The sequence below is a fragment of the Arvicola amphibius genome, chromosome 2 (assembly GCF_903992535.2).
Source record: "Arvicola amphibius chromosome 2, mArvAmp1.2, whole genome shotgun sequence".
In the NCBI taxonomy this organism is placed as follows: domain Eukaryota; kingdom Metazoa; phylum Chordata; class Mammalia; order Rodentia; family Cricetidae; genus Arvicola; species Arvicola amphibius.
The window spans coordinates 148147222-148388020 of NC_052048.2; the positions used below are offsets into that span (position 1 = coordinate 148147222).

A 240799-nucleotide genomic window follows, 5' to 3' on the forward strand; every position below is an offset into this window, starting at 1 on the left:
GTGAATAAGGATATGTAGGACCGAAGGAGCAAATGAACAGGGCCACCCTGGCATCAGTTAGCACCTCGGTCGTTTGTCCACAGGGTTTCCCACATATTGCTAACCCTGGGAGAAATGCGGGAGTCCACCAGCGTCCCCCCCTCCAGCATGCACACGCCAATATGGTCAGGCCTGAAGGTGCCATTTGGCTCCCTGCTAACCCAACACACAGAGCCACAAGCTTGGTTAAATACTCTGTGTCGGACAGGGTGTGGGGTGTTCATCACAGAATAGAGGGCCCATGATGGGTCTTCCAAAGGCCCTAGAGAGCGAATGGCCAGGGAACGGCAGCGCTGTCAGGACTTCTGCTGTGGCCGTGGCCAAGCTCTCCCGGAGCTGGTTACGAGCTAAGCCAGCCACAGAAGGTACTGGGCCTGCTCCAGTAAGGCTTCGGTAAGGAGAACTACAAAGGTTGTGCCATCCCCAGTGTTCTCTGCCTGTATTTGGGCTACTTCTCGGACAAACTGGGCAGCTGGGTGCTCCAGCTCCAGCGCTCTAAGAATGGCGGCGGCATGACCCGTACAAACTGTTTCTCCCTTAGCAGTCACCAGAAACTTCTGCCGACCATAGGGGCCATAACAAGGCCGGACGATACTGGCTAGGGTCTGAGCTGCAGCCGTGGGCCCTCAGTAGGCATGACTGGTCCTCTCCTAGAGACCCGGTTTTTTTCTCCAGGCTTGGCGCCAGCCTCTGAGGCAGTTGGAGGGTTGATGAGACTTGGCTTGGCTTGGCCTGCGATGGTGGGGGAGACCGCCATGGGTTAGATGCTAAGCATTACAGGCACTCTAGGTACCCCCTTGGCCTCTATCTTTGAAGTTGCTCCAGAAGCCAACGCACATCACCTGTTGCAGGCAGACGCCAACTGGAAAGGAAACCTCCCCTTTGCGTCCGAGGGACACGGTGCAGAGAGCTCAGTTCTAGACCGGTCTCCAAGCTGAGTCTGCGCAAAGCAGACTCCTGGGCCCTCTGACCAGCATGAGCTAAACTGAGCCTTTGATGAATCACAAAGTAGCAAATGGGAGCAGAGACAGGGAATGAAGTCATAAAGGGACAGTTACCACGAGGAGACCCTGACAGCAGGGAACAAAAGCAAAACAATCCAAATCCCTCTGCTGTTGAAATTCCTAATGAGGTCTCGCTGGCTGTCTTTGCTAATTTGAGAGGGGGACTGAGGCTGGGGTGTCTCCGTAGCACCCAAAACAAACAATAGAAGTAATAATAAAACATGACACACAGCCTGTGGTTTATTTCTGTAACCCTAGCACTTGGAGGCTGAGGCAGGACAGTCCACAAGTTCCATGCCACCTAGGCTATAAGATGACAATGTCTCAAAAAGCCAACAGAATAAAAACAAAATCAACAACAGGACAGGACCCTATAAACAAATACAACCCTAACCTGACAGAGGCCTCATTCTCGTAACCCAGAAGGCAGTGGACAAGAGTGAATCGCCACCAGTTTGAGGGATAGCCTGGTAACTACCACAGGGAGGTCTAGGCTAGCACAAGGCTAGGTTGTGAGACTCTGTTCTCAACAGAACAAAACCCCAGGCAGAAGGAGTGTGGTGGACACCCACCTATACACCATGCCACTTGGTGAGGGGAATGTTGCGACAATTACTTTGAGTTGGAGGCTTGACTGGGCTACAGACCCAAGACCCTGTTTTTACAAACAAACAAATTATTACAGCATGCCACTGCTTTTTACAGAGGACCCTGAATTAACCCCCAGGGCTTAACACTGGTGCAGCTCCACTACCTGCATACTCCAGTTCCAGGAAACCCAACAACCTCTGGCCTCTGCCAGCACCTGTGTTCCTTCGCATATACCACACCCAATACTCATATATATATATATTTAATTTTAATTTAAAAGCTGGGGATGATAGTCCACACCTTTAATTCCAGCATTTGAGAGGCAAAGACAAGCAGATCTCAGCATTTTTGAAGCCAGTCTGGTCTAACATAGCGAGTTCCAGGCCAGCTAAGGCTATATAGTGAGTCTGACTCAAAAAAGCAAAGCAAAACAAAACAAATTTACAAAGCCAAACTGTGGTACTGCACTCCTGTAATCCCAGTCCTTGGGAGACAGAGGCAGGAAGATCTCTAGGAATTCATAGTAAGTTCTCCATAGTAAGTTCCAGGCTAGCTAGACACCCTGTCTCAAACAGCAATGACAACAAAAAGCTGCTGGACTCAAAGAATTGAAGTTTCCCTCTGTCTCCCCTGTCCTTTATTCTTGCTGGATGTTTATAATGTAGACCGACAACCACATCTTGAGTGCCCCACTGTGACCAGTGCCAGCTGAAACACACAGGCGGGACTTGGAGACTTGGAGAGGAAGCAGGGTTGGGGGAATGAACCCATCCTCGGCAGGCTGTCCGGGGGAGTGCCCGGTTGTGAAGATGAATGTGTGAGTTGAGGCTGGAGGAAATTCACAACAATGCCAGCATTTCTCACATTCACTGCCAGTTGTCCCCGAGAGAAGAAACAGGACTTGGAAACTGCAGCAGCATGATAGAATGGTGATTAGAATGGTGACTTATACGCCCTGGTAGGACAGTGGGCACAGTTTTAATATTGTCACAAAGACCTGCTGCAAGGAAGAGGAAAACATCAGCAGGGATGTAAATTCAGTGAGGGGGCATCTTAGGGAGAGAAAAGCAAACAAGCATTTTTTTTTAAGACCATGATTGTTTTGCAAAACTAAAATCATTCTAAAAATTAAAAAGAGGCCAGGGGCCTCTTTTACTTGTAGAGGACCTGACTTTGGTTCTCGGGAACCCACAGCTGGCATCGGGTGGCTAACAGCTGCCTGTAACTGCAGCTCCAAAGGATCCACTAATACTATGGTCTTAGGGCACCTGTGGTGACACGTGCACATAACTACACATACACACAAATGCACAGAGCTACAAAATAATAAAATAAAATGAAAAGAAAACACTCAGCAATTCAGAAGGGTGAGTAGGAGGACTGCAAGTTAGGCCAGCCTGGACTATCTTTTTATTTATTATTTAACTATTCATATATTTAGAGAGAGGGTCTCATTACTTATACTGGCTAGACTGAAACTGGATTAGCCGTGAATTCACAGAGATGTGCCTGCCTCTCGGGAGTGCTGAGTTATATTTCAATACCTGTCTTAAGAACAAAGAAATGTCACAAACAAAAAGAAAGAAAAGTGCTCAGTGCATAGGAAGCAAGTCATTGAGAATCCCCACTCAGTTCTATCATTTTTTTTCTCTTTGTGGCAAGGTCTTCTGTAGGTCAGGTTGGCCTTATGCTAACTAGGTTCTTTATGTGTTTGTTTGTTTGTTTGTTTGTTTTGTTTTTTTGAGACAAACTCTTCTTACACAGTCCTAGCTGCCCAGGAACTCACTGTAGACCAGGCTTGCCTTGATCTCACAGAGATCAACTCCATCTGCCTCCTAGTGCTGGGATTCAAGGCGCGGGCTTCTGTGCCTGGCTTGTGTTATTTCTTTTTTATTGTCCACTTGAGACAACTGCAGTCATCCAGGGAGAGTGATTCTCAAATGAAGAATGCCTAAGTCAGATTTTTTCTGTGGCAATGTCTGTGAGGTATTATCTTTAACTGATGACTGCTTGGGGTAGGGAGCGCATAGCCCCAGGGAGGCAACGCCATCCTATACAGGTGTAGAGAGAAAGCAGTGAGCGAGCCAGTCAGCAACCTTCCTCTATGGTGTGTGCTTCAGTTCCTGCTTGCGTTCCTTCTCTGACTTCCCTCAAGGATGGATTGGGACCAGGAAGTCTAAGCCAAATTAACCCTTTCCTTCCCGAGTGCTATCTGGTCAGTGTTGCTATCAGCAGCAGAAAGCCGACTAGAAGAGCTTCGAACTCTTGGCTCTCCAACATCAACTGGCAAGTGCTGGGCTTATATGTAAGTATCACCAACCCCACCACACTTAGCTTGTTGGTTTTTGCTTTTTCTGTACATTTATTTATTTATTCAATTATTTATGTTTTGTTTTTTTCAAGGTAGGGTTTCTGTGTATAGCCTTAGCCCTTCTGGAACTCACTCTGTAGACCAGTCTGGACTTGAACTCATGGAGATCTGCCTGCTTCTGCCTCCTGAGCCACTACTGCCTATCTTACATTTATATTATTATTTTTTGTCTATGTATGTGCGAGATCAGAGTATAACTTGTGGGAGTCGGTTTTCTCCTTTACCCACGTGGGTCCTGGGGATCGAACTCAGGTCATCAGGCCTTAGCAGCAAGCCTTTTTACCCACGAGCCATCTTTCAGGCTCTGATGTTTTAAGATAAGGGCCTCAAACTGTTGGCAGGCTGGCCTGGAACTCTCAGCGTTCTTCCTTTTGAGTTGCTAGGCCCAGCTCATTGTTATAGTCCCCTCCCACCTTCTTTTCTTTTTTGAGACAGGGTTTCACTTTGTAGCCTAAGATGATTTTGAACTTCTGCTCATCTTCTTCCACCTCCCAAGTGCTGAGATCACAGGTGAATGCTATCACGTCTGTCTTATGGCCTGCTGGTGTAGAACCCAGGGCTTCATGAATGCCAACCAAGCGCTGTTGTACCACCTGGGCTTGACCCCATCCTCATTGTTTCTTCTTTATGAACATTGTTACTGTATAAATATCTATATGCATGATAATGATAGTCATACAATTTTACAAAATGGTTTATATAACATTTTATATAGTTTTTTTTTTTTTTTTCTCGAGACAGGGTTCTCTCTGTAGCTTTAGAGCCCTGCCTGGAACTAGCTATGCAGATCAGGCTGGCCTCAAACTCTCAGAGATCTGCCTGCCTCTGCCTTCTGAGTGCTGGGATTAAAGGTGTGTGTGCACCACTGCGGGCATATATGCCCTTTTTTTGGTAATCCTTTTCCTTTCAACATTTTCTTGGCTTAGAAAGTGTTTCTAAGGAGATATTTCTAAGGAGATATCTGAGACTGTGAACAAATTTTTTTTATTTCTGTGTGAACAGGGGAAAGCTTAAACACAGTCCCCATTATCATAAATAATGCAGTGAGTTTCCTGAATTGGGGAAATCCAGGATTTCAGCAGATCTCTAGTGAATGGATGAGCTCCCTCAGGGAAACCACTTGTGATCATATACCTCCCCTGTCAAATAGGTTATGACAGCTTTTTAAACATTATTCATTTATTTATTTATTTATTATTTATTTTTTGGTTTTTTCAAGACAGGGTTTCTCTGTAGCTCTTTGCGAGCATGTCCTGGAAACTAGCTCTTGTAGACCAGGCTGGATTGAAGTCACAGAGATCCACCTGCCTCTGCCTTCTGAGTGCTGGGATTAAAGGTGTGGGTTGCCACCCCCCGGCTGTATGACAGCTTTTTAAACAGGTCATCAGGCTTGAAGGCAAGCATCCTTATTCACTGAACCATCTTATTGGCCCATGAAACAACTATTTTGATTACTCCCTCTCTAAAAATTATTTATTGTTTTTAATTTATACGTGTGTGGTCTGTGTGTGTGTGTGTGGTGTACAGGTGATTGTGTAGGCCAACAGTGACCAATCCCCTTGGAGCTCTCTCCGCCCTATTTCTCTTTCTTTAAAGAAAATAAACAAACCTACCTGGGGCTGCGACAGATGGTTCAGCAGTTAATGACACTTGTGCTCTTGCAGAGGACTGGTTGAGTTCCCAGCAACCACAATGAATGCTCACAACTGTCTCTAACTCCAGTTCCAGGGGATCCCCATTCCCAGACATATGTGTAGGTAAAAACCTATAACATAAGATAAAACTTTTTTTTTCTCCTTCTTTCTTCTCTCTTTGTCTAATTTTGACAGAGTCTAATACAGCACATGCCTCCCAATTTGTTAGGCAGTTGAGGATAGCCTTGAACTTCTAAGTCTTGCCACCAGCTCCAAAGTGCTAGATTATAGGTGTGTGCAAGTGTGCCCAGCTTTTGATCCTCAAATTCACCTAGATCCCCTGACTTCTGCCCTCCTTACTGTGGGGATTAGAGGTGTGCGCCATCCAGGCAGGCCTGGTTTGTCTTTACTTTTTTAATAAATGCTCTGTAATTCCTAGTCTGTCCTATACTTCCTGTGTAACCCAGGCTGGCCCTTATGCTCACGGGTAGCCCAGGCTGGACTAGAAATCAAAACACCTCATGAGCGCTGAAATTGCAGGTATGTGGCATCATGGTTTGGGAGTAGTCTGCTAGTAACAGGCTTCTGAAAGTTTGTGGACACCAGGTTCCAGCTCTCAGAACGTGGCTCACTAAGACAATGATGACTTGTTTACATGTCACCAAGTTTGGTTGCAAGTCCCTTTACCCACTGGGCCATTCCCACTTCCTCAGACTTCCATCTCACAGAGAACTGCCTGCCTCTACCTCTCAAGTACTGGGGTTAATGTGTGCACCACCACCGCCTAGCCAAACCCCAGCTTCTTAAACTGTGGATTATGACCCCCCCTCCCCCATAGGGGATCATGCCAACCAAAATCAACCAAAAATAAAAGGACAGGAGGCTGTATATTTGGTTTAGTGGTTAAGAGCACTGACTCTATTCCAGAGGACCTGGGTTCATTTCCGGACACCTACATGGCAGCTCACTCCACAACCATTCAAGGGATTTTATGCCCTCTTTGATCTCCTCAGGCACCACAGGGTGCACACGCATATATGCAGGCCAAAACACTCATATATATCAAAATAATAAATTCAATCTTAAATAAGAACCAAGATCAGTTCACTCTGTTCTTATTTAAAACAAAACAAAAAACAAAACAAAACAGAACAGAACAAACAAACAAACATGGCCCGGAGTAGAGATGCACACTCTTTAATATAGCACTCTCTGAGTTCAAGGCCATCCTGATCTATTGAGTTCCAGGACAATCTCAAAAAATAAACAAATCATCAAAGGGTAATGGGTAGAGAGATGGCAAAGCAGTTAAGAGCACTGACTGCTCTCCAGAGAACCTAGGTTCAATTTCCAGCACCCACATGGCAGCTCACAACCATCTGTACTCCAGTTTCAGAAGATCTGATGCCCTCTTTTGGCTTATGCAGGCAAAACCTAATTCTCACAAAAAATTTAAATTAAGAAAGAATACCTAAAAGATATCAAGGTCAGTGAATCCAAGGTATTTCTTTTAAAAATATTTTATTTGTATATATGTATTGTATATGTATGTACATACACAAGAGTGCCAGTATCCTCAGAGGTCCAAAGAAGGTGTTGGATCCTTTGATGAGCAGTTATGGACCCTCCTAATGTGGGTATTGGGAACTGAACTCTGGTCCTCTGGAAGGACAGCAAGTGTTTTTTAACTGTTGAGCCCATCCCTCTACCCCCTAGTAATTTCTGACCACTCCATATCTGCCAGTTTCTTGAAGCCTGGCTTTTGAACACAGGACATGCATACTTGGGACTACAATGCCACACCATCAGAAACTGACTGAAATAACTCAGATTGGAGTCTATAGTATGTATAAATGGCAGCAGTTTTACGGAAGAACATTTTCTGACCTTGTAAAAAATGGTTTTACTTACAGAAGAAAAGATGTTTTAACTTACGTCTTCCTACCTTTATTCCTCAGCATGTATCAGCTGTATATCACTGGATTGCACTGTTAGAATATTTGACTTTAAAGATTACAGTCTGAGATAGTAGTCTGCAGAGTGGCACAGGCCTGCCATCCCAGCCCTGGGAAGGTAGAAGCAAGAGGGCCAGGAGTTCAAGGCCAGCCTTGCCTACATAGTAAGGTTGAAGCTTGGGACAATGAAACACCTGCTTCAAAATCCAACCAGAGGAGGATAAAAGTCAGAGGCAGGTGGGTCTCTATGAGTTCCTAGTCCAGTCTGGTCTGTATAGGAATTTCAGGCTAACCCAGAGATACACATTTTCTTGGGAAAAAAGGTTTTTTTAGAGTGGACAAAGTCCAGGAAGCCTTGCTCTACACCCATCAAGAGAAGAATGGGATCTGCCTCACAGAGAAAACAGGTAAAGGATGGACATTTTCTTTTTTCTTTCTTTCTTCTTTCTTTCTTCTTTCTTTTTTTAGATTTATTTATTTATTATGTATACAGTGTTCTGTCTGTCTGTATGTTTGCAGGCCTGAAGAGGGTTACAGATCTCAGATGGTTGTGATGCTACCATGTGGTTGCTGGAAATGAACTCTAGGACCTCAGGAAGAGCAGGCAGTGTTCTGAACCTCTGAGCCATCTCTCCAGCCCAAGGATGAACATTTTCTTAAGTAGCAGCAGAAGTAAAACAAATTGGCCAGGGAAAGGGGCTACAGGATGACAAGGAGAAGCCTGTTGGCTCCCGAAATGATTTGGCAGACTGGAGCTAAAAGCCATAGACCAAGGAAGAGGAGCTCAAAGCTGGCTTGAACAGCTGGAAGGACTGCCTGGGACTTTAAATGCACAGCTTAGGAACCCCGTCACTAATCTAGGAGGCTGGAGGTCTGCTTTTGTCTGCAGAAAATTTAGTGTTGTTTTCTTAAGATTAATTTTGTTACTTTAAATTATGTGTTAGCTGGGCAGTGATGGCGCCACGCCTTTAATCCCCAGCATTTGGGAGGCAGAGGCAGGCGGATCTCTGAGTTTAAGGTTAGCTGGTCTACAGAGCAAGTTCCAGGACAGCAAGGTTGTACACAGAGAAACCTACTCAAAAACAAACACAAAACAAAAAACAAAGAAGAAAACAACAAATTGTGTGAAGGCGTGCGTGTTTGTGTAAAGATTATGGCGATGTGTGCCGGGAGGCTGGAGGAGTCCGTGTCCTGGAGCCGTGGTCACAGAAGGTGTGAGAATCAAACTCAGGTCCTCTGCTAGAGCAGCAAGCACCTTTTCAACATCTAGCCATCTCTCCAGCCCCCTATTTATATCATTTGTAACTATATAACTATATATAACTCTATATGATATAGAGGACTTTGTAACAAAACTAACTCTTGTGAGAAAGCACAAGCACAGAAGAAGAAAGTGATAAGACTAAGCTTTGTCTTTGACTCCTAAAGCAGGACAGTCCCAGAAACAGGCTCCAGCAGAGTTTTTTAAAAACTTATTTATTTGGCTGCAGGAAATCAAAGCCAGGATCTCCTCTAGTTGAAGTGAGCACTCTATCAACTACCCTACATGCCCAGTTTTTTTATTTTGTTTTGTTTTAGTTAAATCTGTCTCTACACAGATCAGACTAACCATAGAACTGCCAAATATCATTTTTTCTTTTATTATTATTTTTTCCTTTTTTGTGTTGTTGTTGTTTCTAGACAGTGTCTCACTATGTAGCTATGGCTCTCCTGTAACTCGCTGTATAGACTAGGCTGACCTCGAACTCACAGAGATCCTCCTGCTTCTGCTTTATTCTTGGATTAAAAGGCATGGACTATAACACCTGGTCTAAATTTTAATTTGAAAGGGCTGTTTCTTGCTGGGGCAGTGGTGGCACACGTCTTTAATCCCAGCACTCGGGGAAACAGAGGCAGGTGGATCTCTGTGAGTACGTAGGCCAGCCTGGTCTACAAGAGCTAGTTTCTAGGACAAGTACTAAAGCTACACAGAGAAACCCTGTCTCGAAAAACAAAACAACAAGCCGGGCGGTGGTGGCGCACGCCTTTAATCCCAGCACTCGGGGAGGCAGAGGCAGGCGGATCTCTGTGAGTTCGAAACCAGCATGGTCTACAAGAGCTAGCTCAGGACAGGCCTCTAAAGCTGCAGAGAAACCCTGTCTCAAGAAACCAAAAAAAAAAAAAAAAAAAAAAAAAGAAAAAAAAAGAAAAAACAAACAAAAAAGAAAGGGCTGTTCTTTTTTCTGAAAATAGATTGGATATAAAATAATATTTTTCATATCAAAAGATATGGCCCAGGGTGGTGGAAACCTGTGGCCTAAGAATTTAGGAGGTGGGGAGTAGAAAGATCAAGAGTTTAAGGCTAGTTGGACTACATGGTGAGTTCAGGAAAGGCCTGGGATATGTGAGACCCTATTTAAAAAAAAAAAACACAACGAAGATACAGCTGCCTGAAGTTGTGTATTATTAGTCTGTCAGCTTGATACATTTCTAACTATATACATTGTATGCAAAGACATGTAAAGGGTCAGTGCAGGGTCTGAACTCAGGACTTTGATACCCTTAGCCCTCCTAACAATACGGTTTTTGATCTGGTACAAACGGCACTGCTTCGTGGTTACAATAGGGTGACTAGTATGGCTCCAAATGTCATGTCCTATGAATGTGACCCCCTCTTTCTTTTGGAAATAACCTGATTTGCTATTCACTAGGATGAAGACATACTAGATCGCTGAGGGTCTTCAGTCCAACAGGCCTGGTTTCCTATGAGAAAAGAAAACACAGATACAGGGCAAAGAGAAGATGAAGACAGAGAGATGCCCAGGAAAGGCCAAGTTGATGATGGAGGCAGAGATTGGAGCTTTTCTTCATGACCTCCTAGAAGGAAGCAATCTATTTCAACATTTACTTCCGGCCTCTGGCCTCCAGGATGATGGGGATGACGTATTAGGACTAGTAGTGCCGTAAACTGCTCAGACTGTGCTACTTTGTTGTGGCACCTGATACATCTAACACAGCAGCTTTCTGAATTTGAAAGGAGACAGACCTAGGAAAGCATATGTGAGAGGGAGAGGGAAGAGGAAAAAAATGAGACCTTTTCTAGAATAGTCTCAGTCTTCCTTTGTTCTCAGAGAACTTCTACTGAAGGGCACTTGCAGGCAGTGTTTCCAGGTTACCTTTCCGATCATAGTTCTCTGCTGGGATGTCTTCTACCTCACCACCCAAATCCATAGACACATTAAAAGTATTGTTTTATATATAATGGGTGTATTTTTTCCTCAAGACAGGTTTTCTCTGTGTAATAGCTCTGGTTGTTCTGTCACTCTGTATACCAGGATGACCTTGAACTCATAGATAGCCACCTGCCTCTGCTTCTCCAGTGGTGGATTAACCACTGTGTGCCACCACTGCCAGGCTTAAAGCAAGCTTTTTTATTCATGTACACAGGCTGGCCTTCCCTAAGGTGGAGTTTAAGAGGTCAGCATTGGACATGAGGAAGACAGGGTTTTTTTTATAGCTCAGGGTTAGAGCATTTCTAAATGAGGGACTTGGCTGTCAAAACAGGCTGGGTTATCAGAACAGAACATAAGCATCACAAGTTAGGCATAATGACCTCCTAAAACAAAGGCACTATTGCAAGGTGGTCCTAACAATGGTAGTCATAACAACAGGTAGTCATAATAACTTTTCGAAACAAAGGTAGGGTTGCAAGATGGGTATAATAACTTTTTGAAACAAAGACATGGTGGTTGTTTCCTGGAACAGGCCAGTACAGAACCATTTGTAGTCAAGGTATAGGTTGGGCATAGTCCAATCTTTGAGAAACAGAGATTTAATCATACACAATAATGAACACAATTGTCTTTGCTGTAAGATGGCTTTTTAAACCCTAAAATGGAGGCAGGGTAGTTCATCACGGCGGTGGTATACACCTTGAATTCCAGCTATGGGAGGCAAAAGCAGGCAGATTTTTGAGTTCTAGGCCAGCCTGGTCTACATAGCAAGTTCTAGAACAAACACAGCTGTATGATGAGACAGTCTTTCTCACACACACACACAAAGGGTTATTAATTTTTAAATTTTTATGCGATAAGTATTTGACTATCTGCTGGTCTGAGCACTAACATATGTGCTTAGTTGCCCTCAGAGGCTCAAAAGAGGGTTGTCAGGTCTCATAGATCTAGGAATTAAACACATTGAGAGTCGTCATATGGATGCTGGATCAAATCCCATTGCTCTGCAAGAACAGCCCATGCTTTTAACCACTGAATCATATCTCTACTCCATCCCTTTTGATGATGATTGTTCTATTTATTTTCTTCTGCTTCTTCCTTTCAGTTTCCCAACACAAACTGGGCAGTGGTGGTTGCTTGCCTTTAATCCCAGCACTTGGGAGGCAGAGGCAGGCAGAGTTCTCTGTGAGTCTGAGGTCACCCTGGTCTACAAGAGTTAGTTCCAGGACAGCTAGGGCTGTTACACAGAGAAAACCCTGTCTTGAAAAAAAATTCCAACACATAGACATATGGTGTGCATTACTGACATATCTTATACAAATTAATACACATAATGTACTTTTTTTCCCAGTGATAGGAATGAACTGTCAGCTTGGAACATGTTATATAGGGGTTTACATTGAGCTACATGCCCAACAAAGTACAACTTTAACAGTAAAAATACCAACACAAAAAGACAGGACTATTTATTTATATATTATTTATTTTTTGGTTTTTTGAGACAGGGTTTCTCAGTAGCTATGGAGCCAGTCCTGGAACTCGTTCTGTAGACCAGGCTGACCTCTATCTCACAGATCCGCCCTGCCTCTACCTCCGAGTGCTGGGATTAAGGGAGTATGCCACCACTGCCTGGCAAGATACACTGTTTACATTTTCAAACCAAGCTGGGGATGTGGCAGCTTAGTGGTAGACATGCCTAACATGCATAAGCTCTTCGCTTGATCCTCAGCATTGACTACAAAGCAAACAAAGCCCAGGATATAAACAACCCCCAAAGAACTCAAGACCTCAATTCACAGGAGGATAACAGTCATAGTGGATCCATAGAGAGCTGTCACCAATAGCAAAGGAAAGAATGCACTCTAACCAAAGACACTCGGTGGCATCTACTAGGTCGTTCACTGGAAAGAATGGATCTGGACATACATTTGTAAGGAGCCACCGTTCTGCTAGACTCTTGGAGGATCACTCTTGCTTATCATTTCTTGTCAGTAATGTACTTCCCCAGTACTCCAACACATAAAATATATGTATGTACTTATTTATGTATGATCAAGAGCGAGTACTTAGCTGTTCCTGAAAGAGTGCAATATTTCAGAAAAACATGGTATAGAGATGAAAGGACCTTTGTAATGGCAGTTCTTTAGAGGTGGTTACTATAGTTATTTCATACCTGTTATATTTAAAAAATGGTTTGCTTATTCTACATTCTTTCTTAAGGCAGTTTTATTATGTAACCCCAACTGGCCTCAACTTCACAGAGATCTGCCTGTGTCTGCCTCGTGAGTGCTGCGGACTGGAGGCATTGCATTGCCATATCTGGCCTAATTATTCAGAAAAGTTGTATGGGGTGCTACTACATCCAGCTTCTTTCTTGTCTTTCTGGTTGTTCACTTGAAGAAAACAGCTACAGTCTGGATTTTTGCCATTCCGGTCACAGGAAAGGTATAATTTGCATGACTGGTATGGAAAACCTTTATTGTACTGAGTAAATTTCTCAAATATTTCTGAGTCAGTCACTTTTTGTCACATTAAAAAATATTTGGAAACAATTTAAGGGAGGTGGATTTATTTTATGCTCTCATTTTGGAAGTGTCAGTTCATGGCTGGCTGGCTTCCTTGCTGTGAGCCTGTGATGAGGACGAAGATTTACAGGACAGGTGGGACAAAGAGAGGAAGTAGAGGTTCAAAATATCATTTCAGGGGCACCCCCAGTGACTCACTCCAGCCAACACCCCATACTAGTTTCATCACCTCCAATAATGCCATCCAAGTACAAGTCCACCCAAAGCACTGGTTCAGTCACTTTCCCAAAGCCTTTACTGTAGGCAGAGACTGATTGTTTGCTTCCAGCCCACACAGGCCCAAAATAATCACACAGAACACTATATCAATTACAACACTGCTTGACCACATCACTTAAGTGTATTGCTAGCTAGCTCTTATATCTTAAATTAACGCATTTCATTATTTTATATTTTACCCACAAGGCTCATGGTTTACATGTAAGGTTCCAAGGCATCGTCTCCTTAGATAGCTACATGGGCATTTCCTTGACTCCACCTACTTTCTTCCAGTATTCAGTAGTCCCCCCCATTGCCTAGCTCTATTCTGCCCTGTCATAGGCCCAAGAAACTTCTTTATTCATTAACCAATAAAAGTAATACATATACAGAAGGACTTCCCATATCACTTAACCTCTGAACATTGTATTGAAGAGCAATACGATGAGTACATGAGTTTTGGGAAGACATCTCATTTCCAAACATAGTACCCTTTATCAGCATCCTGGGTTGTATTTAATCTGTTTGCCCATGGCAACTTTATGCTAATGAATCTGCTATTGGTCCTCTTAAGACAGACCCTGATGATGTGCAAGGTAGGATCTCTGCGAGTTGAGCTAGGCCTAGTCTACATAGGAGATATAGGCCATCTAGGGTATGTATTGAGATTACTGTCTTAAAAACAAATAAACAACCCCCCAACAGAAAAAAAAAGATCCTGATTTCCTGTATACTTACACTAGCTACAGGAACTGAAGATTTAAAGTCGCACCTCATCTCATCATCTTTTACTCTTATCCTTTTGAAGTATTCCTGCCCAGATCTCTAGTCTGTATACATACCCTATGCTTTCTGCTCCAGGTCTGTTCTGTTTTCCTTGTAATTCTCTGGAAGTGACTTATATCCTGCCAGAGAATCAGGAACTCAAGACCACCCTAAGAAACATGGAGTTCTTGAACTCTACATGGGCTATATATGGCAAGACTGTGTCTCAAAGCAAAATAAAACAGAAACCATTGTTGATCTATAGTTTTTGTGCATGTAATATTCACAGAAGAGAAGAAATTCTAGTCTCAATTATGGGGACTAATATTTGAAATAAAAAACACAACTTCCTCGTTTCCCCCAAGTAATATTTGTTGCAATGCATGTAAAAATAGAAACTTTCATACAAGAAAACAACATAGAAAATTTCATGTGTTTTAACAATAAGAACTATTTTCAGTTGTGCAAAGCATCCATGTTATTATTCTGAGGATGATGCTGTTACTATTTTAATGACACCATTGAGACATGGTGTATTCTCAAGGACAGCAAATATAAACAAGTTAAATTCTGTATCCTGTATTTAAAATCTATTTCATAAAATTTATATGTATGCTTTTGCTGAATATATGTTCTGTGCATCATGTGTGTGCCTCACTGTCCATGGAGTCCAGAAGAGGGTGACAGATCTCCTGGAACCGAAGTTATAGACAATTTGAGCCTCTTATGGGGTGCTGGATTAAACCTGGGTCCTCTGGGAGAGCAGCAAATGCTCCTTAACCATTAAACCAACTATCCACCCTCTTACTTTTTAGAGTTTTTTTTTTTAGAGTTGTATGTGTTACATGTGTCTGTGTGCACATGAATGCAGGTGCCACCAGAAGCCAAAGGTGTTGGGTTCCTTCAGAACTGGAGTTATGGGCAATTTGTGAGCTGCCTTATCTGGGTGCTGGGAATGGGACTGCAAACTCTGCAAGAGCAATACAGGATCCACTCTGAGCCCTCTCTTCAGCCTCTGTATTATTTTGAAATAGGGTCTTACATAGCCTAGGCCGGCTTTTCTATCCATTACATAACCCAGATGTCCTTGATTACTGATCTTCTTGCTTCCTCCTACCAAGTACTGGTTATAGGTTTATACCATCAAGCCTATTTATTTTGAGCTGTACTTTACAATTTTTTTTTTTTTTTGGTTTTTCGAGACAGGGTTTCTCTGCAGCTTTTTTTTTAAAGCCTGTCCTGGAGCTAGCTCTTGTAGACCAGGCTGGCCTCGAACTCACAGAGATCCGCCTGCCTCTGCCTCCCGAGTGCTGGATTAAAGGCGTGCGCCACCACCGCCCGGCTTGTACTTTACAATTTTTTAAATTAATTTTAAGTTATATTATCAACTTGCTCTTTTGCTTTTAATTTGTGAATTGCCTTACTCCTACTTCGAATTTCTATTATTATTACTTTTTTTTGGGATTTTCGAGGACAGGGTTCCCTGTAGTTTTTGGTACCTATCCTGGAAAGAGCTCATGTAGACCAGGCTGGCCTCGAACTCACAGAGATCTGCCTGCCTCTGCCTTCCAGTGCTGAAACTAAAAGCATGCGCCAATACTGCCCGGCTTTTTTTTCTTTTAATTTTAAAGAGAGGGTCTCACACGCTGATCTTGAATCCACAGGGATCCACCTGACTCTGCCTTCAAAGTGCTGGAATTAAAGGTGTGGAACACACACTTGACTCCTTGCCTGTTCTATTTTAACAATAACAAAACAATGTAACATTTTAATTGTCTTTTAAATGAATACTACTCTTTCTTTCTTTTTGTTTTTTTGGACAGGATTTCTCTGTTTAACACTGGCTGTCCTGGAACTAGCTCTGTAGACCAGACTGGCCTCGTACTCACAGAGATCCCCCTGCCTCTGTTTCCCACGTGCTGGGATTAAAGGCCTGTGCCACGTTGCTCGACCCAGTGAATACTATTCTTATTTCTAATATCAAAAGTAAACAGCTTTATTTGAAAGTTTATATTTAAAAGCTAGGTCCAGAAACTGGAGATGTGCCTCAGCAGTTAAGAGCTCTTGTTCTTGCAGAGGATTGGAGCTGGTTTCTGCTATTCCACATGGCAACTCACAAGTGCCGGTTAACTCCAGTTCTAGGCATTGGATTACCCTCTGGCCTCTGCAGTTATCTGGACATACATGGTTGCACACAAACTTACACATACATACATACATACATACATATCAATAAATCTTTAAAAAGATTGGGTTTAGGGATATCACGATGGAGTGCTTGCTCAGCATGTAGAAAGGCCTGGGTTATATTATATATATATATATATATATTATATATATATAATATATATGTGTATATGTATATATTCAATATATATTGCCACAACAATAAATTTTGTCTAGAAACCCCTGTTTTCCAAAAGCATTTATTTAAAGCGAAATGTGTAGAAGGAAATGAAAAGAGGTGTCTTTTATATTTTATTTAATAATTAAATGTCACAGTATATTGTATTCCTCTTCTATTTTAATTTGTGGGCTTACCTTTATCATGACAGCCTTCTTCCCTTCTCCAGGCTTCCCTTTGGCCTGTACATATAAACAAGCTTGAAAGGCCCGCAGAGATTAAACCCTGAAGGAATTCAAGCGAGTCAATTTCTTACTTCAGGCCATTGCAAACAACAACAAAAACCAAAACCAAAAACCTTTGCTTTCAGCTGGGAATATCCTTTGGACCACCAAAGTTTGATTCAGATGGGAAGCCCAGTTCAGTGTTAATAGCCTGGCTAGTGGGTAGGCTGGAAAGGTGACCCGCATCTCTGGAAACAAGTGTATTCTTTTCGCCTGCCATCGAAACTGTTGTCGGGGATGGAAAGAAGTGATCGCTCAGAGCGCTGGGATTCCGGGCTCCGAGTAGGGAGGTCTCAGCCTTCCACAACGCTCCACAGATCTGTTTCCCCATCTACACTATTCCCACTCCCACACGCCAACCAACAGTAGGAAGGAAGCGCGGAGTAGCCTGTCCTAGAGGTTTCCACACCCGGCACGGTTTAGGCGAATTCTGATCCATTTTTTTAAAGGACTCATTTGTGTGTGAGTATATGTGTGTGTGTGTGTGTTATGAGAGTCAGCAGTAGTTCTTCCTTTTCTCTCTTTAGCACACGCAACGGACACGCCGATGAATTTCTGTCCATGTAGACAGCTTTTATTCCTTCTCAACCTGCCCCGCTTGGCTTTTTGTCAAGCAGCCTCCCGGGCTCACAGTTGTTTAACACGTGACGTCGAACTACAGCTGGAGTGAGAGTCGACGCCGCGCTGCTATGGCCGCGCCGCCACCGGGAAAGCCCTACGTGGGACTCCGCGAGGCCCCGGGGCGGCCCACGCCCGCGGGAAGGGGGGTTGTCGCGGACGCACGTGCGCGCCCCGCACGCGGGTGCACGCTCCAGAGTGTTTTTACACGCTCGCTCCCCACCCCGGCCAGGCCCGACCCCGATCCCGATCCCGGATACCCGGTCCGCAGCCTTAGCGCCCGCCACAGCCCGAGGTGCAGCCGCGGCCGCGTCAGAGCGGGCGGGGGAGGGGCGGTGAGGTCAGCGGCGGCCCCGCCTGGCAGCGCATGCGTGGAGCAAGGCCCTGTGAGTGGCAGCGGCGCGCGGGGGGCGGGGGCGGGAGGGCGCCTGTGTGTGGGCGAGCCGGCGGCGAGTTTGAGAGGTCTGTGGTGCGGGTCGCCCCGAGGACCCGGGCGCGGGCCCTCGCGCGACCGCCACGGCGTGTGCGTGCGTTGTTTGTGTGGTGAACGCACAGCCGCCAAACTTCCTCCTCCAACTGCCCCGGGGAGGGAAAGCGTTCACGAGTGAGAGGGTACCCTGCGTGAGGGAGCCAGGCTTGATGGAAGCGAAAGCTAGCGCGAGGGGGAGATCCCGAGCGTGAGGGAGCGATAGCCAGCGAGCGCGGGCAACTGCGAGAGCTGGCCGTGCTTGGCAGCGCTCGCCCGCGCGCGAGGACCCGAGTCGTGAGGGAACTAGGCCGTAGGCAGCGCGCCGAGCGAGCGAGCGGTGTGTGTGAGGGAGCGATCGCCAGCGCGCGGACTGAGGGGCCGGTGCTGGCGCCACCCCCGGAACCCACCAAAACTGGAGAGCAGCTGTCAAAACTTCGCCGCGGCGTGGGCCTGACGGGCTGACGGCGCGGGGGAGGGGTGGCTGTCGCCGCCCCCGCCGCCCCCCTCCGCGGGCCTTTCTCCTCCCGCCGCGGGCGGCCTGGGGGAGGGGCCGGGCGGAGACCCCTGCGGCCGCCTCGGGCCCCGCGCCCTCGCGCCGCGCCCCGCCCCGCCCCGCTCGGCACCGCCCCTCCGGCCCGGCCCCGATGTCCCCCAGCCCTAGACGCGGCGCCCGCCCCCGCGCGGCCGGCCCCGCCCGCCCCCGCCCGCCTGCCCGCCGCCCCCCCGCCGGCCCCTGCGCGCGGCGGAGTGCGCGCGCCCGCGCCGATGTGTTGTGAGTGCGTGTCCTGCTAGCTCCATGTTGCCGCCTCTCCCGGTACCTGCTGCTGCTGCTGCTCCCGGGGCTGCGGGAAATGCGAGAGGCTGAGTCGGGGAGGAGCAACTCGAGCAGCAGCAGCGGGCGGCGGCTGCGGCCGCTGCGGCGGGAGGAGCCCCCCAGGAGGAGGACCGGGATCCATGTGTCTTTCCTGGTGACTAGGATGTCGTCGGAGGAGGACCGGAGCGCGGAGCAGCAGCAGCCGCCGCCAGCACCCCCCGAGGAGCCCGGAGCCCCGGCCCCGAGCCCCGCAGCCGCAGACAAAAGACCTCGGGGCCGGCCTCGCAAAGATGGCGCTTCCCCTTTCCAGAGAGCCAGAAAGAAGTAAGTTGAGCGCGAGGGAGCCAGGCGGGCGGCCAGCGGCAGCGCGGCCCGGAGCTGTCAGGCCCCCGGCCCGGTGGGGGCGGGGCGGCCCAGGCGCGGCCCGGTTCGGCGGCGCCCGCGCAGGTCCCGCCGGCCGCGCCGCGCACTTTACTTTGGAGTTCGGCCTCGCTTCTGGGAGAACCCGCCCGGCGGCTTCCCCAGGGCCTAGCCCGGCGTCCGCACACGCCCCGCCGTGCAACGCCCAGCTCGCTGCCCGGCCCGGCCGCTCGGAGCCACAAAGCTGTGGGCGCCAGGGACCGAGCTGTCAAACGCCGCGGCCGGGTGGTCCCGGTGCGGCGGCCGGCGCTCTTTGTCAGCTCGCGGCTCCTTTAACTTTTCTTGCTCCCAGACCGGTGCTTTTGCCCCTTAATGATACATTAGGAAGCCATTCGAGCCTGTCCTCCCCATCCCCCACCGCCCCGAACCGCACCGCCCGGCTCCGCAGCCGGCGCTCGGGATCGCACGGGCCCAGGTGTGAGCAAGCCGGAGTTTCGGGAACGCGGCCGGCGTCCGCGGCGCTGACGGCCCAGAGCACTTTGTTTCTGGGAGCGGACAGCTTTAAACGTCGCTCGCCTAGTAACTTTAACTCCAGCTGGGCAGGGAATGGCTTTCGATTGTTTTGAGCGTACGTGAGGACTGTGCCCGGTGGATGAACTGGCCAAGAAGTGTTGTCTTTACCAAGTGGTTATTCGGCAACTTTGCTTGAAAAATTAAGGGAGCCGGCTCAGTGCTAGTGAGTGAGTTGCTCAGCTATTGTGGCTCTTCTGGGTGCTGCGGAAGATTGGTGACCATCTTTCAAAGTTGCAGAATGGCGTGTGTTGCTTACTCATTTCATTGTATGATATTCTCATTGAACTGTTGGTGGTGGAAGGGTGCGCTGGGACTTGCAGGAAGAAGCCAGCACGTTTATGGATAGGCTATTTCTTTGGTTTTCGTGCCTTCATTTGTTGTGCAGTAAATAGTGTTAACTGATGCGTAGCAGCCTGGGCTTCAGGAACCCATTAAGCACTTGACCCAGTGTACCTTTTTTTGAGGTTTGCTATCCTTGTACTAGGAAATGTACCAGGGCCTTCAGTCGCCTCCATATTTATTGCCTTCCAGTTCTTACCTAGCTGTGAGAAATCTTGAGAGAAACACTGTATAGACGATATATACATTATTGCATTAGGTTTTTTGTGATACAAAGTTAAGAGTTTATTTTGTCTGTTACATTGTAAGGTGATGTCCTGCATAAAATACCATTATGTCTGCCTTGATTGAAATTTGGAGAAGGTATGTGGAGTCTTAAGTAACTTTGGACTTGGTCAGTTTGAAACAAATACCGTTTTAAAAAGCAATATAGGTTCAATCCATGTTAGAGTTTTACTTCGATTCCTTCTCATTTTCTGTTTGAAAACCATTTGTGTCGCACAAGAAGGTTCATGATGTCACATGCCTTTAATCCCAGCACTCAGGAGGCAGAGACAGGCGAATCTGAGTTCAAAGCCAGCCTGGTCTACAGAGCAGTTCCAGGATATCCAGGGCTACACAGACAAACCATGTTTTGAGAAAAAAAAAAAAAGAAAAAAGAAAAACGTTAAATCTTACTATTGGTTAATTTGAGATTACTGTATGTTTTATATTTGTACTTTATATTTGTGCTCATTTTCGCAGTGCTTGGACCATTCATTGTGCCTCCCTGTTGCTGTGAGCTCAGTTGTATTAGCGCAACTCAGTTGTGCTAGTCAAACTCCTCTGAACTGGAAGACTGGTTATTGCCACTTTATTATTTTAATTCTTATCACTATTATTAATGAAGAAAAATATGACTTCTTTTTGAGAAGCTAAACATTTTTTTTTTATTAAGAATGACAGTATAAAGGCCAGATGATGGTGGTGTACCCCTTTAATCCCAGCATTTGTGAGGCAGAGGCAGGTGGATCTCTGTGAGTTTTGAGGCCAGCCTGGTCTACAAAGCAAGTTCCAGGATAGCCAGAGCTATGCAGTAAAACCATGTCTCAAAAAACAAAACAAAACAACAATAACAAAAAGAATAACAGCATAGTCTAACAAAACTTTGGGAAATGTTTAGGTCAGTTCTGTTATGTATTTTTTCTTCTTTTGCTGAAAAGCAAAGATAATTCTTTACAGTAGAAGTCAAATGTAGTGGCTTCCAACTTTTAAATTTTTAAAAGTTAGGTATCTTTTGAAGGGAGTGGAATTTCTAATTGCTTTTGAAACATGTAAATGGAAACTAATGTGTGAAATGGAAAGTAAAGAGGTTTTTGATTGTGTGTCTCTATACCATATTAGAATCCATGTGGAAAAGACCTTGTAGCTAGTGAAGACCCTGAAAGTGAAACTGATGTGTACCAGATGTGATTTAAGGTTTTCAGTAAGTGAATAATGTGGAATTGCAAACAGTGCACTGAATAAATGAAAGTTAATATCCTTTGTTTGTTTGTTTGCTTGTTTGAGACAGGGCCTCTTTCTGTAGCTCTGACCGACCTGGCACTTGCTAGACGACTGGCTTTGAACTCAGATATCTGCCTTCCTCTGATTCCTGGGATAAAGCACATGCCCCACCACATCCCTTGAAAGTAAAATATTCTTTATGATATCTATGTTGATCACTAACTTAGGGCCAAAACAAAAACAAGGTCTTATGACAGTAGTTTGATTATAACACAGAATGGAGTTTTTAATTTGTTTTTGAATGAAAAAAGGTAACCACTGTCTCAAAAAAAAAAAAAAAAAAAAAAAAAAAAAAAAAAGCTGGGCGGTGGTGGTGCACGCCTTTAATCCCAGCACTCGGGAGGCAGAGGCAGGCGGATCTCTGTGAGTTCGAGGCCAGCCTGGTCTACAAGAGCTAGTTCCAGGACAGGCTCCAAAACTACAGCAAAAACCCTGTCTTGAAAAAAAAAAAAAGCGAAAAAAGGTAACCATGCACTGCTAATTATTGTGCTTGAAGTTTTAATAATTAAGTAAACAAATCAAGCGTTTTATACTTTTAGCTATCTGAATTTTTGTTTTATCATATTTAAAAGGCATAAGATAAAATAGTTAGTTGGTTCTACATTAGCTAAAATTATACTAAAATTATCTTAACTATTTAAAAGCAAATATTTTGAACTGAAAGACTGCCTGAAATTTCTCCTTAACTATAGAGACTCTAGTTATTTTGAGTGCTTATCATCTTTACCTGAGGCATCAGTGTTGCATACTGGTAAAACAGCCCCTGCTAGAGGATTGTATATGTCAGAGGTCTATCATTCTGTCAGTCTTAAACGAAGCTTGTTTTTTTAAAGACGGATTTTTACTGTGGGCCTGCAACCAACTGTGTAGACCAGGGTTGCTAGGATTAAATAGAGTAAGGTATGCTTGTTGGAGTTCTGGGATTAAATGTTAAATACTACAGCTGGCTTTAGTGGGAAGCCCAGGAAGTGTTCTACCATATTTGTTATGTCATCAAAGTTGAAGTCAGGGATGGCACGTGGGGAACAGGCAATGCCGAAGCAGCAGGTGGCAGGTACAGGATTTCTGGGATACTGTGTTCAACTCTTATTGAGTCAGCTCTGTGCTCTGAATCACTTTTCAGAAGGCAATTACTGTTACTGGAGACACAACTTGAGTGTTATTGTTACAGAAAAGTCAGGGACAATGGATGATGTCTTACAAGGGATCAGCAAAAATTGCAGTGCAGCTGTTAACTGTTGTTACTTTGTTGTAAGACTCTTCTCTAATAAAATTTCTCAAACCTGCAAACTTGAAATAAGTGATAGACAACTGCTCTTCACTACTGTATGTACAGTTTAATAGAAAGTCTCCCCCATCACTATTCATGCATTTTGAGATAATACAAGTATATAGCATTTCTTTTTCTTTTTCTTGCTTTCCTTCCCTTCCTCCACCCTCCCCCGTTCCTCCCTCTCTGCCTTTCCTTCTTTAGTTTTTTTTTTTTTTTTTTTTTTTTGAGATAAGGCCTATTATGTATTCCAGGCTGACCTTGAACTCCGTATGTAGCCTGGGCTGGCCTAGAATTTGAGTATTTCCTTAGCATCCCACAGCAGGGTTTGTAGGTATGCATGATCGTGCTGAGCAAAATGATTCTTAAGTTTTAATATTTTTTTAAAGATAGCAGATAAATGGGATACACACACACACACACACACACACACACACAGAGAGAGAGAGAGAGAGAGAGAGAGAGAGAGCGCTTATAGTATCTACCTATGTATCTATATATCTGTCTTACTATCTGTCTGTCTATCTGTATCTACTGATCTCTTGTCCATAAGTAGGCACTAAAATGTCTTAATTTAATTGAAAGCTGGATCTGGAACTGTTAGTTTCTCTTCCCTGTACAGAGAGGTTGTTTTAACTTGGCTATGTTGTAGTTTATTATTGTCCTGTTGGTTTATTCCTAGGAATTATTAATATATGATGTTTTTAGTCTCATAATTTTACATTGCTTGTTAAGTTGATAACATGGATTTCCATGTAAATTTAAAAGTATTGTATAGTTTAATTTCTCATTCTTAAAATAATTGTTATATTTCCTATACCCACTTAATTCTATGATGCAAGATTTATAGTCAGTTTGCAAAGTTACAAACTGATTACAAGACTTTGTATAAGACTTGGTGCCTTACCTGCTTTCTGTTCTGCAAAATTACAGGTTATTCTTTGGGCCACAGGTTTTTCTGATCAGATAGTGTCTGTCCAGCCCTAATTTCCATTAAGTCAATGTAAGCTTGTAACTAAGGAGCTTTCATGGAACTTATTGAACTTCTAAAATAAATATGATCAGTTTTTAGGTATAAAGAACACTAGTTTTGGTCTGGAGAGAATGCTCTGTGCTTAAGAGCACTTGCTGATCTTTCAGAGAACCCGGATTTGGTTCTCACAGCCATGTTGGGGAGTTTACAAAGTCTCTCTCTCTCTCTCTCTCTCTATATATATATATATATATATATATATGAAATACTTATACACTTAGTGAGTGATCCTAGCACTTGGGAGTCAGGCTGGTAGCTCTCTGAATTCTAGACCTGTGTGATCTACATAACAAAGTTCTAGGCCAGAGTTACACAGTGAAACCTGTTTTAAAACAAGCAAGCAAGCAAAGAAACAAACAAATAAATATTCTTTTAAAAAATAGAGCCCTAGAAATTCTCTTCATGCATTTCTGGTGGAGAAATGTGAGGTAGGATATAATTTTTGCTTTTTCATCTGTGATACTCTTAGGCTACAGAGTAAATTTTCTAATAGATATGTTCCCCTATTAAACTTTTTCTTTTTTACTTTTACATTTATTTATATGTGTGCGCACACACGTGTGTGTACGTGGGACTCATGCATGCCTCAGTATGTGCATGAAGGTCAGAGGATATCTTGTGGGAGTTGGCGCTCTTCTACCATCTGGCTAGATGGTAAGTGCATTTAGCCACCAAGTTATCTTGTTGGCTCTAAATATTTTTATCTGTTGGTTTTTTAGCAAACTGATTAATCCCTTCCCTTCTCCTATAAACTTTCTTTATCATGTTTATACCTAGTAACTATTTTCAGAACTTATTAGCAAGTCAAGTTGTAAAAAGTTATCCAGTAAAAAGGGGCATGATTTCTGTTTTATAATGGCCTTGCATACCAATGTGTGCCTGTGGTTGTTATGAAATATTTAGTAGAAAAAACAGTCTTGCATTTAGAATTTGAAGTTCTTTTTTAAAGAATTGTTTTTACTTTAATTAATTTTTTGAGCCAGGGTTCACTGTGTAGCTCTGTCTGGCCTGAGACTCACTGGGCTTGAACTGAGATATGACTGCCTCTATCTTCTGAGGTCTTGGATTAAAGGCACGAACCACCATTTCTGGCTTATTTTTATTTTGTATTTGTGTGAGTGCCTACATGTATGTATATGTACAGTGTGAGTGCCTGGTGAATGCAGAGGCCAGAAGGCTACACCAGATTCCCTAGATCTAGAGTTACAGGCAGTTGTGAGCTGACATGGGTGTGGGAATCGAACTCTGCAAGTCCTCTGCAAGAGAAGCATATTCTGTCAGTATGAGCCATCTCTCTAGCCTAGAATTGGAAGTTTTGATCTATTGCAGAATATGAGAGACCTTAGAGCACAACTTTAGAGAAATAGGAACGAACACAACTCATTTATGCTTTAATATGTTAGAAAAGGCCTCATATGAAAGATGTTTTCACTTTGCTGCTGCTGCTGTGTGATAGCAGGAGCTATATAAAACAGTTTGAGATGACTTAGACTTTCTGTGCACTTTTTTACTAAAGCATTTTTTGCATTTATTTATTTTTTATGTTATTTTATGTAGATGAGTGTTCTGATTGCATGAATGTCTGCACCTGAGTAGGCATCAGATCCTCTGGAACTGGAGTTAATAGATTATTGTGAGCCACCATGTGAATGCTAGCAGCCAAACTCTGGTCCTCCACAAGGAAAGACTGTCTTAATTATTTGTTCTCAACTGCTGAGGCCTATTCTCCAGCTGCTCTGTTCACTTTTTAAAATAATTAAGACAGTCTTTCCTTGTGGGTTAACATTAATTAAATAACTCATTTATATGTATATATACATACATAGGGACACACACACACACACACACCACACACACACACACACACACATACACACATACACACCAGGGCACAACTGTAGGGAATTGGTTTCTCTCCTTCTATCATGTGGGACTTGGGATCCAATTCGGGTCACCAGACTTTGCAGCAGGCACCTTTACTGGTTGAGACATCTTGCTGATCCTCTGCTCAGTTTTTGTTGTTTTCAGACAGGATCTCACTATGTATAGATTATTGGCTTGGGATTTGATATGTAGACCAGGTTGGCCTACATACTGAAATTATCATGTGCCTTGAAGTTGTCATGTGCCTCTTGCTTCTGCCTCCCAACTTCTAGGATTACAGGCATGTTCTACCACATCTGGCTCTATTGAGGTTTTTTCCCCCCTCCTTGGCACATCTCACAGAACACGCTGAAATATCATGAACAGTCAACCCTGCAAGAGGAGTCACCCAGCCAAGTGGAGTCTTGGGAAGGTTTACTGAAAGTAGTATTTGAATTAAACCCTGAAGGGTTGGTGAGGTTTAGCTAAGTAGAGTGATAGAGTGTGTTTGGGAGAGCAGAGAGAATACAGTTTATTTCAGAGGGAAGTTAGAGTGTTTTCCTGGTGGAGAATGAAGACAGAGGCTTAATACATGGAGTGGGACTCAAGCTGTAGTAGTTGTTGTACTAGTGAATCTGGGCTCTCTCCTGGTGTCAGGGGTTATCAACTTTTAGGCATTTTAAATGGGGTTACAGACTCATAGTCAGATCCTGAATGATAGCTGACTCTTAAGGCCTTGGGTGTAAAAAGTGGGTGATTAAAAAACTGCCAAACAGTTTGTTAGTTGTTTTTGGTCGTTGATCTAGAGTAGAGGCCTGGGTCCCCAAATTCCCCAATCCTCCTACCTCCTCAGTGTTATTTGACAGCCCTGGATAGCCCAGAACTCTTGTAGACCAGGCAGGCGAGGCTTGGAACTCACAGAGACCCACCTGTGATTTAAGGGGGGTGTATTTTAGAAAAACCACCATGGGTAAAAAGTATGAAGAGACAAGCTATCTACAGCAGAGATAATGTGCTGCTGGTGCAGTGTCATAGGCAAGTCAAAGGCAAAGGGAAGATTACTGGAGATGTGGCAGGGGAAGGGAGAAGTCTTTTTTTTTTTTTTTTTTTTTTTTTTTGGTTTTCGAGACAGGGGTTTCTCTGCAGCTTTAGAGCCTGTCCTGGACCTAGCTCTTGTAGACCAGGCTGGTCTCGAACTCACAGAGATCCACCTGCCTCTGCCTCCCGAGTGCTGGGATTAAAGGCGTGCGCCACCACCGCCCGGCGAGAAGTCTTTGATCATTGCAGAGGAGGAGGGGGAAAGTCTCTGGCATGTATACCTTGAGGAAGGAAATGTTCAAGACTATCTGGGGATTGTAGGAATGAGATTTTTCGGATAGCTTCAGGATAGGTGGTAATTAAAGATGTGATTTACTTGAACCTGCTTACAAGTCGTCTGCCAAGTCTACTTTGCAGTTTCCCCTCTCCTGCTGGGATATACCCAGGGGCCTCACACATTCTAGGCAAGTTTCTTAACCACTTGAACTACACCCCTGACCCTTAATGTGCAATTTTTATCTAGACAAAGAGAGATCGGTGGGAACCAATGTGGAGGCTTGCTTGCTACATTGTTGGCTTAAGAAAAAAACCTTTTCAGGAGTTGGTAAAGTTGTACAGTTTAATCTTGACTTTATCCTATAAAAAATACATATACTAAAATGTGTTTTTGTAATATAGAAAATACTTTGGAAGACTATATAATACTTTGTAGTGTACTTCCTGATTTAAAAAAAAGTTTGTTGTTTTTGCTTTTGAGATAGGATCTCACTATATAGCCCTAGAAGGCCTTGAATTTACTACCTCTGCCTGCCCAGGATTAAAGTTATGAGCCACCATGCCTGGCAAAGGTTAATAATTTAAAATACATGTAAGAGATAGAAATTCCGGGGAAAGATCAGTAACTATTATTTTAAAATTTTGTTCATTCCTTGTGTGTATGTGTGTGTGTGTGTGTGTGTGCGTGTGTATGTGTGTTTGTATGATTAAGGCAGGGTCTATTTCTATCCCCCAAGGGACTTACCATTTCTGGCTGGCTTAGAACTTTCAGTGAAGACAGAATGGCCTAGAATTTATAGAAATCCATCTACCTGCATCTGCCTTTCCAGTGCTGGAAATTAAAGGCATGTGCCACCAGGTCAGGCCCCCAAAGCAGGGTTTTTACTGAATGTTTTTCATTATAAAGAATAGTAACTCCCTAGGAAAGCTCTGTATGCAGTTTAATGTCATGACAAAAATGATTTAAAAATTTTTTTATTAGCCAAACCTATATAAATGTCATTATTGTGGAATTTTTTATGTAATTCTGATCAGGATTTTATATAAGCTTTTCTAAATGAGACTTACTAGGTTGGTATTGAATGATTTCTTGTACTAAGGATGTAGGCCAGTAATAAGAACGATTTATATCTATTGTGTTTAGGTCCTCCAAAAGATAAGTATTTTTTAAATTTATTTTTCAGGTTTGTTTAATCATACATAGTGTTGTATTTTTAGTCATAGCCACTCCTGTTTATTTCCTACTTTTTTTTTTTCTTGAGAGAGGATTTCATGTGTAGCTCTGAAACTCAATATGTAGGACTAGGCTGGCTTTGAGCCTCTCTGCCTCAGAGTGCTAGGATTGAAAGCCAGTACCACCATTGCCCAGAAACATCCTTTTTATTTTTTAACTTTTAAATATAGGTAATATATTGTGTGTGTGTATGTGTACACATGCATGTGTGATGTCTGTGCAGACATGCTATGCCTATAGCCATCCTTATGCCATAGAACACACGTGGAGAGCAAAGGACAACTTTGTTGAGTTGCTTTTTCTCTGTTTTTACATGTGTTCTAGGAACTGAACTCAAGTCTGAGCTGTAAGCCATCTTGCTGGCCCCATTTCTTATATATTTTATATTTGGTAATGTTTGCTTTCTAAGTTTAACTGTAACCTATTTTATTATAAGCAAAGTAGTTGATTGCCATTGTAGTCCATGTGGTTTTGTTTTTAATCCCATCCCTTTAGTTTCAGCCTAACAAAAATAAGGCAAAATAAAGCTTCCTCTGTTTCTTGATAGGGGATTTTTATTTCCAGTTCTAGAGATTGAAACCAGAAGCATTATTTTATGTTAGACAAGCACTGTGGGAATTGAAGCTACATCGAGCACATAGCCTTGAGATTTCTAATGTATTTCATGTTTGATATAAGCATCAAAGTATGTACAGAAATGACCACATAAAATCTTAAGGCTTCATAATTAAGACAATGCCTACCAAAGTTGAAGTATTTGGTTAGGGTGGCCATGGTTTTCTCCTATGGGACTCACATACTTATCCATTATTACATATTGAAATTAGGTGTGTGCTATTTATTTTTTAAATGATTTTTTAAAATTTATGTACATTGGTGTTTTGCCTGTAAGTATCTTTGTGAAGGTGTGGGATCCCATGGGGGTAGTAACAGGCAGTTGCAGACTTCCATGTGGGTGTTGGGAATTGAACCCAGGTCCTCTGATAAGAACAGCTAGTGCTCTTAATCACTGAACCATTTCTCCGGTGCCCCTCCCCTCATCGTTTTTTAAAGACAGGGTATGTGTAGCCTTGGCTATCCTGGGACTCAATATATAGACCAGGCTGGTCTCAACTCATAGAGATTTGTCTGCCTCTGCTTCCTTAGTGGCTGAGATTAAAGGTGTGCAACACCACCAAGCTAGGCTAGGTGAAACTTTCAAGAAGATTTAACCTGAAGTGATTGTAGTGGCTTCCACGCCTTTAGTCCCTAGCACTTGGGGGAACAGAAGGGCAGGTGGATTCTCTGTGAGCTAGGCCGGCCTGGCCCTGGTCTATACAAAAGCAGTTCCAGGACAGCCAGGGCCTTAATTACAGGTAGAGGAATCCCTGGTTTTTAGGAGAAACAAAATCAAGAATATTTAATTTTGTCTAGAGACAGAGAGGCCTTCCTTAAAGTATGTGGTGGTTATATGATACACATCAAGATGTTTATCTGTATAGGAAACTGAAGGAAGAGAATGCTGTCTGCTGTTTTATAAGTACCACCCCCAAGTTTGGGCCTACCATTACTTTAGAGTCAATTGTTTGTGTAGTGTATGTCCTTGTCCTAGTCCTGTTTTGGCAGTTAGTGATGACACTCGATAAGGTTTGGGTACAACCTTTTCTTTGTACTTTTACTTTGGGAGTCTTTTTGTTGTTGTTGTTGTTTTTTTTTTCTTTTGAGACAGGGGTTTTCTCTGTAGCTGTGGTTGTCCTGCAACAAGGTCTGTAGACCAGGCTGGCATTCTTCTATCCGAGTGCTGAGATTAACCGTGTGGGGCAACCACCACCTGGCTTAGTAGTTTTTTTGGGGAGTCTTAAGTGATTGCAGTGCTAGGAGGTGGAAGGTTCTGTGGAGAGGGACGGGTTCCCAGACTAGCTTTTCCAGAGTCTCAGTGGGGTTCAAGTCCTAGTTTGACATTTTGGTGAGTGCAGTCACAAAAGCAATCACTGGTAAGAGTAGCAGAGGCACCACCCAGCTGAATCCAGCCAAGATTGGTGAAATCACGAATAAATACGGTGGTTTGTTCGGCAGCAACAAATAATAGTAATAATGGACACTAGGCTGGCAAGATGGCTCAGTGGGTAAAAGTGCTTAGCACCAAGTCTGGGTCTGATCCAGGAGAAGCACATGATTGGAAGGAGAGAAACTCTACACATGCACCTTGGGATGTGCATACACATACATACAAATAAACAAGTATACAAATGTAATTAAAATAATGAAAGGAGATGATTTTATGAATTAAAGGACTCTTAAGAACAGGTAGGTGATATAAATGATTATAACTACTGTTTTTAGGTTCTTTACTGAGTTAAATTGAGGCTTGCCTTACATTTGGCCCTTCTTTTTTTTTTTTTTTTTAATATTTATTTATTATTATGGATACAATATTCTGGTCTGTGTGTATGCCCTGCTGGCCAGAAGAGGGCACCAGACCTCATTACAGATGGTTGTGAGCCACCATGTGGTTGCTGGAATTGAACTCAGGACCTTTGGAAGAGCAGGCAATGCTCTTCTTAAAACCCTCTGAGCCATTTCTCCAGCCCCATTGTGGCCCTTCTTTAAGATATTTTAAGGTAGAAATGAATATTATTGAGGAGTTTAATTTTTAAATAATGCTGTTATTAGGACTGTGATGTAAGGTTGGCTAATTGAGTGCTGTCTAACATGCATGAAACCCTGTGTTTGATCTTGCAGTGCCTGTAATCTTAACCTTGGGGGTGGTGGAGGCATGAGAATCATAAGTTTCAAGGTTATCCTCAACTATTAGATTGAGTATGAGAGAGGCTAGCCTTGGATATAGGAAAGTCTGTCTCAAGCTCCTCTCCCTTCAAATGTAGTTATGACTATAGATGGTCTATAATTAGATAATACCTAATAGATAAAAAAATTATGCATGACCCCCCAAGTTAGAATGTATGTTTTTGACATATGCACACCTGATACATAGTGAAATATTTGTATTTTTTGGGGGAGACCTAGCTTCTATTGCCAACAACAGGATGTGTCAGTAAGAACTAGGTTCCCCCTTCAATCACTGCCTTTGTTTTAACAGGACATTATGTAGGCAAGAGTGGCCTTGATCTCACAGAATCTACCTGTCCCTGCCTCCAGAGTGCAAAGATTAAAGATGTGTGCCATCACTCCCATCTGTCTCTCTACCTCACCCCTCTTTTAAAATAGAAACTTTAGAATAATATGGACTTGAACTGGATGTGTATTTCTCTTTCCCATCAAATTCTTCAGGATAGGAGATAAGTTTACCAAGTTTATTATGGTGCCTTTGCACTGCAGAGTCACTCAGTGGAGACCTGTCTCCTTCGTGTTTCTAAGGTATGGCATCCGCTTTAAGATTCTGTGATGGCTACTCGAGCTCCAGTCATTACATCTGTGTTCCATGAAGCAGAATGGAGGAGACCACAGACCAATATTTCCCTTTAAAATGCTATTTAAAAAATACTGGACTGGATGTGGTGGTCTGGCACTCAGGAGGTAGAGGCAGGAGGATCTCTGAGTTTGAGGCCAGCCTGTTCTTCAGTGAAACATTGTTACAAAAAATGTGTGTGCGCGTGTTTGTGCTTATTTATGTATAAATGTAGGTAGACATGGCTCAGTATTTAAGAGCACTAGTTATTGCAGAGAACCCAAGTTTGATTCCTGGCTTACAACCATCCATAACTCCAACTCCATGGTATCTAGGGTCCTTCTCTGACCTTTATGAGTACCAGACATGCATGTGCCATACATACACACATGACAATAAAATACTGATACATAGAAAATAAATTAGAAAAAAAATTGGCTATTTTAAAAGTACCCCATGTTTCAACTTGTATATCCATGTGATTTGAACTTAGTTATAATGGTGATATGGCCAGGATAGCTTAAGAGAGGCCAGGAGTGTAGTAAAAGAACATTTATACTTATTTAATGTATTAAATATATAATTAAATATATTTATTATATTATACATAATATTATTATTTACAATAAATCATAAATTATATAAAAATTATTTTTTTCCTGTGCAGCCCTGGCTGTCCTGGAACTCATTCTATAGATCAGTCTGGCCTAGAACTCAGAGATTCACTTGCTTCTGTCTTTTGAGTGCTGGAATTAAAGGCGTTCAACATCACTGCATGATAATTTTATTTATTGTGCATGTGTCTGGATGTATGTGTGCTACAGCATTTGTGTGGTAGGTCAGAGGACAAATTGTGGGCATTGGTTTTTTCTTCCACCATGTGGGTCCCAAGTTTGAAACTCAGGTCATCAGGCTTTGCAGCAAGTGCCTTTTTCTGCTGAACCATCTTGTAAACCTGTGTTTTAATTCTTTATTATTGAGATTCATGTCTCTCCTTCAAACCAATGTGGAAGGAAAGTGTTAAATATTATAATTGCTGAGTATTTCAGTGAAATTATAGGTAACTTAAATTTTTTTTCCAAGTGTGATGTCACTGGTCTGTAATCCCAGCATCTGGAGGAAAAGGTGGGAGGAGGATTGAGGATAGTGAGATTGAGGATAGCCTGGTGATCCCAGGCCAGGCAGGGATTCATAATGAGACCCTGCCTAAAATAAGTAAATCTGTGTTTCTTTTCTTATTTTTCCAAGTATGTTCCTGAAGCATTTGTGTTACTCTCAGCTGAGTTTACTTGCTTCTTTTTTTGTTAATGACCCTGGAAGATATTGGGGAAAAGTCCGCTAAGAAGCACTGTGTATACTAGAGAGGTCAGTAGATGACAGAATTCTTCTCTTTCCTCATACTGTGGAAGCTCAATGCCAGCTAATGCAGAATGATTCACATGACTCTTTATTTTGTGGAGTTTTAATTTTTTTCTTTACATTTTTTCTCTGCTCCCCTTTCTTCCCTCTCCCCCTCTCTCCTCTTCTGTGACCCCATGCTTCCAGTTTGCTCAGGAGATCTATTTTTCCTCCTTCATATTTAGATCCCTGTATGTCTCTCTTAGGGTTCTCTTTGTTGTCTAGGTTCTCTGGGGTTGTGGATTGTAGGTTGGTTTTTCTTTGCTTTATGTCTAAAAGTCACTTATGAGTGAGTACATATTATATTTGTCATTTTGGGTCTGGGTTACTTAACTCAATGTTTTTTTCTAGATCCATTCATTTGCCTACAAATTTCAATATGTCATTTTTTACTGTGTAGTATTTTCTTGTGTAAATGTACCACATTTTCTTTATCCATTCTTCAGTTGAGAGGCATCTAGGTTGTTCCCAGGTAACTCACAGGACTCTTAGAGAAAGCAGCTATTGTTTTTAAGTACTGAGCCATTATGACTCTAGCCCTCTTCCTTCCTTCCTTTTCTTTTTCATATTTTGAGAGAGGGTCTTTCTGTGTAGCCTTGGCTGTCCTGGAACTCACTTTGTAGACCAGGCTGACCTCAAACTCATAGAGATCTACCTACTTCTGCCTCCCAAGTGATTAAACGCGTGCACCACCACCACCTGGCTCAGCCTTGGCTTTTAAGTAAATGCCTGCTTTACATAGAAGGAGAAAGAGAGCAAATTGGGTGTGTGTGTGTGTGTGTGTGTGTGTGTGTATGTGTTTGTTTGTGTGTTTTACTATGGACAATAGGGAGCCTTTGAGGATGTTAAACAGGAGAAATACGTCTGTTAGGAAAATAACCTTGGCAGGGGTAGTAAAGCCATAACTAATGATTCTTTTGCTCAGTGATTAAAATCAAATGAGGGATCTTTGCTTAGCAGGTATGAGGGGTTTGGTTTGATTCTAGCACAGAAAAAGAAGCCTGTCATGCAAAGTAACTTTTGTACTTTCTTTTTTCCTGTTAACAGCTTCATACATGTATATGAAATGAGTTGTAGTTAGTTTCACCCTCATTCCCTTTTTCTGTTCACCTTCTTAACAAATCCTCTTCCTACTTCATGTCTGTCACAAAAAGTAATCAGAATTGCTGGCTTAAGTGTGAGTAGGACGTTTATTTTCGATTATGGGCAGTTTATCAGCTGCTATACCATTGGAAGAAAATAATACCCTTTCTCCCCCAATTCTGATCTCTGTTAGAAATAGTTTACATGTTAGGCAATGGTAACACACGCCTAGAGTTCGAGGCCAGCCTGGTTCACACAGCATGAGTTCCAGGGTATGGTGAACTAAACAGAGAAACCCTGTCTTGAAAAACAAAATAAACAAAAAAAGAGTTTTCATTTGTTTTTTGTTTTTGGTCAATGTGTAACCCTGACTGGACTTGAAAGGTTCTGCCTGCCTTCCTCTGCTGGGATTAAAGGGGTGCACCACTGGGTTGATCCTCATTGTATGTGGCTCTTTTCTTCCATTTTTTTTTAAAGAGATGGTGCTGGGGACTTAAACTAGGGCCTCAGGATTGCTAGGCTTTATATCCCCAGCACAGTGTAAATAATTTTAAATTCCTTATAAGTTTTATTGGTGCAAGTCTGTATTTTTAAATGATTTTATTTCATATGCACAAGTATTTTTTTCCTGCCTGCATGTCTAGGCACTATGTATCTGCCTGATACTAGTGGAGGTCAGAAGAGAGGGTGTGTCTTAGAACTGTAGTTATAGACAATTCGCAGCTGCCATGTAAATGCTGGAGATCATACCCTGGTCCTCTGGAATATCAGCCAGTGCTCTTAACCACTGAGCCATTTCTCCATTTCTCTGAATGCTCTCTCTCTCTCTGTCTCTGTCTCTCTGTCTCTCTGTCTCTCTGTCTCTCTCTCTCTCATTCATTGAGACAAGCTTTCTACATAGCTCTGGCTGTCTTGGAAGTTACTATCGTAATTAGTAACCTTTTCTCAGGCTGGTCTCCAACTCAGAGATTCACTATCCTCTACCTCTGGAACACTGGGGTTAAAAGTGTTTGCGCGACCCCCCCACCCCCCCGTCTAGTTTCTTATTCTTTTTAAAATTTGTAACTTGCAAGTATATAAAAATTATGGTTGTTTTATGAATCTTATTTCTTTTATTTACTAAACCCACTTACTCCTGTTTTGTAGATTCTTCAGAATTTTCTTCATGCAGGATCATGACATTAACGTACATATTAGATGTTATTCATCTAATTAGATGTTAACTTATTCATTTTTGTTTTTTTCCAGACATGTTTTGTCTGTGTAGCCCTGGCTGTCCTGGAACTTTATTTGTAGACCAGGCTGGCCTTGAATTTACAGAGACTGCTTCTGCCTCCCGAGTGATAGGGTTAAAGGTGTGTGCTACCACCACCTATCTAGATGTTTAATTTAAAAATCCCAAACCAATCTAAGATATTCTTTTCTGTTTGTTTTGAGACAGGGTTTCTCTTTGTAGCACCCTGGCTGTCCTGGAACTCCTTCTCAGTAACTAGAGTGGCCTTAAATTCAAATCTGCCTCTGGCTCTGGGATTAAAGGCGTGTACCGTCACCACCAGGCTTACTTGAGGGCATTTTTAAATGGTTATCGTCCTCTTTCTGAAGATTGATGTAGGTCTCAACTCTCAGGAACTTGAGAGGTGGAAGCAAGAGGACCACGAGTTCTCGAAGAGCCTGCATTACAAATAGCTCAAGGCCAGCTTGGGAAACTTAGTAAGAACCTGCCTCAAAATAGAAAGATAGAAAGTTTTTTTTTTTTTTTTTTAATTTTCTTTAAAGAGGGCAGAGGAGATAGCTTACTGATAGAGTACTTGCTTGACATTCTTGGTGGGTTTAGTCTTAGTATTGGGCAGTAGGGCTGGAGGCCTGAGAAATCCGAAGATGCAATTCTGTTTTTTAAAATGTAATGGGCTGGATTTAGCTCAGTGCTAGAGTTTTGCATAACATGTGCAAGGCCCTGTGTTTAATCCCCAGCACTTTAAAAATGACAACAGGAACAACAACATAATTATTTTAGATTTATGTATTAGTAGTTGCCAGACTAGCAGAGATGAACTTTTTAAAAATTTAATTTAAAAACTTTTTAGGGATCTTGCTATACTCAGATTGGTATGAAATTTAGTTTGTGCTAGGATTACAGATTTGAGCCTCTGTGCCTGTGAAGATAAGTCCTTGACTATAAAGTCACTTGATTTTTCTCTCTAATTTAGGTGAGCATTAAGTAGGAAGAACATTAGTTAATAAAGGCAGCAAGTGTGTATACAAGCAGATGGCCACATTTTGCTTTGAGAAGTTTTACGCTATTCAGACAGATATTCTGTGTTGATTTTGACCAAATGACTTTTTTGTGCTTCAGTTGTTTTATCTGCTAAATAGAGTAATAGTAGCACCTGTCATAGGGTTGGAATTGTTGTAAGTACTACAACAATGTCTGATGTATATTAAGCAATTCATCCATTTATTAGTATTTAATAGGTCAGAGTAAAGCAGCATGCTTAGAGAAGAAAATTGCTTGATTTGAGTCTTATCACCATAGTTCGTGTTCAGTTAAATGTGGCTCCTAATGCTTTTGGGGTTACAGGGTCTCTTTGATATATCATCTCTTCCCAAGGAAGAATATATAAGTAAATCTAGGCATATATGTTTTCTACAGTTTAAGGGAAAGGGATCAGTGACTCCTCCTCCAAGCATTTCCAAAAACATTGAAGGGCCTCAGCCCTTGGAGTAAGTCAGTTTCCTCTAAAATCAGTGTTCTGAATGAGACCCATCTTGGATATACAGGTGGTGGAGGTTGTTTTTTCTCAGAACTGAGTTCTAGAGAATACTGGGAAACAGAACAGTGTTAGTACTTCTTTTCCCCCTAGGAAAACACTCAACTTCAAAGGAAGGCATTCTTTTATGGGTGTTGTCCTATTTCAAAAGACTGTGGGTGATGGCTATCCATAGTGTGTTTTACTGTTGTGCTAACTCACAAGAAAAACAAAACAGCCAGGCTGTGGTGGCACAAGCCTTTAATCCCAGTACTTGGTAGGCAGAGGCATGCGAATCTCTGAGTTCAAGGCCAGCCTCACCTACAAGAGCTAGTTCTAGGACAGGCTCCAAAGCTACAGAGAAACCCGGTCTCGAAAAACCAAAAAAAAAAAAAAAAAAAAAAAAAGGAAAATACATTGAAAGTGAATAGAGATAAGGCGCATATAATTTTTTCTTGAATTTATTAAGTAAAATTTCACAAACATCAGTATCTTAAATGTAATTAAGAATATACTTAGCCAGGCATAATGGCACACACCTTTAATCCCAACATTCAGGAGGTGGATCTCTGAGTTTGAGGTCAGTTTGGTCTACACAGAAAGTTCAGGACAGCCAGGGATACATAGTGAGACCCTGACCACACATGCTTATGGCATGTGAATTCACACATCATACGCACACCACCCCCCCTTCCCCCTACAAATCATAAATAGTAATGATACTTAAAAATAACAAAGGGATTGAGATGACTCGTGTAAAGTCACTTGGGCTAGTGATGTAAGCCTGGCAACTTAAGTTCGATATCTGGAATCCACATAAAGGTGGAAGGAGAGAACCAACTACACAAAGTTGTCCTTTGACTTTTACACATGAGTTGTGGCACACAGGCACACATCACACACATACACAATGATAATAAATAAAATCCTAAAAAATGTAACTTAAAGGAATGTGCTTTCAAAAGCTGTGTGCTCCAGTATATTGAGACCTGGAACAGACACTCTCAAGTAGACCAGGACCCAGCTGAAGAAGATTATACTGTTCATTTCTACATGGTGACCGCATTTTCAACACCATTGTGAGGAGTTAGAAAGATTTTGGGTATGCTTTGGTTTATGTTTTTTTTAAACATTTATTTATTTATACATTCATTCTATTTATTTATTTATTTATTTATTCGTTCATTCATTCATTCATTGTGTATGCGATATTCTGTCTGTGTCTATGCCTGCAGGCCAGAAGAGGGCACCAGACCCCATTACAGATGGTTGTGAGCCACCATGTGATGGCTGGGAATTGAACTCAGGACCTTTGGAAGAGCAGGCAATGCTCTTAACCTCTGAGCCATCTCTCCAGCCCTTGGCTTATGTTTTGTGGGTGCCTTTTAAAAAGGTTGGTGAAGTGTAGATTCCACAAGGTAGTTTATATTAGGAATTATTTTCTCTTTTTTATCTTTTGACTACATTACTCTTATTTTGCTTATATCTTTTCTATGTTGTCCATTTAGTAGCCTCTAATAGCCCTTTTTACTCCTACAGTTAGTTCCCCTCTCTCCTCCCCCCCCCCCCCAACTGAGTCTCTACCTAGCCCTGGCTGTGCTTGAATTTACAGAGATCTGACTACCTCCAGTGTGCTTGGTTGGGATTAAAGGCTTGAACAACATGGTTGGCTTTTTTTTTTTAATGATTTTTTCCCCCGGGTATGGTGGCATACACCTTTAATAACAGCACTCAGGGAAGCAGAGGCAGGCAAATCTCTGAGTTCAAGGCCAATCTGGTCTACAAAGGATTTCCAGGACAGCAAGGTCTGTTGTACAGAGAAATCCTGTTTCGAAAAAACAATTTTTTTTGTGGGCATTTATTACTTGTGTGTATGCATGCCTGTTTGCCCCTGTATGCACAGCATCTGTGTGGTCAGAGGACATCTGTAGGAGTTGGTTCTTTTCCATCATGTGGGTCCTGGAGAGTGAAAGGATTGAACATAGGTCATAAGGCTTGATGGCAGGCCTTTCTCTACCTGCTGTGCCATCTTACCTGCCCATCCTTTCTGTTGAGCTACTTATCTCATTTTCTTTCTTTCTGGATAAGCAGGAGCTGTTGAGACTGCTGACATTGTCAGTGGCCTGTGTTGCTACCCAAGGGTCTTATGATTTTACTGCTGACCCTTTACTGCTGTTGGGAAATAATCAAAGCAAAGAATTTATTGACAGTTTTAAGAGAATTGTTTAGGCTTTCCTTATTACCAGAGTTTCTTATCAAATGCCTATGTGATCTCATTGTATTTCCCAATCCTAATATTTACTGATCCTAATCCAGATCAGGATAGTTCTTTTTCCCTAACCTTGATATTTAGAAGATGCTGTCAAATATAGGCTACCTTCTTCAAGGTCTCTGAGGAAAACTGGTGAAAGATTAGGAGGGTAAGCCTAATTTAGGATTATATTGTGATATAATTTTCTCATTTATTATTTTTTTATTTGTTTTTTTATTTACTTGTTTTTTTGCTTTGGTTTTTCTAGACATGGCTTGTCTTGACTGTTCTGGAACTCACGCTGTAGACCAGGCTGGTCTCGAACTCACAGAGATCTGCCTGCCTTTGCCTCCCAAAAGCTGGGATTAAAGGCCTGCGCCACAAGCACCTGTTTGGTTTTTTTTTTTGTTTGTTTGTTTTGTTTTGTTTTAGATAGAGTCTCAGCCAGGCAGTGGTGGTACATGCCTTTAATTCCAGCACTTGGAAAGCAGAGGCAGGAGGATCTCTAAGAGTTCGAGGCCAGCCTAGCCTACAAAGTTCCTGGACAGGCTCCAAAGCTACAGTGGAACCCTGTCTCCAAAAACAAACAAATAAATTAAAAAAAAAATAAAAAACATAGAGTCTCACTGTGTAGCCCTGGCTGGCCTGGAATTCACTTTATAGACCCTGCTGACCTTGAACTCACAGAGATCTGCCTGCCTCTTGCCTTCAGAGTGCTAGGATTAAAGTGTGTGCTGGGATTAAAGTGTGTGCTGCCATACTTATCACTTCCAGCATTTTTATTTTTATGTGTATAGGTGATTTGCTTTCTTACCTGAATATATGTTTGTGTGCCACGTGCTTTCTGCTTTCCTGGTGTCACCGGAGGCCAGAAGAGGCTGTTGGATTCCCTGGGACTGGAGTTAAAGATAGTTGTGAGCTGTCTTAAGGGTGCTGGGGTGCTGGAAATTGAATCCAGGTTGTCTGGAAGAGAATAGGTGGAAGCAGGAGGGCCATAAGTTTGTGACTAGCCTGCACTACACAAGTTCAAGTTCTAGTTTGAGAAATGAAAACCTGCCTCAAGATAGAAAGTTTTTTTTTGTCGGGGGTGGGGGTGGTAGTGGGGGGGGGGCAGAGGAGATAGCTTAGTGATAGTGAATTTTCCTGACATTCATGGTGGGCTTAGTCTTATTATTTATTGGCCAGCAAGGTTTCTCTGAGTTTCTGACTGACCTGGAACTCACTTTGTAGACCAGGCTGGATTCAAACTCACAGATCAACTTGCCTCTGCCCCCAGTGCTGGAGTTAAAGCTATGTACCACCATGTCCAATTTCATCATGACATATTCATATATCTATATAACATTTTGAGCATATATACCCACTATCCCTTTTTTCTCATCCTACTGTTCACCATCCTCTTCCTAAGTAGTCCCTCTTCATTTTCATGTCTTTTTTTTAATGGCTCAATGAGCTTCATTAGAGTTGCTTGTATGAGTGTGAATATAGAGCTATGCCACCGAAGGAAGTCTTTTTACACCCCCCCCCCCAGCAACTATTAACTGTCTATTGATCATTGGACAAGAGTGTGCCTCATGTGCTTCTCCTACCTCCGTGGCAGGATGTTGACTGGGCTCAGTCTTCTGCAGGTCTTGCTCAGTTAACCCTGCTGCTGTGAGTTCAACTGCTGTCTGTGTCAGGCTCGAAAGACAATGCTCCACAGCATTCTTCCGCTCTACTGGCTGTTTCTGCTCCCCTCTTCCTGATATTCCTTGAGTTTGTTTGGGAGTTGGGGAATGATACTATTCAGTAGTCATTTATCCTCTGCACCTTGATCAGTTATGAGTCTCTGCAGTTAACCACTGTAACTGCAAACAGAGGTTTTCTCTGACAAAGCTGACAGCAGCATTAATTTGTGGGTGTAAACATAAATGTTTAACCTGGCGATGGTGGCACACACCTCTAATCCCAGCATTTAAGAGGCAGAGGCAGGAGGATCTCTGTGAGTTCGAGGCCAGCCTGGTATACAGAGCTAGTTCCAGGACAGCCAAAGTTGTTACACGGAGAAACTTTGCCTCACAAACAAACAAACAAATCCATAAACATTTAGAGAGCATTTTGATGGACACAATATGTCCATTTAGCAAAACGAATTAGTGACTTCTCCAATTAGGGCCTATAATATCCTCCATCATGGGCTTTAGTTTACACCATTAGATGTAGAACAGGCCTCAAATCCAATGATAAAACATTTGGTTACCCATGTCAGTGGGTACATGTTAATTGTCTGCATAGTAGTATAGCATGCAGGTGCCACAGCTGAGTTAAGACTTGGTGACAGTGTGGTGTAGGTGTGTCTTCTATCTATCTGATGATTTCATTGGTTAATTAATAAAGAAACTGCCTTGGCCAGCCCTTGGGTGGAGTAGACAGAACAGGAAGAAGGAAGTGAGGTAGATGGCTCAGTCAGATGCCATGCCTCTCCTAAGTTAGTCAGACTGCCATGCCTCTCCTCAGGGAGAGAGATGCGCTGGAGCCAGCCACCAGGTCAGACATGCTGAATATTTCCCGGTAAGACACCACTTTGTGGTGTTACACAGATTATTAGATATGTGTTAAAGCAAGAGATGTGAGAATTAGACAATAAGCACTACAACAGTGCTTCCTTAGTAGCTTGTATCCAGCAGAATAGAAGCTTTCATCTTAGTTCAAGCTTATTATTTTTAAATGTCCTCCAACTAGAAGAGCATGTGGTATCTTTAGCAGTAGTGTCTTACTATCTAGTTCTGGTGGACAACCAACAATAGTGGCAATTTGCCTATATTGTTTTATGAATGCATATTTGTACTTTATTGAGAAATAATTTTTCTTGTAGTTATTTTAAACTTTTTAAAGACAGGCCCTCACAATATAACACTGGCAGCCCTGAAACTCAGGTCTGCCTGCCTTATAGTCATAAGCTGCCTTGCTTGGCAATTTTAGGCTTTCACTCCCTGCCTCCCTCTCTCCCTCCCTCCCTCCCTCCTTTCCTCTTTTTTTTCTCTCTCTCTCTTTCTGTATGTGTGTATACATACATATGTATATATCTTTAATTTTTAAAGATTTTTTGTGTGTGTATTAGGGAGACTTGCAGAGGTCAGAGGACAGTTTGATGGAATTGGTTCTTTCCTACATCCACTTGGGTTTCAGGGATCAAATTTAAGTCCTCAAGCTTGGCAACAGGTATCTTTACTTGCTGAACTTCCTCACTGGCCAAATTTTAATTTTATGTTTTTAATGAAAAATGGCTAAATGATTAGAAAGTTACACATAAACATGTTGTTTATTTATTGCTTTTGTCACTCATGTCCTGTTTTTCTGTAACTCTCATCTTTTCTTTCATTTCTATTTCCAGCTGCTAACCAAATACAGCCTCAAACTATTTGTTCTTTATTTATCTTCATAAAGATGTCTGTAATTTTTCTGTAGGTGAAGTTTAGACTTTTAGGGGTGTTTGTTAGAGGAAGAAGAGAAGGGAACCATGGGATGAGTTGAGAAATGGGAAGTTAGTGAAAGTCAAGATTCTATTATATAAAGTATGCCCTCCTGCAGCATCTTAGTTTATTCCATAGAGAAGGGCATGAAACCAAAGTGATTGTGTGAGGAAGTCCATTAATAGAAGTGGATTTTTGCCAATATATTATGCTTAGATTTTATTTATGGTACATGCGTATTTGTATGGAGGTCAAGACAACTTAAAAGAGTTGGTTTCCTCACTTTCTTTCCATGTGAAACCCAGGAACAGGCTTGGTTTATCAGGCTTTGACAGCAGGCCCCTTTATCAGATGTGTCATTTCTTGGGCTCCCATGTGTTACTCTTATTAAAACCTGTTTTTTTTTAAAGGCCTAAGACTTAAATTAAGTATATGGTGGGGTATGTGTGTGTGTTTGAGGGAGAGAGACAAGAGAGGGAGGAAGAGAGAGACAGAAGGAGGGAGGGAGGGAGAGAGGGAGAGAGAGAGAATGAGAATGAATGAAGTGAATAATGAATATGCTATACAACACATGTTGGGATGCTATGGACGCCACAAGAGGGTATTAGATGCCCTGGAACTGGAGTTACAGGTGGTTGAGCCTCTCAGCGTGGGTTTCTGGGAACTGAACTCTGGTCCTCTGGAAGAGCAGGATCACTCTTAAACCACAGATGCCATCTCTCCAGAGTAAGTGGTTTATTGTATTTTATTATTTTTAAGGGGGATGGGATCTTACTATGTGACTGTATCATAACGCCCTTTGTAGAACTAGTCTGGTCTTGAACCCAGAGATGGACTTTTCCTCCTCTCCTTTTAAGCTCTAGGATTAAATGTGTGTGTAGACCACACTTGACCACCAGTTCCTATTTTATTAAAGCCTTTTTGGTAAATCATTTTCTAAATGACTAGTGTAAATTTAATTTAACTAGGACAAAAATCTTCTGATTACAAACGTGTAGAATTTTATTTATATTTGAGAATGATATTACATGCAAACAAGGAATATCAAATTTTGCATTGTCTTCTGAACACATTTAAGATTATTTCACACGCTTCAAATTATAGATGTTTTTTGGAATGGTAAATTTTTTTACAATAAAATTGATTTGTTTTTTGCAGTGGTTTTCATATGGTTCAAAAGAAAGTCTGGGTTTTTCCTAGGGGCATCTTCAGTGCAGTTGTAATTGCATAGCAGGTCTGTCTTGGTTTTGTCTTAAATAATCGTAACCCTGTGAGTTTTATGAGATCTTAGAAGAGTTTTGTGAGATCTTAGAAGAGACTATTTTGTGAAGAGTGATAGTCTGTAGGAATCTGGGGTTCTGAGAGGTGGATGGTTTACTGTCATGGAATAACAAACAACACAAAAGCAATTATTTAACTGGTCTGTATGGGAAGTTACAGTCTGACCTCTATTAGATCATCTGCTCCTTCACGTACCCCCATGTTGAAATCTTTAAAAAATTTCTTTATTTTAAAAATAAGAATTCTTTGGTACCTTGAGACCATGATTAAGCCATCATTTAAGCCTTTTATTAGTTAGTAGAGCAACAAAAGCAAACATCAGGTTTCTTTCTTTTCCTTCCCCTCTCCCTTTTTTTTTTCCGTGGTGGCAGTGCTGTTTCTTTCAGCGCCAGGAGAAAAAAAAAAAATCTGATCAGCTTCATTAAGGATAAGAAAGTTGGAAAAACTGCTTGTTTATTAACAGAAGGGTAATTGTTGTAATTGTAGATGCTTGTTTGAAGCTTGGAAAAAGTGTGTTTTTTCCTAAACCCTTTATAAAATATGAGGAGAAGAGTGGGGTTGTAGCATCTTAGACTTTTTTTTTAAAGTGAAAACCTTTCATTGTTAAATGGAAGAGTTGCTTTAGCAGAGTAAAGTCCTAGTGGGGCATTAATGGTACAAATCAGAGATCATTTTGACTTTCTCACTTCATAATAGTATATTAGAAAGGATTTGCTGAAAGGGTTAACCTAAGTAAGTTTTAACTTGGTGAAGTGAAATGATTTTAAAAATGTGTTAATTTCCCTTTGTTTTTATGTCCCGGGCTTTCAAAAGACTTCTTTAGGGTAAGTATTACAAAACAATAAGCTGCACTTGTTGGGGTTGTTTAGAATTAAACAGAGGGAGAGGTGCCTGTACATGGTTACTAAAGAGTTACCAAGCAGCAGTCTCTGCTGGCTTTGTAGTAGTAGCAATCCAGATCGGTCTTCAGAGAAATCCAGTCCACTTTTTTTAGGTGCCTGCTATATGTCGGATCTACTTTCTTTAATGGAGCTTCCATCGACCTATCTCCTCCTCTTTCTTCTCATTTCTTCCCTCCCTCCCCACCCCGATTTTACACACACACACACACACACACACACACACACACACACACGTGTACGTGTACACAGATTCTCATAGCCATAGGAGAACTTGCAGGAAAGATCTTTGCAGGGAGTCTTATTTTAAATTTATTTATTTAGTCATTTTCTTCTTCTCCTCCTTCCCACCCTGATCGTGTACATACACACACACACACACACACACACCACACACACACACTTGTACGTATACACAGATTCTCATAGCCATAGGAGAACTTGTAGAAAGAGCTTTGCAGGGAGTTTATTTTAAATTTTAATTTTATTTTATATTTATTTATTTAATTTATTATTACTACTTACTAATTTTGTTTGTTTTGTTTTCTGAGACAGGGTCTCTCTTTGTAGAGAAACCTGGGACTTGCTGGCCTTGAATCAGAGATTTGCCTGTTTCTGTGTCATAATGCTGGGATTAAAAAGAGTCTTAGTGTCTATTCATTTTATTAAACATTTTGGTCATTTATTTAAAAAAGTTATTTTTGAGCCGGGAGATGATGGCGCACGCCTTTAATCCCAGCACTCGGGAGGCAGAGGCAGGCGGATCTCTGTGAGTTCGAGACCAGCCTGGTCTACAAGAGCTAGTTCCAGGACAGGCTCCAAAAACTACTTGTAAAACCAAAAAAAAAAAAGAGTTAATTTTGTGTATATTGGTGTTTTGCCTGCATGAATGTCAGTGTGAGGGTGCCACTTGGAACTGGAGTTAGAGACACTTGGTGGAGCTGGGAATTTAAAATTAAGACTGGTTGATCTTCCAGAGGACCCGGATTCCATTTCCAGCACCCACATGGCAGCTCACAACTGTCTATAACTCCAAGATCTGATACCCCCACACAAGCTACATGTAGGCATAACACTAATGCAAGTGAAATAAAATAAAAATAAACAAAATAATTAAGATAGATCAATCATGTACCCTGTTAAACTAATACCACTTGAGAAGAATACTTTCAGAACACTTTCCAGGGGATAACATGGCAAGGGTCTTGGTTAAATCCTATCATCCTTATCCCACCGCAGCATTAGCAACAGTAGTAGAATACAAGAAAAAAATAATAGACGCAGCTGGGGAGATGACAGTGGTTAAGAGCACGGCTGCTCTTCCAGAGGACACGTGTATGGTATCTCCTATGCTGGCCTTGAACTCCTGTTTAGGCCGGGGCTGGCCCCAAGATTCCTTTAGCTTAATTGCACCAACTTTTTGAGTGCTGATGGTATTACAAGGCATTCATCACTAAGTTCAGCCTCAATTTAATATCTTATATACTTTTGGTACCGGAGAGATGCCTCAGCAGCCAAGAACACTTGCTGTTCTTTCCAGAGGACAAGGGTTTGATTCCTAACACTCACATGGAGGTTCACAAAGGTCTCTTAATTCCTGTCCTAGAGCATCTGATTTCTTCTTGTGGCTACACAGGCAATGTATATACATGGTGTGCCGAACATACGTAAAGTCAAAACACCCAAACACATAAAATAAAATGAAAAAAAAAACTATACTCTTATTTAGAATATAATTAGTGATGATAAATGTAGCAGTCTGTAATATTTATAAAAACTACTTTGAATCATACCATCAAATACATGAGGGATTGTGCATGCCCCATCATACTCACTATTTCTTTTTGGCGGGGGGGGGGGGGGGTTGTCACCATGAAGCCAGACCAGCTTATGGCAACCCGTTTTTATCTGCCTCCCAAATGCTGAGACTAGAGGTTCCCCATTATGCCGATTGTGGTATGTGTTTCTGAAGATCAAACTTAGACTTACCTCATGCTAGGTAAGCAGCCCACCAAGTGAATTATCCCTAGGCCCAAGATTTGCTTGCTTGCTTTTTTTTTTCTTATTCTATTTTTGTTAAAGCCAACACAATGGCTGCTAAATCTCTCTCTCTCTCTCTCTCTCTCTCTCTCCTCTCTCTCTCTCAGTCTGAATATTTGGCTCATTCCTTGAACTTGCTATGTAGATCATACTGGTTTCCAAACTCCTGTAGGAAGTGCTCTTAACCTCTGAGCTACCTCTCATGTCCTATGTATATTCTCTCTCTCTCTCTCTCTCTCTCTCTCTCTCTCTCTCTCCCTCTCTCTCCTCTATCTCTCTCTCTTTTTTTTTGGTTTTTCGAGACAGGTTTTTTCTCTAGTTTCTAGAGCCTGTCCCTGGAACTAGCTCTTGTAGACCAGGCTGGCCTCGAACTCACAGAGATCCGCCTGCCTCTGCCTCCCGAGTGCTGGGATTTAAAGGCGTGTGCCACCAGAGAAATATGGCTCAGGGGGCAGTGCTTGCCTAGCAGGTGTGAGGGTCTTAGATTCCATCTCCTAAAGAGAGTTTTTAGGGTTAATTTCATTGTGTACATAATGAGATTCATATTTAGGCTGTTAACTTGTTCTAAGATATTTAATAGTTATCTCAGTTGTGTGGTCCATGTATATGTATGTGCATGTGCAGACATGGGCAGACCCACATATGAAGGTTAGAAGACAACCTTCTACCTTGTTTGAGACAGTCTCTTTTGTTGTTCACTGATGAATAAACCCAGCTATCTGACCCATGAACTTCTGGGAATTCTCCTGTCTCCCTTCTGCTAGGTGCACTATAGTGCTTGCCTTTGTCAGGGATTCTAGGGTTTTGAACTCAGATCCTCATACTTGCATGGCAAGTGCTTTACTCACTGATCTTCTCCCAGCCCTTATTTTTTGAGACAAAAAAAATAAGCCTCTCCACCTTATTTTTTGAGACAAGGACCTCTTACCTGGACCTGAAGCTCAATGATTTCAGCTAGACTGGCTGGTTAGCAAGCTTCTAGCACCAGTCTTGATTGAAAAAATTTCACTGATGAGAGACACAAATTTAATTTCAGATACTAGTAAGTGCTATAAGCATAAATACACATGGTGTAATGTATTGACAGCATTTGTCATGTGTCAGGTTTTCGAAAAACTCTGCTGTATGGTGACATTGAGATAGCCTTTCCTGATGAGGCAGTTGTAAGAAGTTTTAATTTTTTTTTTTTTTTTTTTTTGAGACAGGGTTTCTCTGTGTGATAGCCCTAGCTGTTCTGGAACTAATTCTTTTTTTTTTTTTTTTTTTTTTTTTTTTTTTTTTTTTTTTTTGGTTTTTCGAGACAGGGTTTCTCTGTGGCTTTAGAGCCTGTCCTGGAACTAGCTCTTGTAGACCAGGCTGGTCTCGAACTCACAGAGATCCGCCTGCCTCTGCCTCCCGAGTGCTGGGATTAAAGGCGTGCGCCACCATCGCCCGGCTGGAACTAATTCTTGTAGACCAGGCTGGCCTCGAATGCACAGAGATCCGCCTGCCTCTGCCTCTTGAGTGCTGGGATTAAAGATTAGTTTATGTGCATGAATGTTTTTCCTTAAATTTAATTAATAATTAAATTAATTAATTTTATTAATTATCTTACATTTAGAACCAGTTTCCCCTCCATCCTCTCCTCCCATTCTCCTTCCTCTTTGCCCCCACCCGCACTCCTCTGTTTCTGTTCAGAAAGGGGCAGGCATATCAAGTTGTTGTAGGACTAAGCGCCTCCCATTGTATAAAGGTTGGCCAAGGCAACCCAGTATGAGGAATAGGTTCACAAAAGCCATTCAAAATGTTAGGGGACAGCCCCCTGCTCCCACTGTTTAGGAGTCCCACAAGAAGACCAAGTTACACAACTATCACATATACATAGAGGGCCTAGGTCAGTCCCATGCAGGCTTTCTGACTGTTGGTCCAGGCTCTGTGAACTCCTATGTCCCCCTGTGATGTCCTTGACTTCCCTGGCTCGAAGAACTGGATTCCCTGAGCTTGGCCCAATGCTTGGCTGTGGGTTCTTATATCTGTTTCCATCAGTTACTGGATGGAGACTCGGATGGCAGTTGGTGTAATTTAGCAGATTATCGTTAGGCATCATTATGTTGGCTTTTTCTTTTTTTTCCCTCCAGTCATGTTTGTTTTTTTCTAGATCTCTAGGCCTTCGGGTCCTGGCACTCCAGGCAGTGTCAGGGGCCGACTCACTCTCGGGGTTTGGGTCTGAGGCTGGACCAAGTGTATGAATGTTTTGCTTACATGGTATGCAAGTGTACCACCTGTAGTACGATTAATGGTTTAAACCCAGAGACAGATATTAGGGTTCGGGCTGAAAGATCAGAGAAGTAAAGCAGCCAGTCACTGGGTTCTTACCTCTATTTCAGACCGAAATGGGTGATCCTGCTTCCATGAATCCTCAGACTGAGATTGGAGCGTGAGACCTGTCTCTTCCCATTTTAAATTCCTCTCTAGTGATGGGATTAAGGCGTGTCCCACCACTGTCTGGTCTCTGTGGCTAACTAATGTGGCTGGGATTAAAGTTGTTTGCTACCACTGCCTGGCCTGTATGGCTGACTAGTATGGCTGTTTTGCACTCTGATCTTCAGGCAAACATTGTTTATTAAAACACAAATAATATACCACTATAATCACCTGCTGCCTGGTACCCCTCTGAGATTAGAACAGGATATTGGGTCCCCTGGAAATGGAGTTACAGATAGTTGTGAACTTCCATGTGGGTGCTGGAAATTGAACCTGGTTCTTCTGCAAGAGCAGTAAAGTGCTCCTAATCTCTGAGCCATCTCCCCAGCACAGTTGGGAGAAATTTAGTAAGAACATAGTTCATTGTGAGGGTTATAAAACAGAATGGCCACGTTATATTTAGGGAACACTCACTTCTTAAAATAAAAAACACCTTTAAGAGGGTCATGTTTGAGAGGTCACAGGGTCCTGATCATACAGAGACTGCATGTATAATGAGAAGCTGTTCATGGAGTGATTGCATGCATGGTGAGGAGCTGATCATGTAGTGTTGCATGAATGATGAAGAGGTGTTCATTACAGTGACTACATGCATGAATTGATTGATCATGTGACTGCATAAATGAGAAGTTGGGATTTTTTTCTAAAAGATTTATTTGTATTATTATTTATATGTCTCTGAGTGTCTAGCACATTTGTGCGGGGTGCTTGCAGAGGCCAGAAGAGGGTGTCAGATCTCTTGGAGCTGAAGTTATAGGTGTTGTTAGCTGTCTGATATGTGTGTTGGGAACAGAACTTGCATCCTCTAGAAGAGCAGCAAATACTTTTAAGCTTCTCAGCCATATCTCTAGACTTAGGGGTTGGGATTTTTGGTCATCAATTCGTGAAAAACTCTTGGAGGATTTTAACCTTGCTAATAGGTAGGGCTTTTGAAATAATCTTAGTTGATTAAGTGTGGATTTAGGGTCATGGTCAAGAAAGAAGTGATCCTATGTACTTGGAAGGCTCCTGCTAATGGATTTGGAGGGCTGGATGGGGAAAAGAAAGTTGCCTTCTTGATTTGTAGTTTCCACATCTGTGGACAATAGTGCTTATGAGATCCCAGTAGAGAAACAAGTTTACACTTGATTAGAGGCATCTTAATTAATCATTCTTCTACTGATAATCATTAATTGATTATTAAGTTTATTATTGCCTTGTAGTGAATAGCCTTGAATATTTTTGTACACGTGGGATATTTTAGAAGATAAACTTCTTATGTAAAGTTTTCTTATCAATAAATGGGTACTTTGCAAGGTTGCTTTTTCTTTATGTGTGTGTGTTAGTATTACATGCACATGAGCATGCTGGGTATGCATACCTGTCTTCTGTCACACTCTGCCTTATTCCCTTTAGACCTTTAGATAGGCTCTCTCACTGAGGCTTGCCACTTCAGCTAGACTGGATGGTCAGGGAGCTCCCAGGATCCACCCTATGTTTTCTTTCCCCTTTCTTAGGGTTAAAGTTGTGTTGGAACATACCCACTTTTTTTTTCAAGGTTCCACATTTCATTACTGAAAAAACCATGTGGAACAGACAATAGCAAATCAGACCCTCCAATTTAAAGAGCTTAACGTTCAGCTCCATCTGGTAGGATAGATGATCATGATTCAGTATAAACCTGCCATTATGTGTGAATTCTTAATAGGCACAACTTTGTTCTCCTCCAGTATCTTTTCTTGGAGTTATACCTGATATTACCAGTTTTACTTCAAATCCACTGGGGAATAGGATGATTTTGCTTTTGTGTCTTGGCCAGGAATCACTTGATTCTGAAAGTCTTAGGAGAAGACATGAAGAGAAGCTGAGTCAGGCTTATGGCACACAATGGCTGAGGAAAGAAGAGATGCCTACCTTTTTGCATGGGTTTCTGGGGATTTGAATTCACACCCCCATATTTGCACAGTAAGCGCACATACCTACTGAGCCATCTAACCAGGCCCTAACATTTATGCCATTTTGGGTTAGGGCTTTGAGCTGTGACACAGAACAAGAGACATTCAAACAGCAGTTTTTGGGGAAAAAAAAACCTTGACAGAAAAAAATGAAATGACAGTCAAAACTTGTTAAATGGATGTAGATCAGCGGTAGAGTGCTTGCCTTATGTGTACAGGACCTGCTTTAACCTCTGGTACTTACCCGTCTACCTCAATACTGGCAGATGAGCCAGATGTAGAAATGCACACCTGCAGTTCAAAGACTCACGAAGCTGAGGTGGGTTCTCCCTGTCAGTCCTGACAAGCTAGGTTGACCTCTGCCACCCAGATGGTAGGAGAGAACTGGCTTTGTACATTTTCTTCTGACCACCACCTTTGTGCTGTGACATGTACATGTACACTTATCCCAAATAAACAAATGTATTTTTAAGAAAAGTCATAAGTGGAATAAGCACTGTGTTGGATAACACTTCAGTTTTGACAGAATGATATGTTTGTGGGCTGCATGTGGTATGTTGCATTGGTAGTCAGATTCACACCCTAGTCTTGCTGCTTAGTAGCCATTTGATAAGGAGCTGATCATATAACTTAGTTTTTTCTCAGCCTTAAATGGGATCACAGTAGCACTTCCTGGGTTGTTGTGGGCAAATAAATGAATGTAAAGATGATGTCCAGAGGTTAGGTGGAGTGATCACTTGTCAGAGTAAACTGTTGTTTCTTTGCTGTTGACAATTAATATGGGTAATAGAATATAATACACTCTGTAAGTTATGTATTTCATGTGTAAAATTAAAAACTTAACCATGTATAGTGGTTAGTGCACACTTGTTATCTCAGCACTGAAAGATTGCAGAGATAGTAGGATTATGGGTTCCAGACCACTGATGCAACAGAGAAAGGCCCTGTTACATACAAAAATAACAGTAACATAAGTGGGCCGAAGAGATAGCTCAATTGGTGAGTGCCTGAGGATTTGCGTTCAGATCTCTGACTTTCATATAGAAACCATGCATGCACATGTCTGAACCCCTGGGTAGGGCAGAGATGGGATCCTCTCCTCTCTCTTCCCTGCCCTTTCCAGTTCTGGTATTATAACAAGCACCATACTGTGTGTTTGCATTTGCATGATTATTCTCGCGCCCATGGAGGCCAGAAGAACTTCATATCTGCTGGAACTGGAATTACTGACAGTTGTGAACTAACTAATGTGGGTGCTGAGAACTGAACTCAGGACCTTACACCCATTCAACTTATTTCTCTAGCCCCATGTCCTCTTTTTAAATGTGAGTTCTGAGAATTCAGCTCAGGTCCTCAGGTCCTACCCACTGAGCCATCTCCTTAGTCAACGTGTCTTTGCCTCCACTTTCCGAGTGCTGTGATTATAAGCAGGTACCATCATGCCCAGTTTTTTCAGTGGGTAGGAACAGAACCCTGGGCTTCATGCATGCCAGACAGCATGCTACCAACTGGGCTACGTTCCCCAGCATAGCTTTTTTCTGGGTGGTGGGGTAAAAATTAAACTCAGGACTTTGTGTAGGTAGACAAGTACTCTATACTGAGTATATTCAGCCCCATTAGTTAATTCTTTTTAACTTGTGTTTATTTTTATTTTATTTTTATGTAAATTCCTACCTAGGTCCTGTGTGCTCAAATGTCTGAAACTTTAGTTAAAAAATGGCTTCAACAAGCAGAAATTTACCTCACAGGTCTACTTTCGGTAGCATGTTAAATTGTCAAGAACTTAGATATATTCCCCTTTCTCATTCCTTTTATTTTCACCTTATTGATGGTTACTAGATTAATTTATTTGGCACCTGTAGTATATAAAAATATGTTAAGTATGGGAAATAGAGGAGAAAAAAGCTCATGGAACTTACATTCTAATGAGGATGAGGGAGAAGACAGATTAACGCAGGTAAACATTTTATTATGTCTGAAATATTAAGTATTATGGGAAAATAAAGTAGTAGACAGGATGAGAAGGGCTGTATTGGGTTAGTAACAAGCTGATTAGGAAGGTCTCAGTAAGATGACTTTGAGTCTTAAAGACAGGGTGAGAGTTCGAAGTGAAAAGGTAGGTAAGTGAGGATTAGCATTTCAGGCACAGGTGAGAAAATGCTCTTGTGCTTGAGTTGTTCATAGAAGTGAACTGAAAAGAGGCACCCATGGCTGAGCAGAGAATAAAGGGCAAGTAAGCAAAGTGGTGGGAGTCAAGTCATGCAGGGCCTTGTATTGTGAGATCTTCTGTTGTTTTACACTTAAGTGAGAAGAGATGCTTGTGGAAGCTTTTTGAGCAGAGAAGTGACCTAAAAGGCTTATTTGCAGGACCGGGACACCTACAATAATGTAGAGTGCTTACCTAGTATAGGTGGGGACATGGGTTCAATGCCCAGTACCCCAAAAAGAAGGAAATAAGTCTCATACTAGAATGCTTTGTTGAGAAGAGAATGAGAGGATAAAGGGAGAAGCAGGCCTTACTATTAAGAGAACGTAGCAGCCAGGAGAGAGGGTTTAGAGCAAGAGAGGATCAGGGAGTGAATGTTGAAGTGATTCTTCATGTTTTCAGGTGCAGCTGAAAGGATTTATGGAGAGATTGATAGAGGGTGTGACGAAGAGGATTTGTATTAACAACCATAGTCAGTAAAGATGATTGCCCACACACCTCTTTCATTTGGAATATAAACCATTTCTGAAAGCCTTCATAAATTTTCTTTCTGCTTATTTTGTCTATGACTAGGCCATTTTTCCATGTGGTAGATAAGCAATAATGTGTACATCAGCTTCATAATGGGGGGGTGGGCTCTATAACAAAGGAGCAAAGTATGAGGGAGGAGTATCTATGATTGGGTAACAGTAGTACATATGTTTTTTTGGTTGGGTTGGCCATCCTAGAGTGACTTGTAAATAATCTTTGGTTGTTGTGTGTGTGTGTGATCAGTCTTAAGCCAGCCTAGGCTGAACAGAGTCCCTGTCTCAAAAAATATTTAATATTATATATAACATATACACACAAACATATATACACATAAATATATATTTATAATGTGGAAAATATTTGAGATAGGGACACTCTGTTCAGCCTAGCTGGCCTAGGATTGTTGATCTTCCTGCCTCAACTGTTTGACTGTGGGTGTTACAGACGCACACTAATTTTGGTTCCTTACCCCCCTACCCCCCCTCCCCCCCCCACCCCGGTCCTCCTTCTTTTTTGAGACAGGGTCTTTCTTTGTATCCCTGGCTGTTCTGGAAATACTCTGTAGATGAGGCTGGCCTCAACTCAGATATTTGCTTATCCTACCTTCAGAGTATGGGATAAGGCTTGCACAGCCACACCCTGCTTCTAGTCACTATGAAATGCTCACTATGCATCTTATAGGGGCTACAGAACAATGTATCTCTGTACCCCCTTCTACCTGCCTCATTTATTGTCCTTCTGGCGCTAAAGATAATCCAGTTTTCTTTTAATTTCTTTTGGTTCATCTCACCGTAGTTATTTACTATTAACCCTTCTTCCCTCCTCCCTTTCGCCCCCTGTATTCACAGGCTGATAGCTAAGTATTTGGTACCAAAGGATTTTGTTTTATTGCTTCTATGTTATACTCACTGCTCTTTCTTCGATATAGAGGGTGGTGCAGTTTTAAGGTTTGATGTGGGCTTTCTTACCAGGCTTTTTTTTTTTTGAACCTTAGGTCCGCTGCTACGGACCCAGCTCACTTCATTGTAGAACTCTAATGATTTGTTCAGGGGATGGTATTCACATAAAAGTCAGCAGAATGGAGCATTTTGGGCAAGTTTATTAAGCCAGAGCATCTTAATAGTCATGTATGCGTGAACACTGAGTACAATGCCTTTACACATTTAAGGGGAAAATAATGAAATGGTCCCTAGCTCATCATTTTCACCTTTGACCAGGTGTGGATACTAATAATTACTAACTAGGTGGAATATTAAATGGAGAAGTAGGGGCCAAGAGGAAGATAACTGAAATTATTGTGAAAGGAATGTTTATAAAGAAGTTGTCTTTGTTTCTTAGTCAAAAGATTTAGATTATTAATAATAAGTTGTGTGATAGGTCATGCCTTCAGTTGAAGGAAATACTCTGATGCTTCCCTATTCTGGGCTCTGTTCTACATAGATAGTATTTACTTTGTTATATTTGGTAGACGACTTCTAAATTCTTATTTGTGCACTTAAAACATCTCTCCCTCCCTCCCTCCCTCCTTCCCTCCCTGTAGTTTCCCTCCCTCCCTCCCTCCCTCTCTCCTCCGGGTTCGTTGTGTAGCCCTGGCTGTCCTGGAACTTATTCTGTAACCAGGCTGGCTTGAACTCAGATTCCACCTGCCTCTGTCTCCTAAGTGCTGGAATTAAAGGCTTTCCCCACCACTGCCCAGGTAAAACCACATTTTTCTAAGACGGAAATTAATTTAGGCTTTATACCATAAAATTCCTAGAGCTACAATATCTCAAGACCTAAAATATATTTATTTATTTATTTATGCCATTTTTGTATGGAATAACTCCCACCCCTAGATCTATTTATTTGTTGTATGTATGGTGTTCTTAATGTCACATTATGCTGGTGCCAGTGGAAGCCCAGAAGGTGTTGGTAATCCCTTAGCTGGAGATATATACAAGTAATTGAACTGCCCTGCTCTTCTACTGCTGGGAAATTGAACTTAGGTCCTCTAGAAGGTTAACAGCTGCTCTTAACTAATTGAGCCATTTCTCCAGTTCTATGAAATGATTTTTATTGGAAAGGTTGGTTGTATGTAGATTTGAAAGGAAAATCTGTTTAATGTGCATTATATGTTGTGTATTCTTTCTTATCAATTTGCCCAGAAGGATATTTTTCCAGGTGAGGAGAGAATATAAAGAATAATGCCTCTGAATGTGTGGGACTTGAACTCAGGAAGTTTTTTTTTTTAATTTTCAATGAAGTTTTTGCCATTGGACTAGATGAAAGGCACTTGAAAATTTTATTTTCTTTAACCTTATATGTAATTTGTCTTATAAACTTACGTTTCGGTTTGCAGAGATGCCTCAGTAGTTAAGATGCTTGATGGGCAAGTGTGACAACTAGAGTTCGATATCTCCAGGACCCATGTGAAAGCCAGGCAGTGTGGGCTGGGAGAGAGGACGTTAGCATGTGTTTTGTTTGTTTGCTTTTCCCTCCTTCTCTCTCTGTGTGTACTAGAGACATGAAGCAGAATTGAATAACCGTTATTACTCGGTGTGTATGGACTAGTCCACTGAGGAAGTGGTTAAATAAGAAGTTGAGAGGTTCTGGACAATTCACTGTTAGTAAAATGTATCTAGTATTCTCTGTGTGCCATAGGCACTCTTTCAGACATTTCATTTAAGTTTTCTCTTTCCACCCTTTAGTGTTGTTGTGAGACAAGGCTTCACTAGTCTAGCCTGAAACTCCCTATGGAGCTCAGACTGGCTTTGAAGTCAGAGTAATTTTTCTGTCTGATCTTTCTAATACTGACTGATATTACAGGAGTGAGCCGTAATGCTTCACTTAAAATCCCCTTACTGTTCAGGAATCCAGTACATTAATTTATGGTAAGTGATGATAAATCCAGAACTTTTCCCATATCTCAGAATCAAAGTGATTTGTTTTTTCCTTTTCCTTTTGTGGCTTCCCTTCTTTCTGAGAAATCTCTAAATTCTAGTGGAGCCCAGTGGGTTTGGAGGTGGAAGGATCTTGAGAGGAGTTGCGGGAGGGGAAACTTTGATCAGTGTTTCTATTTCCAAACTGTTTGACCATAACCACTTAATTTCTCTAAGCCTGATTTCTTTATTGAAAATGGGGGAGGAATTATTTATGTGTCTGATGCGCTGACTTATCAAGAGAATTCAGTGTTCCCTCTCTCTCTCCCTTCTTCCCCCACCCCCTCTCTCTTTCTCACACACCACACCCCCCACCCCCCCACACCCCCCCCACCCCCCCCCCACCCCCCCACCACCCCTTATGTGGTCTGATTGGTGGTTTGTAGTTTCTATAGTGACCATTTTCCCTTCAGTATGAAGAGTTAACTCATTTTGGTGTGTATGCTTCTCAACTTAGTTCTCAAATCCCCAGGGAAGTATCTAACAAAGTGCTTTGTAGTTTTTGCCTCCACCAGTTCCTTAGTGATAGTAACAAATATCACAGAGTAACTACTTAAAATAATAGCGGCCCCAACCCCCCCCCCCATGCTTTTTTTTTTTCTTCTTCAAGGTTTTTGGTAGGCTGGAACCAGAAGGATTGGTTCTTTTGGCCTTCCTTTCCAGTTTGGTTGCAGATAGCTGTATTCTCCCTGTGTTGCTGACACAGTCTTGCTTTCATGTTTAGTTGTGATGTCTTTTTGTTGAAAAATACTTGTGTGTGTGTACACCTATGTGGAAGTTCAGAGGACAATTATGAGAGTTGGTTTCTCTCCTTCCACAGCGATGGGTCTTGGATATCACATTTCAGTTGTCAGGCTTGACAACAAGTGCCCTTACCTACTGGGTCACTCACCAGCTCCCAGACTACACCCTTTTTTTGTTGTCAATTTTCAAAGGTTAGGTCTATTCATTTTATCTATGTTACATCTTGCCTGAATGTATGCATGTGTGCCATCTTTGTGCTAGGTGCCTGTACAGGTCAGAAGGGGTTGAATTGGGCTAAGGATGGTGTAAACCACTATATAGGTTCTGGAAATTGAACCCGGAAATTGTTCCTCTGCAAGAGCAATATATGGTTTTAACTTCTGAGCCATCTTTCTTGCCCTACAGCCCCACCCCATCAGATTCCTCTTAACTATCTTAACTTCATTTCATTTTTTAAAAAGGTGGCCCTATTTCCAAACAGTTACATTTTGGGATGCTGATCATTAGGAATTTGACATGCAAATTGAGGATTAACCAAAATTAGTTCAAGCATGTCTCTACCATCATAATCACTTTTTTCCAGAAAAATTCCTATCCATATTCTGATACCCAATTTTCTGTGTTAAATTGCTTTGACAATGCTTCAGAAAAGCATCTTAAAAGAGACAGGTTTATTAGGTCATAGCTTCAGATAATTCAGTTGTTTGTCCCAGTGTGCTTGAACAAAACCTGGTGATGGGAGCATGTGGATAGAGGAAATTCTTCACATCAGGGTTTACAGGAAACAGATTAAAGGATGCTTGGGCTCTGACTTTAGAGCTTTCTTTCTTTTCTTTTCTTTTCTTTTTTTTTTTTTTTTTTTTACTTTTATTCCATTGGGATCCCCAGAATGTGGGACGGAGCTGCCCATATTCAGCTGATCCTGTCTGACAGTGCCTTTAAAAATAAAACCATGCGAGGGCATGGTGGTGCATATCTGAGCCACTAGGAAACAACAGGACTCCCCCCTCCCCAAAGCCCTTAAGAATATGCTTTAGAAATCTCTTAGGCAGCTTTCAGTCATCATCCAGGGTGACAATCAACCACCCACAGTTACTAAAAACTTTTATTCACAGAGACATAAATCCTAAAAATTCTTCCTTCCTTCTTTTCTTTTCTTTCTTTCTTTCTTTCTTTTCTTTCTTTCTTTCTTTCTTTTCTTTCTTTCTTTCTTTCCTTTCTTTCTTTCTTTCTTCCTTTTTTTTCCCTTTTGGTTTTTGAGACAGGCTTTCTCTGTTTACCATCCCTGACTGCCCTGGCACTTGCTTCATAGACCAGGCAGGCCTGGAGCTCACAGAGATCTGCCTGCCTCTGTCTCCCAAGTGCTAGGACTAAAGGTGAGTTAAAATAATTCTAACATGTCTGCTTTAACAATTCTACAAGTAAATCTCATATGCTTTTATTCACATTCTTAAAATTACTGTACTGGGTTGAATAAGTTGGAGAAGAAACAAAACCACCCTCATGCCAGGCAGTTTAATTCCAGCACTCAGGCAGGTAGATCTGTTTGAGGCCAGCTTGGTCTACAAAGCAAGTTCCAGGACAGCCAGGGCTGCACAGAGGATCCCCTCCCTACCTTGAAAAACAAACAACCTACAGCTACCCTCATCATTCATATATTCACATATATATGCAATCTGAAAAAAAATGTGACCTTGTTGGGGGAAATATGGAAGGAGATTCTTCATAGCAACCAGGTTGAGTGAGATAACCTTAGAATAGGACAATCCCTAAATTCAGTTATGGTTGACCATCACATAAAGAAAGTAAAAAAACTGCTGGGCGGCGGTTGGCGCACGCCTTTAATCCCAGCACTCGGGAGGCAGAGGCAGGCGGATCTCTGTGAGTTCGAGACCAGCCTGGTCTACAAGAGCCTAGTTCCAGGACAGGCTCCAAAGCTACAGAGAAACCCTGTCTCGAAAAACCCAAAAAAAAAAAAAAAAAAAAAAAAAAAAAAAAAAAAGTAAAAAAACTGAAATTAGAAAGTCATAAGACAGGCCCTCAGCAAGGATTGCTGGCTCCACAGAAACTAGGAGATAAGACACAGAGCAGATTTTCCTTCAGAATCTACAGATGGCCATATCTTTGTCAGTGACTTGTTTTGGACTTCCAGCTTCCAGAAGTGTGTTCTTTGAAGCCATGCTGTTTGTGACATTTGTTATGGTAGCCTTAAGAAGCTTGGACAGCTACCTACTTCTTTAGTTTAACAGGAATATTCATCCTGAAAATAATTCAGGGTTAAGTAGCACATTCACCCATTCAGCCTTTCCTATAAAGTATAGTTGAAAATACGACAAAAATTATGTAGTCTTTATTCCAGAATTTATTTTTCCCACTGGAAGTATTTTCCAACTCCCACTGAAAAGATTGTTCAAAAAATTAATAACGAGAAAAAACCCTAATAAAATACAGCTTATCATTTTGTTCAGTAGCATATGAATGAATGTGATGTATCCCGTCTTTACTAGAGTTTTCTTCTTTGACAGCAGTATCCACCTGTGCTCTGGATACTATCTCAACCTCTTATTCAAAAATACTTTTTTGGGGGGCAGTGGTGGTGCACGCCTTTAATCCCTGCACTTGGGAGCAGAGGCAGGCACATCTCTGTGAGTTGGAGGCCAGACTGGTTTGCAGAGCTAGTTCTAGGACAGCTAAGGCTATTATACAGAGAAACCCTGTCTTGGGGGAGTGGGAAATCCTTATTTTTTTCCTTCTTTCTTTTGAGACAGTCTCACTTTGTATCCCTGACTATCCTAAACTTGCTATTGTAGACCAGGATGGCCTTAAAACAGATCCACCTACCTCTGCCTCCCAAAAGCTGGATTTCAGGTGTGAACTACTATGCCTGGCACAGTTTTATTCTCTCAAAGACCTGTAATTCTTGAACCCTTCTTCATCTCTGACATTACACATCTCCAGAACCAAACTTAGACAGTTCCAATCCATCATTCATGCCTTGCCTCGCCCCATCCTTCCTCTCCCTTCCCCCTCCCTCTCCCTCTCCCTTCCCTGTCCCTCCCTCTCTCCCTTTCCCCCTCCCCTTCCCCTCCCTCTCTCTTTCTTATTTTCTTTTTTTGTTTTTCAAGATGGGTTCTTTGTGTGACAGCCCTGGCTGTCTTGGAGCCTGCTTGGACCAGGCTGACCTCAAGCTCAGACATCCACTGGGATTAAAGGCTTTCACCACCATATCCAGTTCTACTTTTTCTCATTTCTAATTCACCACTGCCACCTTCTGTAATCTGTTTGATATTAGATTGTCACATCCAGACATTGCAAATTGTGGGGACTTTCCTCACAGGTATCTTTTACAAGTGACTATGGACATTACACAAGTTCTTACAGGAAATTTTTATCTGTTTGCTTCTGTGGCTGGTCTTCTCAGTTCCCTTTAGTATTTCCTTATGACCACCACTAAAAATACCAACCCCACTACCTACACTCCAGATAGCCAGTGACTGTCTTCATGTCAGCAAACATAGCACTTTCATACACAGAGACCCAAAAGTTGATCTTTTGATCATCTGGTTTTTCCTTCAGATTCCTCTAATCATACAGAAACTGAACACATTTTTGTTTTCTCCCTATTAACTCATTAATCCTATTTCTGATGGCATTTTTCTCTTGATCATCCTCAAACCTGTTGAACTTAAGCATTTATTCCTCTTTTGCCTGTCAACACCCAAATCTTTGCAATATTCTTCTGTTTATATCTTTTATACTAATGCCAGCTAGATATTTTTTGAAATTTGCTTTTATGTCATCTCCATCATTCCATTCATTCAATAGTTATGTGGTTTAAGGCCTTAAAATTGTTATACCTAATAATTTTTTCCAGTTTTACTTTATTTTCATTTTCAGTTTTTCAAACCATCAGAAAAATACTTCAAGGAGTATAAACAGTAGACATTTAAAAACAATTCGTTATATTGAGCGCTTGCCCATGATCTTAATACTTACATTAGAATACCGTTGTTAGGGATGGTAGAAATCTTGCTCTGTGTTCGATCCCTGCGTAAAATTGGGCATCTGTAGCTGGTGAGGCTCACTGTGGAGAGGTGCATGATGGAGGGAGAAGACTAACTCAGAGTTTGTTCTTAGATCTCTGCGTGCCAGCACACAAAATAAATGACTAAGAATGTAAAATCAGGGGCTCAAGAGACTCTTCACCAGTTAAGAACACTTGTATTCTTACGAGTACTTCGTTCAGTTACTGGCACCCCACGTGGTGGCTCACAACCATCCATAGGCACATGCGGGTGCACATGTTTATGCCTCTAATGTATATGCCTCTAATACCAACACTTAAGAACCAGAGGCAGAAGGAGAAGAGCTTGTGTTATGTGATTACATCATAATGAAACAGCAATTTTTAAAAAATGCCATGTTAATAGATCTTGAGGAAGTTATGGTAAACATAATACAAAATTGCTAACATTTAAAGTAAATTAGGCACCTTGTATTCATAGATTCTGTGCTAGGGATTCACAGCCATAGATCAGAAACAGGCAATTAAAACTTGCATTTTTAACAAACGAGAAAATTTTTTCCCCTGTAATTTCCCCCCCCTAGACAATATACTATAACGTCTCTTTGCAGTGCATTTGTATCCGATTAGGTGTTTAAGGACTCTAATGATGATGCAGGTAGCAGTGGCATATGCTTGTAGTCCCAATACTTTGCAGGCTAAGGTGCTGAAACACTTTAAGCTAGAGTTAAAGATCAGTTTGAGCAACATATCCAGATCCCATGCCAAGAACATGACACATGAACTACAAGAGCAAAGATTACATGCAAATATCAGATCCCATGTCAAGAAAATGACACTAACTGTAAGGGCAAAGGTTATATGCAAATATCAGATCATATTTATGAGGGACTATTTGAGGCTTTTGGTATAGGAAAATATTCTAGAACTAGAACTAGTATTTGAAGATGTAATCTTTAAAGGTAAGGATTTTTAAAAACCAGACAGTGGTGGCCCACACCTTTGATCCAGCACTAAGGAGACAAAGCTCCAAGACACAATCAAGCTACAGAGAAACCCTGTCTTGAAGAAAAAAATTAAGGATTTTTAAAAGTCGTAGTTTCAACTTCATACCTAAAACATTAAGTTAAAATAAAAAAAAATGTGTGGGCTAAAGAGATGGCTCAATGGTCAAGAACATTTGGTGCTTTTGCAGAGGACTCAGGTTCAGTTCCCAGCACTTACATGGCAGCTGACAACCCCCTGTAACTAGTTCCAGGGGATCCAACATCCTTTTTTGGCCTTGATAGGTATAACACACATGTGGTTCACATACATACACTCAAGAAAATGCTCATATACATAAAATAAAAATAAATCTTTATGCTGGAAAGATGGCTCAGAGATTAAGAACTCTGGCGGCTGTTCCAGAGGTCACGAGTTCAATTCCCAGCAACCACATGGTGACACACCATAATGAGAACTGGTGCCCTTTTCTGGCCTGCAGGCATCTATACAGGCAGAACACCGCATACATAATAACTAAATTTTTAACAAAACAAAATAAAATTAATGTGTATGTATATGTGCCTGCTTGTCTCTATGTATACCACATGTGTTGTTCCCACAGAGACCAGAGAGGAACTAGAGCTACAGGTGGTTCTGAGTTGTCCAATGTGATTCTGGGAATCAAACACAGTACTCTTAACTATGAGCCATTTCTCTAGCCCTAAATTTAATAGAATTATCTCCCTACACCCCCAGGTTTTCTCTGTGTGACAGCTTTGGCTGTCCTGGAACTCAAATCTGTAGACCAGGTAGTCCTCAAACTCACAGAGATCCACCCGCCTTTGCCTTTCTATCCCATGGGATTAAAGTCACGCACTAACACACCTGGCTGATAGAATACTTTTTATAAATAGCCCTTCTGTCTCCCTTTTACTTGGCTTGTTTTGAAATGGGGTCTTACTATGTTGCTCAGGCTTGCTCTGTATCCTGGGTTCAAGTGATCCTCCTACCTCAGTTTCTGGGTGTACCAGGCCTGACTGCCTAGTATCTCTTGTTGATTGTCTACTCTAACTTTTCTTAAAGGAATGGCAGGATAAGGGTTTAGTTCTTTTTCTTTCTTTGATTTCACTTAATTTTAATATAACAGTGTGTTCATTAGCATTTCCCAGCAGTGATAGTTTTTTTCTTCTTATTTTTTGTCTCTGTGCAGGAAAATATTGGAAGCACAAAAAATTACTATGATTCCTTTTAAGGTATCACTGGCTAGTGAAAGTTCAGTGCAGTGTGAAAGTGCCTGTACATGTAGGGAGTTTGTAGCAGAACCACTATGCTAAGACAGGTCAGAAAAACATTATGGGTTTGATCTGTACCTGTTTGATTGTTGAGGGGTTACTGGAGGAGGTAGAGGTTACTTTGCAGGCAGAGGGAGGAGCTTGTGTAAAAGCTGCACCAAGTGAGTGAGTTTGTAATAGAAGGAATACAATTTGCCAAGAGTTCAGCAAGCCTGGTAACAGTCAAGAGATGAGACCGCAGAGGTCTCTGGTTTCTGATGCACCATAAATACTGGATCATTGCTGGGACTCCTCTCAGATATCCTGCTGTTTCCCAAAGTCAGGGTGATCCTGAGGCCAGGCATGGCATCTTGGGGCAGGTTTCTTTAGAGCTCTATGCTGCAGCACACCTTCCTGTCTTTGATGTTGGTCTCCCCGAGGCACTCCAGGTTCTCCAGGCTCTACCTTTGTGCTTATAGCCTGCAGGCACTACCTACCTTCCAGCAGGACAAGCAGTGCAGGCTGCAGCCACTGCAGCTCCAAGCAGGAGGTGGGGGATCTGGGTTGTCAAGCCTGAACTGGCCCCATTCAGTGGTGACATCTGGGTCTGCATGCTCCAGCAGCTCAGAGATGGAGTAGATTGGGGGGGGGAGGGGGAACCAACTCAAAGTGCTGAATCTGGGCCTAGATGGCAGCAGAGTTTGTCAGCAAGGGATTTCTGCAGCCAGCTCTGGGCTCAACTTTTTTGTTTATTCATGATAAAGTCTCATCTTCCTATCCTGGGCCAAAGGTTACATGCATTCTAATGACCTTTTTAATTATTTATTTATTTTATGTGCATTGCCTGCATATGTTTCTGTGTGAGGGTGTAACTAGAGTTACAGATAGTTGTGAACTGCCATGTGGATATTAAGAATTGAATCTGGGTCCTCTGGAAGAGCAGCCAGTGCTCTTAAACATTAAGCTATCTCTCCAGCTCCTCTTATGACTTTTAATAATGACAAATATCATTAAAAATACTCATAACAATTTCCATTCTTAATTTCTAATATATTTCTAGTGTGCTGACACAAGCCTTCAATGCTAGAGACATTAAGCCTGGGTATGTTAGTTTACTTTTGCTGTGAAGAGACACCATGACCAAGACAACTCTTATAAAAGAAAGCATCTATTTGGGAACTTGCTTACAGTTTCAGAGGCTTAGTCCATTATCATGGCAGGGAGCATGGTGGCATACATGGCGCTGGAGAAGTAGCTGCGAGCTACATCCTGATCTGCAGGCATAGAGACTGAAACAGATTGGGCCTGGCATGGGCTTTTGAAACCTCAAAACCCATTCCCCGTGACACACCTCTTCCAACAAGACCATACCTCCTAGTCCTTTCAAAGAGTTTCACTCTCTGGTGACTAATCATTCAAATTATGAACCAATGGGGGTCATTCATTTTTCTCTTCTCTTCTCTTCTCCCCTCCCCTCCCCTCCCCTCCCCTCCCCTCCCCTCCCCTCCCCTCCCCTCCCCTCTTTTCTTTTTTGTAGCCCAGGCTGGTCTCAAACTTGTGCTTCTCCTGCCGGTGCCTCCTTCAGCAAATCCTACCGGTACCACAACTGTCATTTTTATTTAAACCACCACATTTGCCATTACAGATTCCATTTCAGAGGGAAAATTACCTCTTTACTTATTTTGAAAATCGTAGAAGCTATATAATTTTAAAAACATATTTTCATGTGTTCCATCTAAAATGGGTGTTTGTATGTTTCGTAAGTCATTTTGGAGGGAAAGGATCTTCCAGAGATGAATGGGGTGAAAGATGGAGCGCTAGACAACATTTGTTTAAAAGGCCTTAAATGTTAAACTTCAGAATTGAGTATTTCTTTGCTGTGCTGTAGATAATTTTAGGGATTTTTTTCTCATTTACTCATTTAGAGTATTTGTGTTGGCACATGGGTACCATTGTACATGTGTGGAGGTCAGGTGGTTCTTTCCTTCTACGATGTGGGCTACTGAACTTAGGTCATCTTGTTTGGCAGTGATGACCCTTAGCCTCTGAGCCATTTGCCTGACTTTTTGTGGATTTTTTTTTAGCTATCGAAAAATGCAGAATTGGTAAGATAACTTGGAAGAGAGGCAGATATAGGTACTCCGTGAAAGAGAAGCCACGCAGTGAAATGTTTCAGGTGATTGTACTAGGAATAGAATGGAAACATTTCTGTGTGAGATAACTCCATGCAAAGAACTGGCAAAATGTATTTTACTACTATAATAAGTTCAATAGGACCAATCAAATGTCATTTAAAGTTTTTAGCTCCAAATGCCAGGAGATCATTTCTTTAACCAAATCTTGAAGATTTATGGAGCTGGCGGTGATGCCTTTAGTCCCAGCACTTGGGAGGCAGGGGCAGGGGCGCGGGGGGCGCGGGGGGCGGGGGGGCAGGGGCATCTCTGTGAGTTTGAGGCCAGACTGGTCTACAGAGCTAGTTCCAGGACAGCTAGAGAAACCCCGTCTTGAAAAACCACCAAAATCAATCAATCAGTCATGGAATGTCTAGTCCCACTTAGCATTTTTAAAAAAGCAATAGGATTTTATATTTCTTGAAATTAAGAAAGTGTGTGTGTGTGTGTGTGTGTGTGTATGGGTCTGTGTGTATGGGTCTGTGTGTATGGGTCTGTGTGTATATACCATGGGTAGCCAGCCACAAAGACCAGAAGAGTGCATCAGGTTGTATGGAGCTAGAATTAACAGGCAGTTTTGAGATGCCTGATATGTGTGCTGGGAACTGAACTCAGGTCCTAGAAGAACATGAAACACTCTTATCTGCTGAGCCATCTCGCCAGTCCACATTTCTAAATAGTTTATGGTCTCTATCATAAAAATAGAGGGGGAAAGTAGAACTCATTTATTAGTATTTGCTGTAGATAGAGAAAGGAATAGAACCCTGTTCTCTAAACTGGTAACATTTTGAGCCAGCTAATTTCTTGGCAGGGGTCCTTTTGTGCATTATAGGGTGTTTTGTAGTACCACCCAGACTCTACTGGCTAGGAGGGGGAAGTTTTTCCACACCATATTGAAGCAATAAATGATACTTCAGATATTTCCTGGGGGGACAGCCACTTCCACTATTAAGAATCACCATTGAATAAGGGCCACTAAATATACGTCGAGAGAGTGCTCTGCATGTAATCAAATATATATATACATATATATATATACATTATATATAATGCATATAAATTATATATATAACACATATATATTACATAAATGAACTGTCAGCTTTTGGTCGCGAATTATAAAAATAAAACTGTGTTGTCTGTTGCAGTTAATGAATAAGATGTCCATTGAGCAGCTCTTTCAGATTTCAATTTAATTATTTTTCTGTTGGTTATTGAACCCAGGCTGGGCCTTGTACATGTTAGATAAGTTCTCTACCACTAAATTGTATGGCCTGTTCTAATCTTCTGTCCTAGATCATTATACTGATAATTGAGATTGGGCAATATTCCTAACCCTGGCTGACTTGTAGCTTGTATAGTTAGACCAGGCTGACCTCAAACTCTTAGAGATCCAACTGAGGGCTGGGGTTAAAGGTATGAACTAGCAGGCTTGGCCACTTACATAAACTGTTTGTTGTTTGTTTGTTTTGTTTTTCCTTTTAAATTTACTTAACCTTTTATTATAGTTGATTTAGTTCTGTGTTTCTATGTGTGCACGTACACATGTATGAGTCATGGCGCACTTAATGGAGGTCAGAACAGTTTGCAGTAGTTGTTTACTCCTTTCACTATGTAGGTCCCAAGTCAGGGTTGGAGGCAAACACCTTTACTCACCGAATCATCTTCTGGCCCAATTACTTGATCTTTTAGTAAAATTTAAATTTCACTAAGTATAGAATATAACTTTTTTTTGAAAGCCTGAACTTTGTAAAGAGCTTGTTAGGAATTTAAAAGCCACCAATGGATACAGAAAAAGTCTTGGAAAGGTATTTCAAGGAGAGCAAAATCCTGAATCAGTACTTTCAAACTTAAGATATTTATTAGCTTGGTTCTGTCCTCACATTTAGGCTTTAAGGAAAAGATATTTTATATTTATTACTTGATGTACTATTATGCTGGAGAAAGCTTAAATTTTATTTGTTATAATTTTCAAGTGTGCTTTACATGTAAGTGTTTAAATGTGAGCTTTAAAAGGCAGAAGCAAGTGGATCTTTGTGAGTTCGCGCCCAGCCTGATCTACAAGAGCTAGTTCCAGGACAGGCACCAAAGCTACACAGAAAAGCCCTGTCTAAAAAATCAAAGAAAACAAAACAAACAAACAAAAAATCAACATTTATCGGTTGTGGTGGTGCCTACTACACATTTTAGTAATTAGGAAGACGAGACAGGACAATCAGGTGTCGAAAGACAACTAAACAAAAATTTTAGTATTTAATTTTATGCATTATTATTATTATTGTTATTATTATTATTATTTTCTTTTTTTTGATGTAGGCCTCGAAGTAGAGGAAAATCTACAGTGGAAGATGAGGACAGCATGGATGGACTGGAGACAACAGAAGCAGAAAATATTGTGGAAACAGGTACTGGATCTTAATGAGAGTTTTGACAAAAGTACACAATAATTTGTACTTCCCATACCATTTGTATAGAAATGTTGTGTGTTAACAATTGTCTTCCATCTGTTTTGATGTCTACTGATAGAGTGAAAAAACAGGTCTCTTAGTTTTCCCCTTGAATCCTTATTTAGTTTGAATCATTTTGTGTATATGAATGTCTTTTATGAAAGCAAAACTCCAACTTTCTGAAAGAAACTCCTTGTTCTGTAGACCAGGCTGGCCTTGAGACCCACCTGCCTCTGCCTCTGGAGTGCTGGGTTTAAAGATGTGTGTCATTATGTCCAGCTCATCAAAAAAATTTTTTAAATGACATTTTCAACATGATTATTTTATAAACAGTGTCATCCATTAATCTTAATGTACCCATCAGTATTCTTTTTGGGTATTATCTTACTGAGTGAAGATTTAGCACCATTTCTATGTTATTCTGTTTTTTTTTTTTTTTCCTTGTAAGTTTTGATGCTCTGTTTAATACCTTGACTTTTTGACTTCCTGATTTTTTTTTCTAAAATTTTCCTCTTAGTTACACATTCTTAGAGTGCACACATTACCCTTGTCATTGTGCCAGTTACTGGGACAATTGTGATTCATTTTCAACGTCCCAGGTCAGGCTTTAGGTGCTACCTCTTTTTTTTTTTTTTTTTACCCCAACCACACTTTTTTTTTGTATTAAAATATATACCACACAGTATTTCATGTATTCAAACCTATAGCCCAGTGATCTTATTAACGAGCTTGTTACCTTTCTAGCTCCAAGTCTTGCCTTGCCTTTTCTTTTCTTTTCTTTTCTCTTCTTTTCTTTTCTTTCATTATGTAACTCTGGGTAGCCTGGAGTTCACTTTTTATACTGCTCTGGCCTCCAACTCTTTTTAAAGAGATCCACCTGCCTCTGCCTCCTGAGGGTTAGGATCAAAGGCATGTACCACCACTAGTGGCTATTGTCATTTTCTTGATGCACTTTAAACTCTTCCACCAAACCCATGTTTTGCATTTTTTAACTGATCATGGGTGTAGGAAACAGATAATTTGCTGATTGGCTTTAAAGTTGTAACCTCAGATCTCAAGCGAGTCAAGATTATTCCTTTTACTCAAGATTGCTCCATTTACTAAACCTAGAAATTTTTTTCCCAGTAATTGAGGATGATTATTTCACTCAATACCACCTCCTTCCAAGCTTCTAGTGCTTCATTTTAGTTCTCATTTTTTATTATTCTAGTGGGGTGGGGGGAGGAGTTTCACACCCTTCATCAGGTGTGTTCCCCATGTTTGCTTTTCTGCCCACATACTTTGTTTCTAATCCTGTGTTAAGTACTTTCTCAGAGTGCTGCAGAACTCATTGCTTTTTGGAAAGAATAGTTTTGAGGTCCATCTTTAATATTTCCTGCCCCTAGATAGAAATTCAGCAACTTTTTGGGTACTTCCAGCCTTTTTCAGCTAAGGAAAATAGTATTAGAGGGAGAGGAACCCATAGGTTGTAAGCATGAATATCACAGTTGTTTCAGTTGAGACATAATTATGTTGATCTTTGTCTTGTTTAGTAAGACATTAACTGTCAGAAGAGATAGTATATACATGTGAGTTGATATTCATTGAAGCTCACCTCTAAATAGTTAGCAAGCTAGCTTGCTTATTTACTTTTTTATCTGAGACAGGTGTGTCTCGCTAGTTGTCCTGAAACTCTGTGTAGCCTCAAACTCAGGGATCCACCTGCCCCTGTCTTTTGAGTGCTGGGATTAAAGTTATGTGTTACCATGCCTGGAAGAAATTAGTTTTTCTTCGCATCTGTATCTACTCATATACATATTATCCCTCCCTCCTTCCTATATGTCCTTCCCAAGCCCCAGTAACCATGATTCTATTGTTTGTTTGTTGTTTGGTTTTTGAGACTTTTAGCTTCTGTGAGACTCTTAGCTTCTGTATTAAAATGAGATGTAATGTTTGTCTTTCTGTTTTTGACTTATAGAGTATATAAGTTCATATAGTATTGTCCATTTCCACATTTCTGTAGATGGAATAATTTTTTTTCCCTGAGGCATGGTCTAGCTCTGTAGTATAGGTTAGCTTAAAATCACTATAAAGCCAAGGGTGGCCTCAGACTTGTGATCCTTTTGGTTTCCCATCTTGAGATCTGGGTACAGCTATGCATAGTATCATGCCTGGCTAATTTAATTTTATTGAAAAAAGGTTTTATTTTATGTGTACAGGTGTTTTGCCTGTCTGCATGTTTTGAGTACCAGTGCAGCACCCGTGGAGTCCAAAGAGGGTATTGGATTTCCTGGAACTGGAGTTAGAGATGCTTGTGACCTGTTGTATAGGTGTTAGGAACTGAACCTAAGTCTTCTGCAAGAGCAGCCTGTTCTTTTAACCACTGAATCTTCTCTCCAGCTCCTTATTTTTATTCTTAATTGTATAATATTCCTTTAATATGTCCACTTTTTTCATCTGTTCATTCATTGACTCTGGCTGATTTGTGTTTGGCTGTTTGTGGATATCATTAACATACCAATACAGATACCTTTTCTATGTACTGATTTCATTTGGATATATACCCAGTAGTGGAATTGCTGGGTTATATGGTTGGTCTATTTATAATTAGGTTGGTTCATGTATTTATTTACTGTTTGGGATGCAGGATTTTGCTAGGCAACTCTTAAAGGGGTCAAGTGACTTTTGGTGTCTCCTCCCAAGTGTTGGAACTATAGGCATATGGCACCTTCTCATGCCCCCCTCCATTTTGTTTTTTTGATACAGGGTTTCTCTGTGTAGTTTTGGTTTACCTGGAATTCAATGAGATCAGAGATTTGCCCGACTCTGCCTCCTGAATGCTGGGATTAAAGGCATGCATCACCACCACCTGGCCATTGGTTTCCCTTCCCCTCCGCTCTCCTTCACCCCCTTCCCAGAACATTCCATAACTGAACTAGTTTTTAGAAAGATTTATTTATTTTTATTTTATATGTGTGAGTATTTTGCCTGCATGTATGTAAGTGCACCTTGTACATGCCTGGTGCCCCCTGGAGTCAAAAGGTGTTAGATTCCCTAGAATTGGAGTAAAAGTTTGTTGTGAGCCTCCCTGTGGGTTCTGGGTATTGATTCCTAGTCCCCTGAAGAGCACCAATCTTCTTAATGGCTGAGCCATTTTTCCATTTCATAACTGAGCTAATTTTCATTTTCACCATTAGTGTATGAGATGAGGCCAGTCCTTTATCTTATCAGTCTTTATTATTATTTTTTAAAATAATTACTTGAAGGAGGATGAGATGCCATCTTGTGGTTTTGGTTTTCATTTCTGTAATATTTTCTTAGATGCTCTTTGTACCTCATACCTCACCCTCTTCTTTCTCTGCTTTTGAGTTGAGTTCCTTACATATGCTGGAAGTTTATCACTTGTTAGTGATTAATTTGTATGTTACTTCCCATTCTTCAGGTTGTTTGTTCTGTTGATTATTTCCTTTGCTGGACAGATGTTTGAAGTGTTCGTCTAATTATTCTTTATCAATAAAAACTCAGGCATCAGATATCGTGGTAAGAACTTGAAGAATCAGAGAAGTAGAGAAGCCATCAGTCCCCTCCAACCTTTCTCCAAAAGGGGCCGACTTTCCATCTCCACTCTGTCTTACTACTTCCTCTTCTGTCTACAGCCCTCCAAACCTCTGTGGTTAATTGTGGTTGGCTAGTGGCTAGCTTAGCCCTCTGACTCCAAGCAAGTTTTATTTGTCAGAACACGATTAAAATATCACACAACAGTGTTTCTTTGTTTGAAATCTTACTTTTCAATTTTTGTTTTAGTTGCCTGTGGTTTTTTTTTTTTGGGGGGGGGGGTCATGTCTAAGAATGTCTTTATGCTGATGGATAGTTATTGAAATTCTTCCACACTTATAATAACTTAACAATTTTGGATTTTATTTGAAGGCTTTGATCCAACTGTACATGTCTAGATTCAGGGAACTATTTACATTTGTTTCTTCTTCATTGCAGAACCACTTTGTTTAACACTACCACTCCCTCCCCGCCCCGTGTGTGTGTGTGTGTGTGTGTGTGTGTGTGTGTGTGTGTGTGTGTGTGTAACTTGTGTTTGTAGCTCATTCTGTCCTGGAATTTAAGGTATTAGTTGTGTCCATCTCAAGCTTTAAATTATAGTCATGTGTCATAACATTGTATTTTAAAGTCAGGTATTATAATGCTTCTAGCTATTCCCCCCCTCCATGTTTCAGTATTATTTTGTTTCTGAAGATGTTCATCCATCCATCCATCCATCCATCCATCCATCCATCCATCCATCCATCCATCCATCCATCCAGGGTCTCATAATATAGCCATGTCTGGCCTGGAGCTCACTGTGTAGACCAGGCTTGGTCAAATTCATAGAGGTACACCTGATTCTGGCTTTAGATTAATGGGATGCACCACCATGCCTGACCTTTCCTTATTATTTTGTGATTAACTTCTAATTTTTTGAAGAATATCATTGGTATTTTGATTGGAAATTACAGTGAATGTGTAAATCATTTGAGCTATGTAGACTTTTTTTTTTTTTAAATTGGGACTACATTTTTCATACAATAAATTCTAAATTTGTTTTTTCCCCCCATTTCTCCTAGCTCCTCCCTGTCTCTCCTCCCTGTCTTTGTCTCCCTAGGAAACAAATAGGCTTCTAAGGAATAATAACAAAATAAAACAAAATACAGTTAGATAAAACAAAAACAACAAATCAGAATAAGACAAAACCACTGAAGAAGAAAAAGCACAAGAAATAAATATAGACACAGAAGACAAGCACATTTGCACACATAGGAATTCCAAAAATACAAAACTGGAAACCATAGTATACATAAAAAGGACCTGTAATGTTGTTTTGAGGTGGTTTTTTTTTTTTTTTTTTTTTTTTTTTTTTTTGTCAGGGGCTCATTATGTAGCTCTGGTTGTTCTGGAATTCGCTATATAGACCAGGCTGGCCTCAAAGTCACAGAGATTCTTCTTCTGCCTCCCAAGTGCTGGGATAAAAGATGTGCTTCACTTTACCCAGCTAAGTACCTATAATGAATGTTTTAAAAAAACAACAAAAGCCCTGATATGTATAATATTAATTTATTAATAGTATATATTCATTAATTAATATTTATTTATTAGGAAAGTTCTATTAGGTTTTCATAAAACTCCTCAAAGGCCTTTAGTTTTAGCTATCCTCCCTGTATTCCTTTCCTCCCTGCTCTTTCTCCTGTGTCTCCCATCCCAATCTCCCCCATCCATTCATAACTATGTAGTCTATTTCCTCATCCTTTGGAGACCCAGCACACCCTACCTCCCCACCCTCATTAGTCCCTTAGACTCTATCTAGCCTCTCTGGATATACAGATTGCAGTTTGCTTATCAATGATTTAACAGCTAGCATCCACATATAAGTGAATGCATTGTCCTTCTGGGGCTGAGTTATCCCACTCAGAATGATTCCTACCTTACATCAAGTTACCTGCAAATTTCACTTTTTTTTTTGTGCAAAAACAACTGAGTAATACTCCATTGTGTAAATGTACCATATTTTCTTTATCCGTTCTTCTGTTGATGGACATCTGGCTTGTTTGCAATTTCTGTCTATTACTAATAGAACAGTAGTGAACATGGTTGAGCACGTGTCTCTGTAGTAGGATATAGCTGCATCTTGAGGTAGATTGATTCCCATCTTCCCCAGGAACCGCCATATTGATTTCCGTAGTTTCTGTATAAGATTGCATTTCCATCAGCGATGGAAGAGTGTTGCCCTTTTATTTATTTTAGCTCTTCTGACTGGTTTAAGATAAAATCTCAAAGTAGTTTTGATATGTGTTTCCTTGATGGCTAAGAATATTGATCATTTCTTTGTTTCTCAGCCTTTTGAGTTTTCTCTTTTGAAAATCCTGTCTAGATCTGTACTCTGTTTTTAAAATTGGGTTACTTATTTTCATTTATTCTGTTCTTCTGTGTTCTTTATGTATTTTGAATATTAGCCCTCTGTCAGATATGTAGTTGATAAAAAATCTTTCCCCATTCTGTAACCTGTCACTTTGTCTGAATGATAGTGACCTTTGCCATTGAGAAGTTTTTCAGTTTGATGAGGTCCTGTTGTTCTTAGTGCCTGTGCTATTAGTGTTGTAGTAAGAAAATCTTTAACGGCTGAGCCATTTCTCCAGCCCTCGTTCACCTACTGAGACGGTGGGACAGATCTAACGGGAGATCACCAAGACCAGTTGGAATGGGACTGATGGAACATGTGATCAAACCGGACTCTTTGAATGTGGCTTGACTGAGAAGCCAAGGACAATGGCGATGGGCTTTGATTCTGCGGCATGGACAGGCTCTGTGTGAGCCTTGTCAGTTTGGATGCTCACCTTCCTGGACCTGGGGGGAGTTGGGAGGACCTTGGACTTACCATAGTGTAGGGAACCCTGCTGGCTCTTTGGCTTGGAGAGGGAGGGAGTGGGGGTATGGGTGGAGGGGAGGGGAGGGAAGTGGGAGGAGGGGAAGAGATGGAAATTTTTAATAAAAAAAGAAAAAATCTAAAAAATAAAAAAAGACAAAAAAAAGTAAGAAAGTCTTTTCCTGTGCCAATGAGTTCAAGGCTATTCCCCTTTCTTTTCTGTCAGATTCAACGTATGTGTTCTTAAGTTGAGATCTTTGATCCATCTGGAGTTGAGTTTTGTGCAGGGTGACAAGTATGCATCTATTTGCATTCTTCTGCATGCAGTCATCTAGTTTGACCAGTACCACTTGTTAAAAATGCTTTTTTCCAGTACGTATTTCTGGCTTCTTTATCAAAAATCAGGTGTCTATAGGTGTACACTTACTTCACTCAATTCCATTGATCAACATGTCTATTTTTGTGCTGTTTTTATTACTCTCAGCTCTGTAGTATAAAATGAGACCAGACATGGAGATATTTTCTGCAGTTCTTTTATTACTCAGGAGTGTTTTTAGCTATTCTGTTTCCTTCCTTCCTTCCTTCCTTCCTTCCTTCCTTCCTCCGTCCCCCCCCCCCCCTCTTTCATTCTTTCTCTGTGTGTTCCCATATGAAATTGAAAATTGTGGTTTCAAGTTCTGTGATGGATTGGATGTGTTGGATTTTGATAAGGATTTCAGTGAATCTGTAGACTACTTTTGGTAGGATGGCCATTTTTTCCTACATTAATCTTACATATCCATGAGCCTTGGCAGATCTTTCCATCCTGATGTTGTCTTCAATTTCTTTCTTCAGTGTCTTAAGGTTTTTTTTTTTTTTTTTTTTTTTTTTATCATAGATGCCTTTTATTTGTTTGATTAGAGTTACCCCAAGATATTTCATATTATTTGTGGCTGTTGTGAAGGGTGATGTTTCCTTGGTTTCTATTTTGGTCTGATTGTCATTTGAATATAGGAAGGCAACTGATTTTTTTTTTTTGTGTGTTAATTTTATATCCAGTTACTTTGCTGAAAGTGTTTATCAGGTGTAGGGAACTTGGTTGAACTTTTAGGGACGGACACACACACACACACACACACAAACACACACACACAACACCACCCCACTCACTCACACTCTTCATCTGCAAATACAAATATTTTGACTTCTCTTCATATTTGTATCCTTTTGATCTCCCTCAGTTTTCTTACTAATCTAGCTAAGACTTCAAGTACTGTGTTCAGTAGGTATGGAGAGAGTGGATAACCTTGTCTTGTGAACATGCTTTGAATTTCTCTTCATTTAGGTTGATGTTGATGAGGTATTTCCCTTGTATCCCTAATTTCTTCAGAGTTTTTGTCATGAAGGGCTGTTGATTTTTATCAAAGGCCCTTTCTGCATCTAATGAGGTTTTTGTCTTTCTGCCTTTTAGTTAGCTTGGCTAAGGGTTTGTTAATTTTACTGGATTTTTCAAAGAACCAACTCTGTTTTCTTGATTCCTTATATTGGTTTTTTTTTTTGTTTGTTTATTTTTAGTTTATTGATTCAGTCTTGAGCTTGATTATTTCTTACCATCTACTCCTTTTTGGTGTCATTTCTTTTTTGTTCTCGATCTTTCAAGTATGCTATTTACTAATATGAGATGTCTGTCTATCCTCTTTTTTAATGTAGGCACGTAATTGTGTTCCATAAGTTGGGGCATGTTGTATTTTGTTTTCATTTAATTCTAGAAAGCTTTTACTTTTTAATCTGTCCTGTCCCATTTTTCATTAAGTAATGAGTTGTTCAGTTTCCATGAGTTTGTCAGCTTTCTCTCCTTTGATACCCAGCTTTAATATGTAGTAGTCAGACGGGATGCTGCATGTGATTTCAGGTTTGTTTGTTACTTAATTTTTAAAAATCTGTTGAGAAGCCAGCCGGCGGTGGTCCACGCCTTTAATCCCAGCACTTGGGAGGCAGAGGCAGGTGTATCTCTCTGAGTTTGAGACCAGCCTGGTCTTACAAGAGCTAGTTCCAGGACAGGCTCCAAAGCTACAGAGAAACCCTGTCTCGAAAACTACCCACTTCCAAAAAAAAAAAATCTGTTGAGACTTGCTCTTGCTTTGTGTCCAAGTATGTGGTCAGTTTTGAAGAAAGTTCTATGAGGTACTGAGAAGGTATATATTCTTTTGTGTTTGGATGAAAAGTTCTGCAAATACTTGTTAGGTCCATTCCATTTCTAATGTTTATTAGCTTCAGCATTTCTTTGTTTAGTTTTTGTGATCTGTCTATTGGTGAGAGTGGGGTATTGAAGTCACCCACTATTACTCTGTGAGGCTCAATATGTGATTTAAGCTGTAGTGCTTTAGTGTTTGGTATATAGATACTAAGAATCGCGACATCAGCCTGGCAGTCATGGCACACGCCTTTAATACCAGCACTTGGGAGGCAGAGGCAGGCGGATCCCTGTGTGTTTGAGGCCAGTATTAGGAGAGCCAGGGCTGTTACACAGAGAAATCCTGCTGTGTAGGGATTGGGTGGGGATGGGGAAGAATTGCAATATTCTTTAGGTGGGTTAAAAGAGTGTGCCACCTTGCCCAGCTTTGAGCTCTATATTGATGTGCTTTTTTTTTTTGGGGGGGGGGATATTGACCTGTTGTGCTTTGTATGCTAATGCTCCCCTGTATGTCTTTTTTAAAAATCAGGGTAATTGAGATCTGACAGAAAGAAATTAGAATTCTTCCTCTTTAGGATTTATAAATAATTTAAAAAGAATTTATATTAGTTTTATTTTAAAAGTTTGTCTCTAGGCTTTTTTTTTTTGACAGAAAAGTCCTTATGATAAACATTTATCTCTTACTATTGGTCTGCAGAGACATTGTTAGGTTCAATTTTAGTAGACTGTATGTTCAGTTTTTCATGAAATTGTTCATAGTCCCTAGTGATCCTTATTGTTTCTGGTGTCAGTTATATAATGTATCTCCTTATGTCATTTATTCCTTTCACATATCTTTTTTTGGGATAGATTTTAGATTCTAACTATGTATATCAATCTAGCCTTATACTTAACCTTTGCCCCAGCTGTATATTTGCCCCAGCAGTGACAACATTCCTACCCCTCCCTCCCTCCTTCCGTTTCTCCTTCCTCCCTGTCTCTGATGTATTATTTTATGCTCTGATGGCTTGGTTTCTTTCCTTCTACCTTGGGGTTGATTTGGCTTGCTCCCTTCTAGTAATAGGAGTTGCAACGTTAGTTTATTTTCTTTCTTTGGTTGTCGGTGAGGCACTGACTGCTATAGACTTCTGTAGAAGGGACGGCGGGCTGTGTCCCGCCACCCGGCTAGCTTTACCCAAAATAATTACACGGAAACTGTATTCTTTTAAACACTGCCTGGCCCATTATCTGTAGCCTCTTATTGGTTAATTCTCACATCTTCCTTTAACCCATATTTAGTAATCCGTGTAGCACCACAAGGTGTGGCTTACCAGGAGAGATCTTAATCTGCATACATCTCGGAGAGGAGAACCATGGCGACTACTTGAAGTGTCTGCCCACTCCTTCTTCCCACAATTCTGTTCTGTCTACTCCGCCTACCTAATTTTCTATCCTATTAAAGGATTGAGGCAGTTTCTTTATTAGCCAATGAAATTAACACATAGACACTCCTCCATCAGACTTCTAGTTCTTTTGCTGAACCCACTTGGTTTTTCCTTATTGTTTTTAACTTTTCAATGAAAATTTAAATTCCTCTCGATTTCTTCAAGAGCACGTTATAAATTTGTATATAATTTTTTACAATTTCTGGTTTCTTTCTTGTTCATTTTAAGCTTTACTCCACTGTAGTCAAAGACGATGCATGATATATCTTTAATTTTTTTTCCTGTCTTCTGAGGCTTGTTTTCAGATATGGTCTGTCTTAGAGACTGTTTTATGCACAGCTGAGATGAATGTGTATTTTAGAGGTATTGGATGATAATGTGTAGATGTCTTTTAGGTTCATTTTGTTCATAATATAATTTGACTTTGATGTTTCTTTTTTAAAAAGTGGTGATTGTGTGTGTGTTGGTGTCTGTCTGTGTATATGTGCACATGTGCCACAAGTATAAGGATGCCTGCAGAGTCTTTTGGGCTAGATCTCCTGGAGCTTGAGCCAGCTTACTGGTGACTGTGAGCCACCTGTTGTGGTTGCTGGAAACTGAGGTATCTTTCCAGGTCCCACCTTCCTTTTAAAAAGTTTACATGTCTTAATTTTTTTGAAATTTATTTTTATTTTATGTGTAGGGGTGTTTTACTTGCATGTATGTGTGTATCTGGTGTCTAGGGATGCCAGAAAGAGTGCTTTGGAATCTCCAGAGCTGGCGTTATTAACAGTTGTGAGCTCCCATGTACTTTCTGGGAACTGAACCTGGATCCTCTAGAAAAGCAGTCAGTGCTGCTAACTGCCGAGTAATCTCTTCATCCCATCCAGCCCCCTTTAATATTTCTTTGTTAATTTTTGTTGTTATTGTTATTGTTGCGGATTCTGTTTAGTCTTATGCTTGGAATGGTCTCTTCTTTTACCTCTAATTATTGCTTTATATAATTGGTTCAGAGTTGTGTATATATTAATAATTGTTTCCTTTGTTGAATTGATCCACTTTTCATTATGTAGTGACTTTTTTCTTTTCTTTTTGACAATATCTGAGTATTATTATTATTACTGCTTTTTGTTTTCTAATTATTTGGTATGTCTTATTTGATCCCTTCACTTTCAGTATACCTGGTTCTTAATTTATGAAGTATTTTTTTGTGTATTTGGTTTTCACTTTTTTGGGAGAGTGGAGAGGGGTCTACTTAGGTAGTCTATACCTTTTCATCAGAGGAATTTGTTTTTGTATTCATGGTCATTATTGACAAGAAAAAGCATATTACTGTAACTCTTAGTTTTTTTACTTTGTAAAAACACTTTGTCACTGTCTTAGTCTTTCATTAATATTTGTGGCTTTTAGAAGATTATTTTGTGTATATATTATGTTTGTGAATATTGGTTTATATCTGTCTATATCGTTGCTGCTGCTTTTGTGTGTGTTTTAAGTCCATTTGTTTACTTCTTACTTTTTACTTTTTCCCCCTGGTTTTTCAAGACAAGGTTTCTCTGTGTAGCAACCCTGGTCGTCCTTTGGACCATCGTCAGATCCTTTATTTGTTTATTTATTTATTGGTGTTTTTGAGACAGGGTCTTTCTCTGTGTAGCTCCAGCTGTCCTGGAACTTGCTCTGTAGACCAGGCTGGCCTTGAACTCACAGAGATTCACCTACTAACTGCTGGGATTAAGGGCATGTGCCACCACCTCTCGGCCTTTTTTAGTTTTTGTGTCCATTTCCCTTTTTTCACATTGTGGTTCCCAGGACTAACCCTTGGTGGCAAGTGCCTTTATTCACAAACCATCTTTCTGGCCCTGAAATGGTGTGTGTGTGTGTGTGTGTGTGTGTGTGTGTGTGTGTGTGTGTGTGTGTGTTTTGTGAGAAGGTCTTATTCCATTGCCCAGGCTGGCCTGGAACTGCGCTTGTCTCAAACTCAAGGTGGTCCTTCTGCCTTAGCCTTCTTTGGCTTGTCATTATAGTTGTTATCTACAATGCACAACTCAGTGGCTCATTCTGTCAATAAATTTTCTACTGTCTGGTTCTACTATAGTTTATTATTCACCCACTGGAGGACTTAATTGATAATTTCAAAGGTTTAGCATATATAGCTACAATCATTTAGGTTTGTGTGTGTGTGTGTGCAGTCATATCTTAAACTCATTTGGGTAAATGTTAAGCAGCATAATTGTTGGATTATATGGTCAGAATTAGTTTTGTAAATGCCTGTACACTGTCATGTTTCTGTACGATTTTGCATACTTATTAACAATGTAATTATGCTGTGAAGAGACTCTATGACCATGGCAACTCTTATAAACGAAACATTTGTGATTGTAGTTTATAGTTTAGAGGTTCAGTCCATCATTGTGGGAGGCATGGTAGCATGCAAGCAGGCATTCTGGTGTTGAAGAAATAGTGAGTGTCCTATACTTGAAGGCAACAGGAAGTCGACTGAGTCTCACACTAAGTAAAGCTTGAGAAAAAGAACTCAAAGCCTGCCCGCACACTGACACACTGCCAACAGAAGGTCAGATTGAAGGCATGCCCTCCAATTTCAAGGTCTGGATTAAGGGCCTGAGTCATCCAGCCTCCTCCTTCAGCAAGGCCATACATCCTAATAGTGCCACCCCCTGTGAGTTAATGGGGAACAAATACATTCAAATTACCACAATAATGTCAGCATAAGATATCATTCTTTGTTTATATTTACATGTGTTCTTATGTTCAAAGTATTTTTATTCTTAGCATTATATAAGTGGCTCATGTTTTTATTATTTTTTATTTTATTTTGTTTTTTTTTAATTTTTATTAAGATTTATTATTTTATGTATATTAGTGCTCTAGCTGCATGTATTTTAATGCCAGATCGCACTCTATATGGTTGTGAGCTACCATGTAGATGCTGAGACCTGAACTCAGGACCTCTGGAAGAGTAGTAGTAGTAGTCAGTAGAAGAGTAGTATGTGCTCTTAACCACTGAGCTATCTCTCCAGCCTCCATGTTTTTACTTTTTTAAAAGATTTTTTTTATTATGTATATTGTTCCTACCTGCATGCCAGAAGAGGGCACCAGATCTAATTATAGTTGGTTGTGTGGTTGTGAGCCACCATGTGGTTGCTAGGAATTGAACTCAACACCTCTGAGTTATCTCTCTAGCCCCCATGGTTTTTAATCTATTAGATAACCTGTCTTCTTCTTTTTCTTCTTTTTGAGACAGGGTTTTTGGGTATAACAGTCTTGGCTGTTCTGTAACTCACTATGTAGATCAGACTGGCCTCAAACTCACTGACATTCACCTATCTCTGCTTCCTGCCTGTCTCTGCTTCCCATGTGCTGGGATTAAAGGTATAAGCCACTACCACCTGGCTGACAACCTCTCTTCTAATTTGTACATTTACACCATTCATGATCAAAATGATTCTTCTTACTAGGTAGCGGTGGTACATTCATTTAATCCCAGCACTCAAGAGGCAAAGGCAGGTAGAGCTCTGAGTTTGAGGCTAGCCTGGTCAATAGAAATAGAGTATATTCCAGGAAAGCTAGGGCTGTTACACACAGAGAAACCTTGTCTCAAAAACCAAACCCAAACAAAATGATTCTATTTTGATTTTATTTTATTTTTAATCATATGCTTGTGTCTCTGTGTGGGTATGTACTTGTCACAACAGAGGCATCAGGTCCCTCCTTGGAGCTGTAGTTAGGTTGTTGGTTGTGCAAGAATTTGGATTCTCTTATTTTTTATTTTATTTTAATCCTCATATTTGTAACAGTGATTCCTTAGTAAGGTGTCCCAATAATGTTAATAAAATTCATGTGCTATGGTTGGAGTATGCCTGCAGTGAAGAAGTGTACAAACACAACCCAGCCTGTGAAGCTTAATTTTGTGACTTGATTCTTTTATGTGTATTTGGGAGGCATATTTATAACGATGTTTGTGTGTGTGTATGCACATGTGTGAGCACACAACAGTGCTTGTGGAGACCCAAGGTCAACACCAAACGTCTTCTTCAATTGCCCACCATCTTACTTTCAAAGGAATCTCTCAAAAAGCATTTATTTGTTTGTTTGTTTGTTTGTTTGTTTATTTATCTATCTATCTATTTATTTACAGCAAAGCTGAAGGCAATCGTTTGGCAGTGTTGATAGTATTTCTAGGGATCCACATGTAACTGAGTGTACAGATGGTGTGCTTCTGTACCCGGCTTTTTCTGTTGTTGCCGGGCATCTGAACTCTTGCTAACTGAGCCATATCCTATGCAGCTCTTTTTTAAAAAGGGGGAAGAATTTCAGAGAACTGTTAGTGAATTTTTTTGTTTATCCTTACAGCTTTAGCTGGGATTCTAATTATTAGCTGCACTAGTACTTTCTCATTTAACCCTCATCATACTATGTGCACACCTGCCTTTGCCTCCAGAGTACTGACATTAAAGGCATACCCCACTATGCCTGCCTGCCTGCCTGCCTGCCTGCCTGCCTGCCTGCCTGCCTTCCTTCCTTCCTTCCTTCCTTCCTTCCTTCCTTCCTTCCTTCTTTCCTTCCTTCCTTCCTTCCTTCCCATTCATTTATTTATTTATTTATTTATTTATTTATTTATTTATTTATTTATTTTTATTTATTTATTTATTAGGTATATAGTGTTCTGTCTGCATGTATGCCTACATACTAGAAAAAGGCATTAGATCTCATTATTGATGGTTGAGAGCTGCCATGTGGTTGCTGGGAATTGAACTTAGGACCTCTGAAGAGCACCCAGTGCTGTTAACTTCTGAGCCAGTTTATTTTATTTTTAATAATGTTTTTATGCCATCTGTGTTTGAGTATGTGGACATGAGTGCATTTGCCAGCAGATGTCAGAGGCTTTGGATCCCCAGATTTTACAGGTGATTCTAAGTCACCTGACGAGGTTCTTTAGAACAGAATTCAGGTCTTCTGCAAGAGTGGTATACACTTTGAACCTCTGAGCAGTCTCTCCAGTCATGCTCCCTCTCCCCTTCTTTTTTAAAGATAGGGTCTCATGTAGTAGTTCAGGATAGGTTTAAACTCATGTTTCCTCCCAAGTGGTGGGATTATAGGCTTGACTGGTAAGGATTAAATACAAAGCTTTATGTATGCTAGGCAAATGCTGTACTAACTAACCAAGCTACATTCCCAGCTCAAGTGTGCATACTTCTATTGTGTCAGTTCCTGTTCTTGCTACCATTTGCTGTTTCTGAGGGAAATCTTTGAAGATTAGGTATCCTGAGTCTATTTTTGTATTAACTCTATTTAAATACAGTGCATTGTATGTACTAGTTGCCTAGAATTTTGTTATAAATTGTTGATCCAAAGAAATGCAATATTAACTTCCTAGCATAAAGGCAGGGAATAATGAATGTATGTTTTTTTTTTTCTATTTTGTCTTTACATCCTAAACTATTTTAAAAAATAATTTGTGGTCGTATATCAAGAGCCATGGGTGCAATTTAATGGTTGAGTGTTAATGTACATGAGGAAGATAGCCTGTCGGTGAGATGGGCAAAACAACACATAGATCCTTTTGTGTGAATGCGTGTAACTAGAATAACAACTGTATACTCATACTTAATTACAGCTTCGTGCTTACATTTGGACTAAGTGCTCTCTGAATGATCATTTTATACTAGGAGGAATTATCTACTTTAATTTGGAATTTGGGAACAAACCAAAGTTCAGTAACTTGGCTTGGTCATATTGGGAGCCCATGTCTGAGTTAAAGATGTTTATTGTGAATGATTAGATTTAAAGCCACTATTGATTTAACTTCCTCTTGTCTTAAACTCTTCAAGGTTAAATAAGAGCTGTAAATGTGTTAAAGGATTAAAAGAAGGAATGTATAATTACATAAAGTTAGAGATCAGATATAATTTTTCTTCATATCCCCCAAATGTAGGTCATACAACCAGTGATATTTAAGGAAGTGCAGATACTTAAGTTCTTACTTAAACTTCCTCACTAGGGATTAGGTTCTTCCATAGTCTAGTTACATGGCACATGTGCCACCTAGTGGCTAGAGAGTTAACCACTTGGTGATGGATAAAGCATTGCCCCGCTCTCTCCCCCTTCCTTCTCTTCACCTTTCCGGTATAGATCACTTTGTGACCAAGTGAAACTGACTGTGTTTATTTAGGTCAGGTTTAAAGTTGGGAGGTGTCCAGTTTTATTCCTGTTGATGTGATAAAATACCCTGACAAAGAGCAATGTAGGGAAGAAGAGATCTTATTTGACTTGCCAAGTTATAGTCTGTTGTTTTGCTAGAATTCAAGCAGCTGGTCACTTCAGATCCATAGCCAAGAGCAAAGAGAGAATGAATGTGTACATGATTGTTTGTTTTCAGCTTTCTTATTCGTTTGGAAAAACATTTTTTATTAATAATTTTGAATATTTATATGTTCATAAATAATACATTTATTCATTTATTTTTTATATGTGTATGGGTGTTTTGTCTACATGTTATGTCTGTGTACCACATACATGCCCGGTGCCCACAGAAGTCAGAAGAGAATGTTGATCCCTGGAATTGGAGTTCCAGGTGGTTGTGAGTTGTCATGTTTTGCTACAGTAAACCCTCTTAACCACTGAACCATCTCTCTAGAACCCCAGTTATTTTTCTTTTCTCTCTGGGGAATGTTACTACTTACAATGGACAAGTCTTCCTGTGTCAATTAACAATTAAGACAACCCCCACCTACATGGCCACAGGCTAATTTGGTGTAGATAATTCCTCATTAAGACTGTTTCCAGATGATGGCTATATCAGATTGATAAATAAAACTAACTATCAGAGGAATGACTGTACCCATGGCAACAACTGTGTCTAGGAGGTTGTATACACAGGAGGTTGGTGGCTAGTGTCTTACTCTTTTGATCCCTACGTTGGTGTGTTTGCTTTTACTGAATATCTCTGGCTGTGTTGGAACATCTGATGCAGACCAAGCTAGCCTTGAACTCAAAGAGATCCATCTGCCTTTGCCTCCTGAGTGCTTCAAGTAGAGGTGTGTACTACCACTTATTCCCTCTTTTTTATTTTTGAGACAGGTTCTCACTGTAGTTCTGGCTGTCCTGGAACCACACTGGCTTAAAGATATGCATCACTACATCTGGTGCCCCCACCTATTGACTTTCGAGGCAGGGTCAGTTTGAAACAGGAGAACACCAGTTGGCTATGAGCTCCAGGGATCTGCCTCTTTCTGTTTCCCAAATGATGGGGTATAAAAAATTAGCCTTTTATGTAGATTCTGATTTCAAGAGTTATTTCTTACATAGCAGGACTTTACTGGCTGAGCCATTTCCATCTCTCCCTTCCTGTTTCCCCAGTTTCAGATATGAAAATTGTCAGTTCTGTCTTACAAATTGGGCTGCATGTAACTTGAACAAATAAAACTTTATAAAAAGCAAAAAGTAGGCAGTTAAATGAGCCTGTACATTTTATTGGGTGAGTGGCTAATTTGTCCTTAATATACCACTCCAGCTGGTGCTAAGTACGCATATGTTTGGGTATTCTACAGATAAACAAATGCTGGCTAGAGTATGTCATCAGTTATCACTAGGCTTCACAGTCTTCCATCCAGACCCTACTCTGCATGAGATCACAGAATGGATCTTTAGTTGATACCATCTATAGCAGCATGTTTTATTTTCCCTGCAAAATTCTGACAAGTTTTAAAGATTAGGGTTAGGAAAATAGAGAGTACCATAGGGTATAATTTTCCTGCTTTGAGTGGGACAGATAGTAAAATGTAACTTAGTCTGCCACATCAAGAGTATAAGATGAATTAGTAAATTTAGGGGTACCCATTATTGTGTTTTGTGGTCAGAACTTTTGCTTTCTAGGAAGCAGTTTCAATATTCCTTTTTGCTGATTAAGACTATAAAGTTAAACCAAAAAAGTCTAGACCAGAAATAAAACAACACTTTTACCAGTCCTTCTGTTCCTGTAGGAAGTCCAGTTTAGGATCCTGGATAGAGCCATTGGACTGAGAAAGAGAACACTCAGAGCTAGTCTTGATATTGCAGTCCCTTTTGATTAGAATTGGTCCTGATTCCATTTCTTAAAGCTAAGTAAATCCACCCACTGGGGTACGTGGCACATCATGTTTATAGCTTCTGAAGCACAGTTCCAGTGTTTCCTTTATGTGCACACCCTTCCTCTCAGCTGTACCCCTTGTCACTTACTATGAAAACAATAAACTGAGTGCACCCCCAGATTTTTGGTGCCTGACTAAGTAGAAATGAAGTCTTCCCATAAAGTCATTTTATAGATGTCATTGTCTATTACTTTACATATTATACACTGACAGAGAGTTGCTAGCAGAATGAGATTCCTTTCTCTCTTTTATTGGGAAAGCTGAAGCGAGCAGGCATCATAAAGAAGTAACATCTGACTTCTTGATATCTCCCTAAAGCTGTAGGCCCTGTAGTTACTGTTTGCTTTCTAAGTTACTACTTCAGGTTCTAGTCATGGCAGAGATTGATCTAACATAAAAAGGATCAGCTGCTTTCATTTTAAAATCCCTTTGTTAGTGTCTCATGGTCAGCTAAACAAGCCACTTAGTTTTATTTTTTTCTTATGCTAGCTAGTTTCCTGCTCCCGAAATTAATGTCTGTTAACTTGAGTGTGAATCAGACTGCTGTGGTAGAAACTTCAAATACACAGCAGTTGGTTATATAAAACTCATTCGTCCTGTGTAGTATGGAAAGTTTCTTTCTCCCGCCCCCTTTCTATCTCCCCACTCTCTCTCTCGCCCCTCTTTTCTATCCCTCCCACTCTCCCTCTCCAGTGCCACAGTATTCAGAGGACAACTTTTGGGGTTTCACCTTTATGTGGGTTCTGGGATTGAATGCAGGTTAGTAGGCTTGTATACCAAGGCCTTTATCCCCCAAGATATCTCACCTGACTGCATTTAGTATTTTGATCATGAAAGGTTGTGTTTAATGAGACTTTGTTACTCTCTCTGTGGTTGCTTATGAACTTAGATTTCTTCCATTCTTTTTTCTGTGCCATCTCTTGGAGTGTTGCTCCCATCGGCAGCTTTGTCCTGGGTTAGCTGTTAGATCTGTTTTAGTCCATAGGAAAGAGAAACAAACTTTTTCTATTAGCTTTATACAATGGAGAAATGGCACAGTTGTTTCCAGTCTTGCGACTTGCTAAGTAACTACCATGCTAGGTTGTGGGGGTCTCTGGTTGATCCAGTACCCACTTTGCACATTGATTTATTTATTTTTTGACAGAACTTTGTGCGTTATCATGTACATCTTTCATGTTCTTTACATACGTTGAGGCTATATACATGTGTGCATGTATTTTCTCTCACTTGTGATGTAGTCATCTAATCATGGGTTCATTTATTGCATAGAAATTTATAATTGTAATTGCATTTTTAATCTTTTTATATATTAGGTATAAATATATATACTTTGTTGATTTGATGCTGGGTATTTACATGAAAATTGTAGGATAAACCTGATACCTTGATTAATAAGCCTCATCAAAACAATGACCATTTTTTCTAATATCCATTATTAAAAAGGCACAGTGCTGCTTTCATGATGAAAACCCAAACTTGTTGCTTCATGACACCAATTTTATTAGATAGAACTTAAATGTACTTTTTATAACTAATAGTTTTCAGAATTACTCATTTTTTTCTCTTGCAAATGCTTTCCTAAAGTTCATGTTGAGTTTAGGTGATACTCATCATAAAAAATAGGAAAATTAAATTGAAATACTGGTATGAGAGGTAAGAGTTGAAGTATCAAGTAAAATTTATTGTTCAAACTGCTAAGACAGTCATATCTAGTGTGCCATAAAGTATGGTCTGGGATATTGGTGAGGAGCTATTGCTGTATATGTAGGCTTAAAGGTTATTAAGCCCAGAGGAGATTGTTGAAACCTGGATAATAATTAAGTTCTTCAGGCAGAGGGCTGTATTTGCGTTTGGGAGTGGAAGAAATCATCTGAGAAGAAAGTAGACTATTAAATATTTTATTCAGTTTTCTTCCCTCCATCCCTTCCTCCCTCTTTCCCTCCCTCCCACCTTCCTTCCTCTCTTCCTTTTTTCTCTTTTTCTCCCTGTCTTTTAGATATTTTATTAATTTATGGTTCCCTCCTGTATCTCTCAGCCCCTCCCTTTCTTTTTGTATTAAGCTTATAGTCCAGGCTATCTTGAAACTGACTATAAATCATAGGGTATCTTAGAACCCACCATTCTCTTGTCTTAGCCTCTCAAGAGTTGTGCTTTACCAGCACGTGACACCTTATGTGACTCAACTATTTGATCTTCGTGAACAGTTTTATGAAGCATATGGAGAAGCATAGTTTGACAGGTGATTAAAAGAGAAATGCCCTTCGTACAATATTTAAATAGCCAGGAGCTGGTCAAATTGGTGCTTGAGATATAGTCTACGTGTTTGTTTGTTCAGAGACTGTGTAGAAAGGCCTAAACAAATTTCCAATTAGAAAACAGGGATTTATTGAAGAATGTAGAATTGTGTCAGGAACGTTGGTAGAGGAGGAATGTCTCTTTATTCTGGTAATGAAAGACAGTGGATATATTTTTATTTAAAGAGAAGAGTATTATTGGGGTAGAGGTGTTTTAAAAGCCTTAAAGGAGCTGGAAAGATAGCTCAGTGGTTAAGAGTACTTGTTGCTCTTGCAGAACCTGAGTTTCATTTCCAGCACCTATATAATGGGTTATAACCATCTATAACTCCAGTCTTGGGGATCCAGTTCCCTTTTCCAGCCTCCAAGGGTACTGAATGTGTGTGGTACACGTACATTCATGCAGACAAAACACCCGTACACATTTAAAAGTCTTACAGTAATTAGGCTGCCTACTGAAAAGTATGTGTAAGGTTTCTGAAGTTACAAGCCCTGAGGAGAATTTTAAAGAGCAGCAGAATCAAGGAGCAGTCTTTTTAAGAATTTAGCTTTTAGAATGGCAAGTGGCTAGGATGCACAGTGATTGTTTCAGATTAGTAGTCTCAATTTATAAAATGTGAATAAACTTAAGAAATGAACTACACTGAAATATATTTAATTTATAGATCAAGTGTTAAAATCTTGAAAATATTCCAAACAGTTGTTTTTAGTGTAAAACTTAAGTTGTACTGTGGACTTAAGGCGAAGTGAACCATGGTTTAAATTATGTTGCTGATTATTTTTCAGTAGTAAACTCACAATAACTGTATATAGACTTTCCTATTTGTGAAGTGTTATTGTTTATTTTATTCTTTTCCCATTTCTGTTTATGATTTGTAGTTAAGTTCTTCAGTGATTAAACACAAAATGACTCTATATTTTCTTGTTTACTGTAAAGCAGAAATCAAAGAACAATCTGTGGAAGAGGATGCTGAAGCAGAAGTGGATAGCAGCAAACAGCCAGTCTCAGCTGTTCAGCGGTCTGTGTCTGAGGAATCTGCAAACTCCCTGGTCTCTGTTGGTGTAGAAGCCAAAATCAGGTTAGACAACGATGAGAACTGGATTAGAGATGGCTGACGGGGGAAAAAGTGGCAGATTGACTAGAGATAATGGAGAGAGATGGGACTTAGTATCTGGATGGATTTTTATCATTTTAGTAGTTTTAAGTTTGACACCCCTGTGGTGTAGTTGGCATAGAAGTTGGCTCTGCTATGGACTTTTGTGATTGGAAAGCAAGGAGTATATTAGATGGCGCTCTAGCCATTCTAGATTTTTTTTTTTTTTTTTTTAAAGTTTTTTTGAGACAGGGTTTCTGTATATAGACTTCGCTGTCTTGGAACTGACTTCTGAGACCAGGTTGGCCTCGAACTCACAGAGATCCACCTACCTCTCACAATATACTAGATAGATAGATAGATAGATAGATAGATAGATAGATTGTGTGTGTGTGTGTGTGTGTGTGTGTGTGTGTGTGTGTGTGTGATTTTACTCTTTTGGGGGGGGCTTTTTTGAGGGGCTCACCACCACCTAGCTCCCAAATAAAGCATACAGAGAGGCTTATTCTTAGTTATGAATGCCCTGCCTTAGCTTGGCTTGTTTCTAGTCAACTTGTCTTATCTTATGTTATTCTGACCTCCTTTGCCTCTGGTCTTTATATTCTGTATAGTTTACTTTCCTTCTTATTCCATGGCTGGCTGGGTGACTGGCCCCTGATAACCTCTTCTCGCTCCTCATTTTTCCTTCTATTCATACTCTGCCTGCTAGCCTTGCCTATTCTTGCTCCTACCTAGCTATTGGCCGTTCATCTCTTTATTAGGACCATCAGGTGTTTTAGACACCCACAGTAACACAGTTTCACAAATGCAGCATAAACAAAAGTCATACACCTGAAAATAATATTTCCCAACACACACACACACACACACACACACACACACTTACACTTGTTCTTACCACACATAATAAATTGTAACAACAATTAAAAGAAAAAAAATGGTACTGAAGAAGATTTGTACACGTGTCCTTATGCACACGAAACAAGCAAGCAAATAAGTAAATAAATGAAGTAATGCTAAAAGTGGGGCTTTGTTTTTGTTTTTAAAGACAGGGTCTTATTATGTAGCTTTGGTGGCCTGGAATTCACCATGTACAAAAGGCTAGCTTCAAATTTGCAGAAATTTGCTGTCTCTGTCTCTTGAAGGTATGAAACGCCACACTTGGCACAATAAAAGTTTTTTATTTATGATAAAAATACTTTTTAAAGAATTAAAATGGGGTATTATACCTTATTAGTATGTAATTCAGCTTTCATTTTTGAATGTCCTGAATAAGACTATGAAAGTAATAGTTAATTTTCAGTATTTTCAGCTTCTTAAAATGTTATCATTGTTTTGCTTTTAGCAGTCGTTCCTCCTCATTCTTTCCTCTTTGAATCTTGTGAATATGGTTCACCTTTGTATTTTGAGGATTGTTGAGTCTCGTATCTGCTTTCTGTGTTTCTTCGTTCTCAGGAAAGTGCATCCAACCTAATAGCCACTTGTGCTCTTATGAACCACAAATTTACATTTCCAATGAAACTGTATTACTGTAATCCAAGCTCTTCCGTCTGTCTAGTGTACATGTCCATATAGAGGTATATTAGATACTTCATCCATAGTGTGCCCTAAACTACTCTCCATTCCTCTGTTCTTGATCTGCTTCTCCCTCTGGCTTCCACATTGCAACAAATAGTGCCAGTATTTACCATGTTGCTTAGGTGTTGGTCCCTGATTTGTCTCTTCTTTGTAGTTCTTAATCGGTTAGCCCACTTAACTTCCTATCATTTTGATTTGAGCTGCTGTTTTGGTTGAATCTATTGTTTTTAAGAGACTGTAATTATTTTTTTACTTGCTTTTTTTCTTCTCATTACCTTTTCATAATGTAGTTTAGTTTTAAAAATTATTGTCAAATGTAAGTTAGAGCTGTTCTTCACTATGTTTAATGGCTACTATATTTAAATATGACATTTTAGTTGTATTAGCATTTCAGGTCCTATCTGTTTCTGTAAGGCATGGTCTAACCCTGGTGGTCTGTCTTCAGATTCATCTCCCACTGTTTCTGGATGCACTCTATGCAGTTTTTGTCTTAGTTCTTTTGAATTTTTGTGTTGTCTGTCATATTAGTTGCCCTTTGAAAGTCTCCTCTCTAACTACCTGCTAACTGTACTAATTTCTGAATTCTTTAACTCCAGTGTGAATCTAGGTGTAGGTAGAAAATACAGGTTATTTGCTATACTTGGTTTACTTCCCCCAATATTTTGAGCACTTTAAATATTTTCAAATAGAAGATTAGTACTTTTACAAATTTCAGATCTCATAATGCAGTCCTTAATCAATTTTGAATTGAATTTTTATGTGGTATGAGATAGGCTTTATTTTTCTGTATATGGCTCTTCAGTTTTCCCAACACTGATCATTGAAGACTGCCCATTTCCTCCTTGTGTCCTCTTACCATTTCCCGCAAAGATAGATTGTGAGGGTTTATTTCTCAGATTCCGATTTGCTCCATTGATGATACATAGTTTTCTCATCACTTTATAATGTGCTTTGAAGTTAGAGGATGTGATACCTTTTAAAGAATGTTTATTCTCCTCTCCCCTCCTTTGTCATCTTGCTTTGGGGTCTCTGTATGTATCCCGTGCCAGTAAACAATTTGTAATCCTCCAGCTTCAGCTTTCTGAGTGTTAGGATTACAGATAATTGTACTGTGTTTGCCGCTTGGGTTTGTTTTCTATGATTAGTATTTTTTTTTTCCTTACATTTTTGTAGTTCCAAGTATATAAATCTTCTATTACTTGCATAAATTTACATGCAGCTATTTGTTGGCTATTGTGGTTGGGAGTATTTTCTAGTTTTCAAATAGCTCTTCATTAGCTTACAGAAACACTACTCTTATATGTTTTTTTATGTTTTGTAACTTGACAGAATATTTTTCAGTTCTAAAAATTTTAATGAAGCCTTCAGAGTTTTGAATATAGACATTAGTTTTGTCATCAGCAAATAAAAGTAATTTTGCTTCTCTTAAAATGTTTCTATTTATTTCTGTGTCAGGCTTGGTTAGCTTAGAATTTCCGCCATTATGTTAAAAAGAAATCGTGATAGTAAACATTCATTACTTTATTACTTATTTCTCTTCATTCTAGAAAACTTGTTTGTACTTTGTCAACGTTGTTCTCTCAGAGATTTATATAGTGGTATATTTTATTTGTGTTTTAATAAATAAAGCTTGCAAAGCAGCCATACTAGTCAGCCATACAGGCCAGGGAGTGGTGGCGCACACCTTTAATCCCAGGTTTTGGGAGACTGAGGTGGATTTCTGTGAGTTCAAGGCCATTCTGGGCTACACAAGATTGAATCTGTCTAAAAGAGAAACTTAGCCCACTTGGAGGTGATCCCAGCATTTAGGATCACATACCTTTAATCCCAGCTCTAGGGAGGTGGAGACAGGAGTGGTGTGGCTGGGCAGAGAGAGGAATGTAAAGGGGAAGGGACAGGAACTCAGTGGAATGGGAGTCAGTTGGTGGAGAGCATTGCAGTTATCACCAATTGTTTGTCTGAGCCTTGGCAGGGGTAGGATCTCTCTAGTGGTTGGCTTTGGATAGCCTAGAACTTTCTCTGTAAACCAGGCTGGCTTTAAACTCACAGAGATCCACCTGCCTCTGCCTCTGCCTCTGCCTCTGCCTCTGCCTCTGCCTCTGCCTCTGCCTCTGCCTCTGCCTCCTGAATGCTGAGATAAAAGGCATGCACCTTCACCACCCGGAGACCAGAGATATTTTTAAGGAATTTGAGTTCTGATTTTTTGGTGGTTGTGGTGATGTCTTTATCCATTAATCTCTGTTTTATTATCTCTAATCTGTTTTCTTTTAAACATTTAAAAAAATTATGCATGTGAGTATTTTGTTTGTGTGTGTATGTATGTATGTATGTATGTATGTATGTATGTATGTATGTATGTATGTATGCTGTTTGTGAACCATGGATGATTGTCAGCTTCTGTATGGTGCTGGCAACTAAACTTAAGTTCCCTGAAAAGAACAATCAGTGCTCTTAACCACTGAACCCTTTCTCTAGCTCCTACTCTTTTAATGTTCTGTCAGTGTACTCATTTAAATTCAAACGACCTCTTTTGTAGAAAACTTAAATTACCAACACTTATTGATTTCTCTAAGGTTGTAACTGCTTTTTTGTTAGAATTTTAGCTTCATCTTACAAAATGTTCATTGTGCTTTATTGTCAGTGTACTTTACAAACTTTATTTGCATTTTGACTAAAGGAGACTATCTGTATGCTATTGATCATCTCTAATACATTAGGATTTGCAGTGTAATATATTATCTCCTTTTGGGGATATTTTCTTTCATTATTAAAAAGTATGTGTGTAGCCAGACATGGTGCAATGTACCTTTAATCCTCAGACCAGGAAGCAGAGTCTGCATAGTGAGTTCAGGTCAGCCATGGCTACGTAATGAGACCCTTTGCCTTACACACAATAGTGCGTGTGTGTGGTGGTTACATACATCCATGCATGCATATTTATTTTAAGATATATGTTGTGGAGAAGCAGTCCTTTTTATCTCGTGTAAGGGTCTCTTTTATTAAGTGTTAGTGGTTTCTCTTTAAATTTAATAGACTAACTTTGAGAACAGTGCTTTTATTAGAAATTTGAGCAGATAGTTCAGAATGTTCCTGTTTCTACATTCTTGCTTGTCTGCAGTAGATTAGTATTGTGCAGTAGTATGGTCTATTTGTTGCAGTTAATATTTCAGTAATTTTACATTTTTTAAACTGAAGCTTTTAGTTCACATTATGATATTGATGAGATAGTGTATTCGTCTTCACAGATGTTTAATGTCATGTGTCTGCTATAACATTCTCACAGAAATTAACCACTCAGTCTTAAAGTCTTTATTTCTTCCTGTTTATCTAGCTAATCTCCCAAATACATTAACAACACAAAAATTTACTAATTTTTTCTCTGATTTTTTCTTCATATATATTATGGTGTGGTACACATAACATGAATAAAGGATGTTTTTAACAACTAAATAAATGTTGTTAGCATAGTCTTTATAGAGCCCAAATATGTGGTTGTCATATTTAATACTTAGGTTTTCTTTTGAGATGAATATTTAGATTTAACACTTAGGTTTTATTTTGAGATGGCCAAGTGAATAAAGTGCTTGCCACGCAAGCATGATGACCTGAGTTTGAATCAGGAACCCACATAATCCTGGATGTTGTAGCACAACATTCTATAATCCCAGTGCTTCTATGGGAGATAGAGATAGGAATATCTCTGGCAGCTGGCTGATAGTTAACTGGTGTACACATTAAGATCCTATCTCAAGGTTGAAGGCAAAGAACAGTATCTTAGATTGTCCTCTGGCTTCCACATGCATCATATGTCATGCTCATGCTACTGTTCTCATGAGAATGCATGTGTATGCATACATCTAAATCCACAAAAATTTTTGTAAAAAGTGATGCTGGGTTTGGGCGTAGTTCAGTGCTAGAACACTTGTATATCTTGTGTGTAAAACTCTGGGTTTGATCCTCAGTACTGCAATAATAAATAGATGATTAAAACCACCCAAAAGAGTCTAGAAAAGGTGGCTTGGTGGTTAAAATTCCTGCTGCTCTTTCAGAGGATTCAACTTCAGTTCCTAATACCAGTGTTGGGTAGTTTTATAACTGCTTGTAACTCCAGCTCCAGGAAATTCAGTTCCCTTTTCTGACATCCATAGGAACCTGGATACACATTACAGATATGAACCAAAAATTAATCTTGAGAAAAATCATACTATAGAAAAGTAGAATTACAAATATATAATTGCTATTTATTTCAGTTGTTTTCATGGCATAATCACAATGTAGATTATGAATATATAGTTAAAATTTAGTTTGAAATATAATTAAGGTTATTGCATAAATCTACTTTTCATTTTTTGCCAGTGAACAACTCTGTGCTTTTTGTTATTGTGGGGAGAAAAGTTCCTTAGGACAAGGAGACTTAAAACAATTCAGAGTAACACCTGGACTTATCTTACCCTGGAAAGATCAATCTTGTAACAAGAGCATCGATGACAACAGCAGCGGGACCTGTGAGAAAATACAGAACTCAGCTCCACAAAAGCAAAGAGGAAAGAGAAAGTAAGAAATTTTGAATTTAAATTGTTGAAAGAGAAATGACCTCTAGCTTATTTACTTTTGATCTTTTCAGTTTACAGTTGAGATTGTTGCTGTTGAACAGTTTTGTATTTTACACATTGTATTTACACTGTCTCATTTACCACTAACACAGCAAACAGTGGCTTTCTAAATTTCTGTATTTTACATATTATGAAAATTGATGTGGTTACACAAGTTAACCTGGAAGAAAAATGTAAAAAGGTCATATAAGCCAGAAGGGTGCTCACAGGATTTACATATGGGAGGAAGATAGAACATACTAAAGTAATTCTTCCCTTCTTTCTACCAGCTTTTGTTTATAAGAGTGCAGTGTTGTACCCCAACCAGAATTTTCGGCACTTCATGTCTGTCATTCTTTCATTAATTTTTCTTTCATCCTCAATTTCGGAGTGTATATGCTTTGGTGACTGTTTAGCTTATAACCTCTCATTATATTTATGTCACCTTCCTCTTTGCCTTTCCTTCTTTTCCACCCCGTCATAGAAGATACTATTTAAAAAAAAGTATGCATAGCCATTTTTTTATCTTTTTCATAGACACATAAACACATTATAGTTACCTAAAACTCTTGTGGAATGTGCTTTTAATTTTTTTTCAGTTGTGTATTAAGGTCATTTTAATGTGTGGACTTGATAGTCAAGGGAATAGAAAGTTTCTGTAATTGACGGAAAAATATGTTAAAATTAATTTGACTGCAGCCGGGCGGTGGTGGCGCACGCCTTTAATCCCAGTACTCAGGAGGTAGAGGCAGGCAGATCTCTGTGAGTTAGAGGCCAGCCTGATTTACAAGAGCTAGTTCCAGGACAGCTAGGGCTATCACACAGAACACAGGACAGGCACTAAAACTACAGCGAAACACTGTGTCAAAAAATAAAAAAATAAATAAAAAATTAATTTGACTTGAGAGTCTGGAGAGATGTCTCAGTAGTTAAAAGCCTTTGTTGCTCTTGTCGAAGACCAGATTTTGGTTCTCTATTTTAGGTTAAATGGCTCACTGCCACAAATAAGGAACTCCAGGGTATACTACTTCCTCTTTTAGCTTCCGGGGCACCCTCACACATGCACTGGTACACACACACACACACACACACACGGACACACACACGGACACACACACGGACACCTTTAAAAATTAATTTTGGGGCTGGAAAAATAGTTCACTTGTTAAGAACACTTACTGCTGACTTAAATAGCACCAAGATTCTATTTCCAGCACCCATGTGGCAGCTTGCAACTTCAGTTTAAGGAGATTAGTTCCCTCTTGATTTGCACAGGTTCTCATGCACTTGTGTGCATACATATACCCAGGCATACACACACTAAAAAAAAAAAAAAAAAAAAAAAAAAAAAAAAAAAAAAAAAACTTTTAAAATTAATTTAGCTTGGAATGCTAACCAACTCTGTACTTTGAGGGTGACAATAAAATTTTCTAAGAGTCTCTTTGGCCTTTATGGAAACTTAAGTGTTAAAGAATTGTTTATGCTATACTCATCATTTAGAATTGGTGTCAGTACTTGAAAACTCAAAGTGGAAAGAGAAACAGTAATAAAGATTTATGTCTTTCAAGAATTTGAAGGCGGAACAATTTAGGAAAGTTAAAAGTATTTTATTTGTGGTTAACAATTTTTCTACTTTCAAGCTAGATCATGTAGAAGAGCCTTATTTTTACTATTAACTGAATTCTCACGTGTTACTAAAATATATCAAAAGTCCAGCAAGCTTATAACATTAGTAGATAGCAAATACAATGGAATAAGTCAGGCTGTTTCTTGTTTTTCTGTGTTCTGTCTTGAATAATGGCAATTATAGCATATTAATTTGTGAGAAATGGAATTGAGCATAATTTAAATAATTTATAAGTGATTTTCATTAATTTTTAATGGAAAAAATTTGAGATTAGATAATTTTATAAAAATAGTTATAGCTTAATGAAATTTGTATGTAATTAGCACTTACTAAGTTTATTAAGTAATGATAAGAAGTTCATTATTGTATACTGAGAATTTTGGCAATCTTGTAAGGAAAAAATGGTTTAATTTGGGTTAGTAATGATTTAAAATATTTACAAAATGTATGTCACTAATGAAATATAAATAGCTAATTAATTTTTATTTTTCAATCTAATCTTTTTTTGTGACAAAGTCTCACTATGTAGCAAGCCTTGTCTGGAAACTTGTGTAGACCAGGGTAGCCTCAAATTCACAGAGACCTGTCTTCCTTTGTTTTAAAAGTTCTGGGCTTAGATATGTGGGTTCCTGTTCCTGGCCTTAAGCATATTTGGTAAAAGTAGTTTTTAGCATGGTCCTTCTCAATTTAATTAAGGGTACTTTTAATCTTTTCTTTCCTAGCTTGAAATTTTGTGGCTATTTCAATTGACTTCTCTTTAAATTTTTTAAAATTATTTTTAATTATGTATCTGTATGCGTGTTATAGTTGTCAGCTACCTGATGTGGGCCCTGGGACCTGAATCCAGGCCCTCTGCAAGAATAGCATGTGCTCTTGTAGCTTATTTCTCCAGCTTCTCTTGATCTCTTTTCTAAACTGAACTGCTGTCATCTTTAGAGTTGACGTTGACATCTGACATGTTTATGTGTACATAAGACTGCTTTCATACTTGAATGCTGAATTTGACCAAGCTTTGGGGTAGGAAATGATTAATCATAGATTGCTCAGACATCCCATTGGTTTGTTTGTTTATTTATTTATTTGGTTGAGAGCACTGGCTACTCTTTCAGAGGTTCTGAGTACAATTCCCAACAGCCACATGGTGGCTCACAACTATCTACAATAGGCTCTGATGCCCTCTTCTGGCATGTAGGTATATATACAGAACATTTGTACATAAAATATAAATAAATTTTAAAAATTAAATTGTACATTTTTCTTGCCATTACTGCATGCTAAACACAATGTAGTGTTTAGTTAGCCTTTCTTTCTCCCAATAAAACAACAATGATAGTGATGAGAAATATATTTGTAGAAACACTTAGTTCAGCATTCTTCTTTACTTTTATCTCTTATGCTCTCTTTCTTATTCTCTATGCCTTTAATGCCTATTTTGCTTTTAGCTTGTAAGGTACAGTCCTGAGATTACTTCAACATCACTTACAGACCAGCTGCTGGCCATCAGAAAGCTACAGCTCACATGCTCACGTCCTTTCCTTCTCTTTCACACTCAAATGGGCTTTCATTTTCCCTGGAAAATAGTCCATTTGCAAATAAAGTTGTCTGCCAGCTTTGTGTTAAGATGCTAAAAGTTTCTCATGTTTTATAAGTAAGACTTAAAAAAATACCTTTCATTGTATTTTTAAAAACATGGTTCCTGGATAGAATGAGTTACTTTTAAAACTTATATTAAGGAATGGAAAAAATGAATTTATAACTGTAATTGTCATTTCTTATGATTGGAAGAGTATTTTTTAAAGATTTATTTATTATGTATACAACATGTGCTTCCATGTATGCCCGCACACCAGAAGAGGGCGCCAGATCTCATTACAGATGGTTGTGGGCCACCATGTGGTTGCTGGGAATCAAACTCAGGATCTCTGGAAGAGCAGCCAGTGCTTTTAACCACTGAGCCATCTCTTCAGCCCTGGGAGAGATTTTCTTAACTGTTGTGTACATGAAATAGTGTAATACCACCTTTTATATTGTGAACAGACCAATTCTTGAAAGTTTGTCATTGTAAACTGATAATTAAAGCTATTTGATATACTTTGTACTCACTGTTATAAAATGAAATGATTTTTCCAGTAATTTTTCACAGCTTTTATCTTACTTGATTTTCTTTTCAGAGAACGATCTCCCCAGCAGAATGTAGTTTCTTGTGTAAGTGTAAGCACCCAGACATCTTCTGAGGACCAGGCTGGCAAGTTATGGGATGAACTCAGTCTGGTTGGCCTTCCAGATGCCCTTGATGTCCAAGCTTTATTTGATTCTACAGGTAGGGAGCGTCTCGCTGTTGCAGCTTCCACTTGTTTCTAGAAGCATTTATATTTTGATGCTTACTCAATAGTAAATTTTAGAAATAAATAAGATCGTATTACAAAAAATGTCACAATTAAGTTTGCTTGATTATGCATTTGATTTTCATAGGTATTTGACAGTTGCAAGAGAAAACTTCAAAGAGCTATGTGAAACTTAGGGAACTTTTTAGGCTAGCCTTTTGCCAGTGAAAGTGAAGTACCAGTCTTTGCCTCCAGTGGCTTACTTACTGTAGTAGTATGATGATCCACAGGATATGGTGCTGTTGGAAATTTTAGCCAATCTCTTTCTTGTTGCAGTTCACCTGATAGTTGATGGCAGGCCAAATGCTGTAGATGAGTGTTTTTCCATGTAATTGAGAGGAGTAAAACTATAGATGCTGTTAATTTTTCATGCACCCTTATCATCAACTTCATATTATTTTATATAAAGATACTAAATAAAACAGTGTTTAAATAAAATAACTATGTGAATTTTGCTTGTGGAAAATATACTTACTAATTCAATAATTCCAAAATTTTTATATACATCAGAATCACCTGGAAGGCTTGTTAAACTGTAGTACAAAACATATTTATTTCGTGGATCTCAATTATGTGCTGGAATTCTCCATTCCTGAAAGGTTCTCAAATAAGTACTCCAAGTTCCAAGTCACAGTCTGGGCCAGTTTGAGAAAGGCTACTTCGATAGAATTACATAAAGATACACTTTATATTTACACATTTTGATTTGTTTATTTGGTTTTTTGAGATAACTCTTATTCTATAGTCCTCATTATCCTGGAACTCACATAATGCTAAGCCCTTGCTGGCCTAGAGTAGATCCTCCTACCTCAGCCTCCTTAGTACTGAGATTACTGCCATGTGCCACCATACCCAAATTGCAGTAATACCTTCAGTATTTATTAATTTGTTCCTTTTTCTATTTTAGGCACTTGCTGGGCTCATCATCGATGTGTGGAGTGGTCACTGGGAATATGCCAAATGGAAGAACCATTATTAGTGAACGTGGACAAAGCTGTTGTCTCAGGGAGCACAGAAGTGAGTAGAAAAACAAATCTTTAAGCCACATTTTTTGTTTGTTCTGGTTTTGTTTTGTTTTTTGATAGCTTAATATGTAATGGAAGATAATCTTGAACATCTGATCCTGTGGCTTTTCCTCTTTGGTATTTATATGGTACTATGGATAGAATCCAGGGCTTCATACATCTTAGGCCTGTCCTACAATCATCTAACATTTATCCAAAGATAAAATTTCATTGAGAAGAATTATTTACTAAGTGTGTAGTATAACTCGAAGCTCAGAATTGGTAATTAAACCAAGGGTAGTTTGTATAAGATTTTTCAGTTAACTTAAAACTTCACATTTAAATAAAAAATGATCCATTTTAGAAATAGGAATTACTAACTACAGTTATGTGTCCATATAGCTATTTGTTTATTACTTAATTAGAGACTGTCCCTTTTTAGGTAGTCCTGGGTAGAACTCATTATGTAGACCAAGATGGTCTTGAACTCATCGAGTTCCCCTTCCTCTGCCTTGTATTGGGATTAAAGGTGTGTGCCTCTATGCCTTGCTTCATGCAGTGGTGTGTCTTTCTGTCTTGATGTCTGTCTATCTGTCTGTCTGTCTGTCTGTCCACAGTTATTCTGTGTAGCCCTGGTTGACCTGAAACTTATTCTGCAGACCAGGATGTCTAAAACTTAGAGATACACCTGCTTATGCATCCTAAATGCTGGCATTAAAGGTGTGTTTACACTGCCAGGCACATGTAGTGACTTTTTAAAGGCCCTGACTTTAGCCCACAATATGGAAAAACTATGTTCAGCACTTTAAATGCTGATGAAAACATTCTTTTTCATTCCATTTGTCAGTTCATTTAATCTTTTTTGGCAATATTTAAAGTAATATGCACACACCCTGTTTTTCAGAGTTTTACCTATTGTTGAATGATCTCAAGAATAGATGCAACAGTTACCTTCCATTTGTGAAGGCTGCAAATCCCGAAGCTATCCTTCTTGTCAACTCTAAATTCCTTTTGCTTTTGGTTGAATAAATGTAGGAGAAGTGACAAAGCTTTTTGAAAACAACATGAAAGCTAGAAATTTTGACTATAGAACTGTATGTGCTTTAATAAGTAAGGTGTTCAGAAGTATAGCTGAGGAAAAAACTTCTTGTCCCAGTTGCTTTACTCATATTATCAAGACCTAATTCATATAAATGATTGTCAATTTAAGAATAGTCTGGAGACACAGACTTGTAGTTCCATTTACTCAGGAGGCTTAGGTAGGAAGACTGCAAATTCAGGCCCAATTTCACTTCATAGTGAATTCAAGGCCAGTTTGGTAATCAACTTAGTGTGGTCTTATCTCAGAATTTAAAGTGAAAGGAGACTGGGGTTTATAGTTCAGTTGCAAAGTGCTTCCCTACTATATGAATGGTCCTGCCTTCTACCCCCAGTATCTGTTGACACTCTTCACCCACCAAGCCAGAATGCTGGTTTTACAAAGTTTATGTTACGTTAGTTACTGCATAATAGTACATTGCTTAGTGTGAACATACTTGGATAGCTAGATTATGATTGTGATGGATGAGTCAGCACCATTTCTTTTAAGACTTTAATTTTGGTTTATTTCATAACCAAATTATAAGGAACAAATTATAAGGAGGCAATGACAAAAGGCTGAGATGACCTGCTATTGTGTTAGCGCCAGTGGCATCAATAAAATTCATAGGGATATTTAAGTTTTATTACATTTACTCAGTTACATAATTTGTCCATGAATTGGTCGTTAGAGGACAACTTGGAGTTATTTCTCTCCTTCCACTGTGTGTCCCAAGGATGGAACTCAGGCCATAAGGCTTGACAGACAACAAGCACCTAAACCCACTGAACCAACTCACGGACCCTCATAATGTTTATAATGACAATGTATAATGATAATGTATAGACATGCATAAGTTTGTATGCAATAAAAAAGATTCCGTTTTTCTTAGACGGTAGTTAAAACTCGCTTTACCCTATTTGGATGGAAAGTATACCATGTAGTTCTTTAAATGATTCTTGATTAATATTTTGAGTGACATTTTGAGATCAGTGTTATGCCCTGTTTTCACCGAAGGGGTGGGGTAAGAGGATCCATATTTTTTTTTTGAGACCTGCATTCTTTCTGTTGTTATCTAGGTGTTAATCCTGAGTAGCTCTGGCCAAACATGATAAAAAAACTTACAAAATACTTAGGTGGTGAGGTGGTCATAGGGGAGCCATTGCTAGTGATGTCAAACCTTTACTATTAGTCATTCAAAACTTAAGAAGTGTCAGAGTGTCATGGCTGTTTGTATTGTTCCCTGAAGTGTTCCATAGAACACGGTGTTCAATTATTCTAAGTTATAGTGGTATATAAGTACTCTAAGGTTTATACAAAGGATCTTTTTAACTTTGCATAGTAAAGATAATGCCCAGGATATTTTACTTTGTCTGTAATTATCAGAAACAAGTTCTTTAATTCTGAATCAAGCTTTATTTAAATCTATTATCTATGACCAATTTCTTTTTTTAAAAATTGTATTTTTACTTTGTGTGCCTCTGTGTGTGTGCTTGTATGAAAGTGTATGTGCGAAGGTGTGCAGTTACCTTGTATAGTTGGCAGTCTGAGGACAAGCTGCTGAGGGAGTTGCTTTCTTCTTCCACCATGTGTGTAACAGCAGTTGACACCAGACACCCTCACCTCCTGAGCTATCTTAGCAACTTCTCTACTACCAATTTTTATTGACTACCCTTGATTTAAGCCTTATAAAAAAGTAAGGATTTTAAAAAAAATACATTTATTTTGACTGTGGGTGTGCCCGAGACACACAGCATGCCTGAGAAACAGGACAATTTGTGTGAGAAGGTTCCCTTTCTCCACCTCTTTGGCCTGTACAGACCAGGCTACAAAGGCACTGGGAGTATGGATAGTGTATAATTATCTAAATAATTTACATTGGATCCAAGTAAATCTTAAAAACAATTACAGGAAAAAAATAAGCACCCAACAAAATAAAATTTACAAGAATAGATACACGAATAAAGATTATTTGTCTAAAAAGAAGCAGAAAATAACTAAACTATTGAGAAAATCCAATAAAAAAATCCAGAGTTGACACAGATGTTTAAATTAGGAAGGATATTGAAATTGTAATTATAAATGTATTCCATGTGTTCAAAGGGTTAACAAATTTCCAGAAATAAAAACATACTACAAAAAGTGTATTGGAGCCGGGCGGTGGTGGCGCACGCCTTTAATCCCAGCACTCGGGAGGCAGAGGCAAGCGGATCTCTGTGAGTTCGAGACCAGCCTGGTCTACAAGAGCTAGCTCCAGGACAGGCTCTAAAGCTGCAGAGAAACCCTGTCTCGAAAAACCAAAAAAAAATAAAAAAAAAAAAAATAAAAAAAAGTGTATTGGAGATGATCAAAAGATTAGAAATTATGGGCAAGGTTAGTAAAGTTCAAGACAGAAACACAAGAAACTTTAAACAAGAATCAAAGAGGAAAATAGAATCTTTAAAATGTTGTTGAGAGACATATATAGTCAATGGGGTTTGACTCAATGACTCAAGTCATCAAGCTTGGTGATAGCCTTTCCTTGCTGAGCTATTTAATAGATGACTGGCCCAATTAAAAATTATTTTAGCTTATTAACATTTTAAAGAAATGTGTTGTAGGGCGGTGGTGGCGCACACCTTTAATCCCTGCACTCAGGAGGCAGAGGCAGGCGGATCTTTGTGAGTTTGAAGCCAGCCTGCTTACAAGAGCTAGTTCCAGGACAGGCTCCAAAGCTACAGAGAAACCCTGTCTTGAAAAACAAATAAAACCCAAAAATACAAAAACAAAAAACAAAATTAAGAGATTGAAATTCTGAATGCTGAAAAGGGATTTGGGATTTAGGCCATTCAAGGAGTTGGAAAGAGAATTTCAGGCCTCTTATATACTATAAAACTTAAATTTTTAAAATTACATTCATCTATTTGTGCATGTATGCATGTATATATTATTTGCACTCGTGTGTGTGAGTGTGTGTGTGTGTTTGTTGGTTTACTAAAATGTATGTGGTGAGCCAGAGGATTAAACTCAAGGCTTTGCTTAGCCCTCATCCTGTCACCATGACCAAGACTTTTATTTGGGGACTCTGAGGTCAACAACTTATAGCTTCTTGCTAAATTCTGTACTTTTGTTAATTAGCCACTAGTATTTACATTTTAAATATTTAAGGAAAATGAGAAATATTTCATAATAGGAGAATACTATGATATTCAAATATTAGAGTCTAAAAATTTTGAGTGGAGGGAAGTAACAATCATACCAACTTATTATGCTGTATTTGTAGTGGAGTTATTGCTGCAGAGATCATAGGCATTTTGAATTCCTGTTCAGCAGATTGTTAATTATAGTTACAATTTGTGAGTTTTTGATTGTCTTGACCTTAAAAAAATAACTAATGTATGGCAGTCAAGTTAAAAAAGCAAAAAGAGGAAAAACAAACATTTTGTGGTGTTTGTGTAGCACTATGGAACATTTTATTTATTTATTTTTTATCATCACTTTTTAAGTCACAAATCACATTATACTTACTATGCTGTGACATTTATTATTATTTTTAAAGGATATTATTATACATCCCAGACTGACTTAAACTGGGTATGTACAAACAGGAATATCTTGAACTTCTGATCCTCCTGCTGTCCCCTAGAGTGCTGGTACTAAAAGTGTGGCTTAGCACATGCCTGGCTTATGCCGTGCTAACCATCTAACTCAGGACCTTGTACATGTGGGTCAGCACTATAATAACTCTTGAGCTACGACCAGCACTGTACGCTTCTTTTGTATACGAAAACCCCTGAATGTAGTTATCAGTTTTAACAAATTTTTGATTGGTGCTTTTAGGTTTTCTTACTTAAAATCATCTCATCTATATGCATAGATAATTTGAGTTCTTCCTTTTTAGTTTCTTTCTCTTTTAGGATTGCTTTTGCTAAAATTTTGGCCATATTAAATAGGCATCCTCTTTTTTTTTTTTTTTCGAGACAGGGTTTCTCTGTAGTTTTGAAGCCTATCCTGGAACTAGCTCTTGTAGACCAGGCTGGTCTCGAACTCACAGAGATCCACCTGCCTCTGCCTCCCGAGTGCTGGGATTAAAGGCGTGCGCCACCACCGCCCGGCTAGGCATCCTCTTTTTTTTTATTTTGGTTTTTTTGAGACAGGGTTTCTGTGTGTAGCCCTGGCTGTACTGGAACTCACTTTGTAGACCAGGGTGACCTCGAACTCACAGTCACCTGCCTCTGTCTTCTGAGTGCTGGGATTAAAGGTATGCGCCACCACTGCCCGGCAGACATCCTTTTCTTGTTTCAAAGTGTAGAGGAAATGGTTTTCTGCTCTTCTCCATACAGTATATCATTGACTGATTTTCAAGTGTAGCTTTTGGTGTTTTGTTTTTTTGAGACATGCTTTCTAGCTGTATTCCTTGGAATCTGAGACCAGGTTGGCCTTGAACTCAGATTTCCACCACACCCTCCCCACAGTGCTAGAATTAAAGGTAAAGGTGTACACCACCATAACCACCAAAGTGAGGCATGTTCTCTCTCTCTCTCTCTCTCTCTCTCTCTCTCTCTCTCTCTCTCTCTCTCTCTCTCTCTCTCTCTCTCTCTCTCTCTCTCTCTCTCTCTCTGTGAGAGAGAGAGAGAGAGCATGAGCATGCGTGTGTGTGTGTGTGTGTGCGCGTGTGCGTGCGCTCGCGCTCGCACGTGCGTGCCATAGGTGTGCAGGTACCAGATCCCCCGCAGCTGGAGTTATATAGCTGTTTGTGAGTCACCTAAAGTGTTTGCTGGGAATTGGGTCCTTCGTGTGACCAAGTACAATTTCTCTAGCTCTATGAAGTACTTATGTCTGTTTTGGTGTGTATATGTTACTGCAAACCTCCCTTTTAGTACTGCCTTTTCTGTCTTTTCCAAATTTTGTTTTAATTTTTGTTTTAGTAATTCAATTTTTATTTTAATGTCTTCCATTATTCATTGGTCTTTTATAACCATTATTTAATTCCATATACTTGTATGTTTTCCATGAGTCTTCCTGTTGATTTCTTAGTTATTATATTCTGTTGTTGCTTAAGAAAGATACTTGTTTATGTATGTTGGTTTATGTGTGTGTACATTTATCTGTCTGTCATTGTATTGTATTGTATTGTATTGTATTGTATTCTACTCTACTCTATTCTATTCTATATTATTTCTATTCGTATAGTCCAGAGGTTGATATCAGGTGTTTACCTCTCACTGAACCAAGTGAATACCGATTCTGCTAATCTAGCTAGTTAGGTTGCTCTTAGGGAATTTTTTTTTCATCTCTTGGGCACTGGAATTATAGGATGGTCCCTAAGCCTGCTCACCTTTCATGTGGGTCCTGAGGATCCAAACTGTGGTCATCATGCGCATAGCCAACACTTTATCCACAGAGACTTCCCTGTTGGCGGAGTTTTCCTGTCCTGACCACCTGCTCCCAAATGACCATCACGAGAGTTAAGACTTATAAATGTTTGGCCAATAACTCAAACTTGTTACTACCTAGTTCTTACAATTTAACTCATTCATTTCTGTTAATATATGTATTGCCCCAAGACTTGTGACTTTTGCCTCTATCCCATTTTTGTGTCCAACTGGCGACTCCAGATTCCATTTTTCTCCCTCCCAGCATTCTCCTAGTCTGGCCTTTCTGCTTTAAACTTGTTCTGTTCAGCTATTGGCCAGTGAGCTTCTTTATTAAGCCAATCACAATTACATATATTCACACAATGGAAAGAAATTTTCCATAGCACTTTCCTAACCCTTTTTTCCTTTATAGTTTTTAATGTAAAATATTTATTATATGAAGTGAGTATATTTTACCAGATAACTTTTCTCTTTGCTCACGCTCTCTGTCTAACACTTCTTTTCATTTTATGTGATTCTTTATCAGTAAAATAAGTTTTTTTATAGTACATATTCATTGGAGTTCGTTTGTTCTGTCTGTCTGTCTGTCTGTCTGTCTGTCTGTCTGTCTGTCTGTCTGTCTAATCTATCTATGCCAGTTTAAGGCTTCTGATTGGTGAACTTAATATATTTCCATCCAAGGTTATTATTGGTTAAGGTAGAATTCCTTCTGTGCTTTTGGTTTTTGTGCTTCGTGTTGTTTATTCTTTTCTACCTTTTTAGTAGTTTTCTTTCATGGAAGTAGTTGATTTTCTTTTCTTTGATGTGTATCATTTCTAGTGAGTTTTACATATTGTATTATGTATTGAGCGTTATATATTGTGTGCTTTCATGGTGGCACCTACTGTCTTGTTTATTTCTTCTCTTTTTAAAAACTTCCGATTTTTGAAAAAAAAATTTCCTTTTCTTTTTTGAAACAGTGTTTCTCTACGTAGCCATATCTGACCTAGAACTAGCTCTCTAAGCCAGGGTGACCTGCCTCTGCCTAATGAGATTATTTTATTGTTTCCAATTAGGACTTGCTTAGACATTTTTTTCCACAGGTCTAGTCAGTAATATGGCGACTTTCATTAGTTTCTATCTGATTATGAGACATTATTTGTCTCTTGAAGAATGTCACTGAATTTTGATGCATTAAGTTTATAGGCCACTTTTGATGATATAGCTAATGTCACAGTAGAATTCTCCAATTCCATGAACATGGATGCTTTTTCTGTTTTCTGGCACCATTTCAGTTTCTTCTTACAGTGTTTCAAGTTGTCATTGAAGAAGTTGTTCATCATCTTTTGTTTATTCCAAATTATTTAAAAGCTATTGTATATGAATCTTAGTTAAATTAACCACCTCCCAACCCCATGGTTTCACTTTTAGGTAGCCCCTCCTGGCTTGGAACTTGAAAGGTAGACCAACTTTAGTTTTTGTCCTGTCTTTCCCTCTGCCCCTTCATCATTGACATATGAAAAGACAGTTTTGATTTGTTGTTGTTGTTTTATGTGCTGCATTTTTTTTGTTTCCTTGATGAAATGCTGAAAGTGTTTTTATCAGATTTACAAAAGTTTCTGGTTGAGTCCTATTCTTTTAAGTGTAACATATCGAGAAATAAAGATCATTTTACTTCTTTCCTATTTGTATTTCTTTTTCTTTTCTCTTTCCTTATTGCATAGCCAAGACTTTAAGCTCTATACTGGATAAGAGTGGAAGGAGTATTGTCTCATTCCTGATTTTGAGGAAAATTTCAATTTCCCTCTATTCAGTAGTGTTGTTTTGTTTGTATGCCTGGTCTATTCCCAGACTCTTCAGTTATTTTTTGTCATGAATGGATGTTAAACATTGTCAAAGGCCTTTTGTACTTCATGTAATCAGTTTTTTCTCCTTCCTTCCTTCCTTCCTTCCTTCACTAAATTTTACTGATTTGTTTATATTGAACCATCCTTGTATCCTTGGAATGAAACCAACCTGATATTGGTATATGATCTTTTTAATAATGGAGTTAAAGTAGCCTGGCTCTCCCCTTTACACAGCTGCCCCTGCAGCTCTCACCGTGGGACTGCAGTGAGTTGACTGACTTCAGGTTCTGTGATTTGTTCTTTGTTATCAGGCCTCCTGATTAGCTCAACCTTACACAATAGCATACTGATACTTGGAGAACAAGAAAGCTGACCTTCTTTTGATTGTGTTCCACAGTGCTGGAGTAGTCACAATCTCACAAACATCTCCAGCTGGCACTTTTTTTTTCTGATGTATCTTTCTGAAGATTGTGGGTTTTCAACTCTTACTTCACTAAACAGGTTTAGGAGCCTTGTTCATTTTCTCCTGTTGGAATATTCTATATGAATATTGGTTCAATCAGTGTGAGTCCTATGACTCATAGTCTTTGTTCATTCCCTGCCTGCCTCTTTTTTTCTTTCCATCCTTTCCCTTTTCTACTTTCCTCAACACACTTGTGCAGAATTTCAGGCATTCTTCCTTTTTAGTGTTTTTTCTTTTGTGGTTGCTCTGGCTTGTACTTTTTGTTTGAGTGGTCAAAGTTCTCAATTTCAGCATTTCTTTTGTTCCTTCTTACTTAATTCTCCACTAGTGTTGTGAATTTCTTTTCTCACTTTGCTATATCATGTATCTATTTTTTCTTGCATCTTACAAATTTCTCTCATGTTTGTTTTGAGTTCTTCAGGCATTTAATAGATTTCTTCCTCATGGAGATCTAGTAGAGTAGGTTCTTTGGTTATAGATGAGTTCAAAAGTGTAACCTCCTTTCTCTTTGTAATCAGTGTTAGCATCTCAGTAATCTAGTAGCCATGAAAGTAATTGTAAGAATTTTCGAGAGATAATGGGTTTGCAAAAGAGTGTGTTCTCAGGTCCTTTTGAATCTAGTTTCATTGACATTGGCCTATTTATGCATAAGCTGCCCTTGTGTCGCAGGATATGGAGAGAAGTGTCTCTGGGGTCCTTCAGCCCAAGCTTAAGAGATACTTGGATCTGTCGTGGCAGAATTGTCATGGTTCTGAACTAATAACATATAGAGGATTTTTTACAATAATTGTCGCTCTAATACTGTGGGTTGCTGCATTGTCCTTCCCTGGATACAAGTCACACTTGGATATCAGTGCTTGTAACTGTGATTCTGGGGCTAGAATATGTTGGCGGGACTGTCCTCAGGTGCAGTGTGGGATGGATCATAGGATCAGTTGTTGCTTGTGATTGCTGGTAGTTCTTGGTTTGAATCAGGAGGTCAATTAATCAAGTAGTTCCTTATTCTTATAGGATGAATGTATGTGATACCAGGACATGACAACCATTTTTCTCATGCTTCCAAAGCCAAATGAGTTCTTTTCTAAGTCCCAAGGGACAGTGGTAGGTAATGGAGTATTTTCAACTGAAGTCCCAAGGCAATGGCCTGGGGAGGAAACCTTTGTCTAACTCTCAATGAAAGTATAGGTGGCACTATGGTACTGACTGGTCCTGAAAGTGACCTCTGCTGCATGGGAGTCACATAAACCCTTAGTAGACACTTGGTGCTATAGGGACTACCTTCTGGTTGCTTCTAGTGCCTGACAGATAGTAGTAGCTTTTGATGCAGCTTGAGTACTAAGTCAGAAGGTCCAATGTGCATTCTCTCTTTTGAAATCGTGAGGTACCTCAGCAAGTAAAGGAACATGCTACTCAAGCCTGGCAACTCAAGTTTGACCCTCAGAACCCACATATGTGGAAGGAGAGAACTGTTTCTACACAGTTGTCTTCTGACTTCTGCATGTGCTTCTTGCTTATACATTCTCACGCTAATACACATGCAAGCACAATAAATTGTGTATAGTGTTTTGCACAACTACTTGCAATAATAATCTTGATTAAACATTGCATTTTTACCATATATTTGCCTCCCTTAAATTATGAACTTTGATAGTGTCATTATTTAAATTTAAATTGTGTTTATGTTTATAACCTATAAATTGTTATTATTTAACATTTGTAATTCAAGTATGGTTATTTGTTGACATTTGATTTTCTCTGAAATGGCGATTTTATCATACAAAGGGATGATAAAATTTTTTTTACATAATCAGATTTTCTACATAATCAGATTTGTTAATGTTTTTTATGGATATTAGTTATTGTTCTTTGGCTGTACAGAGACACCATGACCAAAGCAACTTAAAAAAGAAAGCATTTATTTGGGGATTTGCTTACAATTTCAGAGGGTGAATCCATGACCATCATGGTGGGGAACAAGGCAGCTGGCATGAAGGCCTGGTGCTAGAGCAATATCTGAGAACTTACATCCTGATACAAAGGTAGAATGCAGAGAGAGTGAAACTGGCCCTCTGAAACCCTAAGTAGGAACCACATTCAAAAGTATGAGCCTATGGGGACTATTCTTATTCAAGTTAATACTTACTCAAGTGTTAAATGGGTGTTATTAGGGGCCATGTGGATGTTGGGAATTGAATTTGGATCCTTTGTAAGAGCAGCCATACCAGAGCTCTTAGACACAGAACTACCTCTCCAGCCCGTCTAATACCCCCCCGCAAGAGTAGATACTTCAATTAGAGATATATATTTAGCAGTGTACAAATTAATTACCATCATCGCCATAATCCTTACTTCAGGCCAGCTTACAAAGAAAATTATTAGATAGGTTGTCTTTCATTTGAAGCATTTCAGTTGCAGTTTATAAAGGAAGGCCCAACTCTTAGTGTTTTTTTTTTTTTTTTAAACAAAGTGTCATTGAGTGTTTTCTTTCTTAGAGAACAAATCTCAGGCATAAAGTTTTTTTTGTGTTTGCCTGTCTGTTGAGGCAGGATTTCTCTGTGTAGCCCTGGCTCTCCTGGAACTCACTCTGTTGGACCTCCAGAGATTGGCTTGCCTCTACCTGAGTGTTGGGATTAAAGGCGTGTGCCATCATTGCCTGGCCTATCTTCTTTAATTTTAAGATTTAGTTTCATTTTTTTTTCTGCAGGGTTAAGGTTTTGTAGTGCCATGCTTGCTACATGTCAAAGAACTTTTTTCCATTTTTTATTGTTTTGGCTTTTGTTTTTAAGTTGAGAGAGAGAGAGAGAGAGAGAAAGAGAGAGAGAGAGAGAGAGAGAGAGAGAGAGAATATGAATGAATACATATATACATATGTGTGAGGGCACAGGACAACTTGCAGGTGTTGATTTGCTCCTTCTACTTTGTGGGTTCCAGAGATTGAACTCAGGACATCAGACTTGATAGCCTGAAGAGTCATCTTACCAGTCCTTTGATTTGAGGAGGGAAAACCCCAAAAAGCTCCACTGTTATGTAAAAGAAGATTTTAAAGCTTCCAATAGTGGATTTTGGGGTTTATCTTTACATTGTAAGCGTCTAGTTTTTGTTGCAGGTCACAGGACATAACTTATATAGACTGAAGTTTCTGGCCTGCCCAGTCACAGCCATTCAGTCCCAAATAAACGCCCAGAGGCTTATATTAATTATAAACTGTTTGACCTATTGCACAGGCTTAATACTACTACCTCTTAGAACTCAAATTAACCCATAATTTTTTTTATCTATGTTTAGCCACATGGCTTGGTACTTTTCTCAGTAAGGCATTTTTATCTTACTTCCTCTATGGCTGGCTGGCTACTGCATCTCTGCCTTTCCTCTTCCCAGAATTATTTGTCTGTTTTCTCTGCCTATACTTCTTGCTTGGCTACTGGCCAATCAGTGTTTTATTAAACTAATATGAGTGACAAATCTTTAGAGCGTTCAAGAGCATTATCTGACAGCATACTTATTTTTATTAAATATGGCCTAGAAAATGTATGCTCTTTTGTATATAGGCATTTATTTGTGTTCATATATGTAATGAATACTTTGAGAATTTTATGTATGTACATCTGGAGTAGATTTTGTGTCTGTGTGTCTGAGTATTGAATCAAACTTGATTGTTATGAAGTTATTTCATGTCTACTTAATCTCTTGGTTTGACGGTTATATTAAAGTCGCATTTTATGCACTTATTTCCAGTCAGGTTTCTGTTTTGTATGCTGAAGATACTTTTTACATTCATAAGGTTTAATAACATTTTATTTTACATTTATACTAAATAAAGTTATGCTGATATCCACTGTTACCTTTTACCTATACTTATACTTTTAGTTTGAATTCTTCTGTTTGTTTCTTGAATTGTAACTGCCAGTGTGTCTAATATGTGTGCCCGTTGGTGCTTGTGTTGGTGCACACCACTTACTTACTTACACACATATATACACACACACACCACTTATATTACAGACATATAAAATGTTACGCTTGTACATAAAGTATATATGAGTATATGAATTATATAGCTTTGGAAAAGTTCCTGCCTTTTAGTAGCAAAGTTTATTGGTTATATCATATGTGAACTTGAATGTTATCTCAATAGACATTACAAATTTTTACTTCCAAATAATTCTTTAAAATGTCATACTGGGGATTAGGCTATGGCTTTAACATGCTAGGCAGTAGGTGTACCACTGAGCTGTATCCTAAGCCTGCAGGTAATCTTTTTGTAGATAACTTGTTTTTCTCCTTTTTATCCAGTATTGCTATTGCTGATATTATTACCTGGAAATGATCTTTTCTTCTGTCTTGTGTTTGTATGTGTGTGTTTTCTAAAATTCCCACTTGTCCTCCATCTAAAAATTATGCTGTTCCTCGACATGGTCTGTTTTAGTCTGAAGCTGATCTTTAGGAAAGTTCAGAGAACAACTGTGACAGAGATTAAACCAGGGAGCTTTGAGAGGAATGCAAAGATCTGTGAAAATGACAAAGACTGTGTTTTAGTTCTCTTGTCTGTTTAGTTGGAATTATGCTTAAATGTTAATGCTTATATAGGTATCATAAAATTTCAACTAGAATAATTTATTTGATTACGACCCACATTTTTCTTTCTGGTGTTCTTTTCGACCTTTGATTGACCTTCTGGATCAGATTTCCACATAATTGTCTTTAGGTTTTCTCTCCCCTACCCTGTCTACCTCACGCTCTCCCAGCTTGGGCTCGAACCGCAAAACAGTGATTGAAATATTATTGTTGGTTCTGTTTTGGTTTGTGCTATAGATTTCTTTTTGGATGTCATTTCAGTTGAGTTTAAGTTTTGAAAGAATTTTATATAATTGAAGACTTATAAAACACTATTACTAATAGAGACTTTCACTGACCCTTAAACGCTTTTTTATATTAATACTACATTATTACACATTATTTTTGCTTATCTATCTCTTCTTTCCTTTCTTTAGTGATTATGCAAAATAGAAAAGGAGAAATTTAAAATTTATATTTTTCTAACCCATGTTGGCCTTGGAACTCACTGTGTATTGTAACCCATGCTAGTCTTAAATTCATGGCTTCATCCTCCTGAGTGCTGGGGTTGTGGATATGTGCTGTCATGCATGGGTATGGTTTATAAGTGCTGGCAATAGAGAAATTACATGTGAAAAAGTCATTCTTTGACATTTTTTGTAGTTTTACAGCCAAGTTTTATGGTTTAGAAAGATATCTACCATTTGTCATATTTTCGTTCAGTGTCAGATGTTCTTTAACTGTGATTTTAGCAGAAGGGCTTGAAAGGTTCACTTAATAATATAAATTATTTTACTGGATAAGTTCTAGTACTTTTCATATCAGAGTATCTAATGTCAGGTAAGCTTTTTTTAATCAAAGATACAATTAAAATAATATATTGGCATTTCTAAAATGACATACTTTGGGGAAAGGATCAATTTAAAATACATTTTGTCTTATGATGCACTTACACTATAACTCATATTTATTTGCCAATATTATTTTTATGCAAAAGGTTTCTGCACAGCTTGCCATATTGTATCAAAATAAGGGATCCTAGATTTTACCAATCTGCCAGAAAATATTTTTATTATTTCAGTGAGTTATTATAATTTTTTCCCTGCACATTAATTGTATTTTCTTAGCTTAACATTTCTTGGTCTTTCTGAATGACATTTAGACTGAGTAGCTTCTCATGGATAATCTTGGGTCTCTTAATATTCCAAAGAAAGCTAGGTTCCTTGGAAAGTTTTATTATAAAAATACAATTCATTTAGGAACAACTGGTTACTCTAATCTATATCAATAAAGAGAAATGCGACTTTATTTTTTGTTTTCTGTCTTTCACAAAGTAATACTTCCAAGTAAAAAATATAATGGCAATTTATAGTTAGTACGCTTATGGACATTGCATGAAATTAAAGTGTGACAGGTTAATTAGTAATGTTCAGTGGTTTCTGGAGTTGAATTAAAATTGCATAGAAGACAGTGCAAGAAGCCTGTTTTATAGTATTTACTGTAGTGGATTGGTGATAGTAAGAAAATGTTCAATAGTATATGATAATACTAGATAATAGGAAATTATTGAAATTAATTATAATTAAAATCTGTTATTCTGATTAGCAGAATATAGATTGAATGCATTAGTATGTGGGGCATGCAATAATATTTGAAGAGTCCACTTTCCTCTGTTAGTTAAATGAAGGTTTAGTTGTTTTAGCTAGGCTTTTTATGAGCCGCATTTAGGAACACATTTACCAGAATGAAGTATGTTTGGTATATAAGTATGAACATGTATTCATTAGGCCTTTCTGTGTCAAAGCAGTGTGTTTGTGTGTGTGTGTGGGGGTGGGTGGGTGGAGAGAGAGAGACAGAGACAAAGACAGACAGACAGACAAGGTCTGTCTTTGTTTGCTGTTCTGGATTTCTGTAGACCAGGCTGGCCTTGAACTCATAGAGACCCACCTGCCTCTGCCTTTCAAGTGCTTGGATTAAAGCCATGTGAGCCACCATGCCAGGCAGAATTCCTGGTTTCATATATAAAGAAAATGCTGTTTGGTCCCTACACTCCAAGATCTTGGGGATGACTTCTTCTGTATTCAGTTGTTGCTTTTTTGTTTGTTTGTTTGCTTGCTTTTTTTCCCTACTGTAAGAGATTGAAATGGAAAGGAAAATAAATATAGCTAGGGAATTCCATTTTTTTGTATAGAACTAGAACTATACTAAGTGCTGTAGTTAAGTTTGTAGGTTCTTTTTTAAATTGTCATCATTATCACTACTGTCTTCCCACCCCCACCAGGTTGCTGAGATAGTCTCATTATATAGTCCGAGCTGTGTTTTAGTTCTTCATATTCTTGCCTCAGCTCTCTGGATGTTATTTTATAGGTATGCACCACCATGCCTGGCTATGAATTTTTTGTGTGTTTATTTAAATAATATAGGGGCCCTTCATTATTTTATAGTTTACTAGTTTCTTTCATTCATGGACACACAGACACCAGACACACTGGCTATCCCGCAACTTGCTATGTAAACTCATCTGGTCGGGTACTCACAGAGATTCATGTGCCTTTGTTTGCCCTCCTGATTGTAAAAGTTCACCACCATGCTTAGCTTTTGATTTTTAAGAATTCTAAAAATTTATAGTCTCTTCGGTGGGATTTAAAAACTAATATTGTAGTAACCCATACTGTAAACTGGGGTTTTTCTTTTTAAAAAGATTCATTTATTTTACTTTTATGCTTGTGACTGTTATTCCTGAATGCATTTATGTGCACTACATATGTGCCTATTAGGTCCCTTGTAACTGAGGCTATCACGTGGTGCTGAGAGTTGCACCTTGATTCATTTCAAGAGCAACAAGTACCTTTAACCACTGAGCCATTTTCCCCACTTCTACCCCATACAGACATACATACAAGATCTCTTGTAGCCTTACTGGTTTCTACCTCAGAGCTTTGTGCATCCAGACAAAAACTATACTGGCGATGTACATCCATCTTTCCTAAACCTGCTTTCTTCTTCCAGTGTGACAACAACAACAAAATCCATTCTAGCTTAATGTTTTTGAGAAGGTAAATTGAAATACTAATTGTCTAATGAGTTGGTTGAATATGAATGAACTGGGTTTCTGAGATGATTAGCATTTTAAATTGGCTGTTTGTTTTTGTTTTTAATAGATTCCAGTTGTTTTAATAGTAAGATACAGCTATTTCTTTATTCCTTCTTACCCTTCTTCACAGTTTTTTTAAGGTGATTTCTCTCCTTTTTCTCTTTCCAGCGATGTGCATTTTGCAAACATCTTGGAGCCACCATAAAATGCTGTGAAGAGAAATGTACCCAGATGTACCATTACCCATGTGCTGCAGGGGCGGGCACCTTTCAGGACTTTAGCCACTTCTTTCTTCTCTGTCCAGAACACATTGACCAAGCTCCTGAAAGATGTAAGTGTACTACCCATGCAGTTGTAATTTCATAGGTATTTACTTAAAATATCACGTGTGTATTTGGAGAGTTTCTTTACTTGTATTAAAGGTAATGTAAAATTTTCAAGAAGGAAGATATTAATATTTGAAAGATGATATATAATCCTGATGGTCTGAGAAATCTTTACTGTTGGATGTTATGTTCTGTGCCCCCTCCCCATCCCGTGTCCCGCCCCTGGTCTCACTATGTAGCTCTGGCTAGCCTGGAAATCATAGATCTGCTGCTTCTGCCTCCCGAATGCTGGGATTATAGCCATGTGCACTATACTTGGCTCACTGTAGGTTTTTGAAGGAAATTTGTAACCAGTAATTTTATTAGTATTAATTCCAAAAAATTAATTTTTTCTGAAATTCCAACTTTTCATATTTTAAATTCTTATATAAAAAGTTTTAAACTACTATAGAAGACATGCTGAATGCACAGCATCTTTAACATGTCCTAAGAGAATAGATTATTAAAGCAAAGAGTGGTCTGTCTGGCACTTACATCTACCTTACTTAGTATTTATATCTTTACATAACTTTTTTTTTCATGCTAGTCCTAGGTCTTGGAGTATAGGGACCAAACAGCATTCTCTCTATATATGAAAAGTTTAGTAAGAAAATTTGGCACAGGATATATAGCTTGGAGCAGTATGAAAGAAATGATGAGGGTGACAACCCCCTCCATACGCACTTTCTGTATGTAAGTCAAAAATTTGATCATTCCAAAAATTAATACAAGGAAGAAAATGTGAGCTCTTAATCAGATTTATAGCATTATTTTAGGATTTTATTCCATACTAAGAGGAAAAGGTAAGGGGACACTGCATGCTATAGTGGAGATAGTGAAAAATTGCTTCACAGTACCAGCCCGGCAGTATAAACATACCCCGCAGATATTTTGTCTTCAGATCACTTGTCACATGTGCATGCATGTATGTGGAGGTGGAGGTGCATTTGCATAGTAGATTTCTGAGGTTAATGTGGTTGCCTTCTACTATTGATCTTCATCTTTTGAGAGAGTCTCTCACTGAATCAAGAACTAACAGCTTGTCTAGGCAGGCTTATCAGTGGGGAGCTGCCTGCACTTCTGTTGTATCCATTGCCCTAACTTCACCTTCATCACAAGCTGCAGCTGTGCACAGTAGCCATTCGCGAGTTTCACATGCGTACAGTGGATACAACCCTAAATTCTGTGAGTTCTCTGACCTTTTCAGTTTATTGGAAGGAATCCATAATTTAACTTTTCTTCATGGGATTGTTTGATAAGCAGACCTCAAAGCAGTGTCCTGCCAGTCAAGAAAGTGGCAAATAGTATTTGTCTCAGTGTTAGAATTAGTAAGCTTTGCTGACATTATCCTGAAGTTTTTTTCCCCCGTGGAGCAGCTTGACTTGTTGCTTTTGTTGTGTTGCTGGACATCAGCAGTTCGTCAGATCTGGCAATCAGTGTCCTTATCCACTGAGCCATCTCTAAGCAGCTCTTAATGACCTTTCTTAAGGTCCCTTTACCTTCCAGTTGGAGCAGTTTATTTCAGAGCAAACTCAGCATGTTTGTCCTACCTCTTGCTCTGCTTGTTTCATAACTATAGGTAAGGGACTACACCTAATTTTAGCCAAAAGCAAAAGTAAGCTGGAGCTCAGAAATTGGACACCAGAGATGGCTTTTCTGTCTGTTATTGTCCTGCTGTGAGAATTTTGTTACCCCTATTTCATTCAGCATCTATGTCTAATGCTTCTTCTCTTTTCCTACTTTTGTGCTTATCTTCAGGTATTCTTTACTTTCATAAATGATTATTAAAATTTGCCTAGGTAGAAGTACCAATTACCAAATAGTAAAAAGTGTCATCTTCAAAGCCAAATTTACCTGGATTTGGTTCTTTGTTCCCATGCCCCCCGACTGGGTTTCTTTGTAGCTTTTGGAGCCTGTCCTGGAACTAGCTCTTGTTCTAGCTGACCTTGAACTCACAGGGATCCAGCTGCCTCTGCCTCCCAAGTGCTGGGATTAAAGGCGTGCGCCACCACTGCCTCGCCTTAATGATTCCTTTAAGGTTTGTTTGGTTGGTTGGGTTTTTTGCCCTCTCTTAAGAATTATCTTTTGTTTTTGCCTTTCAGTCAATCTCTTTTGGTTTTCCAACTTCTTAAAGAAATGTTTCATTTAGTGGTTTGATTATTGCTTCGTTTTTTAATGGCTCTGTAGCTTGCTGACATACCCATATTGTGTGCATATATGTACTTTTTTTCTTTAAAAAATTTTTTAGGAACTGGAGAGATGGCTCAGAGGTTAAGAGCACCGGATGCTTTTTCAGAGGTTCTGAGTTCAAGAAACAGCAACCATCCTCAATGAGATCTGGTGCCCTCTTCTGACCTGCAGAGATACATGCAGGCAGAACACTATATACATAATAGATCAATAAACTTTAAAAAAAGAAAAAATCTAACATTAAAAAATTTTTAGAAAGATTTTATTTTTATTTTATGTGTGGTGTTTTGCCTGCATGTATGTATGTATGTGCAGCATGAGGTGCATGCAGTTTCTGTTAAGGCCAGAAGATGGTGGTGGATTATTTGGAACTGGAGTTACAGATGGTTGTGAGCCATATGGGTGTTGGAACTGAACCTGGGTCTTCTGAAAGAGCAGCCGAGGCTCTTAACCACTGAACCATCTCTCTAACCCCATGTACCTATTTCTGATGCATCACCAGCAACACAAATCTTACACCTGCCCTCAGAAAGATTGCTTGGTGTTTCTACATGGGCTTGCCCTTTGACTGCTTTCATTCCTTTTCATAATATTTTTTTATCACTCCTATCTTTTACTTCACATTGATGTGTTTCTTTGACAAGATTGTCATGAAAGTGTTACTGAGAAAATAGCACAAAATAAATCACTTTATTTAGTTATCTAGTTTGAGACAAGGTTTCTCTCTGTAACAGTCTGGCTGTCCTGGAACTCAGAGACCTGTCTGTTTCTGCCTCCCTCAGTGCTGGGATTAAAGGCATGCGTCACCATGCAGGGTTTAATCATTTATTTTAAGTTCCCAGCAATTAAAGAGCCTTTTAAAAGTGTTCTGAAAAGTAAGTGTTCAAGAGCTGGAGACATGGCTCTGCAGTTAAGAACACTACCTGCTCTTTCAGAGGTCCTGAGTTCAATTCCTAGCAACCACATGGTGGCTCACAACCATCTATAATGAGATCTGGTGCCCTCTTCTGGTGTGCAGGTGTTCATGCAGGAGGAGCACTGTATACATAATAAATAATTCTTAAAAAAAAGCCTTCAACTTAAAATACATTTAAATAAGACCTTGATTTGTTCTGGGTTATTGGAGATACAAAGTAGAAAAGTTTATGCTTCATCCTTCAAGGCTTTATTCTGTTGTGTTATAGTTAATGTTTTAACATTTCTTTCAAGCATACAGGGAAAAGGAACATTCACTTAAATTCCAATTTTCCTTTTAGGTGAAAAAAGACATATTGAGATTTTTGTGTGCTTATATGTAAATTGCAATACTCATATTATTTATAGAATATGGTTTGAGCCAGCTGTGCTCTCACTATGCATCTGAGGCCAACCTTGAAATCCTGATCCTTCTGCTTCTGCCTCTCAGGTGCTGAGATTACAAGCATATGCCATTATTTCCACCTCCTCTGATTGGATCTTTAAAACAATTAAATTCTTTGTTTTGCATGCATGTATATGTGTGGCAGGCGTGTACTAAGGTGTTTGTGTGTGGAAGCCAAAAGACAACTTGTATTGTGGTTGACGCTTTCTTCCACCATGTGGGTTTTAGGGATTTTGTTCAGGTCAGCCGATATGAGCAGCAAGCACCTTTTCCAGTTAAGCCATTCTGCTGGCCAAGCCATCTTAATGCGCCCCCCCCCCCCCCCCCCCCCCCAGTTTCCTCTGTGTAGTTCTGGCTGTCCTGGAACTAGCTCTGTGGGCCAGGCCTCGAACTCACATAGATATGTTTGTGTCTAAGCCTCCCTGCACAACAAGTGCTGGGTTCAAAGATATGTGCCACCCACTGCCCAGCTTTGAGTGTCAGTATTTTATGAACATTGAAGGAGTTTATACAACCACAGGGGGGAATGTTGAGTTTATAAGGAAAGGTCAAGATAGATTCTAGGGTATTCAGTATTCAAAGTGGTTATAAAGGTACAGTTCCCCATAGAATTCTAAAGGGAACCTAAGGGAATTTTTTTTTTAAAGATGTCAACAAGTCACAGTCTAAAAAGTAGCTGTTGTATTTCCTGTGGTTATTGGTAACCTCAGGTATGAGGAGATTGTGTTGCTAAACTTTATGTCGGGTGCAGTCTGCTATCTAAATCTTAGGACTTTTTATATTTGCTTCAAGCTAGTAATGCTCACATTTTCAAAAAAACTGTAAATAAAAAACTTTAAGTCTGTATTACAGGCACTGCTTTAGCTTACAAAACCTATTTACTATATAGTCCTTGGCAAGAAAATGTCCTTTTTAAAATTAATTAAAAAAATTAACTTTAATTAATTAAAATTAATCTTTTAAAGAAAAGGAGTATTTTCTTATTTTACCTACCAGTCCCAGTTCCCACTCCCTCCCCTCCTCAGTCTCACTTCCCTTCCCCTTCCTGCCACTTTCATCCACTCCTCAGAGGGTAAGGCTTCCCATGGGGAGTCAACAAAGTCTAGCACATTGCTTTGAAGCAGGGCCAAGGCTATATCTAGGCTGATCAAGGTACCCTGCAAAGAGAATTGGTTCCAAATAGCCAGTACAAGCAGTAGGGATAAATTCTGGGCTTACTGTCAGTGGCCCCACAGTCTGCCCCAGTCATACAGCTGTCATCCACATGCAGTGGACCTAGTTTGGTCCATACTGGTTCACCCACTGTTAGGCCTGAATCAGTGAGCTCCTATTAGGTTGTGTAAGCTGTTTCAGTGGGTATCCCTATCATGGTCTTGACTCCTTTGCTCATATTATCACTCCTCCTTCTCTTTGACTCAGCCCAGCACTTTGCTGTGGATCTCTGCATCTGCTTCCATCAGTTGCTGGATAAAAAAGTTGTAAGATGACATTTAAGATAGTCATCAATCAGATTACGGGGCAAGGCCAGTTCAGAAACCTGTCCACAATTGCTTAGGGTCTTAGCTGGGGTCATCCTTGTGGATTCCTGGGAATTTCTCTAGTGCCAGGTTTCTTGCTAGCTCCATAATGGCTCCCTCAATCAAAATATTTCCTTTTTTTCCCTAGGACAATGTTCTTGACTTCTGATGTAAGCAAAGGGTATTGCTACTCAGTTTCAAGATACTTGACATGCAAAGAAGGTAGAAAGTGCATTTAGCCAGAGTGGATTAGGATGGATGGAACAAAGAGAAAACATTGCTCTCTTAAATTTGTTACAGAGGCATATTCACATCATTGGTATTGGTGTGCTTTTAAAATACTTTGTTTCTCTTTCTACATTGTAACTTGTTTAGTTAGGTTTGATTGTATTTTGGGAAAAGCATAATTTATTCATACATTTATTTTTTGTTTGTTTTAAATAGTAAATGAACTGTTAGCACTCTTTTAATCCTTTTAAAATGTGGATTGGAATAGTCTGTTTTTAATTAAGAAACATTAATCTAATTGATTTTAGCATCCTAATTTTGTATTATTTGGTTTTAAGTTTTCAAGTATTTAATATGAATAAAATATTTATTTTAATGTCTCTGTTGATTCCCCAATCCCCCAGCCCCTTGGTTCTTTCTAATACATGTACTGAATATCAACCAAATGACCAGCATTGCCATTGGTATTAAAAGTATAAAATTAAATAACAACTGCTTATCGTCTTAAGTAGGTATAAGCAGAAATACTTGCAAAGTTACATGATTTAATTTCATATGGTTAAACTTAAATTAAATACACTACAGTGTTTTAAGTGAAACCTTATTCTGACTTGGTATATTTTGCTAACTTCAAATGTCAGATTTCTATGTAAATTCCCTTCAAGTGATTTTTAAACTGTTAAGAAAACTATTTACTCATAACACAACAATTTCATTGTTTTGCTGTTAATTATAGCAAAGGAAGATGCAAACTGTGCAGTATGTGACAGCCCAGGAGATCTCTTAGATCAATTCTTTTGTACTACGTGTGGTCAGCACTACCATGGGATGTGCCTGGATATAGCTGTTACTCCATTAAAACGTGCGGGTTGGCAGTGTCCTGAGTGCAAAGTGTGCCAGAACTGCAAGTAAGTTTCTAATTTCAGCTCAAGGGTTTGTATTTAGTTTTAGTTAGAACTTGTTAAATATTAAAGATTTATGAAATATGATAAAAATTATTTATATTACAAGCTATAGTCACACTAATTTCACCATGCCCCATACTACTAGACATTTACTAATGCTTATGTTATTTTGAAATATATCTAAATGGAACTTACCATGCTTACAATTTGTTAATAAATATTATTTTTTTAAATAAAGATTAGAAAAACAAAATTTAGTTTGAGAGAAGTTGGGAAGAGAATTATTAGGATTATGAAGCTGTAACTGCAGAAATAAGCTGAAGCTTTGAACCTTCAAATCAGCGTTATGTTTGAATTTCTGTTTTAGGATGGATAATTACTACTGAATACTATTTTGATAAAATCTTGATGTTCATTTGAAAGACAATTGCTTCTATTTAGAATATTTTTTTTTAACGTAGAAATTAAGCATTTGGAGTTATCATTTTCTTAATCTGTTGTATTCCATCCTTTGGCCATTTTTCCCATCTCTTCTGTAATTCTCCCTCTCAACACGTGTGTAGCTAGAATGGCAATTTGAGAATGTGACTTGCATCATCACCGATGCACAAACTATTGCATACAGACCATTTTTGTAACCAGGAGAAAATAAGACCCAGAGTTGCCAGGGTAAATCTGATTTCCTGGTTATTTCACGAGAACAGTCAGAATCAGTATCATGGAATCATGAAGTCAATCAAACCATTTGCTTTCATATTTTACTAAAATTCAGGAAGAATATTAGTTAACATTTATTTGACAATGTGTATGTGTACTTAGATTCTTGAGAAGGGTTGTGAGAACTTAAAGGATTTATGGCCTCAAGTCTATCCATATAATTGAAGATATCCCAAAAACTTGTAGAGTTTGTTAAACTAACAACCAAAAGCCTTGATGACGCATCTTCTTGCTGTTTACTTATCCCTAGGTTTGATTTATAATTTTTCTTTCAACTCTTTTTAAAGTTTCCCCACCCCTCCTTGTGTCTTAAATTCTTAGTATCTGAGAATCAGTAATGAGTTACTAAGCATCAAGACAGATTATTTTGCATAGCATGGGTGCAGTTTTGGTTCAAAACAGTGTTTGGAGAAAGGCTTTCAATTGTAATTTATAATTATAACATTATTTTTCCTTTTTTATTTATTGAGTTTCTAGAATTTCATTTTTTATTAGTGGGCATCGTGTGCAGGACGTGTGTGTGTGTGTGTGTGTGTGTGTGTGTTTGTTTGTTTGCGCACACACACAGATTAGAGGACATCCCAGTGGTGTTGGTTCTCTCCTTTTCCTTTATGTGGGCTCCAGGGATTGGACTCAGGTGGTTGGGCTTTGCAGCCAGTGCCTTTACTTATTGAGCCATCTTGCCAACCCTTTTTCTTTATTTTACATTATTATTATTATCATTATTATTTACGGTGGCAGGGGTGGTGTGTGGTTGTGAGTGTTAAGCCATCTTATTTAGAGGCTTGGGCTTGGGAAGGGCTGAAGAAGGCCAGGTGATTGGAGGTCCTGGGCAGGACAGATCTTCATGGCTTCCCTGGTGCTCCCCTCCACACTCTTTTTTTTTTTTTTTAAAGCTCTCTTTTTCCTTAAAATATTTAGCATTTACTGTTTAATGGACATTCTAAGCTTTTGACCCAGCACTTTATTTAAACCTCATAGTAATCTTTGATGATTTTCATTTCCATTTTATACCTGAAACTTGATTTGATGGTCACATAGTTAGAAAACCATAGCATACATAAAAATGACAGATCTGACATCAGACCCAGTCTTCTTCTTTGTTTATGCCAGTCTCTTTCCAGATCATCCTATCAGGATCTGTTCCTTGTTCCTTTCAATACAGCATAACTAGCAATTCTCGCTTCCCCCGAAAGATGAATATTAGTGCTTCTAAAAAAGTAATGGTGAACGGTTGTTGCTGTAACACCTCCTCCTCTGTAGGAATCCGCAGTGACTAAGACTAGTTAATCGCAGTAGAAAGCTTTAAGTAGGATGACCTTTTGTGTATTCATGAAGGGGCTGTCATTCTCATATTCTATACAAAGACAGAAGAGACACTGAGGTTTATTATGGTCTTGCAGTTTTAAGAATGACTGTTTTCATGCATACTTATGTGACAGCATACCTTTAAAGATAATGCTTATTTTTTAGACAATCGGGAGAAGATAGCAAGATGCTGGTCTGTGATACATGTGACAAAGGGTATCATACATTTTGTCTTCAACCTGTTATGAAATCAGTACCAACCAATGGCTGGAAATGCAAAGTAAGTGGTTTCTTAATTTGTTTTTAAATATCCTCTAAATATTGCATAGAGAGCAGACAAATCATACTCCTTTTCAAATTAATTTATTATCATCACCTTTATAAAACAACATACTGAATTTTTAATGTATGATTTGTATGTAGAAACTTTGGGTTTCTCCCTGTAACCCTGGTTGTCTTGGAATTCAGTTTGTATACCAGGCTGGTCTCAAACTCAGATCTGCCTGCCTACCTTTGCCTAGATTAAAGGTTTGTGCCACCACCTGGCTGAAACTACATGTTTTTTTAAAAAAATCTTTAATTTGAAAGCATTCTACCATGAAGCCATTGTCATTTTCATTATAATGAGCCTCCCCTTTTTTTTAAACTTGGAAAAAAAATTCCTGGTACTCCTTGGAAATTCTTTCTTGGTTCTGTACATTTTCTTTGGCTTTTCTCATGTAGTCTTGCTTTTCTCATTATTGATTACTGTTCATGCTCTAGAAGTTTGTAGGAATGCTTTTATTTAAATAATTTGTATTCTTTGGGAGGGGGCGGACTTTTTGACTCAATGTAGTTGTTTTTAGATAGAGACACATATTTGCATACTCCTTTATTTCCCTTTTTTGTTTTTACTAAATCACTTGTTGGCAACCATTTGGGTTGTTTATAAATTGGGGCAGTTTTTAAAATATGGCATGAATTTCTCATCTAATTTTTTTGTGTGATCTTTCACGAAAGAACTTAGTTTTATATTGCTCACCAGCATTCTCAGTTTCCTTCTGAAGTAGGAGAATTCTCTTTATGAGGAAACTGAAAACATATTTTAAAATTTATTAACTTATAGCCGAGAGATAAAACATCCTGTGTTTAGTTTGGGTACTACCTACCTTAGGCTTCTTCAGCTGTTGTCTTTGTACATGCCCCTGTTATGTTGTGTTCATCTGTGCACCTGGGTTAAGTACTTAAAAGTCATGCAGTTTTGAGATTCCTACTACCCTGTGTTAGGTAATTTAAAATAAGTTATTTCTACTCTGATTGTTGCGGGAGCCCCTTCTGCTCCTTCAGCCAATTGCCGCTGAGATACCAGCCCATTGGGGCGTGGTCTCTCTCTTTAAAAATGTGGCCACTTCCCACCACTCGCGCTCTGGCTTCCGGCTCTGCTTCTGGCGACTAGGCTCCCTTCCTGATTGCGCAGAGGGCTGTTGGTTGGGACCGTGATCTGTAAGTTTTTCCCCTTTAAATAAATAACCATTCTATTAATCATAATTCCAAACTGGTGTGGGATTGTTTGTGACTTACGCCTTCATCTGATATTTATGTTTTAGATGCTTTCTAAGTCTCTCTGTCTCTGAGATAGAATCTTGATCTGCACAAGCTGTCCTGGAAGTCATCAGCCTTCTGCCTCCTGATCAGTGCTGACAGTACAGTCATGCCCATTACAACAGAGTCTTGGTTTGGGGGGGAGGTTTAGATGAGGTCTATAAATATTTTTTTGTATGTTTTGAGATTTCTTTATCTGATAGGTTACTTTTGAATATCTGTTTTTATAGCCCCCTTAATTTGTAATTTTATGAATTTATGTGGCACTCAGCAGTTTTCATCCACATTGACTGTTTGAACGTGGTAATAGAGACAAAAGTTAGCTAAGTATAGAGCTTGTTTTTTTGAGGCTTCATCTTATTAAATTTTCTGGACAAATGTACATGGATACAGTATGGGATGTTTCTCATTCCTTTTGTTCAGGCAGCTTTATTGGACTTGTTAATACTTACATCTGGAGTTCCCATCTCCTTCAGACAAATTTCCAGATTTTTTTTTCTTTTTCTTTTTCTTTTCTTTCTTAAGTGTCCAAAGGGCCTACTTCTTGAAACTCACTCTGTGTTTGTGTTTGTGAATGTTGATGGTGTATTTTTGGGTAACACGCTTGTTGATAGCAGAATGACCCTTCTTTTTCTTGCTACGTTCTTTGAGAAAGCCATATGCTTTGTGTTGAAGGTGGCAGATTAGGACTTTCCCTTCTTGTCTGTTTTCCTAAGGAAAAAAAATTCCATGACTGTGTTTATGGTTATTATTTTGTCTGCTTTGGTATGTTTATGACCTGGAGAGGTTTGTTCAATGATGGTCACTTTAATCTTTTTTTTGGGAATTTACTAAGCCTTTTCCATTACTGTCTATAAACTCTGTCAGTTGATTGACAACTCTACCTACTTAGCTACTACCGTATGTTTACTTTAAATTCTCATCTCAGTAAAACTAATTTTTTCTTGGAAGATATTAACAAATTACTACAGATTTTTAAAGTTATATAGACCGTCAAGTCAGTCATTACAGTTCTCCATATTCTTTCTTTGAAATCTTTACTAGCTAATAATAGATTCTAGTTTTATAGTTGCTGAAGACTTGGTGGATAGATAAATAATCCCTTATTTGTAGACAGTTTTCATCTTTCTTCAAAAAATGTAGGTATTATTTTAAAAGATTGTATTGTCTCTGTGACATCAATATTTCTTTCCATTAGGATGTATGGCTAAAGAAATTATGTATGACAGATCCATATGTCACCCCCCATTTACTTCAGTTATTGCAGTTTTTTTGTTTTTTTGTTTACTTTTTGTTTTTCAAGATAGAGTTTAATCTATCTAGTCCTGGCTATACTTGAACTCATTCTAAAGACCAGGCTGGCCTCAAACTCAGATTCATCTGCCTCTGTATCCTGAGTCCTGGAATTAAAAGCATGAACCACCACCTGGAAGTTATTGTAATCTTAATTTAATAATAAAACCAAATAGAATTTATAAAGTAAACACAATTGAGTAAAAATAAATATAATGTAACAAATTTCCTTTGACGCAAACTTGCCAAGACCAGGTTTAATGCGGAAGTATATCCTCAGACCCAGGTCTTTGACTTTAACTAATTTGACACAAAGTTTTTGTATGAAAAGAGTATTGATAATACAAGCCTTTTACTTATTATTTTAGTTTAATCACATTACAAAAGGCCAGCAGGCAGACTTTGAATACTAGAACTTTTTTTTATTTCCATGACTATTTTGATTTATATTTTAGACCAGTGTTGCCCAACAGAAACATAACATGAATAATATTTACATAATTAAAATTGTCTTTCACTTAACCAAATAGCAATTGCTGTAAAATTGAGAGCTACTTTCTTTCCAGTTCTTTACAGTTTATTTCTGTTTTAAAAAACCCACAGCACACACCAAATTGAAATGTGTGCCAGCCACATTTCAAGTATTGAATAGCCACATGTTTGTGGTAGCTGCCATGTCAGAACAGTTTCAGGCTCTGGTGATTTCCCAAACACAGCATGTTTTTCTACCATGGGAGGTCAATAATTGAAACAGTGGGCACACCTTTTCTATATATCATGGGTAATAGGCCAGGTAAATAATAATATTTAGTGTTAATGCTTCATTCTATCAAGGTGATATGCATTGAGCGTCTTTGAATTTGATCTGTTTCTCTTTTAAACAAACTGGATACTTTCTGGAGATGCAGATGTCAGTTGTGGAGAGGCAGGATATTTGTTTTTTTGCAGATACAGCGAACTCCATCAAGGGATCATTTAATCTTGTTTGTATGAGCTGCACCAGTTCATTTCAAGTACCAGAGTGTGTTCGTTAGCATTCTGGACATAGCGCCACATCAAGAGCAGGTCATAGTCGAAAAGGGAGGGCTCTAGCTGGACCAAGTATAAAATGGGCCTCTAGACCTACATTTATGATGTTATACAACTCTTTAAAAATTTTGTTTGCTGGGCAGTGGTGGCACATGCCTTTAATCCCAGTCCTCAGGAGGCAGAGGCAGACGGATCTCTGTGAGTTCGAGGCCAGCCTGGTCTACAAGAGCTAGTTCCAGGACAGGCTCCAAAGCTACAGAGAAACCCTGTCAGGGGTCAGGGGTGGGGAATCTTTGTTTTACAGATTCAATCCCATGCGATAACTAAATTTGTAACAGATGAGCTATCAATCAATCAATCATTTCCACAGTTCTGCACCGTGGCAGTTTATCTGCTGTAAGTAGGTATGTGCAAGACAGGAGTTCGCTGTGAGGACTATGACACTGACTGCAGTGATGCACATTCTTGTGCTGTTTTTTTTCTCCACAATAGAAAAGGAAATCTCCCTTTGTTCTTATATCTTTCATGGCACCCAGGATTAGTATAAATAAATGCAGGCACAGTAGTCTGCTTTGTGGCATCCCTGACATCAGTCATTTAATTTTATTTTCATTTTTGATTATCATATCCCCTTTTATTAATTTTCCCTTCCTTCCCCCACTGTTCCTTTTTCTAGGGTCTTCCTTTTTGTAGCTCAGTATTTCTGCTGCCTCAGCTTCTAGTGCAGAGGATACAAGTGTACAATGATTCCTAGTTTTACTATTTCCACGAAAAAGTTCCAGTTCTTACTTTGTTAGTTTTTTTTTTGTTGTTGTTGTTTATTTTTTTTTAATCGAGCTGTCTTCTTTGGTTTTCCTGCAGCCTCATGTTCTTGTCCCATTGGCCCACTAAACAAAGGGCCTCTGGTTTATGTCCTCCTAGCTTTATTATCCAGTGTACAGTGTGTTTGGCATTTTCCCTATGTTTGAAGGCATGGAGTAAATCTGTGAAAGTGGCACTTGGAACTGGGGGTGTGGGGTTGCTGGGCTAGGGAGTGTGGCAGAACCCACAGAACAGTAAAGGTTTTCATAAGAGAGAGGGTGGTGGTCTGTGGAAGAAGGAGCGCTCCAAATGTTGTAATGGCACTTCATTTTTATGTTAATAAATAAAGCTTGCCTGAAGTTCAGAGAGTAAAACAGCCACACTGGCCAGCCTTACTGACTAGGCCGCAATAACATACTTTTATTCTCAGTAGCAACACTAGTTTGCCATAGAAACTGGGCACCTTTCATCCCAGTGGTGCCCACTTTTAATCCCAGCCCTAGAGAGGATTATAAAATGGGAGGAAACAGCTCTCAGTCACAGTCTCATTCTGAGCTTCCTGGAGGCAGGATCATCATTTCAGACTGAGGTCAAGGTATGTGCCAGTGGCTGGCTGCTTTGCTTTTCGGATCTTTAGATTGAACCCCAGTTTCTCTCTCTGAGTTTTTAGTAATCGTGCTTCAACCAAACTGCCGTGAGCAGGCCTCATGTCCCGCTACCCTCTTTGGAACTGCTTTCTAGTGCTTTTCACACTTCTAATGCAGGAAGGCTGAGGGTGCTGATAAGTAAGGTACTTGGGCCTTATGTTTGGTGTCTTCTTGTTGGGGACGATTGGCACCTGGCATTGGAGGCTGCTTGCTATCTAGCATTCTCAATCGGGCGCCAGTGAGCCCTATTAGGCAGTAGCTGGAATGGTGATAAATGAGAGGTGGAGTGTGGGCAGAAGGGCTCATCATCTGGAGAGCAAGATGCTGTAAGTAACTGTTCTCAGGTGTGGCTGCCTAGGTGGAGTCTGTGGTCTAAAGATTCTGCTCCAGTTTCTTTCCTGCCTGGATGAGAGGCCATTCCATGTTCTCTTGGTAATTCAGCTAAGGAGAAAATCACACTGCTTTGTGTGTTTATACTCTGGTCTTTGATTCTCTACCTGCCTTACAGCTTTCTGAAATAAAAAGGTGAATTCATAATTCTTTTTCCTTTGTGAAGGAAACAATATTCAAGGCTATAAATTTACCTTTGTTTATAACTTTGATTGCACCCGAGCCTATTTGTAACCTGACCTAATGTACTGAAATGTGTTTACAGTTTAATTGCACTCAGAGTTTAATTGATGTAGGATTTTGTTTAGGGGACAGGCACTTACCTTGTAGTTCTGGCTGGCTTGGAACTTGGTGTGTACTGTGCTGGTGGTAAATCCATAGGTTACCACAATCTCCTGAGAGCAGGGATTGCAGGCCTGTGGGATGGCGTAGGTTTTTAAGCAAATGCTTCCACACTTGTGATGGTCATTTTTAAAACTGTGATTGTGTTTATTAAATTTCTTGATAGATAAAACTCTTTACTTCATTTTTTGACTAGCAGATTTAAAAATTAACAAAATTAATCACTTCTATTGGTTCTGCCAGTTTCTCCTTGTGTTTTCCTTTCTTAACTAAGCATATATGTTTGGCTTTGACTTAGCAACAGGTTTTATTTATTAGTGTAAAACTACTCTATCCTGTGCAGTTGTTCCCCACTCCCACCCGCTTTGGACCTTCACACAGTAAAAGGAAATAGTATCCTGTTCACCAACTGTTATATTTTAAATCCTTTTACTCTGCAGCCTTCTGTGCCATTTCAAATGTGCATTTAAAATGAGTTAGTAGTTAACTATTTAGATTGATTATAATGAATTTTTTTGCTAGATTTAAATTAAACCATAAGGCTTGTTATATTTTCGTTGCTAAAATTCATGTCTTACCTTGCATGGTGATAACATACCTGCAGGAGGCTGGGAAATCACCAGTTCCTGGCTAACTTGGGCTACATGTTAAGAATAAGAAATTAGGCCGGGCGATGGTTGTGCACGCCTTTAATCCCAGCATTCTGGAGGCAGAGGCAGGCGGATCTCTGAGTTCAAGGTCAGCCTGGTCTACAAGAGCTAGATCCAGGACAGGCTCTAGAAACTACAGGGAAACCCTGTCTCGACCCCCCCCCCCCCAAAAAAAAAGAAAAAGAAATTAGTATCTTTTCTGTTAATTCCAAATTTATGACACTTTCATTTTTTTCCCCCCCGAGACAGGGTTTCTCTGCAGCTTTGGAGCCTATCCTGGAACTAGCCCTTGTAGACCAGGCTGGTCTCGAACTCGCAGAGATCCGCCTGCCTCTGCCTCCGCCTCCCGAGTGCTGGGATTAAAGGCGTGCGCCACCACCGCCGGGCTGACACTTTCAATTTTTTGTTTTGTTTTTGAGTCTTTGTTTGCCTCTTTTTAAAAAATCACAAATTTTCTGAAAGAACTATTCTTTTCACCCTGAGATAGACTTTATATTCTAAAACAGATTTTTTTTTTTTTTTTAAACAAGGCTTATGAGGTGGATCAATGGTTAAAGGCACTTGCAGTCACGGTGACCTTCGCTCAACCCCTAGAACCCACATGAAACTGGGAAGGGAGAATCTATTCTGTCATATAACCCTCTGTGCACCACCCCCCACCCATGTGACTGTGACCACCCAGCCATTTGTTTGTTTGCTTGCTTGCTTGCTTGCTTATTTATTTATTTATTTATTTATTTATTCATTTTTTAATTGAAAATTTCATTCTTTTTCTCCTTGAGAGCTTTGAGATCTTTATTTTTGATAGTTCTTAAGATGATTTGTTTCCAGGATCTGATAGTGATTCTCTACTGTTTACTTAGTTATGACTAAAACATGGTTATTGAGATTGTATCAAAGTTCATTTATATAACTGAAGAGCTGTTTTTATTGTTTTATTTTTAAATATTTAACCATGTTTGTTTATGCCATTTAGAATATAAATGTTTGTTATAAAGAAAATAGCTCTTTATTTTCTCTTTAGATTTAGTAACAGTTAGATAATCTTTTTTTTCTACCAAATCATTTGTTCTTTGTTGTTGCTTTTAATTTCTTAGTAATTTTCTGTGGTATCTTTTGTTTTTCTCAAGGTGTTCTTTGACATTTCTTTTGGCTTATTCTCCTTGATTTGATCCTTATCATATTCTGGCATCCTTCTCTGTCATGACATTTACATATGGTACTGTTGAATGCATACTTTTTCTAACTGTTGCTTGAAGGCAAGTGGTTTGACTTCCTTAACTCTGTCTTTATACTGTTGAGTTACCTTATAGGGATACTGGTTTTTAAAGAGTCCACATGATACTCAGCATAAAACCAGTACCAACTTAGCTGCCATGGTATTTTTCTCATTGCTGGGAATTGAATCTGGGGATTCGCACACCAGACGAGCACTCTGCCACTGCAGTGGCACACCCTTGTTGCTACCACAGAAATTTCAGTTGGAAGGTTTATCCTTTGAGCCATAAGATGAACAACTTCTGATACCTTTTTTTTTTAAAAAATCCTTTCTCTGTAGTCTTTGGCTATAATATGTTCATGTGTATAACATTAGAAGGCTCATTGTGTATGGCAAGGAGGTGTTCCTTTAGGGGGTTCTAGTCTAGAAGAGTTCTTTACCCACGAGCACAGAGCAAGGCAGTCATCTAATCTTTGTTGTATGTCATTATGTCATAACTCAGGTGAGTTTCCATCCCATCCCGTCACCCCCGTCAGCCTCGTCCCGGTCCCAGCCCATAGCTCTCCTTCACATTCATTGTTCAGCTCTGCTCACCAGGACCATCTCTTTCATATATTAAAATGATTTATTTATGAAGGCTGGTGAGATGCCTCAGAGAGTAAAGTAGCTTCCTGCCAAGCCTGATGAGTTTAATCTAGCAGGAGTGAAGTGAATCCTGCTCGTTGTCTTCTAACCTCTATACATGTGCCCTGACAAACACATATACACACAGTAAACATGAAAACAATTTAAAAAGTTATTACAGAGATTAATCCATGAATTCTTATTTTTGATGACATATATTTTATGTAATTATTTTTGACTCTTCAAACTGTCTATGTGTCAGGCTCTCATGTTTGAATACTTCATCACATACATACTAAACTTGTCTTAACATCTCTCCTGCCCCAGTCCTGGAATTGTTCTAGTTCAATAAATCACCTGACTGCTGCAATGTGTGCTGAGCAGATGAAGTTAGGAAGGAGACAGAGAGAGACAGAGAATTCATGGTTATATATATATGGATGGATGGGGAATGCTGAGCCTGAATGTCTATTTCTGATTCATCCTGCTGAATTTTTTGCCTTCTTCTTTTTACAAACATTTCTTTCATGGTATGAATTATGAATTCCAGATCATAGATGCTTTCATTCAGTCACTCATTTAAAATGAGTTTGTTTGGGCTTTATTCCTTTTTCTTTTCATATTTTTAAAAATACAATATATAGGATTTTAACATTTTTATGAAAGTCAAAACTTTTATGAAGTGTCTACTGAGAGAATTGTCACTACGTTCTTCTTAGAACTTGTACACTGTTTCTCCTAATCTCTTGTAAGTAAGTAACTTCATTGTTTTCTAGGTGTTTTATTTTCCCCCTCTTACTTTAAAAGCATATTATAAATAATCTTGTATATTATTTTTATGGAAAATAAACTGGAAATTCTATCAGTTTATAGAAGTGTTTTTAACATGTAAATTATATAAATTCATAGAGATTTTTAAAAAGGCATTTCCACAGCTTCAGTGCTATAGTTTATTTAACCGATGTCTTGTATTTTCCAGGTGGTTATTGAATATTGTGTTATTCAGGTGGTTTCTAGGGTTTCACATTACAGATGCTCCAGAAGTGTGTAACCTTTTGCGTGTGTCTGTGTTAGAAATTGTTGCATAAATTCTTATAAGTAAGATTACTGCCTCTGAAGTGTATGTATGTTTAGTTTTGAGTTGTGCATGTTGCTGTGCCAAACACTGAGAGTGCTGCTGCTGTAGCTGCATTTGTCCTCGTAGGGTCTTTTTCAAATATTGAATATTGGCCTCACATGGTTGAAAGATGACACATCTCAGTGCACTTTCGTTCTTCATCTATCTCATGAAGAAATATGATAATTTATTTTATTATTTGTTTTCTTTGTCAGTTTTTGCCTCTGTATTTGGTCTGTTAGTAAATATTTTGCTGCTTTCAAGAGATCTTAATAAACTAGAGGCATACAGGCTATTACCATGCACTGTTTGGTGTACATGTTTTTCTTAATTTGTATGTTTTTTGACTTATTGTTTTGGCCATTCAAACGATTTACTTATTGAGACCATATCACTGTGTAGTCCTGACTGTTTTAGTTCCTAGGCTACCAAGGAGACAATGGGATAAATAGTATTGCACAGTGGTGGGATCAGGAGCCATGTTTTACAGAAACCACTCCCTGCCTCTTCTCTCTTGTTAAAGCAGTGCTTTGAGGATGTCATAAAATGCATCTCAGTCATGTTACTCCATTTCTCCAGTGCTACCCATATCTGTTCCACTTCCCTGCACCCAACACTCACTCTCTCTCTCTCTCTCTCTCTCTCTCTCTCTCTCTCTCTCTCTCTCTCTCTCTCTCTCTCCCTCCCTCCCTCCCTCCCTCCCTCCCTCCCTCCCCCTCTCTCTCTCTCTTTCTCTCTCTCTGTGTGTGTGTGTGTGTGTCTGTCTGTCTGTCTGTCTGTCTGTCTGTCTGTCTGTCTGTCTCTCACAGCCAGTATCTAGCATGCTATTTCTAAGTTCTTGGATGTATGGCTTTCCACTGGAGTATAGTCAGCTTCAAATGGACCCACTACAGTTGACTTGCAGTTTCTCGGCTTTAGATATATTTGTTACCTTGGTCATCTGAATCAAGTCCAGCCTCTTTCAGACTTGTATTCTAGGTCTTTTGTGCAGAAGTGTGCTGTGTTCTTTGAACCAACAGTTCCATAACTGTGGCCTAGTTTTCCCTTCATAGTCCAAACTATCTTTCTCCAAATAGGCTTTATGTTTATCATATCCTCTTCTCCCAAGCTTGGGAAGAGGGGCAGAAAGATTTTAAGAGCCAGAGGCAGAAGGCAACTACAAGATGTTAAAATTGAGAGGACATGCATAAGACCTGCACAACATCTAGCCAGATAAAAGTCAAACTTATTAGGATACCTGGGCATGATGAAGTCCACCCTAGCTGAGGAGCTATTGACAATTGATAACTGCTGGCACAAAAGGAAAAACAGTTTTCTTTAAAAGTATGTATTCCCTGGTAGGTCTGCTTCCTACTTCTAGATTGTATTTCATCTTTGAAATTTGGCTTTCTATGTTCTTGCTTTCTTCCATGTTTGTTTCTTGATTATCTTTAATCTCTATATAAACCTTCCTCTTAGTTTTAATGCAATTTTTATGTGGTCAATCACCATTTGAGACAAATTGCTTTTTCAAAAAATGAATTGATGTGAAAAGCAATGAAAAATCCACAAATGTTTTGTTCATTTCCAAAAGATTTAATCAAAAATCAGAACTGCCACTACAGTAACTTTTTTTTATGTTGTTGGTGGTGGTAGTGTTGTGGTTTTTTTTCAAGACAGGGTTTCTCTCTTTAATAGTCTTGGCTTTCCTGGAACTCACTCTGTAGACCAGGCTGGCCTCGTACTCACCACGATCTGCCTGCTTCTGCCTCCCAAGTGCTGAGATTAAAGGTGCGTGCCACCTCCACCCCATGTATAACAAACTTTTTTTTTTTTTTATTCTAGAATTGCAGAATATGTATAGAGTGTGGTACACGATCTAGTGCTCAGTGGCACCACAACTGTCTGATATGTGACACTTGTTATCAACAGCAGGATAATTTATGTCCTTTTTGTGGAAAGTGCTACAATCCCGAACTGCAGAAAGATATGCTCCACTGTAATATCTGTAAAAGGTAAGGAGAAATAGCTGCTCCATTTAGCTGTTTGTTAATTCTTTGGTTTCTGTGATCATTTGCACTCTTTTAGCCTCTTTCCTACTGAGTGCTGTTATAAATGGAATAGATTGTTTCTCTCTCTGTCTCTCTGTCTCTTTGTCTCTGTCTCCCTCTCTTCTTTCCCTCCCTCCCTCCCTCCCTCCCTCCCTCCCTCCCTCCCTCCCTCCCTCCCTCCCTCCCTCCCTCCCTCCCTCCCTCCCTTCCTTCCTTCCTTCCTTTCTTTTGAGGTAGAGATTCACTATGTGCCTCTGGCTAGCCTAGATCTTGCTGTGTGGACCAGGCTGGCCTCAAACTCACAGATATCTTCCTGCCTCTGCCTCCTGAGTTCTGGAATTAAAGGTGTGTTTCATAAGATATAGCACAGAATCGAACAGACAGAATATAAGAACAGGCAAGATCAGAAATGAGCATTGAGAGAAATTTCAAGAGAAGATAGTTTAAAAATAAGGAAGGAAAAATATGTCAATGTCATTGTAATGTTGTCCTTAAGTGGCTTCTTCTTTTTGAAAACCTTTGGTAGTTTCTTATAACCATCTTTTTTCATTTTTAAGCTTATCATAACCATTCTTTTTTTGTTAGAAATCAACTTTCCTTTTTTCATATAATAATTTTGCTTTAAATTAGAGGTTTTTATTTAAATTTATTTATTACTGCAGATGGATTCACTTAGAATGTGATAAACCAACCAGTCATGAATTGGATTCTCAGCTCAGAGAAGAATATATCTGTATGTATTGTAAACACCTAGGAGCTGAGATAGATTCCTTACATCCAGAAAATGAATTAGAGATGTCTGAACTACCTACAGGTAAGTGCGTGTGCATGAGTGCATGTGTATGTTTTTACTTTTTTGAAAAGCAATATATTGATTAGTAACCAAGATATTACTTCATTACTAATGAAGGAAGTCTTTGTATCAAACCTCTTTGTAATTTCAGTTTCTCAAGCATCTCATTTTCATCTTGTCTCCTCCTTTGTCTTTTTGTATGATAGTCTCACTGTGTTGTACAGGTTAACGTTTAACTCATTAACTGCCTGTGTTAGCCTCCCATATGCTTGGATTATAAGTATGTACTATCACACTTAAAGTTTCTTAGCATTTAGTGTATTTACTAACTTTGGTCATCTGAATCTGGTGACTAAATAAAGTCTAGCCTCTTTCCAGCTTGTTTTTCAGGTGCAGAAGTGTGCTATGTTCTTTGAACCAACAGTTTCTTAGCTGTGGCCTAGTTCTTTTTTGATAGTCCAGGCTATCTTTATCCAAACAAGATTTATGTTTATTAATGTTACTTTTTCTTCAGCTTAAAATTTAGTTCAGGTAGTCAATGTTTTATATGAGTTTCTTTTTGTTATAAACACAGTAACTATATTCAAAGAGAGGAAAGAAAAATAGATCTACTTAATAAATAGTTTTTCATTCAGCATATTAGAAGCCTTTGTGGAAGTCTTAGTTTATAATCTATAAAAGGCTTAAGTAGAAAAATCATTAATCACTATATATCAGTAAACAATAGTAGAATGTTTATTTAAAATAACACGGTTATCTGATGGAGGAGGGTCTTCTATCAATCTGTTGATTTCATTTGTTAATTAATAAAGAAAACTGCTTAGCCTGATAGGTTAGAACATAGGTGGGTGGAGTAGACAGAACAGAATGCTGGGAAGAAGGGAAGTGAGTCAGATGCAATGAAGCTCCGACCCAAGATGGACGTAGGCTAGAATCTTCCTGGTAAGGCACTCCTCGTGGTGCTACACACATTACTAAATATGGGTTAATCAAAATGTGAGAGTTAGCCAGTAAGAGGCTGACGCTAATGGGCCAAGCAGTGTTTAAATGAATACTATTTGTGTGTTGTTATTTCGGGGTATAAGCTAGCCAGGCGGCTGGGAGCTGGGTGGGATGAAAAGCAGGCCTGCCCGCAGCTCCTCACTACACTTATCTATATATGTATATAAAAATTTTCTCTTTTGTTCTTTTGGTTTGGTGATGTTTGATATTGAACCTAGGGTTTTGTTTACCTTTACTTTTGACCGATGCCTTCAGCCTGTAAAGCTTATTTTAAATGTACACATAATCAACCTTAATAAAGCATTATAATGTCCATGTTTTTAAATATAAACAAAGTAAAATCTGAAGAAAAACTGTGACATTGCTGTTGATAATTTATACTCATTAAAATAAGGACATAGTTCTTGGCTTGATTAATAAAGAAAAACTTACTCTGAGGTAAAGAATTAATCATTTTTTAAAGATTATTCCACTGGAATGGAAATTGAAGATGAAGTTGTATTTCTGGAGCCAACAGTTAATAAAGATGTCAGTGATCACCAACCCACCCCTGGAATTGTTCCTGATGGTAAGTCTGTTTCTGTTTTTGAAGAAAATAGGTAATATGCAGTTATCCTCTAAAACTTAAATGAAAATTAGCTAAGGTATGATATTCTTGGAAACTGTTTAACGAGCAGCCTCTTTCCCCCTACCTTTTCTTCCCTACATCCTCCCCATCAGGGTTTCTCTGCATAGCACTGACTGTCCTTTAACTTGCTCTGTAGATCAGGATGACCTCAAAACTCAAGAGATATTACTCTGCCTCCCGTGTGCTGGCATTTAAAGGTGTGTGCCACCACAGGCTGGTGGGTAGAGCCTAAACTTTATAGCACTACAACTTTATAGTTTAGCTATAATCTAGTCTTATTAATGAGTATGTACTTTATTTAGGGACCAAGTGATTTTCATTAAAAATCAATCCATTGTGTTTTGATAATTGTGAACTAAAGCTATTGTAGAATATGAGGTGTTTCTTGCAGAGATAATTAAAAATTTATTATGTGAAGTTATTTCTGTAGTGCTATTGAGGATATTTTAATGATGTTTCAACTAAGTTTTTGCAGTATTGGTAATAGCTTTACTTGTATAATTAGTAAAATTTTATATTAGGGAAGTTTCTTATTGAATTATGAACTTTTCTGAAAGTTTATAATGTAAATGAAGCTTTGTGTTAAATTATATACTTTGTGTTCAAAACATAAACTCTTGTAGTTTTTCAAGTTTTTAAATGTCCACATTTAACAACTCTCATTAAAAATTATACTTCATACAGATGTAACTGGATCAAATAAGTTATAGGAGATCTGTAGTACATAAATAGACCCCAATTATATCTTTGTATATCCCTGACTAATATAATAACAGCTTATTTTGTGCTTGTTTTATAAGTTGGCGCTTTATAGTAAAACTCTTGTTCAGTTACTGTAGAGAGAGCAGTATTAGAGAAATGTTGACTCTTTGCTTAAAGAATCCATAATATGTTATTTGTAGAAGTTCAAGTATATATTGAAGATCTCCAGAAAAGTAATCCACCAGAAAGCCTTGACACGGGTGGCCTCCTCACTTCTGGTAAGCTGTATGTTCAGATTGTCTAATTTAATTGTGTTACAAGACAATAGCCTAATAATTTTTTTCCTCAGCTAAGAATGGCAATGGATAAGTTGCTTATAATTGTTTTTGGTTATTTCACATGTTTAGTTGTAACATATCTATTATTTCCTGTTTTTCTTTTATCCTCACATGTAGCCTTTCTTTAGAGTAGGAATGTGAAGTGAGATTTCATTTTGGTATCAGAACATGTATTAATTTTAATCATGTCTTCATTGATACAGCCTCAATGGCATTTTGAATAAATCTCTCATTTTCAGCAGTTCTACTTTTTAGAGCCATTAGAGTCTCATGCTAATTGAGAACTCTTAACTTTCTCTTAAGTAAGATCCAGCAAATTTTTATTTGTTTGCTAGTGTTTTGAGACTGGGTTTCACTGTATTTATCCTTAACTGGCCTAGAGATCACTATGTCGATTAGGTTGGTCTTGAACTCATAGAAATCTGTCTGCTTTGTCTTCCAAGTGCCGAGATTAAAGGCATGAAAAGTTTTAATAAATTAGTACTCTGATTCAAAGTTTACTAGTCATATGTATTTAAGTGTTTGACATATTAATAGACTAGTCAATATTAGTGTCTAAAGTTGTGACATAATCATAATCCCTTATATATGCTGGATAGGTTAACATATATAGGTAATAGCCAAAGGAAGTCTTAATGTGGCTGGAAACCTCACCAAATGGTACATCACAACTGTGTCTGCATTGTATCTTTATGTTCTTCATTAGACTTACTTTACATTTAATATCATTGTTTTTTTAAGTAGCTTTAAAAGAAGTTTAACTTTGCATACATAGTCAGTTTTCAGTTTGTAAATGTGTCATATGTGTGTAACAGAAATATATCATTCGTTGAGTATCTTGTTTTTTGTTTTATTTTTATTTAGAAATTGCTTTCAACTCTAGGGATCGTACTAAGCCTTGTTTTTAGAGTGTCATGATTGATGTTAAGCCATAAACCATTTGGAAATTTTTGCCTTAATTACTTCAAAAGTTTCCCTTCTTGAATACCTTCAAAGTTTTAGTTGCGCCAGGTAATCCTATTTATGGTTAGATGTTTTGCAATTTGCATGTGAGTTAACGTTACCTGCATTCTAAATTTTGTAGAATCATCTGAAAATAAAATGAAACCTGAATTGGTAAATGAGATTTCTCAGGAAGTTGAGAGTGAAAAAATGGAAACTCTTTCTAAAGGGGTACATGTTTGTGAGGAGGAGGAAAATGAAGACAGAATGGAAGTGACAGAAAATATTGAAGTCCTTCCACACCAGACCATTGTGCCACAAGAAGAACTGCAGTTGTCAGAGGAACCTGAGGTGGTATCTAAACAACCAAGCCCTCTACAATCAGCTGCCGAGTTCACTGCACCAAAAGCCTTACTGTCCCCACACAGCGAGAGTTCCTCATCTTGTAAGGAAACGTTCGTGATAGAAAGAGTACAAGACGAAATGGAGCAGAAGGAAAATTCTGAATTCCCTACTGGGTGCGTGGATTTTGAAATGACTCTTGCTGTTGACAATTGTGTCAAAGACAGTTCATGCCAAGGAGAGAAATCTATAAAGTTAGCAGCTGAGGAGGAATCATCCTTTTCATCAGCAGCTGATCTGAGCAAAGCAGACGTGTCTTCCTCCTCAACACTTTGTTTAGACTTGCCTTCATGCGACATGCTGCACGGTTACCCTTCAGCTCTCAACTCTGCTGCTGGAAACATGCCAACAACGTACATCTCAGTCACTCCAAAAATTGGCATGGGTAAACCAGCTATTACCAAAAGAAAATTTTCTCCTGGAAGACCCCGGTCTAAACAGGTAGGATGATATTAATGATGACAGGAAAGGTACTGCATTTCAAATGTGAAAGTTACATCTAGCTTTGGTTTAGAAGGCAGTTTTTCCATCCACAGAACTCAGTTCCGATATTTTTGTTTTTTGTTTTTGGAAGAATGCATTATTTAAAAAACACTGTTAACTGAGAATGTAATTTATTAAATTTTGGGTTATAAAAATGTGATTTATTTGATTATGGTTTCTAACAGAATACACATTCTAAGGTGTTTTTAGTTCCAAAATAATCTTAGAGCTTTAAAAACACAGTGTAAAATTATGAATCTATAGTAATATAGTAATAATGCTTATTTTTTCCTGTAATATAGTATTGTGTATGTGTATACGCACACACACACACACACACACACACACACGTGTGTGTGTGTTGTTGGCTTTTTTAACTGCACAAATGGAAATTTTATACCGGTAAATTTCTCATTTTGATGTTTGTTTCTGTATATACGTGCTAAGTCTTTGTAAAATCATTTTTTAAGGTAGGACATACCTCAGTAGGTTTAGATAAAACAATCTTAAAATGTACTGTTGTTTTTTAACAAGAGAAGGGCACAACTCTTGAATGTGCTGGGTGAGCACTCTGACCTGAAGGCGCACTCACTGGTTTGTTTTCCAGAGATCATACCATAAGACTCAGGCACCCTTGCGAGTTGCTAGCCTACTCTGAGCTTCCCCAGTGCTGGAATTCTAAGCTGCTTCTCTTCTTGGACTTTGCACTTTTCTTAAGTACTATAGATTCTAAATTTTAGGGATGAGTCACAGTTCTTTTTAAGTGAATTAAAGTAATACTAAATCGTAAAATAAAGATAACGCTGCTTAGATTTATTGTTGTTCTAAACAATTGCTGCTTTCTGATATAAACAATATTAAAGAATTTAGTTTTTAGTATTTGTAATTTTAAGTCTTATGACTTAACTGTAAAGGCACTTAAAATCTATTTTAATGGACTGATTTGTCTCCTGAATAAATCCTGTGTATTTTTTATTCTCTAAAAACAAATTACACCAGAGGCAAAGGGACTAGCTGATGTTCTGTGGGAAAGGCATATGTAGTGGATTACAGTACATCAAGCAGTAGTGTGTGTGTCTATGTGTATGTAAGTCAGAGGATACTGGTGATCAAACTTCAAGGCATTATGCTTGGCAGCAGGCTCCCCCGACCATCTCCCAGCCTTAGGATATACCTCAAATTATTTCTTGATTCAGTATCTTTCTATATAGCCATAGCTGCCCCTGTGCTTGGTGTATTTCTTGTGGCATTACCCCTCGTTCTATTTAATATATTCTTTGACACTTGACTTCTGTTATCCCATGAGACTTTTTTCTTCACTAATGAGCACACACCCAGTCTTTTTGTTGTTTTCTAAAATCAGCTAATTAACAGTTAAGTTACATAGTTCTGTTTCTTACCAAAAAGTTAGCAAAAGAAATTTGAATCTCACATTCACTTTTTGTTCCTGTGGTTTTGTATCCTATCAAGATTATGTACTTGTTGGGAGGACATCTGACTATATAACCCATGCTGGTCTGCAACTCCATATATTCCAACTTCAGCTTCAAGATTGCTGGTTACAGATGTGGATCTCCATGCCTGACTTGCACTATCTTTGCCAACATTATGTAATGGCCCCACCCTAGGCTAACTAAAAACCCTTCTTAGGATCTAGTTTGACCTTACTCTTGGAAGTGGAGTCCTTAATTGAGCAAGAAGCTTTGCTTTCCTCTGCTGTACTATTTTTTATTTTGTTTTGTTTGGTATTTTTTGGTAATGTGTTGAACAAAATAATATGTGGAAAGCTTTTAAAAAGTGGCAGGAAGTAGGATCGAAAAAGTTTTAATTGATCAGATTCCTTATTTTCTTCACATTTCAGCATGTCTCAAAGTTCTTTGACTTTTTTAAAAAATTATTTCTCGATTCAGTATCTTTTTGTATAGCCACAGCTGCCCGTGCGCTTGGTGTATTGCTCTGTCCTGCTTCTGTTCCCTGAGTGCTGGGATTATAGGCTTGTACTACCATGTCTTATCATATCTGTCCATTCTAGTTTATAAATTCTGAAATAACAGTAATTAAATCATGTTTTAAGAAGAGAGAGTGTGTATGTGTGTATTGCATATTTGAGTATAAGCCCTTTTGTGATGTTAAGCTGAAGACACATGCAGACTAGAAACATCAAACTTTTTTTTTCTTTGTGCTGGTAGTTGTAGTTCTAAAGCCATTCTCCAAATCATTACTAAATGAGTCATACTTATATTCAAAAGCTATTGAATACTAAACTGTGTTTCTTTACTCTTACAATGCCCAGTCAATCACAATCAGGTCTACTGTCTTACTCTGTTTAGACTGAGCTTTATTGTTCTGTCTTTGTTTTCTTTGAGGTAGGATCTCACTATATAGCCCTGTTTGGAGTGCACTGTATGTAGACCAGGCAGGCCTCCAACTTTTAGAGAGAGCTGTCTGCATCTGCCTTTTTAGTGCAGAATGAAAGTGCTGCCACTTGAGGCTGAAGTTGGTTTGTAGAAATGAGGTATTTTATGTAAAAAGACTTTTATAAGTCATAACAATAAGGTATTACTACAACTCCGTGTGCATAAGTGCTCAAGTATGTTTACCAAAAGACAGCCGATAGTCTTTTGTTTTCTGTCCCTGTAAGTTCTCATTCTTCTACTCTATCTCTTCAATTATTTTCACAATCCTATAATTAGAATTATTTTTCAAAAGTGCCCTTGGCTTGTGAGTGTTGAGAGATGAACTCAGCCTTTTAAAAGTGTGAAGTTGCCTTGTGAAGTTCCTGTTCCTCTCTGGTTGTAAGACTAACGTACTTTCTTGGGATCTAATCATAACATTATATTTAACACACGACAGTAGGGTTGAGTTACTATATTTTTTTCTCCTCTTTTTGCTTTCTTTTCTTCACTTTTTGGCTGGTAGTAGGTGATAAGGCTCCTACTTTGAAGCCTAGACTGGCCTCAAACTTGGAGCAATATAACCTTCCTTTTTCAGCTTCTTGAAAGCTGAGTTTAGATTTGACTTTTAATAAAAAGCTGGTTATAACATTCTTTTCACTTACCACTATTGGCCTCCTTTTTCCTATTCTACAGCCCTGTAACCTGCACTATATTTTTATACGTTTCCTTGAGAAAGTTAATGCTCACATGAACAATTTGAAAAATTATCTCTGCTGAATATAGTATTCACAGTCTCTGCTGGCTTTGATAGCCGCTTGGTTCTGTGTGACTCTTCTCAATTTTCAGTTTCCAATGTTTTATAATTTGAGCTCTCTTTGTAGATAGCTTAATAGTAACAGTGCACTGTTAGACTACTGGATGAGCTTAGTGTGATTGGTAGTACAGTGCAATGTTTATTGATGAATTCCTTCATGCATACAAAATGTTATGGACGAGAAAAATAGTGTTTAGTAGTTGTTGCACAGAATACTTGACACAACTGAGGAAAAAAAGGTTTGTCCTCATGCTTACAGTTCAGTCCAAGTAATTACAGAGTGATGACAGCACCAGGCAGTCACAGCACAGCAGGTGAGCGTATACCTGTCAGTGGCAGCTACCCTTTCCTTGGTGCTTTATGTGAGTTCTTTTTCTTCAAAGCTGGGATCTAAAGGATGGTTTGTAACAGAATTTTCATAAATACAACTTTTTCAGTTTTAAGGTCTTGGAGATATATCAGATAATTTTTTCTTGTTAAAATGTATACATGTAGTCATGATTTTTCTTCAGTTTTTTTAAAAATTGCTTATAATCTATCTTACAGTGTCCTATGATAATACATTTATTCATTATGTAACTATCAAGCTTTTATTATAAAAATTCTTTGTAGCAGCCAAGTAGTTTCCTAATTATCCCTGTGTTGACATCCATTCTTGGTCTAGAATGCTCTTCATTTGGTTCATCCATGTTATATGAAATGTAAATGCTTTGAAGTGAGATGCAATTTTGGCATCAAAGCTAACCTAAATAATACATAATCAACAGAAAACTCTTATTTATGAAAAAAATTAACACTTTTTTTGTCTTGTCGTGTTACTTTTTATGGTAGTTATATAATGTTAAAAGATTAAGAGAAATTTAAGATGTGCAGTAAGGAAATATACTTAGTGAAAGGTCAGTGAACGTAGTGAGAGGACAACATTGAGGTATATCTTGCCTATATTTTTCCTCTAGTAAATAAAATAAGGTGTAGAGCGTATCAGTTGAAGATGCAATGAGAGCAGCCTACAGATCAGTGGCTCACTTACGGTTCAAAGGGAAGGCCTTCTGACAAGGGTAGAAGCAGCCAGCCATTTTTTAGAAGATTGGAAGGGTGGAGTAAAGCTGTATCAGTTGGGCCCTGATTGTGGAGAGTACAGTATGTTTGAAAGATAGTAAAGAAACTAAGGCAGGAAGAACGTACAAATAGGGAGAAAATGAATGATTCATGATGTGAGTGGAGGGAGGCAGTTGGAAAGGTTTGCCTTCTAAGTGAACTGAGGTACAAGCAGAGGGTTCAAAATAGGTAAGTTCCTAGCTGTGTGGGATTTATATTTCTTTAAGTGAATCTAGCCACTGGACAGAGAAAGTCTTGAGACTCTCGGGGTCAGAGGTACGCAGAAGGAAATGACTTTTAGAACAGGTGGCATGCAAGATTGTGGCAGGCAGGATAGGAATTCTGGCAGTGGAAGTGCAGCTGGGAATGTATTGACCAGAAACAAGATGAGATAAATTCTGGGGTTGCTGATTTGGATGGAAGTACTAAAAGAAAGCAGATAGAATGGCAGAGAATACTTTTTGACCAGAGCTCTAGATGTCATTCTAAAAATGAAAGACTAGCAAATAAAACCAGCTATGGAAGAGATTTTAGATGTGATACATGTTAGAGGTTGTCTTAGTTACTTTTCTATTACTAAGAGAAGACACCATGATGACGGCATCTTATAGAAGAAAAGGTTTATTTAGGAGTGATAATTTTAACGGGTTAAATAGGATCCATAAGCATCATGGCAGGGATCACGACAGTAGAAAGGCATGTATGTCATTGAGGCAGGAGCTGAGAGCTCACATCTTAATCCACAAACTGAGTCAGAGAGAGCGTACTGAGAATGGTGCAAATCTTTTGAAACCTCAAAGCTTGCCCTTGGTGATACACCTCTTCCAACAAGGTCACATTTTCTAATCCTTCCCAAACACTTTCACCAACTGGGTGCCAAGTGCTCAGATATCGTCCCTGGGCTTATGGGAGCTTTTCTCATTCAAACCTCCACAGAGATTTTGTTTAACAAGATGGATGTATTAAGGAAATTTAAAAAGAAAAAGTCACACTTCCTTGGAGATGTTAGAAAAAGAACTAAAAACTGAATGTAGAAGCCAACTGTTTCCAAGATGGCATTTCAAGACTTCACTGTAAATAGTGTTTAGGATTTGGGCTTCAGATGTCCATGGAAGCACTTACAAAATAGAGAAAAATCATTAGGGAGGTGTGCTACCACCAGATCAACAGAACTGTCTTGAGTAAATTGAGAACAGAGAATGGACTTTTGGCAACATGGAGGTTAATAGGGCCCCTTGACAAATGCAGGGGAGATGGCACAGACACAGATGCAATGGAAAGTGGGGTAATTTGCAAGTTATTGGCTGCTGTGTGCCAAAAGGAGTATGTTCTTGTTAACTGAGTGTGGTTAGGGAATCGATGACAGAGAAAACTTAAGAATTATCCTGGACTATAAAACACAGAGTGGCTGATGATGGATTTCTGTCCTTCAGAAATGTGGCTCTTTAGTTTGAGTTAGAAGTAGAATTAATGTGTCCTTTATGTTTCTTAACTTTTTTCTCCTCCAAATTTTATCAACTGTCTCTTCAGTGTGCCTTGGTGGTCATGCTCTTTATTTTGGTTATTTAAATTGCTGATTGCATTTTTGTTAGTACTGGGATTCTTACTAGTTTGGTGATCTAGAGACATGGTAAGTACAATATATCTTGTTTTAAGATTTTGTCATTTAATTGGTAAAATAATTATATGTATTATTAAATGGTCTGATTCAAAATAGGTTTTTTGTTATTTGTCATTTGTTGTGTTTTTCTTTAAATTACTGCGTTGGTGAAAAAAAATTTTGCTCTTTAGTGTCGTTGTCAGATTAGCTGAGAATGCTGAATGTGGTTATTTGGAAGGGAGATGCCTAGATGCCTTAATCTTATTTTAACTGTTTTAATGAGACACTATTTCTTGCATATTAGGCACCTTAGTCATTTTAATTTGCAAATTTAGGACAATTTGCTTTAATAAATCTCTTAACTATTCAAATTAGCTCCTTGGGTATAATTGCTGTAAGATGTTATTCCCATAAATAAAAATCATCCAAGGTGAATGCTTTCATTCTGTATATATTTTAGTCTACTAGTTTTGGTGTTTATACCAGTGAATAGAATACTCTTTAAGGTTGTCCTTTCAACCTTTTTGGCTTAGACATACTTGTTAGATTAATATAATCAATAAATAGCTTTCTTCTAGTGTTAATTCTTAGACTGTGACTGACTTTTATTTTTATTTTTGTAATGTAGTTACAGTTCATGAGTCAGTACTGGTGTTATATAAACCTTGATTTGATTTATTATACTTTATTGTATTGATATTTCTCCTGAGATATTTAATTTAAATTATACCTGCAAACATTTAAGTTAAAGTCACTTTTGGTGATAGGTTTATTTTCCCAAACTTGAAGCAATTTGTCCTAATTTTTCATACATTTGCATTTGTTTTTGCTGTTCTAAAATTCTTTAGTTGCTGGCTTTGATCTTTTATGTTGCTGAGTTTTATACATCTATTTTCTCACCTGCCATATCCTAGGGGGCTTGGAGTAACCATAATTCAGTGAGCCCACCTTCCTGGTCCCCAGACATTTCAGAAGGCCGGGAAATTTTTAAACCCAGGCAGCTTTCTGGCAGTGCCATTTGGAGCATCAAAGTGGTAAATAAAACTTGCATTTACATTCATGTATCATTTCTTTGTGGTTTGTTTTGTTCTATTGGATGTTAAGAACTAAACCTTTCTTTTCTAGATTCAACTTCCAAAGCCACTTTTTCAATCTGACAGCTTGGCTTATGTTTAACTTAATGATCTAGATGAGGAGGAAGTTAAACTGGAGTATTATAAGGATACATTTTTAATGCCTTTTTTTCTGACTAGTTTTCTTTTATTGTTGTTGTTATAAGTATTTCTTTGAAGGAAAAATTCTTTTCACAGACCAAAATGTAATCAGGAACTTGATCATTTACAATATCACAAAACTTAGTTGATTACCTACAGACAGAGGAAATATACTAAAGTGTCAGGAAGTTTCATTTTGCCTGTTTACCTCAAAGTCACCGTATCATAGGTTGGTGGTGCTTTCTCAGTTTTTGACGTTAAGTAGTCAGATACAGTTTGAAGCAGAAAAAGTTCAAAAAGCAATCATCTCGATAGTTAAAGTACTTTATTGACTAAAGAAGGTATTTTTCCTTATCCTCTATATGTGGTATGTTTCTAAATAAAATAGATTTTATTTTTAGAGATTAGTCTCATTATGTAGCCCAGGCTGGCCTTGAACTCCATTGAAATCCTGTCTCAGACTCCCAAGTGCTAGGATTACAGCCAGGTGCCACCATACCCAGGTTTAAATACTGAAGAGTGTAAAACGTGACTCGGTTATTTTGTAGCAAACACTGCCAGTTTTCACTTACTTTTAATCTGTACTAATGGATGTTAGGAAATATTAACTGAGGGATTACTGTAATCCTGATTTTAAATTACTGCTTTAACTTTTCCCCACACTCCTACCTTCCACAAGCCATCTTTTATTCGTGCTGAAAACCTGCCTAGTGCTGTCCCATTTTCTGTCTCTCTTGTTCAGAGCTGAAGACCTCTGTGACCCAAAGAACAGGGTGAGCGAGAACAAGGAAAGACAGGATGGAGCTGGAAGGTGTTTGTATTTATTAAAAAGGAAGGGGAAATCACAAATATTCTCCCCATTTGTTCATGCAGTGTTTTATTCTCTCCACATAAATACAGTACTTTGACCCTGAGCTTGTTCTACTCAGTAGGCAGGGATTTCAGTTTAGGAAGCTGACGAAGGGTATCAGGTGAGGATGTGTTATACTTCCTGTTTGTTACAAAGAACAAAAGGTTCCCTGACTACATATATAATATTTTTATAAGATGCAGTTTTTCCTCAGTCAGTAATATATAATACTGAATATAACCAAGGTGAGGTCAGGACTCTAATCTTGGTTGGTATCTATAGTTTAAGATCTCAGAGAATTTAACATATTTTCCTATAGGACTTTTTCTTATGTTAGTAAAACATTATTTTTAAGGTTAGTTATTTTGCCTTTATGTCAATTTAATTAAAATCTTGAAGCAACTTTAAATATTGTGTTCAAATGAGCTAGATATGTTCAATTTATATGACAACTGTTCAGTAATAAAGGTTCTATTTCACGGCAGACATAATACCACTTCGCACTAGTAAATAATAACTTTGCTGCTTTGTAATATTTCAGAATAGTGACTAAAAATGGGGTAATGTGGGCCACTTGTTAGGTCAGTGACCTTGGAGATGTCACTGATACCTTTTACTCTCAGTATAATTATCTCTAAAGCAGAGATACTCTGTAAATTTGTTCCTGTTACACTCATCTCCATGAGGAGAGTTTTTCTTTGGCATTTGTCTTGTACTGAGATAGCCTGTGCATATAGAAATGTCTGTATTGGGTCTACTTACTCTAGACACAGAATAAAGGTGTAGAGAGTCAATTAGTGTCAAGGCTTGCTGATGGGAAGCACACATGAGAACAGAGGCAACACTGGATTCTAAAGTTTTAAGTAGTTTTATTAATAAGTTTTGGCTACATATTTAAAGATGTAAGAAATAGTAAGTCTGGTCTATTAATATATATCATCCAATTGTAAAAGAAAGGTATTTATTTCTGTAACATTTGATAAATTTTTTTTCCACTGACATCTGTATTTTAAAATTCTCTTGGGCATTTACTGAATGTTTTACTCATTCTTATTTGTTATGTAGGGCCGAGGGTCTGGATTCCCAGGGAAGCGGAGACCTCGTGGTGCAGGGCTATCAGGACGAGGTGGCAGAGGCAGGTCTAAATTAAAGAGTGGAATCGGAACTGTTGTAATACCTGGGGTGAGATTTCTGTTCTTATTATTCCAGCAGCAGTTAATGGTGATACTCTCATTTGTAGCAAGTTGTTTTCATCCTGAGAGTCCCAGGAACATCTCATCCCTTTACACTTTACTATGTTTCTGCTTGATAATTATGGACTTCATTTTATTTTGGACGTCTGCTCAGGTGGTTTTGTTTTCTGATTTGTTACTCTTTTCTTTATTCTTTGACATATTTTTCTGTCAACCTTCTACAAGAGAGAATTTATAATGTATTTTCTTTTTAATTAAAAATATACTAATACTATTATTGAATCCTATTTTTAAAGATGTATTATTTCATTTCATGTGTATGGGTATTTTTCTGCATGCAGGTATACCTTGTGTATGCCTGTGTATGCCCTAAGAATTCAGAAGAAAAAAATCAGATCTCCTGGAACTGGAGTTACACATGGTTGTGAGCCATTTGGCATGGTTGCTGGGAATTGAATTTAGGTCCTCTGCAAGAATAATATGTACTCTCAACTACTTAGCATTGTCTCCAGCCCCCATTTGTTAGTTTGGCATTTAAAGTTATTTTTTTTTATTACAGTTGCTGTATTATAATAAAACCTATAGTGAAAACCTAGAAATGTTGTAGATTAATACATGTTTGAATGATGTTCAAGATTGCATGAGTATTTTAGATTGATAAATGCTTATTTATGAGCACATTTTGAGGTTTCCTGTTGATGTGCATTGAAAAATCTAGTTGAACTGTGCGGTGATGGCTCACCTATAATCTGAGCACTCTGGAGGGATAGGCAAGAGGATCTCTGAGTTCTAGGCCAGGCTGGTCTGCAGAGTGAGCTCCAGGACAGCCAGGGCTACACAGACAAACCCTGTCTTGAAAAAAATAAAAACCAAAAAAGCAAAGCAAAACAAAACAAACAAATAAACAAAAAAACAAAGGAAAGAAGATAGAAAGAATTTGAGCTGGGTGTGCTGGTGCACTCTAACCCAACATTCAGGAGACAGAGGCAGGCAGTTCTTTTTGAGTTTATGGACAGCCTCATATACTTAGAATTCTGGGTGGGGGGCAACAGGGATGAAAGAGATGAAAACAGATTTATTTCTGGGCATAGTGGCTCAAATTTTTAATCATAGTACTTGCGCCGGCAGGTGGGTCTCGGTGAATTTGAAGCTTAGTTGATATACAGAGTGAGTTCCAGACTAGCAGGACCTACATAGTAGCACCCTGTCTCAAAACAATCAAATGCAAGCCAAAACAGATTTATTGAGTTGGTATGAGACTTATTAGGTGGTATGAGGGTACAGATATTTGACAAGGTTTATATTTGTATAAACCTTGAAAACCATAGAATAATCAAGGCATTGAAGATATTCATCTCTTAAAGTTTTACCAGGATCCTCTGAAGTTCATGTGGTTCCCCGTCTTCACCTCTAACCTTTCTCTTCAAGCCTGACCGATCTTAGTGTTTTGTGGCTCGTGTCTGTAATCTTAATACCTGAAAGCCTAATGCAGGATTGGTGCCAGTTTACATAGCTTAACCATAGAGTTTTGATTTGTCCTTTGGTTATATTTCCAGGTTAAATATTTAGGTTGCTTAATGGTTTCCCTTATATGACTTTAAATTGCTGTTTTTTGTGCCTTGATCATAACATTTACATAGGTACTATCATTTAAAACTGATTTTACATGTTTAAATTTAAAATGTTGCATTAGTATATTTTTTAACTAAAATTTCAGCCATTCCCCAATAAAATTATTTTATTATTTATGTTTTGACCTTGAATGTAACATTTCAATGTAGGCTCTAACCTTTTTAAGGAAAAAAGATCATATTTTATTATTTTAGTGTTGACTTCCTGGTTTCCTGTTACTGTATCTAATTCAGAGCTTTTGTTGGGGCAGGATGTATAATAAGAATCCAATTGGTTCCTAGCTGGTTTGGGGAAATATAATCAAGATTAGAAATCAGCACCCATGGTTGATTATTGTTCTGCTAATACTGACATTTTGATAAGCTAATCATAATATTCTAAAGTGACACCATTTAGTAGAGATGAATAGGAACCACAGATGCAATTTAAAATTTCCTGGGAGTCACATTTAAAAAGTTATAGTGAACTAACAAAGTTAATTTTAATGTGTCTTATGACTCCTATATTTATATTATTACGATTTTTCCCATGTAAAGTATATAAGATTAATAGCAAGCAATTTTTATATTCTGAGTTTGTTACTTACTCTTTAATGATTGCTGTGTGTATGATAGTATATCCTATTTTCATCTAATCACATTGCAGTTCTCAAGTGACTAAAAGTGATATATACATACTTATATGCTGTAATTTTATAGTTTCTTGAGTAAAATTTCTGGATAATTAAGTATTACTAAAGACAGGCTTTGGGGTTTTCATTTATCCTCCTCTGTGGCGCTTGTATATCTAAAGTAAGCACTTAGTGAATTGAAAAAAAAAAAAATCAGGACTTAATTTGAGAGACAGAGTCCTATATATTCAGGCTAGCCTCAAACTTACCATCCTCCTGCCTCAGCTTCCTGAGTGCTGTGATTATTATTTTACACCACCATGCCTATGTTTGATATTTTTGTTTTTTGTAGGTATCTGCTGCAGATATTTCATCAAGTAAAGATGAAGAAGAAAACTCTATGCACAATACGGTTGTGTTGTTTTCTAGTAGTGACAAGTTCACTTTGCATCAGGTTTGAACGTAATCTTCTGTTTTCTAATTCTTCCCCATTTTAATCTGTCCCATCTGCCTAAATACCATCATAGGCTGTACTACTATGATAATTAAGAAAGTATTTTTAAAATCTATATTCTTAGCTTTATCTGCAATTTAAAATAGTTTTACATGTTGTTAATTTTCAGGATATGTGTGTAGTTTGTGGAAGTTTCGGCCAAGGAGCAGAAGGAAGATTACTTGCCTGTTCACAGTGTGGTCAGTGTTATCATCCGTATTGTGTCAGTATTAAGGTAATGTGCTTAAGTTAAATGAGTTAACAAAAATATTTCTAAAAGAATTCCATTTGCTTGTTTCTTTGTGCGTGCACACATGTATGAGTGCACATGCCACAAGTGTGCATCTGGAAGTCCATCTCCAATGTGGGTCCTAGGGATCTACTCAGATTATCATGCTTGATCTTCAAGCTATCTCACTATTCCCAATATATATTTTTATTTTATTTGAGCACTAATACTATTCTCTTAGTTCTTAAAAATTAATTATGTATCTGTTATACATGATATATACAATCAAGTATTTGTCGCTATTATGCACATGTAGCGATATTTTAGTACCTTAAATACTGTTTTTTAAGTGTTTGTTACCTCAGTATATCTCCCAAAAACTTTGTGGTCTTGCATTGTGCAAGTTATCCTTCTGCTGTCATAAAAGCGTAGGTATTTATTCTTAAAACAGTTTATCTTATGACTAACTGAGGCATTAGTTTTACCACCCACCCACCTTTGATTACAGAAATTCAGAACTAGTACTTTACTTCCTAAGTTTGTATGCTTATCCATGTTTCTCCCATGTTCAGATTCCTCAGCCCGTCCCGTTCTGTCCCCCTTGAGAAAGGGTTTCTCTGTGTAACAGTCCTAGCTGTCCTGGAACTCACTTTGTAGACTAGGTTGGCCTTGAACTCACTAAGGTCCGCCTGCGTCTGCCTCCCAAGTACTAGAATTAAAGGTGTGCACTACCACCGCCTGGCTCATTTTCTCCTTCTGTTTTTTTTTTTTTTTTTTTTTTTTGAAAGCATTATTTGATGCAATTCTGCTATAACCAAGAGCCCACAACTCTTAGTTGCAAGCATTATTGACACTAAGAACATTGTATGTGGCAACCATGTACTTGGTTTTTAAGTTACCTAAATATGGGCATGTTACAGTAACTGAATGAAGTGATTTCTTTATACAAACTCATTTGAAATAAAACTTAAAATATTTTAGTAAAGTAACAGGTGCTCAATGCAATTATCAGTTTCCAGCTGTGGATGTAGGGTCCCCCAGAGTACTTTAAACCATTTTCTGTTTCTGCTGTAGCACATAGGATAAGTGTGGTCCTTAACTTCTTGGTTATTAATCACTCTGAACTTAATGTGATCGTTACCCCTTCCTTTTGCCCTTCACCACCACTGTGTGATGCCATTATTTATCCAAGATGTTGATGTGGTAAACAAAGTATCATGTGTCCCTAGGAGATGCTTAATGTTATACTAGCATTTTTTTCTTTGCTAAAGTAACACTTGCTTTTGTACATTTAGGATTCAAAGTGAAATACTATAGTTTTTTTTTTAAATGGAAAATAGTACAGTTAGTATATACAGTCATTTCTAATTTATTGCTCATTGTACCTTGCCTTTCTTCATTCTGCCTTCATTTTGTAAATAATGCATGATTTGTCTTTGGAATAACTATTTGAATGTGATTCCTTTCCAGATGTGATTATAAAGTCTTGTGATGTCTTAATATGGCCATTTCCCTTGTCTACCATTGTCAGCAGTTTTAGGAGGGTAGTTAAGATTTAGAGGCACCCTCCTGAACTTTTCTGAATTTTTTAACCTATCCAGTAATTTCCATTTTCAGCTAAATTAATTGAAGCTTATACATATAAGTGTGTGTGTGTGTGTGTGTGTGTGTGTGTAAAATAATGTATGCACTATACTAAGTCAAACAAATGATTTCTAACCTAAATAAATAAATCATGATTTTTTTTTTTTCCAGATCAGTAAAGTGGTTCTTAGCAAAGGCTGGAGATGTCTCGAGTGCACAGTATGTGAGTCCTGTGGGAAAGCGACTGACCCGGGAAGGCTCCTGCTGTGTGACGACTGTGACATAAGCTACCACACCTACTGCCTGGACCCTCCACTGCAGACAGTTCCCAAAGGAGGCTGGAAGTGCAAATGGTACCTAGGACTCATGTTACATTGTCAGTGTTCTTCTAGTTATGAGCTTCTGCTTATCATTTTGGTCTTAGAAATTAGTTGTCTATGCTTAATTATACACATTTGGCATGATACATATTACTGATCAGAAAAAATTTCACATTTGTAAAATTATTTCTTCTCATTCTGTGCACTTTTAGTTTCCCAAATTGTCATAATTGAATATAGAAATAAACTTGAGACTTTTGTGGGGATTTGGATTTCAGGTGTGTTTGGTGCAGACACTGTGGAGCAACATCTGCAGGTCTGAGATGTGAGTGGCAAAACAATTACACACAGTGTGCTCCTTGTGCCAGCTTGTCCTCCTGCCCCGTCTGCTATCGGAATTACAGAGAAGAAGACCTCATTCTGCAGTGTAGACAATGTGATAGGTACTGTGCTTTTTTATCCCCTTTGCCATCTCTTTAAGCCTTTGTCTCAAGGAAGTGAAAGGAACTTAGAAAATTATTTTCCTTGATAAATTTAGGGAACAAAACTTTGCTTTCTAGATTTTTAGTCTATTAGAAACTTTCTTATTTTAAAAATACCAAATTTAGACACTTAGGGTTTTCAATTGGGGACTTTTTGTTGGTTTATCAGTCTCTTGAAATTAGATACATAATTAGTGCTTGCATTTATGCATTTTCTCATGGAGAATCTCTGATTATTATGGTAGATTCTAAAAATGGTATCATTTTCTCTTTCTCTGTTTCTCTCCCACTTCTCTTCCCCCTCTCTCTCAACATTTTCCCCTAAAGCTCCAGATTATGAAATCTTCGACATTAGATACAACCTTTGATCTTCCTAGCTAGTATGTTCACCTTCAAAATGCAGACTACTTCCTTTGTTTCAATATTGTTAGCAATTGAGCACTGTATGCATTAATTTTAATTGATCAGTGGTACAGTATTCCTTTTAAATAAGTTGTATAGTTTTTGTGGACTGTACGACAAACTTCTAAAGCAAGGTCATCATCCCTTGACACTCTGAATGTGGCCAACAGTGGGGGCTGACTGAGAAGCAAAGGACAATGGCGCTCGGCTCTAATTCTTCTGCATGGACGGGCTCTGTGGGAGCCTTCTCAGCTTGGTCGATCACCTTCCTGGACCTGGGGGGAGTTGGGAAGACCTTGGTCTTAACATAGAGTAGGGAACCCTGATGGCTCCTTGGCCTGGAGAGGGAGGGAGGGGAGGTATGGGTGGAGAGGAGGGGAGGGAAGGGGGAGGAGGAGGGGAGGGAAGGGAGGGGAGGAGATGGAAATTTTTAAATATAAAAAAATAAACCATGAAAAAAAAAAAAGAAAGTATCTGTTCTTAGTTAGATGCAGCAGGTGACACATATACATGCATACAGTTAGTTTTATTTGTACTCTTGAGAATTCCTGCTTGACCTGGCTAGCTTCATTGCCAACTTTGTCTTTCAGCATTTGATCATAAATGGTAATTGTCCTTCTAACCGTGTTCATCTGCTTCGTCTTTAGTATTTATATTCTCATTTATTCCTTCTCTTGACTTTTCAACACAAGGGAGGGTGTTATTGATTAATAGGGATAATTGGGGGAAAAGACTTAGACATTCGAGTCTTAGGACTTTTAAGTTTAAGGACTGTTAACCCCTCTTATGATTTTTATAAAGAATACAATTTCTAGTATATTCCACTTCTTTTAAATGTATAAATGTGGTCTTTTTAGGTGGATGCATGCAGTTTGTCAAAACTTAAATACTGAGGAGGAAGTGGAAAATGTAGCAGACATTGGTTTTGATTGTAGCATGTGCAGACCCTATATGCCTGCATCAAATGGTAAGAAAATAACATAAACTATTAGTTTGTGTTGCCCCGTGTCTCCTTGATTTGTGAAATAAAAGTTGCTTTGTGCTATAATACTCTTCCTATCTCAACTAGGAATATATATATATATATATATATATAAAATAGTCTGTATAAAGACAATGACACATTTACATTTTAGATATAAAATATAAAGTTTTGCTTTCAAGGTTTAACCTCTTGGAGTTATCTTATTCAGAAGTCCCCCATTCATACTCTGCTGGTTTTTTTCTTTATGCCCCATGTTCCGTTTTGTTCTTGTTTTGAACCAGAACCAATGGGGAGGCGGAGGCAGCAGAATACTGAGGCTGAAGTAGCCTGTAGTGCATGTGCATATCAGGCCAAGCTCAGCTATAAAGTGAGACCTTGTCTCAAAAAAAAAAAAAAAAAAAAGAAAGAAATTAGTGAAACAATCCCTTTGAAAACCAAAAGCTCCTTTTGGGGTGGGATGGAATACATGGGTATAGTACTTGACTGCTTGTATAAGGCACCTCTTCACACACATACAGAATCTTATACTCTTCAGACATTTCCTGAGTTGTTGTTTTTCTTTCAGTGCCTTCCTCAGATGGCTGTGACTCTTCGCTCGTGGCACAAATTGTCACAAAAGTAAAAGAGCTAGGTAAATTTTTAAAAGTTTTCTTTTAGAAAAAACATATTCTTCTTAAACAACTGGCTTGATGAATATATGAAATTAAGTGAATTTTCTGAAATTTCTAGAATTAATGTATAAAATGTTCATATTGGCTCATTTTACTGAAGTAGTATTCCTTATAAATTTCAGAAAATAATGAGAATAATAGCTCTTTGGATTAACTATTAGTATCCTGCCTGCTTTACTTCAGTTGGATACTGGACTTGCTTGGTTGTCAGCAAAAAAAGAAAGCCTACTTAAGTAAACACTCAATTAGCATTAATTAATATTTTATAATTTTTCTCTGATAACAGAGTGGTAACATGGAATTTTTATGAGAGATTCTTTTAACTGATATTGACAACATTTCTGATACAAAAACTTTTGGATTGTATTGGAATTGCTTCAATAAAACAAGTTTTTACATTAAAGATTTGAATCTATAGAAATGTTATCTTATTATTAATATTTTAGCTAGCATAGGAAACAGTGGCTTCATTATGGCTTTTTCACTCATGTATATTATTTTACTTGAGGGTGTAGGACCTTTCCAATATTTCTATGATAATATTGGTACTAGATTTCCAGATGGACTTCTGGTGTACTTTTGTTTCTCTTACATAAATTGATTCTTACATTTTGGTCTTCACAAGGAAAGGGCTTATTACTGAGCAGTGGTGGCAGTACCTGTAGCTTCAGTGTCTTCCTTCTTGATACATGAAAGCTGAAAAGCTTTTAGGAAAATCTTTTTTTGTAATTTAATTTTCCTTACTTAACGTATGTTTTTGTGGTCAACGTACATCAATTCTGCAATAGTCCTAAAAGGTTTTCAGTATTGAACATCATCATTTTGTGCATTTTGTAGATTTTTTTGCTGGATGTGTATTGTATTTTCTTGCCATGTAGATGTTGGAATATTAATCAACTTATCTGTCAATTTCAGATCAACTCTTAAATTTGTATTTTTGTAATCTTAGATCCACCTAAGACCTATACCCAGGATGGTGTGTGTTTGACTGAATCAGGGATGACTCAGTTACAGAGCCTCACCGTTACAGTTCCAAGAAGAAAACGGACAAAACCAAAATTGAAATTGAAGATTATAAATCAGAATAGTGTGGCTGTCCTTCAGACCCCTCCAGACATCCAATCAGAGCATTCAAGAGATGGTGAAATGGATGATAGTCGAGGTAATAACTGTTTGGTCTTCCTTGGGACACATGTGCAAGAATTAGTGGATAGTGTTGCTGGAGAGATGGCTCAAAGGTTAAGAGCACTACTTGCTCTTCCAGAGGTCACAACATGGTGTCTCAATAACCATCTGTAATAAGATCTGGTACCCTATTCTGGCCTGTAGGCAGAATAGTATATGCATAATAAATAAATCTTTCAAAAAACAATTAGTGTATAAAAGAACTTCTGAAAGATACATATTTACAAAGTGTTAGTGTCACACTGTTTAAGGTACCTCATGATGAGAGACTTCTCCATTTTGAGTGATGTTCTGAGACTTGCATTTGCTTGTTTTCTTGTTTTGAATTTTTTGTAATCAAGATCTCTTAAGATCATTGTGTTTGTAAGTGTGGACATTCAGAGGGATTCAGTTAAGTTTGCTGGACTGACTGTCATTCTAAGCCATCCTCTAAGCTTTGTAAATTGGTGATTCATAAACATTTTCTTTACCAGAATAGAACTCATAAGGTTTTTCTATCTGAACTTGTGAGGTAACAAATTAGTTTTAGTAACAGTATTAAGTATAGTACAGAGTAGATTTGTTTGTTTCCTTCTCAGAATGATCACTTCTGCTGTCTTTATTTTGGAGTGATTATTTTCAACTGACTCAGATATAAAGCCATAATTATTTTCGCACCATGTTCTACCATTCAGTAATCTCTCTTAAACATGTATAACAAATGTTGGAAATTACATTAGTGGACAAAATACTTAAGTCATGTTCTTATATCATCATGTTAAAGACAAGATTGCTTTAAAAATTGATTGATAGGTATCTTTTTGAGCTCTTTGTTTCCCCTTTCTTAATTAGCATGTCATACTCCCTGGGAACACAACACTGGGTCATGCATCATGATTCCCACCCCCATCCTGGGGCACAGGATTAGACTGAATGGTTAAGAATGGCTTGGTGGTCTTTTGCTTGACTTTGTTTTCTTTTCTTTTTTTTTCTTTTTCTTCTTTTTTAAAATGTCTTTTGGTGGTTTCTGTATTTGTTGGAATTGCCCAGTCTCATCTGTATGTTTAATTTTTCCAGAAGGAGAACTTATGGATTGTGATGGAAAATCAGAATCTAGTCCTGAGCGGGAAGCTGTGGATGATGAAACTAAGGGCGTAGAAGGAACAGATGGCATAAAAAAGAGGAAAAGAAAACCTTACAGACCAGGTAGATTATATCAACTAGACGCATGTGCTCTCTCCTTCTCTTTCTCATCTCTCCAGATGTGTATGGGTGTTTTACTTTCATATATGTAAGTGCATCATCTGAGTACCTGGTGCCCACAGAGGCCGTTAAGAGTATGTCAGATCTCCTGGAAATGCAGTTAAATAACAATTGTGATCCACCATGTAGATGCTGAGGATTGAATCAGGATCCTCTGGAAACATAGCCAGTGTTCTTAATAGCTGAGCCATTTCTCGAGGCCCCAAGCTAGACATTTCAATATAACAAAACTTATAATGATGACTTACAACTCAATAACTAGTCTATGTGTGGCTTATTACATGGAACTAAAGATGTATTCCTTACATTGAAAAATTTGACTACTTGACAATAAATCATTCCCACAAATATAACCATCTATTTTCCATATTACTTATTTTGTTTTTATTTATGTTGGACTTTTAAAGCAATTCATGTATTTTCTGTACTTCATCAGGTCTCTTGTAAGCATTCATTTTCTAATAATTTTTGTTTTAAACCTTCAGTAATTATGCAGGCAAAAAGATGAATGAAACACCTTGATGAATTTGTAGTATAGTTGATACGTGAGTAATTAAATTCTTTTAAAAATTTTTAGTTCATTTTTATTTATATATGTGTGTATAGTTGTGTGAGTCTATGTGCACCACATGCATTCATAGACACTAGATGGTATCAGATACCCTAAAACTGGAGTGAGAGGGACTTGTGAGATACTGTGTAGGTGCTAGGACCCAAACTCAGGTCCTCTGCGAGAGGAGTGAGTATTCTTAACCACTTATCGTCTATCTTCCCCTAATTTCTTACTTTCCCAGTGTATTTCATGGGTAGAGAAAAAGCTGCCTTTTTTTTTTTACTTCATGGTAAAAAAGGTTTTGGAATTTCTCATTGGAAGTTGTAGGCTTTTCAAATCTCATTTATTAATGTCTGTTTTTAGTGCAATCTCTGTTGTTTTGGTGGATTGTTATCTTATTGGTAAGAGCACTCTATATTCCTTTTAGTTGTAGGTAAGAACTTTCCATTTGTGTTCCCAAGACCTTCAGTGACACCTTTGTTATGAATGAACCACATCTGTCATAGCACTACTACTACTACTACTACTACTTCTTCTTCTTCTTCTTCTTCTTCTTCTTCTTCTTCTTCTTCTTCTTCTTCTTCTTCTTCTTCTTCTTCTTCTTCTTCTTCTTCTTCTTCTTCTTCTTCTTCTTCTTCCTCCTCCTCCTCCTCCTCCTCCTCCTCCCCCCTCCTCCTCCTCCTCCTCCTCCTCCTCCTCCTCCCCCCTCCTCCTTTTTTCTTCTTCTTTTTTCCTCTTTTGGTTTTTTGTGGCAGGGTTTCTCTGTAGCTTTGGAGCCTGTCCTGGAACTCACTCTATAGACCAGGCTGGCCTCGAACTCACAGAGATCCATTTGTCTCTGCCTCCTGAGTGCTGGGATTAACGGTGTGCACCACCACTGCCCAGTGATTTCATTTCTTTTTAATAATTATGTTTCCAAGTATACTGATGTTTTTAGATAGAACTATTCCATTTAGAATGTTAATGCTGTTTTATTCTGTCTTTTCTTTTTTATCTGCCATTTATGGGTGACATCCCTTTATTTGAGGGGTGTTGCAAAGCACTTTACTAGACAAATAGATCATGACAAAAGCTTATAGGATTTAGTGCCTATTAAACTATTAAAATTGCTAAGCATTTTACTAATTTTATTTTGCTTATACTTATGATATGGGAAGGTGTTATTATACCTATTTTACCAATGAATGTACTGAAGAGTAAAATAACTTGCCCACGTTTAGTTAGTAGATAGAATTCTATAGCCTGGCTCCATATTTTGTTTTCCTAGCTACAGAACTTAATGTCTCTGTGACTTCTGGCCTTTTTGACGTGGGATAACTAGATAGTACTGCTGAAGTTATAATGATCAATGAGTTTTAGTTTATTCTCATTTAGTTTTCATCCTCATCATACATGCTGGTCTGCTGAGCTGTTTTCGGGAGCTATAACTTAACAATTATAGAAGGGGAAGCAGAGATATATCAGTTCTTTATATTCAAGCTCTACACTCCCATTTACTGTACTCTGATCTTATCTAGAAGAGGAAATGCAAGTAGTTCTTTCCATACACTAGCAAGTTGTAATCATTATTTGATGTAAGTGATAATAGTAACTTTGACATTTACTTCCAACCTCCTGTACTTTACATAAAAATGAGATTCTTGAGGTTGGAGGGATTGCTTAACAGGTAAAGTGCTTGCCGTGGAAGCATGAAGACCAATCAGAGTTTGGGTCCTCAGCATCTCTGTAAAAGTTTGGGAGTCAAGAGAGGAGGGATCCTGATTCAGCAGCCTCTGGTGTCAAATGAAATATTTTGGCACAATGTATAATAAGGTGGAGAAAGATCAAGGGTAAAATCCAGTGATTAGCTTCTGTCCTCCACATGTATATATATGTACACATGAATGAACACCCCCCATACACAGATATGTTTGCCCCCACACATATATACTCAGGCCTCCGTGCCACATACCTATACACATGCAAAAATGAGATCATTAATTTATATTAAACATGCAAGTGAATTTAGATAAAAGTTCACAATTAAAGACAAAGCCATTCTTGTTACTGTAGAATTCTAGAGACATTTATCACTTTATGTGATTTCTATCTTATATAGGTATTGGTGGATTTATGGTACGACAAAGAAGTCGAACAGGACAAGGAAAAGCCAAAAGATCTCTGATCAGAAAAGATTCTTCAGGCTCAATATCTGAGCAGTTACCTAGCAGAGATGATGGTATAGTACTGATTTTCTTTGATTTAACTCCTTGGGATTTATACTTTGTTGGAATAGACATTCACTAAAGCAATGCTGCCACATATAACCATGTGCTTCTTTTTGGTGGAACAATTAACTTGAATGCTATAGACTTAAGAATATGGTTTTATTTTAGGACGTGTGTGGGATGGTGAGGGATGGGATCTAGTCTTGTAGTTTAGTCTGGTGGCTATTTCCCTACATGGTTTTTATGGCTTCCCTAACTCATGATATTCCTTCCTTAGCTTTCCCAGTGATGCAATTGTAGGCCTTTTCCCCACTTTCCATTTATTACTATGGATGGCATCTGCTATGATGATCCAGACTCCTCACATTTTCTTTGCAAGTTTAAGACCCTACTCCCCCCCCCCCCGCTCCCGCCACCCAAGAAATGTTTTCTGTACTAAATAAGAATAAAAGGATTAACTAACTTAGTTTTATCTGATACTTTCTGCCCATTTTAACAAAGGCCTCTCTTTCCCTGCCTTAGTGGCTTAATATGCAATTTACAGATTATTTAATTTAATTGAAGTGACAGGTTTGTATTTTATAAATATATTTTGTCACCCTTGCTTAAGAAAAAGCTAAGTCATTGTTCAAGCCAGACTTTCCTGTGAATGTTGTACTGGCCAGGTGGTGGCACACATAATCCAGGCAGAGAGACAGGCAGATCTCCCAAATTTGAGGCTAGCATGGTCTGCAGAGTGAGTTCCATGACAGTCAGGGCTTGTCTTGAAAAACCAAAAAGTGATCCGCTTTTCACCTTCAAAAGTGCTTGTCATTACTAATGATCACAAGTTGTATGCTTATATTTTTAAAAATTATGTTTTAAGATGGAATAGGAAGAAATCTGTGATATCCTCAGCATGTCTTTGTAGTATTTCTTGCTTTGCAAAGCTAGTCTTTTTTCCCTTTGAAACTTTAATGAATTTTTAAAAATCAGAAATTCCTTTCTATTTCAGGAACAAGTGTAGTGATTTTTAAGAAGTTTCTTTTTTGACAAAACATGGGCTTAATAATCTCTAAAGAATTTAGTATGTTTAATAAAACTATTGTGTATGTTTTGTTTTCGATTATCCATATTTCTTTAGCCCTATTTTGTAGTTCAATATTTTCATTTGTTTCTAGTAAAACAAAAGCAAATTGATTAATTTTTTATTTCAAATATTGTTTCTTAATCTCTGTTATTTCTCTGATGTTTAATTATTTTATAATTTCATATTAGACTTACTTTCAATTGTCTTTTATCTCATGTAAAAGATTGATTTGTAATATAAAATGTTTGAAGGTATTACTTCATTTGGTAGCACTTTCCGTGTCTGCTGCAGTATTTAATTGTCTATATGTGAAAGGCACACATTGTTGATTTACTTCTCCTCTAGAAAGTCCTCTTGAATGGGGAGCTTATTCCCTGTTTAGATTTTTCCTTTAATGGAAGTAAAGATTCATTTTGACTCAAGCTTTTATAGGTGTGAGTCCATGTTATTTGGAGAGGTGTGTGGGGGGGGGTTGTTTAGAATTTTTAAGAGATGCATCTGCATCTGTTACTTTGAGATCCTACTTTCCTAGAGTTACTTATGCTAAAATCCTCAAGTTTAAAGCACCCCTAAAGTTTACTGCAATAAACTTTAGGGCCATGTCCCATTTTTCCATTTGTAAGTTTTATGGACAGGAATTTTTTTTTAAAGCTTTTTGACAAACGTCAAATTCTATATGACAAATACTTGCTTTTGGTACTGTGGGAGGTGGTTTTAATGAGTTGGTGGTTTGGGTTGGTGTAGTTGTACCTTTTTTTTTTTTTTTTTTTTTTTTAAACAAACTGTCACAGGCAAAAGGGTACTATCCACTGAATTTTCTTCAGGAGTTTGTTAGTAGCCATTTTCTCATAATTCTAATTATCTGGTGTTTTTATCCTTTGCAATCTATAAATGTACTGTTTAGGAATCATGTTACTTTGCTTGGGAATGCTAGTTATTTAGAAAGAGCCAGGCCTTGTGGCATATACCTTTAATCCCAGTACTTGGGAAACTGAGGCAGGTGGATTTTCATGAGTTCAAGGCCAGCCAGCTATACATAGTAATTTTCAGGTCAGCCAGGGGACCCTTCCTACCCCACCCCCCACCCCCGAAAAAGAAAGGCTAGGAATTGTACTAATACTAAATAAATATGAAATGGAATTTTCAAAGCATTTAAAATTTAGAAATGTGCTTTAAGATCTTTGTGTGATATAAAAATTATTTGTTTATTCCTAGCTATGCATATTGGTAAGCTATTAAATTACCATATTTTACTGGAAAGTAAAGTGCCACATATTTATAAACATGGGCTCTTATTTCAGGCTGGAGTGAGCAGTTACCAGATACTCTAGTTGATGAGCCTGTTTCTGTTGCTGAAAGCACTGAAAAAATAAAGAAGAGGTACCGCAAAAGGAAAAATAAGCTCGAAGAAACCTTTCCTGCTTATTTACAAGTAATATTCTGCTTCATATTCTATTGTGTGGTTTGCTAATTTAGGCAATGTATTGAGGCTTTTTTTATGTTTGTTAACATTCTACTCATTCTGTGTAATTTTTTCCTGGTTGACATAAATGACATTCTCTTCATTCGGCTTCATCAAAGAATGAATATTTGCTTTTGTGTGTGCTTTGAATATTGTAGATGTGTATCAACAGTGTTTTTCATGAAGGAATGTGTTTATGTGTGCACATGCAGTCCTGAGGATCATAGCAGAGTTTTGTGAACATAGGAGTTTTCCTGTACTGAACTTGTTTCAACCCTATAAAGTTTGTTTTCTCTCTCTCAGTTAAGTTCTCTTAGTTTTACATGTGCTGTTGGCCATAACATAGACACTTTGTGGATCGGAAATACTTCTTTAAAATCACACATATATGTGCACATGACAAACCTGGCTCCTATTGTTATTTTCATATATCAATACAGTTTATTTGGTTAATTTTATTGAAAAAGTTTTCAGCAGCCAAACCATAGCGTTAATAATTGGTTGCCACATATAGAAACTTGTTAATGAGAGACCTAAGTCAAAGAAAACTGAAGAATTTTTATAAATTTTTGATACAGGATCTTGCTATAAAGTCTCAACTGGCCTTGAACTCCTGATCTTCCTGAGTCAGCCTCCTAAGTTTTGACATTACAAGGTGATTGCTATCATGCTTGGCTATAACAAACATTTATTGTTGTTGTTATTCGCTTTCCAAAATAAATCTGTAATTATGAAGAAAATATTTTTGGTAAACATAGACTACAAAAAAAAGAGGAAGTCTTTTTAGTTTTTATTATAAATGTCAAATCACAAAAGACTTGAAAGATATATTAGGGAGAATGCCATCTTAGAGGCAGGGTAGATTGTAAACATCCTCATCTACTACTTAATTCTCGGTTCCTATTTTATTCTTCCCACTCCTTTATTTCTTCACAGGTAAAAATTAAATTGGAATACACTATCATTAAGTGTCTACCTTAATTTTAGTACTTAGCACCATTCCTATCATCCAGAACTAGGTTTTAGGTAGATGTCTTGCTTAAGGTACATATTTTTTTAACCTTAATTTTCCACTGCAGGGTTTCTCTGTGTAGCCCTGGCTATCCTGGAATTAGCTCTTTAGACCAGACTGACTTCAAACTCAGAGATCCACCTGCTTCTGCCTCCCGAGCGCCAGGATTAAAGGTGTGCTCCACCAGGCCCCTTATATGTTTGTCTTAAAAAATATTTTTAATTACAAGGTAACTTGCTCAATTTTCTTCTCTAGTAATTACACTACTAGCTTTAGCTTTGTGTGTATATATGTGTGTGTAGAAGTCTGGATGTGAATACACATTCACTATGGGCAGAGGTCAAAAGTCAATCTCAGGTTATTCAAAGGTGTCGGCCTTTATTTTATTTATTTTTGGACAGAGTCTTTTTATTGTGATTTGTGATTCATTGAATCAGTTGGAATGGTTGACCAGTAAACCTCAATTATAGTCTCAACACTAGATTTACAAGCATATGCCACCAGAATTTTATTATGAATTTTAAGGGTTGAACTTAGATCTTCCTCATGAGCTATATTCCCAGCCCCTAGACTACTAACCTTTTAACTATCTATATGTGGGTTACAGAGCTTATCCTTTAAATCAGAGTCTGTGTGTCTATTATAGGTGTGTATCAACAGTAAGCCTGTGTGTTTGTGTTTAGAAATTCACATCTGATGTCTTCTTCTAAAACTAACTTTCTTTCTGTCTGTCTGTCTTTCCTTCTTATCCCCTTCCTCCTTCTCCTCCTCCTCCTCTTCCTCCTCCTCCTCCTCCTCCTCCTCCTCCTCCTCATCATCATCATTATTGTGTGTGTGGTGCCTTCTATGGTGTTGACATTGATGTCAGGTAACAACTTTTGGGAGTCAGTCTTCTCCTTCCACTGTGGAATGTGGGTGTCAGGCTTACACACTAATGCCATCTCACCATCCACTGTCTACTTTTGCCAGAGTATCTTCACTGAACTTAGGGATGCTCACTGTTTTGGCCACTCTGACTGGCCTCTGGGATCTACTTGTCTCTGTTCATCTTCCTCCACCCACTCATCCAAGAGTTACAGAGCTTCTTCCTTTAACTTGGGTGCCTAGAGATCTAGGCTTAGATCCACATACTTACATAACAAACTTTTTATGCACTGAGTCATCGCCTCAACTTTTGTGGTGCTTTTTAAAGCATCAATTTTATCAGTAGGAAAATACTCCTTGTTTTGTCTGTCTTTGTGTGCTTCTTTGTTTTTGCCTTCTCCCTTCCCTCTCATCCCTCCCTCTCCTCACTCATTCTTCTCCCCCCTCCTCTCCCCTTCCCTTTCTTCCTCTTCCTCCTTCTACCCTGACCTCTCACCCCTGACCTGTCTGTCTTCTCTAAGACAGGGTCTCACTGTGAAGTCCTGGGTCACCTGGAACTAACTCTAGACCAGGCTGGCCATTGAACTCAGAGGTCTGTCTTCTTCTGCCACCTGACTGATGGAATTAAAAGACATGTACCACTTGCTCTTGATATTTTTTAAGGCAGAATTTTAATAGGCTGTCGGTCTTACAAATAATATATATTCCTATAATCCTCTACTATAAGCCTTCCTCTCCTTTCCTCTCTCCTCTCCTTGCTCTTTTATACATACAGTGTCTCTTGTAACCTTGCTGGTCTTGAACCCTGGGTTCATGCATGTTGGTACACACTTTACTAACTGAAGTAGTACTAACTGAAGTAGTTAGTACTACTAGCCTCTAACCTGCACCTAAAGCTGTTTTACAATTTAACAATAACAAAAAGACCTTAATTGCATGTTTCTTACAGGGTAAAATAAAATATTTTTATTTTTATTTTATGTATATGAGTATTTTGTATGTCTAAGTATGTCTGTGTATTTCATCATTGCCTGGTGCCCACAGAGACCAGAAGAAGGCATGGATTCCCTGAAACTAGAGTTCCATAGAATTGTGAGACTCCATATTGATGCTGGGACTCTTTGGAAGAGCAACAGTGCTCGTAACCATTAAGCCATCTCTCCATTTCCAGCACCATGTTCACTTTCTAATATGAATGAGTGGCATATAAATGAATTGGGTTTCTTATATCTTTAACAACCAGGATAAAAGGCATGTAGCCCTACACTTGGACCCCTTACCTCTTTTCTTGATAGTCTTTTCGGGATGTACTGAGAAGTTGATCTGCTCCTTTACCTTTGGATCTGTTTGCTATCTGTAATCCATATTTAGAAACTCCTTTAGCTTACCATCAAAGTATGGAAGCTGGCCAGCTATTTGCAAAGGAGCATTTAAATATGCTCTCTTTCTTGGCCATTCTTTCGTTCCCTTCTTTTTTTTCTTCTTTTCCTTTTTTTTGGTTGGTGTGTGTATGTGTGTATGTGCACACAGCGCACATATGTGTGTGTTTAATTGACTTTTATATTTTCTTTATTTTTTAAAAGACACTTTTAATGCAGACCAGATTTGTCTGAAACTAGATGTGTAGCCAAGAATGATCTTGAACTGCTTATCTTCTTGCCTCTGTCTCTGTAGTGTTGGAATACAGGTAAGAGCCAACATGTCTGGTTTTAAAAGGAGCCTCTAAACATAGTGAATATTAATCTGTTGAGGTGGTTTTTGCTTCTAAGCTTGATGCCCTAATTTTGATCCCTAGAACCACAGTGAGGAAGGAGAAAACTGACCCCTACAAGTTGTCTTTTAGATTCACACATGCCACGGCGCGTGTGTATTATCATGTGTCTGTAAAGAGCTTTTGTCCTAGATCTGTACTCTTGTTGTGGTTCATTCTTAGAGTTCGCCACACTGTCTAGTTGAAAACCACATGGAGCTTCTCTTTGATGTTAACTCTAAGGAATGAAAAACTTACCAAATGTGGCATATGCCTTTAATCCCAGCACTTGGGGGGCAGATCTCTGAGTTCAAGGACAGCCTGGTCTACAGAGCAAGTTCCAGGATAGCCAGGGCTACACAGAGAACTCTTGACTTGAAAACAAATAAACAAAAAACAAAAACAGTAAAGCTTACCAAATTTATTAGAGTATTACAAACATTAAATATCAGGAAAGTCATCATGAGTCATTAAAAGTTTTGTTATTGGTGTTCTCAGGTTATTGAAGTTTATACTTATGGAATTCCACCAGTGATTGATTTCTAAGCATCAAAGATGTTTTATGCTCTTCAGCATTCTTTTATAATATTTGAAATCCTTATAGATTTTCAAATACAATTTTCATAGCTTATTCATTTTAAAAATCTGAAATATTTGAATAGGATATCAAATATCTTCCAGAATTAATCCAGTGTGGGGGTGGGGTGGGGGTTGGTATGTGTGCGTGTGCTAGTGTATCATATATCATTGTATTTGAATAGAGAGAAGTAAAGGACCACTTCAGATGTTGGGCCTCGTCTTGCATCTTGTTTGAGACAGGTTCTCTGCTGCTTTACTGTGTGTAACATATTAGCTGGCCCATGAACATTTGGGGATTCTACCATCTCTGCTTTCTGTCTTGCCATATAGGTACACTGGGTTTACTGACATGTGCTACCGTTCTGGCAATACATGGTTTCTGGGGATTCTAGCTCAGTTCCTCACAATAGTGCAGCAAGCACTTTCACTACTGAGTCCATGCCTAAGCCCTCCAGTGACTGTTCTAAAATTAGTATTACTAACATTGTCTTTGGATTTTTATTGCTATAATAAAACAACACAGTCATAAACAACTTGGGGAGGAAAGGGTTTATCTCAGCTTGAAACTCTCAGGTCACACTCTGGGAGGTCAGGGAGGAATCTGTAAGCAAGAACTAAAGCAAAGGCTGTGGATGGCTACTGCTACTGTTTTGATTCCCATTGCCTTTTGAACCTGCCTTCTTAGAGTACCTGGGGCTACCAGCCTGGGCGATCCCCAGTGAGCTGTGCCCTGTCACAACAGTCAGTCAAGGAAATGCACCACAGGCTTGCCTACAGGGCAGCTTGGTGGGGGGCATTTTCTCCAAAGTGTCTGTAGCTTGTGTCAGGTTGACATAAAAGCAGCCAGCACAAACATTATTTGCCCCCTTCCAATTTTGTGTAATTTATTTTATATTCTTACGAAAGTCTTCATTTTCACCTTTTGTTGGACCTTTCTTTCAACTGTCTTTCTTTTGGTCATACATTTCAGAACTTTACTTTGATAATATGGGTTTATATACTTTTAATTATTTATGTGTACTTGCAAATCCATGACACACTTGTGGAGGAAGACAGCTTGCAGAAATCAGTTGTATCCTTCCACTGTGTGATTCCCAAGAATTGAACTGAGATTGTCATGCTTTCTGGCAAGTACCTTTATTTGCTGAGTCATCTCACTAGTCCTCTTTATATACTTTTAAAATCCGTTTTTCAGTCTGGTGATATAGCCCAGTTCGATATTCTTGCCTGACATATGTGAGGCCTGAGTTTCAAATTACAGCTTCAGTTTCCAGTGCTGCAAGAAACAACAGCCTATTGCCCCCCTTCATTTTGTAGTGTGACTATTGATCTATCTTCCTGCTACAGACACTAGGGCTGTTTTTACTTAAAGAGTTATGAAAAGAAAGTGCCTGTGAACCTTTTATTTGTGTGTCTATGGCAGGCGTATAATGTTATTAACTCCTGCCAACTCTGGATTCCTTTATCCAGAGAGACCAGAGTAGAAAATATTCTAATTTAGGGTTGCTGGGTTGAAATAAATGAAGGGAAGTTCTGAGGTTCTCCTTCTGTCTTCTGTGTTGATCTTGAGGAGTTCTGAGAAGAACTCACCTTGAAGCTCTGCCCCTCTAGTAGAGAAATGTTCATCTAGGTAAATTAACTGAAAGCTAGCAGCCTTTCCTGGATCACAAACATTCCATGCATGGACCTAAGTCCTTCAGATTCATAGCGTACATCCTCTGATGTGGGTATGCTTCAGCGTGAGGTTACTGTAGACAATAGAGGTGTGCAGATCCTGGATTAGTAGATCAGAATCTTCTCAGTAGGTAAGCTATACATACTGATTATATTTGTGAAGCGTGTCTATTCCTGTGCTATTAATTAAGAAGCCAATAACATCAAAAACATCTATCAGTTTCAAAATTTCATTGTAGATTAGTCTCAGTGAGTTATTCTAAGTGAATCATTTTCCAATTCCTAGAAACACATTTGACACATTGTATTTATATTTGTTTAAGTTTGTTTTTGACAAATATATCAAAATTAATTTAACAATTTTTACAAAACCAACAGGATTGCCGGGCGGTGGTGGCACACGCCTTTAATCTCAGCACTCGGGAGGCAGAGGCAGGCGGATCTATATGAGTTCGAGGTCAGCCTGGTCTACAAGAGCTAGTTCCAGAACAGGCTCCAAAGCTACAGAGAAACCCTGTCTCAAAAAAAAAAAAAAAAAAAACCAAAAACAAACAAACAAACAAAAAAACCACACAAAAAAGACACCCCCCCTAAAAGAAACAGGATCTTTGTATATTTCTGTATTCAGTTTTTATATTGTGGAATGCAAAGTTTTTCTTGTCAAAATGATGACAGGATAATGTTAGCTTTATAGAATTTAAAACTAATTATTTTCTTATATGTTTGTCTTTCTCTAGGAAGCATTTTTTGGAAAAGATCTTCTAGATACCAGCAGACAAAACAAGCTGAGTTTAGATAATCTATCAGAAGATGCAGCTCAGCTTTCATATAAAACAGGTTTCTTGGATCCTTCCTCAGATCCGCTACTGAGTTCATCTTCTGCTTCAGCAAAACCTGGAACTCAGGGTACGTAGATTATTTCACAGGTATTTTCTTTATGCCACATGTCATTTACCTTCTAGTTAATATAAAACACTTCTTAGAAATACTTTTGTATTTTGATTTCATATACGTTATTAAAGTTAACTTTATTGAAATATAATTTATGTTCAATAAAAGTAGCATTTTTAGTGGAAAGTTCTACAAGACTTGTCAAATTAACCTACCAGTATGATAATCATCAAAATCAGGAATTTGAGGGTCAGCCTCATCTGCAAAGCAAGTTGCAGGACAGGCAGGGATACAAAGAGAAACTCTGTCTCAAACAAAACAAGTAAACAAAAGCTGGAAAATTAATGTCTCCAGTTGGGAATTGTTTGTAAATAGTATGATATATCGACATGTAGTTTCTTACCACAAACAGACACTCTGTACCAGTTAGTTCATTGTTGTGATAAGGGGCTGTCCAGTGTCTTGCAGTATAATTATTGTCACTTCTGATCTCCTGAGGTCATAACTATTAAAGATTTCTCCTTCTGAATATAGTGGTATACGCCTTTAATCCCAGCAGTTGGGAGACAGAGTCAGATGGGTCTTTATTCAAGGCCTGGTCTATATAGTGAATTCTAGAACAGCCAGAGTTCCATGGTGAGATCTTGTCTCTCAAAAGACCTAAACAAACAAATAAATGTATGTGTGTATGTCTCCAGTAATTTTAAATCATCAGTGAACAAAATTGCTCCTTGTTGAGAACCACTGTGCAGATGTAGGGTATGTAGGTACTATTAAAATCAGAAGAGGGAGAGTTGAGGGATGGCTCTTTAGGTAAATGGTTTGCTTTGCAGTTACAAGGACCTACGTTTGATCCCTAGAACCTGTATGAAAATTCTGGATTTGGTGGTGTTTATTTGTAATCCCAATATTGAGGAATTGCAAACAGGAAGATCACTGTGACTTACTTCCTAGACATTCTAGTTTAATTGTTAAGCTCAGGCCAGTGAGGCTCTGTGTTAAAGGGAGGTGGATTTTCCTGATGATGACACCTGAGAATGTCTTCCACTCTACACATGCTTTGGTGTATGTGCACATGCATGCATACACACACACACACACACACACACACACACAGAGAGAGAGAGAGAGAGAGAAAATATACATATATACTATCTATACAAACCTGCATGTACAGTTTTAAAACCTAGAGTCATAAAGGAGGCTAAAGATGTAGTTCAATTGGTAGAATCTTTGGCTATCATGCATGAAGCATTGGGTTTGATTCCAGTACCTCATAAACTGGATGAGGTGGCATGTGCCTATATTCCCATTTAAGAAGTGGAAGCAAGAGGGTCAATTTCAAGATATAATCCATTATGTAGTGAGTTCAGAGACAGTCTGGGCAGCATAAAACCCCCAGCCTCATGAAGAAAAATATAAAGTGAAGGAAAGAGAGGAGACACGTGTTTTTCAGTATTTATATCAATTTAAGAGTTACAATCACAATGTGTTTTTTTTTTCTATAATCTATAATACTATCAATTATAGTGTGATTTTTTTTTCTGGCAAGCTTTGTTTTGCACTTTGTTAGTCTTTAATCTTATAAACCCATTTTAGAAAAAATATTGTAAATAGAAGTATACTAAATAATGACTTTCAGTATTAAGTAATTAAAGTTTATTTTACCCACATTGTCCTGCCATGAAATACAGTTGACTTTCTTATGCTATAGGTTATATCTGCAAAAGCAAAAGACTAATTTAAGGGATTCGAGTACCTGAAGATTTTTGTATCTTTCTTTAGGGCTGTCTTACATACCAAAGGACAACATGTACAAACTTTTACTTTTGATTTGACTTCCTTGAAATAATTGTAGGAAGTCTTATCTCTTCTCAGGCAAATAAACAATGATTAACAAAGAAGGATGGAAAGATGGGAGCATGATTTTGTTTAGTCTTACCAGATTCATACAAATAATTACTTTGTTTTATTTTATGATTTTTTAAAGTACTCATTAGTTCTTATTCATATGTTTTAAACATTGTATAATGACTGGTTATTTCAAAGAATATGTTAGAAATATTATGACATGTGACGAGTTAAATGGCTGTTATTTGGATTTGAATTTTGTGAGGATAAGGTCTGAGTTGAATGGGGACACAGGATAGGACATAAGTTGATACAAGTGTTTCTTACATAAAATTTCCTAAGATGTGATGATTCTGTAGTAAGGCCAGAACTTAGACTAGAACAGCACTCATTACAAAACATAAATGTAGGCTTTTTTTTTCAATTAATCTACTTCTTGCCTGTATATAGAAAGTTTAATGAATGAAAGTTGCCTTTTTGAACATTTCGTTTAATGTAGACATGAACACACTTAACAAAATAATATTTGTTATTATTTTATGTACATGGAGGTTTTACCTGAATGTATGTTGTGCACTAAGTTTGCAAATGATGCCCATGGAGGCCAGAAGAGGGCACAGATCCCTTGAAACTGGAGTTTAATCAGAAATGGTTGTGAACCGCCATGTGGATGCTAGGAATTGAACTTGGTCCCTTTAGAGCAGCCAGTGCTCTTCTCTGCTGAACCATCACTCCAGCCCCAGGGATGGATGTTTAAAAACCTGTCTTAAAATGTTTGTGATATAATTTTTATATAGCAAGTTTTCATTACTTGAAAGTAAAAGGGCTTTTTCATTAATGCTTGCCCTGTAAACTAAAGGCCCTGAATTTGAGTTCAGAACTCATGTTTAAAAATTGAGCATGGTTTCATATGGTAATAATTGCAGTACTGGGAAGGTGGAGAAGATTCTCAGGGCTTGTTGATGGCCAGCCTAGTCTAGAGTTTCAGGCCAGCAAAAGACTTTATTTTCAAGAACAAGGTGAGTGACACCTTATGAATGACACTGAAATTGGCCTTTAGTACCTCCCATGTGCAAGCATACACACACATACACACACACACACACACACACACACACACACACACACACACATACACACATACCAATCTGTAGAAAGTATTTCATACATATACTTAATTTGAAGTATTATAAATATATATATATTTAAAGTTTTATGTATTTTACAAATATGGATGTTTAACATGCATATATATGTGTAACATGTGCATGTCAGGTGCACTAGAAAATCAGAGAGAGCTTGGATCCCCTGGAATAGTATGGCTGCTGGGAACCAAACCTAGTCCTTTGCAAGAGCAAGTACTCTTGATCACTGAGCCATCTCCCCAGTTCTGTGGTGTGGGTGCGTGGGTATGGTGTGTATTTTAAGGATTTATTTATTTATGTGTATGTGAATATTTTGCCTTATATGTTTTGTTCACACATGTATGTGCACTGTCCACGGAGGCCAGAAGGGGGCATTGGATCTCCCAGAACTGGAGTTATAGTTGGTTGTTAGCTGACATGTGGGTACTGGGAACTGAACCTGTGCCCTCTGTCAGCGCAAAAAAAAAAATTACTCAAACTCCTGGAGTGTTATTTTTATGCCATAAAAAAATTGTTGCCTTTAATTAAAATACACTTGAAAAAGCTTAAAACTTTCAAATATTCTTAGTTGAGTGGCTAAGGTGATTACTACTGGTAACCTTAGTAAGAGTTTCACTATTTTCTTACTTGATTATGTAAAAATCTTTAGAATCCTCCTCTTTTCATCATTCACATTTTTTATTTTTACTTCTCCGTAGTTTGGTCTCTACTTTCAAAATAAACCCCAAAGTCAGCTTCACCATTCAACTTTTCTACCATGCAGTAGTAACTCAAATTGCCTTTCATTCATCCTGCACAAGGTCGCCAGGCTTCTAATGCCTCCATCCCACCATACTTTTCTTCCCCAGTGTGTTCTGCTTGTGTCTTCCAGTATTCTTATGCTTCCCTCAAACTCCACAGCAAAGCCCAGTCTTCACCACACTCTTGAAAACTTTGTCCAGGCTTGCACTGGCTATGACATCTGTCTTTTTGACTCTCGCTGTGATTCCTTTAACCACTTTGGCCTTCTGTGTCTGCTAGGATAGCTGATTCCCATATGTGTACAGTGTTTTCACCTACTTTGTCCTTTGTTTTACTTAGCTCTCTAAATAATGGAGAAAAATAAGAACCAACAATGGAATCAGTCAGGAAAACAATCAAAAAATTACTTGAATTAGCAAACTCCTTTCTATAGTAACCCTAAATGTAGATGGTCTTGTTTGTTTTGAAACAGAATGTTGCAGTGAAACCATGGCTTATCCAGAACTTGATATGGAGATCAGGCTGACCTCCGGCTCTAGAGACCCTCTTACCTCTGCTTGCTGCTAAGCTGATGACCTTAGCTTGATCCTTAAGTCCCACATAGTGGCTGGAGAAAATCCGTTCCTGCAGGCTCTCCTCTGACCCCTCACACAGACTGAGGCTTGTGCATGCTTTTTCCTTTCTTCCCATACTAAATGTAGAAGAGAGAGTATTAACAAACTTTTAACCATATTAACCAAAAAAAGACAGAAGATTCAAAGTGAAGCAAAAGGAGATGAAACTAGTGATGAAAACGGAGACATAACAGATACTGAAGAGATTCAGTGGCTAATTAGGAGATATTTGGAAAATCAAACTATAAAAAGCTAGAAAATGCTGAATATGCATAAATTATTAGTCGCATATGACCTATTAGTTAAATCTCCCTCCCCCCCCCCCCCCCCCCCTCGCTTTTAAGAGTCAAAGTCTATCCCAGCACATGGGATGGAGAGGCGGGCAGATCTCTATGAGTTCAAGGCTAGCCTGTTCTATATAGTGAGCTCTACAATATCCAGAACAAACAGTGAGACCTTGTCTCCAAAACAAAACAATCAAAAACCTCAAAACCAACAACAGAGTCAAAACATGGGACCTGACAGTTCTAATGAGCTAGACTTGGCCATCGAGCTCTAGGCCAGTTAAACAGACAAGTGTGAAAGTGAAAAGCAAAGAAGAGATGTAACATTGTCATATGAGTAAGAAGAGCAGAGAAGTCCAATGACCTCTCCTCCTCTACATCCCCCTCCCCAGTCCATCTCAAGTCCTGATATGAGGTTTTGGTTTAAACAGAATCCAGTCATGGGGAGGGTGTGGTCTCACCCATCATTGACCCATCATTATTTGGACTCTGATCTCTTCCTTCAAGGTGGTTGACAAAAGTCAGACTGTGTGAAATCTCTTGCAGGGAGACAAACTCACATCAGCCTTTTCCTTCTCCCAGCATGAGACTACTTGAGAAATCCTGTTTCTTGGGGTCCACTCTTTCAGTAGTCTAAAAGCTGAAGAGAAGGTGCAAGTGTCTCTTTCATGTATTTTCATTCCTGCCAGACCTATTCTTCAACAACATCAGGATTCATATTTATGTTTGAGAGACTCCACCCTTAGCCCCACACATTGCGTACTAACTCCACACTGCGTATGGGGCTGCTTCTTTGTCAAGAAAGGCAGCCAGGCAGAGCGCTCTCTCTCTGTCTGTCTCTCTCTCTCTCTCTCTCTCTCTCTCTCTCTCTCTCTCTCTCTCTCTCTCTCTCTCTCTCTCCCTCCCTCCTGTCATACACACCCCCCACTTCTCCCCTCTCCCTCTCCTCCCCCTTCTCTTCTCCCTCCCCTCTCTCTCTGTCCTGGAACTTGCCTTATAGACACTGGCCTCAAACTTTACCTGCCTCTGCCTCCCAATGCTGAGGTTAAATGCTTGTGCCACCACCATCCAAATCAAGAGACTATTAACAACTTAAACATAGCCATAGAAAGCAAAGTTAAACATCTCTTTTATCATGAAAATACTAGTTCTGAAGATGTTAGCCATAGAGGGAACATACCTCAATATTACAAGGATATAATAGGGAAAATTTATAGTTAGCATACTAAATTGGGTAAATTTGAAAGCATTCCCTCTGAAATCAGGTAAGAGTACGTACTGTCTCTATTCAGTACAGTGCTTGAAATATTATGGTACAGGAACAAAGCAAAATAAAAAGATTAAAAAATCAGAAAGAAATTCTGTTATCTTTATTTGTGGCCAGTCTAATACTGTACTAAAAGACTTCCCCAGAAAATTCGAAAAAGTAACAGGTGACAATTTATATCCACAAATCAGTAGTTTTTCTATATGCTAATAACAAATTTGCTAAGAAATAAGTCAGGAAACTAGTCCCCTTCACAGTAAGTAACTAAGACCAAAATACACAGGTATACGCCTAATGAGAGAGATAAAGGACAATTACAATGAAAAAATTGGGGATACCACTAGGAAAGAGAAATATAATTCATGTTCATAGGTCCACAGAACTAATATTGTGAGATCAGCTTTACTGCCTAAAGTTTGTAGGACATTGCATTCTTTAAAAAAGTCACAGTGGAGTTCCTCAAAGAATTGGGGGAAAAGTCAATTGAAACTGCCAAAGCCCCTGAATAAACAGCACAGTCTTTAGCAGAAACAGTAGTGCTGATACGGAGGCATTACCACAGCACCAAATTTTAGGTTATACTGTGGAACTATTGCAACTTGAATATGATCCTGGCACAAAATATGAGCATAGAGATCTGTGGAATGGAATAGAAGATGCAGGAATAAAAACATAACAGTTACAGTTACCCAATATTTGTGTACTATCCAAAAACAAATTTGGAAGAAAAGGTAATATCTTCAACAAATAATGCTGGGAAATGTACATATTTGCATGTCAACTATGTATTTGACAGAATTAATATATAAACTCTGTAAGGAACTAAAGGTTAACTACCACCCCCTAAAAAAACTTGTTAGTTAGTCAACAGGAAAACTTAGACTGTTTCCACAAGAAGAAATATCAGTGTTCAGTGAATACATGAAAAATGTTCTACATCCTTAGTCATCAAGAAAACGCAAATTAACTGATGTGATGGCACACCCTTTTAGCCCAAAACTGGGGAGGTAAAGGCAAGCAGATCTCTGTGAGTTCAAGGGCAGACTGGTCTACATAGGCTCTCTAGGATAGCGAAAGCTACATAGTGAGATCCTGTCTCAAAAAATGAGAGGAGGGACAGGTAATGCCTATTTAAACTATAGTGGAATTCCAGTCACAATGGCTGGGTTGAGAAAACAACAACATATGCTGACAAAGGATACAGTAGAAATGGAACTCTTAGAGACTGCTGGTGGGAATGGAAAGTCATAGAGCCACTGTGGAAATCATTATAGAGGTTTGTCCAGAAACTCAAAACTAGTATATGATCCAGCTGTGCGGCTACCTAATATATATACCCAAGAGAACTGAAGTCAGCTTCCCACAGAAATCCTGGCATATTTATATTTATTGTATCCTCACAATACCAAAGATGTGAAAGTAGGCTGATGTCAATCAACAGATGATTGTACAGAGAGAGCATAAAGAGACAGTGTGGGACAGAAGCACCAGCTGATAGGGGCTGTAAATGAGCATGTAATAATTTTGATGTGTACGAAACATAATACAAGTATATGAAAATGTTATAGTGAAAAGCATCATTTTGTATGTTAGCAAAAATTTCAAGTCAAAGAGACTTGAAAACTGTATGTGGCAAAAACTACTTGTGGACAGTCATCTCTGGAAATGTCATTTCTTTCTATTTTTCAAATATATCCCTCCCAGCCTGTTTTTTATTTCCTTACTTCATTGTTATTTATGAGTAAGTGAGCCCATGAGAACAGGTCATTTGTTAACAGTTCATCTTGTTCCAGTGACTTGGACAATGTCTATAGACATAGGTCTTTGGTATTAAGACAAGTCTTCTGGTTAACAATTAATCAGTACTCAACAAACAGGAACAGAAGTAGTAGATGCCTGGCTTATGCCTTACTAGAAATTTCTGAATATTAAGTCCATTTTTCATGCTTTTTTTACATTGTACTGTATTTCTAGATGTCATTCTTAGTTATTCCACTTAAGTAAAATTAATTTTCATTTTATAAGATTTTGATTTTATTTTTATTGCTTAATGGTCTTCAGTTTTTATCTCTTTTTGTCAATATACATCAGTCTTGAAAACAAAATCTGAAATTTTAATGTTTTGTTAACCAAAAAATAAGTACCTTTGATTTTAATTCCTTAAAGTCGTGATGGTCTTAAATTTTTATCACTCTGCCAGTTGCCTCAGCAGCTGCTATATTCTAGATACTTAGGACATTTTAGAATATTGTGTCTAGGAAAATACTTAATTTTCATATACTTACTATATTTAGGTACTGCTGATGACCCATTAGCTGATATTTCTGAAGTCTTAAACACAGATGATGACATTCTTGGAATAATCTCAGATGATCTTGCAAAATCAGTTGATCATTCAGGTATACATGAATACTGTTTGCCTGATTTCTGTTTTGTGATTTAAGAGCTGTATGGATGTGGAACACTTTTATTTTTCCCAATAATGGAAGTGGGTTTGATGTTTTGCTTTGATTTTTTTTTTTTAATGTGTCAAAAAAGCCAGTATTCAATCTTCCTTGACTGGCTTTAGGAGGGGACATAACAAGTTGGCTCATTCCTGTTACCTAATTGCATCAGATTTAAGGCATGTTGCCTTAAAAGTCTTGCTGCACTTTCTCCTCTTTTTGTGTGTTTTCCCTTCCTTCCCACTTCTGTGGTAATCATCCATTTTATTTGATTTGGGTCTTGTAGGTCTTGATTTATGCACTTTCCAGGTTGGGAGCTCACCCTTCCCTTTTGGTAAGAACTGAGCGATGGATAGCTCTGACTAGAAGTAGTCTTTCTTAGTAGTGATCTCAGCTGGAGCAACCTGTAGGTGCATGCGTGTTCATTAGTAGTGCTAATGCGTCACTAATCCATACTTTGCCTTTCCCTTCTTGTGTACAGCTAAAGCATAGTGTTTTCAATGACTTTCTTAATAATTTTAATGAATGGTTCTTATATATTATATAACAGTAGTTTATAATAGTACCTGAATAATAGTTTCTAATACAATATTAAATACAAGCAGATTAAAATGTAAGACTAATGGTATAAAGAAAGTAAGAAGAAATAGATGATAGGCTACTATTATTAGATGCTATAAGGTTATGAGCATAATTTATAGTTTCAGATTATAGCTATGAAATATTTAAAAATAATAGAAATTATTTACAAAAGATAATTGTGAAGCTGTGATACTGAGTGTGCATCTTTGAATTAATTTATGCCAAACCTTATTATTCCTGATTCACATGTTGTATTTGACAGTTGACCTGATGATACCACTGGTTTTCAAGTTAGAGCAGTTATTCATGTAATTGCGTCTTATGTATTCTTAAAAGCATTTAGATTTTGTAGATATTGCCAAGTTGAAATCAGTTATGTTCTCTTGTTCCTCAGGAAATATATTTATTTTGAAGAAAAGATAACTTTAGGCATCATGTAAATCTTGTAGCTAAATTTAGTAACAGCCTTTCCAAAGTACTACCAGAATTCTGATAATTATAATTCAGAAGTATAGACTTCTTTTAAATCAGTATTGTGTGTTAATGCATATAGATAGTGTTGTCCATTTTGTGCATGTGCTGGACTCACCTTTTCATTTATTTACCTTATTCTTTTAGATATTGGCCCCATTGCTGATGATGCTTCCTCTTTGCCTCAGCCAAGTGTCAGTCAGAGTTCACGACCGCTAAGTGAAGAGCAGCTAGATGGGATCCTCAGTCCTGAGCTAGACAAAATGGTCACAGATGGTAAAATATTTGCCCTACATCTAGGCTTTCTAAAAGACATGAGTAAATATGACTTTCAAAGCTTTTGCATGCAATTTTATGCTTGGACTTGCTTTCATAATTTTTCTGTTAATTAAATGCTATTTTATATCCATATATTGAATAGGTAATTATTACTTTTTTTTATTCTAGGAGCAATTCTTGGAAAGTTATATAAAATTCCAGGTATATTTGTATTCTATTGTTTTACTTTATAAAAAGTGGCATTTCACATTGAATGATCCTAATACTTTTCATGTTACTTCTGTGATTATTTTACCCAGAGCTTGGAGGAAAGGATGTTGAAGACTTGTTTACTGCTGTACTTAGTCCTGCTACCACTCAGCCAGCTGCATTACCGCAGCCTCCTCATCCACCACAGCTATTGCCAATGCACAATCAGGGTATGCTATTACCTTCTAAACATGAATTTGTTTGCATGTGTATTTGCAGGTATTTGCGAGGGCATGCACAGAAGATCAGCCTCAGGTGATGTTCCTTAAGAGCTATCTTCTTTGCTTATTGAGATCAGTACAATGCCTAGATTATTTATTTTTTTATTATTGTGTAGAGTATATGTGCTCAAGCATGTGTGTGTGTGCGTGTGCGTGTGTGTGTGTGTGTGTGTGTGTGTGTGTGTGTGTGTGTGTGAAGGGGGGGGAGTTAATTGTCAGAGGGCAGGAAGGATTAAGGCTCTTTTTCCGCTATGTTGTTCTCAGAGATTGAACTCCGGTTGTCCAGGCCCTTGGTCACAGGCTTTACCCACTGAACCATCTTGCTGACTTATTTTTGGAGTCCCATTAATTTTTTTCTGATTTATTTATGTGTGTGCATAGCTGTGTGGTCACATGCACTCTGTTGCATGTGTGGAAGACAGGACAACTTGCAGGAGTAGGTTCCTTCCTTTCATCATTTGGATCCTGGGGATCTAAGTTAGGTGGTGAGGCTTGGCAACAAACACTGCCTTTATCCATCCTCACTCCTTTCTCTCCCAGCTCTTTATGCTCTTCAGGCAGCTTACTAATTGATGTATCTCTCCAGCTGAAGCATGGGTGTTTATTACATATGCACATACACTGCCCTGTTCCTTAGTGCCACATGACACAGACTTGTAGGAGAAAACCCACTTTGCTAATGCTTGAAAAATACTACCCCCATTTAGACTCCATGAAATTCTCTAACACATAAGATTCATTTTAGGACTAGACCAGACTTGCTCCTTAATTTGCATGCACCATTTGTAATGGTGCCTGGCCTCTCTTCTTTCATCAGTCCCACCCTAACTCACTTTTCTTTCTGCTCATCCACACATGGTGACTACTCTCTTTGGGTGACCATACCTTCCATGAAGCAACTAAACTCAACAAATCAGGTCTCAGTTTTACTGTTGTTTCTTTAGAGGTCAAACATGCTTAACCCTACCCCCCATGTGCTTTCATTTGTAGACAGTGCCACAAATAAATGCTTTTTGAGGTAATGACTTTGTCTTTTTGGCTTGTGATCTCCTCAAAGATTAGATTCTCTTCCTGTTAATCATAGGATGTATGTTCAGAGTCAGTCAATGATTTTTGCCCATTTTTAAATTCCTGTGAACGTTTTCGGCAATTTGCCCGTTTTGTTTAACCAGTTTTCTTTTATCTGCTAGTATCAATTTGTAGTATAAAGTAGGTTCAATCTATAACCCAAGATTTCTCAGAGGGTTAAAACCATGTGCAAAGGGATACTCCCCTTTTCCTTCCACCCCTCTATGTGTACATGTATGTGTGCCTGTGTTTATGACTTTTATTTTGGTAGAAATAGGACATACATACCTCATTCTGATATATAGGTAGTTGCAGTTAGTCAACTCTATAGATAAAAGAATACATGTTATTTTTCTAGTGTTACAAACTGTAGCTATGGTATGAGTGAGGTTTTTTCAGAGAATCATACTGCTAACAGAGTATAGATTCCTGAGGTATTTACTGAATTGTATGTCTGTTCTCAGCCCATCTAACTTACATTAGGTAATTATAATGCTTCTTATTCACCCCCTCTTGTTTTTGTTTGTTTGTTTTTTGTTGTTGGTTTGTCTGTTTTTTAAAGGCAGGATTTATCTGTGTAGTCCTGACTGTTCTGGAAATGCTCTGACTGGCCTCAAATTCAGAGATTGACCTGCCTCTGCCTTTTGAATATTGGAATTAAAGGTGTGCACCACCACCTCCTAGCTTATCTTTTCCATTTTTAAAGGTTAGGTAAAAATGAGAAGGGTAAAGAGAATGGGTGCAAAGATATCATTTGGTCTTGTTGTTAGAAACAGAATGTAAATTTAATTTACATTTAGAATGAGAAGAAAGTGAGGCAGAGTGTAGCATTGTTAATGGTAATATGGAAAGTTAAGCAGAAAAGGGAATTTCAAGGTTGAGATAAAGTAATTGGATATTTCTTCAGGTAAAAGTTAGGTAAGTGTTCCATTCTTTCCATGAAGTCATCCTCAAAATGTTTTTTTTTTCCTATAAACTCCTATAACTTAGATAGATGTGGTAGAGTTGAAGAAAATGACTCTCTTAACTATAACTATCAGGTATGGTGAACTTTAGCACACTAAGGCTGAGGCAAGACTGATGTTGTGATTTCTAGGACAGTCAGGGATATATAGCCAGTTCTTGTCTGTAAAATTTAATTATTTTAATTTATAATGAAGGAGAGATGCATTCCTGTTTACTCATGTGACCTTTAAAAATCTGTTTTTACTTCCACATGGTTTCTCTTAAATGGAGGAACACATAAGTATTTTAAGGTTTCGAGAAGCTACAGAGTTAATACATGCAAGACTTTACAGAATGGTACTTAGCACCAGAGATGGTGGACCTAGAAGAGCTATTGCTGGTAGACAGCGACAGCTATGAACATGTTTTTACCACTCATCTTTTGTTTGTCCTAATTATATGAAACTTAAGCATTTTTAAAGGTGTGCAAGACAGTTAAGTGGGTAAGGCTTTTACATGAAGCCCAACTGTCTGAATTCAACACCTGAACTCCACATAAACATTGTAGCGATACCCTTGATGGTAGTAGGGAAGAACAAGGAAATCTTACATTTGCCTAATGTCTACTTGAAAAGAAGATGATATTTCTGGCACCCTCTCCTCAGCTGCCCAAGGAACTAGCTGGGGGTGTCAAAAAAAAAAAAAACAAGAAGATGATAAAGTATTTGGAAAGAGAAGCTGAATTTCAAACTTATAACTCATTGTTTTTATAGCTAATGCATATTAAATATTTACTGCCTACCAGGAAATATATGTCCTAAGTAAACACATAGTATTCTACTCAATGTACACAATTCCTCTGTTTTACAAATTGAATTAGAAGTCAGTTCTGCTTTTTAACAAGTTCTAGAATTGCATTGAAAACGTAGAGCTGTTGGACTATAGAACTATTTATATAATATACTGAAATTAGGGAAGTGTGATTGTTAAAGACCACATTTCAAAATTTTATAACCAAGCTTATCACGTCTTAATCTGTATTATATAGTATAATATTGAAAACAATACTACTTTAAAATAGTATTAAAAGATTTCATTTAAAATATTTAAGTATCTTATAATTTATGAATATTTAATATAATGATTGTTTTTCTTCCTTTAAGATGTTTTTTCCCGCATGCCACTCATGAATGGCCTTATTGGACCCAGTTCTCATCTTTCACATAATTCTCTGCCTCCTGGAAGTGGATTGGGGACTTTCCCTGCTATAGCACAATCCCCTTATACTGATGTCAGGTATTTTAAAATTTTGCCTTTTATGGAAACTTAAATTATGCTAACCTTTTTCCTATCTTTAAATTATTATGCGTGATATTAGTATTTGTTACATTTGCTGTGAGTTTTACTTAAGACCACCAAGCATATTTAAAGCTGTTTTCTAACAAATCCTAACTAGAGTTGTTCTTGATCATAGTATTAAGTAGAAAGTTACCTTGTTTATGAAGTGAATGTGTTTTGTTGTTTTCCAGGGACAAAAGTCCAGCATTTAATGCAATTGCAAGTGATCCTAACAGCTCCTGGGCACCAACAGCTCCCTCTGTGGAAGGAGAAAATGATAGCATGTCAAATGCCCAGAGGAGCACACTGAAGTGGGAGAAGGAGGAGGCTCTTGGTGAGATGGCAACAGTAGCACCAGTTCTCTACACAAATATTAACTTCCCTAATTTAAAGGAAGAATTCCCAGGTCAGTCATGAGTGGATCTCTTGAATGCCATGCCCTTGTTTTGAAGAGTATACTACAAAATCCTTTTTCATCATGTTTATCTGACCTGGGCACATGATGCAGATTCCTTTACTTAGTAAACCTAGGCCTTGTGCTCATTTGTATAGTTTTTCCAAAACTTTCTTTTATTTACGAGATTGTCAGTTTTCTAGGTCTTATCAGTGCTCAAGTATGAGATAGTTAACGCTTTTTTTTTATTAAGTACCTTTTTTATTCTTTGATAATTTCTCACATATACAATGTATTGTGGCCATCGTATTTATTTATTCTTATACCTCCAACCCCTCCCAGATTCGCCCCCTCATTCCATTCCAACTTTGTGTCCTCTAATTTTTCTTTTCTTTTTTTTTTTTTTTTTTTTTTTTTTTTTTTTGGAGGGGGTTGTTTTTGTTTTTTTTTTCACTACAGGGTTTCTCTGTAGCTTTGGAGCCTGTCCTGGAACTAGCTCTTGTAAACCAGCTGACCTTGAACTCACAGAGATCCTCCCGTCTCTACCTCCCAAGCGCTGGGATTAAAGGCGTGTGCCACCACCACCTAACTGTGTCCACCTTTAAAACAAACAAACAATAACAACAAACAACCCACTGAGTCCAGTTTATGGTGCCTATATGCTCCTGGGTATAGGATCCATTGTCCACCTTCTAGGGATCATACCCTTAAGGACAATTGATTTTTCTTCCTCTAGAAGCCATCAACTGTCAGTAGCTCCTCGCTAGGTGTGTGAGGTCATGAGCACATCCGCCCTCTCCCATACCCCTTGCAGGTTGCCTGGTTCCCACAGAGGCTGGAAGGGGGCATTGGATCCCATGGAGCTGTAATTAGAGATGGTTTTGAGCCCCGTGTGGATACTAGGACTCTTACCTGGGTCCTCTGGAAGAGCAACCAGTGCTCTTAATTTATGCTGAGCCCCCTCTGTCTCCATTCCCCATCATGGGACTATGTTAGACTTGAAATGCAATGTTTTATCTATGCCTGATACATAAAACCTCAAAGATATTTTTCTGTAGTGTTTTGAGTATGGTTTGTTTAGGCTAAGACTGAATCACCAGCTGTGATTTCAGGTTGGAACTCAAAATATTTTGAATTTAAATGATATCTGATTTTAAGATTATTGATACTAAACCTGTTTGTGTTAAAAATATGATCTGAATAAGATGATAAGCAGTTTATTATTAGTTTTTATTACAACACTGCATTACCTTATTTCTGAAGTGTGTCTTTTGTGGTTTACAGATTGGACTACTCGAGTGAAACAAATTGCCAAGTTGTGGAGAAAAGCCAGCTCTCAGGAAAGAGCACCATATGTGGTATTTAAAAATTCCTATGTGTTATATCTTTAAACACAATATTTGAAACTTATTTTGATTAGGTAATGAAAAAATACTTGTTAATACTGAGAAAACTAGCAGTTAGCTCTATTTTAAAGTTATGTGTTAACTCATTTTTCTTTCTTTTACTAAAGAACGTAAGTTATTTTTACTAAAGAACAGAATATTTTTCAACAGATCAGAGTATTTTAAGGACACAATCAATATCATCTTAAAATCGGTTTGTCTCTTAACAGATAGTACTGCATTTGCAGTTGAGATTAGTTTCCTTTTTTTTGTGTGTGTGTGTGTGATAATTACAAAAGAATTTTTATACATTTTGAAAGAAACGCATTGAGACTTCCTTCAAGGAGTTCTGAAATATCACCATAGCTGGAAATGATGAAGGACTTCACAATTCAGATAGTGAATTATTTTTTCCTGAGGAGCTGCTTTAGTTGCGGCCACAGTAAAGCCTTATTGTGAGAAAAATAAATGCTATTATCATCTACAAGATCTTCTATGTATCAGTTTTCAGTTATAATGGTAACTTTTGGTGGAGCTAATGGGGGCAGGACTGAAGAATAATTCTATGCTTTGTTTTACCTTAAATTTAGTAATGATAGGATTTTTTTAATGTATAATTTTCCTTGATGCTAAGTTTTAGATTTCCAGCTATTTTAGTTTGAGAATCAGTTTGCTATCTTCATCTTTAAATTGAGGGACATGCTAGTTTGAATTATCATAGTGTATATTCTGTCACCATGGGATTTCTTGCTGTAATTCAAACACATAAACAGAAATGTCTTTACCTGGTAGTAGCATGCACTGTAGAGAAAGTGGGCCACTATCCAGGTCCTTTTTTTTTTCAAGCAGACTGTTAAGTTTTCAAGAGTGATATTAGCACAAGTTTTATATCTTAAAAACACTGGAACATATTTTTTTCTTTTTGCCAAAGCAAAAAGCCAGAGATAACAGAGCTGCTTTACGCATTAATAAAGTTCAGATGTCAAACGATTCTATGAAAAGGCAACAACAGCAAGACAGCATTGATCCCAGCTCCCGCATCGATTCGGATCTTTTTAAAGATCCTTTAAAGCAAAGAGAATCGGAGCATGAACAGGAATGGAAATTTAGACAGGTATGTGGGGTGGTTTTTTTTTTTCTTTTTTCTTTTTTTTTTTGGATGATTTGGTTTTTAAATTGCATTTTAGCTTTTCGGGGAAGAGGGGTTTTTATGTCGTTTCAGAATACAGTTCTTAATAGAACCTGAAAAAGTGTTAAAATAGATTTCCCTCTTTGGTAAAGTATATATTCATATTGGTCTTAGATATTCATTGAAATATTATAGATAATATACAGGCATAATGACATGCCCTTGTTAAGAATTTATTAGGAAGCAGTGTGCTAACTACTTACATCAAGTGATGAACTTTGAACTATCTGTTTCTCCATGATAGTTGTTTCCTTCATGTTCTTTTTTTCCCATCCTAATAGCAAATGCGTCAGAAAAGTAAGCAACAAGCCAAAATTGAAGCCACACAGAAGCTGGAACAGGTAAAAAATGAGCAGCAGCAACAGCAGCAACAGCAGCAGCAACAGCAGCAACAACAACAGCAACAGCATCAGCAGCAACAACAGCAGCAGCAACTTGGTTCTCAGCATCTTCTAATACCTTCTGGTTCAGATACTCCAAGTAATGGAGCACAGAGTCCCTTGACACCTCAGCCTGGCAATGGAAATGCATCTCCTGCACAGACATTCCATAAAGACCTATTCTCCAAACACCTACCCAGTGCCCCCACTTCCACACCTTCAGATGATGTGTTTGTCAAGCCACAACCTCCACCCCCTCCTTCAACCCCATCCCGAATACCCATTCAGGAATGTCTTTCTCAGTCCCAAAATTCTCAGCCACCTTCTCCACAGATGTTCTCACCCGGTTCATCTCACTCCAGGCCACCTTCTCCAGTGGATCCTTATGCAAAAATGGTTGGTACTCCTAGACCGCCTCCTGGGGGCCATAGTTTTCCCAGAAGAAGTTCTGTTACACCAGTGGAAAACTGTATGCCTCTGTCTTCAGTACCTAGGTCCATTCAGATGAATGAAACATCAGCCAGTAGGCCATCCCCAGCTAGAGATTTATGTGCTTCCTCCATGACAAACAGTGACCCCTATGCAAAGCCTCCAGATACACCTAGGCCCTTGTTGACAGATCAGTGTCCCAAACCTTTTAGTGTTCCTAGATCCCCTGTGATTTCAGAACAAGCTACAAAAGGTCCTCTAGCACCTGGAACCACTGATCACTTTACTAAACCATCTCCTAGAGCAGATGCCTTTCAAAGGCAACGGCTACCTGACCCATATGTACGACCATTGCTAACACCTGCTCCACTGGATAATGGGCCTTTTAAGACCCCACTGCACCCTCCTCCATCTCAGGATCCATATGGATCTGTGTCACAGGCATCAAGACGACTCTCTATTGACCCTTATGAAAGGCCTACCTTGACACCAAGGCCTGTAGATAATTTTTCTCATAGTCAGTCAAATGATCCATATAGCCAGCCTCCCCTAACTCCACACCCAGCGATGAGTGAATCTTTTACTCATTCTTCAAGGGCTTTTTCTCAGCCTGGAACCATATCAAGGTCAGCATCTCAGGACCCATATTCACAAGCCCCCGGAACTCCATGCCCTGGTATCGATTCTTATTCTCAAACCTCAGGAACTCCTCGATCCAATCCAGACCCTTATTCTCAACCTCCTGGTACTCCCCGGCCTAACGCTATTGATCCATATAGTCAGCAGCCACCAACTCCCAGGCCTTCTCCACAGACAGACATGTTTGTTACGTCTGCGGTAAATCAGAGACACACTGATCCATATGGTCATCATCTTGGAACGTCAAGACCTGGGATTTCAGTTGCCTATACTCAGCCACCAGCAACACCAAGGCCAAGAACTTCAGAGGGTTTTACTAGGTCCTCCAGTGTAAGACCAGCCCTCATGCCAAACCAGGATCCTTTTTTGCAAGCAGCACAAAACCGAGTACCAGGTTTACCTGGCCCTTTGGTCAGGCCACCTGATATGTGCTCCCATTCACCCAGGCCACCTGCGCCTGGCCTTACAGACACATTCAGCCGTGCTTCCCCATCTGCTGCTCGTGATCCCTACGATCAGCCCCCAATGACTCCCAGACCTCAGTCTGACTCTTTTGGAGCTAGTCAAGTTGTCCACGATCTTGTTGACCGTCCAGGTCCTGGGTCAGAGGGAAACTTCAGCAGTTCTTCAAACCTTGCTGTAGGCTCCCAAGGACAGCAGGTCTCCAGTGTCTCCCAGCTTCCTGGACCCGTGCCAACTGCAGGAGGAACTGATACCCAGAACACTGTGAATATGTCTCAAGCTGACACAGAGAAACTGAGACAGGTAAACATTACAGTGTTTTCAAATGTTTTAAACATATTATCTGTGGAAATTCCTCAAGTCAAATGGTAATTTCTTCTACACAAATGTTAAAGTTTCTTTTTAAAATTGTTATTTAGAGTTGATTAATATAAGGAAAAATGAAAATGATAAAATTAATGTCAATTAAATTGTATTTAACCTGGATCTTATTTCAGTCTTCATGAATTTGTTGAAAGATCTTTAAATATGAAAATTCTTAACTTTTTATGGTGGTTATTTGACCAAGGGAAAAGACCTAGATCACCAGTTTTTGTTGTCATTTGTTTGGTTTTGGGGTGTGTGTGTGTGTCTGCATTTTTAGTAGTTAGATATAAGTAGTGTTTTATGACACTTTAAAGCATTTTGAAATTTTAAACATTAATTTAGTCATAATGGAAACATTGGGAGTTTTAAAAATGTTTACTTATAAATCTCTGCTATTTTGTTTCTTTCTATTTAGCGGCAGAAGCTGCGTGAAATCATTCTTCAGCAACAACAGCAGAAGAAGATTGCTAGTCGCCAGGAGAAGGGGCCTCAGGATACACCAGTAGTACCTCATCCAATGCCCCTTCCACACTGGCAGCCAGAGAGCATCAACCAGGCTTTCACTCGACCTCCACCTCCCTATCCCGGGAACATTCGTTCACCTGTTATCCCTCCACTAGGACCTAGATATTCAGTTTTTCCCAAAGATCAACGTGGACCCTATCCTCCTGAGGTTGCTGGTATGGGGATAAGACCACATGGATATAGGTAATACTCTTAATTTCCCGCTAGATTTAAGTTGATACTGGAAGAAGTAACTAGACTAATAGTATTATTGTGCCAGAAGTTATTACAGACTTCTGCTTCTTTCATCATTGTGAGATACATTCATTATTTTTTTAAGCTAAGGGAAGGTCATGGATTTCTTGCCTCCAAGAACTCTAAAGCTTCTTGGTAGACCCTTTGTCATTAAATATTGACAGAATATCTGTAATCTTAATGATTTAGTTTACCATGCCAGCTAATTCATATCTTCCAAACTGTAACTACTGCATCTTAATGAAGCTTCTTATTAATTGACAGACGATAATGGTACATTTTACTCTTTTAGTTTAAATTGTAAGATCTTCTTAGAGAGCTGCAAATTGGAAAGTGCCTTCCTTTAGAAACTCTGATACCAATGACTTGTAGAGTAGGCCGAGATGTATGACAGCCACAAACTTGCTAGTCTTTTAAGGAGAGAGCTCTTTAATGTGGCACACAATTTCATCTTGCATTATAGCTGTCATTTCCCTTTTTATTATACTTTAGTTGTAGTTTATGCCCATTGCTGTTTTGTGTATTTAAAAAAAAAAAAAACTTGTGTAGGGGGAATGTGGTAGAAGAAGTGCATGTGGAGGTCAGAGATTGATGCTGTTTGTCTTCTACCACTCTTTACTTTATATTTTTGAGATAAAGTCTTTCATTCAACCTGGAACTAGCCAATGTGGCAAGACTAGCTTTCAAGTGAGCCTTAGGGATGCTTTTGTCTCCCACTCACTAGAATTCTAGGCATTTTTTTGCATGCGTGAAGGGAATACAAATTGTGGTTTGTCATGCTTGCTCAAGAGAAATTTTCCCTCCCTCCCTCCCTGTCTTTCTTTCTTTTGAAATTCTATTTGGGTATGCAAGGCACATAACACACGTGGCAGCCAAAGAACAACTTTGGAATCAGTTCTATCCTTCATGTGTCCTGGGAGCCATACTCAGGTTGTTTACAGGGCAAGTGCTTTTCCTCATTGAGCCATTTCAATATCCCAGTTCTGTCTATTTAAAACAAAAATTAAAGTTTTTTCATATGATGTATTTTGATCATGATCTTTTCTTCTCTTGAGTCCTCTCAGACTTGCATTTTCCCTGTCATTGGGCTTAGCAACAGTATTTCTATTTATATATATACATAGCGTAACTTAAAACTTTTTCTTTTCTCATTCCAATTCTAAATTAATCATCATTCTTAATTTTTTGAATGTTTTGTGTTTTTTCTTTTTTTGCTTTTAGATTTGGATTTCCAGGACCTGGCCATGGTCCCATACCAAGCCAAGATCGCTTCCATGTGCCTCCTCAACAAATACAGGGATCTGGGATTCCTCCACACCTAAGAAGATCAATGTCTATGGAAATGCCTAGACCTTCAAATAACCCACCAATAAACAATCCAGTTGGGCTTCCTCAGCATTTTTCACCGCAGGGCCTGCCAGTTCCGCAACATAACATACTAGGCCAAGCATTTATTGAGTTGAGGCATAGAGCTCCTGAAGGAAGGTCGCGGTTGCCATTTGCTGCTTCTCCTGGCAGTGTTATAGAGTCACCTTCTCATCCCAGACATGGAAATTTTATTCCCCGACCTGATTTTCCAGGCCCTAGACACACAGACCCTGTGAGACGACCTCCTCAGTGTCTGCCTAATCAGCTACCTGTGCATCCAAATTTAGAGCAGGTCCCACCATCTCCGCAAGAGCAAGGTCATCCTGCCCACCAATCTTCTATTGTCATGAGGCCTCTAAGTCATCCCTTAGGTGGTGAATTTTCTGAGGTTTCTTTGTCTGCATCTACTCCAGCTGAAACAACACCCGATGCCCTGCAGATAGCCAGTCAGCCCTCTGATGGTCTGGAGGAGAAGCTAGACTCTGATGATCCTTCTGTGAAAGAGCTGGATGTGAAAGACCTCGAGGGAGTTGAGGTCAAAGACTTGGACGATGAAGATCTAGAAAATTTAAATTTAGACACAGAGGATGGCAAGGGCGATGACCTAGACACTTTAGGTAATTTGGAAACAAATGATCCTAACCTGGATGACCTCCTAAGGTCAGGGGAATTTGATATCATTGCTTACACGGATCCAGAACTTGACTTAGGGGATAAAAAAAGCATGTTCAATGAGGAATTAGATCTTAATGTTCCAATTGATGATAAGCTAGAAAATCAGTGTGTATCAGTTGAACCAAAGAAAAGGGATCAAGAAGACAAAACTATGGTTCTCGGTGATAACGATTTGCCACAGAAAAAATCCACTGGTACCAGTGAGATAAAGACAGAAGTCCTATCTCCACACCCTAAAGAAGAAACAACAAATGAAATGAAGAAAACTGATGACAGTAAAGGTGCTGCTGACACTCTGTGCTCACAGGCTTCTGCGCATACAGACCAGAGCGAGAGGGAAAAGACTCCTTTGCTGCCCACTGATCCAGATATGCTTGAGAAAAGAAACAATCGGGAAAATGCTGGCTCTGGTATCAGTGCCATTCAAGGGTCCACTCCTCTGCCTGCTCAGGATGTGATGAACTCTTGTGATATAACTGGATCAACTCCAGTCCTTTCAAGTTTACTTTCTAATGAGAAATGTGATAATTCAGACATTAGGCCTTTGGGGTCTTCCCCACCAACTCTGCCCATTTCACCACCCACTCATGGGTCAAGTTTGCCTCCTGCTTTAATAGCACCACCTGGCCCTCTTTTGGATAATGCCATGAATTCTAATGTACCAGTGGTCCCTAGGGTAAACCATGTTTTTTCTCAGGGTGTGCCAGTAAATCCAGGATTTATTCAGGGTCAGTCATCAGTGAACCATAATTTAGGGACAGGGAAACCTACAAATCAAACTGTGCCTCTCACAGATCAGTCCAGCACCAGTGGCATGTCTGGACCACAACAGCTAATGCTTCCTCAGACATTAGCCCAGCAGAACAGAGAGCGGCCCCTCCTTCTAGAGGAACAGCCTTTGCTTCTACAAGATCTTTTGGACCAAGAGAGGCAGGAACAGCAGCAGCAAAGACAAATGCAAGCCATGATTCGTCAGCGGTCAGAGCCATTCTTCCCTAACATTGGTAGGAAATTCCTTGTGTCTCAAAGTAAATTATTGGGGCATTTGGGTACATGCAGCATACTTTTAAGGTCTCATTATTGAAATTTCATTTGGAGTAGAGCACTGAGAATTTTCTGTCTTGAATCTTTAAACTAAAACAGGAATTTTAGATTCCTTCCAGGTCAGTCAGCATGATGAAAACTTTGAACTGTGACCTCACAATTCAGTTTTTTATAGTGTTAATGGAAACTAGTCCTTTTTTAGCTTTATCTGCCAGTTGTTACCAATGAATCTTTTTTTTTTTCAGAATCATGAGAAGATAAATTTTAAAAATTATGATAGAAATAAAGCTTCTTGTTTGTGTACAAGTGTTTGGTAGTAATTTTTTGGTTTTTGTTTTCCCCACAGAAGTTCAATTCAACTTATTTTTGTTGATTTACTAATTTTAAGAAAAATAGAAATCCATGCAGCCCATATTCTTCAGTGCCCTGCTTTATAAGAATTAAAAATCAATGGGCACATATCTGAGGAATATTTTCTTATAAACAGTAATGACAATAAAAGCTTTTTATCAACATTGCAGTACAAATTCCATCATTTGATTCCTTTCCCACTGAGATGCAAAGAGATACTCTTTCAGTATCCTCTCAGTAGTTTTATTATGTAGGTATATCCTAGAGATATTGGTAGTTTTTCCTTTCTTTTAAAAACTGATAACTAATTTAGTGGAATTCTTTAGTTTTTGGAAATAACTGCAAATTTTTATTCCTTTTGTTGCATCTCTAAAGAAATTCTAATTGGCATTGTAAAAGTGTGAACCAATAAGAGTTTGAACAATATACCTGTATATTACTGCTATGATTGCCTATAGACTGGCAGACTTGTTCTATTTACTTAGAGTTATGGATACCTGAAATGTAGCTAAATTCAAGATTAGGTTGTCACCACTTTTGAATTCTCCTATGTAGCATAGAAACATGTAATGATTAAAGAAAATAAGAATCTATAAATTTTGTAATAATTGTGATACTTAAGTTTACTACTTTGTATATCTTGAACCATGAACTTGACCTATGAAATAAGTAATGTCAAAATACATTTCTTCTTTAGATTTTGATGCAATTACAGACCCTATAATGAAGGCCAAAATGGTGGCTCTTAAAGGCATAAATAAAGTGATGGCACAGAACAATCTGGGCATGCCACCAATGGTAATGAGCAGGTAGGTGGAAGTGCTCTTTTTCTTCCTGGGCATGTGGATGTGCATGCAAACACTGATGCTTCTTAGAAAGAGATAAAAACTCAAAAATCTATCTTATGAAAGTGAAGAATATTTAAATTCAGCTGGATATGATCATACATAAAGTGTTATGCAGATGCAAGGAATAATCTTCCTCTAGTTTTTTTTTGGGGGGGGGGAGAATAAACAATAAAATAATACATACACATTGGGAAGACTGACTTGATCAAATTGGCAAGATCAAACTGTGTGTGTGTGTGTGTGTGTGTGTGTGTGTGTGTGTGTGTTTTATTTAAGTAAGTATTAGCACTAATAGATTTTTTTTAATTATTTGAGAAGCTCGGTGGTTAAGGAAGATATAAATTCAGTTCTGAAATGAAATATTCCTAAACTGACTTTGGATTTGAGAAGGGGATATTTAGATACTGGTAGTTGAATAATTTTAACACCTAACAGAAAATGGAATTTGTGCATTCAAGAAGGTTAAAGTTAGAGTGGTTATGTACCCCAGTAGAGTATTTCCTAAATCTTGATCATTTTCCATCTTCAGTTTTTTTTTTAATACAGTTTCTTTGCCCTACTAAAGACATACTGGATGGGATGTCTAGGGATACTACCTGTATGCTTGTGTTTTTGACTAGCACCTTGAATGTAGTTGTATTGCTGTTTCTGACTTTTGTCAGAACAGCAACAGATCCGTAATGATCTTGCTGAAAAATTATAAAGGGGAGTATAAATGATTATGGAATTGAATATAGAATCTGTATAGGTTAAAGATAGGTATATGCTTTAGAGAACTGTGCAGATACTCTGGGTATGATTAAGGTGCATTTTTTTAGGTCAAAATAGAGATAAGTGATTTGTGAAGATTCTCATTACTAAGCAGGATTTATTTATTAGTGCTGTTCCTCTCATAGGTAACTTTATGGCATAAATCTTTTAAAGTTTGAAACCTTTGAAATTCTTCTCAGATATATAATAAAAATACAAAATTGAAAGAAATGAACTATATTTGAAACATAGTTATTAATATGATTATATTGATAAGCATGTATCATAGTACTTTAACAAACTTAGCAGTAAATTTCATAACTACCACAATTTCAAGGTAATGATTAGCAATGACACTTGATAAGAAAATGTGTTTCCTACTGGTGAGCATGTAGTACTATTTTTATATTTTAACTTGATAGTCAGAGTCTAGGAAATGCTAGAATTTTTTAGCTTTTAATTTAAGGGCCTCAGAATCAGAAATCTAATTGTGTCTGTTAGGCATGCAATACTTTGTCAGCCACATAGTAAGTGTACTGGTGACTGTTCGGAGTGCTTTGCAGAACAAAGATAGTTCCTTCTGAGTTTAGTGTGGTATGTTAATGATGTGGGCTGACAGTCAGTGACCAGAGCTATACTAGGGAGAAGGGAGATAAATTAGTCAAACTTTTGAATAAGAAATCACAAATATATACTCTAATATATGTCTAATGACATAAAAGCTTCTTTACAAGAGCTAGCTCCAGGACAGGCTCTAGAAACTACAGGGAAACCCTGTCTCGAAAAACCAAAAAAAAAAAAAAAGCTTCTTTACAATCTTTGGGATATATTTTGAAATCGTATTGTATGTATACCCTTTTTTTTTTTGTTTTTCAAGACAGGGTTTCTCTGTTTGTATGTATGTCTTAACATGTTAAAGCATTCAATGACTCAGTAGGATAGACATGTTTTCAAATAAGCCATAATGATTCTGTGGCAATTATTGGCTTAATTAGAATAATGTTTCTCCAGATGGATTTATCAATAGGGGTTTGTCACCAGTTCTATTTTTTTTTAAATTTTATATTTATTTATTATGTGTACAATATTTTGTCTGTGTGTATGCCTGCAGGCCAGAAGAGGGCACCAGACCCCATTACAGATGGTTGTGAGCCACCATGTGGTTGCTGGGAATTGAACTCAGGACCTTTGGAAGAACAGGCAATGCTCTTAACCTCTGAGCCATCTCTCCAGCCCACCAGTTCTATTTTTTTAACTTTAAACTGTGTTTAACCATTAGCTATAAATACATTTGAGAATGAGTAAAATTTTTTGAGATAATTCTTTATATATAAGTGGCACCTCCCCTCAACCCTTCCACCATAGCCCCCAGTGTCTTTTCTGTAGCCCAAGCTTGCTTGGAACTCAACCTGGCCTTGAGTTTGTGGCATTCCTTCTTCCTCAACCTCCTCATGAACCATAACGTTCAGTTTACCTGTTCATTTTTAATAGGTTGGAAAAAAACTTATTTTATATATTAAAGCTAGATTTTTACCATAATTGTATCCTAAAAAATATTTTGCTTCTGTAAGAGCCCAAGCTCTGGATGGAATAGCTTAACTGACTTCTTATGCAGTCCTCATGAAGATAGCTGCCCAGTCATCCTGAGCCTTCATCCGTAGTGAAAGGAAAGTGCTGGGTGCATACTTGATGTAGTTAAGGAAAGAGCTGTTGAACACCATGAAGATGGTTGTAGTGAGTCTCAGACGGGAAACTTTTCCACTGCTCTTCTCTTAGAAGAGAGCATTGCTAGGCACCTATGTTACTGCTTCTCAGCTCGTCATTTGATACTGTGTGCTTCCTTTACAGATTTCCTTTCATGGGCCCATCAGTGTCTGGAACACAAAGCAGTGAAGGCCAGAGCCTGGTGCCTCAAGCTGTATCTCAGGTAATGGCTGCTCAAATCACTCATTTATGGAGGACACATAGATCTATGTCTTACTAAAGCCACATCATAGTGAAGCCCCTCCTAGAAAGGAATAGGGGCCGATCTTCTGCCAACACAGTTGAAAACAGATGTGTTGTTGCTGTGTGAACAAAAGACAGATTATAAATACTACAATGTCTGCAAAGGACTTGCACACATTAAAGATTAAGTCACTTGGAAGGAGACTAAGTGCTTTGGGCTTCTGGCTTTATATTCATTTATAATTCCTGAAAGACATTTCATATCCTGTTCATTGGAATCATTCCATCACATTTAAAATGTAAAACTGCTGACAACAGGGAAAAATGTCTGTAATCCTGTTATGTATAATCATTCCGTCAGATGACTATTGAGCATTTATAATCAACTTTAAGTGTAAACATTGATGCTATGTTCATGGTATCAAGTCTGAGAACAATCACTCTTTTCATGTGTTAGTTTCTGTGTTCATTTTTAAAACATGTATCTGTTTGGTACAGGTGAACCTTTTTCTGTGTACTTTTGGGATTATCATCTACTCTGCCCATTATAATTTATATTTATTATACAGATAATTCTTGGCTTTTCCTTATTGAGGGAGAAACACCCTTTGACACACTGGAAAGGCATAAGCATAGTTGAGTTTTTAAAATTCTCAATTTTTCTGTGAATTCAGGGTGCGCTTTCAGCAAGTTCTTGAGCCACTCTTTACTGCTGTTTCAAATGTTATACCAGCTCTCCTGCAGCTCTGTAAGACTGAAAATGCCATGTGCTGACTGTTGAACACAGCTCATGTCTAACAGAACTTGTATCAAATGAGTAAATGTTTTTTTAAGGTTCTATTTATCAGGTTCTTGTCAGGAAATTGTGGCATTATTAACTATTTGATCACTGTGAAAGAAGCAAGGCAGTAGTTAGAACTCAGGACTAACATTATAATGAGTGCATTTTCTTTTTTATGTATACTACATTAATTCTTGCTATAACTGGCCTTTTGCTATACATTACTATTTTAGTGAATCTATAACATATGTTTATGAATTTTTTGACCAAAAAAAACCAGGTAGGCATTATTAAAACATCAGATTTCATGTGAATTTTTAGCTTAACCATGACAATATTTGATTTAACCTTGTATAATATTTAAGATGGATACTTTATTATTTATTTTCCAACAAAATATGGAAAATATAGTTCAGAGATAGAAGTAAATGTTCAGATATTAAACTGTTGCTCAACTAATTTATTCAAGTTTTTATAAGAAAAGAAAAATTTTATAGATGTTTTAGAAAATTAAAATTTTTCTTTTTTTTTTCCTGCATTTTGAAGTTTTTTCCCCCCTTAAACTGAAGTATGGAATTAAACATATTTGTAAATTTTACTTATTTTAGGATGGCAGTATAACACATCAGATTTCTAGGCCTAATCCTCCAAATTTTGGTCCAGGCTTTGTCAGTAAGTATAAATCTAATAAGTTACCTGTTTTCTGGGGGTTGCTTGTTTGACTGTATCTGTGTTGTTTGGAAACCTTGGAGCTAGTGTAGGAGTGTTACCATAAGCCTGAGTGCCGCCTCTTTTATCAGCGTTCACTGTGCTCTAGGCGTCTTTACATCAAGGCATGTGTTTTCATTGCTTTTTTTTTTCTTGCTGTGCATGAAGAATTAGTTAGAAATAAATACTTTAATGTAGGAAAATCATCTTCCGTATTTTCTTCAACATTGTTGCTCTTTTTAAAATAAATATGGCACTTTCCAATCAATAGCATTAAACCACGTTTGCTCTCATGACAGTCTGCCTATTACAAGGACACTAATTGGGGAAAAACAAAGGGAATATGTTTAAAAGAAGCTGGGTTGTAGCATGGTGTGAAGGTCAAGTGTGCAAGATGCCACTGAATCCTTCTAGCTGTCCTTAGGGGTCCCAAGGTGGTTCAGGATAGCATTTAACGTTCCCTCAAACTGAACCTTTCTGAAATCTTCAGACTGTTTAGCTAACTTTTTTCACCATTATCTTTCATTTTGCTCACCTCTGCTCTCCTGGTTCCAGAAACCAGAAAGGCTTTCCTTGCGGTAGGTCTCATTCTACCAGAAGCAGAACTTCTGAAACCTTGTGAAAAAGCCTGTTCTTGACAAATGCCCTTCAAATTTAGTGCATTAGATTGCACATTCATACATATACTAGAACTTTTGGGTTTAGGAACAAACCCAAAGTCTGACCTTTTGAAATTCCCCCGCATTAATTATGATCATAATTTGAATACATATTTGTATTAAAAACAAGTAAACTATTATAACCAACTGGCTTTTTCTGGCTGTATTGTGCCCATTGGATTTGGTTGGATCTTAATGTATGACAATATTCTGTTATCATTTATGTTATTTTCAGCTAATGTCCTTCTAGGATTGTGATTTTCTTTGTCTTGTAGTCAGTGAAAAAGGAATACTCAGAATTTTTCACTACATGAGATGACTTTTTTTGGAGACTTGGCATCAGTGGAATAAAATGCTCTAAGAGAACAATGAGGGAATATTAGTATGAAACAAAGATGTGATGGGGAGAGGCATTAGCAGTCTTAAGAGTTAAGGATAGCTTTCACCTCCCCTGGTAGACATAGAAATTAAAAAATTAATAAATTAATGTTTTCAACTCATATTTCCTTTATAAAATGTAGATTTCAGATTGCTTCTTTCTAATGTTTTCTGGGTTTCATCTCCTGGTTTAATATATGTAAACCCCCCCCCACACACACTACTAAGATATAGAGAAGACAGTATCAATTGAGAGAAATCAGCATGGGAAATGACTACCTAATCCATGCTCTGGAATTTAGTGGGATATATTTTTCTTGCCTCTACGATCTGTAAAATTGAATTAATAAAATGCACATACAATTTAATATTCAGTTTGGTTTATGGATTAGATAATTTGGTTCTTTTGGAAGATCGGAATTGCAGAAATTATAAATATTAAGTTAACCAGTGTTTTAATCAAGCGTTCTCTGGCTTTCTTGAGTAAATGCTTTTTCTAAAAGCTGATACTTTATAGTTATATAGGGCTCTAATATTTAGAATTTTATTTTCAATTTTTCTTTTAAATATTCACAAAGAAATTGTATCTTCTTACAAATGAACTTGTTTAACTTTTAATAATCTTGAACTCTATAGAAAATTAACACACTTTTAATTTTGATTTTCCCCTCAGATGATTCCCAGCGTAAGCAGTATGAAGAATGGCTACAGGAGACTCAGCAGCTTCTTCAGATGCAGCAGAAATACCTTGAAGAACAAATTGGTGCACACAGAAAATCCAAGAAAGCTCTTTCGGCCAAACAGCGCACAGCCAAGAAGGCAGGGAGAGAGTTCCCGGAAGAGGATGCAGAGCAGCTCAAACATGTTACTGAGCAGCAGAGTATGGTTCAGAAACAGCTCGAGCAGGTACTAGACAAGTTTTAAATGAATGGAAGTCATTCATCATTGAAGAGCTGTTTTGTGTGGCATTTATTCAATGGCTTGGGGTTTTATTTTATGCTGTTAAATGGCATGCAAATTATACTACACTAGGACCTCTTAATACCTGAGGAAGAAGCTGTCTAGTTCTTTCTTAGTGATGCTTGCTTCCGTTTACCAGCCTACTGATTGTCAATCATTCAGTGATCCTGGAGTGATTGGATAAAGTAGCTATTTCATTTGTACTAAGAAATCACTGCATCAGGTATGGTGGTACACATCTCTAATCCTAACACCTGGGAGGCAGAGGCAGGTAAATCCTCTATCTATCCCTGTGTAAATAGTGAATTCCAGCCCAGCAAGGGCTACATAGTAACCCCCGCCCTCAACACACATACACTTTATTTTTTTAAAGAAAAAAAGAAAGAAAGAAAATTAAGTCACTGTGCCATACACAGGTTCTCATATCATTTGATAGGTTAAGGCTACCAAAAATACTTTACGTTGAAATGAGAATCTGATCTGACAAGTACTTGGTTGCCTCCATGTTTATCTTTACCATGTCCTTTGGTCTCTGATTTCTAATGAAAGTTCATATATAGCATTTGAATGACTATAAATATGGTTGCTGTTTTTTCAAGACAGGGTTTCTCTGTGTCACCCTGGCTGTCCTGGAACTCACTCTGTAGCACATGTTGACCTTGAACTCACAGAGATTGCCTCCTGAGTGATGCACAATTAATAAAAGCTCAGAGACAGAAATTGGGGTTATACCTAAAAGTCCGAAAAGCAAAGCAGCTAGCCACTGGCTCTTAGCTCTACTTCAATCCAAAATAGCAACCCTGTCTCCAGGAATCTCAGAATGAGACTGTCTGAGAACTGCCTCCTCCTGTTTTATAATCGTCTCTAGTTCTGGGATTAAAGGTGTACCATTACTACCTGGTTTCTATGGCAAACTACTGTGACTACTGGGATTAAATGATGTGTATCATTGTGACTAATGGGATTAGAGGTATATGTCATCACTGCCTGGTCTGTAAGGCTGGCCATTGTGGCTGTTTTACTTTCCTGCTCCCCAGGAAAGCTTTATTTATTAAAATACAAATGAAATGCCACTATTCTCGAGTGCTAGGATTAAAAGCATAGGCCATCATTGCCTGAACTTCATACTATATGTTTATTTCTTATTTTCTTTCATCTTAAGAATCATCATTAAGTAAGCCGGGCGGTGGTGGCACACACCTTTAATCCCAGCACTCGGGAGGCAGAGGCAGGCTGATCTCTGTGAGTTCGAGACCAGCCTGGTCTACAAGAGCTAGCTCCAGGACAGGCTCTAAAGCTGCAGAGAAACCCTGTCTCGAAAAAAACCAAAAAAAAAAAAAAAAAAAAAAAGAATCATCATTAAGTAAAGGATAGAGCAATAGTTTGGTGGTACAGTGCTAACCTAACATACATGAGATACTAAGTTCTTTCTCAAGTGCCTTCAAATCACTAACAGTAAACTTTAATCCAGCACTCAGGAGGCAGAATTCTCTAAATTAGAGGCTAGCCTGGTCCACAGGTTAGCCAGAGCTGTTACACAGAGGAACCCTGTCTTAAAAAACAGTAACACAAAAGAGGAAAATAAAAAAAACTAGAATACCATGAAAAGGTATAGACAGAAGTTTCTGTCCCTCTGGGTTCCACAGCTGTTCACTCCCCAAAAAATACACAGAGGCTTATATTAATTATAAACTGTTTGGCCTGTTATCTTAGGCTTATTTTAACTAGCTCTTACAACTTAAATTAACCCCTAATTCTTGTCTATGTTCAGTCATGAGACTTGGTACCTCTTCTCAGTGTGGCATTCTCATCTTGCTTCCTCTGCATCTGGCTGGTGACTGACTCTGCCTTTCTTCTTCCCAGAATTCTTTTAGTCTGTTTGCCCGTCTATACTTCCTGCCTGGCTACTGGCCAATCAACATTTTATTAAACTAATACGAGTGATAAATCTTTACAAGGTACAAGAGCATTGTCCCACAGCAAAAAGGGACTTATTTCCAAAAAGAAAGAAACCAATTTTGCTGTTTTCTTTCATTATACACTAGGTATTTTTAAGAATTGTTTAAGGTTGAAAAGAAAGTTTTAAAATACTTTGAATTTTAAAAATTTAAATGAAGTGTTCAAGATGAGTCCATAGCTCACTCAGTTATTTACCTTAATGCATTAGTACCATAGGGTTCTTATTAAATGTTTATCCATAAATGTTTATAGGCTAGACACAGTGGCACATACTTGTTGTCCTAGCTAATTGAAAAGGCTGAAATGGGAGAATTATTTGAGTTCAGTACCAGCCTATGTAACACAATGAAATCCCATCTCAAGGAGAGAAAAGAAAAAAGACACCACCTCCCACCATCAAGTTTTGGGATAATTAAAGAAAATTTAGTGTATTGGAACAATACATAATAATAAAATGATTGAAACTGCTGATACATGCATACAACTTGTATTTCAAGAGTATTACATTGAGCAAAAAGGAGCCATTTCCAATAATTTATGTAACATTGTAATGATAAGAGTTACAGAGGTGAACAGTATGTTAGCAGTAACTATGGGGAAGACAGAGTTTGATTCTAAAGAGAAGACATGGGTGAGTTTTCTATTGATTACGGTAATGACTGTAATTTCTCTGTGTACTAATAATGCATAGATTTGTACACCAGAACTTAAACTTTGCCTTTGTTTTAAGTTGCAAAATATTAAGAAAGCAAATATTATTATTAGAGGCAGACAAGAGATTCATAGTATATGGATTCATAGAAATAGAAGTGTTCCCTGTGTAATGAAACACTCCAGGAAACCCCTCTCTCTTGTCTTATCTGACCTTGTCTACAACTTGAAAGTATTGTTATCATCACCACTTGATACTTAAACTGGCAAGTTCGTCCATGCCAGGTTACATGCTTGCTCATTAATTAACTGTTAGATTAGGGTTTTGGACTCTGCTGTCTTCGTCCAAGACACAGATGTCAGCACAATGTACCTACTACATGGTAATTATACTGTTTTCATTGATTAACAAACTAGGACTATTGCAGAATGAGAGCTTCTTTTCTCTTTAGATTCATTCTCTGGACCTTTGTTCATTGATGGTAAATACTCTCTCTTTAAAGCAGATAATTACATAATATTTTTAGTCGTTTTTCTGCTTATGATGAATTTATTTCAAAAGTATCTTGCTGAGTAGAACCAATATAATTTTGATGAAAGCCTAGGTTTTTTTGCAAATCAATTAATGAAATCCTATTTATGAGATAATATACTTTATTTGAAAAATTAAGCAGGCCCATACTTACCACATGGTTGTCTGTAACACATTGTAATCTCAGTAAGAAAGTAGTTTATAGCCGAATGGTGGTGGCGCATGCCTTTAATCCCAGCACTCGGGAGGCAGAGGCAGGTGGATCTCTGAGTTCGAGGCCAGCCTGGTCTACAAGAGCTAGTTCCAGGACAGGCTCTAGAAACTACAGGGAAACCCTGTCTCGAAAAACCAAAAAAAAAAAAAAAAAAAAAAAAAGTAAGTAGTTTATAGATTTTATTTGTGTGAACTGGAGAATAAACCTAAGTCTTTGCACTTACTGGTTGGTTGTCTTAGTTTCTTTTCCTGCTGCTGAGTCAGTAGTAATTTGTAGAAGGAGACTGCTTGTTTGTTCCCGACCGTGAATAATCACATAGAAGCTGTATTAATTTCAACTTTGCTTGGCTAATAGCTTAAGCATATTCCTGGCTAATTCGTATATCTGAAATTAACCCATTTCTATTAATCTGTATTACCTGTGGCCTACCAGGTAAAGTTCCGGCATACCATTCTCCTTTGGCAGCTACATGTCGTTTCCCTGACTGCCTACTCTCTCACTATTTCCTGCCTGGCTTTTTACTCTGCTAAGCCATGGACCAGAACAGCATTATTCATTAATCAATAAAAGCAACACTTATACAGAAGGACATCTCACACCATAACTTAAGGAAGAAAGGATTTATTTTATCTTCTTACATCTGTTATCATAGTCAAGAGAACCACCCCCCCCCCCAAGGCATACCCAGAGGCACATCTCCCAAGTGTTGCTAAATTGTCAAATTGACAAGCTAACCATTATCCCATATAAGCACTCTACCCCTGAGTTTTAATCCCCACCAATAGTGATGTTTTTAGAAGTAGTAAGAAATAACAGAGACAGAATTTGAGATAACTTCATTGTATAAAGGCACTTGTTTTCAAGCCTGAGAACCTTAGTGGAAGGACAGAATCAACCCTAAAAGTTGGCCTGAATTCCATGCATGTGTGTGTGCACATTCCCAATCACATTCTTCAAATGTCAGAAGATATGGAGGACCCTGCACATATTCCAGATATTGTTCCATGTACTCTGTACCTCCCATTGCCCATCATTAATCTAGTCTAATTTTTTAGTTCCAACCTGTAAACTGGTAAGAAAGACCAAAAAGAGGTAGGAATGGACTGGCAAGGTGGCTTGGTGGGTAAAGGTGTGTGTTGCCAAGCCTTATAGCTTGAGTTTAATCCCCCGAACTCACTTGGTGGAAGGATGGAAACCACTCTTGCAAGTTGTCCTGACTGCCACACCCACACTGTTGTATATGGGCACACACACATACATAAAGCAGATTTAAACAAAACATTAAAAGAACAAAAAGATAGAAGTTATACACTACTGGAGAGGAGACTGAACACTTTTATTTTGCAAAATACATGCTAGCTTGCCTGGGAAATCAAATACATAAATTTTATTTCTATTAAAAGTACTGGGTTAAGTATGTTAATACAAAGTGTATATGATGACTGCTTTTTAAAGTGTGTGTGTCACTTTGTAACTTTCTTCTTCAAGAGCTTTGTAATGAGCAGGTGGGTATCCTCAGAAAATGCATTACATCTTCACAATGTTTGTCTAAAAGAACAAATTAATTGACCTTTGTAGTTATATATTAAGAATCAAAGAAAAATAAAGCCAGGTTTATGGTGCACGCCTTTAATCTTAGCACTCAAGAGGCAGAGAAACAGGCAGATCTCTTGAGTTCGGGGCCAGCCTGGACTGCATAGAGAGAGACCCTGTTTCCAACAAAACAAAGGAATCTAATTAGAAACTTGAAAATAATCACTTCAGAGCTTAGACAGGCTTCAGAAATTATAATTTGAATGTGTCACCAGTCAAATTTAACGTTTTACCAATCTTTTTAATCTGAGAGAGGAAATAGCATATTTGCTAATAATTCTTATTTTAAAATTTTGTTCTATGTAATTAAAAATGGAATTTTAGCCAGATCTGGTGGTGCATATCTTTAATGCCAGTATTAGGAGGCAGAGGCAGGCAAATATCTGAATTTGAGGCCAGCCTGGTCTCCAAAGTGCATTTTAGGACAGCCAGTGCTATACAGAAAAACCCTTTCTCAAAAAGCAAAACAAAATTAAAAAATCTTATTAAATGGTTACAACTTTAGTAATTATTTTAATTACTTAATTAATTATTAAAATCATTAATTAAGTTATTAATGTGACTTCTATGACATTAGATTGTTGTGGTTTAAATAGCATATGAATTTAATACCTATTTCAGAAAATTAGTTTTGAATTTTTTGTGGATATTTAATATGTGAAGAACTTTCACAAGTAAAATATTTCAATATTTTTGTTTGTTCAAATGTAGTACAGCATACATGTGGTCACAAGGTTTAGGAATTGAATATCTACCTCTATCATATGGATCCCAGGTATCTAACTCAGATAATAGGCCACCAAAACTATCAACCAGTATTTTAGTATAGTACCTGCCTTATATATGCTTTAGTAATAATTACCTTTATTGTTTCAGATTCGTAAACAACAGAAAGAGCATGCTGAATTGATTGAAGATTATCGGATCAAACAGCAGCAGCAACAACAGCAACAGTGCGCCCTAGCCCCTCCCATCCTTATGCCAGGGGTTCAGCCCCAGCCACCTCTTGTTCCAGGTGCCACTCCACCCACCATGAGCCAACCCACCTTCCCCATGGTGCCACAGCAGCTTCAGCATCAGCAGCACGCAGCAGTCATCTCTGGCCACTCCAGCCCTGCTAGAATGCCCAGTTTACCTGGATGGCAACATAACAGTGCTCCTGCCCACCTCCCCCTTAACCCTCCTAGGATTCAGCCCCCAATTACCCAATTATCTATAAAAAATTGTGCACCTGCCCCAGGGGCCGTGTCAAGTGCAAATCCACAGAGTGGACCACCACCTCGAGTGGAATTTGATGACAACAACCCTTTCAGTGAAAGCTTTCAAGAGCGGGAACGAAAGGAACGCTTACGAGAACAGCAGGAAAGGCAGCGAGTCCAACTGATGCAAGAAGTAGATAGACAGAGAGCTCTGCAGCAGAGAATGGAGATGGAGCAGCATGGTCTGATGAGTGCTGAGCTTGTCAACAGGACCACTGTGTCCCAGATGCCGTTCTACGCTTCTGAGAGACCCTGTGACTTTTTGCAGCCCTCAAGACCCCTTCAGCAGTCTCCACAACACCAGCAGCAGATGGGGCCAGTTTTACAGCAGCAGAATGTTCAACAAGGATCTGTTCATTCACCCCCAAACCAAACTTTCATGCAAACCAATGAGCGAAGGCAAGTAGGACCTCCTTCCTTTGTTCCAGATTCACCGTCTGCTCCTGGGGGGAGCCCAAACTTTCATTCTGTTAAGCAAGGACCCGGAAGTCTTTCTGGGTCCAGCTTTCAGCATTCCCCATTGAGGCCTCCATTCCCACCAATTTTATCAGGAACACCTCCAGGAGCTAATAGCAATGTCCCATGTGGCCAAGACCCTGCTATAACCCAGGGCCAAAATTATCCAGGATCAAGCCAGTCTCTCATTCAGTTGTATTCTGACATAATCCCAGAAGAAAAGGGGAAAAAGAAAAGAACAAGAAAAAAGAAAAAAGATGATGATGCAGAATCCACCAAAGCACCGTCCACCCCTCACTCAGACTCAACTGCTCCACTCACCCCAGGCATCTCTGAAACTACCTCCACTCCTACAGTGAGCACACCCAGTGAGCTTCCTCAGCAAAGAGAACAAGAGGCAGCGGAGCCAGTTTGCCCACCCACTCCCAGTATTGCAGCAGGTCAGCCCTGTATAGAGTCAGAAAATAAACTTCCTAGCAATGAATTCATAAAGGGAACTCTAAATCAACAGACACATGTTAATTCAGATGCAGACAAGAACCCCATGGAACCCCCCAGCAAAGCTGAAGAAATAAAGCTGGAAAAGGTTGAGGCAGAGTCATGCCCATGTCAGGAGGAGGCCCATGTGGAAGAGAAAACTGGTAGTAAGATTGAAGACACCATGTCTGGTCCTGTTTCCTCAGTACAGTGTCCTTCCCATTCTGCCGGAGCCCCTGTTACCAAAGGAGATACAGGAAATGAACTACTGAAACACTTGTTAAAAAATAAAAAGGCCTCTCCCCTTCTCACCTCGAAGCCTGAGGGCACTTTGTCTTCAGGGGACAACTCTGCAAAGGATGGTAAACTGGCTGAGAAGCAAAACCCAGCAGAAGGATTGGTAAGTGTCAGTTGTGAAAACTGTAACTCACCTTTGTTTTCAAGCTATTTTAGTGGATTAGTATCAACAAATTACTATTTTTAAAACTATTTTGCAGCTTTTTTACTCTAAAGAAATATTTTTTTATTTTCTATGGAACCCTGTTTTTGCTTGTATTTACAAAATATATGAGTAACTTTTTGCTTGTGATATAAAACAAACATATTGTTGAAATGTATGCCTTTCAGCTGGTTATCACAACCAAATTGGACTAACTATAGCAAAAGAAGTATGTATGAACCTTTATAAGTGCATAATTTCCATTAGCCTCTTTAAAATTTAGAAGACAATTCCTGCACTTGTCTTACTTGCCTTGAGTACTCTCAGGGATCACCCTTATTGGGAACCTATGGTGTCATAAAACACACGATTTTAGATGTGGATACTATTTCCATCTTTGTAGTTTTCTATGTATCGATATTCTACCCATTTTAAGTGTTAACATTGGACTTTCTTTTCATTTCTATGACAGACAATTTTCAGTACACACTTTGATTACAGGGTAACCCCATTTCAGTGAACTTCATTAAGGTGTTTCACAAGCAGGTGTTCTCTGTCTTTGGAATAGGTCTGTTTGTTGCTTTGCTCCTTGTCTTTTATAGATAGTGATGGTTCAGTGCACTCACACAGCTTCCCTGGGGTGCTGCTCAGTTGGAATTTTGTAATTTTCATATTTTACTTGAAGTGCAGTGGTGTTTTTTCTTGTCCAAACTTGCAATTTTAAGAACGATGACACTTGTCTTCTTACAAGGATTGGCTGTAATCTTTCTCTGTTGTCACCTGTCATTCAGTAGACATTGAGCGTTGCCCCAGCAGTTGCTACTTTTGTCTAATTTGCGGTTGTGGTCTCTTCCTTCTTTTAATTTATTCTTTGAGAGTTTCATGCATGCATACAGTGCATCTTGTGGTTGTGCTTTTCTAGTTGTTTGTTACCAGTAAATATGCTGCCCAGGCCCAATCCCTGGCTCCTGTCTCCAAGGCATTTTGCCTCTGGGATTGCTAAATGCCCTCATCCCCAGGACTTTGGTCCCATACCCACTGTGCTCTCTGTTCCATGTGCTGCACCCACTTCTTTTCCCCTATCTTTTCCTAATTTCTTTTTCTTTTGTGAAACTTGGTTCTGAAATCTTGTAGATGACTTCCTGACTTGACCAATCACAGATGTGTGTGGTGGACCATGTGATCACATCACATCTGCTATGGCATTACTCACATAGTATCTGCCTTCAGCATGTTCATACTAAAATTTGTGCCATACAAGAAGGTTTAGTGGCACAGAAAGCAGGCACATGTCAAGTATAAAAAGCAGAAACTAATATATTATTATGAGCACAAGGTATAAACCCCTCTGATTAAAACAAAACAAAAACCACGTGAAGCTGTACATGGTGGTACTTGCCTATAATCTCAGCACTCAAGAAGCTGAGGCAGGAAGATTGCTGCAAGTTTGAGGCTAGCCTGAGCTACAAAATAAAACTTTTATTCAAAACATCAAAATAATATAAGAATAAAATAAAAAAAATTTACTTGTACTTTAAAATAGTTATATCGGCTTTTAGGATAATTGTGGAAATTAGAGATAATGTCTGAAAACATTTAAAGTGGCTGAGGTATACATACTTAACATGCTTGCCTGGTCAGTCTCTCATAAGCCAATTACAGAATTCGTAGGCCTTTGCAACTAAAAGTTCACTCCTCGAGGACCAGCAGCATGCACGTCACCTGGGGTGTTTTACAACATACCAAATTTCTTGTACTGCTATAGTTGTAAAATCAGAATATATCATTCATCAAGAGTCCCCTGGTAATATGATGTGCTAGTGCTGGGGAAATGCTGCAGGCTTCCTTACATAATCATGGTAGCTCTGGTAAGACAGAGATCGCTGGTTCATTTTGTTTAAGGTTGGACCAGGGCCTGCTCTGTTTCTCTGATACTACTCTTGGAGAATCAGGGATCTACCCAGGCACAGGCAATGTAAGTCTGCTTCAACCTCCTCCGTTCTTTGTATGAGCTAAGAATGGGTTGGTTATTTTTGTTTGTTTGTTTGTTTTTTGTTTTGTATTTTTCAATGGTTGGGAGAAACATAAGAAAAGGTAGTTATTTGTGATAAATGAAAATTTTTTGAAATTTTAATTTGTCCATGAATTTTAAAAGTTTTATTGAACCATGGCCAATTCATTTGTAGAAAGCATATGGCTGCTTTTGTAGTACTAGACCAGAGCCAATAGTTCAGACAAACTGTATAGCTCATAAGCTAAAATCATTGCCCTATTTCCCTTTATCTATAATTTTGCCATCAATATTATATTACTTAGAACATAACTAGAAACTATAATTTTTTGAAACATTCAAACATTATACACAGAATTGATTTACTAAGTTTTGCAACTATAGTTATCAGTAACAAGCCACTAATATTAATTTTAGAAATAAAGCATGAAAAATATTCCTGTTTTGATATTGGTACCTATAGTCTTAGCTAAAACCTTTTTCAAGGCCTGTATTACTCTCACTTCTTCGTAACCATGAAGGCAAAAGGAAAGGAAAGGAAGCTAGACACAGATGGATTCTTGCAGAGGACTTGAGTTTAGTTTCTGCACCCACATAGTGGCTTGTAACCATTTGTAACTCCAGTTTCAGATGATCAGTGCTCTCCTGACCTCCACAGGCACCAGCCATGCATATGGTATATATACAATGTATACATACAGATAAAACACCCACACACTTCCATAAACAAAATAAGTATATCTTTTTAAAAGCAAAAAAAAAAGATTAATTTGCTATCATCTGTGTTCTCTCTCTCTTTTTTTTTTGACTAAGTATATAGCCATTAGGTTTTTCATTCACATGTAGTATTTGGCACTAGTTTGAGGGGTCAGTTGACATCTTACTACTTTCTAGCAGCTGTTCTCTCACCTCAGATGCATGGGCTTGAAAATGTTCCTGGAACCTGTGAATTAGCTCCAGATCTCAGATTTCAACAGTTCCTAGCTCTCATGGGGGATCAAAAATAAATCACCAAGGCACAATAATTTGGTACAAGTAAATGTACCAAAGCTGCTCAGTCATTTGGCTTGGTGCCTCCTTGACTTCAGCGTAGATAGTGAGGAGTCATACTTCATTATTCTTTCTAGGAGTTTCAAACTTCCCTACAATGCTGAGGCTGGCTCTTTTTCATATTTTAATATGCCTGAATGCATAGGGAAGGGGGAACAATTATTTCAGAAAACCTCACTGTGTAACTTCCCTTCTTAACATGTGATACCATGTTAGAAATGTGAGTCACAGGATGGAGCTGGTCTAGCATGAACTAAGAATCAAACATGTGGGTAGTTACTTACTTCTTAACCTTTCCAATTACATTAGCAAACTTTGGGGGCTCAAATGCAAGGTGGTTTTGGAGGTGGCAACAACCAGTTGCCAAAATCAGATGGAGGAAGTGAAACCAAGAAACAGCGAAGTAAACGGACTCAGAGGACGGGGGAGAAAGCAGCACCTCGCTCAAAGAAAAGGAAGAAGGATGAAGAGGAAAAGCAGGCTGTGTATTCCAGCTCTGACTCCTTCACCCACTTGAAACAGGTGAGCTGTCAGAACAGCCCTTGCCACTTCCAGGAGGGGAGAGAGCAAGTGCTTTTTCAGCCCTATGAAATGGAAGCTTTCACTTTATTACAATTGCAGTTAGTTCCTAATTAAAAAGAGAGCTCAGGGATAAAGGGCATCTGGAAAGGAAACTAATAAACCTTGTTTGCTAGCAAACCTGCACTTTATCTTATTGGCACTTGAGATTTATATTCCAGTAGATGGATTGGTAGATGATGGTCAAGATTTATGTATGTTCAAAAGGAGCAGCCTCAACAGCAGGAAAGCATTGTTTCCCCATTTCTTGTGACTCTGGACCCAAAGAAATGCAGCCATGGACTCTCATTTAAACTCTGCTTGTTATACCTTTGTAACCGGTTTTACAAATGTGGGGAGGGGACACACCTCACACTTCCCCCAACCCCCATTCCCATTGGCGGTGCCTGGCCTCAGTTCATGGCCTGGTTCTTACTAAACAAAGATAAGGAGCATGTTTCTTGGTAAGGCACATGTTGGCATCTCTTTAACAGATGGGAATAAAACTTATTTGACATATATCCCAGAGATTCTGTAGTTTCCAGTATTTTGAATCCTGAAATTTTTAAGTCTTATTTTTCACAATCCTTATTTGACTTCAGGTCTTAGGAAGCCCCAAAACACTTCCATGTTTGTTAATCATGTACATTACTTTTAAATGTGTTTTTTAATAGCAGCTCTCTCTGCTCCCTCTAATGGAACCGATCATTGGAGTGAACTTTGCGCACTTTCTTCCTTATGGCAGTGGCCAATTTAATAGTGGGACTCGACTTCTAGGAACTTTTGGCAGTGCCGCCCTTGAAGGGGTCTCAGACTACTATTCTCAGTTGATCTACAAGGTATGTTTCTTTGCCAGGGTGCCGCCTTGCTTCACGCTGGAGAGCTTCCCACTACTGAGGAGTGTGGCTTAGTTTTGCATCTAGTTTACATGAAGTCTCCCAAGTTTCACTGAAAGTTAGGGTCAGCTAGAAGATTCAAAGTGTATCTGGCTAAGTGTTTCTAATATGTATATTTGAAATTTCATAGGCATAAGAATACAAATGATGGAAAATATCCATTGTATTTTTCCATATTGAGGAAACACGTTTTTCCTTCCTTGTAACCTTTGTTAACTCTTAAAATGAATCAAATTGACGGTACATAGTGGGAATAAAGGGTATGGTTAGATTTTTACCTTGGAAAATGAATTTTAAAAGCTTTAATATATTTCATCAAATAACTTAGGTGCTAATTGAAATTATGCACTAATTCTTAGGTTACCAAAATAGCATAAAGTCAATCAAGTTAATATTACTTCTTAAATATTTTTATGATTGCATTGTAAGATCACTTTACTTCGCCTCTGACTTAAACAAAGCAATTATTTTGAGAAATCTGTGAGAGTGTCTGTTTTCCTGGTGGCTATTCTTCTGTTGTTAAGATGACTGTCTCTATGCTCCCTTTGGTGTTCTCGTGGCCTGGTCTTCAGTTAGAACTCCTCAGTGCAGACTGCTCTTCAGTGTTGCTTCCCTCAGTCTCCCCTTGCACTGCACTATTATGTGTAATTACAGGGTGACGCCAGCACTCCTTGGGGAGACCCAAGACTCTAATGACAAATTGGTGACAAACGGAAGGCTGAGAGAGATAACTGAAAATCAGTTGTATTTCTTAGTATATTTGGTATCTTAAGTAATTTTTTTCTCTTTTTACTTCTTTTAGAGATCTTGGATAGTCCAGGTTCTCATCTGAAATGTAAATTGCAATTATAGGTTAAAGATGACAAGCTCTGCATTTCTATAGAAGTAGGATATATTTTAATGAAAGTTGAGTAAAGGAATATGTAACTGCTTTTTTTTGCAACTTATTCAATTTTAAAGCTGCTTTTCATTGGTTGTTGTAATCATGAAACTTAAGAAAAGTTACATAAAATAAAATTAAGTGTAACAAAAATTGGGTTCTTCATTTCAAAGCTGAATGCTCAAGCTGGGCCAAGTAGGCAATTGGGTAACAAGATCCCATTCTTATAACCTCATGGCTGTGTGTGTGTGTGTGTGTGTGTGCTTATTCTTGTGCATTTGGAAATGGAAATGCCTCTGGATTATGTTTCATATAGTCTTGCTTCCTTGTGCTAAAAATTCACAGAATTAGGTTTTAGCAGGTCAATGCATATTTGCTCAGTAGCATATAATTTAAAATTTTTTGGTCTCCTGCAGCAGAATAATTTAAGTAATCCTCCAACACCCCCTGCCTCTCTTCCTCCTACACCACCTCCTATGGCTTGCCAGAAGATGGCAAATGGTTTTGCAACGACTGAAGAACTTGCTGGAAAAGCTGGCGTGTTGGTGAGCCATGAAGGTATGATAACTTACACCACTGAAGAGTCTTCTTTTGAAAGCTGTGTATATCAAAATGTCCACAGAACTATACAGTTCCATCAACTTTGCCCTACATACTTTGGTTCTATTTGTTTGCTTTTCTAGTTGCCAGAACTTTAGGACCGAAGCCATTTCAGGTGCCTTTCAGACCTCAGGATGACTTGCTGGCTCGAGCTATTGCTCAAGGTCCAAAGACAGTGGATGTTCCTGCCTCACTTCCAACACCACCTCATAATAATCATGAAGAATTAAGGTAAATGCTGGTGTGTGTGTGTGTGTGTGTGTGTGTGTGTGTGTGTCTGTTGCCTACATGTATGTCTGAGTATTACATGCATACCTGGTTTCCACAGAGGCCAGAATAGGGCACTGGATTCCTGGAACTAGAGTTTCAGGTTATAAGCACACTGTGCACGCTGGAAATTAAACCTGGGTCCTCTGGAAGAGCAGCCAATACTTTTAACCATTGAACCATTTCTCGGCCTTATAAGCTACTTTTAAAAATTAGTTGCTCCTTTTAAAATATGTGCTTAGCATAATGTATTTAGGAGTAGTATGTAGTATAAATATTACTATGTATATATGTACAATATATGGTATATACTATTTGAACTATTATATAGTATATAATATGTGCTCTATATAGTATAGAGTATATATAGTATATATAAATATACTATATAGTATATAAAAACTTTTGAAGTATAAAGTACTCTTCAATATAAACTGCCCAAGGCATCATTACTGTTAAAGTGTAATTAGTTTGTGCATTTTAATGTCTTCATAACTTAAGCATTATACACCATGACATTAAAGTTATGAGAAAACCTCCATACCAAGTATTTCAAAGTTTCCTTTTTTAAGCTGCTTGTGGGATTTGTTGGATTTATTGATACTTGTAGATATCTAAAATTAGAGATCAACCATCATAGATATCAGAGTGCTATCATGGAAAAGAATGTGTCTTTGCTACAGGAAGCTCCTCACCAATTTGTATTAGTTCTTTTGCTTCTAGTAATCTTGCTGGGGGAATCAGCTCTCTTAGAAGATAATTTTACTCCCCAACTAGTTAAGAGTCTGTATGAACTTCTTTAGACTTTGATCTCTGTAGAAAAACTGGTGGGTCTGTGTTCTGAGATGTCCATTTAGTCTAAATGTCTTCCTTTATGGAGAAAAGTTGTCACTGGACACATGAACAGGATAGAATTTGTTCTGTGACCACTGGAAGAGTCACTTGTTGGGGTTTGGAATCCATGTCTCCTTTCTCTTTTACCTCACAGCTAAGAATTCCCAACTGTATCAGTAGAGTGACATTCTTTCCAGCCTTGGGAAAGAATCATACTCGGGAGTATGTATTTGGTGATCTAACACAATGTCTGTTTATTCCCTGGATTTTATATGACTGCCCAGCAGCCCTTTTCATTTCTTTTTAAGTATGAGTAGAAGAAATGAAAGCTAGAAGATTCATGGCAACATTCCATACTCTTAGCTTGAAGCCTCGCCATCTTTCTGGTAAACCAGGAAGAACCTTGGCTGAGACAAAGGAGTCTGTACTCCCTCGTCCCCACCACTGTGTTTTATTATTTAAGAAAATTAAGTGCCTACAGCACCACAGTTAACTGTTTTCTCTCATCTTGCCACTCTATACAGCAGTAAAGATGTATCTGTAGTCACATGAGGTGTGACTCAAATATAAACTTGAATAGTTCAGTACAACCCCTGCCTGTCTCTTAGTCTCAGTGACTTCTTCTTTTTGCCAAGGTATCAGTTTCCCATGCTATGCTGTAGTCTGAATATCTCCTTCTAGCAGGCCTCAGCTTCCATCTTAAGCTTTGTCAAAGGAATAGCATTTGTACTGTTTTGTAGTAAACGTATCTACTATGTTTTCTTAGCAGAGGAATAACTGGTCTAGTTGCTGCTATGATTTTGCTATTGCTGAGAGTATCCTTCCTGCGGTACTTGTGGATTGGCGAGAAAACCCAGTGAAAATGTACATAGGGATGTGTGTGTTCCTCTTTCAGGATACAGGATCACTATGGTGAACGGGACACTCCTGACAGTTTTGTTCCTTCATCTTCTCCTGAGAGTGTGGTTGGTATGGAGGTGAACAGGTACCCAGATCTGTCATTGGTGAAAGAAGAGCCTCCGGAACCAGTGCCATCCCCCATCATTCCAATTCTTCCAAGCATTTCTGGGAAAAGTAAGAGATTGGCTTTATTAATTTAGTCTATCAAGTTACTATTGTAAATATTTTGACTTTGGAAGCTATGACCACTCTTTTCTCCCCCACCCTTTTTAGGTTCAGAATCAAGAAGAAATGACATCAAAACTGAGCCAGGCACTTTATTTTTTACTTCACCTTTTGGTTCATCCCCAAATGGTCCCAGATCTGGTCTTATATCTGTAGCAATCACCCTGCATCCTACAGCTGCTGAGGTAAAAGATGGCATCACATCTTGTGCTGTAGAGAGTGTCCTGTTGTTAAAGCTCTATCAGTGACCCACAGTGAAACAGAATTTGGGGTAGCAAAACAAAAGATACGGGTAGGGTAGAGAGTCACTTCAGATATCCAGGCTGTTCTTTAGTACTGTTAAAACGTTTATCTGAGAACTAAGCCAGGGCATAAAAATAGGAGCTGAGAGTTCATGTACTCTTGTAAAAGGGTGTGTGTTTTAGAGAACTCTAGAGAGAAGTACTCCACAACTTTCCATGTTGTAAAAGTTCACCATTGAAAAACCATAGTCAATAGCTGAGTCTATAAAAGCAGTAGAAACTTTCTACAGGCAGCTGATGCCGACAACACTTAATGATCTATCAAGGACTTGTTTTAAAAATGTGAAGTTTTATAGAGACATTCTGTTGAAGGTCAGACTTGTTTTGGTTGTCTGCAAAACTGTTGTGGACCATGTTGGACTTTTTGCCAGAGCTAGATAGGAGTTTTCCCATAAATACCATGAGGGCCGTCTCATTTCCTGTTGTTGTGTCTTTTAGGCCTTTCAGATACTAAGGTAGCTAGAATCATTTTCTGTTTATAAATCCCAATGTTAGTTGGAACCCTGAAGATTACTTTTTATGAAAGCTTTGTTTGTATATTAGTTTATGAAAATAGTTTAACTAAGAGTAGTTGGGGTTTTTCATACTGTATATAATCCTGAAGATAGAATTATCCTAAGTATTAATTTCTCAGTAATTCACTTCTAGGTGAGTAACACAGTGTTTAAATTTTGTTTCAGAACATTAGCAGTGTTGTGGCTGCGTTTTCTGACCTTCTTCACGTGAGAATTCCTAACAGCTATGAGGTTAGTAATGCTCCAGATGTTCCATCCATGGGTTTGGTCAGTAGCCACAGAGTAAACCCAGGTTTGGAGTATCGACAGCATTTGCTTCTTCGTGGGCCTCCACCAGGATCTGCAAATTCTCCCAGATTAGCAAGCTCTTACCGGCTGAAGCAGCCTAATGTACCATTTCCTCCAACAAGCAATGGTGAGCTAGTGAGCTTTTTGTTAACTCCAAATCCATTCTCAGTTAAAAAGCCTACTCTTTTGAAATTTTGATTTAATTTTTAACAAATAATAAGCAATGTGTTGGTGTGTAGTCTTTGATAAGTTAACCTTCTCTGGCTGTTGTTTTCTGTGACAGGATGTGAATTTCTGTGCTCTGGCCTATGGCATCAGGCTGGCCTCAAGACTGTCTGTAGCCCTGACTGCAGATGAGGCCATAGATAGTATTTTGTTTGTCTGTTCTGCTCGGTTGCTGTTACTGTCACTTCCTCAGTTAGCCTTTATACGCCCTCTGCAGGGCCTTCTTCTTTCCACAGGGATTCCTAGATCCCCATAGCTGAGAACTAGTGCATCTTCCTCAGGCCTGCCATGAAGTTGCTTTTTCTAGCTCACTGGCATCTTGTGTGCCAGCCCTGTTTCTCACCACCTCCTCCTCATCCCCCAGATTCCTTGTAGTATTTTGTCTGCCCCAAACTTTTTCTAGAATCTGGTTGCTTCTCCATTCTCATCTTTGAACTCTTTTTGAAAGTCACCTATGTTAAAGTTTTGGACTCTTTGCCATCTTATCTACTGGCTGCTTCTTATTTCTCCTTCCATTTTCTGCCTTGATCTTCACCTCTATCCTAGGAGATGCACTCTGTATATGTAGACTTGCTCTTCTGATCCCTCAGTCCTTACTCAGAATATACCTTGGTTCTTATTTCCCTCTGATGCTGTAAGTCATATAAGTCATTTGTACCCATTGCTCTTTATCTCCCACAGAACTTGCAGTATCACCTTACCTGTCAAAAAGTGGGTCTGGTCTCTGTTGATGCCCTATACACATTTGAGGATCTTAGTGCTTTGCTTTTGTTTGATTTTTTTCATGCTAGCTTTCTTTTCCAGTTATTTGGGAGTAGGTGTTTTCCTTTATTTCTACTTTAGTGTCAAATATTAGATGCCTGGTCACCATAACTTAGAAGATTTTCATTAAAGCATAATATAAAGTAAGTCAATAATCCATGTTGTAATTGATTGTTTATAGTTTAATTTTATACTGTGTAATGCTTGTGTCTTTGGTCTGTTTTAATTGCTAACAAAAGTCCATTGCCTGTAGGTCTTTCTGGACATAAAGATTCCAGTCATGGTATAGCAGAAAGTGCATCACTCCGACCTCAGTGGTGTTGTCACTGCAAAGTGGTTATTCTTGGTAGTGGTGTGCGGAAGTCTTTCAAAGATCTGACCTTTGTGAACAAGGTACTTTACTCTTCTTCTAATCACCCACCCCACCTCCGTGCTGTTGGCAATGACTCCTGTAACAGAACAGAGTGTTTTATGGGGCACAATATACAATTACACAATATACCTATTAGGTGTGTTCGGCTTCAAACCAAATAGCTACAACACACTGTTAAATTGTTTATTGATGAGGAACACAGTTTTTAAATGCAGGGAGATTTGAACAGCGTAGTTTCTGTGTTGTTGTTTTTTAAAGACATTGGTCTTTATAGCTCTGGCTGTCAAAGGGTAAATGTTGGGTCAGTGCCATCACAATTGGAAGATAGAAGACACTCACTTTTGAATATCATCTGAGAATTAGCAGTCCTTGGGGTTACTAGTTTCATTAACTTACGTTTTATTGAGGTCCCACATATGTCCCTTTGTTTTTCAGGGTTCCCGAGAGAACACCAAAAGGATGGAAAAGGATATTGTCTTTTGTAGTAATAACTGCTTTATTCTTTATTCATCAACTGCACAAGCAAAAAACCCAGAAAACAAGGTAAAGTGAGCAAAGTATTAGAGAGGGATTTTCTGCCCGAGTTACATGTCTCTTTCTCAGAGAGCTCTTGTAGATAATCCTGATCAGATTCTGATTGAGTTGGCAGATAAGCCTGAAATAGTCTTCAACTATATTTATCCTATTAAATAACCTATTCGGCAAAAAGTGGGAAGGTGCAAATTACATCTTAACACTCATTTATTTAGTGGTATTGAGGGTTGAATTTAGGGCCCAATACTTGCTAGCCAACTACTTTACCATTAAGTTATTTCCTGCACCTCTTTTAATTTTTGATTGTTGAGGTGGGTCTAACTGAGCTGCCTTGCACTCATAATCCTCCTGCCTTGGCCTCTTGCCTGGGACCCTTGCTTGTCTGCCCATCTATCTTATTTTTATTTTGAGAAAGAGTATTTTTGTGTAACTCAAGATGGCCTTCAACTCTCAGTCACCCTTCTGTCTAAGCCTTCAGAGTGCAGGGATTACAAGTTTGCGCCACCATATACAGATTAATTATGCTTTCATTAAAAAATTCTGTGTTTTTCTTATATTCAATTTTATATAGATGTATAAATATGTAGTGTGAATGTGTATGTATGTCATGTGTATGGCGCCTCTGGAGGCCAGAAGAGGACATTGGACCTCTTGGAGCTGAGTAACAACCAGTCATAAGCCACCATGTGGATGCTGAGAACTGAACTCTAGCCCTCTGGAAGAGCAGCCAGTGCTCTTAACTGCTGATCTTTACTATCCCCTAACTCAACTACATTTTAAGAGTGTAGAATTCAGTAGAATGTTGCATTATACTAATTACAAACATTTTACTAAAGATTGATACTTTTATTTTATTGGTCAGTAGGGATTCTAAAAAAATTTGTCTATCCTTGCATTGTACTAGAAACCATTTTGTGCATATTCAGCTTCTCTGTATAATTAATGTAGTTGTTCAAATGACGCATCTTAATGATGTATTTTGAACAAAAAAATCCTGTAAATAATACTGCCACTCGTTTTGGCTTCAAGATAATTTTATTAACGTGACTCTTACAAAAGAGTATTCAAAAAAACACTACTTTTTGACATGTATTAATCCCTAGTACAATATAATCCAAGCTGACAAATTTAGGCTTTTAATTAAAATTTATTCCTAGAGAGTAGAAGTGGGTTTTTATCATGTAGCTTCTTAAGTGGATAGAGTAGCCCATTTATTTAATATGAGGTGCCTCTTAGGATAAGGATGTAAGCAGAGGAGAACATAAGGCTTTACTGTTCAGATTCTGATGGGCTACCCCGTACCTGAGAGGTACTGGTGCTTTTCACGTAGCCCAACTCCTTGAGCAGCTGGTCTCAGCTGAGGGACTCAGAGAATCCAAGTTATTTACTCACCGGCAAGGTTCTCCTTTCCTTTCTGTTCTTTCACCCTAGTAGATTAAGTCCAAGATTAACAGACAAAAACAAAAAAATAGATGAATAGATATGAATTCTTTCTAGGTGATGCTGCCACGTTCTTAAAAACATTGATCTGTTGTTCAAATTGAATTAGTTCTAAAAATTTGGGTTTTTTTTTTTGTTGTTGTTGTTTTGTTTTGTTACTGTTAGGAAGGGGATGTCCCAAGAAAGTTCAAGAGCAGAACATTCTCCAAATTGTGACTTTGTAGGAAAGTCACAGAGACCCCTTTGCCCCTTATCTTCATCTTCTGTTACCCCTAAATAACCATCCTCCGGTCTACTTGTTATACCTAAAAATTCACTCACCTCTATGCCTTAATTCATATACTATTAAACTTCTCACTAGAATTGCTTTGAGAACATGTGAATCCTTCCTTTTTCTCATGGTTTCTTTTTGCTGCCCAGGAATGCCTTCCTCCACTGCCACAGTCCCCTATGAAGGAGCCTTCCAAAGCATTTCACCATTACAGCAATAACATCTCCACTTTGGATGTACACTGTCTCCCTCAGTTCCAGGAAAGAGCTTCTCCTCCTCCATCATCTCCCATAACTTTCCCTCCAGCCTTTGAAGCAGCCAAAGTAGAGTCTAAGCCTGATGAGCTCAAGGTGACAGTCAAGTTAAAGCCTCGGCTGAGGACTGTTCATGGTGGGCTTGAAGATTGTAGACCACTAAATAAGAAGTGGAGAGGAATGAAGTGGAAGAAGTGGAGTATTCACATTGTCATTCCCAAGGGGACCTTTAAACCACCTTGTGAGGATGAAATTGATGAGTTTCTAAGGAAGTTGGGCACTTCTCTTAAACCTGATCCTGTGCCCAAAGATTATCGAAAGTGTTGCTTTTGTCATGAAGAAGGTGATGGGCTAACAGATGGACCAGCAAGGCTGCTCAACCTTGACTTGGACCTGTGGGTCCACTTGAATTGTGCTCTGTGGTCCACAGAGGTCTATGAGACACAGGCTGGTGCCTTAATAAATGTCGAACTAGCTCTGAGGAGAGGACTACAAATGAAATGTGTCTTCTGTCATAAGACAGGTGCCACCAGTGGATGTCACAGATTTCGATGCACCAACATTTATCATTTTACTTGCGCCATTAAAGCACAATGCATGTTTTTTAAGGACAAAACAATGCTTTGCCCCATGCACAAACCAAAGGGAATCCACGAGCAAGAGTTGAGTTACTTTGCAGTCTTCAGGAGGGTCTATGTACAACGCGATGAAGTGCGACAGATTGCTAGCATTGTGCAGCGGGGAGAACGGGACCATACCTTTCGTGTTGGAAGCCTCATCTTCCACACCATAGGTCAGCTGCTTCCACAACAGATGCAAGCATTCCACTCTCCTAAAGCACTCTTCCCAGTGGGATATGAAGCCAGCCGGTTATATTGGAGCACACGCTATGCCAACCGGCGCTGCCGCTACCTGTGCTCCATTGAGGAGAAAGATGGGCGGCCAGTATTTGTCATCAGGATTGTAGAGCAAGGCCATGAAGACCTGGTCTTAAGTGATTCATCGCCTAAAGGTAAGATCTACTTGTTTGCTGTTGTAAGACAAATGAATGTTTCGTGTCAAGTGTTTGTTTTTTCCATGATAATTTCATGAGAATTTTTTTTATCAATGCAAATCTTAGCCTCTTTTTATTACACCACTTTATTCTTTGCTCTAAAGTTTATACAGGTTTGAACAGAAGAATTGGTAAGACCTGTCTGTCATTTACCTTAGAGCCCCTCTCAGGGTCAATTACTAGAAAGCAGAGACCATATATCTAAAGGATTGTTAAGATATTATCTTATCTCAGCTTCAGATTTAGAGCTGGGAATTAGAAACTTGATTTTGTACTCTTGGACATGTCTATCTTTTCATTTTTATTGATGTAAAAAGTACTAAAGAGTTTTTTTTTAAATGTTTTCATGGTTTTAAAAATATGGAACAGTCTAAAGATATTTCCAAAGAAACTTTCAGTTTTGTGTTTTAATTCTCATCTGAGAGAATGCCTATCTGTAGCCATTGCTAATGGAATTAGTCACTTTTAACTTAAGTGTTTTCTTTGTTACATATCCAGTTGAATTCACTGAATTCTTTCATGTTTACTGTTTGGTGTCTTAAGGTGGCATAATTTACCCCCAGATTTCAGTGAGTCTTCAGTTGCTGACATTTAACAAACATCTTTGTTACGTTGCTGGCCAACCGGTTTATCCAGGTCTTTATGAAAGACTCTTCTTCACCCTCTCTTGGGTTTGAACAGTGTTCAGTTTTTCTTTTTGTTTAGCTAAAAGGAAATACACCATAAAAATTATTTTTTTGTTCATATATAGATGTTTGGGATAAAATTTTGGAGCCTGTGGCGTGTGTGAGGAAGAACTCTGAAATGCTGCAGCTTTTCCCTGCGTATCTGAGAGGAGAGGACTTGTTTGGCTTGACTGTCTCCGCAGTGGCACGGATAGCAGAATCAGTAAGTGTCCTAGTCACAGCCTGATCCAGCATGCTCACTGTGTTCCCCTTGGATACATTCCTACTTGCCAGGACTGACCTATTCTCATGAGGAAATGGGTGTGGGTGGTTAATTGGAGACCTTAGCTCTCTCAGAGGAGCAGTTCTTGTCATCATGTCCTGTTTATTCACATGGTTGAAGATGTATCCTTGGTCTGATGAAGTTGTAGTGTTTTACAGAATATTTTCCCCCTTTTCTTAAGTTTTCTTGACATTCTTCTGCTCTTGTCCAAGGGGCGGGTGGTCCCAGAGAACAGTAGGTTACAGCAGCACTGAATGTAGGTGTGTTTGGCAATGAATCTGTGTAATAGTTGAGAAATGTATTTCAGAGCCAGGCCTGATGGTGAAGGTGTATAATTGCAGATATCTAGGATGTTCAAGTAGACGTATAAGTTTAAGATTAGCCTGAGTAACCTAGTGAGACCCTATCTCAGAGTTTTAAGAAAGTAAAAGAAAATAAAGGTTTTAGTTCAGTAGTGCTGGCCTTGATTGTTTTGGGCCTAGGTGGTACTCTCAGAACTGGTAAATAAATGAATGAATAAATGGATGGATGAACGAACAGATGGACAGACAGACAGATAGATGGGAAAGTGTTGTAGAAAATAAGACCAAGCCAGTGAGATGGCCCAGTGGGTAAAGGCACTGCCACTAAGCCTGACACAACCATAAGTCAACCACCAAGACTTACATGGTGGAGGGAAAGAACCAGCTTCCCACAGTTTGCCCTCTGTCTTCCAGAGGTTCACTTTGGCACTTGTGTATATACACATACACTTGAGCTCTCTTTCTGTCTCTCTCCCCCCACTCTCCTCTCCTTTCCTCTCTTCCCCTCCCCTCCCCTCCATAAATACATACAGAAATAAATAGAGTAAGTTATTTTTAAAAAAGGAAAAGGAAAGACAACCTTTGGACGTATCAGTTACTTTCCTAGTAAACCTTCATTTCCCACTAATACTGTTAGAACAGAGAGTGACACCTCATATTATGATCACATTTGACAGAAGTGAGAAGTCATCCAGAAACTAAACCACATAGGTGACCTCCAGCATCCAGACAAATAACATTCACTAGGTTGTGACCACTGCTTCCTGATTGTAAACTGAAACATCAGACCCTAATTCACATGTAGGAAGGCTTTGGTTGGTGTATTGGTTCTGGGAATTTATCTTCTCAAGAAAAGGTGGTCTGGACTTAGCAAGTTTTACTTTGGAATTTATACATTATTCAAATAGTTATGAGTGCAGGCTCATCATAGTAAATAGTTCACAGATGGGGAAGAAAACATTTCTAAATTGTTTTCACTCTGGGTCATCTTTGGCCAGCTGTAGATTATATCCTTGGCCAGATGAGTTACCTTTTTGTGTATTTTTTTTTTTTTTAAGCTACCTGGGGTTGAAGCATGTGAAAACTACACCTTCCGATATGGCCGAAATCCTCTCATGGAGCTACCCCTTGCTGTTAACCCCACAGGTTGTGCTCGTTCTGAACCTAAAATGAGCGCCCATGTCAAGAGGTTTGTGTTAAGGTATCTTGTTTCATCTTCACATAGTACAGCCCAGGGTTTCTAGGCACTTTAGTGGGTTTTGTGCTTAATTTGTCTGCTGCTTACAAACCCTGCTGTCTCTGGCTGTGTATGTGCCTAATAACTTCAGAAGACGCACTGTGTCTCTGCTAGGCAGCTTTCTGTGTGTTTCTGTCAGTAAGACTTTTAATTGGCTTGGTTTTCACACTATTCAGAGATATCTTCAGTTGTCCTTTTATTTTCCTGTTGGCACATCATCATCTGTAGGCCTCACACCCTGAATAGCACCAGCACCTCAAAGTCATTTCAGAGCACAGTCACTGGAGAGCTGAACGCACCCTACAGTAAGCAGTTTGTCCACTCCAAGTCATCACAGTACCGGAGAATGAAGACTGAATGGAAATCTAATGTATATCTGGCCCGGTCTAGGATCCAGGTGAGGAATGTTTTGTTTTGGTTGGTTGGTTGGTTGGTTTTTGTTTTGTTTTGTTTTGTTTTTGGCAGGGTGGGGGGTTGTTTTGCTTTCTGTTTTTGTGGTTCTGTGACTTGAACCCAGGTCCTTGTGTATACTAATCCCAGCTCTGGAATCTCACTTTGAGAATTGTGTTCTGCCTTGTCAGTTTTCAACATGAGGACTATGGTTTTGTAGCCTTAGAACATAGTGCTGGACCACCTCGAGTAGAAAGTATTCCTTGGGACTTTACCTCTTTATATCTCATTAAAGACTGTGGGGAAAACAGGATTTTGCACACACACTGAGTTTTGAACAGCTCAGTAGATCTGTTTACAAACATTTGAAAAGTAAAAATAAATACCAGCACTTGAAAGGCAGAGCCAGGAAGATCACAAGTTCCAAGATGATTCTGTCTTAAACAAATAAAAAACTCAATAAATACTTTCATATGACATTGCAGCTTTGAAAGTCATATCTTTTAAGCACTTCCCTGTCATGAAATCATTGCACATTCCTGCTAGACAGTGGAGTATCTAAATGTAAGCATTTAAAATTAAACTTGTAGTCCTCACCTACTGAGTTATGATCTTAAAACTGACATGTCTAATCAACATCTCACTTGTCCCAGAATGGAATTATAAAGCTCCTACTTTGCAAATTTCTGCAGTCCCCAAGCTCTTTACATTTTTAATAGTGTCTATCAGTTCCTAAGTCGATTTGTATCCTCAGATCCACGCTTCCATAAAATCCTGTTAACTCACCCCATCTTCCTCCAAGTTCCAGCCTCTTCCTGGAAAGCAGTGTTTCTGTGTGCAGTAGAGATTCTTACAAGTTTAGTGCAAGCTCTTTGCTCCTTACTGGTAGTTTCTAGAATCTTCTTGTTCTTAGACATTTTGCAAATGTGCCTAGCATCAGGCCCTCTTTATCACTTTCTTCTCTTGATGAATCCTTTCAGTTTAGAGTACTTTGACCTTCAGTCTGAGCATCCTTCTGTGTTCCTGTCCTCTGCTTTTTCTGGTTGTACCCAGAAACCACTGTTGGTCAGCTCCTGAGACATGTAAAATCAGCCAGGAGTTCTGAAACTGAGACTAAGGGTCTGCCCACCCCAGAGACTCTGGAGAGGCACAGCCAATCTCATGACTTAGATAAGCATCTGCCTTCTTCATGGGTTATTTTTTTCTAGTTCTTGATTCTGGTTTCCTCTTTTTGCTCTTCTGAAATGTCCTTTACTTTATTAGCTGATCATTCTTATAAAGTTTTAACAACCAGCTAAGAGCTCTATGCAGTCATCATTATTTTGTTTGAAGTCTTGTTTCATATTGTTTTCTTTCTGCTATGACCCTCTTTGAGATTATGTGGTCATATAGTACGATCTCTGCTGCTTTCAGTTGCTTTTCTCCTCATTTGCATCTTAGATAAATATTGTTCATTCTGTGCCTGTTTCCATTCCTCAAGAATGTCTTTAATAGGATCTTAACTGTGTCTTCAAGTCATAATTAACCTAAATCATTTTTTAAATTTACTTTCTTTCTGTGGATATGCATGAGGGTGTGCATATGCCATGGTGTACATGTATAGGTCAGAGGACAATTCTGAGAGTCAGTTCTCTCTTCCACCTTTACACGAGCTTCAGTGATTGTACTTAAGTTGTCTGGCTTTTACGGTAAGCACTTTTATCCACTAAGCCATCTTCGTAGATAGAACCGGAGGCATCTTTGAGAGTTTTGACTTTCTGTCATTTCTTTTCTCTTTACATTCCTCTCTTTTCTCACTTCTCTGGTGACCATGGCAATGGTGGTAGATGTCTTAAAAGGTGGGTCTTGCCCACCTCCCGTCTCTCTTTCTTCCTCTCTCTGTCTCCTGACTCTAGTCCCCAGGGACTCATTCTGCCCCCTTCTCTGCCCCTTTTGTCCCCTCTTTCAATAAACCTCTCATGTGAGCCCGGTGGCATGGCGTGACATCTCTTCTTGGCATTAAAATAAATTACAACATTGGTTTCCTGACCAGGAAAGCTCTCCTGGTGCTTCCTCCTGCCTACCAGCATTCTGAGGTGCACCGGATCCCTGGAACCCAGTCCACATACGACAGCCTCACTTGTCCAACTAACAGATCACTAGCCCCTCCATCCAACACCAGCATGATTGGTGAGCCCCCTCTTTTCTACCTCTGGCCATTTCCCATGAGTGAGGACTCATCTCTCTAGTGTGGTTTCTTGCATTTCGGCCTCATCAAGTCCTGGTACTAGGCAACTACGGCTCTCTCAGGCTCGGAGCCCTTGGCTCTTGTTCTTTGTGTGATGTGCACAGGACAGCCTGTGCTTACTTAGTGTGATCCTTTCTGATTTCCTGGGATTCTTGGAATCGCAAACTCTTGGATATTATTTCTTTGCCTCACTCATGGGAACTGTGCCTACCTTTGCAGTCAGATGTGGTCTCAGTACCCCTTAGATAACAATCCAAATGGCTGCTTCTAAGCACTCTATTATCCCAATATTTTACGGGACCTTTGGAACAGTCTGCCAGCAATCCAGTAGATGGAAGGAGCTATCAGATCCCTTTCACTCTTCTCTTCCCCCTCCCCCAAGAAGCCTCTTACACTAACTCTGTTGCTTGTAGCATGTTTGCTTAGGGCCCACTGAAAGGTAATCACTTCACACTGGGATCCTACCCTCCTGTTCCACCCTCAACGGATCCACTCTCTTCTTCCTGCAACAAATCTGCTTTTTCGCTCACTGATGGCATTGTGTTCCATTCAATACCAACAACTGGTCTCTTGAGGGGTTATCTGCCTTTGACCATTCCCCTGGATGTGAGGCTTCCTTTCTCAAGCACAGTCTTCTCTTCATCTTTCTGACTCGAAGTCCTGGTGCCAGGCAATTGTGTCTCTCTCTCAGGCTCAGAACCCTTGGCCCCTGTTGTTGTGTGGCGACACATGGGACAGCCTGTGCCTACTTAATCTGATCCTTTCTGAATTCCTGGGGTCCTGGGAATTGCAGACCCTTGAGTCTTCTCTGCCTCGCTCATGGCAACTGAATCATCATCCTGTAGTCCTGCCTTTTTGAGAATTATGTGTTTCATGACCTTTGTCCCTTTAGGTTTGTACCAGCTTGTAGTGTTAGGTGTTTTCCTGTATGAAATATCTTATACCCACCAGAAACTCTAGTATTGTTTTTTCTTATAAAGGTTATTTTTTTATAGAGACAAGCATATCATTTCTGTATACATACCATAGGTTGTATTCTAGTTTTTTATCCTTACAAAAACTTGAGTTGTTTTACTTCCTTTCATTGTATAGCCTGCTATAGTAATGCTGTTTAGCATGTAACCTGCTGTGCTAAACTTGATCTTGCAACCATTGCTATTACTATACCTTAGTTTTCAGTTTGGACTGCTTGCTTATGCTGATCCAAACAATACTGATCTGCACTGACATTCTTTCTATATTCCAGTTCACATCTGAGTCACACCTGGAACAATTCAAACTGCATAAGTGGGTTTCTTTTTTAAAGATGAGTCTGTGACAGGAAGACATCTATTGACTGCCAACTCCTTCAGAATCCATGAGCAGGACTTGAGTGTCACAATTTCTCTTCCTTTTCCCCAGTTTCTTCCCTGGTCAGAATCGAAAGCACAAGTCCAAATTAGGGCAAGAATATGCAGATTATCTATGAACATTATATTTATTTACTTACTTTTTAAAGTATGATATTTTCCCACAACTTCATTTGCTACCCCGTCTAAGACTGCATTACAGGATTTACCAGACATAGCCTAGACAGTATAAGCTGCCAAATAAGGCACCAGTGTGTTAGGCTGTTCAGATTTTCTCAGCCACTCAAGAGGCTAAGGCAGGAAGACCACAAGTTACTTAGTGAGATCCCCTTTGAAAACATGTATAAAGAGCTGGGAATGTATGTCAGCGCTTTCCTAGCACATGTGAAGCCCTAGGTTCAAACCCCAGTAGTGATGGTAATTAGAGTAAAGTAATGTTTTCTGTTTTGCCTTATTCCATTATTTCTAGGAAACTGAGAGTCAAATCTGAAACTACTTTGTAGTATTCATAATCCCTTATAGTTCTTCTACTTCCTGTTTTTTGTTTTGTTTTTGTTTTTTTCAGGACAGGGTTTGTGTAACAACCCTAGCCCTCCTAGAACTAGTTCTGTATACTGGGCTGTCCTTGAACTCACAGAGATTTGCCTGCCTCTGACTCCTGAATGCTGGGATTAAAGATGTGTGCCACCACTGTCCTGCTTTCCTGTTCAAATGTATTACTATCAAATGTATTACTTTATGGAGTTTGGGCTAACTTCATATAGAAGGCACTAGCTTACCTGACTGATGATAACTTAGCAAGCAGCTATCCAGTTCACAGTAGCATTTACAGACATTGTCTTAATCCATCTGGCATTGCTGGTGTAGGGTGTTACAGGTGGGCAGCTTGTCAACTATAGTTTACCTGGCTTACTGTATTGGTGGCAGGAATGACAATGCCTCACTTCTAGTGAGGTCCTTTCTGTTGTGGCCTTCCAGAGTGAAAGGCAGAACAGAAAGGTGTCCTAAGTTATTCTTCTGTGGGAGCTCAATCAGTCATTCAAAGATAGCTAACCTGCTCCCACTAGCATTGCAATAATCCATGCCTGAGGACAGTGTGAAAAAGGATACAAAAACAATGTAATAATGTAAAGTTAAAAGGAGCAGGATTGTCAGAGTTTTAAATTTCAGAAAACAATACAGTCAGTGGCCCTCACTTGAATGTAGAAGAAATCTTAAATATGGCTTTTGATAAGACTCCAAGGGCAGTACGTTTTTATGAAGAAAATAAAGGTCTGTCAAGTATATTGGATATGTACAATTCTTTTTTTTCTTCCATATAGGGACTGGGCCTGTATGCTGCTAGAGACATTGAAAAACACACCATGGTCATTGAGTACATTGGAACGATTATTCGAAATGAAGTTGCCAATAGGAAAGAGAAACTTTATGAGTCCCAGGTACTATATAAACTGACCACAGACAGACATCTGAAGAGCACAGCCATGTGTGATCAGCTGTGAGCAGAAGCCATAGCTGTAGACTCTTATATGGCTCTTATCTCTTCCCTTCACCATCATCTTTTGTAGTTGGTGTTACTTACCCATATGTAGACTAATATCCCCAGCTTTACAAAACCCCACTTGGTGTTCACACTGACCCACCAGCAATGCATCAGCTGTGTTTGGTAGGGTCCACAGGAATGAACAGGGGTCTGGTCAGCACAGACTATAAGTTGAAGTGAAGGAACTTCAGATCACAATGATGACTGCCTGCCTTCTCTTTAGAACCGAGGTGTGTACATGTTCCGCATGGACAATGACCACGTGATTGATGCTACACTCACAGGAGGGCCTGCAAGGTGAGGCAGGACCGCCATTGGTCCAGAAGACTTTGCTTGCGTAGAAATGTCCCCACTCTGGCTGTGCAGTGGACTGGAATCTTCGTACTTGCTTTGTTAAAACATCAATAGAAATGTCATTAGTTTCCTTTAGAGGGGAATGCTCCTCTCATTGCTGTCGTGTTCAGTTTTCTGATTTGTCTTGCAGATATATTAACCATTCATGCGCCCCTAACTGTGTGGCTGAAGTAGTGACCTTTGAGAGAGGACATAAGATTATCATCAGCTCCAACAGAAGAATCCAGAAAGGAGAAGAGGTAAGGGGTAGCGAAGAGGGAATCTGCCTGTTGTCTGTTCCAGGATGTAACAGTTCATGGACCTGGGGTTTCTAGCACATTAATCTTAGAAACTTGTCCCTAACCCAGAGTTTTGCCATCTGTTCATCTCACTTCAAACATTCAAATGTCGGTTTCTTACGTGCAGTAGTTCTTAGAGCCACATGAAACCTACCTACATGTCTTAGGATCGTCCTTTGTCCCCTAATCTGGGCAGTCTGACAAGCCCCTCTCAAGCTGATGCCTGCCACTGATTGGACATGTAAGACATGGAATTGCCACCTCTGGCAATTGCACAAACTTGTTAACTCGCATGATGTATTATTGGAATGGTTGCAGACACAAGTTTGGAGAGCCACATGCTCCTGACTATGTGCACACTTAGAAAATTTCACATCATATATGTGGGTGTTTTGTGTTTTCTGTTTTTAAAATGTTTCATGTAAGACTTGACATTTGTTTCTAGTATCTCAAAGAGGTGACTTTGGTCTAGTTTTTCACCTAAGGTTGCTCTTACTCCTAATTGCCCACTTTACATTGCCCAACTCTGACTTTCACGTAGCATCAGCACTTTGAATCAAGTGCCCTAAGTCTGGAATTGGTGCCCATGGCAAGCTCTTGGGAAGACTGCAGTGTTGGGAAGCCTGGGTGTGTTCACTGTGACAAAACCCCAGTCTTCTTGTGGGCAGAGTGTGAGACCATACCTATTTACTTGGTCCTTTTAGAATGTGCTTTTAAAATTAACACCATGCTTATTAAAATTAACACCAAAGCTCACCGTTCACAGTAACAAACGTATAAGAATATCCTGGTGCCAGAACCCAGGTCTTATCACTCCAGGACAGGCCCTGCAGAGCCCAGCCTTGTGACTCTCCTGTTTGTATCATCTTGCACACACCCTCTAGCTTTACCAAGCCTGTTTTCTGTAAAATGGAGACATATTTTTTAATTCCATAGCGGGGAAGAACTCAGCAAATACCTAAGAAAAGGCAGTGGCTTCTTTTCAAAGCACAGCTGCTCTATGGGCGCAATTTTCTTCCTTCCTATGTAGTCTTCCACATAGCTGTCTGATGTCTGAGTTAGACAAGACCCAAGACATTTACTGTGTCTTGCCCCTCACTTGGCTTTATGGTTTTATGAGGTAGAGGGGGCAAGGATGTAAAGGTTATTTGGTGGGACTCTTAATGCTTCCCATCCATTTGGTTGACCTGGAATTTGAGTAAGAATTCTATAGCCTTGAATGTTGATCCAGAACAACTCTTTCTCTGAGGGGAACACTAGCTTATCCTGAGCCAAATACAAGCGGCCATGGTTGGCAAAACAGACTCAGTGTACCCTGAACTCCATCGTGTTCCACTGTGGAAAAGATAGCATTGACTTTGTCATTACAAGATAAAAGAACGTGCTCAATTAGTTCTTTAATTGGTGAGGCATGAGGTGTTGGTAGGTTTTAGACACTATCTGAAGATAGGTTTGGGATGGTGGTCATTCTAAACTGTTAAAATCACAAAGATGTTAGACCAGGTACAGATGTTGGTAGTAAAGGCAATGAAGGGGATTGAATGTAGCTCTAGAACAGTTTTATGGCAAATCTGCAATGTTCCATCTCTCCATAGTGGCAAATTCTAGTAAGCTATTAAGTCTGTAGGAACTTTGAGTAGATGTACCTTCCATCCACATGAAGAGAAGGAAAAAACCATGATGTTGGCCAGGGCAAGATCTTCTCTGTCCAAACCAGTCAAATCTATTATTTGAGGGAGTGTTAGTCCTCATCTTTCCAAAAGTGGTAGAGAGAACACCAGAAGACATAGAAACAGTGTATCCACATTACCTTCCTGCAAATCTACTTCCTGTTAATGTATGGCACTTAGCATGTCCTTTTGTGGTTCACCACCCTACCCCATCCTCCCACAAGGTTGCATGGGACCTCAACAAACCCAGTCTTGCTTTGGCTTATGTTTGTTTTCTTGCTGGTTTTAAAATACGAGAGAGTTGGAAGTGGGGCACTACCCTGTCTCACACCATGTCTTTGCCATGGGCAGCTCTGCTATGATTATAAGTTTGACTTTGAAGATGACCAGCACAAGATTCCATGTCACTGTGGAGCGGTGAATTGCCGGAAGTGGATGAACTGAATGCATTCCTTGCTATCTCAGCGGGCGGCTCGTCCCTAGGAAGAGGCGACTCAACACTTCATTGGATTTTGCAGACCGAAAGATATTTTTGTTTTCTGACTTTTTGAAAAACAGCTTCTGGAAGCTCTGGTTCCTCGGCCTTTGTCTGAAGGAAGCACAGCACAGAGGGAGCCAGCTGAGGCTGCCTTGCTGTGCACTGAGGTCAGCAGAGTCACAGAATGGTCCAGCACTTTTTTTCTTTTCTTTCCCTCCTTTTGTTTCCCTGTGGGTGGGTTTTGTTTTGTTTTTGTTTTGTTAGTCTCACTAAGGAGAAACTTTTACTGGGGCAAAGAGCCGGTGGCTGCCCTGCCCCAGGGGTGGGGCCTTCCTATGAATGTAAGACTGAAATCACCAGCGAAGGGGGCTGTCCAGAGTGCTGGCCACGCCTTACTGACAGGGGCAGGCCCTGAGTCTAACTAAGTGGACACCACTGATCAAGGAATGTACTGAGATGACTTCCTTAGGGATAGAGCTAAGGGATAATAACTTGCACTAAATACATTTGAATACTTGATTCCATGAGTCAGTTTATTGTAGTTTTTGATTTCTGTAAAATAAGAGAAACTTTTTGTATTTATTATTGAATAAGTGAATGAAGCTATTTTTAAATAAAAGTTAGAAGAAAGCCAAGCTGCTGCTGTTACCTGCAGAACTAACAAACCCTGTTACTTTGTACAAATATGTAAATATTTTGAGAACAGTATAAAAATAGTTATTGACCAAATGCTACCAGGCGCTGCAGCAGCTCGGGTGCTTATAACCGTGGTAGGGATGTTACAATATAATTTTGTGTTATTAAATATGCCATTATAATTATGTAATAACCAAAATTTTGCCCTGGTGTCTCTGGGCTGTTTGGAAACAGTCTCTTAGTGCTTGTTTTCTACACCTAACATCTGACAGAGCAGCGTGTGTGCTACAACTACAACTTTTATAGCTGCTGGTGATTTAAACTAATGTTTCCTATTATATTGTTGCATCCCTACTTCTTCAGTCAGGTTTTTTTGTGCTTACAATTTGTGATAACTGTGAATAACGGCTTAAACACACACCCAAATGGAGGCTGAATTTTTCTTCAGCAAAAGTAGTTTTGATTAGAACTTTGTTTCCGACCACACAGAATTATGTAATCATAATAGAGTCATGTAGCAGGGACCTAACCCAACTCCTTAGCCTTCTATTTAACATAAAAATTTAAAAAGAAAAAAAAAAGAGAGTGAAAGAGATGTGATGATGCTCCCAGCTGCAGGACTCTGGCAATAGGGTTTTTCGAAGATGTAATTTTAAAATGTGTTTGTATGAAGTTTGTTTACATTTCTTTAATAAAAAAAAACACACTGTTTTGTGTTTGCTTGTAGAAACTTAATCAGCATTTGAACCAGGTTAGCTTTTTATTTTGTACTTAAAATTCTGGTACTGACACTTCACAAGCTAAGTATAAAATGAAGTTTTTGTGTGCACAATTCGAGTGGACTGTGAGCTGTGGGTGCACTCAGTGACACAGCGCTCAGCTTGTAATGTATATGGCATGATGTATTTTTATCTTACAGAATAAATCAATTGTATATATTTTTCTCTTGATAAATAGCTGTATGAAATTTGTTTCTTGAATATTTTTCTTCTCTTGTACAATATTCTGACATCCTACCAGTATTTGTCCTACCGGGTTTTTGTTGTTTTCTGTTCTGTATAATAGTATCTAATGTTGGCAAAAAATTGAATTTTTTGAAGTATACAGAGTGTTATGGGTTTTGGAATTTGTGGACACAGATTTAGAAGATCACCATTTACAAATAAAATATTTTACATCTATAGAATCTGCTTTGTGTTCTGTGAACTGTGGTCATGTTTGGTTCTGCATGGTGTCTGTCAGAATTGCTGGAGTCTAGATGTTCAGGTGTACTTTTAGCCATGCTCCCTGGCTGTGGGCTCCCTCTCTAAGGAGAGGACTTCTGCTAGGTGCACAGCACAGCAGGTTACAGATCTCTTCATGCCTACAGCCGTCTGCCTCCCTGAGAAGCAGGCTGCAGGCGCCTAGACAGGCTTTGCTTTTGTTTCATTTTCCTTTCTTCAAGCTACTTTTTGGGTTTTCTTTGTATGGTAGAGACCTGCCTAGCAGAATGAATAGGTGTAATCAATTTCATGATTTACAGATACGGTAGTACATACCTTGAATCCCATGTGAAGCAGGGGGTTTGTGAGTTTAAGACCAGCATAGGCCACATACATGTAAATATGTATATGCAAACAGGACCATCTCTCAGGAATGAAGAAGCTACAAAAATCAAAATTCCCAGAAGCCCCCTTTCCCTAATATGGGAAACATTGACCTTCAGAAGTCTGAGGGGAGGAAATGCCTTTGTGTTTATTAGAGTGATGCTGCTCCTTTAAACTTATGGGTTAGAGACCACTCTGCCTTCTGGGATGAGCCCTTCATGTTGAACGGGGCGGGGGGGGGGGGGGGGAGCTTTGTTCCAGCTGCCCAGCTAGTTTACACCTGAAATAACTACACAGAAACTGTATTCATTAAAACACTGCTTGGCCATTAGCTCTAACTTCCTATTGGCTAACTCTTATGTCTAAATTTAACTCATTTCTAATAATCTGTATATCACCATGAAGTCGTGGCTTACTGGGAACAATTCATCATGTCTGTCCTGGCAGCTCTCTGACTGTGCTTTCTTCCTCCCAGAATTCATTTCTTTCTTCTCCGCCTACCTAAGTTCTGCCCTATCAGGCCAAGCAGTTTCTTTACTGATTAACCAATGAAAGCAACACATAAACAGAAGGACCTCCTACACCACCTTCATCTGACAAACTAAAAATTTTTGCTGGATACCAAGGAAACCAGACACAGACGCCAAGCGGAGTGGTTCCCTCACCACGTGAGCAAACTGACATTGTTTCTTTTTTTTTTTTTTGGTTTTTCGAGACAGGGTTTCCCTGTAGTTTCTAGAGCCTGTCCTGGAACTAGCTCTTGTAGACCAGGCTGGCCTCGAACTCAGAGATCCGCCTGCCTCTGCCTCCCGAGTGCTGGGATTAAAGGTGTGCGCCACCACCGCCCGGCCCTGACATTGTTTCTGTGTGCTCCAGATACCCAAGCCAGTGGCCTGCCATCAGTGGGGGAGCCTAGCACCATGCTGAAGAAGTATCTGTCACTGCTAAAAGTGCCTTGAGATTTCCTGAACGAACCTGATTCTCAGCAGCTGGTCTGTTGCCAGCCCTGTCTGCTGCCCAGTCTTGATTGTTGAGCTTGTATGTGATATGCAGAAGTCTCCCCAGAGTGGCTGCACACTTGTCAGCATCTTCTTGTGCAGTGATTTTGGTTTGGGTTTTGAAGTTTCTCTCTGTTCTGAAGAGAAATGCGGCTTTCTAGAAAATTCTTCCAACTCAGTTTCAATCTAGCTATGAAAATAAAGCTAAGTAAGTACCTTGCTTCATTTTCCTCGATGGATCTACTGCAATCTTAAAATTCCTCTTGGGATATATGCCCGGCTTTGTAGATGGAGCGGCGGGCTGCGTCCAGCCACCTGGCTAGCTTTACCCGAAATAGTTACACGGAAACTGTATTCATTTAAATACTGCCTGGCCCCTGGCCCGTTATCTGTAGCTTCTTATTGGTTGATTCTCATATCTTGCTTTAACCCATATTTAGTAATTTATATAGCACCATGAGGGGTGGCTTACCAGGAGATATCTTAACCTGCGTCCATCTCAGAGAGGAGAAGCATGGCGACTGCATATGGCGACTGTCTGAAGTGTCTCCCCACTGCCTGCTACCCAGCATTCTGTTCTGTCTACTCTGCCTACCTAATTTTCTGTTCTCTTAAAGGGCCAAGGCAGCTTTTTTTACTAATAA

The 240799-nt window shown here is 38.7% G+C and overlaps 2 protein-coding genes and 2 pseudogenes across 10 annotated transcripts in view; 1 reads left to right on the forward strand and 3 right to left on the reverse strand.

Moving 5' to 3' along the window:
- Positions 1 to 10804, reverse strand: part of Cct8l2 (chaperonin containing TCP1 subunit 8 like 2) — an 11717-nt gene extending 913 nt beyond the window's left edge. Inside the window, 9 exon segments of the mRNA XM_042054562.1 lie at positions 1 to 112; positions 114 to 211; positions 214 to 253; positions 255 to 323; positions 325 to 395; positions 398 to 659; positions 661 to 806; positions 2802 to 2902; positions 10716 to 10804. The exon segment at positions 1 to 112 is cut by the window's left edge and continues 114 nt beyond it. Coding sequence (XP_041910496.1) covers positions 1 to 112; positions 114 to 211; positions 214 to 253; positions 255 to 323; positions 325 to 395; positions 398 to 659; positions 661 to 806; positions 2802 to 2902; positions 10716 to 10804 — 988 coding nt within the window.
- On the reverse strand, positions 5006 to 5159 carry LOC119808605 (annotated as a pseudogene).
- An 8046-nt stretch (positions 10805 to 18850) lies between the features above and the next one.
- Positions 18851 to 238757, forward strand: Kmt2c (lysine methyltransferase 2C). 9 transcript variants are annotated; one of them, XM_038321056.1, is made up of 60 exons: positions 18851 to 19207; positions 68519 to 68607; positions 89992 to 90133; positions 96083 to 96280; positions 100117 to 100265; positions 101237 to 101346; positions 117874 to 118036; positions 124102 to 124273; positions 126461 to 126575; positions 137813 to 137982; positions 138681 to 138832; positions 140277 to 140381; positions 141344 to 141421; positions 142566 to 143266; positions 150131 to 150250; positions 152346 to 152462; positions 155068 to 155169; positions 155339 to 155443; positions 157193 to 157374; positions 157620 to 157784; positions 159083 to 159192; positions 159776 to 159841; positions 160831 to 161043; positions 162123 to 162251; positions 164960 to 165079; positions 167439 to 167569; positions 174216 to 174384; positions 182566 to 182670; positions 183916 to 184044; positions 184216 to 184248; positions 184347 to 184466; positions 187694 to 187826; positions 188060 to 188274; positions 189547 to 189620; positions 190579 to 190761; positions 191118 to 193049; positions 193528 to 193820; positions 195093 to 196918; positions 198007 to 198118; positions 200756 to 200834; positions 202244 to 202307; positions 204054 to 204286; positions 210166 to 211881; positions 215291 to 215503; positions 216214 to 216378; positions 217732 to 217873; positions 217999 to 218146; positions 219912 to 220090; positions 220190 to 220326; positions 221124 to 221373; positions 222487 to 222626; positions 223042 to 223149; positions 225001 to 226117; positions 226911 to 227047; positions 228468 to 228610; positions 228875 to 229043; positions 233935 to 234051; positions 234379 to 234452; positions 234640 to 234748; positions 236809 to 238757. In XM_038321056.1, the coding sequence occupies exons 1-60, from the start codon at positions 18921 to 18923 to the stop codon at positions 236899 to 236901; spliced, it is 15048 nt and encodes a 5015-aa protein (XP_038176984.1). In that variant the 5' UTR covers positions 18851 to 18920; the 3' UTR covers positions 236902 to 238757. The 9 variants fall into 9 exon arrangements, with proteins under 9 accessions (XP_038176984.1, XP_038176988.1, XP_038176987.1 ...); XM_038321060.1 differs by having other exon boundaries at positions 228468 to 228598; XM_038321059.1 differs by having other exon boundaries at positions 217735 to 217873.
- LOC119806446 lies at positions 49087 to 51250 on the reverse strand (annotated as a pseudogene).
- Positions 238758 to 240799: the final 2042 nt, after the last annotated feature.

Coding starts and splice junctions, on each gene's coding strand:
- Kmt2c (XM_038321056.1), top strand. CDS start 18,921: ATGCGAGAGGCTGAGTCGGGGAGGAGCAACTCGAGCAGCAGCAGCGGG. Junction 211,882..215,290: donor AAAACCCAGCAGAAGGATTG/GTAAGTGTCAGT, acceptor CAATTACATTAG/CAAACTTTGGGGGCTCAAAT. Junction 222,627..223,041: donor ATCTGACCTTTGTGAACAAG/GTACTTTACTCT, acceptor TTTGTTTTTCAG/GGTTCCCGAGAGAACACCAA.